The sequence below is a fragment of the Zeugodacus cucurbitae genome, chromosome 5 (assembly GCF_028554725.1).
Source record: "Zeugodacus cucurbitae isolate PBARC_wt_2022May chromosome 5, idZeuCucr1.2, whole genome shotgun sequence".
Classification (NCBI taxonomy): Eukaryota; Metazoa; Arthropoda; class Insecta; order Diptera; family Tephritidae; genus Zeugodacus; species Zeugodacus cucurbitae.
Genome location: NC_071670.1, coordinates 20,140,422 through 20,428,779, shown reverse-complemented (window position 1 = coordinate 20,428,779; position 288,358 = coordinate 20,140,422). Strand labels below are relative to the sequence as shown.

General features: G+C 34.2%; 9 protein-coding genes across 25 annotated transcripts; 4 read left to right on the top strand and 5 right to left on the bottom strand.

Moving 5' to 3' along the window:
• Positions 1 to 1,453: 1,453 nt before the first annotated feature.
• On the top strand, positions 1,454 to 3,577 carry LOC105215015 (myosin regulatory light chain sqh). 2 transcript variants are annotated; one of them, XM_011188750.3, is made up of 3 exons: positions 1,454 to 1,613; positions 2,679 to 3,114; positions 3,190 to 3,577. In XM_011188750.3, the coding sequence occupies exons 2-3, from the start codon at positions 2,695 to 2,697 to the stop codon at positions 3,292 to 3,294; spliced, it is 525 nt and encodes a 174-aa protein (XP_011187052.1). In that variant the 5' UTR covers positions 1,454 to 1,613; positions 2,679 to 2,694; the 3' UTR covers positions 3,295 to 3,577. The 2 variants fall into 2 exon arrangements, with proteins under 2 accessions (XP_011187052.1, XP_054087229.1); XM_054231254.1 differs by having other exon boundaries at positions 1,489 to 1,613; positions 2,662 to 3,114.
• Positions 3,578 to 6,502: 2,925 nt separating this feature from the next.
• On the bottom strand, positions 6,503 to 9,154 carry LOC105215014 (thymosin beta). Its single transcript, XM_011188749.3, has 4 exons — positions 8,995 to 9,154; positions 7,633 to 7,769; positions 7,449 to 7,562; positions 6,503 to 6,795 (listed from the first exon to the last, which is right to left on the bottom strand). Exons 2-4 carry the CDS (start codon positions 7,760 to 7,762, stop codon positions 6,656 to 6,658), a joined length of 384 nt encoding a protein of 127 aa, XP_011187051.1. The 5' UTR covers positions 7,763 to 7,769; positions 8,995 to 9,154; the 3' UTR covers positions 6,503 to 6,655.
• A 6,160-nt stretch (positions 9,155 to 15,314) lies between these two features.
• On the top strand, positions 15,315 to 19,148 carry Hsp60 (heat shock protein 60A). The gene is made up of 4 exons (XM_011188748.3): positions 15,315 to 15,501; positions 16,913 to 18,283; positions 18,353 to 18,538; positions 18,598 to 19,148. The coding sequence occupies exons 2-4, from the start codon at positions 16,913 to 16,915 to the stop codon at positions 18,760 to 18,762; spliced, it is 1,722 nt and encodes a 573-aa protein (XP_011187050.1). The 5' UTR covers positions 15,315 to 15,501; the 3' UTR covers positions 18,763 to 19,148.
• Positions 19,149 to 19,659: 511 nt separating this feature from the next.
• LOC105215011 (probable ATP-dependent RNA helicase DDX10) lies at positions 19,660 to 22,151 on the bottom strand. Its single transcript, XM_011188747.3, has 2 exons — positions 21,742 to 22,151; positions 19,660 to 21,681 (listed from the first exon to the last, which is right to left on the bottom strand). The coding sequence occupies exons 1-2, from the start codon at positions 22,024 to 22,026 to the stop codon at positions 19,828 to 19,830; spliced, it is 2,139 nt and encodes a 712-aa protein (XP_011187049.1). The 5' UTR covers positions 22,027 to 22,151; the 3' UTR covers positions 19,660 to 19,827.
• Positions 22,152 to 22,819: 668 nt separating this feature from the next.
• Positions 22,820 to 78,196, top strand: LOC105215010 (syntaxin-binding protein 5). Of its 5 annotated transcripts, none has more exons than XM_054232630.1 (24): positions 22,820 to 22,949; positions 33,860 to 34,039; positions 34,718 to 34,815; positions 34,870 to 35,058; positions 35,127 to 35,261; positions 38,820 to 38,883; positions 38,940 to 39,147; positions 40,040 to 40,115; positions 40,196 to 40,350; positions 47,563 to 47,744; positions 47,978 to 48,142; positions 48,200 to 48,508; positions 48,941 to 49,080; positions 51,433 to 51,610; positions 58,022 to 58,844; positions 71,555 to 71,671; positions 74,953 to 75,075; positions 75,139 to 75,252; positions 75,357 to 75,650; positions 75,853 to 75,961; positions 76,178 to 76,264; positions 77,370 to 77,465; positions 77,522 to 77,646; positions 77,793 to 78,196. In XM_054232630.1, the coding sequence occupies exons 2-24, from the start codon at positions 33,917 to 33,919 to the stop codon at positions 78,047 to 78,049; spliced, it is 4,167 nt and encodes a 1,388-aa protein (XP_054088605.1). In that variant the 5' UTR covers positions 22,820 to 22,949; positions 33,860 to 33,916; the 3' UTR covers positions 78,050 to 78,196. The 5 variants fall into 5 exon arrangements, with proteins under 5 accessions (XP_054088605.1, XP_054088603.1, XP_054088606.1 ...); XM_054232628.1 differs by having other exon boundaries at positions 22,891 to 23,124; XM_054232631.1 differs by lacking the exon at positions 58,022 to 58,844 and adding an exon at positions 68,016 to 68,373 and having other exon boundaries at positions 22,893 to 23,124.
• Positions 78,197 to 83,740: 5,544 nt separating this feature from the next.
• LOC105215008 (rho GTPase-activating protein 190) lies at positions 83,741 to 101,390 on the bottom strand. Of its 8 annotated transcripts, XM_011188742.3 has the most exons (20): positions 101,149 to 101,389; positions 99,172 to 99,328; positions 97,983 to 99,115; positions 97,490 to 97,783; positions 96,822 to 97,195; positions 96,180 to 96,762; positions 95,773 to 95,951; positions 95,457 to 95,699; positions 94,322 to 94,387; positions 93,349 to 93,474; positions 93,229 to 93,276; positions 91,176 to 91,333; positions 91,035 to 91,104; positions 90,900 to 90,947; positions 90,625 to 90,843; positions 90,505 to 90,560; positions 90,064 to 90,448; positions 84,852 to 84,983; positions 84,637 to 84,781; positions 83,741 to 84,564 (listed from the first exon to the last, which is right to left on the bottom strand). In XM_011188742.3, the coding sequence occupies exons 2-20, from the start codon at positions 99,319 to 99,321 to the stop codon at positions 84,366 to 84,368; spliced, it is 4,608 nt and encodes a 1,535-aa protein (XP_011187044.1). In that variant the 5' UTR covers positions 99,322 to 99,328; positions 101,149 to 101,389; the 3' UTR covers positions 83,741 to 84,365. The 8 variants fall into 8 exon arrangements, 6 of the variants coding, with proteins under 6 accessions (XP_011187044.1, XP_028897948.1, XP_011187042.1 ...); XM_011188740.3 differs by having other exon boundaries at positions 83,742 to 84,564; positions 90,900 to 91,104; XM_011188741.3 differs by having other exon boundaries at positions 83,742 to 84,564; positions 90,900 to 91,104; positions 93,229 to 93,273.
• A 5,552-nt stretch (positions 101,391 to 106,942) lies between these two features.
• LOC105215044 (uncharacterized) lies at positions 106,943 to 259,786 on the bottom strand. Of its 5 annotated transcripts, none has more exons than XM_054232624.1 (9): positions 259,662 to 259,786; positions 245,728 to 246,784; positions 150,403 to 154,083; positions 149,636 to 150,051; positions 116,590 to 119,170; positions 116,351 to 116,487; positions 115,705 to 116,278; positions 114,636 to 114,759; positions 106,943 to 114,566 (listed from the first exon to the last, which is right to left on the bottom strand). In XM_054232624.1, exons 2-9 carry the CDS (start codon positions 246,108 to 246,110, stop codon positions 113,016 to 113,018), a joined length of 9,447 nt encoding a protein of 3,148 aa, XP_054088599.1. In that variant the 5' UTR covers positions 246,111 to 246,784; positions 259,662 to 259,786; the 3' UTR covers positions 106,943 to 113,015. The 5 variants fall into 5 exon arrangements, with proteins under 5 accessions (XP_054088599.1, XP_054088601.1, XP_054088602.1 ...); XM_054232626.1 differs by lacking the exon at positions 259,662 to 259,786 and adding an exon at positions 164,948 to 165,057 and having other exon boundaries at positions 245,728 to 245,867; XM_054232627.1 differs by lacking the exons at positions 245,728 to 246,784; positions 259,662 to 259,786 and adding exons at positions 164,948 to 165,057; positions 165,350 to 166,413.
• LOC105215006 (uncharacterized) lies at positions 137,046 to 142,470 on the top strand. The gene is made up of 2 exons (XM_011188737.3): positions 137,046 to 140,405; positions 140,506 to 142,470. The coding sequence occupies exons 1-2, from the start codon at positions 139,906 to 139,908 to the stop codon at positions 142,052 to 142,054; spliced, it is 2,049 nt and encodes a 682-aa protein (XP_011187039.2). The 5' UTR covers positions 137,046 to 139,905; the 3' UTR covers positions 142,055 to 142,470.
• LOC105215007 (uncharacterized) lies at positions 158,030 to 160,306 on the bottom strand. The gene is made up of 3 exons (XM_011188738.3): positions 159,504 to 160,306; positions 158,407 to 159,444; positions 158,030 to 158,333 (listed from the first exon to the last, which is right to left on the bottom strand). The coding sequence occupies exons 2-3, from the start codon at positions 159,333 to 159,335 to the stop codon at positions 158,165 to 158,167; spliced, it is 1,098 nt and encodes a 365-aa protein (XP_011187040.1). The 5' UTR covers positions 159,336 to 159,444; positions 159,504 to 160,306; the 3' UTR covers positions 158,030 to 158,164.
• Positions 259,787 to 288,358: the final 28,572 nt, after the last annotated feature.

Sequence of the window (288,358 nt, the reverse complement as noted above, 5' to 3'; positions counted from 1 at the left end):
ATGTGTTAAAAGTATTCTCAATAGATTCTGTGAAACCAGACTGAGACTGAGTTTTCTTAAAATAACGTAGGTACGGTTTTTCACTTAAATATAGTCGGCAAGTTTTTCGATCGAGATTATGGGTGTCCATAATTTTGTTTGGAGCTTCTTCATTAATTGTGCAGAATGTCGAATCGTCCATATGTTCTGTCAGCTCCATCCCCTTTCGATCCTTTGGCAAGCAAGAATGCCATAGATCGTTGTGTGTGTTAAATTCACGAAGCAACAATCGTTTTTCAACACGAAGCAGCGCACCAAAGTTCCTGTGATATTCTTTTAGCCAACGTGTAACAGGGGGATGTTGGTATTAAATATTTCACGCTCAACATCACCTGACCTGATTGCTGTACCTTAACATTCTAGTGTAGTGTTCCTGCGGTCGTTGTCGCTATCGATTAAACGTTATTGCACGTTATGTGGTATGAAGGGTGGCCCTCCACCACTGTTGCGTTTGGTTTCCGGGACCGCAATATCGATACATTTTCGCGGTTCGTCAAAATAGCTATCCCCGCGATCTAGCTCCGGAATCTTTGTTTGTCTCGGTCGAGTAGCAGAGATCCTGGATGTGAGGTAGTGGTGAGCAGGTGTTGGTTGGTACTACTACTGCAATCCCGCCCTTGTGTGCTGTTTGACGACGCCGTTTGAACTTGTTGCCGGAGCTGACACCTGCAGATTATGGCAAAGAATGACTCTCTACTAGTAGCATTGTAGTTCTCGCACAGGGAATGGATCAGGATGTAGGTTTTAGAGTGATTTGATCAGTCACAGAGTTATGCTGCCTGGAGTTTCATGGGACCGTTGAAGTCCTTTCTGGGCCCTTACAGGAGTAATTGCATTGCCGTAGAGGCGGTTATTGCAGTAGTGCGTGGGGGAACAAAAAGAGATAAAACCGTTTGCAAACACTTGAAACGACTTTTCAGTACTCTCTTACTCTAGCAATGATGTTACGAGCTTTTGAATGGGAACTCCATGTTAAGGAATAAATCTCAATGTGGCTGCTAATTTCAGCTCAATCGCTATCATTAGGCTTCTTTATTTAGTCATGGTTTTTCGAATCATTTTGGTATCTTAAATAAGCAGAAGCAGTTAAAACGCACATATTCACACAAATTATGTTACATAAACTTGTTATTAAATAACATCAAAAAACAACCAAGGACACATTTTTGACAAAAATATATATTTTATTGTGATATTGTAATTTTTGACAAGCGAACTTCGTGAATTTTACAATATTTATGTTCAAAAGTATTTTATTTAACATTTAGGCACTTAAAAATAGTATATTGTTGCAGTCTATATTTATTTGAAATATTATTTATTTGTTTGACGGTCGAACAACTTTTTTGTGAAAAGTTTTGTAAAATTCGATTGCATCGTGTGACATATACTTTATGTTCATAAGGAATTTTATCGATAAAAGAAAACATTGCACACATCTTTTGTCAGCAAATGAATCATACGTATTTGGACATTCGTTTATATAGAGACAAAAAATATACTTTACTCTAAATTATTTGGTTAATTAGCAGTCGTTGTGTTAAGACAACTTAATAAATTCCTTCTATTTGGTTGTAAGTAATGGTGATATTTATACAGTGAAAGTGAAGTGCGATTGTTATAGATAATTTATTATATTATATCTTAAAGACTATAAGACGGTATATGTATATAATTTTGAGAAACTCATTTCCCTTTCTCAATATAACACAGAACTCAGGGAATGCCTTTCTAAACCGCATACGTTTTTTTAATAAATGTTAAAAAAATGGACTTATAATTAGAAAATGGTTACATTTTAATACTCTTTCTTTAAGTTGTATGAGATTCATTCCCTAAGTTGGTGTATCTGAAATTGAGTTATTTGTTATTAATTTATTGCCATTATAATTAAGTTAGTATATAAGACAGATAGATATATGATTAATATATATTTAAAAAACGATTCAAAAACTGTATGCCTTATCTCAAAGTTCTGAGGCTAAATGGTTATGCTATTGGCATTCGAATAAACTATGTCATTCATTATAACATATAAGGCACACAACTTTTGTTTCCATATAAGACATTATGTGCCAGCAAAGCCAAAATTGCGAATGACTAATTATGTATATGTACATATAAGTAACTTTTATGTATGGACTTATTTATACAAGTACGATAAGTCAACTACCGAGCAACAACATGTTTATGTACTTGTATTATATTCTTAATAAGGTCTCAAAAATTGCAATATAGTAGAATAGCAGCTTACAAAAATATATGTTTTTTTGTTATTGCATACGTTGTATCGTAATTTATGTTACATATGCATTATTATGGCTGCATTACATTATAAGATTGTATAGTAATTGAGTTGAAGTTGTAACAATCTTCTGGATTTTTGTTAATCATAAAGTGCAGCATCAGTAGTGCAGATTTGTTGAACACGAAGGCATATTAAGTGCATTAATATAAGTTATTTGACTTTCTGTTTTTTTTTTATCTCATTCTCAAATAACTTGGCTGTATTACTTATATGTAAAATGTTTTCATGTAAATGTTTGAATGATCTAATCATTTCTGTTTAATAATTGTGTTTTTTCTCAAGAAGCTTACATGCCGGATAAATCTTTTTATAAGAATTCTCTTTGTTTTAGATTTTTTAGTTTAACAATGTCTTCTCGTAAAACCGCCGGACGACGTGCTACCACAAAAAAGCGAGCACAACGCGCCACATCCAATGTGTTCGCTATGTTCGATCAGGCACAAATTGCCGAGTTTAAAGAAGCTTTTAATATGATCGATCAGAATCGAGATGGTTTTGTGGAAAAGGAGGATTTGCATGATATGTTAGCGTCTCTAGGAAAAAATCCAACAGACGAATATTTAGAAGCGATGATGAACGAAGCACCCGGACCTATAAATTTTACAATGTTCCTTACCTTATTTGGGGAACGTCTACAAGGAACAGATCCAGAAGATGTAATTAAAAATGCTTTTGGTTGCTTCGATGAGGAAAACAACGGTGTATTACCCGAGGATCGACTGCGCGAGCTATTGACCACAATGGGAGATCGTTTTACTGATGAGGATGTAAGTAGCATTTTACAGTCGTTTGTTTTGATTTAAAGCAAGTATCATAATTTAATTTTGTAAATATATTTTCAGGTCGACGAAATGTATCGTGAAGCACCTATCAAACACGGTCTGTTTGATTATATAGAGTTCACTAGAATTCTTAAACACGGTGCCAAAGATAAAGATGAGCAATAAAGCTTGTAAGCAGACTTCCACATTCCTCATACACGTCTATTTGAACAAATTAAACTTGATGCTTATTTTCTTTAAATATATAATTACTTCATCCATTTCGTTGCGACCGTAAAGTGTAAGAAGGCGCGAAAAATTAGAATAGCATTACCTTTGTGCATGCAAGTTTTTACAAGTATTATATATAAATAACAGTAAAGTGTAATTTTTTATAATTAAAATTGGTTACAAACACATTAAATGAGATTTTTCTATCATCTGCAATAAATAGTTTTTAAAATTATAATTGTTGTTTTTGTATATATAATTGTCAGAATGACAAAACACTTCAAGACTTTCAATGGAGTCACAGAATCTGATTCGAACATAAACAAAACCATCACTGGTATTAGATTGTGTCACTATTTATTTAAAAAACGAAGTATGGAATAAAAATGAGATTTTATTTCAGTTTTTATTTTATTGGATAATGAGAAAAAGAATAGATATTTTAGGGAATCACAGTAATTCGCTATATGCTCGAAGACGTTATATGTGTTATTTATATTTATGTAAAAATTTAGATATTTCCATGATCTATGCTGACATATCTTGTTTTGTGAACTTTTGAGTATATTTTGATTTTAAATTGGGGGATTAAATCTTTTAGCGTTTGTATCACATGTTTTATTATTCAATTTATTCAATATTCGGTTGAAATTTTGATTCCACCTGCAATTATGTGTTTGGAAAATAAAGAAATGCAAAATGAAGATGTCATTAGGGAGATTAGAATTTATTTGTATGTCCGTCCTGAAATTACTAGATTTTGATACATTAAATGTATCTACTACCCACTCAATTTGATTAATATTGACAATTTATTGATTTTAGGGATTCTGGTAAATTATTTTTTGGATTGTACCAATTAAATTTGTTTTTTTTTTTTGCATTGTTTAGATTCCGATTGATTTAAAAGCTTTCAACTCTAAACACGAAAATCGTTGAATGATTAGATCGTATCCAACAACGAGTCGAAATTATTAAAATGTACCACGGAAGTTCTAGGTCAATGGCCTCAACTATAAGAGCGCTTCGTCCAATTTATGGTCGTCATAATCGTCCTGTCTGACCGCTGAATGATAACAGAATATTTTTAGATTGAATTGGATGATATGGACTTGGACAATACGTGGTTCCAAAAGGAGTCCAAGTTTGGTGAACACATCAATAGAAATAATATGAAATTATACAAAACCATTGGCTTTAAGGTAATAAAATTAAGTTTTGTAATTTCAAATCTATTGTAGGAAGAACTTTTGGTGGTCATCAAAAAGGGCCTACATTAAACACTTCCGAAAAAAACTGCAATAGAAAACTCGTTTTAATACGCTTTTCCACCTGTATCTTTAAATGTTAGTTACTTTTCTTAGTGGTACTAAATCTTAAAATATTTGAGCGGCACTGTAAGGAAGTGCCCTAGAAGTATGTATCGCCTACTTATAAGTTACTTGAATAACATATGTTCCAAAACATCCCTATAAAAGCAAATTAGTAACAGGAAGGTTCTGAGTAAAAACTGAATACTGCCTAATTATCGATTTTGAGATTTCTCATTTTAGCAAAACTGTTTACAGCATAACATCAAACTAAAAAGTTAAAAGTAAATATAGTTAAAAAAAAATAAAAAAAAGCTTTTAAACCACATCAAACTAAAAAACAAATATTTTTCGTTAATTATATTTGTCAGCATATATTAAGAATTATTTTTAATTCTTTAGTTTGTTGTGGTTTAAAAGCGTGTTTTTTAGTTTTTTTTTTAAGTACAGTAGTTTTCCGAAATAACGAACACATTAATTGTCAGGCCTGTTCGTTATATCGAATTTTTCGTTAATTCGGGTACTCACTTAGTGGTATATTTTTCAATAAAAATGAATTAAATATCCGTAAAATGCAGTTTAATAAATTATTTTATTAATTATTTGTTAAAAAATAAAAAACCATAACAAAACAATTCAAATCCAATAAATTCTTCCAAAATGGATCAATTCAGACATTTATACTTCTATTTGGTACTGATCGATAATTTTAAGTTTTTTTTTATAAAATTCAACATTTTTTCAATTTGCACATTTCTTTGGAATTTTTTTTTGATTTTTGTCTCTTTCTTCATATCTATTCTTCGTGTTGTTCGTTAAACCGAGTACTTACAAATCACCGATGTTCGTTATTTAAGGTACTCAATGTAACAAATTTGCTTGTTCGTTATAAGCGGTTTTCGTTAAAACTAATATTCGTTATTTCGGAAAACTAATGTATATTTATTTTTATTTAAAATAGAAATTTCTTACAACACAATCAGAGTTGTTGTGGAATCTGATAGTTGTCGGAATCGGAATTCAAACCGACAAAAAATTCTGGTTCGTGTCATGAATTCTGATATTATTGATTTGATGTTCGAATCAGAAATTCTATTGGTTTTAGGTGTCATGGAAACCAATTTTATCGGTTTAAATATCAGAAACAAACCAAGAGCTTCACGGCTGACAGATTTGAGACATTATGTTCAAATTTATTTTTATTTGCCGTTAAAGCGCTTAAAAAAATATAATTACTATTAGAAGAGAAGATAAGAACGCTAAATGACGTAATTATTAAATTCAACGGAAAAATCAAAATATTCTATAAAGTTCACATAATGAGTAATTCAATTTAGATCATTTTCACTTTTTACATAAAAGGTAAAAAATATACATATATGTACACTTATATATGTACTTTTCAACATAAAAATAAAGTACCTTTGAATATGAAGCGAATAACTGTGATTGAAATAATTTCTAAATTTAATTCTATTTTTCGGGTTTAATGAATATTTTGAAATACAGTTAAACTTCCCTAACTCGAATCACTATTATCCACAAAAAAACTTCGAGTTAGAGAGACTTCCGAGTTACGGAAGATCATTTTTATGAAATTTTACCTCTATTGCCAATTCAAGATTTCGAGTTATGGAAACTTCGAGTTATAAAAGTTCGAGTTATGGAAGTTCAACTGTAATTATGTACTACTATTTTCGAAAAGATGAAAATCCAATCAGATTCCGTGACACCATTGAAAAACAGAATTGGTTTGCCATTCTGACATTCAGCAAATCTGTCTTGGATTTCAGAACACCCCTGAATACTTCCCAGATTTAACCATTAAAACTCCCACAAAAAATTTAAATGCGTTTTATGATTTTTATCATTTATTATAAATATGCAAAAATTATGAAATTCTTCTCACAAAGTAGTGTCTCTTTCAATAATATTATATATTAGGAATGAGTAATAAAATAAGCATTCAACTTAAAGTTAAGTGAATGCTCTTATCGGATTTCCTCTTAAGCCTTCTTTTCTTCCTCAATGACTTCCTTTGTTGGTAAAGGATTTTTCTCGCACGTTTCAGTGTGTTTTAATTTTTTAGAATCAAAATTTTCAATGCCAGCAATGAGTTGATTCTTTTCCTTTTCTTGTTCAATTGCTGAAAAATAAGACAGATACGTTTATTAGAACATAAATGGATAATTTAAAATACTCTAGGATAAAATAAACTACAGTGGAACTTCTCTAACCCGAATCACCAAAATCCACAAAAAACTTTGAGTAAGAGACTTCGGGTTATAGAAATTTTCATTAAAACACAAAAATTTTCAAAAAGTTGTCAAATGTAGATTTAAACTGTTTTATTTATTTTTTATGAAATTTGACTACTATTACTAGTTATGGAAAACTTCGAGTTAATGAAGTTCATGTTATGGAAAGAATTGTGTATGAAATTTGATTTCTAAACGCTATTGCAAATTCAAAAGTACAAGTTATGGAAGTTCCACTGTATATTGTCAAACTTTCTGAATCAAACACAAATTATTGTTAAACTAAAATAGCAATTCTAAAATGTACTTGCTCTAAAAATGGTATATGAACCAATCTTTAGAAAATAAAAATGGTTCAGACGAAGACATTCATTTACATTCTATTCTTCCTAATTTTACATTTTTCCATTTAAAATGCCTGTATTACACAGGAGAAAATTATTTTCATATAATCTAAGCGAAAATGAATCTTCATAATACACTTAATATAAACGAAAAGTAGATGAGTGTTTTCTATTAAACAGACTGCAACAAAACTTACCTTCTTTATCTGGTAGGGGGTTTTTCTCATTAGTTTCAGTATGCTTTAAATTGGATGGATCAAAAGTTGCAATTCCAGAAATTAAAGATTGTTGAGTTTTTTCGGCGGCCACATCTAATATGGATACATCAGAATATAAATATAAAATTTTTTTCTAATATATTAATTTGTATGTAAAAATTACCTTCGGCAGAAGGAAGCACGATTTTTTCGTGTGTACTAGCATTCTTTAGTTTGTCAGTATTAAAGCCTTCAAGTTGACTTTTTAAATTTTCAGCTACTTTTGGGAGGTCTTTAAGTGCAGGCGATGCCATTTTTAATCTAAAAAATGAAATATTAAGTCACAAACTTTTAATACAAATTGAATTTAAAATATTAACAATACTGAGCTGATCTTTAACTCCTATTAACTTATATATAATTTTAGTCAGTCTAAATATTATCGTTAAAAAATACTGTTGGTCTTGAGCATTAGCCGGAGTTTAACATTTCTGCTTACTATCATAAGAGTTAAAAGTAATAACTATACAAAAAAAATTGCTACTGGGGACTCAGTAGATATAGTGGAATAGATTAATTTACTATATTTTTTTGTATTCTTTAATTTTGGAACCAACAAATTTGTAAAATCTTTACTAACACCCCATGATTCTTAAAACCGAATATACACAAATATTATTTTCACTGCACTAAAGTGTAATCAACGACAGTTATCAGCACCCAATACGATAGTTCGTGCTTATATATGCATGTATGTATGTAAGTCAGTGGTGATGCATATTGTATTTTGATGACTAAGAATCGTAAGTCAATATATTTAATTTGACTCTTACAACATAACATAAACTTAAATATGTATATATGAATATTTTATATACACATACATATATATGCATATAAGTGTATATAATGTAATATATATATTTAAAAAAAATAAAAGCTTTCAGATTTTCTTGTAGGTATCTACAATTTGTGTATTGAAATAAAAATAACAGTAAAATATGTATCATCTTTAAACGGTTATGCTTTTCTCTACCATGATTATTCAATTTCCTTTGTTTCGGCGACAGTCATTCACTTCAGCTCTACGATTTTCTTTCTTATAAAGAAGAAACACTTATAGTAAACCATCTTATTCAGTTAATAAACCGTTCACTGTGCTCCAATTGTAATTCCAGTTAGATTCTAGTTTCGTCCCCATATACATTTTTGGTGATGCTTTGTTTGCAGGTATATGCACATACTATATATTCGGCTTTAGATATGTAAATACATATGTAAGTACCCAAGCAATATGTATGTACGTATGTAGAATTGATAGTACGAAACTAAACAATAACATTATAATATTTTTGATTTAATGTTAATGCAAATCATTTAGTCATAGATATAATCAAACTACATGGTTTCCTATAGCCTACATAATTTAATTTACATATTTAGATAGGATACCTATTACCAATTAAAAGAAAAATTAAAACGCCGGCAATAACGAATTTCTTGCTATTCTATATTGTATGAAATATATATTAATTATTATACTTACAAATATAGTAATTCACTTGCTGTTACAAAAACTTTTGACAAATTTGAACAAGTTGTTCCTTTTTGGCCACTCCTTTATTAAAGATTGATTACTCACGTCTTAATACTCCAACTTCAAAATGTACTTTAGGAAGAAATTCAAAAAAAGAAAGCGAAAGCATAAATGAAACTCTCCCTGATGGCAAGGAAACATTACGCATTATACTATCGGAAAAGCAGCAAAACCCATCAAGCACATTTATACAAAACATTTTCATATCTTCTACGGACAGTAGATACCCTGCAAGACATGTACTGGCGAATTCTTCGGTGAAAAGCCAGGGAGCGGTACTAGCAGTTTCAATGAAAGTTTCTATGCGAAACTCTTGTGTACGCGTGAACGTTCATCCCTTTCTTGCACATTACAGTCCTCATATAGCACATTATAGCTGCTATCGATTGGTCACTTCTCTGCTCGCTATCTTTGGGCGCTGCTCGCCTTTCAAAAATTTTACATGCAACATGAAAGCAGCAACAAAGATATCAAGTTGAATTCGTGCTGGAGAGTATGTGAATACCTTATAAAAATTCCAATCGTCGCTGGCTGAGTGCTACCAAGTTTTGTTTTACTAATTTTAGAACCATTTTACTATTGTGAACGGCTCAAAGAACAAATTACTGTCAAAATAATACAAATTGTTATACACAAATTTGAAATTAAAAAGGGCAGGGAATCCTCAGTATATTTGTCTTGAATTTATTGAATAAAAAACTTTAATAAAAATTAAATTTGTTGCAGAAAAGGTTAGACATAGACGGTGGTTGAAGAGTTCAGTGCGACCATGTATATACAATTCGATTTCAGTGCTGCCAGCTTGTATGGAAATTTGGAAAGTTTGTTCTATTGGCTTGTCTATAGCAGTTAGCAAATCGATGACAGCTTATATATACCTCTTGCACTATTCGGGGAATGATCTTGGTGCAATCACGGATGATAGACCCAAAACTGCGAACCAAAACTACATGTGCGCTTTCAGTACTGTTGTTGGTGCAATCACTGATGAAAGACCCAAAACTGCGAACGAAAATTCCAAATGCACTTTCAGTATTGAGACCTACAAAAGCCTTGAAACTATACCCGCTATTTTCGGTTAGTTCTACCAAAATCCGAAATGAGAATTTAATAACAAAATTATTAATTATAATGCATATTTATTGAAAATATCATGCCATTTATGCGTTTATTATTATATTTACGTTATACATGTATTATCGTACTATATCGGACCAAGGCTGGAGGAAGAGTGGCAAATGTCAAATACCCCGTGCGGCCAGGAAGTTTAAGCTGCGCACATTATGTGAGGACTCTTTTGGTTTCTTTAGGAGTTTTTGTAAGATCTGTTCTTTTATTAGTTTCACTAGTACTAGATGCATCCAATTTCTGGGAGGAGGGTTTCTATAAAAAGTAAAATTTTAATTATTACAACATAAAAGTTGGTAATAATTACCTCATGTTTCAGAAATTCAGGAACAAGAGCAACGTTCTAGTCTTAACATCCATGCTCTTTTCCTCAATACAAGGTGAAAATGAATCGAAAAGTCCTAATTGAACATACAAGAAGTTTTTAAATTTCTATGATCACAAGAATTCCCTTAAATTTACCCTTTGATTTCTGTATTAACTGCTAATGGCACGGCCAACTGAGGTAAGTCCACAAATACTGCATTTGCTTTGCCCTCTAGCTCATTGGCAAAACCCAGTTGACACATGTTGCGATGATAAACAATACACCCAAACCATGTCGTTTCAATTCTTCACGTGTTTGTGTTGACCAAAAGGTTTAATTGCACGTAAAAAAGTAACATTAAACCTAATATCTGGTGTGTAGATGATTTGTGTTTGATGTAGCAGCGTTTGCATCCATAGTTCTGGATTTGTTTCTACGCTGCTACCATAAGTGACACCAATCAGGTTGCGTACCTTTAACGCGCCGTACGTATATCTGTAAGGAAAATTAATTAGAATTTAAGGCAAGATAATATTATTATATTCAACAATTATTTACGTATTCAATGGTTTCGCCCTTGGTGCTGACCATTGTGGGCGTAACTTCTATTGCGTGCTTCGAATTGACAGTGCGATGAAGTATTATTGTATCACCCTCTTCAATTCCATATTTTGGCTTTAGAAAGCTTTTATTTTTCGATTTACTTATTTAAAAATGCGTGGTTCAATAATTTAAACTTTAATTAGTCTGCAGATCACTTATTTAAATAAAACACGCAAAATAATACTTCACAAGCAGCCATGATATATCTCAAAACAAAACTTTTTCAAACAGACGAGAACTTTGATTGTTTCTTTCTATCATTCAGGGTGCTGTACGATAGAAGAGTTGAGGTAAATGTTTATGCACATTTTGCCCTTTGTTGCATATGTGTGTATGTTTCTTTAAATGGGTTGGAGTTTCAGTACCCATGACTTGCAGGGTGGGATTCTTACTGCTCACAGCACCCGCAATTGGGTAGCACTGGCATATTTTAAAATTGCCACTGGCATAATTTAAAATAAAGAGAGAGTTGTAAAGTAAAGTATTGAGTAAGAAAGTGTTAACTTATTATGATTTAGAAATAAAGAATAGTGTATAGACATTAAAGAGTGACTTTTATTTGACAATTCCGTGACCGAACTCATGGTAGAATTTCAGCGTTAACGACAGATTTTGGAAATCCGTTACAATATAAATTCTTGGGTTGACGGAGATAATACGATTTTTGTTGTACTTTAGTCATAATCGCAACTGTGGGCTTAGTAGAGCTCCGATAACTTAGAGAACATTTACATCATCTACTAAAAATGTTGAGATCTAGTCAATACTCATTCGTCTTTGAACAAATGTGACCAACTCAATTACCGACGACATGGAATTATCAACTCAATTGGGAAATTAATTCTTTTAAATTTAACATTTCCACAAAAATTTGTATGATTGGCGACTGTTCAGATGATTCGTATTTCAACACTTCAGCCATGGAGCGAATAAATATTCTCAAATATTGATTGCATTAGTTTTCTTGATACATCTTAACCACTCTACGTCGGTAGAAGTAAGTGATTCAGCCCCAGATTTTTTAGCATTGTCCACCGATCGGATATCCCTTAATACTCCGGAAATTAAGTCATTCGTCATCTGTGGCATGCGTAAGATTGGGCGAAGTTGTTATATTCTGTTGTAAATTCTGTTTAGATGAAGTTCGAATTTCTTAAAATGGTCTATTCCGCCACTTTTCTATAATTTGAACTAACGATATTGTAGAAAGTTGAATATTAAGGAACAAAAAAATGAAATCCCAAATCAATCTGATGGAAAATTACAATCAAGTTAAGTTGAGATAGTTCAAACAGCGATGTGAGAGACTTGAGAGTGAGAAGCGGCCGACTCGTCTCTACGGGAAAAATCCGAATGACATAGATATCTACGGTAAACTACTACTTAAAAAAAAAATGGAATCAAATATATCGGCCTTCGGTCTACAAGGAGATACTTTAGGTTTTATGAGAACATGCTAAGATTATAAGATACATCCATTAGTGAAGCCATAATAACCCCCTGAATTGGATATTAAAACTCGACTAAGCGGGCTGAACCACAAATTTGCAAAGGTTCTGCACATCTATAACCGCTAGCTCGCGAGGGTGTTCAAAAAAAAGAGAGACATTTTAGGATTGATCACGCCAAGGCGAGGCATTTCAAAAGTAAGTATTGATATGATTCCGCTTCGTTTTCTTCCAATCTATTTCTGCAGTTAGTATCTTATAAAATGTTTAATCTAGCCTCTTGAATTCATGTGGGATAATGTTTAGTTGGACCGTTCAGTAGAAAACCACAAAGAAACTGCAGTGCTACTACTTGTTCTCCTTCCAATGTATGTAAGACTGACGTGCCTAACCATGCAAGCTTGTCAGCCTTACATTTTACTGCGAATACACGACTGAATTCCTGGTATTCACTTCTGTTAGGAAAATGCTCGGAATGTGTTCGGTTCAGTTGATGAAAAGTTCCCGATAGTATTCTCTTCCCCCAACCGTGCCCGCCAGCTTCCAAACAACTACTTATGGTGAGAGACCCTTAATTTTCTGATAACTTCCCTACAATTCATACAAGAGGAGTAAATAATATTTTGTCTCTCTCCAACGGATCAGTTGAGCAATAAGTTTCGATCTCATCATGTGCCTGTGCGACAGAAGTGAAAGTTGTATGGGAAGTAATGATATTATATACAGCTATTAAGCAAATTGCAAAATAAAACATATTACATGTAACGGCGCAAAGGCATAATTCAGTCCGAAATTCTTGCATTTAGTCATTGTGCAGAGATAAATGTAGGCAATGAACCCATAGTCATAACATTTAGGCAGCCTTCGAGATTATCTCATCTTCATATATTAAATCTAAAGTAGATTAAAGCTCAACAAGCAACCAATTGACGTATCCACAAACTTTTCTGCTGGAACCAGAACTCTCCATCCCGTGGCGCTCCATACACTGAGGTACAAATTTGAACTATTAACTGTTCCACTATTTTGTAGTAGCAAAGATACGCACCCATATTGGTGCAACAAAGCTGCCCGTAGACAAACAAAAGGAAGATTCGATATTGATAAGCTGCAGTTACAACCGACAGCCGAACGAAATGGGTGAGTATGAAGAGCTTGACAAGCTGGCCGACAGGGGTAAGGCTCGATTGATGCCCAGAGTATACTGAATTTGTACAGGGAACACTTCTCTAACCTGCTGAATTGTAGTGAAAGTACAACAAGATTCCCCAATCGACGACGATGCAACAGATGTTCGATTGCTCGACCACCTAATTAATTACCCGTTTGAGGAATAATAGAGTTGCGGGGACCGATAGATTGTCGGCCGAGCTACTCAAATACGACACCGAAGAGCTGATAAGGTTTATGTATCAGCTTCTTTGCAGAATATCGTCGGAAGAAAGCATGCCCGACGATTGAAATCTTAGTGTACTCTGCCCAATTCACAAAAAGGGAGACCCCTCAATATGTACAAATTACCGCGGAATAAGCCTCCTCAAAGTTGTCGTTAAGTGTGAAAGACTAACGCTCCCCATCATCAAAAAACTGATTGGACCTTTTCAGTGTGGCTTTAGACCTGAAAAATCAACAACTGACCATCATCCGCCAAATCTTGGAGAAGGACCGTGAAAAGAGGATCGACACACACCACCTTTTCGTCGATTTTAAAACTGCTTTCGACAGCATGAAAAGGAGCTTTTATGCCGATATGTCTGAATTTGGTATCCACGCAAAACTAATACGATTGCGTAAGCTGACGTTGAGCAACACCAAAAGCTCCATCAGGATCGGGAAGGACCTCTCCGAGCCATTCGATATCAAAAAATGTTTCAGAAAGGGTGACTTCTTTAACCTGATGCGCTAAACAGAGAAGATACAATCTTCTATAAGAGTGTACAGCTGCTGGCTTACACCGATGATATTGATATCATTGGAAGAAACTACCGCACCGTTAGTTCTTATTTTTCCAGACTGTATAAGTCAGCGAAACGAATGGGTTTGGTGGTGGGACAAGGTAAAATAATAAAAATATCCTGTCATTAAACAAACAGTCAGCGCATTCGCGACTTGGCTGCCACGTCACTGTTGACTGTTATAACTTTGAAGTTGAAGATAATTTCGTCTATCTGGGACCAGCATTAATAACAATATCAGCTTGTAATCCAACGCAAAATCACTCTTCCCAAGAAGTGCTACATTGGACTGAGTAGGCAATTGAAAATGAAACTCCTCTCTAGAAGAACAAAAACCAAACTCCACAAGTCCCTCATCATTCCCGCCTGCTTTATGGCTGCTGAAGCGTGGATGATGTCAACATCCGATGAGACGACACTAGGAGTTTTCATGAGAAAGGCGTGAGAAGGATCTGGCTGCACATGATATCACCAACTGGCACCAAACAGCGAGAAGAAATAACGAATGTTCCTGTTGTTAGCCGTCACGAGTAAAGAAGAAGATATTGTTTGAATATTTCATAACTAAGTCTGTCGTATATGATATTTATTTTAAATTTTGCAAACTAAAATATCTATATAACAAAATGTATAATTTTAATTAATGTTCAATACTTTATAAAAGATTTCATAAATTATTTTTTTTTTAGATTTCGGATGTAACTTTTACTACCCAATTTGAGGATAATTTAATTTATAAAAGTTGTAACGTACAAACCCATATTAGGAACAGACTTACAAGAGGGTTAAATCGATTATTTATATATATATATATGGTGGTATCTCTAAAAAACTTTACTCCATTCAAATTACTTCTGGTTCCATCGTGGTGTGCTCAGATTTTTCTGATCGTCTTTGAGTTTTAAAGCATTTATTGAGTTTTGGTGTTTTGCACGTTGTGGTGTACTGACATTGCATTTAATATTTCTTAATAAAAACTTTGTAAACTTATTTACGACAGAGAAAATAAAACAACGTAAGTAAAGTTTATAAAATATTTTATAAGCATTACATAATTTTATATGCCGGCATAAACCGGCGGATGTCTAGAATATTCGATTTGGCGTATGTATATAAAATGTAAAAAATAAACATATCATGTATATTTGGATAATTCTCCAACGTTTAATATCATCAGTGGCCTTCATAATATAAATATTAAAGATTGAATATGTGTTAATGAAAGTGATGTTAAAAAAGTAGGTTTAAATTGGACTTTGATTCACATAAAAATAGGTTGAAAAATCGGGTATTTTCAATGAAAAAGTCACATTTAATTTCAAAAGTGCAGAGGCAATATGAAAAAATAAAACTGTTGTGAAATATGTGTTATGGAGGTATGTGTGTAAAAGCACATGTGCACTTGTTCTTTTCTCCCTTAGGGTTAGAAATATTTTTGTCTATAATTTGAATTAGTATATGGATTGCATTGCATTGCAATTCAGTTATTATAAAAAAAATATATTACAATCATATAATAAAAACCTTACTTCATAAATTCTGAAATACTTAACCTCAAAACACATTGTTTAGACCCCCCATTCTAGAAAGATTTATAAGATAAATATGTGTATGGTGTATGTCATAATAGCAGTAGTATATGCATATATATATATAAATCATATATTATATTTGAGAGTAATCTTGCTCATTCAAAAACAATGGTTTATATCAGTACTTCGAACATAAATTTCACTCCAAAATCTTCATAAAATAAAAGCATAATAATTAGGTAATTTTTAATCATTGGACATATATTTACCAATATCCATAAAAGTGCTAATTTCTATAAACATTTTAATTTGATTTTAATATATTTATTTTCAAATTAAAACTTGTCTCTCGTCTTATTCTAGTGCATTCGAAGCTCTCCGCTAATGTAACCGGGAGTAGTGTTATATCACTGAAATAAATGTTAGATATAGATCTAGTTTAAAAATCATATGAACTTTTTTTGCTTCTATTAAGTGTAGAATAATTAGCTTTTTCCTATTTCAATCTCATCTGAAATCATAGTATAGTTATCAAAATCAAACTTAAAAAAATTTATCAAAATATAATTTTTCATGATGACAAATAAAAAATAGCATTGTTTTTTGTTAAGAAAATATTGAAAGAAATCTATTCGAATTTTATTAATATAATCATTATTTATTTGTGTGTTATTAATTGTTTTTTGTATACCGGATAAATCTGTTGGATTGCTAAAGGAGAATAGATACAGCTTTACGGATAATAATATTTTGGATGCCTTTTAGTTTAAATTCTCAAAAATAACATTAAAATGTGCTAATGCAAATTTAACCGAAAACTTTCTAAAATAAACTCAACTTACGTATAGTTGAACTAATACTAATATGAAAATGTTATTGTATATTTTTTTTTAGATGCTTCGTTTACCGATCAGACTTGCTCGCGCAAACATTCAACGCCAATTGATGGTACGTAGCTATGCCAAGGATGTGAAATTTGGACCTGAGGTACGTGCATTGATGTTGCAAGGTGTTGATGTCCTAGCTGATGCCGTGGCTGTTACTATGGGCCCGAAAGGCCGCAATGTTATTATTGAGCAATCTTGGGGGTCACCAAAAATCACCAAAGATGGTGTGACTGTTGCTAAAGCTATTGAATTGAAGGATAAATTCCAAAATATTGGTGCAAAGCTGGTTCAAGATGTTGCTAATAATACAAATGAGGAAGCTGGTGACGGTACAACCACAGCAACAGTTTTAGCGCGAGCAATCGCTAAAGAAGGTTTTGAAAAAATTTCCAAGGGCGCTAATCCTGTGGAGATCCGTCGTGGTGTTATGTTGGCCGTAGACACTGTTAAAGATCATTTAAAGGCAATGTCACGACCAGTAAGTACACCAGAAGAGATTGCCCAAGTCGCAACTATTTCTGCAAATGGAGACCAAGATGTTGGAAATCTGATTAGCGAAGCTATGAAAAGAGTTGGTCGCGACGGTGTTATCACAGTTAAAGACGGTAAAACACTTCTAGATGAATTGGAAGTAATTGAGGGAATGAAATTCGATAGAGGTTACATTTCACCATATTTCATCAACTCATCTAAAGGAGCTAAAGTAGAATTTCAAGATGCCTTGATTTTGTTGTCTGAGAAGAAAATTTCATCAGTGCAAAGCATTATCCCCGCCCTTGAATTAGCTAATTCTCAACGTAAACCTTTGGTTATCATTGCTGAAGATATTGATGGCGAAGCTTTAAGCACACTTGTTGTGAATCGTCTTAAGATTGGTTTGCAAGTAGCAGCCGTCAAAGCTCCAGGCTTTGGTGATAATAGAAAGTCAACACTCACTGATATGGCAATTGCATCAGGTGGCATCGTTTTTGGTGATGACGCAAATTTGGTTAAATTGGAAGATGTACAGATAAACGACCTTGGAAAAGTTGGAGAGGTTGTTATTACCAAGGATGACACCTTATTGCTTAAAGGAAAGGGCAAGAAGGAGGATATTACTCGCCGTGTTGAACAAATTAAGGATCAAATCAGTGAAACTACATCTGAATATGAGAAAGAGAAATTGCAGGAGCGTTTGGCCCGTCTGGCTTCTGGTGTAGCATTGTTGCGCGTCGGTGGCTCAAGTGAAGTTGAAGTTAACGAAAAGAAGGATCGTGTACATGATGCACTCAATGCTACTCGCGCCGCTGTGGAAGAAGGTATTGTCCCCGGTGGTGGTACTGCTCTTTTGAGATGTATTCCAGTATTGGAGGGTCTCAAGGGATCTAACGAAGACCAGGTTAGTAACATACATATGACATGCTTATATCTTCTGAACTAACTAAAATACTATTTACTTATACCACAGAATATGGGTATTGAGATTGTGCGCCGCGCTCTTCGTATGCCTTGCATGACAATTGCTAAGAACGCTGGCGTTGATGGTGCAATGGTTGTAGCTAAGGTTGAAACAAAGGAAGGAGATTTCGGATATGATGCACTTAAGGCTGAATACGGAAACTTAATCGAGAAGGGTATTATTGATCCCACAAAGGTAAATAATGCAATATAAGTAACAATCATGATATAGTTTTGAAAACGATTATGTTTCAGGTTGTTCGCACAGCTATCACGGACGCTTCTGGTGTAGCTTCCCTCTTGACCACAGCCGAAGCTGTTGTTACTGAAATTCCAAAAGAAGATGCTGCTCCTGGTCTTGGTGGAATGGGCGGTATGGGTGGTATGGGAGGAATGGGTGGAATGGGAGGAATGATGTAAAATCTATTCTATTTAAATAATTTCCATTGTTAAATATGTTTAAATTTTACATGTTATATATGTAAAATAATTATAAAATAGTTTTAAATACTGACCAGTTATAAATTAGTGTCATCGAATCGCTACTGTTTGGGTATAAGTTATTCTGAACATTTGTAAATGGATTTGTAGAGTGAAAGCAAAGCTGACTAAATAAATTCCATATGCCTCAAATAGAATCGGCAATAGAATGCTTACTTAAGTAGAATTTAAGGTTTTGCGTGTCACCAAAGAAAAATTTTGTGTGTAAATTTACGAGATTTTTTATTGTACTTGAAGGCGGTTACTATTTCTTGAACTCAATTAAAATATAGAAAAATAAAAGAAATTTGTGGAAAGAAATTAAATCATGCGTTTGAATGTTAGGGTTATGTACGTAAGTATGTATGTACATACATATCTATACAAGTCAATTGTACGAGACTATTACATGGAGACTGAGACTGTTCAAAGGAGCAGCTCAGTACGAAAGTTTAATGGTATGTGTCATACCATTAAGCGCCTTTCACTCATTAATAACGATGCATATGGATAGAGTTATTACTACAAGGCTCATTTATTTGTGCTAACATCAATAAAAAATCTAATTTTTAAAAAGCTTGGAAATTAATTGCCCAGCCACCATTAGAAATCTGTATAACATAAACTTTAAAAATTTTAAATTAAAAAATTCTGATTCTAAATGGCATTTTTAATTGATAATTAGAATAGAAGTTAATTTGAATAAACTGTTTATATGGTAGAACGGAAGACAAAGAAGGTCTATATGTACATAGTACAAGATATATAAAATTAGTTAACATAAATATTAAAATAAACATCAATAAATAAAGGTTCCTCCGAAAAAGAATATTTCAATTCTAATAAATTTTTAAGAAACATCGTAGTTTTATTCTTTTAATTTCGTTGTACTTATATTGTACAGCAGTGAATAACAAAACTCAATTTTTATTCAATAACTTATGTGTAGGTGAAATAAAATTAAATTATATACAGAAAACACAAGATGAACAATTTCTATATCAATTATACTTTATTTGCTAAAAGCTGTGCAGCGATTGATTCGGCATCATTCAAAGTGAGTTTGGAAGTCAATTTCGCTTTTTTACTAGTTGGCTCTTCCATGTCATCACTTGAATTCATTTCTGATGTTACGTTTTCTTCTGTCTTACGATCCGCATTATATATTAGATCCGGATCCGGCAGCCAAGATAAATCGACGTCGTCATCGCTTTCACTGTCAGCGGTATTACTTTGTAAATTGGCTTCTGCAAGTTCTTTCAATTTGTCTTTTTGCAGTTTGTGGCGTTGTTTAACAAGTTGTCTAAATCGTTCTTTGTCGTATTTATCTTCTTGTGATAGAACTTTCTTCGCTATCTCTATATTTATGCCACCATCTTTGTTTTCATATTCTTCGGGAACCTCAGATTGTATTTCTTTTCTTTTATCAACTATGACGTTCCCGTCTTCGTCGAAATTCACTTTTTCATTTGGTGTTAATTTTTTTCTTATTGCTATTTTGGCTGCCGCAGCTTTTGTTAGGACTTTATTCTTCTTGGGCAGTTCCAAAGTAACTTCTTCCACATTGTTACCCAGATCATGGTCGACTCGTTTGACTTTAAGGAAATCCTCATCGTTGTCTGAATCTTCGTGCTCAAAATCATTTGATTCCGTTACCATTTTCGTCTCTGAACCTTTTTTCTTTAATAAACGCTCCAAAAACCGAACACGTGGTGTAACAACCAGTCCAAGTGATTTGGCGTAGTTTTCAAGATTTAGTTTGAATGCATTAAAAATGTCTTTATTCTTCATTAGGAATATGGATTTAACATACGATACAAAAGCTCGTTGTGCTGAAGCCTTCAGTTCGGTATTTTGGGCTAATGCGGCTTCTATCTTCAGTCGGGGCGAAAACAGCTTTTTCGGATCAATATGTATTTTTTTAATATGTATATTCTTGTCCTCCAATTCCTTTATCATACCTTGTTCTTCAGTTGGTGTTAGGACCAAAAGACTTTCGCCACGTGCTTTGTTTCTAGCCGTTCTTCCTGCTCTATGAATATATTGAACGGCATCTTCTGGGCAATCCATTTGAACAACCCAATTTACTGTTGGAAAATCTAGACCTCGGGATGCGATATCAGTGGCAAATAGCACGACGTTGCTTTTTCGTGTAAAATCGTTATATATTGCAATTCTTCGGTCTTGATGTAGTGTTCCGTAAAGTGCGAGCAAACTTGTACCTGGTCGAAGTTTGCAGAAAATTTCGAAAACGTATTTCACTTGTTTGCAACTGGTAAAAAATACTATAATTTTTTGTTTGAGATGATTTTTTATAAATGACCATAGCATTGTAATTTTATCCTCCAACTCCATCACAACGTAATTTTGCTGCAACAACTCTGGTATAACGTCTTCAGATTTTGTCTTTTCTCCAATAAAAATTGGATCCCGCAAATTGAGTCTTGCAATGTCTTTTACGGAATTTGTTTGTGTGGCAGAAAATAATAAAGTTTGACGATCAATTGGAAAATGTTCGACAATAGCATTAAGAGTTTCTTCAAATCCCATATCCAGGCATCTATCAGCTTCGTCTAATACCAACATTTCAATGGTACTAGCATTAAACAATGGATTTTCATCCATATGTTGCAGCAGTCTGCCAGGTGTACATATCAATATATTGCATTGATCCATTCTCCTTCGTTCGAACTTTAAGTTCTTTCCACCAATTATCAGACCAGCCGAGAAATCATGATATCTTCCTATACGTTTTAGAGTCTCAAATATTTGATAAGCCAGTTCACGCGTAGGAGAAATAACAATCGCGCATACTCCATCTGTACGTGACCATTTGTTCATGTACAAGTGTTCGATAACCTGGAGGATTACAATTTTAATTACAATTATAAATACTTATATATGCATGTGTGTACATACCGGTATCAAGAAGGCAAGTGTTTTCCCACTTCCAGTAATTGCAGTACCCATTACATCCTTTCCAATTAATGCTGTCAATATACTTTTCCTTTGAATTTCTGTTGGAGCAACGTATTTGGAGTCCAATAATCCTTTTAATGTTTTTTGCGTCAGAGGCATGTCCACAAATTTTTTGATTTCATCTTCAAGTGGCAGCGATTCATATTTTTGTTTCAATTCTTGGATTTCTCTATCAGTCTGCGCTCCCATGGTTGTCCCAAACTGCTTTTTTCCTTTGACTTTCATTCTCGGCAATTATAGATTTAAAACTATTTTTATAATTATTTATCTAATAAACAAATCACCCGAATTCTATATCAATATGTTAACTACATGTGCTTAATGATAACATACCACTGTTATCGATTCTAATTTGTAAACACATTCATCGATTCTTTACGATTGCAATAGGACTAGTGGCGTACACTAACTATATAAAGGTTCAAGATCAAAACCATCCACTTTAGGTAGTGAAAGGATTGGATTCAGAAGTCCAGTGGATCCAAAAATTTTCAAATAATACAATTCTAAACATTCTCACTCAATAGAAATTATTAGTGTGAATATAATAAAAAGAGAAATGTAAAATGAACTTTCTTCAATCGCCAATGTTGACCCATTGGCAGAAAAGTTTTCTCTTTTGATTGCGTATTGAACAATTTGAGGAAGTGTTCCGTAAGAAAGACAATTTGGCCCCAATCATTATTAACGATATGTCTTAGTAAAAATCAAGCCTTTGACTTTCGGTTTTATTTTGTGATTACTGGTTTACTGTGATTATTTTTTATAGATAACATTAGACTTTTGGAAGATGCTTAAACCATATAGAACTTTATTTATTAAATGAATTTTTTTTGATTATGATAAGTTGGTTTTGCACTTACAATAATAAAAATAATAATGGAAATTACGGGATTCTTGGGGCCTTATTTTTTAGTGGACATATTTGCTGCTTACGAGATTTTTGATCAATTTAAATATTAGATTATCACCCTAAATGTAAACGATCTCTGTGTTCATCTAGATAGTGTATTGTAATGAGGTTATAAAATGTTTACGTGTGAACCGGACTTTGCAATTTGTTATCTGAATACATAAAATAGTTGTGGGCAACTCTAACACAGAATGTATTTTGACATCATATTGCAAAATCTGAAAATTTATTTATTGTGAGTTGAATATGTGATTAATTGAAACAAATGCTTGACATTGAATTTAATATTCATATGATAAACAAATGGACTTACAGCGCTATAAACTAACAACTTAAAGCAGTCGAAATAAATGCCAAATAAAATTATATATACATATGTTGAAAATAAACAAATCTTTTTTTGCGAAAAGGTATTTGACAAAATATTTTGTTACCTGTTGGTAAATATAGTGATTTTATGTAAATATTTATGGATAATACTTGTACATTACTGCCTCTTTTAATTGTTTTGCAAATAATATGGTGAAGAGTTGAAAGATCGAATATTAATAATGGCAATATATGTTGTAATTTTATTATTGTTTGTTTGTAAGTTGTAATCATTACGCCCACGTCAGATTGATTTAAGTAAATACTAAAAAGTGGGTGTACTCATGTGTGATATATCTGGATTAGTTTCACATAATTTCCTTATATATTTTTTATACCTATTGAATGTATAATTGTTTTAGCAATTCATTACAACATTATATTTGTTACAATTGGATTGTCCTTATAAAGTACATATCGCTCATTTTCTTTAATAGTGTCATAACTCAAAAAACACGATTTTTGAGTTGAGTATGCGCAATTTCATCGTCCATATTGTATAAAAATTTCATTCCGATGCGTAGGAGAATAAACAGTAAAATAAGAATGTGCTGTTATTAAACTTGTTATGTTGCATTATTTTTTAACCACAACAACAACACATTTCAGTTGTGTCAGAATTAGTTATACAATTTTTTACGAAATAACGACATATTTTGTGTTCCAGCACATATTGTGAAAATGTGGATTTGATTCTCTTTTCAGAAAGAACGACACATTTTGTATTATAACGATATTGGTGAAAAAGTAATTAAATTTTTCATATTGCTTTTTTCAGCAAAAACGACACATTTGACTTATGACGGCGAAATTGATTTATATTTTTCACAAATAACGACATAATTTAAAGTGGGTCAAATTTATGCGCAAGAAAAAGCATTAGTACACTCTGTTTGGTCCATTTATGCTCAACATTGTATTTAATATATTACAGGCCACTAGATTTGTCAATAAACTGATGACATTTATCTATATTTGCTAAATAAGAGACAATTGAAAACTTTAAATCGCTCTCCTGAAAAATCGACTTTTTTGAGTTGTGACACTACTCAAGTTAATGAGCGATATGTTCAATTTGTTAACTATCGTTACTTTGCACTGAATGTTTTCCCACAACCTTCGTTATATCTTACGAGAATTTTGGTTCAACTGAATGATTTTTTGTTTATAATGGAATTTGGCGATAAAATTACAAATTATATTCACAAAAATTATAACTCAAAATATTTTTTAAACACTAAATGATTTGAGTCGCGCTTCAAGACATTAATTTGGGAACAAAAGTATGAGCTGTACGAACCTATATAATAACAGATCTTCAAACAGAAGACGACTTAATCATGTGAAGGCAGTGTAATAGCCGAGACACACATGTAGTAACAATACTATTGTTCGTACGCATACCAGAAATGAGTCACCAAATACCAGCACTTTACTATCTGAGCAATGTAGTATTTTGGTGGTAACAATATCTGCATTTTTTGTGGTATTTCACTGATCACAGTTAAAAATTGGTAAGAAACATAGGTGAGAGCTTATATACAAAAGCTTTTTTTAAATATTTTGTCAAAAATAATTTCCAAAAATAAATAAATAAAAAGGAAAATAAAAAAATTTTCACATTTTCTTTTTTCAACTACTTCTGTTTTTTTGTGCAAAAAATACATATTTTTGCCATTTTTTTGTAATGTTAAAAATTGTGTTCTCCATTACACATATGTAAATATTTATTGTTTAAATTTTTTTTGAAATATCTGATGCCTGTGAAACAAAGTTGGTATTTCAGTTTACTACAAATCGATGTGTGTCAATGTACGTAGTAAATAGCAAAGTGTATTCAACAAAGTGAACTAAGTATTTGACATACCCAGTTTTGACAATAAAATAGTAAACAATTCATGTATTTGTTTACATTAACCCGTCTTTTTTATCTTGAACAATATAATATATATTGATAAAATTGTTTGCAATTTGTCAGTTGGAGCACAAAACATTAGTAAATTGCTTCCATGAGTTGTTTTGCATAAGTAGAAAGTATTCGGCATTTTCTTTTATTCATTTAAAAAATATTTGTTTTTTGGTTTGAAATTTGTTTACTTTTGAATTTCAAAATTCGAATTTTTGAATAAATGTAAGGGTTAAATCAATGGCAACAAACATGTCAAATTCGGGTAAAAAAAATTAAATGTTATATACTTAGTTCACTTTGTTGAATACACTTTGGTAAATACAATACCATAATACTTGTAACGGTCAATTACACGTGCGAACTTGAGTTTGTAACTTCCAAAGACTACTACGATAAGTTTGTTACCATTCATACTGTAAAATAATGATTTAATGGTAAAATTATTGAATTGTTTCTATATTCGCCCGACTTTAATACAATATAATTGTATGGGAGTTGTTATCGCGGAGGTTATATGAAGGAGACATACAATTTGTATGCATAGAAGCTTTAATTGGATCAAATAAAGCGGCATGTTATATAATCAGAGTTGTTGCGGAATCCAAGACAGATTTTCTCAATTGTCAGATTGGCAAACCAATTCTGATTCACTGATGTCACAAGAATCGGGCCGTTCACATTTGCGAATTGTTCATGTTTTCGAAACCCCAAAAATATAAGGTAATTACATATTTAAATGCTGGGTTTTGGCTTTTTCTTTCAACAATAAAGCACTTTATTGCCAGTTCTTATTTCCCATACGGATAAACAAACGATAAGTAGATTTTTCAATTTTGACCAGCTCTGAATTTCGCAGTTTTTTCATTTTCCAATTTATCCAAAAACGCTTTTTTAGGTGTTCACGTTTTAGAGCGTTCATGTTTTCGAGCGATCGTTCAAACCATTTTCGATAAATAAAAAATGCTCATAGTTGCTTGACTTGTAAAATCATAAGTGTGAATTCGAAGACTTTAAAAACTTCGATGTATCCACATAGGCTTTCAGTTGGTCATTGAATTAAAAAAAATTTGACTTAACGTTTTGTTTGTCTTGTGTAAGGAGTAGGAGGATTTTCATTAATACAACTTAATACTGAGAAAACAATTGTTTTTTAGCATTATTTGAAACAAAAATAGGAATTGTTTTGGTCCTACTGAAACGCCTAAAAATTGATATTGCCAAACAAATAAAGTGATGCTCCAGAACTGTTAGTAGATATTTAAAAACAGTAAGACCGGATCATTATATGCTTAGAATAACTTTAAATTCTACTTAGTCGACATCTAAGATCAGGAAATTAGCAGGAGTAAACGCATGCTATTCAACCGTTCGCGTACAATTAGAAATGTAAAACATCTTAAGTGTAAAATTATGAAAAATCTAACTCTGAATGCCAAACGCCTTCAATTTGCGAAGGAGTACATGCCTTGGAATGTTAAATCTGACACTCGACTCAATGATTGGCGTTCAGTAGTGTTTAATGATGAAAATCGTTTTAATTTAGAGGGATCCGAAGCTTTCAAAACTATTTTAATCATTTACGCAAAGAAGAAGTGTGTTTAAACCATCATCATAAGTGGGTAATGGTAAAACATTGGAGTCAGTTTTTATATTATTAAAAGATCTCTTCGGACCTACAGTGACAGACATTCGTTTAACCGCAGCCTTATTTTTCATTTTACTTCATTCTCTCTCTTTTATCAATGACTTGCTTAAAACAAATTCTATGTTATATTGCTTGCTAGGCTAACGGGAGTTTGTTTGTAGTGCAAAAACCCAGGTTCGTTGTTGTTGTTATTTTCAATGCTATTTTTTTAATAATATGATAAAAAAGAGGTAGACATACACTTAGCCTGTAACCATAAAAATTTGTTTGTTGCTTTTTTAAATTCATGATTCAATTATAAAAGGTTTAGTAAGTAGTGACAGCAAAGTTTTGACACTGCGTTACAAAAGGTTGTATTTGCGAAGGAAATAAAAGAGGTAATAATTTATTCGCTTTTTGTGAAAACGTAGTTATTTTTTAGCAGACAGGCTGTCGGTTTTTCAGCAGTTGTCTCATTAATATAATCGTGTATTATAATATTCAATCGATTCTGTAATTTTAACATAATTTAACCACGTTGCTATACGTACTACCATTGTAGCTAATAAAGTATCCGTGGGAGTTACTTTTCAAATTCTCAATTTCGTTTGAAATTAAATATGGAAATTTTAAATATGCTTTAGCTAAATAAATGTTCGTTAAATTTTTCATTTAGTTATATATTTTTATTTTATAAATCTATGTTTTATTATTTTATTGGTAACAAAATAAAGTTAGTATTTAAATATAATACCTGTATGACAAATAGATATGTAGATATGTAGATGCATTGTGTGACTGTTTTGAAGAAATCTAAGAAAATCTCAAAATTTATTATCCAGTTGTTATATATTTATCTAATACTATTATCTTTCAATCAAATATTTAGTATTTTTTTACTAGACTTGGCAGTGTTAATTTAGGGAATGTGTATAGAACCTATGAAATAAATCCTCAGACTCCTGAAAATTGTTGGTTCAGACATGCATAAATGTATGTCTAAATATTATGGTTCCGCTTCAAGGAGAAGGAATATTGAGATCAGTAAAATGGCATAGTGGTGATAGATTACATAACCTTTTACTGGGAGATTTACAAAAAAAAAACAATGGAGGAACTAGTTTTTCAGATATATTCCTAATTTCTTTTATTTCTTTCTAATAAAAACAGAACAAATAACAAAGTACAATGAAAACTTTTTATTTAAAATTAGGTTTACACAGTAGATATGTACGTTAAATTTATGATAACTGGACTTTATTTAACACCTGCAAAGCTAATTTTCGCAATAAAAGTGTCTACACATTTGTTCAACCGTGGCAGACAAATTAATCTTCTTATAACTGCATTTCTCAAAATCCCGTAACCAATCTCCAATCCTTAAAACTGGGTCGTTTTGGCAATCGACTGTTTTGGTTTTTCTTCAACCTCTCAATACCCAGATTTAATAAAAAAACGCAAATAAATTATAGCCTCTATATACATAACCGTATATGTATTTAAACCAAACAGTAGTGATGGTTTTTATATTAAAAATATAATTGAATCGAACAATTTATTTGAATTTCTTTAAATTAAAATGTCAATAAAAAAAATCGAAAAAACATATAAAAATTAAATATTGTCTACCCCTTGCATTGGTAAAAATCTGCTACTATTAAAAACTTTTTGAACAAACTTCTGGATAAATTTCGAAAAAAAAACATTATTGTTTTGTCTTCCGCATATCAACTTTTATTTAATTGTAAGTACGGGTGCGTCTAAATTATTTCGACGAGGAGTTTTTATGTATATAGTTTAACTTTTATGAAACATTTTAAATATTTCCATGATGTAAGTTGAATTACGTATTTGTGAACGTCTTAGAATACCTCGATTTTTTCCGTTGAATTCAATGATTATGTCTGTTATCGTTTGTATCTTCTCTTTTAATAATAATACTACTTTTTCAAAGCGTTTCGAAGGCAAATCCTAATAAATTTAAACATAATTTTTGAAATCTGTCTAGCCTGAGTTCCATGACACCGCAAAACAATACAAATTCTGATTCGAACATCAAACCAATAATATCGGAATTCATGACATCGACCAGAATTTTTTATTGGTTTGAATACTGATTCCGGTAACTATCAGATTCCACAACAACCCTGAAAATCTATCCTAATATTATAAAGCTGAAGAGTTTGTTTGAACGCGCTAATCTCCGGAACTACTGGTTCGAATTGAATAATTCTTTTTGTGTTGGATAGTCCATTTATCGAGGAAGGCTATAGGCATAGCCTTCATATAGCATCACGCTGTGACCAATAGGACCAACAGTGGTAAATGTGTAAAAAATGGGGGAAATTATTTATCCTTTCCGTTCCTTGCGCTGCGAAAGCGGTTCAAGATACACAAAAGTTATGTATGAAAGAATTATTTCTCTTTTAATGATCTAAAAAAAGATTATCAATCTATATCCAAATAAATATGTTGTTGGTTAAGATTATTTAATTCTGAATAAAATTGTCTTTGACGACACTCGTACTCTGCGCTGCGCTGGCCGGCGGGCGAGAAGCGGTGTTTGCGGGCGCGCCGGAGGGGGTGCAGCTCTACGAGATACCATGCCGCGCGGCTCACTCGCGCGGTCGGCTCCGTACTGAACGGTCGAACGCAGCGCTAATTTGTTTTTGCGATATATTATCATCGTAATAATACTTTTTAAAAATATTTTCATTTTGTAGTTGTTTTCTATATATATATATATATATATATATATATATATCTATATCTACTATATTTTTTGTTTTAGTATATTACTTTGTTTCTAATTAGACAAAGATAAGTCTTGATGTTCGTTATCTGGTACCTTGATAAAGTTATAGTCCGAACACAACAATGTATTAAAATTTTTTTAAGCTGAAGTAAAGGTGTTGATTTTAGTATTTGTAAATTGGTCGAGTAGTTTCTGAGATATGGTTTATGACCTGGGGGTCTTATTATGTGATCATTATGTTTCCGGGTTCGCTGATTTCCGAATCCGAAGTCCATTTAACCCCATCAGATCAGGATCTTGACATAACCTAAAAAAAATAAAACTTCATCATGTTCGCTTAAAATTGGCTACTCGGGGCGTTTCGGGATCACGGACTACAAATCCGGCGTCGGTTTTCAAATTCGCAATGGCGGACGCTATTCTTTAAAATTTATCGAATTCGCTCGAAACTCGTTATTCGGAGGGTTTCGCGGTCGCTGATTATGAATTTGACGTTAATTTTTAAAAATTTAAAATGGCGGGCAAAAATCCACGAGATTAAAGCGAATCCAATGAATTTTTACGTTAAGAAATAAAATGGAAAATTAAAAGTTAGCATGAGGGATCTCACTTTGTTTGATTTAGTAAATTTTGGTCAATTCGAAACTACATGTAAATCTAGTTTTTACATTATAGATATAGACTTTATTCCCTCGGCTACTTTAGATGGTCAAGAATCATCATCTGTTCGACGAAAAACCTTAAATATGTTGGATTACAGAAGGCATATCGTTTATTCGATTCTCTCGCTTCCTAGTGGTATTGTAGCTAACACATGAATATTTCACTAAAATGTGAAAATTTACATTTGTGAAATTAGTTACCGAAAAGTTTATTCGAACTACTTTGCGGAAGTTAATTTTGAAATTCAAAAATAAAAACAAAAATAAATGCTAAATCCAGTTTTTTTGTAAGAAAACATTAAAATTACATTTTCAGCAACATAAAAATAAAGCAAAAGAAAATTTCATAAACATGATGTAAATTTGAAATTTATAATTAGCACATATTTAGAATCGTATACAGTCTTGCTACCCCTTTAACTTAATTTATTTTTTTTTATTTTATCCAAAAACAGTATTGCAACAATATTGCAACAACATAAACTACAGCAGCTTGTCATTTATAAATGAAAGAGAAATCCTTGATATTTATTAAATATTTAAACTATATTCTCTAACGTTAAAGATGAAAAAATGTGTTTAATCGTGTATAGAGTTTATAATTTTATTTTTTATCTAACTCTTTAGGAACAGTACTGTCATTTAGCTAAGCTCGAATTTCCTAACAAAAATTGGTAACGGAAAAGGAAACGAAATTACACATACTAGGAATTTATAATGTTATATATAATATAATTTGTGGTTGGTTATGTTTTGTTTATAAAATTTTCGTATGTATGTAGGTATCTGCTCATTTTATTCAACAATTCGTTTAACTTTGTTATGAAGGGAGAAAGTTTGCGTGATAAACTTTGCAGAGCTGATACGAAGATTTGTGTTACTTAAACCATTTTTTTAATTATTTGAGCATATGAAATCTAAAATAATGCGTCGTAATATTTAGAAAAGCTTTCAGTATTATAAAATCTAAACGGGAATTGGTGGCGATGAAAACATTGATATACCCCGACAAAGCTATCATGTGACCATAAGCTTATACCACCATATGAGCTTTTACTCTAAGTCTTGTTGTACATTATTCAACCCCGGACAGTGTCAAGTTGTAAACATGCGCATTCGGTAACAAATTCAATTCCCGTATTGCAATTGTCCTACAACAGACTTATCCACATTTTCCAACCAGCAGTGTTAATCTAAAAAAATGAAAAATATAGAATTAAATCGTTATAACACATACAGATTACGATAGCATAATTATGAAACTCAACGTGCTTGTAAAAAACCCGAATATTCACTAATAAAGGAGCGTTTGTCGATTTTCGGTATTTGTTCAGTGCGAAAAAAGATTGCAAGCTATATATTTAGGAGGAAAAATCAATTAAGTTATTTGCAAATACTTCATTAACTTTAACCTTGTGCAAACTGAAGTTAAGTTTTCAGGCGGATTCGGCAAATAATTTGAAATTTCACTACACCGTTATCTAATAATCAAAATCGTTGTGAAAAAGTGTTTAGTTTCTCCAATATGTTGCGAAACGTAAGTGTTTAGTGTTAAGAATTCAAAAAGCAGGTATGTATATACCTAATTACAGCTTAATTTTCTGGTAGGACTCCAAAAGCATTAACTATATAACTTAAAATTAACAGTAGGACATAAATGTTAATTTCTTGTGAGTAATTATTTGAATGCAGGTATGCTAGTAGTTCGTAAAGATATTTTTAAATCATATATTGGCTTATATTCCAAGCAGATGAGACATCTTCTTGGGTTATGCCTATAAAATCTATAAAAGATCAATACGTTCAAACGAATGTGTGTAATATAATAATATGTTGTGCATTATGCACATTTCTGGAAATCTTTTTGCACCTTTTCGCAAGAGCAGAAGCAGGTCGTGCATAGCAATGTAATAAAGCTTTGTGCTACTTATACCAAAAATGTTCGAAATTTATAGTTATGTACAGCTATGTGTGTGTTTGTGTATGTATATAGACATATAGGAAAATGTATGTACATATGTGTATAACAAATATCCTTACAATATCTGTCTCTATCTTCTTATCATCTTACACTTGTGCACTGATATCGAATTGCTGCTGCAGATTCTAGTATTTATTCAGCATACATAGCAATTCAAAACACAATAAATATTCCTTATTTTTATGTAAGCTCTGTGTTAATTCCCGCCAAATCGTATATACTAACATACACTAATTTATACAGAAAACCACGTAATACTCCAGTAATGAAATGATATCGATATACATACAGGGATTTATATGTAAAATGTGGAGAAAACGTTATTGGCACCTTCTTACTAAATTTTTGCTTTTTGCAGAACATTCACACGCACACTTGTAAAATTATATTTAACCTGTTGTTCAGTTATCAATAATTCTCAGTTAATAAATGAACCTTTCGAACTCCCCTTCTTTTCTTAAATTTTAAAGAATTTACGATAATCCAAGCAGCGACAATATCCAGCAGTATTCAATTTGTCTTAATAGAAATGAAACTAATATCAAATACCCTTGACTAAATTTTTGAAAAATATTCGCTTTAATTTTGAAAGATGAATAACATAGTGGAAGCGTTATGTAATTGGGTGTGGATAGTGTTTAAATTATAATAACGATGTTTAAAGCATTGAAAATATAGAAAAATTGGTTTACATTGTAAAGATAATTAATTTCATAGTTCCAGTAAAAGAGTTACATTGTAAAATATACGCCTTTATTACGATTACAATTCAACTTAATTTCAGTTGAAGTTTTGAAATACTAAATTATACATTACAACTCAATTTGCAGCAAAAAATGGTAGTTGAAGTATTTCAACTTTTTTGTAGTGTTATCGGTTACATCGCTATGCCAGTGCGGTAATCGTCAATATTAAAAATTGACAAATGATGTCTAACATGCGAAAATGATGGCACAATGTAATGCGGTATAACCTGGAAAATTATTTTCGAGAAAAATATTATTAATGGATATTGTATATCGTCTAACCTCATTGTTTATTAAAATTTATGTATCGTTTAATTTTATATCGAATCAAACATGTTCGGTTGGCAACATCAGTGAAATTTAAACTAAAATCAAACTGTTGTAATTCGTAATACCAGAAAAGAGTTTAATTGTTCTGAAGTTAGATACATTTGTCCCCATGAACACTTCGGGTGTCGGAAAAACCACTAATACAAGCAAACTAATGAATTATTGTTGAATATTAGGAAATGTTTTATTTTGAATATTAGGAATATTCTTTTCAAATGAAATTGAAACAAATACACATACAGTAATTTTCCGAAATAACGAACACATTTATTGTCAGGTCTGTCCGTTACATCGAATTTTTCGTTAATTCGAGTACTCACTTAGAGGTATGTTTTTCAATAAAAATGAGTTAAATATCCGTAAATTGCAGTTTAATAACGAAACAATTCAAATCCAATGAGTCATTCCAAAATGGAGTAATTCTGACACTTACACTTTGTTGCTGATCAATAATTTTAAGCTTTTTTAACATTTAATTTAATTTTTCAATTAGCACATTTCTTTTGAATTTTTTCAAGTTTTATTTTTAATTCTGGTTCGAAGTTATTTGAATTTTTTCTCTTTATTCATATGTCTACTTCATGTTGTTCGCTAAACCGAGTACTTACAACTCATCGATGTTCCGTTATTTCGGAAAACTACTGTATTATAGAACTCTTATCTGGAGAACCTGAACAATAAAAATGTGTTCTTGTTGTAGAATACTGTTTATTGTTTTTTTTTGGAAGAATAAAATATGTAACATTAAATCTACATTTTCTTTTTTCAGAACTCGAAATTCAAACGGGTCGTTAAAGTTTCGAAGTAAAATTGTACTTACACGAAAATGAAAAAATTCACATTCAAGGGAGTCCTTGATGGTTTTCGACAAAGCGTGCAACCACAGGTTTACCGACAAGAACAGGAGATACCGGAACATTTAAAGGCGGAACATTTTTCGCTTAAGAGGGTAATTACAGTTCTTTTGTAAGCATATTGTAAAGCCTTGGTGTGCAATTCAAAGAAACATTGGATGAAGTGTTGTAGCTGGCGTTTGTTTTATTTGGTAGCTGTGATTAAAACTATCATAAGACACACGCGGCTATTACATTTTTTTATTGTCAACAGAATTCCAGATTGCCTGCATGTGAAAGTAAACCACTATAAAAACAAAAAAACATGTACATATAACAATATTTTAACACAAATAATATTTTAAATATAGACGTGTATGAACAGATAAGAAAATTTGAGAAAACTACATAAACTGCTTTTCGCAAAATAAATATACAAATTTGGATCAGATTAGATGTAAATTTTATGGATATAAGTATATAACTCAATATTTTTGCTCTTGCGAGGTTCAAACTACCTCACAATATCAATTCGCATTTGTATGACAAGTGTAATTCTGAGTTAAGTTTCAAGATTCACGCTATTTGCCTATATTGGCTTTGAGGTAGACGAAATTCAATATTCAATGGAAGCGATACTTATACTTATTTAAAGTTTACAAAATTATCAATTACAAACTGTATGATCCTATAATTTCGTATAAGTTACTCTATTTAAAACCACTTACCACCTTACATTATATATAACTCCTTTAGTCAGATGACAACTTAATAATCAAATGAATTGATTTCAGACTTTTCGGCACGGATTTCCCTACTCCCCAACTGCGTTCGCCTTTGACCCCGTGCAGAGACTTCTGGCGATTGGTGATAAATCTGGATTCATCAGAATGTATGTGGTTTTGAATAAAAAAATTCATTTTTGCTAATTACTAACTCAAATTAGACTTGGGCGTCCAGGCGTAGATGCTCATGCGAAACACGAAGGCGAATCGGATTGTGCAGTAATTTTTGTTGAATTTCTGATCAATGAGGGTGCACTTGTAACGGTGACAGCGGATGACACATTACATTTGTGGAGTATACGACAGAAAACACCGCAAGTAGTTCAAAGTCTCAAATTTCAAAGAGAGAGGTTCGATATATAAAATTATGAAGAAGTAAACGGTATTGATATAATATTTTTCTTGTAAATATTTGAAGGGTAACATGTCTTCACCTACCTGTTGGAAGCAAATGGCTATATGTTGGCACAGAAAGGGGCAATATTCATGTGGTACATGTGGAAACATTCAGCCTTAGTGGCTATATAATAAACTGGAACAAGGCTATTGAAGTGTAAGTCTCTTTCAACTGTATATTCATGTTTTTTAAATTGATTCAAAATCAAAATAATTGCATATAAATATTAATTAAGTAAATGTAAAGGGCTGTCTAATGAACTTTTTGATTAATTCAAATTCCAATTTTCCGAAATATTTATTCGCACGGGTTTAAACAAACATTTTAAAAGTTATACGTTTTTATACATTTATAAACACTCTCCCATACATATGTATGTACTTTGCCCTTTCTTGCGTGGGTTCATTTTAAAAAAGTGAAAAGAGGAAAATTCGAACATGAAATTATATTTTATTTGCAATGAGCTACCACTTGATTACGACCTATAGTCTTTGGTGTCCGTTGTCTTTCTCTCTGAATATGAAGGCTTTGGGAATGCTCAGAGTTTGACGCCCTAGTGCGAGCTTGTATATTTCTAATATTTTGTTCTTCAAGTCGCTGCATACGCTCCGTACTCGACTCTCAAGGGCGTACTTGGGAGGTTTTGAAATTTTGTTCAGCAAGCAGCTACGAGCGCTCGTTACTCGATTCTCTGGCATGCGATTGCGATGCGAAGAGATTGACTTGAAAGACGATTTTCAGATTCAGATTAAGATTCTCCATCACGGAGTCTTATCTCTAAATTTTAAATTTAAGATTCAATTAATACTTGAATCGCATTATACATATTTATCTAAAATATTACTAACTTAGCAATAAATAACATTTAATACTACAATAGCATTGAACAAACATACTAAATAATTTATAATCACAATAATAATGAAAAATATATTATTTAATATTTATTTAAGTGCTGTACATCAGACTTTAAAATTTTTATGAACGTATAACGCTCGCAGCGAATAACTGTCTTCTTCACCGTTTCAAGGGTTGCCTGTTCATCTACCTCTTTCAAATTATTTAGCAGCCATTTCCATAATTTATTTCGCGAATTTTTGTTTTTATATGCATCGCTTTTGGCATGCCACAATGATGGTTCATTTCGCAAGCAATTGATAAAATCAAAGTGTATTCAACAAAGTGAACTAAGTATATGATATTTCACTTTTTTTACCCGAATTTGACATGTTTGTTGCCATTTAACCCTTACAATTATTAAATAATTCAAAGTAAACAAATTTCAAGCCAATAAAAATATTTTTCAAATGAATAAAAGAAAATACAGAATACTTTTTGCTTGTGCAAAACAACTCATGTAAGCAATTTCATTATCACAAATCTGTAAATTATAATTGAACAATTAAGCCAATAAGCAAATTCAAACACTTGCTATCATCGTATTTAAACTAAAATATCCTTTGCGGTTGTAGTACAAATGTTGGAGTTCAAACAACTCATGTAAGCAATTTATTAATGTTTTGTGCTTCAACTGACAAATTGCAAAAAATTGTATCAATGTATATTATGTTGTTCAAGATAAAAAAGACGGGTTAGTGTTAACAAATACAGTATAATCTCGAAAAGTAAATTCTCAGAAAGTTAATAATCGCCGAAAAGTTAATCACCTTTAAGATTACACATGCACCTCTAATAAGTAAATTTTTTAATTTACTTTTCAGAGAGTGTGATAAAAAATTCGAAACGAAGCAAGCAGCGTTTTTTTACGATGTTGCAAAAACACTTACTCTCTTGTTTATCGCGTCTTTTTAGTAAATAAACTCTCCTACTTGATCCACTGGTTTAAAAATTAAAACGATGCAAATCAGGTGTCAGACTTTTTGAATTGTCGTACAAAAATGGTCAGAAAATATATGGCTAAAGAAAAAAAACGAAAGAATATTCAAGATTTTTTCTCTTCATAGTAAATACATATGTATGTATGTAAATGTAAATATGTTTTTCATGTAAATCCATATGTTTTATTGAAGCAAATAAATGAATGAATTTTTTAAGTTTAAAAATACATTTAATATTATAAAAACAGATAATTTATGTATATATTTGGAAAAGTAAATTATTCGAAAAAGTAAATTACCCAAAATACCAATCGATTTACTTTTCGAGAGTATACTGTACATAAATTGTTTACTATTTTATTGTCAAACAAAGGTATGTCAAATACTTAGTTCACTTTGTTGAATACACTTTGGATACAATCTAACAATTTTTTTTTGACATTTTAGGCATGTTTTCACTGTCATAATATTTTTCACAATTAATCCACTGTCGAATATGTTCACCCAAACCCAGCAAATATAAGCAGCCCATGAATGTATTCAAATTTTGTGTTCCAACGTTTTGTTCGAGAAAATTCAAAAATTTCTATCTTGCCTCTGTTTGTGCAAACAAATTTGACAATGGACGGCAGTGTTCGCGTATGAAAAATTTTATTAGAATAAAAACGCTGGTATGTTTACTCGTTTCCACACATGTTGTTCGCTAGAAGTGTTCGTACTCGTTGGTGGGCAAATGTATTTCTAGTTCGAAAACAGTTCGTCGAACAAATTCGATGGATAGGCTGCTTAATATTTAAACATGAAGCAAATACCCCTATTGCGAGTGTCGTCTGGCAGTAGATAATCGACTACTGAGCGATTATCGACTACAAGTTCTATTGCGAGTGTCGATCAGTCGCTCAACCAACATTTGTCGACAAGTATTTTTCAGTCGTTAAAAATTACGTTTAAATATATTAAAAGGAAAAAGAAAGACGAGAAAAGAAAGAATAAACTTAGGGTTTTGCTTATAATACGGCAAATAGTAGTATTATTATATGAATATTTTAGTTTTATATTATTACTAGCAGATCGCTCCGGTTTCTCACGGGTTTAAACAAAGATTTCAAAAGTTATAGGTTTTTACACACTTATACACAGTCTCCCAAACATATGAATGTACATTCCCGTTTCTTGCGTGGGTTCATTTTATAAAAGTAAAATGAGAAAAATTCGAACATGAAATTATATTTTATTTGCAGTGAGCTGAAACTTGATTACAACCTCTAGTCTTTGGTGTCCGTTGTCTTTCTTTCGGATTATGAAGGCGTTGGGAACACTCAGAGTTCGACGCCCTAGTGCGAGCTTGTATACATATTTCTAATATTTTGTTCTTCAAGCCGCTGCTCACGCTCCGTACTCGTCTCTCAAGCGCGTACGTTGGAGGTTTTGAAATTTTGTTCAGCAATCAGCTGCGCGCGCTTGTATTCGACTCTCTGGCACGCGATTGCGATGCGAAGAGATTGACTTGCAAGCCGATTTTCAGTTTCAGATTAAGATTCTCCATCAAGGAGTCTTTTCGATACCCTCACCTGGGAACTATTTCCAGAAAGTTGAGATTCTAGCAATAAATATAGCCTATGTTACTCGGGGTGAATGTAGCTATTCAATGGTGAAAAATCGAAAATTTTGAAATCGGTACAGTAGTTTGTGAATTTATTCATTACATACATACATACAAATCTTTCCTCTTTATAATAGTAGTATAGATTAAAATTAATTGTATTATTATGTATCTTTTATGGTTAATTAAGCATTTGGTCAGATTAGATTTACTTTGAATTTATAATAAAAAGTCAGATTTAAAAATCGGCTGTTTATATTTAAACATTTTTAGGGTTCGAACTAGTCATCCTGGTGCTGTAATTGCGTTATGTGATAATCCCATAGATGCAAACAAGGTGTGTATATGGAAATTTGTAGAAATTAAAGCAATTATTTATAATATTACTTACAGCTGCTTATTGCTTTTGAATGTGGTCTTCTTGTGCTGTGGGACTTAAAAAGTAAATGTGCGGAACTTCGTTGGCAAGCTGCCGAACCTGTCAAATCGGTAGCTTGGCACTATGAAGGCAAATACTTTGTTTCCTCTCATACGGATGGCTCCATATGTACATGGCCAACCAAACTTATAGTAAAACCTCAATCGGTTATTTGCCCTCATGGTAAGTAAAATTATTATATTATTATTATAAATTATTAGTCAAAATCAATTGAATAATATCAGCCCCATATGTGTTATGGAAATCATTAAATTTTTGTACATTTTAAGTCTGGACTTTGCAAACAATTGTTGAACACACTTTGGTTAAAACAATAATTAGATGTTTTAACCAAAGTGTATTCAACAAAGTGAACTAAGTATATGACATTTAATTTATCTTTACCCGAATTTGTTATGTATGTTGTCATTGATTTAACCCTTATACATTTATTCAAAAATTCAAATTTTGTAAATAAATTTCAAACCAAAAAAAATATTTTGTAAATGAATAAAAGAAAATGCCGAATACTTTCTGGTTGTGCAAAACAACTCATGGAAACAATTTAGCACTGTTTTGTGCTCCAACTGACAAATTGCAACGATTTTTATAAATATATATTATAGCGTTCAAGATAAAAAACAGGTTAATGTAAACAAATACATGAATTCTTTACTATTTTATTTTCAAACAAGGGTATGTCAAATACTTAGTTCACTTTGTTGAATACCCTTTGGTTTTAACCATTACAATATTTACTACTACTGGTGTCATAACTTTCATATCTCATACTTTCATTCGTAGTTTTTGCTTCCATTTCGAAAGTGCCAAATAAATCAAAGAAAAAATTAAATTTAAAAAATCAACAAAAACAGTTTTTTATGGAAAGTCAAAATTCAATTGACAGTTACGGTTATGATCATGTTGTTATGTTAACGCACCTCTAAATTGTAAAAAATTGGTTCGATCAGCTGTGGTTATGGTTATGGCACCTAATTTTTTTAACCTTTAGGATCAGTTCTTATACATTTCTCATACATATATTGCTAAATTTTGTATTTTCTCATTTGCACAGCTAAAGTCTCTAAGGAAGGCACAATAGAAAAATGTAAACCTATTTATAAAGTCGATTTAAAAACTTCTCAAATGGGGTGAGTGATTTTAAATTAAAAATTTGAATACAAGTAATATGCATACATACATATAATAAATTTCATTTTCTGTATTTCAGGGATACATTTACAATATTTTCTGGTGGAATGCCCACTGAGAAAAGTTCCAAATCAAATTGTATAACTGTTATGGTGGGGAAATCAACAACTGTCTTGGAAATGGAGCATGCTGTCATTGACTTTATTATTCTTTGTGAAAATCCTTGGTTATGTGGTAAGTAATATTGTTCTGTGTCACGCAATATTTTTTTCTGTGTCTTATTTAAAAGCTAAAAGTAAGAAAATTAGTAGAATGAAACAGTAGTTTTCCTAGCCTAACACAGGATTAAAATAGTAACTTCTATGAGTTTTAATTACACTGTCCAACAAATGAAGACTTTTTGAATGGAACAGAATAGCGACCCTATAATTCTGAAAGGGTATGTTGAGTAGATCATTTCTGTAGAACAAACTTATGGTCCAGCACGTCTGAGTTTTTTTTTACAGTGGGTCAAAGTTTTAATTTTTTGGTCGAAGGGAGCATTCTACTATATGAAAAAAATGTTGTAAGTTAATGTCTGAGAGAATTCTTATGGTCAAAGTTGTATTGTGGAATTGTATGAGAATTGTTTTTGTGGAAGATCTTAACCCTCTAACTGGTTTCTTTATGGGAAAATCAAAAAATATCCTTTAAAAAAGGACATTTAAGGATTGAAATATTCTACGAAAATGTTCGGCGGAAAATTTCAGTGGGGGTCACCAAAGACACCATTGTTGTAAATAAAGCTCTTTACGATTAATTGGCAAAATTACACGCCAACATATACAAAGTAGGTGAAAACGTCGTCAGTTCGGCCGGGCCAAACACTGAGTTCTCGCGTCTTCGGGTGTGATAAAATTAAGCATAATTGACTTACTAAGCAGTACATATCGGGTGTGATTTTTACTAAAATTAATATAAAAAAAGAACAATTAAAGCTTAAATAAGCATGGCGGATTCTGTTTGCAAATTAAGAGATTGGTTTTGTTTTATTTGTGGACATTTTACGAACAAACAAAACGCCAATACAGAAATAACAGCGGCGGTTGAAAACATATCAGATATAAGTTACTTGCCTCCTGGTGGTTTAAACATATTTCCTAATTTGATTGACTAAGCTTATTTTGAAGATCTTGTAAGAGATTTAGGACTAACAAAAGAGGAAGCTGAAATATTATGTTCCAGATTGAAAAACAGGAATTTGATAAAAGCCGATGTAAAAGTTACATCGCCAAGAAAAAGACACGCCGATTTGGAAAGTTATTTTAAAAAATCAGAAGAACTTGTATACTGTTGCAGTATTGAAGAGGTTCTAAAATATCTAAAGCTTCCACTGGACTCTTCCGCTTGGCGACTATTTATAGATAGTTCAAAACACAGCTTAAAAGCAGTTTTACTGCACAATGGAAATCAGCATCCATCAATACCGGTTGCGTATTCCACAAAAAAGGAGGAAACATACGCAAATATTACAAATCTCTAAAATAAAATTGAATACTATAAATATAAATGGAAAGTATGCGCAGATTTCAAAATGATTGCAATATTGACTGGAATGCAAACAGGATACACAAAATATATGTGCTTTCTTTGTAAATGGGATTCACGTGCTACCAGCAGCCATTATCATATTAAATATTTCGAAGACCGTAAAGAAAATATTATTGGTGACTTAAATGTAATCCATGAATATCTTGTCCCAAAAGATAAGGTCATACTTCCACCGCTGCATATTAAGTTGAGCGTGGTGAAAAATTTGATTAAAAGCTTAAATACACAAGGATATGCTTTCAAACGCATTCAAACAATTTTCCCCAGATTATCTGCAGCAAAATTAAAAGAAGGTAAAATACGGTTTTAAGAAATAATTTATTTCATTTAATGTAAACTACCTTTTCTAGGAATGCTCGTTGGACCCGATATAAAAAAATTATTACAAGATAAAGAATTTTATGGTCATCTGTCTGATATGCAAAAGACAGCATTTGACTTTATGCAGCTGGTTATATCAGAATTCCTTGCAAACTCAAAAGCACAAAACTATGCAGAAAATATTGAAAGCATGCTAATCTGTTTTAACAATATTGGCGTTAAGATGTCACTAAAGCTGCATTTTCTGCACTCTCATCTCAATTTATTTAAAGAAAAACTTGGAGCGGTATCAGATGAACACGGTGAAAGGTTTCATCAGGATATAAAGGTATTGGAAGAAAGATTCAAAGGGAAATCCCTAACTATAATGCTTGCTGAATACGTATGGGGCTTTCACGTCAAGCTAAATACAGGAAAGCATATTAAGTTTAATCTTTAATCCATTATCCTACTACTTCTTCTTCTTGACTGGCGTAGACACCGTTTACGCGGTTATAGCCGAGTCCAAAACAGCGCGCCACGCATCTCTCCTTCTGGCAGTTTGGCGCCAATTGGTTATTCCAAGCGAAGCCAGGTCCCTCTCCACCTGGTCCTTCCATCGGAGTGGAGGTCTCCCTCTTCCTCTGCTTCCACCAGCGGGTACTGCATCGAATACTTTCAGAGCTGGAGCACCTTCATCCATTCGAACAACATGTCCTAGCCAGCGTAGCCGCTGTTTTTTTTATTCGCTGGACTATGTCTATGTCGTCGAATAACACATACAGCTCATCGTTCCATCGTCTGCGGTATTCGCCGTTGCCAATTCTTAAGGGACCGTAAATCTTCCGCAAAACTTTTCTCTCGAAAACTCCTAGTGCCGTCTCATCGGATGTTGACATCGTCCACGCTTCTGCACCGTAAAGTAGGACGGGAATGATGAGAGACTTGTAGAGTTTGGTTTTTGTTCGTCGAGAGAGGACTTTACTTTTCAATTGCCTACTTAGTCCATAGTAGCACCTGTTGGCAAGAGTGATTCTGCGTTGGATTTCCAGGCTGACATTGTTATTGCTGTTAATGCTGGTTCCCAGGTAGACGAAATTATCTACAACTTCAAAGTTATGACTGTCAACAGTGACGTGGGAGCCAAGACGGGAATGCGCTGACTGTTTGTTTGACGACAGGAGATATTTCGTCTTGTCCTCGTTCACCACCAGACCCATACGTTTCGCTTCCTTATCCAGTCTGGAGAAAGCAGAACTAACGGCGCGGGTGTTGTTTCCAATGATATCGATATCATCGGCGTACGCCAGGAGCTGTACAGTGTACACTCTTATAGAAGATTGTACCTTCTCTGTTTAGCTCTGCAGCTCGTATTATTTTCTCCAGCATCAGGTTAAAGAAATCACACGAGAGTGAGTCACCTTGTCTGAAACCTCGTCTGGTATCGAACGGCTCGGAAATGTCCTTCCCGATCCTGACGGAGCTTTTGGTGTTGCTCAACGTCAGCTTACACAGCCGTATTAGTTTTGCGGGGATACCAAATTCAGACATCGCGGCATAAAGGCAGCTCCTTTTAGTGCTGTCGAAAGCAGCTTTAAAGTCGACAAAGAGATGGTGTGTGTCGATCCTATTTTCACGGGTCTTCTCCAAAATTTGGCGCATGGTGAATATCTGGTCCGTTGTTGATTTTCCAGGTCTAAAGCCACACTGATAAGGTCCAATCAGTTTGTTGACGGTGGGCTTTAGTCTTTCACACAATACGCTCGACAGCACCTTATACGCGATGTTGAGGAGGCTTATCCCACGGTAATTGGCGCAAATTGTGGGGTCTCCCTTTTTGTGTATTGGGCAGAGTACACTGAGATTCCAATCGTCAGGCATGCTTTCTTCCGACCATATTCTGCAAAGAAGCTGATGCAAGCACCTTATCAGCTCTTCGCCGCCGTATTTGAATAGCTCGGCCGGTAATCCATCGGCACCCGCCGCCTTATTGTTCTTCAAGCGGGTAATTGCTATTAGAATTTCTGCACGGTCGGGCAATGGAACATCTGCTCCATCGTCGTCGATTGGGGAATCGGGTTCGCCATCTCCTGGTGTTGTACTTTCACTGCCATTCAGCAGGCTGGAAAAGTGTTCCCTCCACAAACTCAGTATACTCTGGTCATCAATAACTAGATCACCTCTGGGGGTCCTACAGGAGTGCGCTCTTGTATTAGAGTATCCTACTACTGCTGAAGCAAAAAAATAAATATGTACATACTATAATAAACCACTATTAAAACAAAATTAGAATTTTTTTATCAATCGTAAAGAGCTTTATTTACAACAATGGTGTCTTTGGTGACACCCACTGAAATTTTCCGCCAAACATTTTCGTAGAATATTTTAATCCTTAAATGTCCTTTTTTAAAGGATATTTTTTGATTTTCTCGAAAAAAGGGTCAAATTGACCCATAAAGAAACCAGTTAGAGGGTTAAGATCTTCCACAAAAACAATTCTCATACAATTCCACAATACAATTTTGACCATAAGAATTCTCTCAGACATTAACTTACAACATTTTTTTCATATAGTAGAATGCTCCCTTCGACCAAAAAATGAAAACTTTGACCCACTGTAAAAAAAAACTCAGACGTGCTGGACCATAAGTTTGTTCTACAGAAATGATCTACTCAACATACCCTTTCAGAATTATAGGGTCGCTATTCTGTTCCAAAAATGCTGTTGGACAGTGTTATTATAGTTTCATTATACTATACGTCTGTATATTGGACCAAATAAATTTTTTCCTGGATACTTTTAAGTCATGAGTAAAAAAGTAGAATCTCCATTTTTCGAAGTTAGAATCAAAGATCGAAATATTCGCATTAGAATTTCGACATTAAACTTACTGGAAACCCAATTAATAATTATAGTACAGTATACTCTCGAAAAGTAAATCGATTGGTATTTTGGGTAATTTACTTTATCGAATAATTTACTTTTCCAAATATATTTACATTTACACACATACATATGTATTTACTAAGAAGAGAAAAAATCTTGAATATTCTTTTGTTTTTTTTCTTTTGCAATATATTTTCTGACCATTTTTGTACGACAATTCAAAAAGTCTGACACCTGATTTGCATCGTTTTCATTTTTAAACCAGTGGATCAAGTAGGGGAGTATTTACTAAAAAGACGCGATAAACAAGAGAGTAAGTGTTTTTGCAACATCGTAAAAAAACGCTGCTTGCTTCGTTTCGAATTTTTTATCACACTCTCTGAAAAGTAAATTAAAAAATTTACTTTTTCGAGGTGCATGTGTAATCTTAAAGGTGATTAACTTTTCCGAGATTATTTACTTTCTGAGAATTTACTTTTCGAGAGTATACTGTATATACATAAGTCACCAAGAAAAAGTTAAAATATGGACATACAGGTAATATTTTCTCATAATCCGATTTCAAATCGTTTGACATGTTCGGTTAATCGTTCCAAGAGCAGCAAACCCGCTATGAGTTTCCGAAGTTTAGAAGTACAATTAGAATGTACTCGTACAATCACCGCTTTTATGCTGAAAGCCTTTTCAGTTCAAAAAAGATGTTCGTTTACAAAGGGTTTTACCAGAAGAGCTGCATGAGTTCCATCAATGCATACTATAACTCCTGGTATTCTAAATTTTTGCACAAAGTTAAGTTTTATCGGTATCATTTTTATCTAAACGTTAAAACGAACCTTTAGCAAAAAACTTAAGGTTTGTTGCCAATTTTATTAAAATACGTATGGAGTTTTCTCTGACTAAAGGTATAATTCTGTTTAGTATTTCTAAAAATTCATGATTACTTACCCGATAGCTGAAAGCAAACCTGAAGCAAAAAAAAACATCTCAAGTCGACAAGTAGAAATACGATGCAGACAGGGGATTATAATGGTCTCTGAAATGCCGCATTTCTTTTCTATTTTGATATTCTTGTACACGTTGGTACAATACATCATTGGTCATACAAAACATTATTTCTTTAATAAAAACTACTTATCTGATCTGAATTGAAATCCACAACATGCCCGATAATGACTCTTTACTTTTGATTTAAATGGTGTATAAAATTTACATTAATATATCGCTAATTTACTTGAACAGTAAAACATTTTTTTTTTAGTTGAGTATGCAGAAATGTGCGCAATTTCGTCGTCTATATTGTATAAAAATTTCATTCCGATGCGTAGGAGAATAAACAGTAAAATAAGAATGTGCCGTTATTAAACTTGTTATGTTGCATTATTTTTTAACCACAACAACAACACATTTCAGTTGTGCCAGAATTAGTTATACAATTTTTTACGAAATAACGACATATTTTGTGTTCCAACACATATTGTGAAAAGGTGAATATGATTCCCTTTTCAGAAAGAACGACACATTTTGTATTACAACGACATTGGTGAAAAAGTAATTAAATTTTTCATATTGCTTTTTTCAGCAAAAACGACACATTTGACTTACGACGGCGAAATTGATTTATATTTTTCACAAATAACGACATAATTTAAAGTGGGTCACATTTATGCGCAAGAAAAAGCATTAGTACACTCTGTTTGGTCCATTTATGCTCAACATTGTATTTAATATATTACAGGCCACTAGATTTGTCAATAAACTGATGACATTTTTCTATATTTGCTAAAGTGACAATTGAAAACTTTAAATCGCTCTGCTGAAAAATCGTCTTTTTTGAGTTGTGACATTATCTAAGTAAATGAGCGATAATATAATACATGTTATAACAGGTAAAATTTGGATCTTTGGAAAAAATTTAAAGGTTTATTATTATTAACCACTTTGACAACTTTAGAAAATTTTGAAAAAATAATTCAAGTAATTTTTTCCAGTGTAGATTTTACCGTATTTTTATTTTTTTTAGTAACTATATTATGTAATTAGTAATAATACTTAGGTCCTTAGACTGTTTTCGAACTTCGAAGACAAATATTTCGGAGGCCCGAAGAAATCAGTTTGGTCCAATACCAAGCCAAGTGTTGTACATTGTTATTATCGAACATTTTGAATTAGTACCTTTGGTTATCGGCTTGTACTCTAAGTTGCGATTGTTTTTGATATAAAATGAGTACGGGATTTACGAACAAATCGTTGTATTCTCAAATACGTAACTTCTTTCCCCATTAGTAAAGACATTTGAAGTTTCATAACTTTTAAAAATTTACAAAATCATTACTGCTTTTAGCATTATAAATACTCTGAAAATGGACTCTACACTCCATTTTTTTCTAGATTTGCATAGTCTCTACAGTTACAAAACTAAAAGTAAAGTAAATACATTTTTATTTAACACATACAAATTTATATTAACTCAAACTAAAAAACTAACTAAATACATATCTAATCGCAGCTACAGATATACATTTTTTTGTTAAAACGAATATACAGACAAAGCACATTTTGTAAATTTTTATTGGAGATATATAAAGTATATAAGATAAAATATATATATACAACTAAATTTGTACCTTTTAGCCTTAATAAATGGTGCTTTTTATTGCTTGATTTCCTAGAAACCCAAGAGCCCTATGCGATAGCAGTACTTCTACAATATGACCTAGTTTTAATAGACTTACTCACGCCCGGTTTTCCATGTTTTGAATCGCCTTATCCCATGGACTTACATGAATCACCTGTTACATGTTGCACCTATTTAACTGATTGTCCTTCGGATTTGGTTCCTGCTTTTTATTCCGTAAGAATTGTTGCTGATATTTACTATACCAAATAAATGGAGTGCCAGTATACATAATAATTATAATTGAGACAACAAATTAAAAGTGTGTTGTATACAGATAATGCTAAAGAGTTTGTACGAAATTAATTTTTGAAAAGTTTCATTGTTATAAGCTGGTACTCCTTATATTTTACACTGTACCTTTTTCAGTTTTGGAGTCTATTATTAATAAAACAAAAAACATTTTGTAGGTTGGTCGCACAACAACTAGTAAGAAAACTGGTTTTTCCGAACGAGAGTGGCCAATTAGTGGAGGGGAATGGTTTCCCGCATCGTGCAGTTATTCGGAAATCGTGATAACTGGACATCAAGATGGCACCTTGAAGTTTTGGGATTCGGGTGCAGGAACTCTGCAAGTATGTATAATTGTGCAAGATTTTGTTGCTGTTTGTTGTAAATAATTTTATTTCTAGATTTTGTATAAATTGAAAACGGCAAAAGTTTTTGAAAAACCGAAAAATTCACATTCAGATAGTGGTAACGATAATCCACTTGCCATACAACACATTTATCTTTGTTCCGAATCGCGTCGTTTATGTGTTGCTGGAGCTGTGGGACAAGTTATGTTGTTTAAATTTCGAAAAGTTGAATCAACTTCTGAGGTTTTGACGCTAGAGATTCCTATACTATATGAAAATTTCGATGATATTTATGGTACGAGTCCAGAGTGTGATTTTATACCACATCAAGTTCAAAAAACCGAGTCAAGTGATTCTGATAAGGTAAACCTTTTTATATTAGTATAATTATTATTTAAATAAGATATACTAGTCTGATAAACTTCATTAAATTTTATTTTAAAAGTTTATTGGATCGTGATATGAAGATAACTTTTTTGTTTCACTATTGTCAGGGAAAGCATAAGACTCTTTATGTTAAAGAAAATAATCGCAATTATCTAATATGATAGAAAGTTTTTTAATATTTACATATGTATTGAATATGTAATTTAACAAAATTTGGCAAAATTTATTTTGTGAATAAAAATAAAATAAATCTTAAACTTTTAAAGGTAGATCAATAGTTAACGTTTTAAATAAGTTGAATGTAGAAATTGAAATATAAAAATTATTAATTAATTTAAATTAAAAAATCTTAACTATTTTAACTAAATAAACCAAAATGTTTGTTTATGTCTTTTTATTTACTTCCAGGCCGACTGTTTGTTGAAAGTTAAAATGGGCTCACAACGAAAACCTCCCGGGTTTCAGTCGCAGTTAGTTTGCCTGACTACTGGTCCAAATAGAAGAAATGTCCAAGTCACATCCTTATGCATTAACTCCAGTTATGGACTGTAAGTGATGATTTAGAAATACAATACATACATACATATGTATATATTTACTTACACAACTGGTGAATTGAAAAGCTCTAAAGAAAAACAATTATTTTTATCAAAATTCGATTTTTTTATTTATTTCGGATTTTAACGATGGCGATACTCCGATTTAGCGATCTTCAATATTATTTATGGTAATAAAAGACGTATTTACTATAAATCATTCTCTGAGGCTACCTCGTTGTTGTACCTAAACTCATTTCCAGCCAGCATTGCTTACTTTCTGAGGACAGAAAACAGTCACTGACAAAATATGAAAAAATTCAAAATCTTTTAACTATCTTAACGCCGCATTGTCTCGATTTTGAGGTTTTGCGACTCCAATTTTGCTTAATCATACTCAAATATCATCAATATGTGCAACACGTTATTTTGAGTAGATCAACTATCGATAGACTCTATTTTACGGTTTTCCAAAATCATTCAATATTTTCTTCGGAAACTGTCTCTTTTGAACGATCATCTGTCTTTTGAAGGTTAGGATTAACTGCGAATTATATTTGATTCAATTTTAGTTGCGCTTTCTTATGGCAATGCTACAAACTTTTGTACCTGTCTATAATGTAGTTTTCTCCACATTGACTGAGTTATTAAACTTATTGATTTATTATTTTGGGAATCAGACGGGAGTAATTAAGACACTAGTAAATAGTATAGGGAATAGTCGTGTCGTGATATTTCTGTCCCCTTACATAAAAAGAGCATGGTAGCATTACAAAAAAATTATTGCATCCACGCAGTGGATTTATAGCTTCACTAGCAATTATGTAATTTCATCGATTAGAAATGTATAAAATTACTCAAACCGTTGCTCATACGTCTAATTCAAGGTTTATAATTATAGCGTTGTACACCTTTTAAAAAATATATGCATACACTAGCAGACCGGACACACTTTGTCCTGGTATTAGGATATTAAAGAAAGTTTGTGAAAGTAAGTGAATCAAACATAATTAAATAATTGGAATTAATATACATATATATATGATAATCCGACAGTAGTGACATCAAATCAAAAAATTTTCCCATTAAAAAATGTATGCCTTTAGGCAGTTTCTATACAGTAATAAAGACGCTATCTATTTTAGGCGAGTATATGAATTTTATACAAAGCTATAAAATTTGTTTTTATACTCTCGCAACAAAGTTATAGTTTTGTTCACATAACGGTTGTTTGTAACACCCAAAACTAAACGAGTTAGATATGGGGTTATATATACCAAAGTGATCAGGGCGACGAGGCGAGTCAAAATCCGAATGTCTGTCTGCCGTCCGTCCGTCTGTGCAAGCTGTAACTTGAGTAAAAATTAAGATATCTTGATGAAACTTGACACACTTATTTCTTCCAGATTTCAGATTTTTTTTACAAAATGGAAAATGGGCGTGGCATCTCCCACTTATGGGTCAAAAACGATACCTCAGGAACTACTCGACAGATTTCAATGAAATTCGGTATATAATATTTTCTTGACACCCTGATGACACGTGTGGAAAATGTATGAAATCGGTTCACAACTACGACAACTTCACATATAACTCAATTTTGAATTCAATCTGATTCCTTCACTTTATAAGATATACATTAGGAACCAATGAAGATAGCGACTTAAAAGTTTTATACTGTATAAGATACGTGACATCACTTGTGAAAAAATTATCGAAATCGGACTATAACTTTTCAAGGCCCCGGATATCGAATTTGAAGAACTCACCGAAAATATCGGTAAATCCCTCAGATATCTTAATTTAATTAAGAGGAAATCATTTTTTCTAATAGTGTGCCTCTGTATCAGAAATGGTTAAAATCGGGTCATAACTTCCCCGAGCTCTCATATAGCTAATTATAGTATTTTTAAAAATACGATGGGCTTAATAGCTTATAAATCGGCTAATATATGAAATTTCTTAGCCAAATTAAATGAGCATATATTCTTAGATATAATGTATGTTAGTGATAAAAATTAGTTTAATCGGATCAGGAATTACCTCAGCCTATATACCATATATGATGATTTTCGTTTTTCTTGGACTTGGACTTTATACCGAATATATGGCTCAAATTGTGTGTTATCTTAATAAAAATATAGCAATAAATTGCGAGAGTATAAAATGTTCGGTTGCACATTAAGCCTTAGCCTTTCCCTACTTGTTTTATTTGATATTCATACAAATAAAGGAATTAATAATAAAAATTATAGTTTATAAATACATACCTTGTGTTACATCTTCTACTATAACAACTAATACTAAATATATGCTATAAAAGATGTACTTATTATAATATAAATTGTTTTCACTCAATTCCAGTATGGCATATGGAACTGAATATGGGCTTGTTGTTATTGACATTGTACAAAAAATTTGTTTGTTGAGTGTGGCGTGTCCCGACCTGTATGGCGCTAATGATCCCTACTCCAGAAATCCTAAAAGTCCAAAGAAAATCGAAAATAAAGAAGAGCAAAGTAGGTCGCCAAGTTCAGATCAGGTAAGTGATGTTCGTTTCTCTAATTGATCATGAAATTAAAAAAAAGTTATATTATGTTTCCTAGTATAATTTTATATTTCATTTGTATTCTTTATTTACACATAACATTGCTTATTAACGCGCAGTTAACGTATTTGTAGTTTAATATTTATATTTTTTGTTTTTGTTATTATTTATTCGCAAACGAAATTTTTATGAAAGAGTGTTGTACCCCTGATAAATTTTTGATTGTTAGTTTATTTAGCGAATGTGTGAACATATAAATCATAATTTCAGTCATTTAATATTTGGTCGCATGCACACAGAGAATCGTAGCGTATTTACCCATAGTGCTAATATCATAGGTAGGATATCTAAAGTAGTAGCATTGACAATGGCGAAGACTACTTGGCGTAATTAGAAAAGTGAACTGATTTTAATAAAAATTTATTGATTCAATAATAATTTAATTCATACAAATGCAGTGGATACTCGCATATTTTTTCATACAATATGCATAAATGATAATGATGATAATAGATTTCCGAGGAATTAAATGCATTGTGCAAAACAGCTCCCTTTGTAGAGCAAATCTTGAAGAAATATTTAAAAAAAGATATTTACGTGGTTTCGTTTGAACGAAAGTGCAACCACGATAATTGGAAGTTATAAATGATTACATTTGGTATTTTGGAAGTTAGTAAGTACTCCGTGAGCAAAGGTAAAGTATAAAGTTGTAGCCTATACCTTACTTATGCATGAACCCTTACACGATATGCGAAATTAGTGTGTTACGCTACAATCAATATTAGTTAGGAGGAGAAGAGATTATAAAACAAATCGATAACTAAGATTTAAACTGACGCACTTAGTACTTTTTGTACATTCTTTTACCCGGACGTTACACGTTCAAGAAATTGCTTTCAAGTTGCCACACACTCACACTTTTTTACTACCACACTCTCACTTTTCGAACTTGAAAGTCGTCTTGCTTTCAATTTTTTCAGTCAAGAAGCCTTTCAAGTTGATCTCCAATTTTCAAATTACAAGTATCAAAATTTTGAAATTAATGACGAGTAAAGTTGAAATAAGTGAGTTAATAATTGTACACAACAGAGCATTTTATGGAACTTGAATCTATGAATCTTCCGATGTATCTACATAATGATTTAAAAATAAAGACATATGAATCCATTTTGGCGATAAATGGTAGCAGTTTTCTTGACATCGGCATCTCTGTAACAATAATTGAATAACAAGCAAAGTGTATTCAACAAAGTGAACTAAGTTATATGACATCTAATTTTTTTTATCCGAATTTGACATGTTTGTTGCCATTGATTTAACCCTTACATTTATTCAAAAATTCAAATTTTGAAATTCAAAAGTAAACAAATTTCAAAAAAAAAAAAAAAAAATTTCAATTTTGAAATTCAAAAGTAAACAAATTTCAAACCAAAAAAAAATATTTTTTAAATTAATAAAAGAAAATGCCGAATACTTTTTGCTTATGCAAAACAACTCATGAAAGCAATTTACTAATGTTTTGTGCTCCAACTGACAAATTGCAAACAATTTTATCAATATATATTATATTGTTCAAGATAAAAAAGACGGGTTAATGTAAACAAATACATGAATTCTTTACTATTTTATTGTCACAAACGGGAACGTCAAATACTTAGTTCACTTTGTTGAATACACTTTGATAACAAGCTGCTTGCAGCCTACGTTATTAATTTATGTAAATTTTGACAATTACTTCGTGTGATCAACTTGAAAGCAAGTTCTTGCCCGTGTAACGGCAGCGTTATATACATTTATATTTTATAAATATTCTTAACTGGGGTTCTGTGTATTCGGTAAAGTTCTATTCGTTCTAACCACTGCCAAAAAAGTTGTATCAAGAACCTACTGATTATGTATGTATGTATGGATTTAATGGCTTTGTTTTTTATGTTGTGTTCATAGGAATAGAACTTCGAACATTTTCAAATGTGTATATTTTCCTTGCATTTTTCACAAAGTTATGGAAAAAATTATCAGTGGAATATATTAATATATCTCATATATATGTATATGTATTATTTTTTGTTACGTTTTTCAAATAAAACCGTGAAAATAAAAACGTCAAAAAATGGTGGCAAAATAACTCTTCTGAAATGTTTATTGTAGAATACTCGAGAACAAGAGGAATCTAAAGTAGGCAGTCACTGCATTAATGCTAAAATCGCTTTAACATGCTGTAAGTTCTGTTAAAGATTAGAATATTTTGGCAACAGAATAATATTTATCAATAATATGTACTTTATTAGTACGTACGTATTGTATTATTAAATATTCTTTGATGGGTTTCGGGTTTCGGATTTCGAGAAAACAAAATAATATACATACATTTCTGGTACATATGTATGTACTTTATTTCTTCTTATGTTTTAACACATTTCTCCCCGAGTGATATTCGATTTCTTTCAATCACGTGAATTATAGCTTATAAGCAAAAACAAAAGCTTCAATCGATAGCATCCAATAAAAAATATTAAAATATAGAATATGAATAAAATTTACTTATTTTACAAACTGTTTGATTCATATATGTTTTGGCACCCGCTCATACTGGTTGAAGTTATTTAAAATTCAATTTTTCGATCGTAATTCTTTGCAAGACATTTAAATCGGCCCATTAAGTTACATTTAAATGAGGACGGCATATAGAAAATAACCATAATAGATTCCCCGTTTCTCTGGTCATTTTCATTGGACGTTACTCTTCTAATCTTTCCAATAAAACCATTAGATTTAATTAATATATTAATCGGCCGTATTTCCATTTACCGATCTCCTCAGAGTGCCATAAATCATGTGCATCAAATAGATTTCATTAAGATATCTCAGTTGATTTCTCAGGTTTGGATTGCGTGGATGGACGAACGGATGGATCACTTAGTAAAAATATTATTTAATACCATTTTTTGGTATCGGGCTGATACTAAAGTTAAATATCCAAAAAATAAGTAAATTCCATAACATAAATGAAGTATATGTGCAATTATTTAGCGATTTACAGTGTCAGAAATTAATGATAACAATGTCGTACTTGAATGAATGAAGTACGCCTTTAGTTACTTCCTCACCCATCGTATTCCGGATCTCGCCTCTTTGATGACGGGAAAACGGGAAAGTCTCACATTCCGAGGCTCTGTTTGATTTTTCATTGGGGAGGCTTTTTTATGTGGTGGTTTCCAAACCCTACAAACAACCGCAAACAAAACTGGTATTCAGTATATAATATCAATTAAATTCCACACAATATGAGAAGTTTGTCCAATAAAATGTGTGTAAACATTTTTTATAAACTTAAGTTTAAGGAAGGATTTTCCTAAAATACATTTTTAGTTTCTTTACAATAATTTTTGAACTTGACCTCAGCATTGCTTGCTATGTAAAAGATAGACCATAATAAATTTAACGGACTTGTCCAATAGTAGTCGTGGTTCCGCTTCCTAATAGGTTTTAGTACACATCTCCCAAACTACGAAAGCTATAAAAACATACTTACTGGACACATTTCCCATTAGTAGCTGACCATTCGGATAATAATCATACTATAAAGGTTATGTTGAAAACTACTAAAACTGCGGTAACTAACTTACTGTGGGTTTTATACCGTATATATCAGTTAATCTGTGAGATATATTGACAAAATTCTATGAGCGTATATTCGTGGATATAATATAAGTTGGTTGCGAAGGAGTGAAATCGATCTAACCCTTATACGCTATATATAATATTTTCGTTATTCTAGTAGACTTTATGCGGAATATATGGGTCAAATTGTGTGTTATCTTAATATAATAAAATAAATAAATTGTGAGAGTATAAAATGTTGGGTTACACCCGAACTTAGGGACTTCCTTCGACTACGTCAAATGGCTTTGCCAAGTCTATAACACGATTACTTGTTCGGTGCTCCAAAGGTCGTTTGTTATTTTTCTAATATATTAAATGGAAATATTATTTATATATGATTGATTGTATGACATTTAAAAGGCACCATTAAAAATATTCAACTAATTGTGTTTTTTTTTCCAAAATTTTATATTTGTTAACAAAAACTTTTATTGAATGCATGTGCTGGTTATAATGAAACTTATAGAACGGACGTGTGTTGCAAATGCATGGTGAAAATTATTTCCTTATAATATGTCGATTAGAAAGAATTGTGTAGAACTTTATTACTTTTAGATAAAAAAATTATTTCTAAATAAAATATACGTTCCAACGTTTTTTTTTTGGAAAATTGTTCGTTTATCCCTTCAAATTGGTGTAACTTCTTCATTCCACTTGTGCTACTGTATTTTATTTATAATTTTGGATTTTGATTCTCTAAATTTAATCCACACACTTGCAACAATTGTCCTTGTGAATTGTTGATATTCATTGGGAAACTGTTGTAAGTTTGAATTCGGTTTGAATTCAGTTGGATATTGAATTTGATGTTATTGACATCGATGTTTTTGGCCGCTAATATAGCATGCGTACCAAGTCACTGAGGATTGTTGTAGTTCTGTACAATTTTGGGATGATTTTTTGCACCAAATCTATGCTTTCTGTGAACGGAAGTTTTCTGGCAAGATGGTACTTTTTGTAGATTTCTCAACTTACAGTCACTTATACATACATACATATATATGTATCTGAAATGTTTCTTCCTTTTAAGTCGTGGCGTATCGTTAGCTCCGTCATTCGCAGATTTTATCCTTGTGAATTGACAAATTTGCGTTGGGTGTTTTAGGCCAAATGAGAAAGAATTGGAAATAATGTAATGTGAAGTCATCTGTGGTTCACGAGATTTCTTCAGTGCTCGTTCGTAATAATTGGATTTTATTTTATCCACTCACGCTCAATTGACATATTACCTAGACGATGTTACTGCTTTACATCTGATCGACAATATTAGCATGTTTGCTTCTTTACATTGATATTCCTGTTCAATAATAAAATACTTCTGGGTACAACTTTTTTTTTACTTTCGGTTGTTTGTAAGTCCTAAAACTAAACGAGTTAGATATAGGTTTATATATATAAAGGGTAACGAGTAGAGTCCGTTTGTACAAGCGATAACTTGATTAAAAATGAGATATCTTAAATAAACTTGGTACATGTGTTTCATAAAAAGGTTGGTATTATGAACGGCTAAATGGTATAGTTTGAAAATTCGCGAAATCGGTACACAACGCCAATTACTTTTCTTAAACCTTAAATTTGAAGTCCATCTAAATATTGAATATATAAATATACATATATATCGGAACAAAACTTTGCACAAATACTGCATTCCCAGTGTGACATTGCCTGTCTAAAAATCGCCGAAATCGGACTATAGGGCCCCAGATACCAAACGTATGTAAATCTCTTAGATATTCTAAAGAAATTGAGAGGAGATGTTTTCCTTATAATAGTGTGTCTCTGTTCCGAAAATGTCAAAAATCGAATACTTCCTCTAGCCGCCATATACCGTATTTATCGATTATGTGGGATATCATTGAAAAATAATCTTGATTGGTGGCGAAATTACTGAAAACGATACAGGGATTACTCCAGCTTCCATATATTTAATGTAATGAATTTCGCTATTCTAGTTGACATTATCCGATTCTAGTTTAGAGCATCCGAACTCAGCTCTTCTTTACTGGGTTTATAATTTTAATAAGCAATTTTATTTAACAACATTAATCCTGACTAATTGTATAAACTTACTTATATTATACACATACATGTTTTCTATGAATTTTCGACCTTGCAGGCTTTTGTCTTATTCACAACGTTCCGCTCAGATCAGCATAGAATAAATCCAAAAATAAATAAAAAAATATTAAGCTTACGTAGCAAACAGCATGTATTATATTCTGAACACTTTATAATACAAATTACAATGCAAACAATGCTTTACTGACCCTAAATAACATGATTACATAATACATAACCGGATGAAAGTTAACGTCAAAGTCGACTTAACGTAAGCGTTAACACAAATTATTAAGGTATAAGGACGAAGTTTGTTTTTCAGTTTATTATTTTTCATGAGGATTCCAAATGAGCTATATATTTCTATATGTTGTAATTTTTCGTATATATAATTTTTAACTGAATGCCCTTGCAGTAAACCTTTGCTAATGATATACTAATAACTGTAGTTGATTATTTTCGGGGTTTATTGTTGCCAAACTCTCTGTAGTTTTTACAATAAAATACAAAAAACCTTAAATGCCATCTCCCTAATACTTATGTTTTGAATATGTCCAATTTGTACCGCACTATACTACATAAAAAGGACACGATACTTTACACAAACGCTTTATGTTCGTTGTTGAATCCAAAGTATGCAAAATTATCCTCATTTTTTGCTTCAATTATTATAAATTACTATAGCTGAACGACACCACTAGTCCTGACAGCCCATCCATTGAATTTATTCCCGAAACAAATGAGCCTTTTTCATCTTACCAAAATCAGTCAAATTCATCGCGACCCACATCTCCGGAAAATGAAGGTATATCAACGAATGCTTTGTCGAAAAGTCCACTTCGTGAGGAAACAGCTGTAGCCCCAAAAGAACTGCAGGACAGAAGAAAGTCAATGTCATGGAAAACCTTTAACCTTAAACGTCAATTATCTAAAGTCAATATGAAAATTGGAATCAATGTGAATACAGAAATCGATTCTATTAAAAACAATTCAGTGTTTTACACACAAAAAGAATCATCGCCAATTGAAAGTAGTGGTGAAAGTGTATCGCCAAAAGACAAAAACCTTAGAAGTGAGAGTAAAGAATATACCTGTGATTTCGGCAACGAACCTGATGCCGAGCAAAGTGATTTTGATGGTACTTTTGCTTCAAAAGGTAGCATTAACGCAAATTCAAATACAAACGATGATGCGACAGATGACGGTGATATTTTTGACATTTCAAATGACTATCAAACAATTACGAAAAAAGTCGAGTTTGACAAAGAGACAACTGAGGGTTCTCAAACTTCACGACCCAGTGATTTGCCACTCTCTGCGTCGGGTGATACCAATCAGGGAGATAATGTGTGTGTTAAAACAGCCCGCCAAAAATTTAAAGAGAAACAGAGGGATCAGCGTCTTCTATCTGTTCCAAATATTAAATATCAAACCAGAGATATTCGAGCAAGGACTAATAAAATTGACTCTTCACCGTCTCTAAGCGGAAACGTTTCCAAAAAGATATGTAAGTACTCTTCTACCTAAGAAAACCAAACAACACAATTGTAAATTTTCACATCTTGAAAATAATAGATTTATATGTATGTTGTGTATATATAAATAGTATATAAGCTTAGATAATTCAAAATTCGTCAATAAGACTCAAGTAAGAAAGTTTCTTGAATCGTGGAATATTTTGAAAATGCAGTAAGCTATTGATCGGTCTCTACAATGGGTGCCTCTTAGCTCACGAGTGGGTTAAATTGCTATTTACATATATTTCTACTATAACAATTTCGTAGATTAGTTTTGATATTTCAATATCAATATACAAATTGAGAAAATTTGGGCAATTCGGAGGATGGCAATGTAATTGCCATATTAATGTCTATATATTATTATATTACAAATTGATTGGGAATATTATGGGAAAACCCAGGATTATTATTTATACTTGTGGTTGGCTATAGTATTTATTTAAATTGAAGGAGAAACCTTAATATTTTAAAAATGTTTCACTCATTTAATTAACGGTAATATTGTCAAAGTACTCCTTTAAAACTTAACACTTTTTTTTTAAATACATTTAGTTCAGCTTTTAAAAAACGAGTTTTATATAAATAAGTACATATGTAAGTATTTTAATGGATGTGTAAACATATGTGTTCGTTTGCGAGATTCCGAATATAAACTAGGGAAAAGGCAAATAAATGAAAATGACTTGAGAATGGGGGAGTAATATCAAAAACTGCCTATGATAGTGACACCGATTCATAATTTCACGTATTTACTTGCCGCAAAAGAAACATATTGCAAATTTTACCACATTGGCAAAATTCTGGTATATGCAATAATGAATTATAGTTTCAAACAAAATTCGTTTGCGCCACCAAAATGTTTAATGCTATCAAAAAACGTGCGAACCTAAAAAAATAAGTCTGAAATCTACATATAGATAATTCACATATGCAAGTAAATGATTTCATTATTCAAGAATAATAAAAAGATATAAAATGTTTAAAATAAATACATATAATAAAAGAAATAAAAATATATGAATAGTTACGACGGAGAAATCCCCCACCCATCTCTAATGAGAGGTTATTTTATGCAGCTTTTTCAAAAAGTAAAGGGAACTTCTAGTTAATTAAATATAATTCACATAAAATATTTGAATATTTGTTCCGAAAATATGTAAAGGAAATATATTAATAATAACGATTTGGCGTATTTACTTTCAATTAATTTTTATGCCAGCAAAGTCTTGCAAACAGGCTCACCTCAAAAGGAGTCGAAGTTATTTCTAATATTTTAATTATTATGCGTTGGTATATACCAAGAATAATTGCGTCAATTTAAATCTGCACTGATAAGCCTAAAACTTTATATTGATGGTGATTTTGAAGCTCAGGAACACACACACAAAAACATTCTACACATCATAGTCACTCTACTCAAACCATATTTTCATATTCGCGATGGTCAGTGTTGGTCATGAATAGATTTTTTGAACTTAGTGAATGTGACTACTATTTTCAATGGGTACGCGTAAAATGGAGCTGGTAAAGTATTTAATCTCCATTTATAGTTTGTATTCTGTTTTGTTTACGTTTTTTATTTTTCTTGCGAAGTTCGCTTCGCTTATGTTTCAATACAAAAATTTCAGTCACATTTGGCAATGTATTGTTACAAAGCGTTTATTATGAAAAAATATATGTATAAAAAAATTTAATTTGAAAAGTTTTAAATTTTAAATCACTTTTTGGATAAAATTATATATATGCATAAAATATTTTATTTTTTCGTTATAATTAAATGTAATTAAAATTCTCTAATTAAGATAATGCAAGAAGTAAGCCAGAGTATTCCAGCCAAGATTCCAAGTAACTTAAATTGGATGTGGGAACAACTGATATTTCTGTTAGAGGCCATAGTCTGTCCACCATTTTCTCATCATTTATGGCATGTTTCTGGTCATACTTTTATAATATCGTCAGAAATATAGCATATAAAACATACATATTTTTCAACTTTTTATTTGCTCACATCCCTTCTTCCAACTTCCTTAACATAAACTTATTTTCTACTTACGTAAGTCTGCTGAAACCATAATCAAGAACATACATATTCTTTCGAACACTTTGCTTTTTTATAATTTAATTTGCTCTCTAGCAATCAACTCCAAAGCATTCGACCGAAAGGTTATTTCTCAAAATTTGGTTTAATATTATGAAGGATGATTTTCCAAGTGGTTTTAACAGTTTTTTTCGTGCCTATGTTGAAAAAATGTAAAAATATCTAAGTCGAATGCTTCCATAGCAGTTGCTTGATTAGTAAACGATACTCATAATACTTACATACATAATTTGATTAATTGTAATTTTAGACAGTAGTGTTATTCGCACTTACCTTCACACCAGCATACATCGCATACAATTCTAACGCTACATAGAGAAACTTTTTCTAATCTGAAACTCTTCTGCTTTCTCTTTCTGGAAATAGGATTCTGATGCAGATCAGTTCAACTGTCTTTATGTCATTGTGTGGAGGCTGTTTGGTAATTGATTTATTTCTTTCTACTTTTAGAAGATTAGTGCTAATTGAATGGTCTATAAACAAAATACCTTATGCACCATGCAAAGAATTATTTTATAAGAATTTGTTAATGTAGTAGTTGCCAATTCACTTTAATACTCGTATAAATGCAAACACCTTTTAGTGGGTGTATTATTGGATAAGTTTTCCACATATCCTGCTTTAAACCCAAACAAATCCCTGTCCTTTGTTTAAGCATATTCTTTAATGGATATGTATGTATGTATGTGTGTATGTATTTAAATGTTATGTGGCACTCTCCTTTAAACGCAGCAATAGAAATGACAATCTAATCTAGAATCTATGTATGTAGTATACGTATATTGTATTGGAATCGACATGAAATAGAGAAAATAAAAATAATTATTATCAATATGGCTTGGTATAAAAATATATGGGACGCTTTCGTTGTGAAGTGTCTTTAAAAGTGATGATTTTTAACAATGTTTTTTTTCATTTGTTATTCATAGAAGAATATGCAGCTCAACACTTACATACATTATTAGAAAAGTAGAAACTTTTCACATTTTACAGAGTTCTATTCAACTGCTACTACACTAATTTAGGAAATGCTTTTAAAAAAGTAGACTTCTAAAAAATTAATTCGTAATTAGTAAATAAGAAAACAAACATCTAAAATTTTCTGACAGAGTTAAATCTTTTTATTAAAAATGCTTCTTTACCGAAAAATATTTCTATAAGGAATATTTCTAAAAAGAATATAATACCAATAAAATTTTAAAATCAATTAATTTTTTACCTAAAGCTAAATATTTCCATAAGGAATATTTCGAAAAAGAATATAATATCAATAAAATATCCGCTATTGCAGATCTAAATTTGACATTTTCTTGTTTGTTATAAAAGTAAGAAGTAGAATTCATTTCTTCCAATAAGTTGTTCATAGTTGGGTTGTTTTTAACACCTAACGAGTATCAAGATAATGGGTAGAAGTTTCTAGGACGTCTCTCTATCCGACCGTCCATGCAAGCGAAAACTTGAGTAAAAATTTAGATATCTTAATGGAACTTGGAACATATATGTATTCCTTGGCACCATGAGAAGGTTGGTATTGCAAATGGGCCAAATTGGATCACTGCCATGTCGACAAAATGGCAAAAACCGAAAACATATAAAGTGATTTAACTAAGCCATAAATAAAGTTATAAAAGTTAAATTTGGTACAAAGGATCGTACTAGGAAGGGTCATATTTGGATTTTGGATGATGTGAAAGTGGGCATGGCCCCGTCCACTATTAAGTTTTTTGTACATATCTCATAAACTACTAAATCTATATCAACCAAACTCTCTAGAGGCGCTTCTTTTAGCCACTTCCTTGTACAGTCTAAAAATGGAGGACATCGGATTATAACCACGCCTCCCTCCCATCCAAAGGTTATGTTGAAAACTACGAAAAATTCTTTAATTTAGTAAGGAAAACCACCAGAAACGTTAAATTTCATTGTAAAGATGGTTCTGAAGGGCTGCACTCGAAATTCTATACAAAATTTGAAATGGGCGTAGCTCCGCCCACTTATGGGTTAAAAACCATATCTCAGAAGCTATTCGAACAATTTCAACAAAATTCGGTTCATAATATTTCCCAATAGCACAGTTTGAAAATCGGCGTAATTTAAAATCACGCCTACTTCCCATATACCACAATTTTTATTCTTGTATTATTTTAATAATAATAAATAAATAACTTGCAAGAGTATAAAATGTTCGGTTGCACCCGGACTAACCTAATTTCTCATATTGGATATTTTGAAACCACGTCCACCCCCATAAAAAATAAAGTAAATATCTTTACCAATAATAATAATACAATAGTTTTATCCACCTAACGGTTCTTTGTAACATGTAAAACTAATCTGAATAGATAAACGGTTATATGTATGTATGTATCAATATAATTTGAGATATCTTGATGAACTTGGCACACGTGTTTCTGGTAATTAATATTTGTCTAAATCATTCTATGATACATCATTAAATCGGATAATAAGCACGTCATCTTCTAATAAAAACTATAACTCCCTGAACAAAAATATCAGAAACAAACATTTGTATTGCAAAGATAGCATGGTAACTATACTATCTAAAGGGGTTTTCAATAAGAGCGTTAAAAACTTAACTTAAAAGTTAGTTTTAAATAAAAAAGATAAACGTTTTGGGAAATCAACGAAATTCTTTATTCCTGTGAGAGTACATTCGATGCCATTACGTATGGAATTCGATTTCTTTTGCATGACCACCACAGTCACGCTTGCAGAGGAGGATTAGATACCACGTTCAAAAAACTTGGTTTTCAATAAATCGTTGTGGGCGGTAGCGATTCACATTCACAGTAACGTGCCGGTCCTGATCATCACGGAAGAAGTACGGCTCAATGACGCCGCTGGCCCATAAACCTCACCAAACCGTTAGGGATGCAATGGTGAAGTCATTCGGTCAGAAATGAACCTCATCGCTGAAGATGATTTTCTTGCGTCAGTTTGATCTAAGGATGTAGGCCAAGATTTTTTCGCAAAATTCGCCACAATGACGTCACAGAGTGCAGCAATTGTTGATCTGACAAGACACTTATGACGACCATAAATTGGACGTAAGGCTCTTAAAGTTGAGGCCACTGACTCCGAATATCGGTAGTAAATTGTAATAATTTCGACTCGTTGCTGACAACTTTTGATTAAAACATTGCACGAGTAGTGATTTTAAGCTATGTCACTTCTCATCTGAACATGGTAACTATCTGATAATAATTTTGTAAATCACCACATACTGTATATGACGACCTCGGCCCTATGATGTATTGTTGAAATTTTATTGCCTTTGTATGTTGCTAATTGCGAGATTATAAAATATTCGTTTGCACCCGAAACTTCCTCACTTACTTGTAAGAAAGTTTTACAGAAGCTTCCTAATATTTCTAATAGATTCGTGATTTTGACTTAACATTTAACATTCCAAATTATTTCATAGTGTTTTCTTCGTAGTTAACACTTGTTATCAAAAAAATGTTGTTCAACTTTAGCTGTAAAAAAAAATATTATTAAAATAAATCTGTTATTTTCTTAGTCAAAATATAAAATCAATAAAAATCAAACAAAGAAGGAATTTTTATAATTGAGCTTGACTGTAAGCTACAATCAAACTGTCTATCTCTTGTCTGCTATCCCTTCTGATGATTCTTTCATACATAAACTTTCGAGTTGTATTATTTTGTTGCTTATGTACGATAATTATATATATATATTTGGCGTAGGAACCGCTTTAAGCGATTATAGCCGAATCCACCAGAGCGCGCCACTCATTCCTCCTTTTTGCTTTTTGGCGCCAACTGGAAACACCAAGTGAAGCCAGGTCACTTTGCACTTGGTCTTTCCACCGGAGTGGAGGTCGTCCTCTTCCTCGGCTTCCTCCAGCGGGTACTGCATCGAATACTTTCAGAGCTGGAGTGTTTTCTTCCATCCGTACAACATGACCTAGCCAGCGTAGCCGCTGTCTTTTTATTCGCTGAACTATGTCAATGTCGTCTTATAAATCGTACAGCTCATCGTTCCATCGTCTGCGGTATTCGCCGTTGCCAATGTTTAGAGGACCATAAATCTTGCGCAAAACCTTTCTCTCGAAAACCCCAAGAGTCGTCTCATCGGATGTTGTCATCGTCCACGCTTCAGCGCCATACATCAGGACGGGAATAATGAGCGACTTATAGAGTTTGATTTTGGTTCGTCGAGAGAGGACTTTACTTTTCAATTGCCTACTCAGTCCAAAGTAGCACCTGTTGGCAAGAGTGATTCTGCGTTGGATTTCAAGGCTGACATTGTTGGTGTTGTTAATGCTGGTTCCCAGATAAACGAAATTATCTACAACTTCAAAGTTATGACTGTCAACAGTGACGTGGGAGCCAAGACGCGAGTGCGCTGACTGTTTGTTTGATGACAGGAGATATTTCGTCTTGTCCTCATTCACCACCAGACCCATACGCTTCGCTTCTTTATCTAGTCTGGAAAACGCAGAACAAACGGCGCGGTTGTTGCTTCCGATGATATCAATATCATCGGCATACGCCAGGAGCTGTACACTCTTGTAGAAGATTGTACCCTCTCTATTTAGTTCTGCAGCTCGTATTATTTTTTCCAGCAATAGATTGAAGAAGTCGCACGATAGTGAGTCACCCTGTCTGAAGCCTCGTTTGGTATCGAACGGCTCGGAGAGGTCCTTCCCGATCCTGACGGAGCTTTTGGTGTTGCTCAACGTCAGCTTACATAGCCGTATTAGTTTTGCAGGGATACCAAATTCAGACATCGCGGCATAAAGGCAGCTCCTTTTCGTGCTATCGAAGGCAGCTTTAAAATGGATAAAAAGATGGTGAGTATCGATTCTTCTCTCTCGGGTCTTTTCCAAGATTTGGCGCATGGTGAATATCTGGTCCATTGTGGATTTTCCAGGTCTAAAGCCACACTGATAAGGTCCAATCAGTTCGTTGACGGTGGGCTTTAGTCTTTCACACAATACGCTCGACAAAACCTTATATGCGATATTGAGGAGACTTATACCACGGTAGTTGGCGCAGATTGTGGGGTCTCCCTTCTTATGGATTGGGCAGAGCACACTAAGATTCCAATCGTCAGGCATGCTTTCTTCCGACCATATTCTACAAAGAAGCTGATGCATGCACCTTATCAGTTCTTCGCCGCCGTATTTGAATAGCTCGGCCGGTAATCCATCGGCCCCCGCCGCTTTGTTGTTCTTCAAGCGGGTAATTGCTATTCGAATTTCTTCATGGTCGGATAATGGAACATCTATTCCATCGTCATCGATTGGGGAATCGGGTTCGCCATCTCCTGGTGTTGTACTTTCACTGCCATTGAGCAGATCGGAGAAGTGTTCCCTCCATAATCCCAGTGTGCTCTGGACATCCGTTACCAGATTACCTTCTCGGTCCCTACATGATAATGCTCCGGTCTTGAAACCTCCTGTTAATCGCCTCATCTTTTCATAAAATTTTCGAGCATTACCCATGTCGGCCAGCTTTTCAAGCTTTTTATACTCACGCATTTCGGCCTCTTTCTTTTTACGTCTGCAAATGCGTCTCGCTTCCCTCTTCAGTTCTCGATATCTATCCCACCCCGAACGTGTTGTGGTCGATCGCAACGTTGCGAGGTAGGCAGTCTGTTTTCTCTCCACTGCGGAACGACAATTCTCATCGTACCAACTGTTTTTTTGGCGTTGCCGGAGACCAATTGTTTCGGCTGCAGCGGTATGCAATGAGTTTGAGATGCCGTTCCACAGCTCCCTTATATCGAGATGCTGATGAGTGCTCTCAGAGAGCAGGAGTGCAAGTCGAGTAGAAAATCGTTCGGCTGTCGGTTGTGATTGCAGCTTTTCGACGTCGAACCTTCCTTGTGTTTGTTGACGGGGGTTCTTTGCTGCACAGAGGCGGGTGCGTATCTTTGCTGCTACTAGATAATGGTCCGAGTCAATGTTTGGTCCTCGGAGCGTACGCACGTCTAAAACACTGGAGACATGTCTTCCGTCTATCAAAACGTGATCGATTTGATTGCGCGTGTTTCGATCAGGGGACAGCCACGTTGCTTGATGAATTTTTTTATGCTGGAATCTGGTACTACAGACAACCATATTTCGGGCCCCAGCGAAGTCGATCAGCCTCAGGCCGTTTGGCGATGTTTCGTCATGGAGGCTGAATTTTCCGACTGTTGTGCCAAAGACACCTTCTTTACCCACCCTGGCGTTAAAATCGCCAAGCACGATTTTGACATCGTGGCGGGGGCAGCGCTCATAGGTGCGTTCTAGGCGCTCATAGAAAGCATCTTTGGTCACATCGTCCTTCTCTTCCGTTGGGGCGTGGGCGCAAATCAGCGAAATGTTGAAGAACCTCGCTTTGATGCGGATTGGGGCAAGATGTTCATCCACCGGGGTGAATGCCAGGACTCGGCGACGTAGTCTCTCTCCCACCACAAATCCAACACCGAATTTGCGCTCCTTTATATGGAGTATGATAATTACTTCATACATAATCTTCCGAGTTGTATCATTTTGTTCTTATGTACGATAATTACTTTCAAACAAATTTGTTAAATATGGATTAAAAATCTAAATTAAAAATTTGATGTGGTCAAATACATGTGTTTATATTAATATTGTATTTTCTGTTGTTTTTTGACTTTCAAAAATGTATATATTTTTAGGAATAGTGTAATAATCTTAAGAACGTAGTTAGAAATGGGAGTACGTAAATCGACGTAGGATTTGTTTTGAGTACTCATAGAGCGACGATAAAAATATATATTACCCTGTCAAGAGAACACTAGTTTGAAATGATATTCTTAACATTACATTTCGAAAAAAATAAGGGTTTCATCAACATTAACTGTTAGGTTGTGCGGTCGCGGTAACTGTAGGATATTTTTCTCTTTTATCTATGTTTATTTTTCATAATTATTTATGTAAATTCGTTGCGAGTATATTATATTTTAAAAAATTTTGTGTTTTGCATCAATTCAAATGTATCTTAAATAAAGGCCAGCCCATTGTCATATCCATTTATTGTTACCTTCATATTTACCTCAGATAAACGGAGCAGCTTCATCTGTAGCCGGAACTTCGGCATCGTGTCCATCGAGTTATGGTAGCAAAATTGTTGTTTCAGGTAGTTCATGTGAACGCCGTGCTAACGATGCCTGTGGTGAAGCGGGACCAATCAATAATAATGATGGCGCAAGTGGTGGTGATGGGATTGGCAATACTGTCACTTCCAAATCAACTATTCAAGAACAAATACCATCATCATTACCTGTTGAAAATACTGAAGCAGCTGTTACACAGAGTTGCAGCGAAGTTGGAGCCTCCGCACAACCATCTCTTCAGCAACCTGTTCAGCAACAAGTATCAATTCAATCTGAAACTTTAAGAAAGTCAAGATCGCAAGGTGGGACATCTTAAATTGCCTGTTTTCCATTCACAAATCATAAAATCAAAATTCGACGTTCTGGTCATACCCACAATTTCAAGGATATTTTATAACACTTAAAATACTATTTATTGCACAGCATTCTAACCATTTTTAATTCATTTTTGCTTAATACTAACTCTGTGTCGCAATGTTATTCCCGCATTTTAAATACACTAACATGTATACATATACAGATATTCATTCAGAATTTGAGATGCATCTCTTTAATCTTTATACATTTATACACACATATGTTTTAAATAAACTTCTTGGAGATAAGTTACCCGAAGAGTCCAAAAGGCTTGGTTGTAGAAATGAAGTGTTTGAAAACAGACCTCAATAATTACCATTAAGAGATTACTGTTTATGGACATTCGAATAAAGCCAGTGAATATATATTGTAGCACATTTTGTAATAGATATGCAATTCATCGAAAAAAGTAAAACTGAACAAAAGTATATAATAGTTTGCATAAAGATCCATATGGAAAGTGCCGGGGGCTTTAATTTGAATATATTTTTATGTATATAAAATTCAACAGAAAAGCTAAATGTGAGATTATCCCTAATGGTAAATGTTCTTAGAAGGACTATTGGCAATAAATGGAAAGGGAAGCTTTTTCCAGTGATTAGCTCCCCCTAGTGATAATAAGACAATTTCTAAAATGTTATATCAGTTATTTAATTGCAATTATTATGTTATTTCACAAACAATTTTAGACTAGTCTATGTTGGTCTGAAATACAGATGATGAAATTTTACTTATCCAAAATCATTAAAGCAGTATTTTAAAAACGACTATGACTACATTCCCAAGAAGTTTTGTGATGATGAAATTTTACTTATCCAAAATCATTAAAGCAGTATTTTAAATACGACTATGACTACATTCCCAAGAAGTTTTGTGAATATTGTGCTAATTCCATACTTAGTACTTCAACATTCATCTTTAATTTGTCCCCAAAAAAGAATTTTTGGTGCTCATTATCTATTTATAAATATATATAAAAGCAATAAAAGTAAAACAAAGTCGATGTTATATAATATATACCTACTTTTCGAAAGCTTTTTTTAAGCCCAAGTATTGAATTTCTGTTCCCACTTTTTATAAATGATGTTTGCAATTAGTTAGGTTTTCAATAATAAAATTAAATTCAACTTACAAACTTTATAAACTTAAATCAGAGCATGGTTTTTGAAGGAACAACAATATGTCAAAGAACATAATTAAGAATTAAGTTGCTATTTACAATATTAGTTAGAGCGATTCTATACCATAGATCGGTAATTTGGAACTCAAAGAATCAAATTCCTTCCTTGACTCAAAGCAAAATAAATAACATACAATATATTTACAAATATTGAAAAAAATATAAATTTCCCTCCATCAAAGTTATTTCTCTCAGTTTAGTGATTTTATTTTTTACATTACAATAATATTTAAAACTAAAACTTGTAATGTCCTGTATGTCTCATTGCCAATTGAACTTTATTTGGGTAACAAAACATTACGTAACAAATGGTATTAGTTTGTGGGAATATTACATTTGTGGTAGTTTACGAGTATAGATATCAACGGTTATTTCGAAACTAATTATGTGGGCATTTCCTCTTTTGAGATATATGTAACTATCGATGTCATCTTACTGATTCTTAAAGTTAGATTCAGTTTTTTCATCTTTTTTACATTCGTCCTTTGGGAACAAACAAAAGTACCATTAATATTTTTTAAATAAATCTTTCCAATCATACTTCCCTGCTAGGTTAGGTTAGTAGACAAATCTCTACATATGCTGGAAGATCTCAGTTTTTCTCTCACAGGTTTGAGCGCTGTCCTTTGTGATGCCAATAAACTCCTAATGAATCAAAAAGACCATTGTGATTGCAAAGCGCTTGGAATTGGATAGAAACTTCTTGAGTCAGCTTATGCCAATTCTAGCCAATTTGCAAGATTTGCCGAATGTAAGCCTTCTAAGGTGTTTCAACCTCAGTCTGGCAAAAGCTGGACATTGGAAGAGAAAATACTTAGATGATTCCACCTCACCTTCCTCCAAATAGGTTTGGCAACTTTCAACTGCCAGGATCCCAGCCTCAACGCATGCGTACCTATCGGGCAATGGCCAGTAAGCACACTAATGATCGCGCCGATATGGACCATGCTCTCATTAATTATAAAGGAATAAAGTAAACACTTAAATAGGTAATTAGTCGAATCATTAATTCCGCTGTGAATCCAATATCGATACGAAAATGATTTTTGATCGAAAAATTTTATGCAATCATAGATGCCGTCGATAACCTGCTTTATCACAAAATAAAAAGTAAAACTTTATTGAATAATTTTACAAGTTTGAAAAATTAAATTGTTCAAGCAGTTTATTTCGTTTCTGTAACCATTTGAAATCGATACAATCGCTTAAAATTTGTTTGGAGTGCAGGATACACCAGTATACAGTATCAGTTAGTTACATTGCCTGGTCAGGCGTCATATATGATATAGATTCAATTTCAATATGGGGCTGAGAATAAATTGCAACAATTGGTCTCTTGTTCTGGTACTTGTTGTAGGAACCTCATTCGGAATATTTTCTATTGACTTTAAACCATCGACTTGTGTATGGAGTATCAGTATAACGCTGACCTCCTATTCCTGATTTTATTTTTTTGTTTTGCCTAGTTCCAGATAATTTTATGGAATACTTCTGAGTTTGACAGCCCATTGCCGTATACAAATTTCACGTTGTATTAAAATTTGAGTAATGAACTTAAGATAAGGCGTTTCGTCAATCTCAATAAACTTGGCTACCGATATTTTATATAATTTCTATTATCAAAATTTAATTATGAGCGAATTTAGTCCTACAATGGTCAGTTCTTAGCGAACAGAAAATATCATCTTAAATTACATCTTGTGGTGATATAACATAATTTCGTGGCATTTACATATAATCGAATAATATATAGTCCTAAGTGTTAAATAATATATATCGCTACCAATGGTTAGTATGCATATATGTTTGTATGTATGTATATAAAGCTTTTAAATATTGTTAAATTAATGATACTTTTACACAAATATTTATAATATAAACTAAATATTGCCCAAAAAATTGCATTCGATGTATGAAAATTGTTAACGGTAAATTATAATTTGCAGATAAATTGGACGGGTCATTTTCAAGATCCAGATCATCATCTATGTCGAGCATTGATATGTCTTCCTCTGAATCCGTTACGAGTTTAGCTTTCATTGAAAGTTATGGAAAGAAAAGTGGTATGTAATTCTTCTTAATTATTATTTTACATACTATGAATTATACCTCAGACAGACATGTATTACATATTGTAGTCTGCTACAGAAACCATATGCGTGTCACCGGTGTTCTGAATTTTGTTTGAAAGCAAATGGTTTTCCGTACTACAATATAGTGCCAGAAACCATTGATATTATGTGGTGTTATGAAATATGCTACAATGGATCGCATTCAACACACCGAAAGCTTTAAGGTAGAAATTCATATAAAACAGCTCATTGAACCAAATTTACGGGCAACAATGTTTCCAATTACAGGTGCGTTACCATAACAACATGCCCGTAACCATAACTATCAATTGAATTTTGATTTTCGGCTGTAATCATAAAAAGCTGTTTGTTGATTTTTTGAATGTTCATTTGAAATTGTTTTTCGTTTGCATTTTGTTTTGTTCGTCTCATAAGTTTGTATTTATACTGCTAGCGGAATCTTAGCGGATTATTTAACCGTTGGAACACCTATTAACATTAATATGATGGACACGCCATCGCCTTTTTCGCTTGAATTGTTTTTTTAGGATATACAGTACTTTGTTGAAAAAACTAATATTCTAATCAACACTGTATAATTTTCTAATAATAAATTTGAATAACAAATATATATACATATGTACATATATACATAAATAGATTCATAGATAGCTATGTATGTAAGTACAAAATATTGTTATTACACTTTTTCCAATAATGGTAAAAAATATTCAAATATTTTAAAAACTTTAAGTGCACATATGTACATGTATGTACGCAATCTCCTTTAAGGGGTTAGGTGGATTTAAGGGGTTGAAAACACGAGAATATTTAAATATTTTTTAAATGTATACAATTATATATTTCATTCAGCATATTAAAGATACATATTTAAACAGTATTTTGTGAAATTTATATTTACAAATTCCGAATTATCAAATCAAAAATATTTGTTGTTTATGAACGAAGGAAAAAAGGAAAGAAAAAAAACTGAATTCTTGATAGATTTTGAACAAAAAAATTATCTTTTGTGGTCAAATTTTCGCCTTATACTGACTCGAAAAATAGTTGTAATAAAGATGTGTGGAAATTTTTCAACAGAATCGCTTCATAACTTTTTAAGAAATCGTGTCCACTGACTCCAAAATTCGAGTTTTGAGATAAATCCGTTTAAAGTTTTACATTCTTGTAATTTTAGTCATATCGATTTCATATTTTTGGATAATATTTTAATATTGTACTACTTAATAAGACAAACAACTTTCAATTTTTGATTCCCACGTAATCGCTTACTTCACCAAATGGTCCAAATAAGCGTGATTCCTATAATTGAACAAACTGTTCATTTAAACGGGATTCTTTTAATTGAACAAATTTTTCAATTATGCGAGTATCGGTTAATTGACTCCCCGGTTAATTCAACAAAAAGTTTATGTGCAATTAATCGAAAAGTACTGTAATGCTATAATATTAAGAAATAATTTATCAATTTCTTCATCACTGCTCATTTTACATATTTGGTTTGTTTGGCACTTTTAAAATGAAAACAAAAATTCCGAATGAACGATCAACTGTTTATGGTTATAGCACCAATAATAGATAATAGTAAATATCGTTATGGTTATGGGTATGGCGATATGTTATAGCACCTCAAATTCTAACTTTAAGTTCTTCTGTCACAATCATATGTTTTCTGACATTTTGACATACGGAAAATCAAAGTGTATTCAACAAAGTGAACTAAGTATATGACATTTAATTTTTTTTACACGAATTTGACATGTTTGTTGCCATTGATTCAACCCTTACATTTATTCAAAAAATCAAATTTTGAAATTCAAAAGTAAACAAATTTCAAACCAAAAGATATATATTTTTTAAATGAATAAAAGAAGATTCCGAATACTTTCTACTTATGCAAAACAACTCATGGAAGCAAATTAACTAATGTTTTGTGCTCCAACTGGCAAATTGCAAACAATTTTATCAATATATGTATATTATATTGTTCAAGATAAAAAAGACGGGTTAATGTAAACAAATACATGAATTGTTTACTATTTTATTGTCAAAAACGGGTATGTCAAATACTTAGTTCACTTTGTTGAATACACTTTGCGCAAAATAAATTAAATTCAAAATAAACTGAAAACAAACAAAATTTAAAAATTTATGAGAAAAATATGTTGAGAAGTAATAATTATAATGGAAAAAATATTTTAAGATTGCTAAGTCAGGATCCATTTTCCTGCCTATTGTTCATAATTATATTTTGCTTGAATTTATTTGTATCAGTTGATGGATGTAAAAATAGTACATGTGCGTCACTGTGCTGGTACATGGCTTCTTGATCTTTTATTATCGTACACATTGTGGTACGGAAAGCATATGTCTGCCTTTGGCATTTCGGTGAAAATTACTATAAACACAATTATGAAAGATTTTTTGACAATAAACTGTGTAATATCCTTCACATTCCAAATTTATTATAGATCATATAATTCACAGATATATCCGTACAACTGTTAAACTAATATAATTGTTAATTAAATATTAATAATTATTGAATTCGCCGTCCGGCACGGTTGGCGTCAACTATACATCTAATCTGAATTCCGGCACATCACATACATAGGTTATTCATTATTGCTGAATTATGAGAGTGTATTGTCACTATCTCCTACAAGTACAGACCTCCACAAACTGTATTAATACTGCGCCATTAGTCGCATGGTCGTGTCATAATCTCAATTATGCTATAAAATGTCCCACAATTCAACAGATGGCGACATTTGAATAAACATTTTTACGCGTTGGCGAAGCTATTTAATTCATTATTCAAAAAGACTGCCATTTAATTTTTACATCTTGGCAAACTAAGTGAGCATCTTACATTCGATATATAGTAGCTGGTGGAGAGAAGGAGTGAAATCGGTCCAGGAATTACCAACCAACCCCCATATACTAAATATAGTGATATTCGTTATTCTATTGGACATTATGCCGAATATACATGTATGCGTCAAACTGTGTTTTATCTCAATAAAATTAAATAAAGAAATTGCGAAAGTATATAATGATTTTATATATCCTCACTTAGCTCTTGCTTTCTTGCTCTATTATAATTCCGGTTATATTCTGCGGTTTCCTCGAAATGTCATAAAATCGGTCAAACCGTTTTATGCAGTTTTATTAAATACTCTTTCCAATCTTTGTTTCTACATTATACTATTTTTGGATTATTTAAATAAATATATATTTTAATTCAATAGATAATTTAACACTCGTTCCTACACTTTGGATTGGAACTAGTTTCGGTTCCATTTTAACTCTTCTCATATCTCTACCCGAGAGAGAATCACGAAAAACGCAACCTGTGTTAGTGACAATTAACGGTAAATTAGCTTTGCACATTTAATTATAGATTTTTCAATTGATTTCGTTTTACATTTTTTAAGGAGGGCCACTGGTGCGATTAAAGGGTTCAATTACATCAATGTCATTTTTAGACTCATTTGGTTCTTTAATTCCTTATTCGTTTGAAGCTTGGCGTGATGATGGAAAGAAGGACCGTAAGTTATATTATGTCTAGTAAAGTTGGTTTAATATTTCAATATTCGGGAAGCAAAGTTATTTAGGTATTTATGTGCATACATATATTTATTTATCTCTTAAGGAACTCCAACAAAAAGTAGTAGTAAAACGAGCCCGACTTTTACACCAACAACTGCCAACACAATATCAAGTACTCCGGGTGGAAATGTTTATAGCAGCAGCAGCAATGCCAGCAGTAGCGGAATAAGTGGAAGCCTTAGCACTGGGCTAGACTCTTTAACAGATAGACAATATATAGTAATCACAAGTGAAAAGCAAACAAAAGTCTTCGATATTGCAAATCAAAGTTGTATTTATCGCATTAATTTATCAGAAATGGATTTTGCAGTCAAAGCGGAAACTATTTCAATGAAAGGTAATTATGTATTTGAATTATTAGTAGTATATGGAAATTGTAAGTGCTAACAGCGCTAAAACTAATTCAATGTTGGAATTTCTAAACTACAATATCATCACTTTAGTAACAAAAAAACTTATTTAATTTAATTAAATTGAATATTTATACTTTTTGAAATATTTTACATAATTATCATCCTAAATTTGGTATATTTTTCCAGATGGTTCTTGCTTAGCGACGTATCTATCCAATGGACATTTGATGGTTCATAGTCTTCCTAGTCTAAGATTATTAATGGATACCGATTTTTTACCCTTGATGGAATTAAGGTACATACATATATATATAGTTATTTATAAATAACAAAAATACTCTACCGTTATTGTCCGAAACTCAAGAATATCAAAAATTATTGATATTTAATGGTCTTTTAAAAATAAGTTGTTAGTAAGTTATCTTTAATTCAATTTACATATTACAACTAAATAATGAAAAAAAATTATAAATAAATCTAATCACAATCACATCTTTGTCACAATTCTTAGTTTTCAAACAAAGTGCAAACAAGGAATTGTGGATCCAATGCTGTCTATATGGGGTCAGCAAATCATTGTACACGAAGACACAACTCAGTAAGTAACGAAAAGAGAATTTTTTAGTTAAAGGTTAAATATTGGCTGATGAAATATATACTGCTATTATTTTGGTAACACATGACAAATACTTTTAAGGAACGGTTTTGTACAGTCCTGATAGAATTATGTCCTAATGAATTATGAATAATGTATCAGGATTAACAAACCCGACTGTTTTGAGAACCAAAGGATTTTAGCGCTTGTGATATGAAGTGAATTATAGCAAATACGAGTAAAAAAGACCGAACGTCAAAACAATAAATATTCTTAATATAATAAATATACTATAGTACAGTGGAACTTCTCTAACTCGAATCACCATAAACCACAAAAAGCTTCGAGTTAGAGAGACTTCGAGTTATAGAATTTTCATTACAACATATAAATTTTCAAAAAGCTGTAAAATATAGATTTATAAACTGTTTTATTTATTGACTTCGCATAGACTTTTATTTAAATACGTTAAAACATGTATTCTGTAATTTTCTTTGTTGCAGTTTGCTATTATTGGCTCTTGACGTCTATATCCCATGCCTTTAGATTAGTTGATTTATGCAATCCATATGGGTAATATTATATTTTTTGTTTGCCTCCGTACAATATAGAAGGACTCTTTTAAAATTCTGCCTCGATAACAAAATTTAAAATTAAATTAACCTGACCAAAAAGTTCGATTTATGGAAGGAAATTTGTATGAAAGTTGCACTATATTGCCTCTAGAAGAGTTCGAGTTATAGAAATACGAGTTAGGGAAGGAAATTTGTTTGAAATTTGGCTTCTAAACGCTATTGACAATTCAAGTGTACGAATTATGGAGATCTTCGAGTTATGGAAGATCCACTGTATTATTATGCTGTTTTTCTTTGGGCTTTATATAATAAAAAAAATTGTGAATCTGGAACTTCCATTAAGTCTGTGGTCTCATGAAGTTTAGTTGAGCAAAACATTGTTTAAGCTAAATTATTTGGATCCTAAATCTTCATTAATTCTATCACTGCATAAAAAGTCTTTATTTTGGATTCATAAATTCAGCCAGGATATATATTGTAGTTCAACTATTCAATTAATTAACTAATACAATATTCGTATTCCTTGATTTCAGAATTTCAAAGATATTTTGCTTTAGTCACAAAGGGCATGGATTGTACATGGCAACACCCACCGAAATTCAGAAATTCACAATATCATCGGAATTCTGGTAAAATCTAATTATTTGTATACGGAATTTTTAATGGTTGTTGTTTTTTATTGCAGTCAATTTATTTTGGAGATGATGGGTGAATTATACACGTCACATGAAATGCCTGAGCAACCAAAGGAAAGCTTTTTTAAAGGCTTATTTGGAGGGGGAGCGAAAAGTTTGGATAGAGAAGAACTTTGTAAGTGTGGTCTAATTTTTGCAAATGTTTCAACATATTATTTAGCGCAATCCACATTGAATTCAAAACAAAACTATATTTCATCACACATGTCCTTTCCTGCTATTATGTCAATTTTACTATTTCAATAATCTAATTTGTTTTAGTTGGTGAACAAAGTGGGAAAGCAAATCGATCAGTTGCCAAACATATACCTGGTCCGAATTTGGATCAATTAGGACAGCGAGCTTCTACTGCAGCCTCTGAGATAAGTAGAGCGCATCAGTTGGCAATGGAAAGAGGCGAGAAGCTTAATTTACTGGAGGAGAGGGCGGAACGTATGGCCAACACAGCTCAAGACTTCAGTGGAACAGCACATCAATTAATGCTTAAATATAAAGATAAAAAATGGTATCAGTTGTAAAAATCTATTTTAAGATCTAATTCTACCACAGTTATTGTAATATTGCTTTTATAACACTTTCTACTACATCAAGTACACTTATTTAATTTCTGTTTTCAAATAGTAATGTTATTTATAAACTGTTTTTAATAAAAATTTAGACAAACATTCGATCTTTCCAATTGGAAAATATCATTACAGACGCCACATTCGAACAATTGATACAAATCTTTGCTTTAAATTAATTACAGATTGCATGGGTCATCTACGATAATTGATAGGTGAATTTGATGAAAGATTTTGGCAAGTCCAGTAGTGTGAATTCAGGTGTTTTACTCCTTTGCTCTAGATTTACTCCGACTAAAAAATTGACATTTGTTGTTATCTCTGTTACAAATGCATCAAATCTGCTACAAAAGGCATTGGTCTGCTACTAGTTACAAATTTTAGTTATAAGATATTTCTTTCCCAGCGTTTGTTTCTTGATAACTAACAAAACACCTTTCTTTACTATTGGAGGAAATATTTAACAGTATTTACTAGCCAAATTTAATTAAAACTAAAATAGGAAATCATTTTTGAATATTTTAAACTTCACTATTTGCAAAAGTTATATTTACGCGATCGAAAAATCAACCAACAAAAATTAAAGTCTCAGCATAATGAAATATATGCGTTTTAATCCTGTTTAAGACATCATACATTTTTTAACACCATTAGTGTTTTGCTCCCAATTCAACTAAGAAAAGTTACCTATCAACACTCAGCCTATGCGTAAGTTATATCTAGCGAATATATATTATATTTGGTTGTGGTGTCGTAATTGTCTCATTGAGAAAATATTATGATAAGGAATTGAGGTAAGTATAGAAGTGGTGGTTACGTAGCTCTGTAATTTTTTAATATTTTACCTATATTTAACTTTCTTCTTTATTGTAAACACAATGCGTTTATTTTCAAATATAAAAACTCTTATTTCTCATTTAACGGTCATGATATTGCAATGAAGGTGATTTTCAATACTACAGCTAAAAATAAAAAATGAGCTCGCACTTTCTTCACGAAGCGTTCCATGCGTTTACATTTGCTGAGTGCACCCAACAAGCCAATTTACTAAGTCGTTTCTGAGATATCAAGGAGGAAAGTTTGAATAACATAGCTTTGAGAAAAACGCGTTCAAAGTTTCCAGATGCCAACTCAGCGCTTCGATCATCTCCTTCTAACTGCTGTATCTTTGAAACGACTTCGAACTTCGGCTTTACTACCGTATTCTAGACAAATACATTTTTTAAGCCCAACACATGGGATGATCCCCTTAAGTAATAAAAACTATAATACCACAGGCACACAAAAACAAAATCTTTATGACCTGGGCGTCTTACTATGTGCACTACATGTTATGGGGTCACTGAATTCGAATCCAAGGTCCATTGAACCCCATCAGATTAGGGTTTGACATAACACTAGAAAATCAATATAGCGGACAGCAATTTTTAAAATTCATCGGAACCGCTTGAAACTCACTACTTGTAGGTTTTAGGGGTCACGGATTACGAATCCGGTATCGGTTTTTCAAAATTCAAAATGGAGGATCCAATATGGCGGACGGGTTTTTAAAAATTCGTCTGAATTGCTTGAAACTCGTTACTCGTGTGTTCTCGAGGTCGCTGAACATTCCTTCTGACCCAGCCAATGAAAGAGATGAAGATGAGGTCAATGTAGATGATCTCTGCCATGCCGAATGGTGTAACTGGAAGAATTGATTGTGACCATGTCGTCAAGATGATTCCGTTTAGAATGAATGTGTTGAAGAGACATTTGCATGCTTTGTTAAGCACAAAAGAGTCGACCATGGATGTGGTCTAAAAGAGTTAATATAACAAACGTTCAGACCCCCAAGAATTTTTTTGAGAAAAATAGCGTTATGAACTCCAATCAAAATAACAGAGATAATTTTGACCTAAGCAACGAAGAAATGAAGGGATTTCTGTGAATTTTCCTTTTTAGTGGCTATCACCATCAAAAAAGTTCTTAGATATCAAAAGAAACCTGCATTGTGTTGGTAACAGTCTAGTCACTAGTTCAACTGACAAAATGTTTAAGGTAAGACCTCTATGTAATCTCATTCAGAGAATTTCTAGACAATGGAGAGTTCTGCAGAGCACACTTTCAGTTGGCATCTAGACAGTTGATAAAGGAAAACTGGATTTGGATATCGGAATTGGGCAGCAACATTTGCAGATGGATATTGAATTAATTAATAAATGACAATAAAACGATTACCTACCACCAGATTTGATTTGGGCGTTAATGGGTTACATTAAATTCGATAGAATTTTTATTATTCTACAAATGCGATTTTATTATTCAATATCCCAGTCTTCGTCGGATACAATCTATATAGGTACATGGGTAATCCATAGACAATGATTAGTTTTTCCATACTTTAGAATTATATATGAATATGAAGAATATGAGCTTCAGGAACTATGTTTTTATTTATATAAGTAACCTTAAATAAGGTGATAGACATTGTAGGACTTTTAAAAAGTATAATTATTTATGTACATATGTTATTCATTAGGTGGATGTATCAGCTTATTTGTAGATATGGTCGGACGAAAGCATAACTGACGATTGGAACATTGTTATGTGGGAACCAGAGAACTGCAAAACTCACTTTTTCCTTGAATCAGATCATACGCAAAAGTTTCTTTTCAATTCCAATCACTGAGCGAAACACAGCGTTGAGTAAAAATCAGCTCATGTTGCCGCACCGCTCATTCGCGTACAATGTGAGCCTTCGGTAATGCTTTGCTCACGTTTGCTCACTTCACGAAATGTGTAGCTCACGTTCGCTCAGTGATTGGAAGTGAATAGAAACTTTTGCGTATGAGCTGATTCAAGGAAAAAGTGAGTTTGGCAGTTACAGTTGGTATACATATACAATTATATATGTATGTATATATATGTATATATGCATGTGTGTGTGCCAACGGATTTTACAAAACCAGTAGCGCTGCTGGTTGCGCATTTATTCAAGCACAGTGAGTTTATTCATATGTGTTGAGTTTGCTCTTTTGTGTGCTTGTTTTCATTCAACACGATCATTGTTGAGCCGAATGAGCAAACGCCTGAGTAGAGCTGTTTCAACACGAGCGTGAATAAACTCAGCAAGCAGACGAATTTACCGCAATTGAGCTGAATTTAGCTCAGTAGCGAAAACATTCACTAATGCCAGTTTGAGCGCTTGAGCCGAATGGGCTGATAGTTCGAGTATTGTTTGTGCATGAACATTTTTGAGCTCAACGTAAGCCGTTCTCTGGTGGGAACCCCACAAGCTGGGCTAATTACAGTAGGATAAGCCTCCGCTATATCGCATATAAGGTCTTATAGTCCGTACAGTGTAAAAGACTAAAGCCCACCGTTAACGAACTTATTGAACCTTATTCACATAAATCCAAAAGAATAGAATCCATACATGTTATTTTCTACAGTACAGAAAGATCAGGGACCCTATTCTGTAACTCGATTCTTTTCTCGATTTCGAATGTTTTTATCATGTTATCCTATTTTCGCATTTTCAATCCTACTTTCAACTAGTGAATCCGAATTACGAAAACTTGCAATTTTGCGAATTTAATTGTCAAATGTCTCTACTGTCGTATAAAAGATTCCATAGCTTATGAGTAGTAGAAATAAAATATTTTGAAAAATTTAAGTATTTAAATGAGTTTTATTACTTATTATGCTATAAATAAAAAGCTGAAGAGCAAATTTATTTTTAACAAGAGTGATTTAAGCAATCACATACAAATTTTGCGAAAGGCTTCACGCTTTTCTTGTGAGTTCATTATAAATTTATGTGTTTCGGACACAATGTTTTTCCAACACTTCTGCAATACATTAAGACGAAGTCTATTGTGCTAACCCTGCAAAACAGTCTTGCCCTATTTGATGCTGATACCCTCCTTGACAAAGAGATTATCTTATAGGCACGGTTAGATCCTCAGTTATGCATTGACATAATCAAAGGCTTCCTTGGAAAGTCTAAAGTTTTGTATGAAACTATAATCCCAAATGCAAAAACAGTTTATAATGCGCATAACAAATAACCAAATTGGCGATAATTCTATAATATTGGATTTATTTCTAAAAGATCTTCTCGTCATCCTTTCCTCAATAATTTCCAACACATTTTATTTTAGTTTTACATTTAGCACAGACTGGTACAACTTTCGAATATTTATTTCGCTTGGTATTTTCAATTCGTGACAAATTGCGAGAAAAAGAAACGAATTGTCATTCGATGTTTCGCTGCTATTGATTCGGCTATAATCGCGTAAGCTCACGACAATTATATGCATATACATTTCTTCTTCTTGACTGGCGTAGACACATTGGTTGTACCAAGCGAAGCCAGCTCCCTCTCCACCTGGTCCTTCCATCGGAGTGGAGGTCTCCCTCTTCCTCGGCTTCCACCAGCGGGTACTGCATCAAATACTTTCAGAGCTGGAGCACTTTCATCCATTCGAACAACATGACCTAGCCAGCGTAGCCGCTGTTTTTATATTCGCTGGACTATGTCTATGTCGTCGAATAACACATACAGCTCATCGTTCCATCGTCTGCGGTATTCGCCGTTGCCAATGTTTAAGGGACCATAAATCTTCCGCAAAACCTTTCTCTCGAAAACTCCTAGTGCCGTCTCATCGGATGTTGACATCGTCCACGCTTCTGCACCGTAAAGTAGGACGGGAATGATGAGGGACTTGTAGAGTTTGGTTTTTTTTTCGTCGAGAATGGACTTTACTTTTCAATTGACTACTTAGTCCATAGTAGCACCTGTTGGCAAGAGTGATTCTGCGTTGGATTTCCAGGCTGACATTGTTATTGCTGTTAATGCTGGTTCCCAGATAGACGAAATTATCTACAACTTCAAAGTTATGACTGTCAACAGTGACGTGGGAGCCAAGACGCGTATGCGCTGACTGTTTGTTTGATGACAGGAGATATTTCGTCTTGTCCTCGTTCACCACCAGACCCATACGCTTCGCTTCCTTATCCAGTCTGGAAAAAGCAGAACTAACGGCGCGGGTGTTGTTTCCAATGATATCAATATCATCGGCGTACGCCAGTAGCTGTACACTCTTGTAGAAGATTGTACCTTCTCTATTTAGCTCTGCAGTTCTTATAATTTTCTACATACATTTACAATGGTCAAATGTGCTAACTGAAATACCAACAAGGTTCGAAAGCAGAACCTTAAAGTCCTGGCATGACTGTGCATCATTTTTTTGTAACGATTAAAAATATTCCAAATTAATTTTAGTTGGAAGGTTAGATCAGTGTAGAGCCCAAGTCTTTATAAAAAAAGGTATTAGATTGTAAAAAAAAGTATTATATATTGACTTAATGATACAAAATGACGAAAAGTTGATTAATTTTACGAATTCCCATTTTGCAAAAAGGCCTCCAGCTATATGAAACAAAATAAAGACAAACTAGTAAAGTAAGTTTTTAGCTTTACATCAAGTTTTCCTAAAATAACATTTGGTGTATGATCTCAGTTAGAGGGTCCAATTCGCACGCCGATTTCAATTTTTTGAAAACACTAAATTTACGTTTTGAATGATGATTATTTATCATAATTTTTGTTTTAAAATATTTTTACTCACATTTTTTAAATCCGCATCTTAAAGATGTATCAAAGCATAAATTTGTTTGGAATTATTTTATTTGTTATTATAATATTTGTGCATTTTGATTATGACGGGTATCCGTATGGATTTCCGTAAATATTATAATTTTAAAAAATATAATTACACCAAATCGCGTTGATTACGAATGCATAATTTTATAAGGTATATCATGAAATAGACACACATTTATACAAATCTTTCCAGTATCGTTATTTTTACTTTTATCTATTTTTATAGGTATGTATATGAATGCAATCTGTTTCTTTCATTCGCATTGTTAGTATTTTTCAGAAGTGTTCCTTTGATAAAGTAGCTTCTTCAGATCATTTTATAAGAACAACATCTACAATAATAATACACCCAAATTTCGAAAATATATATATATAAGCATACATACACATGGCATAGATATCACTACACAACTCGTTAAACATACATACAAGACATTTAAAACATTTATAGCTTAAATATAATTTAACACATAATATAAATTATTATTTTAGACGCATATTCGAATATTCTTAATTAAACATCACTTCACACAACAAAGCCATTAAAACACAGTTTCTTTATATTCTTCCACTTAATAACATCTAAAATTAATTTTAAGTTTTTATCCTGGAATATATGAGTATTTAAACCATAACAAAAGCATCTTTTCCGCAAAACAAATAGGGAAACTGGTCAATCATCGTCTGCACAATATCTTCTAAATATGGCCGCAATTGCTCAAAATGGCTCATATCCGTAAAGTCAATAGGAATTAGTGTTGGCCACCAGCAAATTGCCAAATTTTTGCTATCCATACTATTTAGTTTTGAATTCTCTGATACACTGCAATAATACAGTAATTGCTCAATGTTAATACTTTCAGCGTCCAGCTAAATTAGACATTTCTATACTTACTGAACGAAGTGCTCAAATATGTACTTCAGGATCATAAAATTCATGGGCGGTAATTTCTGTAATAAAGTCTTCAATAATATCAAACGGCAACTCCGATCTGTTTTTACTTCCACATTAATTTTAGATGAACCAATGCCTCGTGAACCTTTGGAGTGAGGATAAAACAAAAATACGTTAAACTCCACAACGAAATAAATGCTGATCTACACATTTACCTGCAATATCTTCAAGTTCCTTAATAATATCTTTGCTAAATAAAGGATGCCAACGCTTCGAAAAGAAATCTTTCAACGCGGTTGCTACAGCATTTACTGGAATATCAAGCACATCAATTACAGTCTGCGGATCTGAAGGACATGAAAGAATGAAGATTGATAATAATCCGATTATTTAAAATTATTATTAATTTACTTTTACTTTAATAATTAATGTTTTCATTTAAAATGCAAATAAATCTTTAATATTCCAACTAACTAACTAAATCTTTCAACTAAAATATGTATTAGTAAATATTAACATATATGCATAATATGAACTACAGTCGTGTCTGAATATAATGAACTAATAATTGAAAGGCATGTTCATTATATCAAGGTCGATATTTCACTTCTGTTATTTGCTTAAAACTTACATTTTTCTGTGCGAGTAATTTCACATGGATATGGAATGCCATGTTTATTAAATAAAATTCGCAGAAAATAAGTGGACACAGTGGTAAAAAAAAGAGATGTATACATGTATTTCAATTTTTTAACTATTTGAAAGAAATCGTGAATAGATGTTCTCAAAACTGACCGGTTCGATTTGCATTCCATTTTTCAATATCTATTTCAGTGTATGTTTCCTGACAGACCATTGTACGCCCATTTATTAATGGCTTGACTTATATTCACCAGCTGCATTTGTGCAAGAAAAAAAGTTATTCTAGTTGTTGTTCTTTCATTCTCTAGGAGTTGTTCTTTCATTATGGTTTACATACACTCTATCAAGAAACATTTTTCAAAACAAACCGGTCTCATCTACGTTATAAATTTGGTCCTTGCGAATCTTGAGCTAATAAATAATTTTTTCCCTGTGACAAAGTATATAACGACCATTTTTGTTTATTCCCGAAATTGTTGATTTTGCAACATCATATGTTTGTGGCAAAGAGGAAACACTAACACTTTCCGATTTCTTCAACAATTTTAAGTTTTATTTTTTTTAAAGAAAGGAATTTTCTCTAATTCATTAAGCACTATCAATGTATTACCACTCAACATTCAATGAAAAGATTTCGCCCACAAACAGTTTTCACTCGACAGGAGACAAAACAAATACTAGCACCGATTTTGCAGCAGCAATAAGCAGTAAAGTAATTTAACTTTAAATTTAAATAATTCCCATTCCTTTTTGTATTTTTCTTTGCTGTCTAATGAAGGTTGCTTTCACATTTTTGTTCACTATTGCAATACGATAGAAAAGTTCACTATTTAAAATGCTCAATGCAAAAATTTAGCTGTTCTTTATATCGAGGTGTTCTATATTTAGAGTGTTCACTATACCCAGAAACGACTGTATAACATTTGAAATAATAATATTTAATTGCAATGATTACCAATAAGTAAATATTTTTTTAATCGACTCTGATGATAAATGCATCTCTCTGGTTTTGACATTTTACACATTGTCCTATTTATAATCCTAATTAAATGATGTTTTATTATTTTTGTTAAAACTAAAAATGTGATTTTTTGCGGAATTTTATACACCTTAAGTTTCTATGAATTAAAATTTGTTATAGTAGTTCCTTATATTTCTAACCATAATTTGGGGTTATGCGAAGAGCCTTTATAATGAGGAAAAGTGTCTGCTTTGCAAGACTAGTCTTCAAGTAGCTTCTGCGTTTTAATAGTTACTTTTAATTTTATATTAACTGTATTCGATTGGTCACTTCTCTGTTCGCTATCTATCTATCTAAAGTTATACAGTCGAGTTCGTACAAAAGAGTATGTGGAAACCTCATTAAAAATTCGATCGCCGCTTGCTTGGACATTTTAGCGTAGGGTTGCACCAAAAGTGCTGCCTGTTCGCTTGAATCCCTGGATATAGTGTTGTATTAGCTTCTCTATATACAGTTTAGTGTGTCTTTGCTACAACTTCACTTGTTGCTGTAGAGCTCACAGTAGCCGTTTCTACGTTACACCTGGATTGACTCGGATTTTCGGATCCGACCAAGGGCTGTTATTTCGACGACCCAAACCTGTCTGGATCTGTAAGTTCTAGTCTAAGACTGTCATCAATTGAGCAACACCTTGCAGCAGGATTGCTCTCTATCCTTTTGATCCGCGCTTACGTTGAGTCAAACCCGGGTCCAAGAGAATATTCCTGCTGCGTATGTGCCAAAAGGCTCCATCCAAATTCTACCTCGGTTAGGTGTAACACATGTAATGGAAGGATCCATCTTAAGAGCTGCTCTGGTCTTAAGATCCACAGGGAGTGGACCACAAGTTATGTAGCCCCATGCTGCCAACGCACAACCTCGACAACCGCCTCTACGGCAGTGCAATTAGCACCCAGTTTACGCACTGCGTCGCCACCCATTGCGAGTGGCCAAGATAGGACTTTAATGGTCCTCCGAAGCTCCAGGCAGCATGACCCCCAGTTTTATCAGACCCATCCCCAACCTTTATCCCACTCCAATCCTCGTGCGAGGACCACAACGCAACTCCTGGTCCCTCGAACCGTCTGTCCGTGTGTCAGACCGTAATACGTCGGGATGTCACATCAGTTTAGTGCAATTATTGCACTGACTGGTTTCACGTCTTACCGACGTGTTCCGGCCTGCGCACCACCCGTGAGTGGAGTGAGCCATTCGTTGCCCCATGCAGCAGGAGTCTGCTCCCGCAACAATCTCAAACGGAGTCACCAAACAACACCCCTAAGCGACAATTTCCTCTGCGGGTTTTGCAGCAGCAACAACCAACAGCTGTACATCACTCCCTCATACCCAGGATCACCACTGGCCTAACGAGACAAACGACGCTCCTACAATTTAGCTGCAACGGACTCCAGAGTAAGATCGAGGAGATAGTTGAGCTAATGAGTCGGAAAGGCGTATTGATAGCTACGGTGCAAGAAACCAAGCTAAACGGCCGCTCAGATCTTCTGAGCTGTGCCGGTTTCAACGTTATGCGTAAGGATCGCGAGCGAGACAATGGTGGGGTTTTGGCGTTCATCTTGCACAACACAGTGCAGTATCGTTTAATCGATGGAGACATCAACCGCAGGTATACTACCCTAGAATGTCAGAGCATAGCTATCCGGTCAGGCGATGTCGAGTTCGAAATATTTAATATATACATCGCCCCAGTTACATGTTCTCCAACAGGATATCATCCGAAAATCGATGCGCTGCTTCGTGGTGAAAACCGATTGGTACACCGGCGACTTTAACGCGCATCACGATCTTTGTCTTGGCTGTCAAATGATCGCCGAGGGATGGAGCTGGCAGAACAGATTGACGATTCGACATTCTGCATAATGAATGACGAAGCCCCCACCAGAATTATGGGCACCTGAAAACCATCTCGATCGAAAAACCTCCTGACTTTATTTCGGTGGACAACCGTACCTTCGTTAACTTCAAAAAAGCTAACTGGGTCAGTTTCACAGAATTTACCGAGAGCACCTTCAACACACTGCCCATTCCTACGGACGTATACTTTGGCGAACGTCAATTTCGCAAGGCAATCGCATAACATACGCGATTCGTGGAAGACCGGAAGAGTGGTCCCACTATAGAAACCAGGGAAACTAGTCAACCAAGGGGAGTCTTATCGTCGGATAACTCTCCTTTCCCCAGTAGTGAAGATACTTGAAGCCTTGTTTCTCCCGACCTTCACTCACCACCTGAGCCTAGCGCAACACCAACATGGAATCCGTAAAGTAAACAGTACCACCACAGCACTTAGCGCATAAACGCCTGGATAACTAATGGTCTAAATCTTTTGACACAGTCAATCACACAACGCTACTAGAAGATATCGAACAATCTCCGCTACCTCCAGGGCTGAAGAGGAGGACCATTAATTACCTGAGCTGTCGTCAGTCATGCGTAACGTTTCGAGGGCAAACATCCAAGCTAAGAAGAATTAAACAAGGGGTACCTCAGGTTGGTGTTCTATTCCCCTTATTATTTAACTTCTATATTTCGAAACTCCCTCAACCACCAGAAGGAGTCTCAGTTACCTCTTACGCTGATGATTGTACGATATTGATGTCGGGCAACGGAATCGATGACATGTGTTCGAAAGTAAACGGCTACCTCCTCGACCTTTCTCGCTTCTTCACTGCTAGGGGCCTAACACTCTCCCCTACCAAATCCATAGCGACCCTATTCACTAACTGGACGAAGGAGTACAGTTTAGACCTGTACATTTCAGTCGATGGCATTAGAATTCCGACGGACATCAATCCCAAAATTTTAGGTGTCACATTGGATAGCCTGTACTCCTTCACTCAACACACGACCGCGATTGTAACCAAGGTACAGAGCCGCAACAAAATCCTCAAGTCGCTAGCCGGCAGCACCTTGGGTAAAGACAAAGAAACGTTTTTGGCAACTTACCAGGCAATCAGCCGGCCGGTCCTTAACTACGCAGCCCCAATATGGTCGCCTGGATGCAGTAGGACGCAGATGGGGAAGCTTCAGACTTGCCAAAATACCGCTCTCCAAACAGCCACAGATTGCCTCTTGATGTCTCCGGTCGAGCACCTTCACAATGAGGCCCGCATGCTTCCTCTTAAGGGGCATAGCAAAATGCTTTCCAAGCAGTTTCTGTAAGGATGCTTTCGAAGAAATCACCCCTGCAATTACCTGCTGGAAGCCGAGCCGCCTCCCAGAGCCATCAAGAGTACCTTCCTGAAATACGTTGACGACTTAAAAGACTATACCGACAGGACTTCGGACGCGACTAACTATAAACAAGCACTGAACGCCATTCATTGACTCCCTACCCGTGAATGGCGTACTTGGAGAATCAACACCCACCGTTGCAGACACCGAATTCGAGTTGCCTCGCGAAACTAGAGTGATCCAACTTCGTTCTGGATATTGTAGCAGACTAAACTCCTAATTAAATCTAAGCGTTTGGAGTGGGACAATGAATCTGAAAGTTTCAATATACATATACAGATTATAAAATCACTTTCTGGAAAGGCAGGTTGACTCAATCGCTACTCCATATCTCTACTATAAAAATTGGAACTTCATTAAGGTATTTAATAGTATTAGCAAATTAGTTTCAACTTCACTGAGTACAAAATCTAGATCTGAAAGTAACTCTTAATATTGAATTGAGTTTAGATATTTGGAATTCAAATATGTAACAACAAAATATAAATTAGTTATACACAAAATGTCTTGTTTTGTCCATTTTCACATACCATCTTCGAATTTTTGGAAAAGTAAGTCAACATGAGCCCGACTACCTGGCACTCTATAGATTCCTTCAGAGTCCAGACCTTCTTTCTCAATAAATTCTACACATCTTATAAGAAATGTAGGAATTTCATCTTTGTCTGAGATTAGTAATTTGCCAAATTGAGATTCAGTATTGTCTGTTAAGCCTTTGGAAGCTTGCTTCAACTTTCGCTTGTGTTTCTTTTCTTGTTCTTTCTCCTTTTCTTGCAGTTTACGAAGTCTGGCATTGTCTTCCTTCAACCGACGTTTTTCTGTCTTTTCGAACTCCTTAAGAGATTTCGGATTTAAATTAAATTCTGTCAAATTGTCTGTTCCAAACAAATTGATACTTTCAGGAACCATGGAATACTATAAAACCGAATTTAATTAGTAATAAATTCAATTAAAAATTATTATAACCTTACATCTGGTGATTTATCGTTCTTTACAAGCTCGTTCGTGCAATGTTCGACCGTTTTTTCTAAATTAAAATAAAAATTTGCATTTGCATTTACATTTGAATAAGTATGAAAGATTTATCTTACTAGCGTCTGACGCAGCTCGATGATAATGTTGAGGAATCTCTGGTGGGCTTACATAGGAGCCGAAGAGTGGAACTCTCGGCGTTTGTACGGGTATGGCAACTTTCTTTTTCTTGGTTTTCTTATTGGTCGGAGGTTTCTTATTTAACTTGTAGTATGAGCTATTCTGCTGACGTACCTTACGTTCGGTTGAACTTGCACAACTATCCGACTCAGTACAGTCTTAAGTAAGAAATATTATTTACACTATCATAAGCACTTTAGAGCCATGGACATACCTTCGTTTTCATAAATTTGCTCGTATTCAGCTAACTCCTCTGAATCGTCTTCGTCACAATCAGGTTGAGTATGATTAAAATGCGTATAACGTTTTGAACATTTATCAGCATCAGAAGTTGGCAAAAAAGACTCACCTCCGAAGTTCATTTTGGCGACTGCTTCACTCACGAGTTGAAAGTTTTTCATATTTAATTTACCGGGTTGCTACAATAGAAATATATAGATTCAGCAGAATTATTATAGCGTTTTTGTTGAAGAATAAAAACACTACATACCTTCAATGTTTGACTGGGGCCTTTTGGACGAATTTTATTTAAATTGGAATCAATGTGACGACGACCAGTTGTATAAGCGTGGGTGGAACCACTAAAGTTGTTCCAAATGGAATTTTTGTTTAAATTTCTACGTGGTTCATTTTTATCCTCCAGCCACTCTGTAAATAAAAAGGTAATTTTATTAGCACACAAAAATTAAAAATATAAGCAAGGGTGTGAGTTTTAAAACCATGACAAATAACATTATTAAAACATAATCTAAAATTAACATGGAAACTAAGCAATATAACTTAGTAAATAAAAGGACAAAAATTATAAGGGAAATATACGAAATGAACTCAATAAATATCGACATTATTTGCATATAAATTGTACATTTCCATATTTTATTATTGCTATTTGGAAATCATATTTCTTAACACTGAAAAAACTGTAATAATTATTGTTGCAAATACCCCAATTATTTTAAAAGATAATTTATGTTTGATAATTTATAAGTTTGATCCTCTTCAATTCTTTATATTCATATATAAAAAATATTGGAAATCATGTGTAAGTATAAATGATTTGATATGCAGTGTGTTTATATATTTTTTTTCTAAATATGTGGAAAATATTTATATACATAGAATTTATGATTTTTTGATAATTTTAAGACCGTTTATATAAAATATTGAAGTCAACCGAAATATCCAATAGCATAGAATTGAAAATATTGTACCATTTCTTAGATATAAGTATGCTTAAATTGTAAATTTTAAAAGGTATTCTAAGTTGTTTTTTTTTTTTGCTCTACTACACACAAAATTTTCTGACTAGTTTTGGAGAATGCCACATTAACACAATAATGACATGAATTTCATGAAAATGCTATTTCGACAAAAGTCTCTATACTATAACAGCCTTTCTGTACACTTGACAAAATAACAAAAAAAATTAAAATATTATTAATTATTATTAAATTTCAGAATAAATCCTTGGCTAGATGTGAAGTTTCTGAGAGTGCGCAAATATTCCATGCTCCGAATGTGGCCCTATTTTTCATGCAAAAGGTCGTTATTTGGATGAGTGTTTGTTTTAACCGATCCTTCTTCATTGTGGCTTCGTTGATAAGTTTGGTTTACGATTGACCGGTTATCAGCCTATCTATCCGATTCTAATGTCGAGATATCGACTGAAGCCTCCCAGAACTGATGCAAAGTATTTGGTTTGGTTTTACAACCCCATTTACTCTATATAGATGATAAGGTTATACCGCCTTTACTCGGTCGCCAGAGCCTCGTTTTCTCCCTAACCAAACAGAGAGTGCCGCGCGTAAATGAGGTTGATTGATAATCGGATGGCAGAGGCTATTCGCTTTTCCATCCCAGATCCCCCTAGTATTTTAATCCCCCGCAAATTCATAGAATACTACATAATATAATACATCTACATAATATGTAGATATATATATTATGTCCTTTATAATATAGTTAAAAATATTTGGAATGCAATTTGGATTTAGTTGGTTGTTATGTTTAGCTTCAGAAAAGTTCCTTGGCGACTACGAAGTCTAAACTTTGTTCATTATTGGCAAAAATGTACTAAGCTGTAATCGCGTGCAATACAGTCAAGAGCATTTTACTTTTTAACAATTTATCAAGAAAAAAACTAGTTTATTTTAGTCACAGAATACGAAATGCTTGATAAATTTCATATTTTCACAAATTAGAAATTTGTTGAATTTGTAAAGTGCACAGAATAGGGCTGTAAATATGATTTAAGTTCAAAAATTTTAAAGTAATAATGCTCGATTGCCCTCCACGAAGTCGAACTTAAGGGGCTAAATATTTGTACTGGTTTCTCATATGTAAATTCTATTTTATCTATTATAAGAGTATGTATTTTGTGGTATGGTATTGAATATGAAGAAAAACTATTTTAGGAGCAAAAATAAAACGGAGAAATCAAAAAAAGTTAAATAATGGCATATGAGAAACGTTGAAAACTATATGAAATTGGCAAATTATAACAATCATTTTAATAATGTACAATAAAACAAGCTAAAATCAACCTGCTTCATGTGTGGCCAATGAATCCTTTGATCCACTTACATCAGCTGCTTAATGAAGGCATGAAAAAATAATTAAGAGCATTAAATTTGCACATCTTTCAAATAAATAAAATAGATTACATGTTATTTCTTCCAAACTAGACTCGGAAGCCGATACGAATTGACTCTTATATGTACACGTTATGAGTTGATGATCAGGTGGAGCTGGCTCTGGAGGAGTTGTTGGAGGTGGGAAAATCTGAAACCCTTAATAGCAATTCAATAGTTTACTAATTTTTCTAAATTACTCATTTTCATTGATTATAAACAGTATGTACTAACTTATTAATAAAATTAAACAAAATAACCAAAATATGTAACTTAAATTAACTAATAAAGAGAATTCGAGTACGCACATACATATGTATGCTTTTTAATTTGCAGAAGTAAAATGAACCTCAAATCACAAGACCACTAATTAGTATGCTTCATTAAAAAATTATTTTTCCATATAAACGAAGTGCAAAAACATTGTGGAAGAACACGAAGTAGAAATACAATTTTTAATACCAGAATAAAGTTGGATATTTTTGGCGGTTTAGAACATATTTTCTTATGAAATGAAGAAATCTGTTAATGGCAAAATATCTATTGATTGGAAAGTTTTTAAGTTAACACCAAAACATAACAGCTTACTTTTAATTTAATGGAGAACACTGTCCTCTTATCATAATGCGTTAAATTCCTGAAAGATATATGGACCGATCATAGGTGCACAACTCAAGTGAGTCTATATTAAACCTGGCAACTTAAACTTCGAAAATACCATTAATTTCTTTGTTGAATTTTTTCGATACATTTCACGCATATAATCATTCTTACGAAATACTATTAAATCTTAGAAATAAAAAAATTAAATGATAAAAGATATATTTAATACTATTCATAATAGTCAATGTTAAATAAAACTAAATGTAAATTAATACATATGTATTATAAATATTATAGATTATTTGCCATCAACTTAAGAGTTCGATGTGGTAAAAGTGATTTGTGGTAAATTTTTTCTTATGTATTATATATTAAACAAATATATAGTCTCAACATCACTTACTTTGGTGATGGTGTTTCGGCTTTTCGTTGTCGTCGTAAATTTCATCTAAAGATATGTCCCTTTCCTCTGTATTTATAAAAAGAATTATGCATATCAATTATAATAAAATAAATTAACTCTCAAATATATTATATTTACATATTTAATAAAATAGAGTGTTCACTTTTATGTGTACATTTATCATGTTGATAGTTCTATGTAGGAGTATATTGCGCTTACTTACGCTCCAATTAATTATATTATAAATTGCACCAGAGATTTAATAATAATTTGAAATTCCATATATCTTTCGGAAAATACTTAATTTAAAAAAATTACAAAGATTCAGTAAAGCTATTTATTGACGCATAACATATTATCTGGTTATACCACTGCTATCTGATATGTACTAATAACACATAAGCTTTGAAGCTTTTGAAGCTATGATGTAACTTTTATGATGTAACTCGAAGAATTTTTAGATAGATTTTTTCCTGGCGGAAACACATACTTCAATGAATGATAACCATCATTAATGGGTAAAGACTATAGATAAAGTAATAAACTTAAACTCAATATGAATACGCTCTATAGTTTTTAAACGAATTTACCTTATTAACATTACATTTAGAAATAAGGTAGTGAAATTATACAAAATTAAAATTAAATTATTAATTTCTTGTCGATTGCTAATAATGTTAAAAACGGCAAAATTTAAAATAATCTTTAAAACAATTAATTAATAGTATAAGATGGTACTTATAATTTTTAATAGACATAAATACATTTTTAATTACATTTATAGTATGCAATTAGTTATCTGAAAAAAATACTAGCAAGTAAAGAAAAATGCTATTAATATAAGCCTACTTTACAATTTGTGATACCACATATATTACTTCAGTCACACTATTAGCTAACCGCTTTAAGGAAAATACAATTTTTTACCCTCTGGAAAAATTTTAATATCTCCTAAATGTTGGCTTGAAAAAGGCATTAATCGATCATAACTAAATGATTATTTAAATCAATTAAACGAAAGGTAACTAATATAAACCATATTTTCATTAAATAAAATATGTATATGAGAATTATTTCCCCACATTTATGGGAGTAAAACATTGTTAAAACAAAGAAATGGAAAACCAAGACTTACCATTTAGCGAATTCAAAGATCTTGTTGGTAGCATTTCATAGTTTTCACTTCCTGAACCATCCGTACCCAAAGTGCTGGACAACATATAGCTTTCATGTCGTGGTGGTGGGCGTGGTAGCTGATTAACGGAATTCTCCAGCGTGCCTTCTCCAGAATCCAATGTTATTGATTCTTCCACATGCAAATTTTCAACTTCGTATTTATTTTCCCACACGTTTTTCAAAAATGGAGTGTAGAAAGCAACTAAATTGAAAAAAAACAAAACACAATTTTTTAATAATGTTCTGGAAGCAATATAAGAGCTGTATACACTTACACTTAACATATTGATCGGCAGAAAATGTCATGAAATTCCCCTTACATCTATCAGCCAATGAATTTCCCTCCGTTATTAGAAATTGACAAATTTCGCTATTGAAAAAGGCATTTGCGCCTCCACTTTCAGTTACAGCGATTATTTGTAACGGAATATTCGAGTTTTGTACAGCTAAAACACTGGAAATGCATGCATGTACATATATTAAATTGCAATTCAAGTATCGTTTAAATGTTTCACGATTAATATTAATATTTAAATATTAATTTACTAAAATAAGAACTTTCTTTCACATATATATTATATCTATATGTTAGAATCTAATAGACTTCTGTATAATTTATGTTAATTATTATACAAATATTTTCACACATATGGTAATTAATTTGAAATACCGAAAGAATTACCTTAAATTTGCAAATGACGATCTACGTTTGCCAGAATAAAAATAAATATATCCATGAATTAACTCTTCACGATATTGATTTATTCCGTGATAAGATGAAATGATAAATTCAATACGCTTTTTTGAATCTCCTATGAATACGTCAATCAAAATGGAATGTTCAGACGATTTGCAGTTTGTCGATTCAGCTATTAGTGGGCTTATAATATTCTCTATATCATATTGATCCCCACAAAACATACAAACAAGTATTCTCAGATCAATATGGTTTGAAGAATATGAATCAAAATTTTTCATCTCCGAAAGTCTTAGAGACAGAATAACAATATTAAGAATATCGTAAACATATTTTTGTTGATTTTGTTGATGATCAATAAAATCGCAGTGTAGCATTTCAGATAATCGCAATCCTTCATTACGCAGGTACTCAACTTCGTTTTCTTTCAGATCCTGAGGTTGATACACCAAAACAATAGGCAAGTTCTCAAATTTGTCCTCTAATTCCAAATTACATAGTAAAGTGCGCTCTAAGTTATCCTTTAGCGTTTCAAACGACTGTTGATTTGAGTATACACAAATTAAACCTAAAATCACACACAAATTAAACCACATAACATATATAACTTTGTTTATGCAAACTTACCACTCGAATGCACATCAATTGACTTAAATGCTTCCATATCTCCATTGGCAATGCGATAATTGAGGTAATAGGTTTGGTTCTCATAAACATATTCCCCCTTTGATCCTGTGCACATGCGTATATCATTGAGCAAATCGCTTGCAAGATGTTCGGATCCGACTATTAATAGATTTAAAGTTCTGTCAGAGCCCGAAGATTTCCAAGTGCTTGAATTCTTCTGGTTCGACGACTTATCCACTAAGCACTCATCTACTAAACTATCAACACAGTTATGGAAGAAAGGACAGTGCTCGCGTATGGGACAGTGAATAAATCCCAAATGTTGAAAGAGAATAACCCGTCGCTCCTGATCAAGTCGATCTAATATTTTATACCTAGAAAATATGTATATTGAGTTGTAATTATCAAATACAATTTATTAAAAATCAATATAATAAAGAGTTACTAATGGCACATATAGCTCTAAGCTAGTAGTTTTATATGATTAATATACAGAAATGCATATAACATAATATATATGAGTTATTTCACAATAAATAATTATCTTTTTGATTATCGTTTCAAAAAAATACTGCCAATAACCAATATATTATCGATAATTATGATAATTATTACCGTCTTTAACATCTACATGTATACTATTGTTAATTATAATAAGAAGACTTTACCTGGAATCGTCCTGTATAAGATCTGTAATTGCGCGAACATCTTCTTGAGTAATAATATCAACATTTTTAAACTGTTGGAAGAATTGTGCGTTTTCTAGCAATAATTCTATAAAGTTTTGCTTGCTCTTCTCAATAATTTCGTCTTGATGAATGTCATAAATTTGTTGGCAATCATGTTCTGATAAAGCTTCAAAACATTCTCGACCCATGAAAAGCACGCGCACCTCTGATAACTGTTTGCCAGGAGTCACAAAGCCCGATTCCTCCAATAATAGTTTAAATTGATGTTTCCATCTGGCACAACAAACGAAACGCAAAATTTCAAAATTAAATTTTTTAGTACAAAATCTTTATAACAATATCTGTAAAAAATTAGAACTGTAACAAAGTTAATTACAGTTGTTATTGCAAATGACGACATGTAAGATCTTTCAATAGAAACAACACATTAAAATTTAATAATATTTTAAATTACCAGCTTTAGTGGTCTTACCCAATCTTCTTCTTATCCTGCTGCACAGCATTAACATAATTTCTAAATATTGTTTCAGCTTCTGGAGTATCTAACACGTCGAATGGAATACGAACTTCATCTTCGGCTTCCTCCATATCAACTAATTCAGTCCATGAAGCTTGAGGGCATTCGAAAAAATGCCGGTCAAAGTCCGGATGGCTTCTCAATATGCCTTTGGCATTTGCCCATATGTTTTCATCAACCGTGCCCAAAGTACTTATGTCGGGTAGAAGGTATTCCAACGCATTAGCAAACTTATCAATATACTGATTAAGTTTCTTATTTAAATGATCATCACGTAGCTTCTTCATATGACGCCTAAAGAGCTTTTGACCAGCTTCAACACCAAAAATATTTAAGAACTCTGTCCATTCTCTATACTGTGCTAATATTTTGGAACCCTGTGACCAAAGCACATGATAATCAATTATTTGGTTACGAATTAGTCTTGTAACAGCTTCAGAACGTGTGTCCAATAGTTCTTTACGTGATTTCGCAGCCTCATAGTATGAAGTAATTTTCACACGACTCTTTACTTTATCTATAGTTTGAGCAAGAAGTATAAATGCTAAATCTATATTTATAGACTCATGCGAGGATGTTTCGACCAACTGCACCAATCCCTTATATTCCTTACGTTGTGAAATTTTTTCGGCCTCCCTTATGTAAATTTCATTCGAATCGTCGTTTTTGGTTGTAACGAGTACAACTGGTTTTTTGTTTTTCAATATATTTGTAATTACATTGTGAACAAAGTCAACTTGTTTTTCAACCGGTCGATTTGGCACTGGACTAACATCAAATACCACGATGAAACCATCTATACTCAGTCGGCCTTCGGGCATTACTTTTTGTTCGTACTCCTTCTCGATTCCCAATTGGTTTTTACATATATACATAAGCTTTTCCGCTGAAAAGACCTTAGTGGCAATACAACGCTTATAATATGGCTCCATTTTTCCAACTTTAAACGGTTGAAATGTGGAATCATCCATGAATTCCGTCTGTTCAATTATTTGGAAATTATAATCCACTCCGTCTTCCGTGGTTTTTCGTACATCTCCCCAATATAAGAAGTGGTCATTGTTAACAATTCGTCCACTGAAGTCACTCTACAAATTAATATTCTTTAAATCTTGTTTTATATCTTCTTTTTTGATCAAACTACCTGACTCAACACTGATATGTGATCAATAAAGTAATCATCGGCCATCGGACGAATGAATCTGTTGCACAGACATGATTTTCCAACACCAACTTGACCCCTATCCTTTTCAGTTCCCGAAAGACCTATTACAGATACATTAATCTGCTTCATGATTTACCTGTTTAAGAATTAGATAATAAATAAAATTCCAAAATTATTGATTAAACACAAAATAATGTCTCTTATATATTTCCACAATAATTTTATATATTAAATTTGATATATGAACAAAATTGAGATTTCTTCTTAAAATTATTTGGACAATCGGGCTACTTAACTTGAAAATTATGCTTAAAAAGATTGTCAACTCGGCAAAATTTATTAAAAAGCTTTGGAAAATATTTTCTGATGCTTTCATAACAACAATTTTTTTGGCCAGTCCTAACTAATTCTTTTGTCAGCATGAGAAATCTTTCTCAATAATAAACAAAATACAGTTGAACCTCCATAACTAGCACTCTTGAATTGGCAATAGAAGTCAAATTTTATACAAATTAAATTAATATTATATATATATCATACTTAAATGATATTTAATGATGGATTAATAATTATGTTTCAAATTTGCATCACTTGTATTAAAACCTTCGTACGCCCTTCAAAAAATGGATAATTAATATAATTTAATAATGACAATTTAGTGTATTTCTGTTTCCTTCGTCAATTTAAGAATATACTTATACCTCGATAATAGCGAAATTAACTCTTAAAAACTTTAGTAGTATACAGGGTGAACATGATAACTCTGCTAAGACAGAACTTAATATGGTTTTGTGTTAACATTCTACAACAAAAAATTATTCATATAAATGTGTATATTGATCAAATTGGATAAAAAAATATTAAGAAGCGTAGAAAAAGCATGCAGACTTTCTTTAATTAGAATAGAATATAGGAATATCATTTTCAAACAGTATTTTAAAGTCTTTTAAAAACCTTTTAAACCTTTCTCACATACTTTATATATGAACGATAGGTGTTCTCCATATAAGAAAAACTATATATTACTGTACATCAACTAAACTTTTATCAGGGATTACGAGCAGACTCGTTAATGGTTCCTGAATATCTGATTTTTTTATATAAACTTATAACAACCTGTAAAAGTTTTCAATTTAACATTTTCTTCATTTAGAACAGAATGCGAATAAAAAAATTAGTGGATTATCAATCAATTCTATATTTTTGCTCAAAAATATCCAATATATAACATATATTAATATAAAAGTATGTATCCGCAACAGTTTGACCTAAAAATCTGCTTTCATTGAAATGAAAAAATATAGAATCGGGTTCAAACTTTTCGATAAAAGAATTCAGCATCCAACTTTGATTACATACTGACATACGAAATTCACATATGATAGCGCATCAACACTTCATATATTAATCAGAAAAAATTGTAGATGCAGAAAGCGAAATTCAATTACTTTCACTTTAGTTATTAAAATTTCTTGCAAAATACTCTTAACTCCTTGTATTTTGCAAAACATTAAATGACACATGAAGTCCATACATTCTCTAGGAAATACAAAGCTAATTGAAGATATAAATGTACAGCCGTTGTGATAAGGCTTCGTAATTAATTGGTTGAAATACAAGATAAATTATTTTTAGCATGTGTGCATAATAATTTATTTTCCAACTATTCAACAACTTTGGTAGAAAGGAAGTATGCTACAGGTAAATATATAAAGAGTACATACAAAGGAGACTTGATGTGAACCACAGGATAGCCTTTAGCTTATAATGAACAATGCATATTTTTTTACAAACCCGTTCTTGCGCACAAGTCACAGGTCTTGAACATCCAGACACCAAATTTTCTTTAGAAATTTGTATAGTAATTTGTCACTAATTTTCATTTTCTTACTCAAAGATATTTAATTGCTGTAATTTTTAACAAGTATAGACATAGATATAAGTATTTCAGCTTACACTTATTGAAATTTAAATTGCACTATTTAAGACTGCTCTCCTTGGACAGAGCCTGTATAATTACTATAATATTTAACACCGCCACTTTTACAATATATTATTTATATTAAAATAGACTTTCAGAAAGGTTTTGTAAAATTTTATTAAGCCTTCTACCGAATTAATACTCAATTGATGGCATTACAAAATTTTTCACTCTTCATCACTTTTACGCCGCCCAGTGAAAACAAATAAGTCCGAATTTAATCCGAATAAAAGTACCTGTAAGAGAACTGCCACATTTTTTAACCAATATAATTGTTCTGTAACTTCCAAAATGAGATGGCGCTGTCAGCAGTAGGTGGAATTGCTTCGTACCAATTTACGCCCTGCAAATCAGGTAATGGTGAAGTCATCGGTGAAAGACCAGAGAATGGTACCATTAATTGATATAAAAGTTTATATACATTATTATAAATCAGGAACTAATAAATTTCGAATGTAAATCTGCAATGAAAATCCTTCATATAATAATGAAACACCACTCAACTTATCATTTTCACTAACTTAAGCATTTTGATACTTTTCTCACGTGTCCATTATAACTATGTTCTTTTTTTTACAACGGTATTATTGTGGCAACTGCTGTGCTGTGTGGAGTTAGTTTTCACATTATTAAAATAGGTCTTTAAATTTTTATAAGGATTGAATCATTCAACAAGATTATTTTCTAATTGATAACTCTCAAGTAATTAATTGAAATCGTGTCAAAACGTTAATATAATATTTGATGACTTGACCCCCATATTATTCGGATCTTACCCAGACGTTACACGGGAAAGAAATTGCTTTCAAGTTGCCACACAGTATAACTTTTTTACTACCGCACTCTCATTTTCCGAACTTGAAAGCCATCTTGCTTTCAATTTTTGCGAGCGAGAAGTGTTTCAACGGCAGCGTTACACGGAAAGTTTAAGCAGCAGGAAAGCGATAGAGGACAAAGAAACATGAATAGCCGCAAGTAAAATAGTTTAGAATGTGATTTCGCTAAATAATGTAGGCCCCTATATCAGACGTAAAAAGAAAGAGGCCGAAATGCGTGAGTATGAAAAGCTTGAAAAGCTGGCCGACATGGGTAATGCTCGAAAATTTTATGAAAAGATGAGGCGATTTACAGAAGGTTTCAAGACCGGAGCATTATCATGTAGGGACCGAGGAGGTAATCTGGTAACGGATGTCCAGAGCACACTGGGATTATGGAGGGAACACTTCTCCGACCTGCTCAATGGCAGTGAAAGTACAACACCAGGAGATGGCGAACCCGATTCCCCAATCGGATACTCACCATCTTTTTATCGATTTTAAAGCTGCCTTTGATAGCACGAAAAGGAGCTGCCTTTATGCCGCGATGTCTGAATTTGGTATCCCTGCAAAACTAATACGGCTATGTAAGCTGACGTTGAGCAACACCAAAAGCTCCGTCAGGATCGGGAAGGACCTCTCCGAGCCGTTCGATACCAAACGAGGCTTCAGACAGGGTGACTCACTATCGTTCGACTTCTTCAATCTATTGCTGGAAAAAATAATACGAGCTGCGGAACTAAATAGAGAGGGTACAATCTTCTACAAGAGTGTACAGCTCCTGGCGTATGCCGATGATATTGATATCATCGGAAGCAACAACCGCGCCGTTTGTTCTGCGTTTTCCAGACTAGATAAAGAAGCGAAGCGTATGGGTCTGGTGGTGAATGAGGACAAGACGAAATATCTCCTGTCATCAAACAAACAGTCAGCGCACTCGCGTCTTGGCTCCCACGTCACTGTTGACAGTCATAACTTTGAAGTTGTAGATAATTTCGTTTATCTGGGAACCTGCATTAACAACACCAACAATGTCAGCCTTGAAATCCAACGCAGAATCACTCTTGCCAACAGGTGCTACTTTGGACTGAGTAGGCAATTGAAAAGTAAAGTCCTCTCTCGACGAACCAAAATCAAACTCTATAAGTCGCTCATTATTCCCGTCCTGATGTATGGCGCTGAAGCGTGGACGATGACAACATCCGATGAGACGACTCTTGGGGTTTTCGAGAGAAAGGTTTTGCGCAAGATTTATGGTCCTCTAAACATTGGCAACGGCGAATACCGCAGACGATGGAACGATGAGCTGTACGATTTATACGACGACATTGACATAGTTCAGCGAATGAAAAGACAGCGGCTACGCTGGCTAGGTCATGTTGTCCGGATGGAAGAAAACACTCCAGCTCTGAAAGTATTCGATGCAGTACCCGCTGGAGGAAACCGCGGAAGAGGACTAGGGATGGCAACGATTAATCATTTGATTAAATTAATCGATTATTTTCATTTAATTTACGATTTAATTGCATCGAAACACCTTTTCAAATTACTCGACTATTACTCGAGTAATTGCAAAATAATCGCAAACAGCATTTTCAAATTTAATACATTTTATATTCATCTAAGTTAGCTTACAAGGGTCGAAATTGGTCACATCAGTCATTAATGAGTGCAAACGTTAAATTCTAATATGTCAACGTAGTTTAATATCAAAAAATGAATATCTGGTAACACTGCATTTACAGTTAAGTCAAACGCATTTTACGTTCAGTTGTTTGAAGTGCAATGGCGCCAGTTAAAAGCGAAGTATGGAAATTTTTTAATAAAATAAGCAATAACTACGTTAAATATCAACTCAAATATCAAAAGCGGGTGCAACTGCGACCGAAAAACGCAATCGTTTGACAACAAAACGTTTATCGAAATTGCTTTTTCTTCAAACTTGGTTGAACAGACTTCTAAATTTTCTTGACTTCATGAATATATTTTCCTTTTAAGACAAATGAATTTTTAATACGAGATTTTAATTTTATTTACGTTTTTGTTTTTGTGTATATACGAACACAATTTGAATGTCTGAAATAAGAATATAGTCTCCTATTTACTGCTACTTTGGACTGAGTAGGCAATTGAAAAGTAAAGTCCTCTCTCGACGAACCAAAATCAAACTCTACAAGTCGCTTATCATTCCCGTCCTGCTTTATGGTGCAGAAGCTTGGACGATGTCAACATCAGATGAGACGACACTAGGAGTTTTCGAGAGGAATTTTGCGCAAGATTTACGGACCTCAGAACATTTGCAACGACGAATACCGCAGACGATTGGAAGAGTTCAGCGAATAAAAAGACAGCGGCTACGCTGGCTAGGTCATGTTGTCCGAATGGACGAAAACACTCCAGCTCTGAAAGTGTTCGATGCAGTACCCGCCGGAGGAAGCCGAGGAAGGAGAAGGCCTCCACTCCGTTGGAGGGACCAGGTGGAGAGTGACCTGGTTACACTTGGAATCTCCAACTGGCCCCGAACTTCGAAGGAAAGAGAGGAGTGGCGCGCTCTCATCGATTCGGCTATAACCGTCTAAACGGTTGAACGCCAATCACATACATACATACATATTTTATTGGTTTTATTTTTACGCAAAGTTGCAAAACATAGCCTTTCAAGCAAGAGGCAATTGTTTTACTTTAAGATTGCTGTGCATATTTTGAAAAATTTAATGTCATTGTGCTACTTAACTTCAAATGTAGGCCATTTTCTCTTTTTGGATATGTCTGGGACTCTGTGATAGAGCATTATAATACAAGATTCGGCGCTGAAACTGATGGTGGTCTTTATGCAATTTTGTATTATTTGAAAACATTGGAATTAATCGATTAATCGATTTTTTTACATTAATTGCAATTAATTGCACTTGGTGTTTCCAGTTGGCGCCAAAAAGCAAAAAGGAGGAATGAGTGGCGCGCTCTGGTGGATTCGGCTATAATCGCTTAAAGCGGTTCCTACGCCAAATATATATATATATATATATATATCATTCAACGAGGGCCCGGGAAAATGAAGTTATTACAAACAAAGCCAGTACGCATTACTGAAATATTTTTTAAATTTATCCTAATAAGTCAAATTATTTTACACACTACAAATAAAAGTTGAAAACAAACTATTTTTTCCTTTACTTTATTAAGTGGCTTTAGTAAGAAAAGATGGTCTTATTTTAAATTGATCTAAGGAATTTTGTGAAATCTTTTGAATAATACCCCTGAAGTATCATTGAAATGAAAAATAAAAGTTATTAGCTGAATACTATTGTAAGTAAGTATTGGTGTGTTTAACCTATTGACGAGGAGTGTATATAAAACTGAAGCCTAAAATTGAAGCTTTTGACCAAAAAATTGTTTTGTTAAACTCATGAATAAAAAAGATATAAAAGTAATAAAACAAAAATCTAAAGTTTAGAACATAAATAAACCAAATCAGTTGAGCAGAGGTATATACATATGTATGTATATATAACGAATTGAATATTTTCATTAGGAAAAATTATCTTGTCGAGCAAAAAATCATAAATATTCTATTGATTCAAGGTCAAAGGTCAATTTCCCATTCTGACAAATGTTTTGTTACCTTGCTAATTTTTGCAAATTTTAAATTTTTTATTTCTACATTAAGTATTGATGACATGAATGGCGGCATAGATCATAAAATGCTCCCCAGTAGTGAAGACAGTTCAGGTCTAGCTACTTCCAACCATCATATAATGAACCTAGCGAAACATCAACACGATTTCCGTAAAGTGCACAGTACCACCAAGGACCACAGGGAGATGTCCCCTCCACGTTACTGTTTATTTTCTATATTTCTAAACTCCCTCAACCACCAAAGGCAATTTCAGTTACCTCCTACGCTGATGATTGCACGATTTCGACATCGGGCACTGAAATTAATGACAGTACATATGTCCTGCATTCAATGAGTCGCCGCATGCAACTAGTCAATGCTTTCATGTCCAATGAACCCAATTCATCTAGCACGCCTCTCCCTTTGGCCCGACCATGGCGAAACAGCACGTTACCTGGTCCTAACGTTAGATGACCCCGACAACAACGATCCTTATGTTTTCCATTCCAGCAGGGCTGGATAATCGTTAAAACAACAACAACATCAAAATAAAATGAGTTACCAATGACCCCAAAATCCCGGTACTGATCAGAAGCGCATTAGCGACATTTTTTAGATGATGAGAAAGATTTAGAAAACAATAAAATCAGTCAATATTTCGACGATCCTAACCCCCGTTAATTTAAAGTAAAAATACGTGTTATTTTTATTTTTGCAATTATTTTTCTTTTTAATTTATTTTCTAAATTTCTTCTCACTTAAATTTCTCTTTCATTCTGGTTGTCTATTTTGTTATTTTGGTAATAAGGTTAGTTTGGAATCATTTATATTATGTATTTTCTTCTGTGTTTACACATCACACATTTACATACTTCATTGTGATCGTATTGTTTTATTTTCCTTTTATCATTTATAATTAAATGTTTTACATTAATTTTATATAATTCAGTTAGTTATAATAAATTCAATATATTTTTTAATTGTATACAATAATATTCTCATCATTACTTTCTCACACATATTTATATGTATGTATTTATATAACTGCGAATGTATGCATGTGGTACACAAACAGAAACATTTTATACAGTTTATTAATTAATAAGTGGCATAGAGAAATAAATCCATACATAGTACATACACAGTACATATACAAAAGTGTTTATAAACTATGAAATGCGATAAAAGCTTATTTCTTTATGATACTCACAAATGTATGTATGTACATACTATGTGTACATAGGTATGTATAATGTACAACGTAATATTTGAATTAAAATGAAAATACTTATGTGTTTATATCATTGTTAATTAATACATTTTTTTTATTATGTCATGTATGTCTGTAGGTCTGTAAGGTAAAAAAAAAATTATTTTAATTATTCCAAAAAAATATAAAAAAGTACATATGCACAACTGTACATATATAATTTTAATAAATGCTGGCGTATTATAACTAAACAAATATTTATTTATTAAAATGAATTTCAAAGGTATTTCCGTCTTTCTTTTGATTCAAAAGTACATAATTCTTATATTTGTTAAGGTGAGTGAGTATTAAAAATCGGTTGTTAAAATAATTTTTAAGAGGCTTAGCCGGTGACCGTGCCCTCTTGTTATCAAATCATGACCAAAACAACAGTGCCGAGCAGTAATCATAACGATTTCACAACACTAAGGAGCACTTTTAGAATAGATAAAAACTCTCAAAACTTACTTTTTTAAATCAATACTTAGTGAAAGTAGTGGTTCATATTTAAGTAAGACGTCATTCATATTTGATGATGACTAAATTGAGTCTCTAAAGTTCAAATAAAAATATTTGAAAACAAGTAAGGAAGGGCTAAGTTCGGATGTAACCGAACATTTTATACTCTCGCAATTTATTTATTTAACTTTATTTATATAATACACAATTTGACCCACATATTCGTCATATATCTGAGTGCAGCTTCCATCTGCCTTTTCTTATGTGAAATTTAGTGTTTCTGACGTTTTTCGTTAGTGAGTTACCCCTCTTTTAGTAATTTTCAACCTAACCTTTGTATGGGAGGTGGGCGTGGTTATTATCCGATTTCTTTCATTTTTGGACTGTACTAAGTGGCTAAAAAACGACTGCAGAAAGTTTGGTTTATATAGCTATATTGGCTTGCGGGACCACGCCCACTTCCCCAAAAAAAATTACATCCAAATATGCCCCTTCATAGTGTGATCCTTCATACTAAATTTTACTTCCATAGCTTAATTTATGGTTTCGTTATGGCACTTTGTGTTTTCGGTTTTCGCCATTTTGTGGGCGTGGCCGTGGTCATTGCTCATTTTCGAAAGCAACCTTCCTATGGTGCCGAAAAATAAGTGTGCCAAGTTTCATTAAGATATCTTAATTTGTACTCAAGTTACAGCTTGCACAAACGGACGGACGGACAGACAGACATTCGGATTTAAACTCCACTCTTCACCGTGATCACTTTGGTATATATAACCCTATATCTAACTCGTTTAGTTTTGGGTGTTACAAACAACCGTTATGTGAACAAAACTATAATACTCTCTTTAGCAACTTTGTTGCGAGAGTATAAAAAGAGAAATGAAATGAAAATTATAGAGGGAAACTAGTTTATGTTAAGAAGCAAACAAGGAACAGCCTTCAACGAGCAGCAGATTGTACATCTTCCAAAATATTATATAAATTAAAAAAAAAATAAATTATATTTTAATCCTCCCCATTTGAAATTACATTACATTGACGACTATTTAAAAGCAGCATATACATATGTATAATATACTAGACATTTTATGAGGCATGTAGACAAAATTATTTCACGAAAGGAATCTAACACAAACGGAGACAAAACAATTTACAAACGAAAATTACACAATTCCAAACATTAAAACACTGACACTTATAGCTGCTAAAGGAAGAACAGAAAACATAACTAGGAAAACATGTAAGATGGCGACTAAGCTGAACAAAAGATAAATGTAAATTTACTTAATATAACACCATGTTTTATTTTTATTTTAATATGCTCATTTATTTATTTTCTATTTTAGCATTAAAAATCATTATTTCATTTTTTATTTTTATTTTTTTTTTTTTGTTTTCATATATTTGTTTTGCTGTTTTTAATCAATTATAAAATAAAAAGCAAAATAATAATTGTAATAGTTATAATTAATAATTAAATCCTTTTATAATTCACACAATTGCTAACTAAATTAAATCAATTTAAAATAAATTACAAAAATAATCATAGTGAATTAATTATGTTTAATATAGGTTTTACAAGTAAGAGCGTTTTAACATTTAATATATAATTATATATAAGAATTAAAATATGTAGACGTTTGTATTTGTATTTTTTTTTTAAATTTACATTTAGTTATTATTAAATATCTTTGTAATTGGTACAAAAAATAAAGAAAACGAAATTCAGCGCAAGTATTCTATACGTTTAAAAACTAACATTCTTCCATATACCTACATACATACATGTAAGATTTGTATGTACACATATGTATTTTTAAGTTACTATTTTACTTTATATATAATGTTAAACCTTATAGACACAAGTAAAAAATTAAGAAATTATTTTTTAAAAAGACAACAGTAACCGGGGGTTCTTTCAGTTGCAACTAGTTTTATATTTTTATTAAAGTAAAAAGTATTTTGAAATGCTTTTAAATTTAGCTGTTTTCTAATGATATTAAATAAAAAAAAATTGCCATTGGATGCAAGAAGAAATGCGGCAGCTATTATATAATTCACTTTTATTAAAAAATAAATAGTTTAAAAAAGAAACACAAATAAGTATATTGTAACTGACGTAACCATATGGCTCTGTATTATCTAGTGCAATCCCCCATTGGCAGCAGTAAATATGTTCAATTTCACATTTAGCTCACTGCCTGCAAAGACATACATATGTTAGTGAATAAAAAAAACAATTAAAAAGAAAGCATAAATTCTTTTTCTCACTTTTCACATTTTTAAATGAACCACTTCCTCTTTAACATACCATTTGCTTGAATTTTAGCAATTTGCATTAAACTAAGACAAATAATGTTATTGAAAACTAATTATACTAAAGTAATTATATTAGCATAAAAACTTAACATTTTTGAAAATTTCACTTCACACCATTTCCACTTATAGATTCTTTACAGACTTGATCAGTAAAATTATGCAGTTTTAGTTATTACATGAGATGTAGTAATTGCGAATTAAAATGGGCGGGTCTGGGGTATTTGTATTGATAAGTGTGTATTTGTAATGCTCACATTATACGCCAGTTATGTATTTTTATAATTTTTTTGTTTATAAACTAAATAACTAGTGGCTTTGTTTTTTTTTTGTTTTGTTTTGCCTTTTTTAGAAATGGTGATTTTTTGTTTAAGAAGGGTGTGTACTTTTAATTTTTGTAAATATTTTATAATATTTATTTATAGATTTTATTAATTATGTTCATTTTTAAATTATATTTTATACATATGATTTTTCCTGTTACACACTTTATGATGCATCATTTATTTGTTATTAATATTTATATACCTTTACTTTACTGTATTTATAATAACTATATATCATTTTTTAATTATTATAACTTTTACCAATTTGTAATTTAATAATATGTTTTATCATTAATATTTTTTGTTATTTTTTTTTTGTTTTCTTTCACACGCTGCTACACTTGCATTATGTTCAGCATGTTTCCATAAGCTACAACTTAAGGCATAATTACAAACTAAATATAATTTAGTCAATAAACTTTTTATTTTTATTCTCTTTTTATTTAGTATATTCCTCAACCTTTTTCCATTATTCTGTGCTGTGTACTGGCATCGTATTTTTCTAAATTTCCAGCTAACAGACACTTTTATATGCACAATTTCCTTCCTCCTCCAACTAATGTGCTCATTTCGCTTTCGGCTTATTAGCTCCTCCAAGCCAACAAGCCTTGAATAAAATATATGAGTCAAAGTTTTCAATTTTCACAGCTTTTCCTCCTTCTCACCCTCTTCTCTGATTACTATATTGTTTCATAAATTCTTTACAACTTGTGGTTGGTTTCCAACTTCATTTAATTATATGGGCTTCCCCACATCAATTCTTTTCCTTTATAAACTTCTGTTAATTTTATTATTTATTTATCCAATCATGCTTTATGCAACACTCATTAAATTTCTTTAACTAAGTAGGGTATGTAAATTTTAAATATAATTATTTATTGTATTTTGGGTTTTTTCTTTTTTGTTTTGTATTGTATGAATAGCAAAAACTTAAGCGTTTCGTCGTCTCTCATTGTTATTTTTGTTATAAATGTATATATACAAATATATATCTTCAATTTTATGTTTACATAATTTAAATTAGATTTACATTTGTATAATTCTTGTTTTATTTAAATATACTGTAGAATAGAAAAGCTTAAATGGTTTATATATATATATATATATATATATAATATATGTATATATTTAACTTTTTTCCGCGCCCCACAGCAGCGCGCGTTTACACAAAACCATTTGTTTTCATTTAAATATGTTTAATTTTACTTTAATCTTAAATCTTGCTTACAACTGTAGTTCTTGCTTTTTGCTTTTTATTAAATCAGCCGATTTTGCATTTTCATATTCTTTATATTCTATTTGTTTGTTTTGTTGCATAAGTCTTAGCGTTTTTATGTATAGTTTTTTCATCTCATGTACTGTCAATGTAATGTCAAAAATAGCACAAATTAGTTCTGACTGAACATATTTAAAAACAAAATATATAGTAGTTTAATTTCTAGCTAAAGCTATTTAACAAACGCATCTTCATACTTAACTAGTCGATCTTATTCTTATCTTTAATCGATCGACCGCTTAATTTCATGACAGATCACAATTACTTATTTAAATGAATTAAAATGTTACGGAGTGGAGAATAGTGCCAATAATTACTTTTTGATCCAACTAAAAGTTGTTTTTAAACATCATTACCATCAAAACTGATTTGTTTATTTGTATTTTGTGTTTTCATTGTGTCATTGCTCACTTTAACTTGCCAGTTATTATGTGGTGAGTTTAGAGCGTTGATTGTATTATTGCATTTCAATTTACCGTTTTTTCTAACATTAAGCATTTTCAGAATTTTCCAAATTTATACGAGCTGGGTAAAGAACAGTGACATTTTAACTAAAACATATGAAAATATATATTATAACCGAAAGAGAAAATATTTTACTTTAAATGTGTTAGCACCGGAAAATAGTTAATTGTTCATAGTACTCCATGTTAATTCTTATGTTATTGTTCCTTTTCTAATCTTTTTTTTCCATAACGAAATTGTCAGAAATAAAGAAGATCTTATTAAATAAATTTATAAATAAATCCAATTGATTAAATAACTCAAAAACTTAAATTAGTGAAAATCCCATGTTCATCTCACCAGCTCGCTTTTAATCGATAAATTTATTATTTATATAATGGGGTTTACGTGTTTAGTTTAATATTCACATTGATATATTTGTATATAGTTTAGTGAATTTGCATTGGTTTGTTCAAATTGTTCTTGTTAAAAATTCAGGCATATGTGGGTTAATATATGTTCATGGGTGTATATGTGAATGCTGCGGTATATAAATGTATTTTATATAACTGTCCTTTATAATATAATAGTTATAATGTCGTGAAAATTTCGTGCTTAGTGCAAACGTATTCGCTTCAAATTCAAATCACCTTGAAACTTTACGATTATCTTTATGTTGGAAAGATTTCAGAAACTTTAAACAAGAATATTTGCTCTCTATTTTAGATCATATTCTACTGAGTTATAACTGTCTGAAACTGCAAAACGTTTACAATTTCTGTTATCCTCTAATCGTAAATTTACCGTCTGTCTACAATGAAAATATATATGCACTGGTAAAGGCTATTGATGTAATTACTTCTATAATTTTAGATTTTTTCCTGCAGGCGATTACTGGACTATTTATGTGAATTATGCCATGACAACTGGTGACACAGCAGCTACGGCGCTAAGCTTGCAAATAGAAGTTTGATGACAATGAAGCATGGAGTTGGGCAGACGGCAGAATCCTTACTGCATATCCGTACGCAGTTACGTTTCTCTCACAATTCTCTTTCTCTTGTACACTCTCACTCAGTGGTTATTTTAGTAATAGTGATTGGTGTTGTTACCATTGCCATTATTGCAATTGCTATTGTTGTAATTGCGATTTGTTTGCAACTGATAATGTTGCTGCTGTTGCTGTTGTTGTAATTTTTGTTGCTGTTGTTGCTGCCGCATGCGTTCACGCTCACAATGCCAAATTTGTGGCGCAGTTGGTTGCTGCTGTGGCTGCTGATGTTTCTGTATCGACTGTTGTTGTTGTTGTTGTGGCGTTCGTCCAGACGCCTGCAGTCACAACTAATCTTCGTCGCTAAGTGCTTCGTATTGCGCTACTAACAGCGGTTTCGGCTCGACAGTTGACGCACCACCCGATTGTGAAACAGCTGAGATGCCACCAGAAGCTGTCATAGCTACAGCCCCACTTCCAGCGATACTCATCGAATGACCGGGTGGCTGTTTTCCCATGTGCGATGTTGATGCCTGATGTGCCAACGATGACAATTGAGAAGTTGTCATTTGCGAAGGTGGTGCCAAACCTGCTACAGAACTCGGCACATTAAGTGCGCTATACGGATACGCGTACGTCGTTGTAGCGAAAGTTGTGACCGGCGGTTGCGACTGATACGCACCTAATGGTGGGGGCTGTGATGATACTATGCTGTGATGTGTATCGTTGTTGCTGTTGCCACTACCAGTACCACTACCACTGGACGATACACGTCTACTATCGCGCCCATCATCATATTGATTAGGTGTTTTGCGCATTGTGTTACCAACAGGGCCGTCGTGCATGTCTTTGCCCACGCGGTGATCATTGTGAGCATGCTGATGCTGCATTTCTTCGTCTTCCGTGCGCATCACTTCCACAATGCGATTTTTCACATATTTCATTGTGTCGAATGGATGGTTTTGTGTCACTGAACCGCTTGATGGCATAACACCACCGCCACCACCACTTCCACCGCCACTATTGCCGCCTGCCATGCGTTGATCGTGCGGTGATGGTATCGATGATGAGCCACCGCTACTTGCGCTACTGCTACGTGCATGCATACCCATGGGTGGTGCGACGCTGGACGGCGGTGGTGGACCATGCGCATGGTAGTAATGACTAGCAGCAACTGCAGCTGCATTCTGATCATGTGGTGGTTGCATCATTAGGTCATATTTGCGAGGGCTCACCGTTTGTTGCATACGGATAATGTTGCGTTCATCTGCTGGCGTATTGGAACGTCCAATGCCACTCACCGACACACTACTATTACCTTGTTGACCAGAGGCACCGCTGGTGCTAACTGCAACACCACCACTGTTGTTTTGCGTGGCAACTGCCTTATTGCGTTCGGCAGCTGCGGCTGCTTCTGCGTCCTTCTGCTGCATTCGTCTATTATATTTTGTCCAATGCTCAGTCATCACCATCGACTGTTGCTCCTGCAGATAGGGCATATAGTTGACATGTGGCCGCAACTGCATCTGATTCGGGCAATAGTCATTCGATATTATGGAGTCAGCCAACTCTCCGAAAGTGATATTCGTCTTCAGCATTTGCGGTTGCTTTTGAGCCTGTACCTGTGTTTGAGATGTTGGTGGCAATAGGGAAACACCTGGTTGAGTAGATAAACCACCAGGGGCACCACCACGGCTAACATGAGAAACACCACCGCCACGAGAATTCACTACACTAACACTTGGCGATTCATGTTGATTTATATTACTACTGGAACGATCGTTGTCCAAGTCGATGTTGATTACGTTCGGTGAGTTCGCTTTGCCATTATTTTCGGCTACGGCCAGTGAGACGGCACCAGGATGTTGGCGTGCCGAGGGAGGTAATTCGCGCGAGTTATACTGCAAGATAAATATTTACATTAAAATCACTCAAATCAGTATAATCAATTACGGTAACAATGTACTCACATATGATGGTCGATTCATATTGGCTGGATTCGGTTCCGAGCTGCCCTGTATGATGGATTGCTTTATGATTGCATCTATTAACACCTGTGCTGACAATGTACTGTCCTGTGGTGTCCTATGATAGCTGCGAGTTAGTAATAATACAAACACGTACACAAACACACAGATGAAGATGCCATCATATGGCCGAAACGGTCATGCGGTCAACGGTGAATGAACGATGCAATTTGATGGATAGCAGTTGATGAATGGGCGAAATGTTTCGTTCATGATACATATTCATAAATATTGAAAGAGAAAAAGAAAGAGACGTGAGAACAATATGAGCGGATGATTATTGATGTCAAATATATATGTAAATAAGCAATTTATTAGTAGCTAATTATCTTGCATAATTTTGTATGTATATTTATGTATAAGCGTCGCAATTAACCCTTTGAATGTATTATATGTATGTTATACAAACATATGTGAACATGACTTAAAGCACATATTATATGTGAATTATAATGAAATTGTTTAGAATATTGCGATCCCACAAAAGCGCTTCATCTGCTATTGAATTTGAAATTTTTAAATGTATGCGAACAAATGTTTTATAAACTAATTTAATTATGATTTAAGATACTAAATTTCAGAAACATGTTCTTCATTGAAACCTAAACGTCCCGAATCTATATTAGAGAATAACTACGAAACCACTTGGGCATTATACAAAAAGAAACTCTATTTTAACTGCTACAATTCTTTTTATATTACTCTCAATTTTCTGTTAGCTAAATCTAATTTTACACGTAAATTTGTGATTTCAATATTTACTCGTAGTCTCTCAGCACGAATATTTATTTATTCAAATAATTTAAAAATACTGAAGCCTCCAGTAACTTTACTAAGAAATTATACGAAAATTCAAATTACGAGTGTATACTCATTGCTATGTTGTATCCTAGTCTCCTTGAGTTAGTGATGTTTGAATGAATATTAAGAATTCAATCAGTTTAATGTGTTATGTGCTATTATTGTATTATGCTGCATTGTTTTCCAATTGTTGCTTATTACATTCACTTACATATCTCTCTCTCGATCGGGTATAGCACGCGGGGGTCCGGTCTCGGGTCCACCTCGCATATAATGTTGGGCCGCTGCAACCGCACTCATGCGCTCCGTCATGCGCCGACCCGCATCGCGCTCGTTGGCGGCGATACATTCCGCCATTCGTTCTCGTTCGCGATCACGATCACGGTCGCGTTCTCTCTCTCGCTCTCTCTGTTCACGTTCTTTTTCACGCTCTCGGTCGCGCTTCTGCTGCATATCACGATCCCGCTCGATGGCATGCATTCGACGCTGAAGATCAGCGTTAGCTGCAACGCTGGCAGCTTGCTGTTGGCGATATTGGTGGTGCTGTTGAGCAGCTACAGCTGCTGCTGCTGCTCGTTGCTGTTGATGATAGTTCAATTGCATCATTTGGTAGCGTATTTCATGTTGAGTGGGTGGCGGTTGGTTCGGAGATGAATGTTGTTGATGGGGTAGTTGTGGTGGCGCTTCATGTCTCAGTTGTTTCTCTTCCTTCTGTTGGGAGGGCACTGGCAGTTGTGGCTGCTGTACTGCAACATCCACGAACGAGGAGAACGCATCTTGTCCAGCTGAGGGATAGCAAGAAAAAACATTCAATAGATGTGTGTTAAGGATGGGAAGCGTATTATTCAAGTACTGACCTGCCGGATAATTATGTGGCATCACATGTAGACGGTTTTGAGGCATTGTTGCAGGTGATGGTGGCTTTGAGCCAGTATTATGGCGTTGTATTACACCTTGGCGTGGTGGAGGTGGTGTACGATGAGGGCTGGGAGTGCTGCAAATAAAAAAAAAAACATAATGAAAGTTGTTTAATATGTTAAAAATATTTTTTATACGATCTATTTAAAATTAAATTATAATATATACGGTTTCTTACCTGTTAACATGTTCGGCGGGCGAGGCGCGACTCGAGTACTCAGGTCTACCGCGGTCTTTGTCGTAGAATACCAGTGCGCTGGTTGGACCACTAACACTATTACGAGGCGATGGAGACTCTTTGTCCGAACCACCACCTCCTCCACCGGCACTGTTGCTGCTGCCACGTGATACGTTTCGTTGTTGACCCTGCATCTGTTGTGACGTTAAATAGTCGTGCATCACTATCTGTCGTGTGCTCAGTACTGACGACTGATCAACGGAGTATGGTGGACGCGCATAAGGCGAACTACCACCATAGCCCTGCGGCTGCGGTGCTTGTGGCGACGACTGTTGCGGAGGTGGCAATACACCAGGGTGACCAACCACTGGCATCTGCTGCTGTTGTGCTGGACTTTGACGTTGCGATGTTTTATAATATTCGTATGAACGTTTGTTATCCATGTGATGTGAAGGCAAGTGAATAGGTGTACCCTGGGTTATCGACCCGATTTTATTGTTCGTATCGCCTCCAGAAGGAGGAGTCTGTCTTAAGATATTATCAAACTTGGGACTCAGTGTTGCAGGCGACGGATGTACGATAATTTGTTGGGCATTATTAACTGGCGTACCGTGTGTAATGGAGCCTTTTGGACCAACCATCATTTGTTGTTGCTGTTGTTGTGATGGTGACGCGGATGTTGTATGTGAAGATGGACCATGTATCAGCTGAGGACTTAATTTGGGCGCCATTTTACCTCCACCCACTTTGCTACTATTACCTACAACTCCCGGTGGTAACTGCATGTGTGTCTGGTGCGTGGATAGAGGCGTCTGTTGCGGTGGCGGTTGTCCGCCGCTCGCTTGAGAACGTGCGCTCACGACACCTTGCGCCATGGAACCAGGTACTTGCGGCATATAGACGGAACCATGTGGTCCCTTACTTACTGTTGCCGGATGGGGATGATATAAATAAGTTGAGTTTGAAGGGCCTAGTTCCGGGCCACGATATATTGATGCAGCATTGCCGACATGTTTAACAGCACCCGGCAGTGGTTGATGGCGTGGTCCATTGTCCGTACTTAAAGAGCTCGGACCAGTGTTCGATGAATGAGGTGAGGGACCATCTCGTGAAGGTTTCTTAATTGAGAGGTCAAGAGTCTGAGGTTCTGGTTCGTTGTTCCGAAGTTGTTGTCCACCAACGTTGGACATTCCATATCGAATTGTGTCTGGTGGCTGCTGCTGTGTTGATGATAGCGTCTTTCCAGATTTCACAACAGGTGTAATAGTCGCCTTAATTTCATGTTGATGTAACATATGCGGTGGAAGATGTTGGTGCGATAGATGAGAGTTCACAACAGATATTGTAGCTAAATTTTCGGGATGTATAATAGCACCAGGTGGTCCTTGACTACCCGGTGGACCTTGTCCAGTATTTACAGTCGATGCATTGGATTGACGTGTATTCAAACCTATCGGTTGACCATGAGCCTGCTGCTTTACTATAGATCCATCGTTGCGAAATTCGCCAACTATCGCCACATCATTATTAGAATTGTTATTATTGTTATTACTGAGATCTCCTCGACTGCGTATGGGTTCCATAATCGGTTTGACGCTATGCATAGGCGATGCATTCGGCATTTGCGAGGGCATTTTAACTGGCGGCGGACCCTTCGTCTTAAGCGACAGTTCAATTACTGAATATAAAACATCTTGCACATTTGCACCAGTTTGTTCGCGTGGCGGCATACCCATTACCGGCTGAGGTGGTCCATTCTGTTGAACAGAGTGAATTTGTTGGACATTTGCTGTGGGTGGCGCGAGTCCAACGCTGCTTTGACCACTCAATCCACTGCTGTTTAATATAACTTTGGGGCTTTGACGGTTTGCTGGCGAATTTTCATTCTCCTCGTCTGCAGTCTCAGTAGCAGACGAATCATACTCCTCGGATGTCTTTTGCTTTTTTGGCGCTTGTCCCAATGGTGGCAGCAATCGCTCATCGGCCTTAGTTCCAGTCGATGTTATAGTAACCGTTGTTGTATCCGCCACATTAGTAGCAACATTAATCGCAATCGGCGTCTGGGGCTTTTGCACATCCTTTGTCATAGAGTTATGTCGCTGTGATTCTGGGCTCTCCACGGAAGCAGTATCACTGCCACCAACTTCCCGCTCATCACACGACGAAGTACTTACATCAGATTCATCACCATCCATACGACGATCTTCGTCGGTCAGGTTAATTTGTGGATCAAGATCCAATTTTCTCCGTATACGCATTAGACAAGCTGAACAACAACGTGTTGCCTGCGGTGGTATTTGAAACTCTTGAAAGATGGGATCTCGTATATCCGGCGCCAGCTCAAATAGACGTGGCGGAATGTTGTGTAGGCGTTTAGCGCGATCTTTCGGATTCGGGCACGTAGGAATGGGGCAATTCGTATAACGATTACGTACCGATTTACATTGACATGAGTTACAGACTCGCGCACCCGCAGTGATTGTGTCATCTGGAATGCCGTACTGTTGGCCACGACCTTTCTTAAGAGGACGTGTACGAGGACATGCATCTGCCTTGCAAACGAAACATGTGGCCAATTTATCTGCATAGAGAGAGAAAAGTAGTTATTAGATATGGTAAATAACGAATAATAATAAACGAAGTTTACAAGTAAATATTAAATAAGAAAAGTTAATAAATTTTAAAAATATATTTCGAATGCGGTGATTTCCATTCAATGCTTTCTCTGTTGTTAGAAGTACAAGATGTAGCGACATAAGCCAATCTTGCTTACAATTCCAACAAAACATTTAGCTGGATGCAAAAGTGACATTTAGACCTATCCCATCAATTTGTTTTCAATTACAAAAAAATTTAGAATTTTAAATAAATTTAAAATTTGTAAATATAATTGTAGCAGTACTGGTTTTATCTATTGAATTGAATATTCCACTGGAAGCATGCAGAAACAAAAACAAAAAGAACGAATGACAGAACAACTCAAAGAACTACATTTAATGCAGCATGAAAGCAAAAGAAACTTACATACGTGAGAAGCGCAAACAAACGAAGAAATTAAAAATTTTAAGTTAATTAATTGTGTGCACATCGCCTTCACCCTTCTTATTGCAAATATTATGGAGTGGGAAAGAACAGTTACAACGCAGTACTGGCCTCAAGGCGAACTGAGTCTACGAAAGCAGTTATGCAAATGTGCCGAAAAATCAAAGAGGCTAGACTTTAAGGCTTATAGCAGTAAATGGGCGATGAAGAGAAGGCCCATGAGAGTAAACGTTTTCCTGTTGAATTTTTCTAGGTAACATAATGAGCTCTATGGAATGACAACCGTAATGAAAACTCCATTTGGATAATTTAAACTTTTTAAATTTAGTAAACTATTTTTTTTATCGTCCTTTTAGTAAGAGGAAGAGAGAAGTAATGCTTAATTAAAAGGAAGTAAATTCTTTGAAATAATATTTATTTATATTATTTATTTTAATAATTTTTTAATATTTTTCGTTTAATGTTTTGTCTTAATTCAAAATAAACATAACTAATTGAGATATTTCTCCAATTAGCGGCATCAAAACAATATAAATATGTACGCTTTTAAGCAACGACAATAAAAGAGATTAAAGGTTGCCCTTTGGGGATTTCTTGGTTATTGTATTTAACGTTAGGCACATTAAATGAAATTGATTTTTGACTTTCATATAAAGACAATCATAATAAAATGCATGCGCTTACAAAATAGACATGAGACGAAAAATGTGAAAATACATATAGATTTTACAAACTATGGCTTATTGAGATTTTATGTATGTTTTTAATATGTATGTATGTATTGCATTGTATAATCTTTAATTTCAAACAGTAGCCTTTTTTTCTTTTTCAAAACGCTATTATTTTACAAAATCTAGCTAGAAACCACTTGTTGGCACTCCCTACTACTACCGAAAATATGTCTTGTCTTTCAATTGGGCGAAACATAGAAATTCTAAATAATCCTCGGTGCCTTACAGCCAACCATCGTTCTCTCACACTCACTCTCACTTTCAGTGCACTTCCGTACGCTCAATACGAGTACTTATGCAAAAAAAATAAGAAAGACGCAGCCACTTTAGGTTTGTTTGTTTGCGGGTGTGTGCATTCACCCAAGTGCCAGTTAATTTGCTAATTTGGTGGTTAAATTTTAATAAGCAAACGCAAAACTGTTATAGACGGGGCAGTGTATATTCTTTCATACACACATTCATTCATATAGCACAGAGAGAAATACAAATGAACTTACAATACTGTTGCGAAGTTGAATGTTGAAAGGTTTTTGCTTTTAACATCCTTCTTATTCTTTTTTATGAGTTTCATAAAATTTTTGTTTTTGGCTTTATTATACACGCTGTGATAGCAGCAAATTATGTACAATTATTTTAATGAAATGTAAAGAAAAGATGGAGTATGTGGAGTGCAGTGGCAGACACAAGCGACAAGCGGCAGAGCCCTTTGGGTTGTGGTGGTGTGGTGGGTGTATTGCTGGCGAAGGGGTGAACATTTTAATTGCATTTAAGAGAAATGCTGATTGCGTTTATTCATTGTGAGGGCGTTGATTTTTAATAATAAATGAGCGGCGGAAAGGATGCTAAAGTGGCAAATATGTGCGGGAACGGGGAGGCGTTGGATGAAGAATGAGCACAAAAGCAGTTGGGTCATCATGAAATGTGTTTATCGGGTAGTTAAATTTGGTCGCTGGTGAAAATAATAAACTCGGCTGACTTGTTTACATTTTTTAAATTTAAATTTACGTCATAATTGGTACATACGTATTGTAGATGTAATTAAATAATATATGTATGTATGTATATAATCGAAATTATTTATTATGTTCTTAGTTTTAGAATATTCCCCGAGTGATACACAGGTCATATTTTAACAAGAATTTATTTTTACTCATATAATTTCTCGAAAAAAGAAACTGATTAAATTGCGAAAACAAATGTATGTAAATTGTTCTTAGTATTTTGCCAATATGGTTAATTAATTTTTTATTTTAGTATTTTTTTGTATTAATATAAATATCATTTGTGTGAACACGCCCAAAATGTGCTGATTGTTTTTTAATTAAATTTATATTATTTAAAACAAAAAATAAAATGGTAAGCTAAATGGTAAAATTATTCAAGCTCAACAAGAAAATATATAGGAAAAATTGCATTCAAATAAATGTAAGAACCAATAAACACAAATATGTACATATGTATATTTCAGTTTTGACCGTTAAGTTGTGACCTGCACAAATAAAAAAGTCGCCCAATCTGCCGCATTGGCATTTTCCATACGTGACCCTATCACCATTGAGTTCGGCCAGTCATATTACATTAAAAATTAATTTGCCATCCAATTCTCCAAAATCAATGCGTTCACCCATGCACCAGCTTCACTGACATTCATACATACACATATCCCTACATTTACTCATCCTATATCTATATATACATATATACAAGTATAAGTGCATTGGCCATCAATCATGCATTGGTTGCGATATGTGCAATTATCAATGAATTGATTGCATGTTGGGTATTAAGTGCTGATATCGGCACAATTGTTTATTCGAATGAATTTACAAAAATTAGCTCATGTGTAATTAATTCGTATTAATGGAAAATTGTGTTAATTAAATGTTGTTTAAACGTATTATAGAAAAAATACACATATTTACATATGTATGTATGTGAAACAAGTAAGGAAAGGCTAAGTTCGGGTACCGAACATTTTATACTCTCGCAATTTATTGTTATATTTTTATTAAGATAACACACGATTGTACTCATATATTCGGTATAAAGTCCAATAGAAAAACGAAAAACATCATATATGATATATAAGGGCTGAGGAAATTCCTGAACCGATTAAACACTATTATACTTCTAAATAATCCTCGGTTCCTTACAGCCAACCATCGTCCTCTCACACTCACTCTCACTTTCAGTAGATTATATGCTCATTTAATTTGGCTAAGGTATTTCATATATTACCCGATTTATAATCTATTAAGCCCATCGTATTTTTTAAAATCCTATAATTAGCTATATGAGAGCTAGGGGAAGTAATGACCTGATTTGAACCATTCCTGATACAGCGACACTATCCTCTGAATTAAATTAAGATATCAGAGAGATTTAACGATGTTTTCGGTGAAAAATTACCATAAGGCACAGAGTTCTTCATATTCGATATCCGGGGCATTGAAAAGTTATAGTCCGATTTCGACACAAGTGATTCCACGGATCTTATACAGTATTTGTGTAAACTTTTATTCCGCTATCTTCATTAGTTCCTTATGTATATCTTATAAAGAGAAGGAATCAGATGGAATTCAAAATTTAGTTATATGGGAAGTTGCCGTGAACCGATTTCATCCATTTTCCACACGTGTCATCAGGATGTCAAGAAAATATTATATACCGAATTTCATTCGAATCGGTCGAGTAGCTCCTGAGATATGGTTTTTGAACCATAAGTGGGCGATGCTACTCCCATTTTCTATTTTGTAAAATGATCTGAGTGCAGCTTCTCTCTGCTATTTCTTCTGTAAAATTTATTTCAACTATTTTCATGGTTTCATGGTGGGGAACGTAAGGGAACCGACTGCAGAAAGTTTGGTTTATATAGCTTTATTGGTTTGCGAGATATATACAAACAAACCTACTTGTGGGCGGGGCCACGCCCACTTCCTTAAACAAATTACATCCAAATATGGGCCTTACTAGGACGATCCTTAGTACCAAATTTCAATTTTATAACTTTATTTATGGGTTAGTTATGACACTTTATGTGTTTTCGGTTTTCGCCATTTTGTGGGCGCGGTAGTGGTCCGATTTTGCCCATTTTCGAAAGCAACCCTCTCAAGGTCCCAAGGAACATCTGTGGCAAATTTCGTCAAGATATCTAATTTTTACTCAAATTATCCGTTGCACAGACCGACGGACGGACGGACAAACAGACATTCGAATTTTGACTCGTATCTTCGCCCTGATCATTTTGATATATATAATCCTATATCTAACTCGTTTAGTTTTATGACTTACAAACAACCGTTATGTGAACAAAACTATAATACTCTTAGCAACTTTTATTGCGAGAGTATAAAAACAGAAAACACCAACACATTTACGCATGTACACATGTATTGTATGTACATAGCTCAATTCTCGTTAAAAATACTACTACAAGTCACATACATACAACTGATGGCGTACATAATAAAAATAATATTAAAACTTCCCAAACGTACATCGTAGTTGACCGGCCATTGTATTGCCACCATCGCGCCCTCACTTATCGCTCTGTGCATCATAAATTCATCAATGCCGCCACCGTCACCACATATGCCGCACAATTGTAATTAATTACTCGATTTTATTTTAATTCATTACAATTTCGCTCTTCGACGCTTTTTGTTCGTTTTATTTTATTACGCTTTTGTTTCATGATACGCTTATATGTTATATCAAACCCTGCAGTGAGAATTGGAAGCAACCGGTAACTGTTTCAACTGCACTATTCGCTTTGATATATTTTGTAGCTGAGAATATTTATATTTTATTTATATTGCAAATATGTTTTTTTTTTTTTTACATTACTAAGAATTTTGCAAATCGCCGAGGCTTAAGTCAAATCATTAGTACGAGTACATGACCACATACAAGGAGTGATAATTTAATTGGATATTTATAACTGATTGTTTGACAACACTAGTTACGTTGGCCAGTAGTTTGTTTGGGATAGGTGAAAAACTGCGTAATGTACCTGCCAGGTACTCATCGGTTGTGTGAGTGTGTAGTGCATGTCATTTATTCGCTGACTTCGATTTGTACGTCAGCTTCGAAAGCGGGATTCTGCTGTTACAAAATCTGATTGTTGCTGCCGTTGCCGATGTACTCTCGCCAATCAGATTGTCGCTGGCGCTCTTTTGCGCACATACAAAGATTGTAGTTTTTGGTAATCAAAGAATATGGAATTGTACTGCAGCGATGGCGGCACCTTAATGCAACGAGTGGAAAATGTCAATTCGAATTATTTTCACTTTACTACATATTTGTATACGATTTTATCTGAGTTTTACCTGTCACTGTTTGACAACAAACGAGCGGCAAACGTACAATAAGCAATGCGATAGCGGTTGCTTTGTTTATCAATGGAAATGTGAATTGGAATTATTTGGACCGATTTTTGTGAGGTTCAGTGTTGCTCACACATTAATACAAGTATATATTTATATAAAAGTATAGCTTACTTGTGCCATGACACAGTGGACAGAAGCCATTCGGTTTTTAAGTGTAAATATGATTTTTGAAACGTTTAAAATATGTTGTTTTTTACCAAAAATTAATATTGGAAATTAAGAACCGTTTATTTTTAATTTTAGAATTATTTCCCAGCGAGTATTTTTTTCAAGTATCGACAATCAAATCGAAGCTAATTTATAGACGTTTTAATCTTCAATTCAAATCAGCCACATACATGATTACGTACTACTACGTTCTGACACACAAAGGCAAGTATAGTCGGTAGGCGGTAGTGAGAATGCACACATATACATACATATGTTTCTACGCGTAGCGCGAATTGAATTTGTGTATCACTCGACAGCAAATCGACAATATTTGATTGACTGCAAATCAGATGGACAAACATTTCGAGCAAATAGCGCATAAATAAACAAACATGAATGTAGAATGCACGATAATATGCCCACAACAATTTACTTAACCATATGTAAGTACACAAAATATGAAATGTAAACCCATTTGTACATATGTATGTATGCATATGTATGCAATTATAGGCATAGGGGAAGTTTTTTATCAGTAAAAAGTGGCTAATTTAATTTAACGCGTTGGAACACATATAAACGCACCACAAGTAACACCTTAAAATATCTACATACATATATGTATCTATGTATGTATGGGTGTATGTATAAACATATGTATTGAAGAACATACATATACACGCGATTGCTTAGATAAATAGGCGGTATTAGTTGGTTGTACAAATGTAGCGAAGTATTTGTTCGGAAATTTATGTGGTTAAATTAGCTCTGCTTGAGTTGGCAGGGAAGTAAACATATTTGGCGTATTAATACATTTATGTGTAGCTTTCAATTGCGTTAAAACACATTGAGAAATTTTGAAATTAAATCAAACATCGTTTAAAAAAAAGTTTAATTGACATTAATATTATTTCCTATACAATTTAATATTATATATAGATATTCTCTGACGGATACAAATGTTTCCATATCTTTACATGAAAACGAAGTAAAAACGCAAATTAATCACAGTTAACAGATATTATATATTATTTCAAAACAATGAGATTAATCTGAAACGTTCTACAATCAAAAACATTTGAATATGGCCTTACAATTCGCTGAAATCGGCGTTTGAATCGTTGTACGCAAAAGCGATTTCCATTTTTAGTCCCGTGCGAATGTCTTAGTTTCTTGCAATTATCTTGAAAATGAAAATCGTTTCAAAATCAACCTTTAATAAAGAGCTACTAAAAAATCCTACTGTCAAAATTAAAAACATTTTAGTCCATAATTGACGTTCGACATTTTACTGCAAAACATTTCTTATCCACCACTCCTAACGAGTCCTAAAAATTAATTAACAAAATATAAATATAAAATAGCATTATACGACACGGCACATTGTATCAAACAACTATTAACCAACGGAAAATGAATAAAATTATAAAAATATTTATTAATTAAAATCCAACTTTAAAAGTTGTCAAACCCTGTTACCCTATCTAATAAAACAAATGAAATCCAATGTCATTGGCAAATGTTTTCTCACAATATTCAGCGATTTTTCGTACCGTCGTGTGTCCACTTTTAATGTCATCACCATTTTAATTAAAATTATGATAATCACAAGGATATGCGCCTTATTAATAGACAATTGCCAATCAACATTATGACATTCAAAGTAAAACGCCCGTAACCAAAGAACTGCGAATTCGCATCATTATAAATTCACAAATAGGCAATGAAGCAAGTGGAAGAGAATTATTTAAAAGGTAGCTGCAATCAATATTTAAAATGTATTTGTAGTCAATGCCGAAAAGCGTGCCCAAGTATGCCGCTTTGTTTACTTTAGTGTCAACAGACAGCAGAAAAAAAATTAGCTGACCAATATTTTCGATTAACTTTTTCTTAGAGTTTTGAGAAGACAGTTAAACAAGCCACTCGTTGTATAATGTTCGAACTTTGCAGGGCATACGCCGTCTACAGTCTACATTTCACTGTGTTTTGACTCCTGGCGTTTTGTTTATATTGGCTGCGACCGGTGTTATTTTCATCAATCAAATCCGAACGAAATATCGTCAACTGCAGTCGCAGCCGCGGTCGCAGCCTCTTACTTTCGACTGATTTTATTAATAATTCAATCAGCGAAAATCGTGGCACGCCAAGCGACTTCAGTCGGCTGCAGATGAAAATAAAGAAAATATGGCGTTATTTTTCTTTATTCTTTATATTGTGCTACGAATTCGTTAGATGTGCGCAATATTGCAGCAGCAAGTTAGACCGCCACCAGCTGCTTGCTTGTATGTCCTGCCTTTTAGCTTTGTGAGTTTTATATGTTTCTCTCATTTTTCGGTTCGCTTCCATGCTGGCGACGCAGCAGCGCTGCATATTTACACAAGGGAAAAAATTATATAATTCCATTAGTGCGATTTCTTTTTCATCGACAAAGAGTAAATATTAAGTACGCAGCGCCGCGCAAATAATCACCCCGCTGCTACGCGCCAAACCTGTGGAGAGAGTTCCGAAAAAAGCAATGTAGAAATAAAAAATAAAAAACGTACGTTTTTGATCTACTTGAAAGAGCCTCGGCCGCTTCATTGCTTTTACGGTAGCTTTTTATTTCGATGATTTCTGAATTCATTTTTTTTTTAACATTTTTCATTACGAACTTTCAAGGTTTGCTGCGCGTAAGTGCAAGGAACCCGCAAGTCACTGACGCTAAACATACATACTTACATAGACAAACGTGATTTTAGTTTGTTAACAAAACAAAAAGCGCACGAAAAATATTGATAATTGACATACATATGTACGTACTGCGAGCACGGGCGACTTTTGTTGATATCAACTCAAAAAACCCAAACTCAGCATATTTATAATAAATAATATACTTCTTTAGTGACTTTTGTTTAGCGACAAAAACCATTTACAATAAGTAAAAAAATATAAAATACAAAATAGGAATTGTAAAATAATTCCCAGTTTTAGTACTAAACCAAAATATAGAGTATGTCAAATTAACTGCCCACTAGGAAATTAAGTGGCATACTAAACGTGTTAACCTCAAATATTATTTCTCAATCGTTCCGCTGTATATTGATAACAAATAAAACTAAACTAATTAGCTACTATTATATTAATCGACTATAACTAATACTGTCAATTGGAATTTTAAATGCTCCAGCAATGTGGTATTCCTGCGGGATTTTAAATCTATGGTACTTTTCGCAAAACATCGTAATTTTATAATAAACCTACAAATAATACAGATATCAACTAAGCACAAAAGAAGCTGTACATTTACCGCTTTCTTTATCAATTAGCTGAAAATAAGTAATTCTATCTGCAGGGTTACTTTTTAATATTCATTATAACTGGTGTAAGCTTGCTGCTTGTGCAGTGCATTTGTTCCATCCAACCTCAGCGGCAATTAAATAGCATAACTTTTGCATAAACAACGCTAATTAGCACCGTTGGGAATTGTGCAGTTAAAAAGACTTTCGGTGAGTGACTGAATGCGTAAATACTATGGGGGTGGGGTGAAGTTTGGGGTTGGTAAATTGTTAAATAGCGCTCGCCAAACACGTGCAAAACGCTTACTTTGATTAGTCAAAGGAGATGACAGGCCAGCAACGCGATCATTGCCGTAAAGATGTTAAAGTTTAATCAACATTTGTTAATTTTTGTTATATTTTGTAATATGTTGAACGATAAAAACGAAGATTTTCTACGTAATCTAAAATTACGATAATTAATAATCTTTATAGAATATATAGAATTCTTCTGTACGTGTGTATGTCACTGAATTCGAGAATGGATTTTTGGTTGGCAAATGTTTTATAAATGTCGGTGTGCAAAATCCGCTGGTACTTATATAGTTGTTAGAGTAAAAACAAAATATATTTTTCTCAAATACTTGTTGTGCTAAAGAGAAACAATTTAGCATTTATAAATAATAAAATAATAAATTTACAAATAATGTATACATCAATACTAAAATATATTTTAGAATAAATGAAAACATAAATAAACAAGTAAGGAAGTTATGACCCGATTTCACTAATTTTTGGTACAGAGACATATTATTAAAAGAAACATATTCCCTCTGAATTTCTTCATAATATCTGAGAGACCTAACTATATTTTCGGTAAAAAATTTGTTAGAAGCACTGAGGTCCCCATATTCGATATATAGGGTCTTGAAAACTTATGGACCGATTTCGACGATTTTTAGAATGGCAATGCCACTCTTTAAATGCAGTATTTTTGCAAAGTTCTGTTTCGATATCTTCACTAGTGCTTACTTTATATAATGTAAAGTAAACGATTCAGATCGACTTCAAAGTTATGGTATATGGGAAGTAGGCGCGGTTGTGAACCGATTTGAACTATTTTCACAACATATCATTGGGGGAAACCAACCAGATATTATGATCCGAAGTTCATTGAAATTTGTCGAGTAATTTCAAAGATATGGTTTTTCACCCATAAGTGGGCGGAACCACGCCCATTTAAAATTTTGTATACCATTTTGAGTGCAGTTCTCCCGTACCGTATCTTTATAATGAAATTTAAGGTTTCGGGTGGTTTTCTTACTGAATGAAAGCATTTTTCAACGTAATCTTTGTATGGGAGGTGGGCGTGATTATCATCCGATTTCCTCCATTTTTGCTTAATTTATGGCTTAGTTATGGCACTTTATGTGTTTTCGGTTTTCGCCATTTTGTGGGCGTGGCAGTGATTCGATTTTGCCCATCTTCGAAAGCACCTACCTATGGTGCCAAGAAACATGTGTGCCAAGTTTCATCAAGATATCTTAATTTTTACTCAAGTTACAGCTTGCACAGACGGACAGACGGACGGACGGACAGACAGTCATCCGGATTTGAACTCCACTATTCACCCTGATCACTTTGGTATATATAACCTATATATAACTCGTTTAGTTTTTTGACTTACAAACAACCGTTATGTGAACTAAGCAACTTTGTTACGAGAGTATAAAAATAAAACTAATCCCATATAAAAGAAAATTAAATAAAAAAAATTACAAAACACGGACGCTATTTTTCCAACACAAATGTTGTCTAATTTCCGAAGTAATAACTTTTGTTGACCCATCAAAACTACGAAACTAGAGTCAAAAATAGTACAACTAACTCTGCGCATACACAATATTTGCCGATGTAACCGACTTTTTAACTACTAACGATATACTGTCGCCGCTTGCGGTTTTACCCAATTGTTACCCTTGGTGTTGTTGTTGTTTTTCGCTGAGCAACGATAATCAAAAGGGTGTGCAATTTTAATTGGCCAATTTAATTACCAGTGTAAGCAATATGGCGCACAGCAAAATGCCACTAAAAGTGAACCGAGGAGCAGGAGAGTAACAGTAAAACGACAGCGACAGAGCAGAATGCATCAACAAGCAGTAGTTGAGAAATATGTATGTATGTGTGTGCATACTCGCCCACATGCACACGCGTGCAGCAGCGCAAGCCAGGAAGCCACATGTTGACTTGGTAAAAATACGCGCCAACAAAATTCAGATAGCCTCGCGCTGCCGGGTACAGAGGTACGTGGATAGCGGTGGACTCTCGCGTAGAGTTTGTAATTAGTTGCGCATGTGTTGGTGCGTGGTTGGTTGAGTGTGTAAGTGAGCGAGGAGGGGCTGGTGGTTACTAGATGCCGATTGCGGCCATACCATGCTGCTGCGCTCCCACAAGGCTTGCGTTGCTAGCATTTGCTTACTAAGTAAAATTTCAAATATTTTCACAAGGATTAATGGAATGTACAAATGTGCATACAAGTAAATATGCAGTACGGACGTCGCACAAACAAACATATATGTATATAATGTGCTATTCGAAATTTCATATGTATGTATGTTCTACACTTGTTGGCTTAACTGTAATATTTTTAATTGCTTAACTTATTTGAGATTTGATTGAGCGTAAGCATAAGAGTTTGCGTTCATATCTCCTTGCAAATATGCAAATATACGCCAGCGTACATGCATACCAGCGAACAAACATATATTTGATGTTACACATAAGAAGGGAGTAAAGATTTGCTTTTGTTGTGGAAAAGATTTTCGTCATTTTAATTAAACTAAAAAAGTTTACTTGCTAGCTAGTGTTTGTTAGAATGGGGCTGAAAGTTGAGCAAGTAAAGTAATTGGTAGTTTAATAGCTAATTAAAATTAATCAATAATTATTTGAAAATCATTCCGACTTTTAGATTATAATTGATAGTAGCAACAAATATAATATAATTGGATGTTGTTTGAAAAACGGGATCGAAACAAGATCGCACATATTGGTGGTAAGCACTACATTTCGATGGTTACCAAAATATGAATTTATCGAATTGAATTAATTTTAAGTTTGCTACTCACATCTTAAAAATATTGTTTGCGAATATATTTTTTAAGTAATAAAAACATGAATATGAAAACAGAATACCATATATGTACATATCTACTCCTACTTTCCGTTGTTTAGTCACCGAAAAAACTAACCAGATGTCAATTATTAAATAGCCGTGAACTCTGAAAAAAAATCTTTGTCGTATAACCCACTCACCGCTCCATTTTTATATGTTACCACGTTGACACTGTCGCATCCATTGCACAAAGAACTTTCCCCACTAATCCGTTGAGTGCCTAATTTCGTGATGTTTTACGTAGCAACTGCGTTGTAAAGTGCAGAGTAGCCACCTCTACGCGCTTACAGCGTGAATGACGGTGGGGGGCTGCTGGTACTGTGCATGCGACAAGCCAACACAATCGAGTATACTGCGGCAACGCCTCCCATGCGCTTTCCAAATTAGCGCGCAATCAGCACAAAATCACGCGCGTAACGAGTTTGGCGGGAAAGCGTTGCTGCTGAGTAGAGACATATATACTCGTAAGTCGCGTTGCTACGTTTCACGTAACTTGTGCACATGTAGAAACTTTATTAATTAGCGCACTTTTCCGCGCAAAACTTACAACACACATGCAAGCATACAAATATAAACAGCGTAATGGAAACAGAAATCCGACTATGCAATGGAACCGATGCTGTTTGTCACAAAGCCTTATGGATTGGGCGAAGGCTCGCGCGCAAGTTGTCAAAAGTGATTTTGTTGCACATAAGCGCAGCGGCAGCAGCAGCATCGCATTACCTTGGTGGTAACACAACAGACCAGTTCCATACACACTGCCTCTTTATGGTTAGTTGTTGTTACTGCATGCATTACAATGTCCATGCGGAGGGTGTCAGTGCGGCAAACAATTAGCGTAATTTCAATTTTGCTAAAAATTTCATAAACCACACACGAGCCGAACAACAAACAACCACATTAAGTACATAACAACAAATGTATGTATGTAGCGATGGACACTCTCTCCGAATGCTGTGCGAGTCAATTTTCGACTTTGCGCCAAATTAGTATAGCAAAGCAAAATATGTTATTACATACATATGTACATATGTATGTATCTTATGAATACGTATGTGTGTTGGCATGTGAGCATATTTGCCCGTGCGATTAGCGATAATTCCCTGTATTGTTAGGAACGATTTGACGAAAAATCATAACGCACCTCACAACGAACGGATAATTTTTCTTCGCACATGAAAAACTGATGTTTACCTCTACCATTGTTTTAGCTGCAGCTATCCAATCAACTTAAAAAGCAATAAACAAATTAATGCCGCGGATATGTTGCTGTATCTTACCAACTGTAAAACCTTTGTAGGGGTTTATATGCCCCAGGCACTACTAGCCGATATGGCAAATACACCACACATACATGCATACATATACTTTATATGGCTAAATTAAATTGTTTCTAGTACGAGGACAAAGTGGCCACAAAAAACACCCAAAAAGCGAGAGAAACACAATACTTCAAAATGTGGCATTGAATGACACATTGTTGATGTTGGAGGCGATGTGAGTAAAGAGGGAAATGTGCTGATTTACATGGTGTAAAAAGAATTTTTGAGTAGCCTAAATGGATGACATTTTCGACAGTTTTTGATTTCATGTCTGTAAAATTTAGAAAAATTAAAAGGACAAATTACTATTACTACATACTATTTTCTGGAATGTAGATTTATTTAGTTTTCATAACATTGGCTGGGTGGCTGATGTTTGGATCCGGCTATAGGTAAACTAAATATTCATTATGAAGCCATTTATATTTTAATACATGATTTTGGTATCTTAAGGAAGTCATCCCATATGATGGGCTCAAAATCGATTTTTTTTTCATAAATGGCTTTCTAAAAATTCGAAGTCGGTTTAGAGATACAACTTCATGAATGATTTGAAATTTGTAGGGTGAACGCTCTATTATCAAAACTCTATTTATTGACTGGTCGTAAAAAAATGGTTCTAAAAAAATAAAAAAAATTAGCTCGACTTTTTTACCAAATATTACTCATACGCCGAGTTTCTCAAACAAACCAAAAAAACTTTTTAACACTAAGAACTATGAACTTCGAGCTTTGTCAAAACAGAATGCCAAATTTTTAAAAACATTTTTTTATTTTTTTTTTCATATTTTTTTATAGTTTGTACATACATATATGTAGTATGCAAGTAGTATGTGTACTTTTTAATACATATACCCGTTCAACCCCAAAACAGATCAACAGGTTAAAAATTAATTACTTATTTGGCTAGCAGAGATGGGCGCACCAGCACAGTTAACACCAGTATTAGCGGCATTTATTTGTTTGTAATATGAAAGCAAATTTGTACTATGTATCAGTAGTTTCATTGCATTGCATATACACAAAATAACATATGTATCAACATGAATATGCTGGGGAGACAACCTCAAACATCACATTGGTTATTAATGTTGACCGTCAATTATGTTTTAATTGTCATAAAAGCTTTCACCTCAGTGACACAACAATACAAAGTCACAAACACCAGTGACAATGTATGTAAGCATACATATATACATGCACACATTTGTTTATACATATGTATGTAGCTATGAAGAAATAATATTTTTCAGCTATGTTGGACCAACAGCAACATCCAACAACACACACACGCGCACATACGTATATATATAAAAACGAGTAACATTGCCGAGTTTGAGTGACTGCGCAACTCTCTCTAACGTACAATCATTTGCACTTTAGCCGAAAACGCACGCTTTGCCTCCAGCATGGCACCGGTCTGCCTGTTGCCGTGCTTGTTTAGCCTTGTTTAGTGAAGAGAGTACTGCGTATATGTATATGTGGAGCGGGTAAGTGCATGGTTTTCGTTGTCAGCGGAAAGTGCAAACAATTAAATCCAATGGGATGAACCAATTGTGTTGAGGGGTATTCTGTGTTGTGTTAATGAATGAATGCATGAGGAGCAAGTGTGCATGTGAGTATATTTATTGTTGTGAATATGTATTATATACTTACATATATGAATAAACATATTGCAGTCTGTTGTATATGTATGTACATATTATATATACATAGGACTGAGCATGGAGCCATAAAAAGATAAAAAGTACAATGTATTGCAGCAATTAGCCAATAAAATGGACAATATTTGGAGACAGATGTGTAAAAGAACTGGGATATAATGGAGCCTGTAAACAATTTCACAATACAGATAAGTAAATTGTTAAATTTTTTATCATTTATTTATTTCAATTTTTTTCATATTGTTTGCATATAAATTTTTTAAATTTGGAATTTATATTTTTTAATATATGTATAAAAATCCGACTCTATCTTCCAACATTAAAATGAACGTTGAAAAAAAGTCACCGAAAACGAAGTGACCTCCTACGAAACCAACCAACAACAACACGATAAGGTTGCGACATTAAGAGCGCATATAGCCACAGTCACACTGGCCACGGCTGACAGGCGGATCGCCACTGCCGGATGTTGTAACTGCAATCGGATTTTTCACCGAATTCACTCAACCTCAATCCGACTGCTTCCTGCCACTTCTTGGCGCTACTGCGCCTTGCTCTTGGTACACCTATCCGAAAACTCTCGGCTCGTTCGCCATGAGCGCTATTTTTGCATTTTGTATGCGCGCTAATTATTTATTGAAAGCACCAGCCTGGACGTTTTATAGAGGAGCGCCCGCGCAATAATTCACTTGAGTGATGGGGCGGTAAGCGGACGGTTTGGACTGCCAAGGTTGGGCGCAGTAACGCAATTCTCTTCAATTAACCAAGCTCTGCTGCTGCCAAGCAAAACCGGTAGACCGAGCGTGCGACCGCGCATGGCAATTGTGAAATATTTAAATTTGTGTGCAATTTATAATTTACGAATATTTGCCATTATAATTAATTTTTACACATGATTGAAATTAAATTAAATAAATAAAAACAATAACAGAAATGCTGGTCACGCAGTCTGGCGCACAGGACGATGGACCAAACGGTGAGAATCCACCCATAAATATCCAATATGGGACGGATGGGTCAGTCAAACAAAAAATTAAATGACTGCAGCACAATACACACAGAGGATTATGAATTAAATGCGCACACACACGTATGTATATTTGAATATGTATGAGTATGAGTGTAGCACTGTTGCTATGATTTTTCATGACATGTTTTGTTGTTGTGCAACGTGTTAATATAATTTGGATTTTTGAGGTTTTTCGCAATTTGAATATCAATAACTGCACTTGCATACGATAATACATAACGGCAAATAATGAGGTCACACATAGACACCTGTCCAGCAGTCCAGCAAAAATAACAATTCATTGTAGCACGCTTTGCGGCAATAATGACTCCGCCCAAATCTATGCTTTGGATATTTTTGATTGGATTTACTCATAATCGATTTAATTATAGCGGATTGACAGCGAGAAATCATTAAAATTGATAGCACAGAACATAAAAAGCCGATTATAACTGCAAAATTATGTGTATTTTATGTTTTTCGAGTATTTGTTGGAAAATGCCAAATAAAAAAGTAAATGGAAAACGGAAAATGAAGTCGAATGCAAAATATTAATAAAAAAAGACATTATAAATAAAAATACAACAAATTATTATTTTTATTTGTTTTATTTTTATAAATATAAAAAAAAAAATATTAAAAATATAACAAATTCAAAAAAAAATTAAAAAATACAGAAAAAAATATAAAAACAAGTAAGGAAGGGCTAAGTTCGGGTGTAACCGAACAGTTTATACTCTCGCAATTTATTTATTTAATTGTATTAATATAACACACAATTTGACCCACATATTCGTCATATATATGGTATAAAATCCATTGAAAGTTGGAAACCCTAATATTAGGTTAGAAGCACCGAGGTTCTCATGTTCTATATATGGGGCCTTGAAAACCTATAGTCTGATTTCGGAATGGTCCGATTTTTAGAATAGGGCTGCTACACTATAAACGTAGTATTTATGCAAAGTTCTGTTCCTATATCTTCACTAGTGCTTACTTTATATATTGTAAAGTAAACGATTCAGATCGTCTTCAAAGTTCTGGTATATAGGAAGTAGGCGTGGTTGTGAAGCGATTTGGCCTATTTTCACAACATGTCATTGGGATGTAAGGAAACTATTACAAACCAAGTTTTATTGAAATCGGTAGAGTACTTCCTGAGATATGGTTTTTGACCCATAAGTGGGCGACGCCAGGCCCATTTTCCATCATCAGCTTCCATCGGCCATTTCTTATGTGAAATTTAGTGTTTCTGACGTTTTTCATTTAGTGAGATAACCCACATTTAGTAATTTTATTTCCATAACTTTATTTATGGCTTAGTTATGACACTTTATGTGTTTTCGGTTTTCGCCATTTTGTGGGCGTGGTGGTGGTCCGATTACGCCCATTTTCGAACTTAACCTTCTAATGGTGCCAAGAAATACGTCTTCCAAGTTTCATTAAAATATCCCAATTTTTACTCAAGTTACAGCTTGCACGGACGGACGGACGGACGGACAGACGGACAGACAGACATCCGGATTTGAACTTTTCTCGTCACCCTGATCATTTTGATATATATAACCCTATATCTAACTCGTTTAGTTTTAGGACTTACAACCAACCGTTATGTGGACAAAACTATAATACTCTCGTAGCAACTTTGTTGCGAGAGGATAAAATATAATAAAAGAATAAAAAAAATTATTTTTTTGTTTTAAGTCAGTAAAATTTGTAAAAATTAAATCAGCTGTAATTTTTATTAAAACTGCATCTTTACTTTAAGACTTTTTTAGTTTGATAAATTTGATTTCACAAAGCACTTATTTACCGAGTTATTAATGCTGATTTATTGCAAATTCATTTTAGACCAATATGGAGTGGTGATCCTATAAACCGCATAGTAAACTCGCAATATAGCCAATATACATAAAAGAGTTAAAAACCTCTGAGGTTGTTTGTAAAAGGCAAAAATAAAAAAAAAAACAATTTTCCGATACTCATTCAATTACCAATACCTTATTTTGACCACTTGCTAATATTAAATTAATTGAATAAGAGCCATAATATTTATTTACGAGTAGATAACTCATGAAGATAAGACTATTTGAGCTGTCAAAAGCGCCATGTAAACGACTAATTACAAAAATATCACAAAATATCAAAGGTGTGTATATATGGACATATGACAGTTCTTAAATCCACACTGAAACCAACAACTGCAACGCAAACAAACCTATAAGAGAAGAAATATGCTCACATACTGCCAAGCAGTACAAACAAACCAAACCTCAGGCCACAGCAAATGGTAATTAAAATCAACTCAAACTGATACAAATCGCTTGTAAATACGACAAGGAACGAAAGTAAATGTAAACAGAAAGCATGAGTAAAAATATACACATATAAAAGTAATACAGCTAGATTTATGCTATAAATAAAAATAAAAGTCAGTTCAGCAAAGATCCCATCACAAGGCAATTCTCAAAGCTCCATTTGCTGCCGTAGCGTAAAGGTCGAGTTAGCCCCAATCGAAAATGCATAAACAAATATCATCACATACTAAAACAGCCGAAAACAAAAAAATATGCACCAAAGCTAACCACATAACCCTCCTCTAATGCCATCAAACGATTACGACAAGCCGCTTGAAACATTGACACACAAGAACACTTGGCGCTTAGCTCGATAAGCGATTTTCGATTGCGCTCAACAATTCAATTAAGGCAATTGAAAGGCATATCTACGCACAGCCAAAAATATAGAAATCGATATGACTGCAAGCACCTTAGCCTTAACTTGACAACGTGACAAAAGCTGTCCCAATACACCGACGCCAACGATACAGAGTGAGTGGGGTCGAAGAAAAAATCTTGTAAATATATATGTATGTATGTGTGTATGTATGTAGCATGACCAAAGACGTTTAACGGATGCCGCGAAAAAAATTACGCTAATTGGCCAGATGAAAGCACGACACAGCACTATAGAGACCGCCGAGCTGTAAAAAAAAAACAAACCTTCGCGAAGAAGGGAAAAAATAAGCGCAGCCGAAATGTATGCAATGCAGAGAGTGTAAACAAAAGCAACGTGTAGGCACCCGCGACTCTATCTGCTAGTAAGCTGTACTAAGAATGTAAGTGAAGGAATGGGCTTGGGGGACACAATTAGCAAATCGTTACATCAAGGCTTACAGTTGAATGATTATATGTAAATTGGATTAAAGCGATGCAATTATTTAAGGCAATTAAAAATAAACAAACTAAAGCTGCGTACGTGTGTCGGCCGCTCTCACAGAAGAATGAGAGCAAATAGTATGTGGTGGTAGATTTGAGTGAGAGCATGAACTCATATGCAAGTCCCATATGCTACAGCCGAAGCATGCACTCAAAAACTCAAAATAAACAAAGATAAGCGTATATTTAGGCGCAAAAGCATGAGTAGCAAAAGCGAGTTGACAGTTCAGAAGTTAAAGAAATAGTTCAGCAAACTGAAAGCTAAAAGGAAAATGATGCAATTTTTGGTTTTCCCCAGGACAAGAATCACTTAAATAATATTGTTAAATATTTATTTATAAAAAAAATTTAAAACTAAATAATTTGCTGCTGATAAACTTTCTCATTAAATCAAATAATCAAGTTCAAAAGTTTATTTCATTATTAAACCTTCTAACCATAATTTACAGTTATAAGCCTATTAAGGGCTACAGAAAGAGTAAGAAAAATAACAATAAAGCATCAAAACACCAACGACATTCATATTATAATTTTCCACGCTCTTAACTCTCAAATATTTTCTTATGCACTCTGCTCAGAATCACTCATATCTGTTGCTCTCCCACTCGCCACCCATGTCGGCATCGGCTCTCTGTTTACATACAAGAGCAGTCGTCAGCCGCAAGCACATTGCCACATAGCGGCAAACTGCAGTTAATCCCACAAATTGGTCCAAAATATGGAAATTTACACTCGTGCAAATATAGACTTTTGGGAATGAAATGGGTAGCGTGGCTGCTCAGCACAAGGTTTGGGAGTGAAATGCATGAGTTTATATTTATGGATGTGTGTTTGTGTACTGTCGACGTTTGGCATTTTGGAAACCAAAAGAGACACCAATTATAACAGTGAAATATGCGTACTCAAATACGGACATACATACATACACGCTCACACAACATAAAAGGACGAAAGGCAGTACGAATGACAGCCGACCGACCGACCGACCGACCGAGCGACAGCTGAACGACTGCATGCATGATGATGATCAACTACACTGCCGGTCAACCAGCCCACCATACAGCCAGCAAGCTTGCTTGCTTGCCTGTACGCCTGAATGTATGCTTCACTCGATGAGCTATAAATACGCGCGCGCAATTACGGCTATAAATCAGTTTAAATGGTATTTCGAACGCGTGCGGACTAAAAACAGTGCTGTAATAATAACAATACGTAATACACAACTAATTGGCCAATTAAAATTTACATCGAATATTGTATAAATACTCAAGAAAATATTTTTCCTACGCACGTCTTTTCGGATTTTAACAACTCCCGCGCACACAAATAGTAGTATTGCTGTTGCCTGTGGTGCGTGTGTGTAAAAATGTTCACCAATTGGCTAACGGGTACGACTGGCTCGAATAGTGGCACTATTAACGGTAATTGCGACACGCCAACGGCCGGTGGCAACGGTAATGCAAATCCAGAGTCCGCTACACTACCAGTTGGTAACGTCGCCGCGGCTGCTGCTGCTGCCGCCGCAGCTTCTGGGTCTGTGGCGTCTAGCATTATGTCCACACCACCTGATGTCGTGCTCGAAGTAGGTCCCGCTGGACCGACCAGTGTACGCTTTGTAGCGCACAGCATTGTGTTGGGCATGCACAGCGGCTATTTACGCTCTGCCATACGGCTAGATGAGAATGCGACCATTGTTGGCGCGGGCAACGAGCTTGTTTTATATCTGGGCAATGTGACCGCCGAGCAATTTGGGCCGTTGCTCACATATATGTACACCGGGTATTTAGATTTGAATATGGACAATATTTTTGGTGTGCTACTAGCCACACATGTGCTGCATATGCCGCGTGCATTAGAAATTTGCCGGTAAGTAGTGCGACTAACGGTTACCTGATACAAGCAAAAGCAATCACTATGTAGGTTTGTTAATTAATCTGCTGTATTTTTTTTTTTTTTGGCTTTACAGTTCCTTTTTAGCACGAGCTCAATCCGAAGGTTATTTAGCCAGCAATCCATTGACTGCCCAGTTAGCAGGTGCTGCAAACTCAAATTCTAAGATCATACGCCCCATACCCAGTAAGGCTACTCTGCCTAATTTCGGTTTTATACCGCTCGCAACAACGCATCAGCTTCCACAGCCACAAACTGCTGTGGCGTCCAATAGCAGCGAAAACTTCAAGCAGTTGCCGCAGGCATACGAAACCGAGCCAACACTGGCTATGCGCACTCGCTGTATTGGGATATTGCGTCCACCGAGCAGCTTAGAAATCGACATTGACCGTACATCGCCTATGCAACATACGGATGCTGACGACGATGACGAAGACGTTGAAGTCTTTATCGACAACAACACAGAGTCTGATGCAGACGCTGAACTTGACTGTGCCATTTCTGTGACTTCGCACTCCTCGCAGCGCGATGGAGACACGGTCGACAGCAAGCATGAGCAACGTGACAACAAGGAGGAACATGAAATTATCTTAACTATCGCTGAAGCACCAGTGACGCTAGCTAAAGCGCGTTCCGAACGAGACAAAGAAATAGCGCGAACTGCTCGTAACAAGTCGACAACAGCAGTGAACGACGGAATATCCGTACACAATACAAGCAAACGTGATCGACGTAGGCCAACGCGTACACATCACAAGTCGGGAGGTTCGCGCGCGTCTGGCCTACAAGTTGCCAAAGCTCCCATACCAGCTTCGCAACTAGATAATAATGAAAGCTCTAAAGTAATCATTGATGTCGCAAGTTGTGATGGTCCCGTGCGTTTCAGACGCATCCTCAACACAGCATATGGTCACAAGCCGGAGGACTACGCTGTAATGCCGGAGCGCACACAACAAAGTGTATCTCTCTCCTTCCATCAACAAATGGCAAAAGCGATCAGTCATCACCGGCAACTCGCCACAGCCAATGAAGAGTCCGAAAATAGTGAGTCCAGCGGCGGTGGTGGCAACACTATGAGCGGTGCTGGTGGTGGCTCTGCCAATGGCAAGCACAATAAGAACGCTGGCAACGAAATTTATGTGTGTGTCTATTGTAAGCACACATTTAAGTCGCAATATTGCTACCAGAAGCACGCCAAGCGGCATCTCAATCCGCTCAGTCTCAATTGTGCGGCGGCCGCCAATCTCGCTGCAGCTACAGATATAGTCGAAAAAGCAACAACAGCAGCTAAGTCTGCGCCAAATGCTGGCGGTAGTTATGATTTATCAAGTAGCGCTGGTATTCCAACACCAATCTTGACAAGCAAACAAAGCGCGTGCGAATTGCTACGCCGTGAAGTGCGTCCGCTGGACATGAACGTGCAATACTACCCGTGTAAGACATGTGGCAGCAAATTTCCCAGCTATTACTTCGTCCACAAACACCGGAAGATGTGCCATGCCGAGGAGGAGGCCGCAGCGGCGGCCGAGGCGGCGAACAAACGCGAAAACGGTACGGGAAATGGCGCTACAGGAAACGGACGTGAAAGCAAGCGTGAAAAATCATCAGAAGAACCTATGGATTAATATCAATGCATGGCTAGAGATTCGCGGAAAAACATTTAATTACGAGAATGGCAGTTGATTCCAAATCAGGAGCAAAATTGGTTGTTTGCAGTAGTTTGTAAAACAATTTTAATGATAAAGCAAATACTTAGCAAAAGATCACAACAAAAAAAAAAAACAAATAAGTACGAACACACGAATTTAATTACCAATTTAATTAATCTCAAATGTAAATAAACTTAATTCAGCACAAATTAAATAAAAAAACGAAAGATATGTAGAAAAAGCACTGAAAAACTGAGGGAAGAAAAACAAACAAAGAAGAAATAAAGAATAATGAAAAATCCAGCAATTTCTTGTTATTTACATTTGAGGTAACCATCTAACAGCTAGTATGTCAAAAAAAGAAAGGTGAGGGGTGTCCATTTGCAACCAAGAGTCTACGCCGTTGAATACTGCAATAATGTTTGGAATTAATTAAAGACTTATTTGCGGTGTGCAAATAATAAACGATGAAAAAGTGTGCGAAAATAAAGCCTTACTCCTTGTACAGCTCTCTTACATTTTGCACTAATTACCTGACCACAATGCGCAGCATGAAGGACCAGGGAAGAAGCATACGCGAAAAGCAAACGCGTACATAATTTATGACATCATAAAAAGTATATCCGTCCATTGCGGATAATTGAGCAGTTGAATGAAAAATACACCAGCGCAAATTTGGGGCATTGAAATATTAAAATTACGGTAAAATTTTAGGGATTTAAAAAAAATATATATTTATCACAAATGAACTGTTTGTCTCGCTTTTTATCTTCCCTTGAAAACACACTTCTACTAGATTGTTATGAAAATGCATAGCTTCCTATTGCATACTGAGCTGCAAAGATTTCAGTCATCTAAGGTTCTATACACAGCTTATAGATTAACCCTTTCATGCGCAATGTTGCTTATAGCCAAGATTGTACTTACCGGCTTCTAATTCTTGTTATTTAAATTTTTTACCACCGGTTTTTCAATTATGTGTCTTAAGTGTTGTGCAAGCTTACAGTTACATTTTCTTTTATGAACTGTGCACGTATTCATTTAGTATGCGTTCTCCGCAGAGTGAAAGTGTCAAAATCGGTTTCGCGAAAAAAGCTATACTAACTAAAGTGGTTATACAAAAAGTGTTCAAAAACATAAAATAATTGTTTTATTTTAAAACAAAGTGAGTAAATAAATATAGAGTTATTTAAGAAAAATAGTCATGAGAAAAGTGTTTAGTTTATTTATAATAATTTAATTGTTGCAACACCCTGTAACTAATGAACCAGGGCACAAATGACTTTGAAATTTGTATCACTTCATATTTGAGTTATGACTAATACTAAAATATAGTAAAAAATGCTTCGGCCATTTTAATTCGAGCATGAGAGGGTTAAAACAGGTGATTCAAGTAAAGATACTTTTTTCTATAGCAATTTTTGACAGAGTCATGTCAAGCTATGATGTTATTTTTGTTCAATATTTCATTTCATTGTGTAAAGACTTATGCCTGAACAACGTTAAAAAATTGTTCAACTTTATTTCGAAAATTCACGTTCTGTAAAGAATGTGATTCGCGCGCTTTGCTCAACATATGGTTAACATAATCGGCCTACTGAGCGTACTATTCGCAACACCATCACCCATCTTGGGACCCAGCATTCATTATTGGCTAAAATTCGACCGAGTAGACCACGTCCAGCACGCAGTAAAGAAAATATAATAAACGAAGACGGCCAAAATTTGAAAGAGATAATCTTAAAAAAGAAATCTTTAATACCAAAGAATGTTCTTTCGAATGATAATAAACATTCCTATTAAATTTTTATTTTCTGTGTTTTTTTTTTTCTTTAATAAAGTATGAACCTCGAAATGAATCACCCTTTAGCTTTTAATGCTATTTATACCAAACTTTTTAACTTCAATCATATTTTTTGTTGTCTAAAAATAGATACAAAATGTTTTAAATTGAAAACATTTTGTTTTTTTTTCATTTAAGGGGACCCCCCCTTCTCGGTTTAAAAAAAAACGATTTTTTTTAATTTAATTCGAACTTATAACTATTCAAGAATGTTCCTTAAATTTCAAGTGAAAATTTCAAAAACTCTTTATGGTGGAAGCGTGAGGCGACGGCGAAAGCCCGCACGCATGGGCCACCTCGCAGGTACAAAGCTCTCATTAGTGCCCTTGTTCCTTAATGGATTCCCCTTCGGCATATTTTGTGACGAAACCAACGAGCCGAAAAAAATCAAGCCTATGAAGAAACGGAAGGGATTTTATATGGATATGGCATATCTGATTGAACGTAGGTAGATTTTATACCCAAGAATTTGCTTCTCAAAACGAAACAGTGCTTTTACGACTGGCGCATGAGGTTAGTCAAAACCTATTAATCCAATCGTTTCCAAATTGTAATACGTTATTCTATACATATATACATATGGTATGAACTAGGATAAATCAAATCGGTAAAGATCTTCTTTACTTTTCAACTTTGTGACTGAAAAAGGCGATTTTCAAAAAAAACAAATTCAAAGGTCCACCATTTTCTTATTTTTTGTGCGAAATTAATAATCCTGGTTCATACCAGAGCCAAACATGTACTCTTTCTAATCCCGTTGGAATTTTTGGTTTCAGATGTTCCAGTGAGCGGAAATCACATGCGCCGCAGAAAGAAGGGGTTTGTTTGATTACAAAAACAAAAACAACAAAAAATGTAATTTTTTTTTCTTCTTTTTGAGTCTTCAAATAAACTTATGCAAAGTTACAACCCTAAAAAATAATTTATGTTCATTTACCAGCCCATTGAAAATCGTCAAAATTAAGACAACTTCTGAATACATTTATCCACTTACTATAATTACAATTCTTCAAAATTCTACTTAATTATATTGACATAAAATAAAAGGCTTAATTAAACTATTTCCCAGCCTAAATTGCATTAAATTTACGCACAATTTTGAAATCAATTCATTTATAACTCATTAAAATTTAATTTGTATTTTTGATTTTTCCGAAAAGCGCTCACTTTTATTGTAATTGTTAAAAATAATAAATTTTCCACTAAAAGTACTTTGAATGCAAATTTACATTATTTAGTTTCAATGATAATTAAATTTTGCATTGTTTTCAATTTTAGCATTAAGAATCTGTCTAAAAAAATAATCAATAAAAAAATAAAAAAATAATTAGTGCAGTACAATTAAGCGGAAGTAAAAAATAAACGTTCCCAAAAAAATATCCAATTAGAATTATAAAAACTGCGCTCAAGTTGATATTAAAACTCATTAGTGCCAATTAAAAAAACATAAATGCTGCGCAATGCAAGCGAAAAAAATGTGCTGTAAAAACATGACAATTCACTTGTGGGGGGGGAGTTGTGGCGCAACAGAAAAAAAGGCTGAATAATTAAATAAGTAATGTGCTAATAAAAAAAAATAATTTTCCAAAAAAAATACGTACATACGTATAAATGTGCATATATAGAATATCGTTTGTGCATTTGGCAGCGCATCCAGTGTGGCTTACTGCTGATTGTAAGCCAAAGCGGAAGGCGCAGAGCAGAGCGTGGTAATTTCGGTCAACGATTGCGACAAGGCATGCAAATAAAGTGCAAAATTGCAATTCTAAAATTAAAACAAAATATGAACGCGCACACACAGTGAGCATGCCGCATTGCTTAGTAATAGGGTTCAACGCAAAAATAGACCACTTATTAACGGTTATTTGGGAAAAATGCAGCGTAAAAATAGCCGAAATATACAACACATACAGTCATACAATATTAGACATACAGCGAGTGCGACAAAATGTTGCAGGCGACAGCAATTAAGTTTGACGCGCTTTTTGATTGTTTGCTACACCAGCTCTTCTGCTTTTTTTCAACCATTTCATCAGAGTAGAAACTGTTAATTAAAACATTTTTGCCAGCTGGCATGCGCAAAAAATGTTTTTTTTTTTTAGAGGAGGGTGGTGGAGCGCCTGAAAATATGCAACATTTTTTTGCTCGCTGTTATCACGCCACCTTCAGTTGTGCATTTATTTTTTATTTAAAGAGGCAATTTAAATTCACTGTTTCCGGTGTTGCCTCTTGGCAGCAGCAGCAGCGGCAGCGATGGGCACATGGGGAATGCCGAATGAGGGCGCAAAGCGAACGGTGAACTTTTTTCTTGCATTCTATAAAAATCTACAATTTTGTCATACTTTTTTCAGCTGCGTGGCTGTAAGTAGGGAAAGTGAGCTAATTGGTACGTTATGTACACATATACGCATACGTATTTATATACATATACATATAGTAGGCACATGCATATCATTGCTATGCCAACCGATTTTTTTGTATTCTTTGTACCCCTTTTCATCACACGCACATATCAGTAGAGCAGATCTGTATATGGATATGTTAATGGTTAAATTGAATAAATTCAAGAGCCGCTGGACAAACGCCGCAGGTGAATTACAGACAGACACAAATATGTACAAATACAAGTGTATGAACTCTGCATCAGCACTAACATTTCAAGGATAGTCAGTAATAAAATAAATGCACTCAGATGAAACATATAAAAAAAGTATAAAAAATATATATAAATAAAATACAATAAAATAAATTAAATTTAAATATGTAAAATAAAATCAAAAATACTTAAAAAATAAAATACAAATAAATAAATAAAATACTTAATAAAAAAATTAAAAAAAAATATATAAAACCAAAAATAAATTTAATTAATTAAAAAATCAAAAAAGAAATAATACAAAAATAAGTTAACCGAGCAGCATTACAGTTGCAGACAAAACTATAAAATTATGATGACAGTTTATTGACTCATGGTGTTTGAATTATTTAATGGCTTCAGAAAGCCTCAGACATTGATATTAATAAGATATTCGTAGTTTAGTTTAACTGCAGATTTGAGGATGACAATTCGAAATCAAAGTTTAATAAAATTTTTACGTATGGATTAGATTTGCTATTACAGTGGAACTTCTATAACTCAAACTTCTATAACTCGAAGATCTCCATAACGTGAACTTTTGAATTGTCAACAGCGTTTAGAAATCAAATTGCATACACATTTCCTTCCATAACTCAAACTTCCTTAACTTCAAGTTCCCCATAACTCTTACTATTGAATTGGCAATAGAAGTCAAATTTCATACAAATTTCGTTCCATAAATCGAATTTTTCGATCATTACATAATAAAACAAGTAAGGAAGGGCTAAGTTCGGGTGTAACCGAACATTTTATACTCTCGCAGTTTATTTATTTAACTTTATTAATATAATACACAATTTGACCCACATATTCGTCATATATATTGTATAGAGTCCATTGAAAGTTGGTTAGATATAATATAATATTAGGTTAGAAGCACCGAGGTCCAATATATGGGGCCTTGAAAACCTATTGTCCGATTTCGGCGATTTTTAGAATGGGACTGCCACACTATAAACATAGTATTTGTGCAAAGTTCGCACCGATATCTTCACTAGTGCTTACTTTATATATTGTAAAGTAAACGATTCAGATCGTCTTCAAAGTTCTGGTATATATGAAGTAGGCGGGGTTGTGAAGCAATTTGGCCTATTTTCACAACATATCATTGGGATGTAAGGAAACTATTACAAACCAAGTTTCATTGAAATCGGTCGAGTGCTTCCTCAGATATGGTTTTTGACCCATAAGTGGGCGACGCCACGCCCATTTTCCATTTTGTAAAAAAATCTGAGTGCAGCTTCCATCTGCCATTTTTTATGTTTAGTGTTTCTGACGTTTTTCTTTAGTGAGTTAACCCACTTTTAGTTAATTTTCAACTTAACCTTTGATTGGGAGGTGGGCGTGTTTATTATCTGATTTCTTTCATTTTTGGACTGCATTAAGAAGTGGCTAAAAAAACAACTGCAGAAAGTTTGGCTTATATAGCTCTATTGGTTTGCGAGATATGTACAAAAAACCTATTTGGGGGCGGGACCACGCCCACTTCCCCAAAAAAAATTACATCCAAATATGCCCCTTCATAGTGCGATCCTTCATACCAAATTTTATTTCCATAGCTTTATTTATGGAACTCCACTCTTCACCCTGATCACTTTGGTATATATAACCCTATATCTAACTCGTTTAATTTTGGGTGTTACAAACAACCGTTATGTGAACAAAACTATAATACTCTCTTTAGCAACTTTGTTGCGAGAGTATAAAAATTTTAAATTTTACTATCGAGGCAGAATTTTAAAAGATTCCCTCTATAATATAGAGGCGAATAAAAAATATGATATTACACTAATGGATTGCATAAATCATGTAACAAAAGCATGGTATACAGAACTCAAGAGCCAAATAATAGCAAACTGCAACAAACAAAATTACAGAATATATGTTTTAACGTATGTACATAAAACTTTATGCGAAGTAAATAATTAAAATTGTATATAAATCTATAATTTACAGATTTTTGAAAATTTATATGTTTTAATTAAAATTGTATAACTCAAAGTCTCTCTAACTCCAAGTCTTTTGTGGATTCTAGTGATCCGAGTTAGAGAAGTTCCACTGTATTTTTAATTTCGTCTGTTGACTAAGAATCACTGAAACAGGAATACTTTCACTCATATACATTTATGCATGCTCTTTCATATGTACATATGTAAGTATGCATGTAAATCAGCGACAATCAAGTGCAATTCAATAAAATAAGCCCACCACATTATTGAGCAGCAAGAAAATGCAGAAAGAGAATAAATTCTCGACCAATACAAACAAACACAAACAGACTGTATGTGTGTTCACGTAAAAGCCTACAAAGGACTAAAGCCATTAGCGATGTACCACCGTGTACATTGTTGTCGAAGTAGAGAGAAACGCTGCCACCGTTGATACATGGTGTATCTGTGTATGTATGTTTGTATGTCTGTATATTCGTTTGTGGTAGTAAGTGATGAAGCTGATCGTTTGGTCTGCTGTCAAAAAGTGTCAATTTAATTAAAAATTTTGTTTAAGCTCGCCGCCCAAAAGCACGAGAATAACACTCACTCAGACAAATTTATATAACATCAACATGTAACAAATATCAGTTGCTACATGGAATAAAGGCAGCCTGTTATCTAGTTAGGCTGGATTCGTACTGGTTGTATTTATAACCAGTTGCTACGACTGTAGGGTATAAATAAGTATACATTTGTATGAACGACTACGTGTGACAATCACATATTCATGTGGTGCTACAAAATGCGGCTTTATCACAGCACAGCACACCTTTGCAACACTTTGCTGATTGTTCTTTTGCAACACTGTGTTCTCGCAAATTAACCGTTTTACCACGCGCTGCTTTATGAACCCTCTTAAATATTCACTTTTAGCAATATAGCTGCTGCGGTCACTTTTGCCACTTTAATCGTTTTAAAGTATTTCCATTACATTTATGTTAATACCAACGAATTACAGCGTACTTTGCTGTTGATTGTTGTAATTAACAAAAATTATATCAACTTTTGTTATTTCAGCCGCATTCTTCACTTTTAATAAAGCGATATGTTAAAGATAAGTAGTTAAATGTTGCTGTGTTACTTACCTTTGCCATCATTGGCATTGTTGCCTTCAGTCGTTGTAAATGTTATTGATGTTGCATTTGCTGGTGTGGCGTTGATGGTCACACCGCTGCCGTTAGATGCCGGCGTCGCCGCAGCATTCGTAGCCAATGTTGTTGTTGCGTGCGATACGCCAGCAATTGGTGTGGATATCACACCGCCGCTAGTTGGTGCTGACCCCACCACTCCAGCTACAGTTAAAACATCCATAGCATTGTTGTTGTTGTTGTTGTTGGCAGGATTACCGCTAAGAGCGTGTAGATTCGCAGTGGAGTTGGACAATGTGGAGGAGGAGGAAGAGTTGTTGCTGTTACTTTTTGTAGTTGCGGAGGAGGAGGAGGAATTTATGTTGGAAACATCTACGTTCGTCGTGGCGTCGAGACGTTTCCGTTTGGGATCACTGCAAAGACGCGCAGAAAGAGAAGAAAATTTAATTAGAAAATTACTGAAAAACACGTATTACACATAACTGAATTATAAGCGCCTAAATACCATTTCCTCTGACATTTCACTAGTATGAAAATTTTGGGAAATTTCTTAAATTTTAATTAAGAGTAATTTTTTTCTTAACGATTTATACTAAGACCCTAAGGAATACTTTAACAGGGAAACAATTTTTGAAAAACTGTACAATTACTATGTCCTTTCATGTCTCATCACACTAATCTAACCTCACTGACTATAACCTAACATTAATATAAATTAATAATAGAAACTTTAGTATTAGCTATTAGTTGAAGTCGATACCCACCTAACATCTGAGTTGACATCATTGCCGGCGCCAATGCCTTCCACTTGCGCCGCCTTGAGTTTCTGCCCAAGGAAATTGCCAGCGGTTGTTGAGGTAGTGGGCGTGGCGACACTATTACCAGTGCCCACCTTAATGCCGCCGACAGCATCTAACGCGTTTACAACCGCGCCCGGTGTTTCTGATGCTGCTGCTGCTGCGCCGATCTTATCGCCCACAGCAATCATTTTGACGTCTTCATTGGAGCTAGCAGCAGCCACCGCTTGTGCCATTGTGGTAGCATAAATGGTTTTAATACCATTTGGAACGGCACCAGGTGGATGATGTGCCACGCCGGGCCCCACATTTGTAACGCCGAAGGTATTAGTGCCCGGTGGTGGGGCATTAGTACCACTACTACCACTGCTGCTGCGGCCAACGACACTCTTTTCGTCCATTAATTTTTTATTATCCACATCCATTTCGCTATTCGCCGCCACTGCACTGAAAGCTGCTGTAGACTTTCTGCTGTTCTCATCAACATTTGTAGCATTGCTGCTTGCGTTGCTGGTTGTGGTGGTTGGCGCCGATGTTGCGATTGCACTTTTTGAATTTGCTTCGCTGGCATTCGTGTCGTCGCTTTTCGCTTTCGCCGCAGTACCACTCTGTACAGCATCTGTCGTTGCGGTTGTTGCTTGCTGACCAGCTTCCGAACTTTCAGAAGCTTTATCAATTTCGGCAGCTTTTGTTGATGCAGTTGTTGTGCCGATAGGCACAGTTATGCAGTTGCTGCTATTGGACGTGTTGTTGGACTTTTGTGCTGCCGCGGATGCAGCGTTCGCTTTGCCTTTGGCTACTTCAGTCATGTCTGCGGCGATGGTCACTTCGGATGCTGCCGCAGTAGCATTGTTACTGTTATCTCCTTTATTAGTGGACTTGGCATGAGCAGTTGCTGCCGCTTTCGCTGCATCTGCTGCTGCACGTTCCGCCGCACGTTCTGCCCGTTCGGCGCGCTCTCGATCCGCTGCAGCCGAACGTCCACCCGTCTTCTGTTGTTGTTCACGTTGCAAGCGAGTGGTAACGCCTGTCGTCAGTGAATCGATGATGCACTGTGTCTGTTGCTGTTGTGCCTTTTGCGGATTTCGAGACGATCGGGTACGTTGTCGTGACTTGCGCAGCAACTGCTTGTAATTCTCCGTTTTCTTGCTGAGGTAGTAGTAGCGAACGCAGTCCTGTGCTGACTTGCGATCCAAACTTGCCGCTATGGCGCCAAAATTCTTCGGATGTTGTAAGAATTTTTCTTTAAAAATCTCTTTTTCTCCAGCGGTCCACACATTCAGTGTCTGTCGCTCCTTATGTACCGCAACCATATCCTTAATGAAGCCGTTCTCATTGTGATAGACACAACGACGTTGTCGGGCATCAAACATCAGTGGCGGTATGACAGCATATGAACGCATCTTTTTATCCTCCATTGCCTGCTCTTGCAGACCATCCATGATTTCCTCCAAATCGGCTTCAGACTTGATACGTGAACCAACGCGATTAAAGCGTTCCTTGTCCTCACGTTGCTTACGCAGCTCCGTAAACACTTTCTCAAAGAACTCGCGATTCTTAGCCTCCCGTGCTTTTCGCTTCGCGCTGCCCTCCGACTTTTCAACGCGCTTCTGCCAGTCACTGGACATCTGCGCATATGTCTCTACCAACCCGGTATTGTGCACCCAACGCTCATGTTTCAGTTTGCATATATGCTCTAGCAATGGCGGTCGAACCGTCGTTTGATGCCGTTTAATCAAGGTCATCAGTAGCTCTACATCTACCGGCTGGTTATATAACGGTAATGTGATGCGGTTACCGCAATGGCTGAGTATGGAATGTTGCACGGCGGCCGTTTTACGGTTCGCCTCATAGATTTTTTGCGCCAATGTCTGCAATCGCCAGGTATGCTCCATTTTAACTGCATCATCGTTTTCAGCAGCAAAAATCTCCTGCTCGCGCTGTCGTTTGCTCAATATGACCTTGTCATTGAGGCCTTTTTCCTGCTTACGCAACGTCTCCATCGTATTCTCTGCACTCTGTATATCAGCATCCACCTTCTGTATTTGCGTTAGCAGATCTTCCGTAACGGCGCTGCCGCGCTCCTCGACGTTGTCATTTGGCAGTGTAGGTGAGATGGCTTCGACTTGCGGATGATATCCCTCAGATGAGGACGACGACTTCACCGGTGGCGCAACCGCTCCACTAGTTGCTATCAAAAAAGGTTCGTTTGATGTAGCGTTTATGACGCCAACGCTAGTGCCACCGCCTACTCCGCCAATACCACTGCTTCCACCCACAATTTTACCTGTAATACTGCGATTAGTAGGTGGTGTGCACGCTGATGACAACATTGGTGGTTGGGTATCCACTTTCAACTGTTGCATCGCTGAAGGCGGTGGCTGGGTATTCACCAGGTGACTGCTGGAAACCACCGTCAAATGCGAGTGTGGAACAGGCTGATGCAGTATTTGTGCTGTATTGTTGCGAAAATTGCCGCCTGATATTAATTTCTGCTGCTGATGTTGCTGTTGCGCGGCAGCCAGCGATGCGGCAGATGGTGATGGCTGACGTGGCTGTGGTTGCGCGGCGTTCACAACTTTAGGTGGCAGGTGATTGGAGTTGCTGACAGTATTCGCCGTCGTCTCTGTCAGCCGCATTTTCTTGTAAGGCTGTCCTCCGGGATCGGGTGGAGCCTGTGGCAACTGCGTATGCTGTTGCTGCTGCAATTGTTGATGCTGCTGTTGTTGTTGCTGCTGCTGTTGCTGTTGATGTTGTTGTTGGCTGCGCGCATTCGCTGCCGCAACGGCATTAGCGTTCGTCAGATAGTCACTGGGATAGTGATGCGCTGGGATTATTATTCGCTGACGTATTAAGTTGGCATTTCCCGCTGCGTTGCTCGCATTGAGAGGCGAGGCTGAGCTGCCGCTACCGCCTCCAACGTTTGCACCGCTGAGCACATGCGCTGCATTGACCGCTTGTTGTCCTGAGGGTGGCTGTTGGTGCGCGAAATGTAAAGCTTCAAGGTGTGCTCCACTGCCCACACTGGGAGGTGCCGGTTGCAGACCGCCTCCCGGTACTTGTACAACGCCGGTGGGCACTTGTGCGCTACCCGTGCTACCACCCGCTGCGGCAGCTGCTGCCGCTCGTTGAAAATCGGGTGCCATCTGAGGTATTCGCGTGTAGGGGTTGTCACGATATTGGGCGCCTGGTGGTCCAATACCGTACGAACCTTGCTGGATATAAGGATGTGGCGCTTCCCGCACCGCATTGAGTTCCGCATACTTCGCGTACGTGTTGGCGGCGGCCGCTGAACCCGGACCGGCTCGTGGTGGAGATAGAGGACTAGCTGCTGAACGGGTGGTCTGTTGCTGTTGTTGCTGCTGCTGCTGATGGTGGTGGAGATGATGCTGCTGCTGCTGTTGTTGTTGTTGAGCGGATTGTTGTTGCTGTTGCTGTTGAGCAGCTTGCTGCTGTTGTTGTTGATGTTGCTGCTGCTGCTGCTGTTGTTGTTGTTGATGCTGCTGTTGCTGATGCATTTGTTGCATTTGCTGATGTATTTGTTGATGGGCGGCGGCAGCGACGGCTGCTGCAGCAGCGGCCGAATGAGTAGGTTGCTGTCCATGAGCGCCGCCGCCCTTCGTGTATGACTGCGACCCATCGATTGGCCTGTAAAATCAGAATTGGGACGAAAACCAACCGATTATTAGATTTATTTGTAATGAATAAATGCAATATACGCTTAATGCAAATGGATAGAAAGCGATTTAAAATTAAATAAAAATATATGAACACATACGAGTATACTTCAAGTCAAATGTAATAAATATTTATCAAAATTTTGCATATATGAAAAAGTGCAGGAACCGTTACAACTATTTAATTTGCTATCAAGAATTAGAGTTCAGACCGCTCCGGCTTCGCACGGAATTGCGATTCGAAGAGAATGACTTGTAAGCGATTTTCAGTTTCAACATTGATATAATTCAGAGATTCCAATCTAAAATACTTAGAACAATCACGGGTTCACCATGGTACATGCGTAACGAAAATATCCATAAAGATCTTGATATTCCTATGGTAAAGAAGGAGATAGAGGGCAGTAGAGAGAAATATATTTCGAAACTTCGTGAACATCCAAATCCTTTGGCTAATGCTTTGGTACATTACTGCAATCAAACACGTTTAAAAAGGAGAGATCTACCAGCCTATTAGAGAGCACCGTTCTACCAAAACAGCTCAACCACAACCCTGAGGTTTTTTAGATGTAAATAGATTTAAGATTTTATTACTTATTGTTAGGCTTTAAACAAAGCAGATTCAATAAATAAAGAAATATGTATAAAAAAAGTTTCAGATTAAGATTCTCTATCACGGAGTCTTTTTGATACCCTCACCTGAGAACTATTTCCAAAAAGTTGAGATTTTAGCAATAAATATAGCCTATGTAACTGGGGGGAACGTAGCTTTTCAAACGTGAAAGAATTATTGAAATCGGCACAGTAGTTTTTGAGTTTATTCATTACAAACATACATACAAATCTTTTCTCTTTATAAAAGTAGTATGGATATATTTAAATAATAAAGTGGGCAGTTAATATTTTCTTGTATTTATTTGTATTATTTGAATTTATGCACTTTAAAAGTTTCTGTATTCGCTTAATTAGTTGCATTCGTATTAAAATTCCATTTTATAAATCAAACTTTCAAATTCGCCCACCAAATACTCAATACTTCAATATAATTCGTTCATTATATAGTCCAGAGAGTATTTATTTAAGGCTTGGAAATTTGAAAATTAACAAGTTACTTAAAAAGTAGCCAGTTTTGGTAATGCGTACAACTAGCTTCATTTAACGTATAAATTCGAGAGTATATGTTAATACAATTCAACTTCAAAAATTCGATCGCTTGCAACATAAAATCAAAAAAGTTACAAGATCTCTTATAAAATTGGCTGAAATATAAGTTTAAAAATTAAACTACATATACTTTCCCAGAATATTAACAGTGAGCTTTTGTAAACATTGTAAGGAAATATAGCATATCAACTTTGTAAATATAAACGCATAAACGTGCATAATGGGTCTAATCATTGAATCCGCATCGAATTCGAATTCGATACGATTAAGATTTTCGGTCAAAAATGTCCAAGCTATCATTGATTCCGTCGATAAACCGCGTTACCATAAAGTGAAACCGCAAAGCTGTTTTATCGACCTTCATCGATTTGATAAATCAATTTGTCTGAACTTTTTTCTTCGTTTACATAAAAATTTAAAACTGGCTTCCTCATCAAGTGAACTTAAAGTTACTTAGATAAAGGACCCACCCCTTGATTCAGATATGCGTTGTTTTACGTTTGTGTAATTTTTTGGTTACAAACTTAAAATCAGTTTCAAACTATAAATAAATTCTTCATCAACCCATAATATATACACATGATGCCTTTACATATTTTCATTCATCCAGTCTTGTCCTGGATTGGAAAGCGTACATAGCTTAACTCTTGTAAAATTTCTTCCTAAAAAGTATTTAATACACCTGAAGCGCTTTCAGAAAATTCTTGGGCTATTTCGGGGAGAAACTTTATATCGTATTTAAACGCCTCGAATTAGCAACCCAATTGTGTAAGACTACTGGAATAGTCCCCAGTGTAGTTGCCTTGGCAACTGAGACTTGATTTCATATTACGATAATCTATTTGGCTCAGTTGCCTAGAATACGCAGATAGCAGCCATGAGTTTACATTTTTGCCAATTATTTTGAAAGAATTTGGCAGCATTGTTGAAATGTGGGTGACAATTTGTGCAGTTAAAAATACAAATACGTGAATAAAAATACTTTATTTGAATCAAAATATAACAAAGAACTATAATGAGTAGTTATGAATTATTTTTCATGAGGCGGGAAGAAAGCTTGAATGTCGATTTAATTAGAGTTCGTACCAATCCTTTGGATCTACCACATGTGAAGTACGCTAAGAATTAAAATGTTGTTATTTGTTATGTTTACTATATTTTCGGTAAATCAAAAAAAGCATTTTCATTCTTGTTGGCCACATTTAAAATACATCAACCGATCAACTGCTGTCCGTCCAATTATGAAGATTTGTGCAACGCTACGATTCTTTGCTGAAGGTAGCTAACAGAAAGGCCAAATCAAATATGTATTACAAATTATTTAAAAATATAGTATTATTAAAATATTAGCTTCTGCCATTCTTTTCTAGTCCTATGTGGTAACCTGAATCTATTTATTATTTATATTTATTTGGATACTATAATGAGGATTGATAGTATTATGTAAGAAATAATAACATGTAAGAAAATTTCGACTGGCGATCAGTAGCATGTCATATTCACTAGTAGCATCTCAATGTATTTTTCGGGCTACGGTAGTATGAAGGCGACTGAACTGAGGCTATTATGGATACATAAAATGGGTGTAAGTTTTGTTAAAGTATTTTTGTCTCTAAAATACCCATATAAAACATAATTTAGTCCGTCATCAGTAATTACAGTGGAACTTCCATAACTCGAACTTCTATAACACGAATATCTCCATAACTCGAACTCTTGAATTGGCAATAGAAGTAAAATTTCATACAAATCTCCTTCCATAAATCGAACTTTTCGACCAGGGCATAATACAAAATTTAAAATTTCACTATCGATGCACAATTTTAAAAGAGTCCCTCTATATCGTATGGAGGCAAACAAAAAATATTATATTACACTTATGGATTGCATAAATCATGGATACAGATGCCAAGAGCCAAACAATAGCAAAGTGCAACAAACAAAATTACAGAATACATGCTTTAACGTATGTACATAAAACTTTATGCGAAGTAAATAATTAAAACTGTGTATAAATCTATATTTTACAGGCTTTTTGAAAAATATATGTTTTTATGAAAAATTCTATAACTCGAAGTTTTTTTTGTGGATTATGATGATTCGAGTTAGAGAAGTTCCACTGTATTTACATAAAAACTTCCAAATTGTTTATTTCTTTTACATTTCCGCGACTCATTCACCAACGGATAGATGGCGACCAAAATTTTCGATTTTGCGGATTCAATGATTTCGTAATTAGCGACATCTATTAGCCGCGAAATGCATTTTTTCGAGTCGGTAAGTGAGTTCAATGTGAACGTAAATTTTATTTTCGATACGGATTCAATAATTCCGACGCAAAATTTTTCGATCGAATGGAACCATTTTTCGATCGAAACGGATTCAATGATTAGGCCCAATAACAATAGTACAAAAAATTCGTAAATAAAGATTGTTTTTCACTTTTCTACTAACAAAAAAGTTCGCAAAAATGGCGACATTTTCGTAACAAAACAAACAATTTTAATTATAAATATACTTTATTATATTGGATAATTTTATAGATGATGATTTTAAGAATTACGTTCATTGCAATATTTTATCTGCACATTGTTCAATTTGCTTCACTATGTTTTACATTTCCGTTTTCGATTTGACAATTCTTCTTCATTAGGGGTCCTGATTACATCACTAATGTCGTAATCTTGTCTTCTATCATTCTCTTCAAATGAAGAGAATATGTAAATGGAAGAGAATGATAATAATGAAAAAACTTTAGTTCCATTTCGGACTATTACAAAGCATTTATTTCCTTTGATTATGTAATCATTATTTTATTCTAAAATATCGCATTCAAATGTAATGGCTTTAGCTATGACGTATAACCTTATAAAAAGTTGTATACATGTTTAATTAATGCGCTGCCTTTTCACGGTTACACCACGTATCGGTTGCTGAGTTGTTGTTGTTTGTTGGAGCGCTTTCTGTGCTTGAGGATTCATTGGCATTGCTTCAGCTAACATAGCCACAGTACGACGCAACTCCGCAAGTTCCGCTTGCATTTTATCAATATTTGTTCTAATTAAAGAAAATACATACATTATGTAATTAAATTTTTATCAAAGTTAGCACTGGCAGTAAATAAACTCACTTATCCGTTGGTTGGCTAGAAATCACATTAGCAGGGGAACTCTGCAAATTTGCCAATGGTATAGGCGTAATTATTGGCACAGTAGGTGCTGGTGGTGGTGGCGCCACTTGGGCTGACGGTTGTGTGCCAATATTTGGTTCCACCAATTGTCCAATTGTTTCCCTGCTTGCCACAGCAGTTATCTTCAAGTTTGGGTGCATTCGTATAGGTAACTGTATTGACGCTGAAGATTTCGTAGAACTATTCGGTGTTGAATTTCCTGCAACTGTTGTAATATTTGCACGAAGATTTGCATTTGCTGTATTAACAGTCGTAGTAGTTGTAGTGTTATTCGCAGTCATTACATTACGTACATTTAATGGTGTCACAGGTGTTACGGTACTCACACTTGTTGAAGCAGGCGATGTGCTGCAGACAATTGGAACGCTGGGACCATGTCCTGCCATGAGCTTTTTCAACATTTGATCGGCACTGACCTTTTGTGACTCAAGTAATTTCCGCATTGTAGCCGGATCACCTTCATTGATTTTACGCAATGAATCGCCATCAGCATCGACTACAACGTAATTCACTATATGAGCATGTGTGTTTGGAACAATACGAAAAATACTTTTTGGTTGGGGTGTTGTGCTTGGATTCGGATTCTTTAAATCACTTAGTTTTGCAGAATTTCCTTCCACTTGAAAAACAGTTGTAAAACCATTTATCAGCATTGGTTTCTCCATTACAGAAGGCTCTGTTACAAATTGTGTTATTTTGCGTTTTGGCACCATTGACACCAGTTTAATGACATTACAGTCTGCATTCTCACAACGTCGCTCAACATTGTTGCTGTTGTTGTTTCCCCCATTCGCTGTGGATGAACTACAGCCCACATTACCGGCAGAATCATTAGTGACAGGATTAGACAATGCTGCCAATGTAGTCATAATAACAATTGCTATTATTGCAGAACAGTCACTACTTGTAAGGTTCTCAATTTAATTTGTTTGTTGTTGCAATAATACACCCAATGCAAAGATCAATTATGTGAAAAATCTACAATAAAATGAAGTTAGAATTAATTTGTAAATAAAGGTTTAGCTGATTTTCCATACCATTTCATTCCGCGTTGGCGATATAAACAAAACTTTGAAGTATACTGTAGTAACGTTCGTGGATTCAACAATTGTGAAGCCACTTCAATGTATAAAAAATTGCTTCAAACAAATACATATATTGACAGCGTGCAGAATTTGATGTCATGTATCGTCTTACACTTATTTAGAGTTCCTTTAGTAGCGACATTATATCTTTTGCGAATATTTCCCTTTCAATTACTCCAATTTTTTTACAATAATTTCTCTATTTGTTCCAGAAATTTAAACAAATTCACCAATATTAATTTAATACAACCGAACACTTTGCAAAATCGTTTCGAACTGATAATACCGCAACCAACGAGTTGCTCAGTGTTGATACTACTAGTTATTAAATGTGGTGAATATAAAGCAAAGATTTGAAACACATTGGAGTAAGAAAGCGCAATATAATTTGTGCTACTCGTTAATTTACGAACCGATTCATAAGAATTAGTGATGGCCGCCATTGAAGTAATCGACAGCAATGCGTCAGAAAGGGAAGTAGCGAGTCCATTTCATATTTTTGACCTGTTCAGATTCGTGTATAAGCTAAACTTGTGTGCGTAAATCCATGATGGCGGCACAAAACACCATAGCAACGAAACGGTTGGGAATTGTATGACAAACATGTTGAAGATGCAGCAGATTCTCACTGTTTGAAAGCAACATGTAGCACGATTCAAAGTTCGAACTATTTGCCTCTGAACGAACAAGTTTTGCAATGCGGAGCACACAAGTTTGGCGAAATAATTGTATTAAAAGCATTATAAAATATGAATTTCATATTCTTAAAAGAAAAAAGTTAAAAAATCAATTATTCAAAAATTCAATAAAGAAAGTGAAAAACTGGTTTTGAGACGTATTAAAATATAAGAGACAATTTACTCAAAAAAGTGCAATACTCGTAACTTTATTCAACTTGTAACTTTCCATAAGTGTAATATCATATTTTTTATTCGCTTCCATACGATATGGGGATTCTTTTAAATTTCTGCATCGATAGTAATACATATTTTAAATTTTGTATTATGACCTCGTCGAAAAATTCGATTTATGGAAGGAAATTTGTATACAATTTTACTTCTATTTACAATTCAAGGGTTCGAATAATGGAGAATTTCCACTTATGGAAGTTTCCAGTTATGGAGGGACATTTCTATGAAATTTGATTTCTAAACGCTATTGCCATGTCGTGCAATTACTCGTCAATTCAATTATTAGAATTTTACAACAATAGCAATACTCATGAATATGTGCTTAACCTGGTACTTTTATGTTAGTTATAGGCATGTACATAATAAAACTTAATGTAATGCAAGTAATATATCCATATAAATAGTACGTATTATATACATCTATCTAAAAATTATATGTATATGTATATCTCTCTATAAAAATTATTCGATTAACCTGAAACCGATTATTCGAATATCCGGTGTGCAACCGTTCGTACGAATATTAACCGATAAGTACTATTAGATTAGTCGCAATGTTACGACTGTTCGAATAGTCGTTCTACTGCGGTTATTCAAATAGTTTACTGTCACTATTCGAATAAAGTTAAAAGGTTAACATTTGTTGGTTGCAAGCAGCTTCTACGTGGTGTCACAATGTTTCCAATGGAGAACATCTTCTTTGATTTTGATAAAGTGGCCGGTTTGTTAGTTTTAATGTTTCACTTTTCTCAATAAAAATAAGAATATTAATGAACTTGCACTATTCGAATAGTCGACAACGAACGGTTAACTAAATAGTCGAAAATGACTGGTTAATCGAATAGTCTATGACTGACGACTATCCGAATAGTGCAAACCGATTATTATTATTCGAATAATGCCCTATTCGGTTAATTCGGTTAGTCGATTAGTCGAATACCAAGAGCTCACCTATGTACGTATGTATATACATAAGTGCAGTGAAATAAAAAAGCAAAACACACAGTGAAGCCATCCAATAATAACCATAATAACAAAGACGACAACAGCAAGCACAGAATAATATAAAAAGTAAAGGAAACATGTACTGGGACTGCATAGAATCAACAACGAATTCAATGCAGTGCGCTGAAGTGTAGCGGTCGGTCGCAGCGGCAACAATAATAACTGGCTACACAACAACAAAAACCGGTTGTAGCAATAATAGCAACAACAATAACAAATTTATAATGCAAGCGCAGAAAAAAAACAATAATGCCAACAGCGCGAACTAGTATAAAATCGACGGTACTCCTGCCTCCCTTTCGAACGTTTTCCCTTGACAGTCAACCATTATTATTGCTGCTGCACTGTTTCTAATTTCTCTTTGGTTTTTTTCGTTTCCATGTTATCGTGTACCTGCTCATTTGTATACCCGCTCTCCCACTTCGTGGCCCGACAACCTATTATACAAATGTCTTTTTTCAGTCTATTTTCGTCTTGCGTTTCCAACAACGACCAACAGCAATATAAACGACCGCAACAACGTATGCGCAGAATATAATAATTATAATGACAACAACAAATGGTGCACATTCAAACATACTTGAAGTGCATACATACATACCTATGCATACATATATACAATATAAATATTATAATTGAACGTGTTCGACGGGATGTATGCTTGCGATTGTGTTGGTACATGCGACTGCCAAAATAAAAACGAAAAAGCAGAAAAACACCATACATTCATAACAAACAAAGAAGTGAAATAAAATCCCCAGCAGATGCCAGCTGCACCAAAAAACAATACACTCGACGTTGGCTTCGCAACGAATTCGAAGGCGCAGTTACACAAAGTTCGCACAAACAGAAACGAGCAAACCCAGCAGCGACGTCAGCGCATGCAGCGAACTTGTTATTACAGCATTTTTTCTTCACTCTGACGTTAGCAACTCTCGTCGTTACTTTTCTGCTGATTTTATATGCACATAAAAGATTTGTGATATGTACATACATACATATGTATGTAGAGATATAGATATAAATATACGTATGACGTGAACGCAGAGGTCGTTCGTTTGTTTGTTCGAGCGTTCGTCGTTTAGTTTAACATTACGGCGCTCAACTCGTCTGACCACTCGTGTCAATTTATTTATATTTTTTGCTTGTTCATTATAATTCTACTACAGCGCCGACAGCCAACAACAATAATCTTGTGCAATTTGTGTGAGTGTGTCTGTGTGTTTGCCCGTTGCTATTGCTGTTACTTATGTTGTTTGTAAGCTATACAACAACAACATTAGCAAGGGTGCCCACATTCACTCAGCAACGCGAAGAAAATTCCAAATAACTGTGGGCAGCAGTAACACACAGCTCAGTGCGATACGATGCGCCGTTGCCAATTTTCATCACGTTTCTGTTTGGCGCATTTAACCGTACGGCGAGATACATACAAACAGAAAAAAGCATACAGCACAAATGAAAAAGCACAATTGAATAACACAAAAACAATATAACAACAATAATGAAAAGAAAGCAAGAAGAAATAATAAATAAGTCAAATAAAAATTGTTTGCATTTATGTAGTTGAGAATACCTTTCGTTTCGAATGCTAAATATATATTTTCCAGCATCAAAATTTACTTATGTACATACAAACATACATATGTACTTCTGGGCTTTCGAATAGATATGTACATACAATTGTATTACATCGTTGTTGTTTCAAAAATTATTGCACCAGATACTTAGGTGTTTTGGTGACCATAACATATCTGGAACTCACCTTTTTTTTAATCTTATATAAAATGTGGTAAACTTGGATCTACAACGAGGATAGACTACAGCAAAAGTTACCTTGCAGTACTTTTGCTAAAAGAATAGCCCGAAATCATCAAAATATTATTGAAAGTTGAGGCTTGGAAGGTATTCATAGAACTTTCATTCACAAAATACTTACTACAATGGGACAAAGTAAAAAATGTATTTTGTTCCCTAGGTGAGCTCCTAGCATTCGTAAATGCTTTATATGTAGCTGTTGTATGATTAATATTTATGTATATACTCAAAGTATGTACATATCTATAATAGTTGTACTTTAGTTTAAAATACTTCTGTAATTGTTTTCAGCCGTAACCACGACAGTTGGGTCGACATACATATGTACATATGTACGTAACCTGAACAGATACGGAGTTTTATATAAAAATTCTTCAAAATTATTGGCCAAATGTTTTTGCCGCTATAGCATAAACATGACAATAATTGTAAGAACTTCAGAGATTTAGATCATTATAAAGAAATGGGTACTTCACTCTTTTCCAAAATATATATGTACATATGTATAGTTCAGAAGTTGATAGTTGAATAATTTAATAATACATATTCTTGAATGAAAATGTTAATATATGTATATACAGTATACTCTCGAAAAGTAAATCGATTGGTATTTTGGGTAATTTACTTTTTCGAATAATTTACTTTTCCAAATATATACATAAATTATCTGTTTTTATAATATTAAATGCATTTTTAAACTTAAAAAATTCATTCATTTATTTGCTTCAATAAAACATATGGATTTACATGAAAAACATATTTACATTTACATACATACATATGTATTTACTATGAAGAGAAAAAATCTTGAATATTCTTTTGTTTTTTTCTTTTGCAATATATTTTCTGACCATTTTTGTACGACAATTCAAAAAGTCTGACACCTGATTTGCATCGTTTTCATTTTTAAACCAGTGGATCAAGTAGGAGACTTTATTTACTAAAAGGACGCGATAAACAAGAGAGTAAGTGTTTTTTTTTGCTTACGATGTTGCTCTCTACACTCTCTGAAAAGTAAATTAAAAAATTTACTTTTTCGAGGTGCATGTGTAATCTTAAAGGTGATTAACTTCTCCGCGATTAGTTACTTTCTGAGAATTTACTTTTCGAGAGTATACTGTACATACATAAGGTGTAGTAAAAAGAAATTCATTTATTAGTTAGAATGATCCGATTTCAGTCAGTCAGATTCAGTTTGCTGAGGTTTGGAAAATATCTCAATTTTAAGATTTCGAAACAGAGCTTACATGAGTTGGGCTCCATTTCCATTATTTTAGCGATATTATGGACCAATACCTTCCAGTGTGGTGCATATTTGACATCAAAAATTCCATAACATAATCGATGAAACCAAAATTGCACAGCTCTTACAATATCGGTATCATACACATTATTAAAATTTTCAGAAAAACTGTGAAATACGACGTATTTCCTCGGCATACTGTATAAAGCTTAACAAAACTGTCTGAGAAATTGTTTTAGTACCAAATCTCATCTTTTTAACGCCATATAACGTACTTATACAACTCGAGATGCAAATTACTAAAGTCATATATTGAAACTGTAATGGATATCTTTTTCCTAGATGGAGCCCTACCAGAAATATGGAAATATACTTCCAAATTTTTAATTATTAATAATTTCTAAAAGAAAACAACTTACAATAAACCGCTTTCAATCCATTTTGATATATATGAGTCCATCAAGTTAACGTAATTAAAATAGTTAGCAATATCCATATTCTCTCAAACAAGTTGAAGGAAATGTCTTACCTGCAAATAGAAATGAAGAAATAAATTTGTTAATTAGATGTTAGGAACTTTTAAAACTTAAAATAATATATGTATGTATGTAAAATTATATTGAATATATATTGAATGTAAGTGTGTGTGTGTGTTCATAAAATTATGTAAAAATGGAGTATTAATAATTATATATGTACTTTACATTACAAATATGTAGGTATGTATTTATATTTTTTTGAATTGCGCCTTTTATGACCATAAGACTCTTATCACTTTTCACATTTATTTACAAACTACAAAATAAAATAAAACATTTCACCCTTATGAATAATGCTCGCGTTAGTAGGCCAAATCTACTGCCTGTGAGGAGAGTTGATTGAGCGCGCGCAAACTGAATGAAAGGACAGACTATCGACAAATGTCAAAATCAATACTGATAACATGACACGACGAACAGTTGCTTTCTACTTACATACGTACATACGCATTAGGAGGTTGGAAACGGAACATTCTACATTTTTGTAATATAAAAAAAAACTAAGTAAGTATTTATGTACATATGTATGTATGTTTATAAAAAGTTACTGAACGAGAAATCAAAATGAGTATCACGACATGTGTATAAGCGTACATATAACAAACACATAATGCTCATCAATAACGAAAATACTGTAATGAGTCGATTTTATCAGTGGTGCAATGGCACATGGAATCTGCTAAAAAGTCACAACAAACTTTAAAATGAAACGCTCAAAAATTGATAGCAATCAGACACACCAATGCTAGTTAATTATGTATAAGGAACGTTATCATTGTTGGTGGAATAGATTAGATGGAATAATAACAGTATAAATAAAGAGTGAAAAATAAATTAGAAAATTCGCTAAAGAACTCATATTTATGTATGTATGTATGTACATATTTATTGCATAGTTGCCTCCTTGGTGCTTTGTATATGGATTTCTCATCGAAAATTAATGATATGAAAAATTGTATAAATAACACGATGAGAATTTAAAACAGATAAGACCTACATAAGTAGATTGAGTAAGTCCAAATTTTAATCGTATTTAAAATAAATCACTGGCAATTTGAAAATATTGCAATTTCGAACGTGTTACGCATCTTTTAAAGGATTTTTAATACAAAGTTAAACATTTTGCCTATGAACTTTATAAATATAATTCACTTTTATGAATGATATGTATTAGTGATGAGCGATATTTCACTGCCGGCGATTTTTCAAAATTTATTAATTAGTGAGTTGTGATTACAAAAGCAGGTAAATTTTAGATATTGTTAAAATTAATTAATATGAAAATGTAAAAAAGGGGAAAGTATCCCCCAATTTTTGTCAACATGGTTATTGTGCATATAAACAAAATTGTGTAAAAATTAAAATGCTTATTTAAAGCAAATATTAAACTAATTGATATTAAATAAATATGTGGAAACAATTTAGTGAAGTGTTAGTGTATAATAAGCGCATTATATATGTCATTAAAAGTTAACTAATAAACGAAATATCGCCACATAATATTTGTGAAATTTTCAACTTAAAATGCGAATATCTCGAAAACTATAAGTCTCCTGCTATTATATATATTCGTAATCTGGAGATCGTCCGCTTTCCAACCAACCCTGAAATCGGGGGATACTATACTAAAGCCCACTCATATAAAATCACAGTGATACTCATATAAAATAGCAATACCGCTCATCACTAATATGTATATATAATATGTATTTTGAACTAATAATTTTGAGTTAATATTTTTTATAATTAATTGGCAACATTAACACATATACGTACATATGTATTAACATATGCAAGTGAGCAAGATTAATAAATAAAATAGGTGATAAAATAGGTGATAAATTACAATAACAAAACGCACATATATGCATATGCTCAATAAACATAACTATGTATGTATGTACATATATACATGTGTGTGTGACAAAAGGTATGTAAATACATACACACATCCAAATAAACATGTGTATTTACAATTTAATTTCAGTTATACGGTGTAGGCGTTTCTGGCTTGTCTACTTAACCAGTTCTAATCGGCGCGGCACATAAAGTCAGTCATAGTTTATACAAAGTTAAAAAAGTAGAAAAAAAACAACAAACAACACATATTGAAGCAATAAAACACGCGAACAGCGTTCACTGTTCATTTTGGCGCGCCGTAACTGAAGCACTGTTGCCATGTTTCTCTCTTTTAAGCGATTAGCGGCTACACGGTAATGACGTACACATGGAAATGTGGTAGCAACGACGGTGTGACGAGCGCTCGCCATGTGGGCTTAATAATATGTTAGCCGATGGAAAAATTACAAGTTTCGCGCGCACTCGCGCCATTTCCGACCTCAAAAGCAATGCACTACCCCATGGTTATGTGCGAGCATACATTCAAACGTAAAATACATATAGTGTGTAGATATGTATGCATATTTGTATTACTGGCTCAGGAAAAGTGAGTTTGTTAAATATTACTATGAAAGTGGTATAAAATGTATTAAATGGTTCTTCAATGCATTGAAGGCCACAGCTGATCTGCATAAGGCTTAGAGGGTGAAAACTAGAGGTTTTAACTATAAGATTAGTTATCGAAAAATTGTGTACTTTCAAATATTTTTTTAAATTTATATTTGATAATTTTCACAACTCAAAATAAGATAAGGGGCCATCCATAAATTACGTCACACGAATTTAAGGGCTTTTTAACTCCTCTACCTCCTTGTCACAAGTTGTCACAAGTTGTCACAAGTTGTCACATTTTGAATTTAATTTCACAATTCATATATAGAAAATATGAGGTGATACAAGAGTGAACACATACAATAATGGAACACCCTCCTGCAGATGTAGGGAAATTTGTTTAAAACCAACGAACATAATATAATAAATGCTTTTTACTTTAAAAGAGCTTTTGATATAAATTTGAAGTTAAGGCATTCACATCCTCTTGATGGCAGGTCATAGGCCGAAACGTTTATTTAGTTTTCTTTGGTACTTCAAGCGTGGCTCTATTGAAGTTTCTATAAGTTTCTAATTGGATTACGACAACGATTTGGGACATACATATTTATATTAGGGATAAATTTATACTTTATTAGCTTATTAACAGAGTCGTGTGCTTCTCTATTTTATTTTATAAATTCAAATAATGAAAAATAACACTTAAAAAAACCATAAGGGTTCCAACAATATCCATGGACCAAGGTGTATCTTGGATTGTGCGTTTTTTATAAAATCGTATATTTATTTCTGTCCTTTTATATCTGTTTCTGTGGTTGTAAAAGATTTTAAAAATAATTAAAACCAGTATCTTAGTCTACAGTAGTAGATTCTATCTGTATTATACTTTATAATAATATTAATGCTTTATTTTCACACTTGTGTAAAAAAAGTTTAAAAAGTGCTTAATATACATACATACATACATATGTATGTATTATACACAGCTCTTCACACAAATTTCACCACAATCAGCGACATTTCTAATACGACAATACTTTTTACTGTGACATTTTATTCGCTGCTACATACATTTGTAAATAAGTAAATATGTGTGTATGTCGGAATTACATATTTAGGCACATATTTAGATGTAAATATGTACAAATAATCAGCAAAGCGCAATTGAGTGATAAGCTCTTTTTGGGTGCGATTGCATGCAACCTGTCTGCTGCAACACGACAAGGCCGTCTACGCTGAATGTTTCAGTTGATTAAAATACAAAAATATGTAAGCGAAATTTGCTGAATTTATGGAAAATATAAATTGTCATACAAATTTTAGACAGTTTTTTCATTCAGGATTCAGAGAATATAAGGGCGCTTCGAATATAATGGTTGCATTCTAAGTCTCATGCACATATGGCGTATGAAAGACTGCTATTGAATTACTTTAAAATCAGTATGTACTACTTATGTACATATGTAACTCATGAATAAATTGTTTTGAATATTCCATTTAACCCAAGATTGTCATATTTTTTGCAATTAGTTGCAATTTTTAAGCAGATTTCCTTTAAAATTTAGCGTTGAATTCTTTCGTTGTGCATACATAAGCAAGTGTTGGTAAAGAAAACTGCAATGACAGTCGCAGCTGCTGCCATCAAGGGTGGCCTACAGAGTACAAAGCACACATAATATTATGTCATGCCCGCCCACACATTTTTGCTTTGCGCTACATTTTCTGCTATGTGTATGCATTTATTTTTTAATCCTCTAATTCTTTGTCTCTATTTCTATTTACATACATACATACATACTTTTCCATGCAGTACAATTATCTGCTGTCTCACTTACGCCTTTCGCTGCTGGAAACTACGCAAGTCATCATATGTATACAATAACAAATCCTATATACATATATATATACACATGTACACGGAATCTGAGTGCGAAAACTATGCGTTCATCCGCTGAGGTGGGGTGTCAGACGACACAATTGTAAGAAGGCACATGAATGTATTCAAACCGGCTGCTAAGTTGTCTGCACTTTGGTGTAATTTATGATGCATGAACAGACCTACCTATGCCATGGATATGCAGGAAAGTGTATGTTACGCTGCGTTACCACCGCTATTCGATTTGATATTACATGTATATTTTGCCTGGCCTTTGATTTTTCAGGAGAACGATTTTAAGTTTTTAATTGTCTCTTATTTAGCAAATATAGAAAAATGCCATAAGTGTATAAAAAAACTAGTGGCATGTAATATATTTCATAATATGGACTAAAAAGAGTGTACTGAAGTTTTGCCATAGACATAAACGTGACCCCTTTTGAATTATCTCGTTATTTGTGAAAAATATAAATCAATTTCGCCGTCATAAGTTAAATGTGTCATTATTGTTGAAAAAAGCAACATGGAAAATTTAATTCCCTTTTCATAAATATCGTTCTAACACAAAATATGTCGTTCTTTCTGAAGAGAAAACTAGCTTCACCCTAAGACAGTATGCGTTGTTACACAAAATATGTATGTATGTATGTCGTTATTTCTTAAAAAAATATGAGGAATGTGAACTGAGATGTGTCGTTGTTGTGGTTAAAAAGTAATGCAACTATATGTAACAAGTTTAATTACGGCACATTCTTATTTCTCGGTTAATTTTTCTACGCATCAGAATGAAATTTTTATACAATAGAGACGATGACAAAATAATATGGTAAAGATTTTATAAGCGTCTGTATAAAATAACAGTTCTAATTAATTTTTTTTTTTTACTTCAGAACACATTATTGAAAGGAAAACTTCACTTTTTAATTGAAAAAAAAAAACATTACAATATCTTTAAAAACCTAAATACAGTGGAACTTCCATAACTCGAAGATCTCCATAACTCGAACTTTTGTATTGACAATAGCGTTTAGAAATCAAATTCCATACAAATTTCCTTCCATAACACAAACTTCTATAACTCGAAGTTCTCCTTAACTCGAACTCTTGAATTGGCAATAGAAGTCAAATTTCATACAAATTTCCTTCCATAAATCGAGCTTTTTGACCAGGGTATAATACAAAATTTAAAATTTTAATATCAAGGAACAATTTTAAAGTAGTTCTTGTATTGGTATGGAGGCGAACAAAAAATTTGCAAAGAATCAAGAATAAGTTATTTCGCCCACAGCTTTGTGTATACTTTATACTTAAATATATGTACATATGTATGTATGTATTCACAGATTTTTAACTCTTTCTTTTATGATTTGTTGAGCAAAATAATTTTTGCAGTCGTTTTACAACACGAACGAGCGGCTGTCCTCTTTCTAATGATTCTTTCAATGTGTCTAAAAAGTAATACTTTTAAACACCAAATACATTGTGGGCTAAATGCGGCAATAGCGAGCCTCGGTGTGTCACACATGGGTTGATTGTGCTGTTCTACCGTGGCAAAAATCTAGGCCTTTCACAAATGCAATGCACTAACTGCCTTTCATTCGTAGCCACGCTGCAAACAACAACTTGCATTCAATTGTGTTGAAATGAAACGCTCTTTAGAATTGCAGTAAAATACGGTGAATTATAAAAAGATTCCTAAACAATCCACATACCATAGAATTTTACACTTTCGAGGTGATCCCCTGGCACCGCTCTTTTCAGTCTTCCACAATTCAATGGCATTGAGCACTCAAGTGGGGGACAGTCAGAGGACGCACTCACATACATTTGTACGCATATTGAAAAGAAAACACATACATACACAATAGTTACATGTATTATAAAATAAAGTGAATATACATACATATATGTAATTTAGAAAAAATAATAGTGACAAGAAAACATATAACTTGCTTCTATAGATACCTTTTAATGCTTCAATAATCACAGTTCGGAGTGAATTTTATTTTTTGAAGGCTATTGAAAGCTAAAAGAGAGAAAAGCTGTTAAAAGTGACCAATTGTGTAACCATATTAAACTCACTTATAACGTATGCTGCCGTTAAAATCAATAAAGTTAATCCACAGAATACACTCTAATAGAAGCGTAACCTCTTTCAAGGCACCGATATAATCCTTCATTTATACTTTTGATATAATATTTGTAGATTCCGACCGATTAATCGGCCTTGGCATCGACATCGGCCAGTATCGGCCACAAAATTCACCATTGGCATCGATCATATTTGGCCTAAACCAATCGTTCATCACGATGATAATATTAAGCCTAGTATAAAGAACTTCATTATTATACTTTCGCAACAAAGTTGCTAAAGAGAGTAGAAAGAGAAATGACAGGAAGAAGTTGCACTCAGATTTTTTTACAAAATGGAAAATGGACGTGGCGTCACCCACTTATGGGTCAATGAAATTCGGTAAATATTTTCTTGATACCCTGATGACACGTGGAAAATGGAGGAAATCGGTTCTCAACCACGACAACTTCGCATTAACTCTATTTTGAATTCCATCTTATTCCTTCACTTTATAACATATACATAAGGAACCAATGAAGATAGCGGAATAAAACTTTACACAAATACTGTGTATGATCTGTGGCATCACTTGTGAAAAAATTGTCGAAATCGGACTATAACTTTTCAATGCCCCGGATATTGAACATGAAGAACTCAGTGGCTAAGGTAATTTTTTACCGAAAAGATCGGTAAATCCCTCAGATATTTTAATGTAATTCAGAGGACTTAATATAGGCTTTTCCTAATTATAGGTCTTTCAAAAATACGGTAGGCTTTACTCCGCATATATCGGCTATATGATTTCATCTGAGCCAAATTAAGTCAGCATATAATCTTGGATATAATGTATGTTGGTGGTGAAAATGAGTGAAATTGTTTCAGGAATTACCTCAGCCCTCATAAAAGTTGTATGATTATTCCGTTATTCTATTGGACTTTATGCCGAATATATGGGTCAAATTGTGTGATACCTTAATAAAACTATAGCAATAAATTGCGATAGTATAAAATGTTCGGTTGCATCCGAAATTAGCTATACCTTACTTGTTTTGTTCTAAATTCATTTACATTATTTAGAATGATCCGATTTATTTCAAATATGCACAGTTTTGTTCAACAACTTGTTGAGGTTTTGAAGATAATTTCATAATGTCACTCTTATTGAAACCCTTGTTGCTATTGGCAAAAAACTGGGAGAGTATTTTTTTTTTAAGTGTCTCTTGAGACAATTTTCATAATCATAATCATTCGCCATAGATAGGAACAGATAATACTCATTTGGTGCTGGCATCGGCTTCGGCCAAAAATTGGGTATCGGTCGGACATTAAATATTTGTTCTTTAAACTTCTAATTTACAGAAAAATAAATAAGTACTTTTAAAATCGTATTGGAATCTTCTTATATAAGTATATAATAGAAGAATATTAGAATTCGAACCGTTTGTTAAGAATGCAACTAAATAGCACGCTGCTACAAAGCAGAGTAAAATTCTTTTAAATAAATTATAAAGGATGGGGACATGTGTGGCCGAGTCCTGCTATTACCTCGGTGGATGAACGTCTAGCTACAATAAGTACTTTTAAAATCGTATTGGAATCTTCTTATATAAGTAAATAATAGAAGAATATTAGAATTCGAACCGTTTGTTAAGAATGCAACTAAATAGCACGCTGCTACAAAGCAGAGTAAAATTCTTTTAAATAAATTATAAAGGATGGGGACATGTGTGGCCGAGTCCTGCTATTACCTCGGTGGATGAACATTTTTCTTCTCTAAATAAACATTTTTTTATTAAATGCATCATAAATTATGCACAAAAACATAAACCTACAGATAGGTCATATTTAAATTACACAAATAAATTATATCGAAAAAAAACCACCGAAAATAAATAGTAAATGTTAACCCCCGAAATTGCCACACATAACTGGACATAGCAAGTGTGATTCTAGTCATAGTTGTCATTGTTGAATTTCTTGTGTAATTTGATTTTTGTTATGCTTGCAGTTTTCGCAACTTTTGCTAGGTTTATAGTTGTTGTTACTTTTTCGATTTTGTCTTACTTGAATTTAAACGAGAAACTTCGCTTCAAATTTCTGAACGAAGCCCACGCGAACGGGATCTGAAGCCATTTGGGGGAAGTAAAAATTTTGCAAAAATCAATAATTTTTTACTGCGCCAACCAGCAGACAGACTACATGTATCCACGTACATGTACCAGTTATTTGTGTGTGTGTTCGGTATACAAACTTATTTACGACTTGTGTTCATATGCAGCAACAACAACGAAGGGAACGAGTAATAAAGTTTCGTTATTTACAAGTAATACATAATATACATCAGCATATGTATTTACATATATATTTTGGATGTTGAATTGTGCTTGGCACGCAAACATGCCGGTATAAGGATACAGTGTACATACATATGTATAGTTATATATTTATACCTGTACATTTAAATGGACCACATATGTATGTACGTATGTATCTCTCAGTTATCAAAATACAATTTCGTGTTCTATTCAGTTTGCCACGTCGGCTACGTTATTGTTTTTTTTTCAGCCTCTCGAAAACGATATTTGAAGACAGTCGTTTTATATTCTGTATTTGTGTACAATGGAGTTCCACTCCCTTTCACAACATTATCGCCTAGACATCCTTTTGCTGGAGTCAGAGCTACATATGTACATTCCTATTTATATCAAATATCAGTGATAACAAAAACAGAAACGAGAACAAGGATGATTGGATAAAGCTCTTTCAGACGGGTCAACTCCTGTAGCAAATTCTCGGGCGATTCTCTTTTCTGTCGCCCTTTGCGTTCATACGAGCAATTTGTGTTCGACAACTCTGTTCGTGTTTTTCACTCATTCTCTTTCATATCATATTCTCAACTTCTTGTACGCATCGTTTCCAAACAAAAAAATATATTTCATTAACTATTTTTATTATTACGCATATTTCTAAATGTATTTGCAAATTACATACAAAAACTAAATTATAAAATGAAAATTTTTAAATACTATATTGCATACATAAATTTTAAAATGTGCGCAAATGCAACACTGTTACGTAGCAGCGAAGTGAAGGTTACGTAGCAGAATAAGAACACAAGGCGTGTTGCCGAACACCGCAGAGACCGTTTTCACACGGGCAATTTTTGTCGCGGCAATTCTTAGTTTTATAGGAGAGGGGGCGACCAAGGGAAGCGAGAGAGACAGAAATTCTCCTCTCTTCGTCGCCCCTCTCCTATAAAACTAAGAATTGCCGCGACAAAAATTGCCCGTGTGAAAACGGTCAGACTCGGCGCGATTCTCCTCTCTTCGTCGCCCCCTATCCTATTAACTAAGAATTGCCGCAACAGGAGTTGACCTGTGTGAAAGAGCTCATACAAAATGAAATATGCGCAATATACATACATGGATAATAAAAGAACAACGACGATGTTACAAACACGACCGCTGTCTGCCTGGGCTAAATCATTCACAACCAGACGTTGTTGTTAGACACATGCATATAAATAAGTATGTACATATCTAAATAACATATAATATCCAAAGAAGCAAAACAAACATACATATATGTATATATATATACATACAATATATATATATACTTTTATATAAACTACCCCGGCAAAAATAAATTTGAGCACAGCTAAGTACAAGCTCAAATGTAAAGAGAGTTGTTTAACCGAACATGCAACATGAATTGAACGAGAGAAAAGTATAGTCACTGCCGAATGGAGACAGGATAGAGCAAACAGTGAAGAAAGTGCCACAAAAAATTAAGTAGTATTCAAAAAGGAAACATTTCTACAAGACATTAATATTACATACAATTCAAATATTTTAGCACTGACTTCATGCCGATAAAGCTAATCGAGGAAACACAGGCTGACATCGACAACGTAAAAGACAATGCATACGAACAAGGTATGATGTTCTGTGGTGCATCCGCAATATTCATTATTGCTTATTTATTATGTTTATTTTACTTATTATTATATGAAAGTACAACATTTGAAGGATACTTAAAAGCAAGTTTTATCGAAAAATAGCGAGGAATAACGGATTTATCGTCAATCTCTGCAGGCACCTCGAAAAAAAGTTGTTATGCGGTGACCAGCCTACAGCATCACTGGATCATCCGAAACCAAAAAATTAAAATGCTTTCTTTAGTTTATTAGTTTATCTTTCAATTGACGTCGAGTTTTTTTTAATTTTTAAACTTTTCAATTTTTGGTACCATTTTCAAGCCAAAATGACGATTTTAGACGAAAAAATCGACCTATTTGTTATTGTAAAATTGTTAGTAATTAAAATTATTGTAAAAACTCGACATCATTCGAGAGCTATATACATGTAGAATATTTGTTCAAAATTTCAAAACGTTCGATGCAGTAGTTTTTTCTGTAGGCTGGTCACCGACTTTAAAAATGACATATTTCGGAAAATCGATTCAAAGTTTTGTACACTCAGCGCAGATAGCTGGAGGTACCGTTATGTTTAAGGAACCATATATTCTACGCAAAACTTCTAGTGAAAAATTAAAACTAACAAAAAACTTGCTTTAAAATACCAAAAAATACAATGATTTCACGAGAACCATCAAGTAATGACGAAATAGTTTTTAACCATTTCAACTGGGCAGATGTATTAAATCAGTATTTTTCATAAAACGTATGGTTGCAAGCAGCTTCTACGTGGTGTCAAAATAATTCTAGCAATGGAGGACGTCTTCTCTAATTCTGATAAAGTGGCTGGAATGCGGAAACTTTAAAAAATCAAAGACTTAAGATTTCAAACAATTTTCATTTATTCGAATAGTGACAGTATAACTAATTGAATAACCGCATTAAAACGACTATTCGAATAGTCGTAACATTGGGACTAATCGAATAGTACTAACCGGTTAATATTCATACGAACAGTTACAAACCGGATATTCGAAAAATCGGTTTTCAGGTTAATCGAATAATTTTAAGGGCCCTAGTACATACGTCTTACATATTAAGCGAACTTAATTCTATAACCTACCACATCTTCCCTAGATAGATTAGAATACATGGATCAACACGAATGCGGGAAAGGTTGCTTGTAAGAACAATTCAATTAAATTTTATAAAAATTAATATAATGAACAGAGTCATATTTATATATACAGTGATCCCCGCGGGAGGATGGAGTCATATGTAGAAGTTCACGTAAGTGAGGAAAGTTTCTGACTGCCATTCAACTTCCGGTCTTAGACCAAGTATCCTCTGGGTAGCCAACAGACATCCGTCTGGAAGCGAGCTAAAGTGAGAAGGCGAATCCCGCTTATGCGGTTGTGCGTAGGGCTTGGGACCCACCACATAAAAACGAATAACCAGTGAATAAGAAACACAGGCCTCGGATGAGAAACCCCCCTTTTGATGACGACCACGGCAAACGTATAAAGGACTATGATTTAAGGGCATGCACCTGGAATGTCCGGACCCTTAATTGGGAAGGTGCCTCTGCCCAGCTGGTTGATGTCCTCGTAAGAGTAAAGGCTGACATCACCGCAATCCAAGAAATGCGATGGACGGGACAAGGACGGAAGAAGGTGGGTCCTTGTGACATCTACTACAGCGGCCATATAAAGGAGCGCAAATTCGGTGTGGGATTCGTGGTGGGAGAGAGACTCCGTCGTCGAGTCCTGGCATTCACTCCGGTGGATGAACGTCTAGCCACAATCCGCATCAAAGCGAGGTTCTTCAACATATCGCTTATTTGCGCCCACGCCCCGACGGAAGAGAAAGACGAAGTGATCAAAGATACCTTCTATGAGCGCCTAGAACGTACCTATGAGCGCTGCCCCCGCCACGATGTCAAAATCGTGCTTGGCGATTTCAACGCTAGGGTGGGTAAAGAAGGTGTCTTTGGCACAACAGTCGGAAAATTCAGCCTCCATGACGAAACATCACCAAACGGTCTGAGGCTGATCGACTTCGCCGGGGCCCGAAATATGGTCATCTGTAGTACTAGATTCCAGCATAAGAAAATCCATCAAGCTACTTGGCTGTCCCCGGATCGAATCACTCGCAACCAGATCGATCATGTTGTGATAGATGGACGACATGTCTCCAGTGTTTTTGATGTGCGTGCGCTTCGTGGTCCCAACATCGACTCGGACCACTATCTTGTAGCAGCTAAGATACGCACCCGCCTCTGTGTAGAAAAGCGCACACGTCAACAAACACAAGGAAGGTTCGACATCGAGAAGCTGCAATCACAACCGACAGCCGAACGATTTTCTACTCGACTTGCACTCCTGCTCTCTGAGAGCACTCATCAGCATCTCGGTATAAGGGAGCTATGGGACGGCATATCAAACTCCTTACGTACAGCTGCAACCGAAACCATTGGCTTTCGGAAAAGCCAAAAAAACAGCTGGTATGATGAGGATTGTCGTCTCGCAGTGGAGAGAAAACAGACTGCCTACCTCGCAATGTTGCGATCGACCGCAACACGAGCGGGATGGGAAAGATACCGAGAGCTGAAGAGGGAAGCGAGACGCATTTGCAGAAAAAGAAAGAAAGAGGCAGAAATGCGTGAGTATGAAGAGCTTGACAAGCTGGCCGACAGGGGTAATGCTCGAAAATTTTACGAAAAGATCCGGCGACTAACTGAAGGTTTCAAGACCGGAGCACACTCCTGTAGGACCCCCAGAGGTGATCTAGTGGTTGATGACCAGAGTATACTGTGTTTGTGGAGGGAACACTTCTCCAGCCTGCTGAATGGCAATGAAAGTACAACACCAGGAGATGGCGAACCCGATTCCCCAATCGACGGCGATGGAACAGATGTTCCATTGCCCGACCGTGAAGAAATTAGAATAGCAATTACCCGCTTGAAGAACAACAAGGCGGCGGGGGCCGATGGATTGCCGGCCGAGCTATTCAAATACGGCGGCGAAGAGCTGATAAGGTGCATGCATCAGCTTCTTTGCGAAATATGGTCGGAAGAAAGCATGCCCGACGATTGGAATCTCAGTGTACTCTGCCCAATCCACAAAAAGGGAGACCCCACAATCTGCGCCAACTATCGTGGGATAAGCCTCCTTAACATCGCTTATAAGGTTCTATCGAGCGTACTGTGTGAAAGACTAAAGCCCACCGTCAACAAACTGATTGGACCTTATCAGTGTGGCTTTAGACCTGGAAAATCAACAACTGACCAGATATTCACCATGCGCCAAATCTTGGAGAAGACCCGTGAAAAAAGGATCGACACACACCATCTATTTGTCGACTTTAAAGCTGCTTTCGACAGCACGAAAAGGAGCTGCCTTTATGCCGCGATGTCTGAATTTGGTATCCCCGCAAAACTAATACGGTTGTGTAAGTTGACGTTGAGCAACACCAAAATCTCCGTCAGGATCGGGAAGGACCTCTCCGAGCCGTTCGATACCAAACGAGGTTTCAGATAAGGTGACTCGCTATCGTGCGACTTCTTTAACTTGATGCTGGAGAAAATTATAAGAGCTGCAGAGCTAAATAGAGAAGGTACAATCATCTACAAGAGTGTACAGCTACTGGCGTACGCCGATGATATCGATATCATTGGAAACAACACCCGCGCCGTTAGTTCTGCTTTTTCCCGCCTGGATAAGGAAGCGAAGCGAATGGGTCTGGTGGTGAACGAGGACAAGACGAAATATCTCCTGTCATCAAACAAACAGTCAGCGCATTCGCGTCTTGGCTCCCACGTCACTGTTGACAGTCATAACTTTGAAGTTGTAGATAATTTCGTATACCTAGGAACCAACATTAACACCGATAATAATGTCAGCCTTGAAATCCAACGCAGAATCACTCTTGCCAACAGGTGCTACTATGGACTGAGTAGGCAATTGAAAAGTAAAGTCCTCTCTCGACGAACAAAAACTAAACTCTACAAGTCCCTCATCATTCCCGTCCTACTTTATGGTGCAGAAGCGTGGACGGTGTCAACATCCGATGAGACGGCACTAGGAGTTTTCGAGAGAAAGGTTTTGCGGAAGATTTACGGTCCTTTAAACATTGGCAACGGCGAATACCGCAGAAGATGGAATGATGAGCTGTATGTGTTGTTCGACGAAATAGACATAGTCCAGCGAATAAAACGACAGCGGCTACGCTGGCTGGGTCATGTTGTGCGAATGGATGAAAGTGCCCCAGCTCTGAAAGTTTTCGATGCAGTACCCGCTGGTGGAAGCCGAGGAAGAGGGAGACCTCCACTCCGGTGGAAGGACACGGTGGAGAAGGACCTGTCTTCATTTGGTATTACCAATTGGCGCCAAACCGCCAAAAGGAGAGATGCGTGGCGCACTGTTGTGGACTCGGCTATAACCGCGTAAGCGGTTTCTACGCCAGTTAAGAAGAAGAAGATCCCCGCTTAAGTGACCTAAATGCCTTTCCCGCTTAAGTGACAATATTTTGCGGCATCGTTTTTTTTTCTCTAAGTGTACATATAAAATTCCCCGCTTAAATGCCTGCAATATTTAAGCCACAAACACAAAATTGTTGCAATTTTCCTCTTTTAAGTGCCTTTTAATATTTTTGACATTGAATGCGCTGAGTATTGTCAATAGGAAGACACATGCTTAGTTTTGTATTGTTATTTTTTTCCATATTTATCGTTATTAATAAGTATTTTTGTTATTAATAAGAAATAAATGTGACTTTCATTCTAAAAAAAAAAATATTTAATCGAAGTATTTGAGAAAAAGCTTGGTAAGTACCTCGAGATACTTAAGCGAGATTGATTTAAGTGACTTTTTTGCTTAAGTGACTCAAAAGTCTTGCATGTAAGAAGGGGCATTTAAGCGGGGATTACTGTATTCCTTCTCTGGAGAGCCTTCCCTTTCACACGATACCCCATTTATACCGGAATTCTTTTTTAAACCCCGACCGCCAAAGTAATCGGAATCGTGCCGGAATAACATACATACATATGTATGTATGTACAGCCTTGGCCAAAAGTATTAGGCACCCCATTAATTATTGAATTTTTTGTTTTAACAAGTGAAATAATGAAGTTTTATTAGTAAAACAGTGAAAATACAATGAACTAGAGATAATAACATTAAAAAAAAAAATAAAATAAAAAAAAATATTATAAAATATTTTATGAATGTCTTAAAGCTTAGCTTAGCTTAGTTAAATTTTTTTTTTAATAATCAATCAACAGTTAAATTTAAATTTTAATCAACAGTTAAACATCCATGTAAGACATTTACAAAAAGAAGTGGTAACTTTGATAGCCACATTTGAGAATACTTGTATTTTAATGGTGTGCCTAATACTTTTGGCCAAGGCTGTATAATTATTGTTTCTATTCTATATTTTCATTATATTATGTTTTTTAAAAATTTTGTTGCTTCATAAAATTTATTGTGTCACTGTATATTCATACGAAGTGTGTGTATTTGAGTGCAAGACAAACTCATCCGTCCCATTTTTACATCAATCAACAACTAGTTAGTGTAGCATTAATACGTAAATAAAGCTCAAATTGAACTTTGGGGAGCTGGCACCGAGCATTGGTTACAGCACGGCCACCCGATATATATTTAACGATGAAAGAACAAAGCTACAAAAATAGTTCAAGCAAATAAACCCGACTCAGCCGAGTCGCACAACGAAACTTACCCGGAAGCCGGTATATACATATACATACACATGTACTCGTTTCGCCACCACTTATAAATTTGCAACTCTCCCGTCGCTCTCATTAAGCTCCTTGCATACACACATATATATTTAAGTACATATATACAAAGAGTTGTGTCGTCCTGGCACTCCTTTTGCCTTCTATGTATACATGTATGTATGTATATTGCTGTTATTGTTACACGCAGTGTAGTTGCAGGGTTTCTGCTTTGAGCTTTTGTTCGCCTAACTAGCACCATTCATTTTGTTGATTCGTTTTTTTAATATTATTTTTTTTTTTTGCAAAATAGTTTCGCAATTTATTGCGCATTTTACGTTTTTCCACCCAACGCCGTAGCAACCCCTGCCCTCTAGCAGGTTTCACATTGCAGTGTGGGTGGCGTAGGCATCATAACGTTGTTGCAAATAAAGAAAAAACTTTATCCTCACGGCCAAATAAATCAAACCCTAGAAACAGTCAAATTACAGCAACAAGCAGACGTTGGAAATTTAAGTTTTTGCGCAATTTAAGATTTGTTAATGATTTGAACTCATACAGACCGAATTTCTCTTCGGTGTAATACCCAATCATCCAAATACACCCAAACCCTACAACATTGCATTTAAGGAAAAGGATATTGCGATGGATAATTACACATTTAATTGAATTTTTTAAAATTATGATGTTCAGTTTGAACTTGCTGCTTAATTATTTAGTTAGTTGCAAAAGTAACCCGACTCCATGTTTAAATATAGGCTGGTATTGTCACCGGCGAAGCGAATTAAATTTCTGGCGAAGCGAGCACATAGCATATATTTATGTAATGAGGCGAAAAACAATAACAATATTCAGTCCTAAATGACATTTTTCAATTATTTTAGTATTGCACCAAAACAGTTAAGTTATTGTCCAATCGTCAGTCAAATATGTAAAATTTGATTCGTCACATACTTATGTACATCCGCTTCGCCAATGACAATACCAGCCATAATAAAATAAATATACATACATATATATTTTCAACGTCGATTTATATAAAACAAAAAAAATATACACAACTAAACTATGGACACGTTTATTAGATTAAATTCAACTGGAAGTTGATTCAAAGAAATCTATAAATAGTACAAAATAATAATATGTGCCGCTCCTTACATAATTCACCACCTACGCATTTTTTGTACTTAAGAGAAAGATGAGGTGTGGTAAAGTAAGTTCTTCATCCGGTTATTGGAATTCCTTTTGTATGAAAATATTAATGAAAATTTTGTATCCATGAAATTTGACCGCTTATGGTAGCTCCGGTTGTGGATTGCCCGTTTTTGGGAATTTCAGTGTAGTACAATGTCACAACCATATTTAATATTTCAATATTTTCTTGATTCCGAACGCAATTCCATACAATTAAAAGACAAAAATCTTATATTCCGTTTTTTTTCGTTCCGTTAAATCTTTAAACTTATTAAAGGCCTTAAATCCTTACAAAACCATCAGGAGTTAAGATACACATACATATGTACATATATAATCTATTAAGCATCAACATAAATAATACACATCAAGCTGATGCATTAAATTTCTAAGAAGGCAGCCATTAATAACTGTCACGAACTAAAGCTAGAAAATTGGCAACGTTGATGCGAGAGGCGTAGCATCCCAGTAGGTATCATGATCATGAAATATTGCAATATAAAAATATTATATTTTTTCAGCAAATAACATAATTTGTTATTATGTAGTGAAATTCTGTATTCGCGGGTAAACCCTGCCAGCCAGGCCTAACCACTTTCCCCTCATGTTTCTTCAATTACTAACACCAACGCACACGTTTGGGTTGTTTTGTTTTTGTATTCGTACGTGTGAGGGGAATAGTGGTTAAAAAACTCACAAGCAGCTATGCTGGCCTATGGCAAACTCACCACTTTTTTTTACCACTTTTGTGGGTTTAAAAAACTTCGGTTTAACCAGCTTTTTCACCACCTTTGGCTGGCAGGGAAATGAAGTCGAAATTAGAAGATTTTATAGATGTGTTGACTCTCCTCACGTTTTGTTAAAAGAATCCAAAATGTTAACAACCGAATAATTTAATTATTTTTCGAAACATATATGAAATATATTAATGGTTTCTCTTAAATATTTAAATATTTTTTTAGAGCAAAAAAAGGTATGCGTTCCAGGTTCAATGATGTCAAATATTTTTTTAATGGACGGATATTCATTAGATTGCATAATATTAATAACGAACTAGTATAATGTGGGCCGAGGGCATTCCTGGACCCATTTCAACTACAATTGCCACCAAGAAATATTATATTCAAGATTATACGTTCATTTAGAAAGGCTGGTGAAGGTATTGGCCCGATTTCGGGACAGAGGTATGTACATTATAAGGAAAATATCTTCTCTAAATTTCCTTAGAATATCTGAGAAATTTTTCTATGTTTTCCAAGTTTCACTAAGATTTACTCAACTATTTTTGGCGTGTACGGACACAGACATATATCTGGATTTCAACTATACTCATCACCAACCCCAAGTTGCTAAGCATCAGCAAAAATCGGAAGCTTGTCAAGAGAATTCCATAAATTCAGACGTACACAGTTTCCCAATAGAAACGGAAACTTTAAGAAATTTTGAAAATCAATTAAAATAATGCCTTAGATGCCGACAAATCGAATTCAAACAAAAGAAAACTTGGAAGCTTGTTAGGCAACAGCATGAAGACTACTATGTGTGAACAATACAACGTCTCAGTCATAGTGTATAGAAACAATCAGAGACCTTGTGAATGTGTTATTAAAGTTGCACGCAAATTCTACGAAAACAGCAGTAAAAGGTAAATAAAAATTAATAAAAAAGGAGAAGGCCGGGAGCTAGGCACATTATATACTTATATACATACATATATAATATGTCCCATTGCTGTGAGTTGAGCCGTCGAGAACAATACACTTAGTCGCGGGAACAGCTGCGTGCGATTACTTTGATGCGCCACAGACGTTGTACTACTCTCCTTCCACCTGTAACGACACGGTATAGCAGGACAACGCGTGGTGCTGGGAGTTGATGTACATAAATAAGAGTATACACTTACATACCTACATAAATGTTTAAATATGTAAATGTGACGCGCACGTACCCTTCGAACAACCTGTCGCATGCGAAGCACGCATTTGCCACATTTAATCAATAACGGAACTTTAGAACCGTTTGTAAACTGCCTGTAAAAGAGGGTGGGGCGCACAGAAGAAACATAATCATACATACATACAAGAACATTCTTATGGTTGACGTTGGTTAGTAAGGAGTTAACCAAACTTTATAGCTTTCAACGTCCTTTAAATGACAAAAGTACTTTTCTATGCAAAACCCGGTGGCCAACTCAACGGGCGAAGCCATCAACGCCAACGTCTACGTCAACATGCGCAGCGAAAGCGACAGCTGACGCATTACATAGCTGCTGTGTAAGGTTGTTTTTGACACGTTAATGTGTCGGAGGGTGTGTTTATAGCTCTGTTTTTGCACTTCTTTTTGTCGACAGCCGATGTTGCTGGCTGTGACGTTGTTTTTGTAGTGCTGTCTGTAGCTCGTTTGAGTGACTGCAGCGAGTTGCCTGAATCCTTTGTGTTTGATGTTTTAAATTTAACTTCAGCCGCCACGGGTTGACAGGCACACAACGCAATTTGTAATTAAGTAAGGTTGTTGTGCAATGAACCCGAGTGTGACGCTGTTGCCACATTTCATTTCTCAATTCGGCTGAACAGCTGATGTATTGATGATTATCTATGGATATACTATGAGACATTTACATTGTAAAAGCTCCTGAATAGTGACAATACCGAAAACACTTTTTCAATTGTATATGTATTCTACAAAAATTAAAACTGAAATGAAAAGGATAACTTGTGAAACCCGAATGATTGACTTTTTACCGGTAAATGGTTGCATTGTAGAATTTTTGCGAAATTTATTGAAAAGTTGTACAAAAAATACTGATTATTTCAAAGCATGTAATACTTTTTCGATAAAAAATAGTTTATTTTCTCACTTATTGTTGCAACACCTCGTTCTACTTCCAAATTTAAGAATAAAGAAAGTATTTATTTGAGCTTCATTTTATCGAATGTGGTGGCATAATTATTCACCACAGAAATAAGGTAGCAAGAAATGAGCAACCATGTAAGTTATTTGACAGTTTGTCTAGTTATTGTTTTTGCTTTTCATAATTAAAGCTTTATTGGGATAGGGTGGCAAAAGAATAAAACGAACAAGTTATAAAATAATTTCATATAGCTAATATATAATGTATTGTACTCATTTGAAAATACAGTGGAACTTCCATAACTCGAACTTCTATAACCCGAAAATCTCCATAATTCGAACACTTGAATTGGCAATAACTGGAATTTCTATACCTCGAACTCTTTTAAGAGTCCCTCTATATTGCACGGAGCCAAACAAAAAATATAATATTACACATATTTTGAAAATTTATATGTTTTAATGAAAATTATATAACTCGAAGTTTTTGTGGATTATGGAGATTCGAGTTAGAGAAGTTCCACTGTATAGTGTAATCTTAAATTTTTATGATTTATATTATTTAGCGTCAGCTGTTCAAAAGGGACAAATATTTCTATATTTGAACGCAGTAACTTGAAAAATAATTTTTATACAATTTAAAAAAAAAACCTTAACTCCGTATGTAGGTCTGCTGCCATAAAGTGGCCATACATGACACAATTAAAGACAAAATTTATAGATAAAATTTATATCATTATTATAAGAGGGTTATTTTATTAACTGCTTGATCTCTCCCATTTATTCATTGATGAACGCGCGTAAAATCGATTTGTACGGCCGATCAAAACCTTCATTTATGCAATTTTTCCATATTTCTTACAATAAAAATATACCCATGCATATTTACTTATGTATAAATTGTATTTTCCATTCTCAATTTGTCTAGAAATACTTCAAAATAATTAAATTATAATACTGTTTTAATTACTGCTAACTTTTAGTACCATATCGCATTACAATGCTATTTCGAGAATCCCACTTATAGTAAAATAAATCTTCTCGTTTCCATTAAAAAAAATATTTTCAAATAACTGGTCTATGCGTGGCCTACAGGCCTACCAAACCAACCTAACCTAACCTATGTTGGGTATTCATCCCTATCAAGAAGAATTAATTTTATTTAATTTCGCAACACTTAATAACATCATAATAATACCAAAAATTTGAATGGTAATAAACAATAATACACAAATTATTGATTATGCGAAACCAATTTTGGGGAATATGAATTAGCTCAACATAGGCGGCCATGTTGGCTTAAATGTCAAAAGTAGTTTCTGGAGGTGGGTTTTTGGAGTTTCCCTACTTCTCTATACAATGACCGAAACTGACATATGAAGATGATAAAGAGCGGCCAAAAGTAGCAAAGAGGCAACGCAGAAAAGAGAGAGAGTGGAGAATTGACAATGAATGGTATTAAATCACATTTAAAACGGAGCAACACTGCTGACAATATGTTCGAAACGAGTATTAAAGTACCGCTATAAAATTAGAATGGATAAGTTACAAATGTAACAAACAGTACTATCGGAAGGATATACCTATATATACAACTCCCACAGCAGCCGGTTCTACGCACCGGAGTTGACCCGGATTTTATCCGGTCAAGGGCTGCCCTTTCGGCGATCTAACCCTGTTTGGATCGATTAGTTTTAAGTTTAGTTGTACGTCATTGGAGCAACGCCTTGCAGCAGGGTTGCTCCATATCCTCTTACTCCGGGCTGGCATAGAGTCCAACCCAGGGCCTGAGGTATTTTTCTGTTGCGTATGCGCTAAAAGGCTCCATCCAAATTCCACCTCGGTTAGGTGCAACACATGCAATGGATGGAGCCATCTTAAGACCTGTTCAGGCCTTAAGACCCATAGGGAGTGGACCACACGTTATGTGGCCCCTTGCTGTCAACGCAATACTGCGACTGTTGCCTCTACGGCAGTGCAACCTGCACCCAGTTCGCGCAATGCGCCGCCACCCTCAGGACCGTAATACGTCGGAACGTGACCTCATTCAGATGCAATTCCTGCACTGGCTGGTGTCATTTTCCGACGTGTTCCGGCCTGCGCACCATACGTGAGTGGAGTGTATCGTACGTTGCCCCATGCTGTAATAGGAGTCTGCCCCCGCAACCAACAACATCGGAGTCGCCAAACAACACCGAAGTGCGACATTTTCCTTTGCGTGTAACACAGCTGCAACAACCTCCACCTGTACGTCACTCCCTCACTCCCAGGGTCACGACAGCAACACCAAGACATACCCGACTCTTACAGTTTAACTGCAACGGGCTCCAGAGTAAGATCGAGGAGATAGCTGATTTTATGAGTCGGGAAGGCATATCAATAGCTGCGGTCCAAGAAACCAAGTTAAACAGCCACTCAGACCTTCTGAGTTGTGCAGGTTTCAACGTTTTACGTAAAGATCGCGAGCGAGATAGTGGTGGTGACCTAGCATTCATACTACACAACACCGTGCAATATCGTCTTATCGAAGGTGACATCGACCGCAGGGACTCTATCCTAGAATGTCAGGGTATAGCTGTCCGGTCAGGCGATGTCGAGCTGGAAATATTTAATATATACATCCCCCCAGTTACAAGTTGCCCAACAGGATACCACCCGAATATTAGTGCGCTACTTCGTGGTGAAAACCGACTGGTACTTGGCGACTTTAACGCGCACCACGATCTTTGGCATTCTTGCCTGTCAAATGATCGGAGAGGGATGGCGCTGGCAGAACAGATAGACGATTCGACATTCTGCACAATGAATGACGAAGCTCCCACCAGAATTATGAGCACCTGCAGCAGCTCGCCAGACATCACAATTGCTAGCGGTGGTCTGATAAACAGCATAACATGGCGACCTATGCTAACCCTTGCATCAGACCATCTGCCCATAATTATCTCGATTGAAAAACCTCCTGACTTTATTTCCGCGGACAGCCGCACTTATGTTAATTTTAACAAAGCTAACTGGGACGGCTTCACGGAATTCACCGAGAATGCCTTCGCCGCTCTTCCCATTCCTACGGACGTAATCGGTAAAACATCAAAACTTAGGAAAATTAAACAAGGGGTTCCACAGGGCGGTGTCCTCGTTTAATTTCTATATCTCCAAACTTCCTCAACCACCAGAGGGAATTTCCGTTACCTCCTACGCAGATGATTGTACGATAATGACGTCGGGCACTGGCATCGATGACATGTGTTCGAAAGTGAACAGCTACCTCCCCGAACTTTCTCGCTTCTTCTCTGCGAGGAGCCTGGCACTCGCACCCACTAAATCCACGGCGACCCTTTTTACCAACTGGACGAAGGAGTACAGACTAAGTCTTAACATTCATGTCGATGGCTTACAAATTCCGACAGTAAATAACCCCAAAATTTTGGGAGTTACATTTGACAGTCTACACTCCTTCACTCCACACACGACTGCGATAGTCACTAAAGTAAAGAAACGTTGCTGGCCACTTACAAGGCTATCGGCCGGCCGGTCGTAAATTACGCAGCACCGGTATGGTCGCCTGGATGCAGTGACACGCAGCAGAAGAAGCTACAGGCGTGCCAGAACACTGCACTCCGCACAGCAACAGGATGTCTCTTGATGTCACCAATGACACACTTAAATAGTGAGGCCATTATGCTGCCTATTAAGGAGCATAATGAACTGCTTACCAAGCAGTTCACTTGCTGGAAGCAGAACCGCCCCCAGGTGCATCAAGAGATCGCTCCTTCAATACGTCGACGAACTTAACCCCTATACCGACCAAACTGCGGACGCAAACAGTTTTAGACACGCCCTAAACGCCATTCACAGTGGAGCCATTAACACCTTCATCGACTCCCTTCCGGTGAACGGCGTCCTTGGAACCAAACCACCACCTATAGCAGACGAAGAGCTCGAGTTGCCACGTGAAACCAGAGTGACCCTTGCGCAGCTTCGATCTGAATATTGTAGCAGGTTAAACTCCTACTTATCCAGACTGAACCCCGACATTCAAAATACATGTCCCGCATGCAACGAGTCCCCGCATGACTCTAACCACCTCTTTGTATGCCCAATGAACCCTACTCATCTAACACCCCTCTCCCTTTGGTCCAACCCTGTCGAAACAGCACGTTTCCTGGGCCTCCCGTTAGATGATTTCGACGACAACTAGACTTAAGCTTCTCTTTTCAGTCAGAGATAGATAACCGTTACAACAACAACAACAACAACCTACTAAATATATATATATATTTGTATCTGTTATAAAATTGGCAAAATGTGGGTCTTTTATTAAACAGTAATATAATACTTTATTTCAACTCTTTATTGTTTTATAGATTTATCCTTCCATTTTATTGTATTAATATATAGCTAAAATATGTTGATTTTATCAGTATCTCTAATAGAAGCTCAGAAAGCGCATAAATGAGAAATCTTCAATCTAATATTCATGGAATCAAAAAAGATAAAAATATATGGTGGAGTAAACAGTGCAAACGGAGCAAATACCAACCATTACCTGAAGTATAATTCATATGAAACAATTCCGAAGTATAAAACAGTGAATTAAAATTACTTGGTGTTAAGAATTTAACACATAGTTGAAGGCATCGTGTGGCATGTGCAAGCCTATAAATGTTCAACATTGCGCCATAGAAGCACTTCTATGAACCACATCGCAACCAGCATCCGTTGCACATTTGAAAGCATACATATATGTAAGTGGAACACACAAGGTATGCGTGCGTGGTGTAGATATGTGAAAAGGCAGCAAAGAGAAAAATATTGGTACAAAATAGTTTTTGCCATAAAAAACATATGAAACATAAAGACTGTAGAGGGTGGCACCATAGTGGTGGAGACCAAGCGAAACACGGAAGAGAAGCAGTAAGTTGAATGCATTGGCTGGTGTTCTAACCGGTGTTTTGTGTGGGACACATGCAGTGAAAAATAATTTCATACTGCTGAATCAGTGTGTATGCAATATATAACGCATGAAATAAATATGAATTTAGCTAAATGTTGTATAAACCGTGAATGAGTTGGCAAATACAAATGCACGAACACTTGTACTGAGCTGAACGGCAAGTGAAAACACTAATTGCTACTGAACGTAAGAGTTTTTCAGCATATTGGAGTCCAATCTGAAAGGTATTGTCATTAGAAATTCATTACTAATTTTTTTTCGGTTCTTAAAATTTGCAGATGTGTGATTGAGTAAGTGAATAAATAAGTACAGTGGAACTTCCATAACTCGAACTTCTATAAGTTGAAGATCGTCACAACTTGAACTTTTGAATTAGCAATAGCGTTTAGTAATCAAATTTCATACAGATTTCCTTCCTTAACTCGAATTTCTATAAGTCGTACAAATTTCGTTCCTTAAGTCGAACTTTTCCACCAGGACATAATACAAAATTTAAAATTTTACTATCAAGAAACAATTTTAAAGGAGTCCCTATATTCGTATGGAGGCGAACAAAAATATGATATTACACTTAGAGATTTCATAAATCGTGTAAAAAAGGCATGAGATACAGACGTCAAGAGCCAAACAATAGCAAAGTGCAACAAACAAAATTACAGAATACATGTTTTAATGAATTTAAACAAAACTTTTTGCGAAGTAAATAATTAAAATTGTGTATAAATCTATAATTTACAGATTTTTGAAAATTTATATGTTTTAATTAAAATTCTATAACTCAAAGTCTCTCTAACTCCAAGTCTTTTGTGGATTCTACTGATCCGAGTTAGAGAAGTTCCACTGTATATTAGAATAAAAATATTACAAATAATATTAAATTAATTTATAAATAAGCACAAAAGATTGCAGCAGTACGTCAGAACCATATGAAAACCCATATGAGCTTTTCATTCGTTATTTCGTCTTTTCTCTGCTCGCTAACTTCGTGATAGCAAGTTTCGTTTTGACATTTTAGACCATTCACAAGGTTAAAAATGGCTCTAAGCACAAATTATTGACAAAACGAACAATAAAAATATAATATTATTGTATATTCAGTTTTAAATTCCAGTTTATTTAATTCTATTTTTGCTATACAAATCTATTAAACAAACAAAAGCTCACACCTCTCCCCGCACCCTTTTTATAACAAAATAAAATGCATTTTTTCACCATATGTTTATCGCATAAAATATCGTTGCTCGATAACAATGGGCACACCATATCATCAATATATATGATTAATTACTATGCGCCAATTCATCACTCGGCAAATAATCTTCATAAATTTAGTTAGAAATAGAAAAAAAGTGTGATTGTTTAGATAAGAATATATATGCGCAGCGTGTTTTTGTATGTCAAACGCAACTTTTCAATTCATTTTATGATGTCAGACTTTATATTGGTATATAAAAAAAATTCTCTTATTTTTAATATTAGCAAAATGATTAATACTAAACAGCTGCTAAAGCGAAGTGCTTTACTTCTGGTGCGTGTCGCAGGAAAAAGTTTATTCGTACGTTGTAGTTTAAAAGGAACATTTATAGATTAATAAAATTATATAAAATGTGATTTGCTTCTTCAGTTCCTATCTTATTGTTTTTCACTAAACTTGGTGGTGTTTTAAAGATTTCTAACTTTGAAATCTCACCAGAAAGGGTGTGGTTTCTTGTTATTAGCAGCAATATATTATGCTACATTACCACAATAATTCTTTAAAATTTATAATCACTTTTCGTGTGAAAGTTTTGCTTTATCCTTAGCTTCTAAAATAAAAAATATATTATATTATTCTAACGCGGCGCAAATGTTATTTTTTTATAGATTTCTATTTAAGTCTTATTCTCGGCAATAAAAAACGTCCAATCAAATATAGTGGAACTTCCATAACTCGAACTTCTATAACTCGAAGATATCTATAACTCGAACAATTGAATTGGCAATAGCGTTTAGAAGCCAAGTTTCATATAAATTTCCTTCCAGAAATCGAACTTTACGACCAGGGCATAATACAAAATTTAAATTTTTACTATCGATGCACAATTTTAAAAGTGTCCCTCTATATCGTATGGAGAAGAACAAAAATGATATTACTCTAATGGATTTCATAAATCATGTAACAAAGGCATGGGATACAGTCAAGATATTTATATTTTACAGCTTTTTGAAAATTTATATGTTATAATGAAAATTCTATAACTCGAAGTTTTTTGTTGATTTTGAATTTATTTAAAAAAATAAAACTTGAAGGGAACAATCCATGTAAAATTAAAAAAAAAATCTATTTTTTTCGATAAACAGAAAATACAGTGGTTTAGTTCGATAAAAAGAAAATCTCGAAAATTTACGAAGTTGTAGCTAATATAATGGAGCGGACCAGAGTGCGTATTGTAAAGTGTGCGTGAATTTAATTTCGATTATCTCGAAACTATAATTTTAAAATATGATTTTTCTGAAATTCACCCTTAAATATTTCTCGTTCATAAAATACTTTTTTTGGGTAAAAAAATATAAAAAATTCTTAATAATACTCTTATACCCGAGACACACATGTAGTAACAATACTATTCTACGTACGAATACCAGATGTATGTCACCAAATACCAGCACTTGGTATTGTACACAATGTAGTATTTTTCTGGTAACAATACCAGCAAAGGAAAACGCTTGTCTCCTGACCACTTGACACCCGCAAAGACAGAGAAAACACTAGACATACATATGTATATATATATATGTATATGTATATTGATAGGAACTCATAAATGCAAACACATACATACATACACATGGAGTTGGTACATAAATATATGTTTGTACTCGTACTGTCGCGATGGCTTGCAAGGTATGAGAAATGGAAACAGCTAAATACCAGTGAGGTACTGCAATTAATGTATATGCAATGTTGCCAACAAAAACAACAACAAAACTAGTTAGACAAGTGTGGCCACACCAACAACATATCTAGCTGCGCCAAAACCACGAACTACAGTCAGATGTCGTCAACGTCATGCATTCACGTGGTAAGTAATGTAACGATAACAAGCCAAGCCACGCAACAAACGGCATTGGCAGACTATCGTGCAAGCGAAGCATCGACACACGCACAAAAATGCCCACAAATCCCCTGCAGACTGCATGAATCACATATTTGGCTACACCTATGCATGGAGACAACATGTGGAACGACCGTAGTGTTATGTGATGCCAAGTTCTACATACGACTGTCAGCGACATTAACCACATCAGCAACGACAACAAGACAGTGACAACGTCGAACTTAACAGCCCATACAAACACGCGTATGACGATAACAACATAAAGAACGTGTTAAACCAGAAAACAAGTGCAACCTCTTTGTATTTATGGGGTAATATGTATATATATATATGTATATGTATATATATACATATGTATATATATATGTTTGTATGTACGTTTCACTTGAATGTTGTAGATGATGTCGTTCGCGACAAAGTCGGCAATGGCGGACGACTATGATTAACTAACATCAGGTCACAGCCGTCAAACCACGTTTACGATCGCCAGTTCTACAAACAGTAGCGGGCAAACAAAAACGGGACACTTACTTGTAGTGACTTTGAATCGATGTAGTATTAACAAATCAAACTCTCATCTACAAGAAAGTATTTATTATACTAAGTACATTATTCAGATACAAGAAAACGCTTTTATTTATTTTCCTCAGTTTACACGTCATTGCAAATAAAATGGAAAGTGTAAAAATGGGCAAAAGACTGGGACTATAAAAAACAAAGCTGGCTCCGGACGCCCAAAGAGGGCTAGAGTCAAGGATGACTCACATATTAAGCGGATTCGAATTCGGAAAAAACTGAATGGAACCGAAATCAGAACACGGATTAACTAACTGCCCGTTGACCATCCAAAAAAACAACATTTTTCGATAAAAATGCGACAAAAACGCCTCCAGTGGCTAAATTGCATAAAATTTGGACCAAGGAGTATTGGAGAAAAGTCATATTTTCAGATAAATCCAAAATTAACCACTTCGGTTCATGCGATATGTCGCACGTTCGCAGTTGGTAAACGTTTCTATAATGCATGTGTCAAAAGTACCGTTAGGCAGGGAGGACCCTAATAATCTGGGAGTGTTTTTCTTATCATTGCGCTAGAAAGTTGACCTTAATTGATGAAAATGTTAACTCAATTAAATACCAACAGAACATGGCCCCTTCAATTGAAGAGCATTTTTCCTTCATGCACAACGTAATTTTCAGGATGATTCTGCACCATGCCATCGAGCCAAATCGAAATATTAAATGAAGACATTTTGGTACCTCTATCATTATTAGTATTTTCAAAAAAAAAAAAATCGAGTTTCTATTGTATCGCGTTCAGTTTTAAGAATATTTTTAATAAATACCATATTTGAAATTCAAATATCGGATATATTTTATTTTGACTTCTAATCGAAATTGAAAATATTTCTTTTTAACTGAAAATTTTATTTATGTTGGAAATACTTATGTATATAAATCTAGTTGCATAAAAAATGTTATGATATAACTCTTTGTTTTTAAAGAAAATCAAGAAATCGCACATTAATAGAGTGTCCGCTACTGTACATACAATCCTCTCTATCTGCTTACAGCGTGGCGCGATATGCCTACGACGTCTGTGACTCTTAGCTATGGACTTTGGTAGGAGTTGGGCGTAGAAACTAGGGAAATTGGTGGCATTTTGAGGGAAAATAATACCTTAGCGATAGCTTGTATATGTAAGTATAAGAGAATTCATAGAAATAAAAAGCACACAATAGCAGTAAAAATAAGATAAAATATTCTGAACCCGGTTTGATTGCTGCTTTATCGGTTAAATTGTATTTCTTACATTTTCATTTGTATTTAATTTCAATGACTTGGTTTTTTCCTTCTACATTTAATCAGCTTAAGTTGTTGTGTACGAAGCTCGAGAAATACAGAGCAGACGTAGGTTATTAACGAGAGGAAAAAACCAAATAATAATAAACAGCGGAGCAAAAAACGCGCACAACAATGTTGAGAAAAGTTAAAATGTAACAAGACACTACCGAGTACGGGTCAAGCAGAATACACGTATTATAGCTACATATGGATATATATACGTAGTAAGAGTTATATGTAGGGGTATTACGAATCGAGCTGGTGTGTGACAATTTTGTCTCTGCTTTAGTCCCTCGTTGATATCTTGTCAAACTTGTGTCGTTCACGTAAGCCGATTTGTAATTAAACTTAATCACATGATTTTCTGCTCTTAAAGCCTTTTTTGTTGGCTGTAGCTACGTATGTATGTACCTGTGCGCTCGTACTTAAGAATAACCACAGACATGTACTTAAAGCAGCTGGGACCGTATACATATATATAAATATATATGTATGTATATATTTGTGTATTAAGTATGCTTACTTCTGCAATTTGACGATCTTTTCAAAAGATAATTTTCATTTTAATGAGACACAACAGCAAAAGTAGATACAAATATAAAGAATTCATGAGAATACAGATTTATTTGATGGCAAAAATTAAAATAAAACGAAAAAAACATTAAACCGCTATACTTGCATAATGCTCGTAAGAGCACCATATAATGCTTGTAAGAGTTTACAAATGGACTCTGAGTAGCACCGTTAATCAGACCTGAGGTACGAAACGAGCATTTAAAGTTGATATGTGAATTTAATAAGGAAACCTTTGCTGTATTTGGTTATTTTGTTGGTGTCGTTAGTTACATATTCATATTGAGTTAAGAAAAACTGCTAAAATATGAGGCAAAATATTTCAAAATATTTATTTACTCTTGTGTGGTTTTTATATTCTCGAAACAAAGTTGCTAAAGATAGTATACTAGTTTTGTTCACATAACGGTTGTTTGTATCACCCAGAAATAAAAGAGTTAGATATGGGCTTAAATATATATAAATGATCTGTCCGTGCAAACGATAACTTGAGTAAAAATTGAGATATATTAATGAAACTTGGTACATACATATATTCTTTGTCACCCTGAGGTGGTTGGTATTGAAAATGGGCGAAATCGGTCAATGCCACGCTAACAAAATGGCGAAAACCGAAAACCTATAAAGTGTCATAACAAGCCATAAATAAAGTTATGAAAGTAAAATTTGGTACAGAGGATCACATTAGGGAGGGACATATTTGGGTATATCTCGCAAACCAATACAGCTATAAAAACCAAACATTCTGTAGTCGGTTCCCTTGAGTACCCCACCACACACCATGAAAATAGTTAAAATCGCCCACATCCCGTACAAAGGTTAGGTTGAAAATTACTAAAAGTGCGCTAACTCACTAACGGAAAACATCAGAAATGATAAATTTTATAGAAGAAATGGCAGAAAGAAGTACGAGTAGAACTCAGATTTTTTTTAACTGAAAATGGGCGTGGCGTCGCACACTTATGGGTCAAACCATATCTCTACGCGACCAATTTCAATGAAATTCGGTACATAATATTCCCTGATGGGCAAAATCGGCTCACAACCACGACTACTTCCCATATAACTCAATTTTGAATTCCATCTCATTCCTTAACTTGATAATATTATATATACAATGAAGATAGTGGAAAAAAATTTTTACACATATGATCTGTGGCACTACTTGTGAAAAATTACCGAAATCGGACTATAACTTTTCAAGGACCCTGATATTGATTTCATCAAGTGTGATAAAATTTAGATTGCTTCTTTTGAACACAGTACTCCAGTTGAATCATTAGATGCTAAGAAAGGAAAAAAGTAGTTTTCAATTGCAAACAAGAAAACTTAGTCAGAAACGTTTACATTAATGAACTACGTAAATATATATATATACATATGTATATCCATATAGGATTATTAAAAAACAACTGTTAATTGTTAAAGAATGTACACAAAAAGTGCTTTGAATAATTTCAATTAATTTTTATATATAAAGAAAACATGAAATATTTGCATAGCAGCTCAGTATTTAAAATTTAAATTGGTCTTTCCTACAAAAAATTATTTAATTTATTACTACATTCACTATTTGCATATTAATTCCGACACGCTCGTAAGATTTCATCAAAGGCAAGAAAATATTATGAAACAAGAAATGAAGGGCTACGTTCGGGTATAATTGAACATTTTATATTCTCGCAATTTAGTTATTTAATTTTATTAAGATAACACACAATTTGACCCATATATTCGAGATAAAACCTACTAGAATAACGAAAATCATTAAATGTTGTATATGAGGGCTGAGGTAATTCCTAAACCTTATGAGGACTATACTCTCACTTAATTTTGCTAAGATATCTCACATTTTTACTCATATATACGGTATAAAGCCCACCGGTTGTTTGAAAACCCTTATATTAGGTATATGGGCGTTAGGGGAATTTATGACCCGATTTCATCCATTTTTGGCACAGAGACACATTATTAGAAGAAAAAGATTCCCTATGAAATTGAAATATCTGTGAGATTTACTGTTATTTTCGTCAAAAAATATCCGATATCTGGGGCCTTGAAAAGTTAGAGCCATAGATATGTCTCTTAAAAGTGGTTTATAAATAACAAGCATCAAAATTATAAAATAACAAACACACAGTATAGCAAAGCTATACTGCTACAGTGCAGTATAGCAAAGCTATACATAACTACATGTAATTAACCTCAATAAAATATACTACACAATGAATGGAAGAAACAAGGCGTTCAAAAAAGCCTTAGTATTGAGGTTAGAGCGTGTGCGGAAGTGGAAAAGTGAAAAGTGGGTAATGAGTTCCAAGCATTAAAATGTGTAACCAACTACCTTATTGAAAACTATATTACAACAATGTTTATACCAAGTAGTATAAAAAATAAATAAGTTGCAAAATAAAAAACGAAACCAACTAATTGCTTTCTGACGAACATTTAATCAGTTAAGCTATTGAACGCGCCACGTCAGTGCATACAAATTTCCTATAAAGCAGAAACAGGCTTTCCATTGTGAGATTATTTTGTGGCTATTTATCAGTGCTTCGATACAATCAACAGGTACACACACATACTACCCTAAATATATAACATGGGCACATATGATTAAATGCGTGAGGTATTTGGTATATAATCCGTTTTTTGCGACGCAAAATAAATAGAATGCCAATAAACGAGTCAGCGTGCGATAAGAGCATGTTTGATAAGAGTAATATGTAACTAGCAGGAAGAGTGCCATTATATAGAGTGGCAAATAAGTAATTGTTATGAACAATAGGGGAAAAAACAATAATTCTGAATCACGTATCTCTAATATTTATATAACCTAGATAAGTATGTATGTTACATACATACAGACATGTGAAAAATAATAGGGACACATGACAAATGTCCCTATTATTTCGCACACTCAAAAACGATCTTACTTCATAAAAAGATCAACATTTTTTCTTTGATAACGGTTCTTTATGCAATTGCAATTGCATGTTACATTTTTGATAATTTTTTAATTTTATTTTTTATCTATTTTCAAGCAAGTGTCCCTATTATTTTTCACATGACTGTATATCTATGTAAGCTATGATAAACCATCATATGAGAATTATCAAGTACATTTAAGTAACATTTAAATGATATTTTTGTAACGGTAAGCAACTGCACCGAATATCTGATATTTCTAATAATCAGTAAATGAAATATAGTAAATGGGAAATATAGCAAAAATAAAAAAATCAAATTTATTAAATTGGAAAAGTTTAAATAGAAATATTAAAAAAAACGAAACTTGTTGGCCTTTTCTATAAATGTTAACTTTTTTTAATTTTTGCATAATTTTTAATTTTTTTTCGGTTTTTTTTGACAAATGTTCACTTTGTTTTTACTTTTTATTCTTGTATGATTTTTAAAATGCTTTTAAATTAAATAATTGTATAACAAACATAATGTGCCACTGTAAATCTCTTTTTTCCCTCACTTGGTCATGCGATTAATCACAAGTTTATCGCATTGTTCTTGAACTTCAGCATTTTTGCATAAAACAATTAAACTGTAGATTAGATAGCAGACTGTCTAAAGTTGTTTAAGATAATTTGCTGCTTGAACTAACAAACAAGTGCAATTCAATTTCAAGTCGTAAGTATTATTGCAACTATTTGTGTTTGGAATCTTTAACCCTTTCATGTCCAATGTTGCCTAGGCAATCTCGGTTTCGAGAAAAGTGTTATACTAAAGTGGTTATATAAAAAGTGTTCGAAAACATAAAAATAATTGTTTTATTTTAAAACAAAGTGAACTATATAAATAAATAAAGATAAAAGAGTTAATTAAAAAAATAGACATGAAAAAAGTGTTTAGTTTATTTATAATAATTTAATTTGTGCCTATAAGCAACATCCTGAACCAGTATACAAAGGGGTTTGGTTTTATCACTTCATTTTTCAGTTGAGACCAATATATGTATATCTGTCAAAAAAATTTTAACTTCTCCCACTTTAATCGGGCATGAAAGGGTTAAACAGATTGTCTTATAAAATTTATGCGCTTAGGTATAAACATATAAATGTGTATACATTTATGAGTGTTTAAGATTTGCGTATGTTCTTGAAAGCTTTACACTAAAAAGTGGTGTGGATCAAGATGTATTCGATTGTAAGCTTTGAGCACATTAAAATTTGTATAGGCATGTATATGTATGTTTAAAAAATTTAAATTTATATTTCTATTCAATAGTTTAATACATTTGATAGATTTCTGATACGGTTATCAATAAACGCCAACAAACAGACCTTAAATAAAACCGCGAGCATTTAACCTTATCGTCTACAAATTTACGTTTCATGAAGGTTACTTTTCTTATACATAAATAAATACAGACTGAAAGCACTTTATAAGTCATATGAGAGATAAGGAAAGATAGTACAGTTACTTAAATATTTAATATAAGCGTAATAAAATGTTTCTGTCAAAAAAATACTTTTCCCGGAATACTTGGATGATAATGAATAATGCTACGTTTAATGAAACTCGTCAGGAAATAAACGACCTATGTGTGTACTTCATCAAAACAAATAATACGGAGCAAAAGTACAATTCGTATTGGGATTTCGAAAACAATAGGATTTAAGAATGGATAACTAAAAAGACTCTTTTCTCAAATATGTTAGATATCTACCATATAAACTGCCACAATTTGGAAAATTTTACACCTGAACTTACATATGTACATTGTTCTTATATTTAGAAAATATGTTAACAAAATCGATTAATGGATGAATATTCGGTCAATTGTAACTTTCTTAATATATACCAATATACTATGTACTAATACTATGTACGTATGTATACGTTTATAAAATGCCATTGTCTCCTCCTATAAGTACAAAGTAACAGTTAATTGCACTAAACTAAACCATCGCCATCATTGAAAAAATAAGTCAAATTGTGCTAAAAACTACAATAAAAATAAATACCGTTATTATTAAATGACAAAGGATGCAGAGATTATAATAAAAATAGTGTGGTTCACTCCACAAATTATAAAATTCTATGAAAATTGTTATTACCAGCTCTGAATGATGGATGGATGGATATTCGATGACAGTCGACAATGTGGATTGATTTGCAGTCGTTCGACATGGCAACAAACACAAAAGCACAAAAAATGGAGGGAAAATACACTTCAATGAACCGGTTATTATGACTGTTGGCCAGCTTACTTAATTGTGTAATTTGTGTAGTGTTGCCATTGGCGGTTTGTGTGCATACATATGTTTCGCCATTATTTTCTCTAATGGAAATGTTTATTTATTTATGAACGTAAAAACTATTGTTGAATCTCGTTGTTAGTCGTGCGGTAATGAGCTGCACGGAATCTGTGAGACGGGAGCGGATACAGGAAATTGGTATAAAATATAGTATAATAAATTGAAAAATAACAAGTAAGGAAGGGCTAAGTTCGGTTGTGACCGAACATTTTATACTCTCGCAATTTATTTATTTAATATTATATAATAGACAATTTGACCCACATATTCGTCATATATAAGGTATAAAGTCCATTGAAAGTTGGAAACCCTTACATTAGGTTAGAAGCACCGAGGTCCTCATGTTCGATATTTGGGGCCTTGAAAACCTATGGTCCGATTTCGGCGATTTTTAGAAAGGGACTGCCACATTATAAATGCAGTATTTATGCAAAGTTCTGTTCCGATATGTTCACTAGTGCTTACTTTATATAATATATTGTAAAGTAAACGATTCAGATGGACTTCAAAGTTCTGGTATATAGGAAGTAGGCATGGTTGTGATCCGATTTTCACAACATATCGTTGGGATGCAAGGAAAATATTACAAACCAAGTTTCATTGATATTGGTCGAGTAGTTTCGGAGATATGGTGTTTGACCCATAAGTGGGCGGAGCCACACTCACTTAAAATTTTTAGTAGTTTTCAACATAACCTTTGTATGGGAGGTGGGCGTAGTTATAATCCGATATCCATTTTTGGACTATATAAGAAAATGCCTGAAAAAAACGACTCCTGAGAATTTCGTTGATATAGATATGCACAAAAATTTAGTAAGGGCGGGGCCATGCTCACTTTCCCAATAAAATTGCATCCAAATATGCCCCTTCCTAGAACAATCCTTTGTACCAAATTTTACTTCAATAGCTTTATTTAGGGCTTAGTTATGGCACTTTAGGTGTTTTCGCCATTTTGTGGGCGTTGCAGTGGCCCGATTTTTCTCATCTTCGAAAGCAACCTTCCTATGGTGCAAAGAAACAAGTGTTCCAAGTTTCATCAAGATATCTTAATTTTTACTCAAGTTACAGCTTGCACAGACGGACGGACGGACGAAAGACAGACATCCGGATTCGAACTCTACTCTTCACCCTGATCACTTTGGTATAACGCTATATCTAACTCGTTTAGTTTTGGGTGTTACAAACAACCGTTATGTGAACAAAACTATAATACAATCTTTAACAACTTTGTTGCGCGAGTATAAAAAATAATGATAATCATAAACGCTACAAAAAAAATATGCTAGCCTAAGTAAGCTCAGATTGCTCTATTTTGGATTCATTTCGTATTTACCTCGAGTTCAGTTAATCGATCTATTTCATTTTAGCCAAAACAAGCGAGTACATACTCTTGCACAATGGCAACACTGTATTAATGTACATTAAAACAACTGATCTTTACAACGCCGTTATAACTTGAGTAATCGTCAAATTACTGCTTGTACTACGCGTCTGACTAATTACAATATTCGTTATGAATACCCAACGCCGCATCAATATGGCATGGGATGTGTTGCGGTGTTACAGGGATTAAACTAACAAATATATATAAAAAAAACATGATAATAATGACTGTTGTTAATTTATTACCGACGAGCCAAGTGTAATGTTATTTGGAAAAGTATGTTATTTAAATTTCAAGGTTAAAAGAGCCACCAACTCTAAACCTATGTAGCAGCGAGTAATTCGCAAGCTAACCGGTTCAGTTCAAGTAAAAGCAAAACATGGGCGCAGACGTACACGAACATCAATTCATAAATATTGTAATAAAAAAGCTATAATGAGAAAAGCACATATACTTAGGTGTATGAGCATGCACTTACACTAATAAAATGAGTATATGGTTTGCATAGTAAAATATTTTAAGGAAGCAAAAGGCGGTTCATGATCGACATGAGAAATTCCTTGAAAATAGATTTTATTACACAAATCTAGCAAAGAGGTTCGAAGGTGGGAGCGTAAATAGTCAGTCAGTAGACGGCTGACGGGTAATAGCCTGAAATGTGTGGAACAGTCGCGTGTTTGCGCAGTTATTCATGGGGTTGTGTATACCATATGTACTTATATGCTAGTCAATGTAATGTAATACTATATTATCTAGTATGTAATCAATATCTGTATATGTATGGATAATTGGTAGAAGCTATTTGACAGTAGTTGAAGTAGTTTCTGAAAACCACACTAATATTGATAAATACATTTTTTAATACATCATGTATTCTGTATGAATTATTTAAATAACTGTAAGTACTGTATGTATATCGATATATTTCTAAAAGCCGTAGTTATATTATAGCTTATATAGAGTTGTGTGAATATTTAATATTATAGTTAACTTTTTGGATTCTTTTACTATGTGAATACTTAAGTTTACAGTTATTCAAAACATACACACTGTATGTAATGTAATATGTATTCAGAGAAACGTACTATAACGGACATCTCTATTAAGCGGACACCTCCCTTGAGCGAACATTTTTTATGCACCAACTTACATTTTTAGAACAAATGACCTTCTCTTAGGCGGACACCCAGAGAGATTTCATTGTATATAAATGATTATAAATCTTACTCATATAGATTTTGATCGACAATAAATAGATATCACATAGGTTTAAACTTTTTTTATACTCGGACTTTACAAAATATATATGTATATGTGTATATATGTATATACATAAATTCGATTTTGTCTAAGTGAGAAACTTTGTCATTTGTTTTATTAACTTTTGAGTACATAACATATTTGTACATATGAAAACTTGCTAATGGCTTATTAATAAATAAATACATAATCACACACATACTTACAATACTAACTGTAATCAATGACCGGCAATTACTTTTGTGATCTATCACCTGCCATTTGACCAATGTTTGGCTACTATATAGTAGTATGTTGTGGTTTGTAAAACGGTGCTTACCTGAAATTAGAAATAAAAGAAATGTAAGGATAATTACTAAGTGCACTATGACCACTAATTGCATAGTAATAGAGGTTTTACTATATATAGCTAACAGCTAATGCATATATAATGACAAGGAAACCTTAATTTATGTACATATATACCGTATATGTATATGAATATATAGTAAAAGTATATACATATGTAAATGTAAAAATAACATATTTCAGACACACTGTTCGTGCGGCAACGACAACTTCCTTGGGAACCCTAACAGCTTGTGCGGTTAGTCCGTAATTTGGAGAATTAATGTTATTTCTTGCAGTTGAATTATAACTTTTATTCATTTTGTATTCGAAGGAATTGAAATTGGATATAGATACAATAATATGTAATGGATAAAAAAGAAGAATCGAAAATAAATTAAATGAAACTCAATAAATTGATTATACATGTATATTTATGGTAAGTTGTCATTCGAAAGAAAAAATTTGGAGACCATGTTAGTTATAGTCGGTTACACGAAATTTTTCATTGAAAATGAAGTTCCATTTAATTTTAGTTTCTATTTAAATTTTCCATTATTCATATTTGGCATCCAAAAAATTAAAAGGCAGGCAAGTTAGTAAGAATAACAGCTGATTTATTTAAACAAAAAGATTGTATTTATTTGTCAAAATGGTAAATCGTTGTAAATCAGCTGATAAAAAAACGTAAACATATGTAGTTGCATATGACAGTTAATAATTATCTAAACTTAATTCTTCTCACAGTTAACAAAATCTTCTTTGACTCGATTAATCTTCTTTGGCTCAAACGCAAAATGGGACACCGCTCTATGTTACAAAACAGGCCTCCAATTTGAGTAAAAACAAAAAGTTTTTTCAATAAAAAGTAAGCAACATATTTCGAACACATATACACACATACGATTTGAATGTCAAATGCAAAATGGGACACCGTTATTTCTTGGAACTGAAATAAGTTCTGCGTTTTAATTTCAATAAATACTCATTGAATAATCATCGTGTGTTATGTTTAGGTGTTTTGTGAAATGGCTCCGCGCGGAAAGCAAACAAATTTCGAAGAGCGGCAAGAAATTGTGAAACTTCAGTCTGAAGGACTATCAATTCGAGAAATTTCCAAAAAAACTGGAAAACCCAGATCCACAGTGCAGAATATTGTGACGCGATATATCAAGGAGTTTCGTTTGGCCAACAAAAGTAGGGAAGGTCAAGGAAAGAAACTTAATTCCCATGATGAGCGCCGAATATTGAAGGAAGTGAAATTGAATCCTTTTGTTGGCGCTCCAGAATTAAAACTTTTTGCTGAAAAACAGCTTGAAAAAACAGTGTGCGCAGAAACAATCCGTAATGTTTTACGTTCCAATGATTTTCACGGTAGAATTATGAGGAAAAAACCATTTATCAGCATTAGAAACAAAGCAAAGCGGCTAAAATTTGCTAAAGAATACTTATCAAAAGCAGACAGTTTTTGGAATACGGTAGGACAATTTAAAGTTAACTAATGTGATAAATGTGTCTAAATATTTGGTGTTATAGGTTTTATTTACTGATGAAAGTAAATTTAACTTACATGGTTCTGATGGCAGGAGCTACGTATGGAGAAAACCGAACACAGAATTTGAACGTAAAAATACACGTGCCACAGTAAAGCACGGTGGTGGTTCTGTGATGATTTGGGGCTGTATGTCCAGTGCAGGAGTGGGAAACTTAACGTTTGTCGAGGGAAATATGAATAGGTTTTCCTATCTTGATATACTAAAGGCAAATGTTAAGCAAAGTAAAGCTAAATTGGGTATCGAGAGCAACTTTGCCTTTTACCAGGACAACGATCCCAAGCATACTTCCCAAGTTGCGAAGATGTGGTTAATCCATAACTGTCCCAAATTATTGCAACCACCTCCACAATCACCAGACTTAAATGTCATTGAGCATGTATGGGAAGAATTGGCTAGACGTGTATACAAAAACCGATTTAGCTCAATCAATGACCTTAAAACTGCAATAATGGCAGAGTGGCTAAAAATCCAACTAGATTTTTGCAAAAAATTAGTGGAATCTATGCCAAGACGTTTCCAAGACGTCTCCAAGCCGTCTCCAAGCCGTTTTAACCGCAAAAGGTTATGCTACTAAATATTAATTAAAAAAAAATGTATCCAAATATAAACAAAAATAAAAGTGTCCCATTTTGCAATTGACATTCAAATTGTAGGTGTGTATGTTTTTTTTGGCTTAGTTGCCATGAAGTTGGGCGCTGGTTACCAAGTTTACGAGAAATTAGAAGTTAATATAAGTTCAAAATATGTTGCTTACTTTTTATTAAAGAAATGTATAATTTTCACTCAAACTGGAGGCCCTTTCTGTAGCACAGTGCGGTGTCCCATTTTGCGTTTGAGCCACTGTATATTCGGCAGCAGAATCACTTTGGATTTTTCAAAAGTTAATTTATTTTGTGTGCCAAATGCTATTGTCATGAAAGGTTTTCTTTCTTACTGACAGAAATTCCTTCGATTTTTATGGCAGCGTTACCACCTTGCTCTAGGCTCTACATGCACAGCAAGTTTTGTATAGAGGGGTCATTAGTGTCAATATGTGGCAAGAGTAGTGCGGTTTTTTTACTTAGTTCGTTTTATTATTTATTACTTTTTTTAAATGGCTCGTTGCTCATTTAGGCCATGTAAACATTTACGTGTTAAACCTGGAGTCATGTAAATAAAAATTGGCTTCTGAAGAAATGTGAAAAAGTTTATCTATACTTCTATTATAAAGAGGAAAGTTTTGTATGAATGTTATAATGAATAAACTCAAAAACAACTGTGCCGTTTTCAAAAATTCTTCTTTTTTCATAAAAATATATATTTAAATACCACCGCTATAAAAACTCCTTTATTTATACTTCGGTATTAATACCTACATATTGTTAGAATTTTTGATTTGAATCTCACAACGCTAAATTACAATTAACCCAAAAAGCATGAAAGCATCAGACACATGGATTATCCGACGGGATTTTCGCACATGTTGCCACTCTGAATATTTTATGGAAATAAAAAATGAACTGTCACTAAAAATGATAACAACTAATATTCAGTTCTTTTCAGAACTAAATACATCTTATTTTAATTTTTTCAGTAAATAATATATTGTAACTTTGAACTATCCGAACAGCGTAGCGACTCGATAATTTCTTATAATTTTTCAATTACATTTTTATAGCTATTAAGCAAATAATTAACAAGCACAGGCGCGAGAGTCGATTATCGACTGATCGCAGCTGATTGCTGAAGACAATTTCAGAACCGCCCAAGTACGCGCTAGAGATTCGAGTACGGCTTGAAGAAAAAAATATTAGACATATACAAGCTCGCACTAGGGAACACTGAGCGTTCCCAAAATCTACATAATCAGAGATAAAGACAACGGCATCAAAGACATCATGTACGAATTTTCCTCACTTTACTTTTTTTAAGAAACGTAAAAGAACATACATACATATATACGGGGAGTGTGTATGTGTGTGTAGAAACTTATAACTTTTGAAGTGCTTGTTTTAACCCGTGCGAAGCTGGAACGGGCTGCTAGTATATTATATAAGTATATATTTATATGTAAGAAACAATGGAAACAATATATATACATATGTATGCAATATGTCTATGCAAAATGTGTATTTATAGTGTGAGAAAAATTACGTCAATGCGCCAAAATGAAATGCGAAAATTTCGTTATAATTGGCAATGGCGTTACTGGTCGATCTGCCTGTTGAAGTTTACACTTGGCACAACGTGAATACAAAAACAATGAATGCAAAATGTTTATATGTATGTACATATATAAAATGTATGTAGTACAACTGTTTATCAATAAGTGCAAATAAATAGTTGAAATGCACGGCAGCGATTAGTGAATGACCGAGTACTCTGTCGGCTATTGGGTACAATGACTCATTCATGAATTTTGCAATGGACCCAAGCAACAACTTTTACATTTTTATTGTATTGAACGACATACAATAGAAATTTTATAATAATATACATATGTACATACATACATACATACGTGTTTATGTGAACAAATACTTGTGCATATCCAGCACTTTCCGTGTCTCTAATTGCACCACACACCACATTAGATAATTAATGCAAAGTAATGACTACCGTTGAAACAAAAAAAGCACTGGCAATTGCAGTTGAAACTGTATATATGTATGTATTGTACATGCCATAGAGTGAGTCTTTTATGATGAAAACGTGAAAGCAAGATGTTTCTAGTAAAAATATGTGGCAAGGGTACTAGTTATTAGCGATTTTTATTTATTGTATTAGAAATCATACTATATATAAAACTATTATTTCGTAAAATTCGAAGTCTGATTTCTTACTTCTTAAAATATTCTTATACCATTTAAAACAAATTGTTAATAATTGCAATTATACAAACTCATAAAGCTTGACTCATTCTGTGTTTATAGAAGCATGATATTTATAAATTAAATTTTCTATAAACTGGTTATATGCAAGTACCTGAGTGAGTTAAATGAGCGCCCTGTAGCAATATTACTTTAAGTCAGCAGAATCCACTACAAATACTAACATTCAATTTGTTTGGACATAAAACTAATTGAGGATTATTACAAAAAATTTAAAATAATCTTCCAATGCTTTTTATAGTCGATAACATTTGCCCATCTATCCCATTTATTTATGGGTGTAATGATGAGGTCGTTTTTATAGAAAAACAAGTAAGGAAGGGCTAAGTTCGGGTGTAACCGAACATTTTATACTCTCGCAATTTATTTATTTAACTTTATTTATATTATATAATACACAATTTGACCCACATATTCGTCATATATATTGCATAAAGTCCATTGAAAGTTGGAAAGATTAGGTTAGAAGCACCGAGGTCCTCGTGTTCGATATATGGGGCCTTAAAAACCTATGGTCCGATTTCGGCGATTTTTAGAATGGAGCTGCCACACGATAAACATAGTATTTGTGCAAAGTTCTGCACCGATATCTTCAATAGTTCTTATTTTATACATTGTAATGTAAACGATTCAGATCGTCTACAAAGTTCTGGTGTATAGGAAATAGGCGTGGTTGTGAAGCGATTTGGCCTAGTTTCACAACATATCATTGGCATGTAAGTAAACTATTACAAACCAAGCTTCATTGAAATCGGTCGAGTAGTTCCTGAGATATGGTTATTGACCCATAAGTGGGCGACGCCACGCCCATTTTCCATTTTGTAAAAAAATCTGAGTACAGCTTCCATCTGCCATTTCTTGTGTGAAATTTAGTGTTTCTGGCGTTTTTCGTTAGTGAGTTAACCCACTTTTAGTAATTTTCAACCTAACCTTTGTATGGGAGGTGGGCATGGTTATTATCCGATTTCTTTTATTTTTGGAATGTATTAAGAAGTGGCTAAAAAACACGACTGCAGAAAATTTGGTTTATATAGCTCTATTGGTTTCCGAGATATGTACAAAAAACCTATTTGGGGGCGGGGCCACGCCCACTTCCCCAAAAAAATTACATCCACATATGCCCCTTCATAGGGCGATCCTTCATACCAAATTTTATTGCCATAGCTTTATTTATGGCTTAGTTATGGCACTTTATAAGTTTTCGGTTTTCGCCATTTTGTGGGCGTGGCAGTGGTCCGATTTTGCTCATTTTCGAAAGCAACCTTCCTGTGGTGCCAGGAAATAAGTGTGCCAAGTTTCATCAAGATATCTTAATTTTTACTCAAGTTACAGCTTGCACAGACGGACGGACGGACGGACGGACGGACGGACAGACAGACACTCGGATTTGAACTCCACTTTTCACCCTGATCACTTTGGTATATATAACCCTATATCTAACTCGCTTAGTTTTGGGTGTTACAAACAACCGTTATGTGAACAAAACTATAATACTCTCTTTAGCAACTTTGTTGCGAGAGTATAAAAAATATGTTTGTCAAGTAAATGAAAGGCATGCGCAAATAACACTGTACAATAAAATCGAGTAATGAGTTTTCCGGAGTATTGCACCAAACAATTTTTTTTTTTTGTAGTATAAGTAAACATAAAATGTGAGATGATGTGAGGATATAGGATGTGGATACAACATGTTATGCAATTAAGATTTAATAACACTCGAGTCCTACTCATGAAGAGATCTATTTATAAACCTATTATTGGTTAACTTGTTAGACGACTGTTTGAGAATTCTCGGAATTGTTAATTCTTCGCATGATTGTTTGCTCTGAGTTTTTTGTTTGTTGTTCAACTTCTCATTGAGTTGGAGATATTGTTTTTAAAAGTGATTGAAATTTATGATTCTTTCATGCAAATAAAAGATGTACATGATGCCTTATTCTCAAAATCGCCTTTAAAATAACCAGTAAACAATAAACACATACAACTACAGTGGATTTTCACATTGTTCGCACCTGAAGTGGCATATTAAAATAAGAATAAATATATACTTTACAGAATTTTGAGAAATGAAACAGTTATTCACGTAATTTTTATTTGCAGGTAAACTGAGATAAGCAAAGATTCAAATAACTCAAAGTCGTAATAACTAAAGAAAATAAAATATTAAAATTAATATGAGGAAATATAAAATAAGGATGTCATTGTGTTTGGCAGATTTGAAAGTTAAATAATAACAGACTTACTTTCAAAACGCAGTTATTTATATTTTATAATCTTCATTAAAATAAAATGATACTTGAAGTCTGCACTTATTATTTTCTTAAATTTGCGATTAATATTAAGTCAGACAACTGTTTGCTTTTTAATCATGAACTCCACTTATCAAATAAGCATTTATTATATGTACTACATAAAAAAGAAGTTATCAACAACAACAAAATTACAAAAAAAAAGCAAGTAACAGAAAATACCTTCATCTCACTTGTAGATTTGATTTTTAATCCACCACTTCTGTTATTTATACTAACTCCTTGTCTTTTAATTTTTGGATGCCAAATGTGGATAATGGTGAAACGCAGGAAACTTGACAAAATTAAATGGATCTTAATTTTCAATGAAAAAAACCGGCTGTAAGTGTTGATTAAGACCAGTCGTTTTTCGCTTTTTATACTTAAAAAATATATAAGAAATTATAAATATCGCAGCTAACTTCCCACTTGGTTTTCTAGCCTTTCAATTCTTCGGAATAAACTTGAATAGAAACTGTACGAAAAAGTAAAATCAATTTAAAATTACAAAAAGATGAAAGGGATTAAGAAGCAATAGAAGAGCAACCCATGATGTAGAAAATTTGCGCACGAAAGAAGAAAATACTACGGCGGAAAAAAGGACCAAATACTGCTAGTAGACATGCTGTCGGTTACTAAAGATTTCGGAACTGCTTTTGAGATGCATACATGCTTAAGTGTCTCTGTGAGTGTGAATGTTTAACGGACGGTTGTGTTGGAGCGCATTACCACATAAGCCCACCTACTGCTCCAGTTTTGAGGCATTCACTTTAAACAGCTGCATAACTCAGAATATGCAGTACATAGCTGACGACTATCGATGCTCATGGCTGTGGTTGCATTGCGGTCTATGCTATGCTACACATAACCAAACAAGTAACAAGGTCTACGACATTGCGTTCGCTGCATTTTATAGCAGCCAACCAAATAAGCTGAGATATATAGTAAATGCATTGGTTAGTAACTCTCTGGTTTGTGTTTTTTAATTAAAAATAAATAAACTTTGTAAATGCGGCAACTGCATGGCAGGAAGTGGTTGTGGTTTTGTATGAATGCATGTAAGTATGTACAAAGATGTGCTGCAAATAGTAGTAGAATTTGCGAACGTTTCTAATTCTAATTGAAAGTGGAACAAATTAAAAAAGAATGCATTGCAAAAAGTCAAGCTATTTTGAAAATGGGTTAACAACAAAACTTAAATAAAGGATATTACTTTGCAGATGTAGAAGACAAAAACTAAAAACGAAGTACTGATTTAGTTGTTGGCTGGATGTGAAATTTATTTCATAAATTGGTTTTCCTGCTTCTGAATAGTTTAGCTATAATTATTTAACAGAAGTAAACAATTATATTTCCTATTGCAGACTCTAGTAAAATTCAAAATTGAAATGGAAAATTGTTCTTCTTTTTTTAACATTTTTAAAAATTTATAACATTAGGATTTATTTATTATATTCCATTCTTATATTCGTAGAGTATACGCTAGATTTATTTAAAAATAATTAAAATGGATTTGCATAAAACGTATAATAAACTTGTCTTTTCGCTAAAGTGAAGTTAAAAAATTCCAATGTGTCTACTAAAATTACAAAGAAATACATACAAAATTCCTCTTTTCACTTCTTTTAATTTTACAATAATTTGCACAAGATTTAAGCAATAAATAGGAAGTCCAAGTGATCGAGAGCACAATAAAAGTGCCTACATATATATGTATGTGTTATTATAAATAATTTGAGTGTGTGTATGAATGTGCTAAATCAAGACTCATTATTAAATAAAATAGAGAAAAAATTAAAAACAGCTTAATTGCTATACTAAAATAGCACAAAATATGTACATATATATATATACACGTGGGTAATTAGGTACATTGCTAATTTAAACCAAGAAATAACAACAAAATTACATTTGAAATCTTTTCTCACTTCGCGCACACGTTCAATACGTTCGTTACACTTTCTTGCTTAAATGCTACATATATTTTATTTAATTTTCATTTAATATATTTTTCGTCGTTGATACCGAGTCACCGCACATGTATGTATCTAGTCATAAGCACACATAAACATCTACATATATGTAGAAATGTTTGTTGTTGGCGACAAGGTCACCCAATGACGTTATTTACGCGGTAGCAGCAGCGTTGAAGTCACATTTTTTTACCAATGTTCGTATATTTTGTGCTTTTTCTCTTAGTATTATTTTGTTTGATTTTTTCGTCGCAGCAGCTGATGTACAGGGAAACTTCTCTAACTCGAATCACCATAATTCACAAAAAAAACTTCCAGTTAGAGATACTTCGAGTTATAGAATTTTCAATATTGTATAAAATTTTTCAAAAAGCTGTAATATATAGATTTAAACCCACTTTTATTTATTAATTTCGCATACTATTTTATGCACGTATGATAAAACAAGCATTTTGTAATTTTGTTTGTTGCAGTTTGCTATTGTTTGGCTCTTGACGTCTGTATCCTATGCCTTTTTTACATGATTTATGAAATACTTAAGTGTAATATCATATTTTTTGTTCGCCTCCATACGATAGAGAGGGACTCTTTTAAAATTCTGTCTCGATAGTAAAAATTTAAATTTTGTTGTATGTCCTGGTCGAAAATTTCGATTTATGGAACGAAATTTGTGTGAAATTTAAAGAAGTTTGAGTTATGGAAGGAAATTTGTTTGAAATTTGATTTATAAACGCTGTTGCCAATTCAAAAGTTCGTGTTATGGAGATCTTCGAGTTATAGAAGTTCTACTGTAATTGCTATCGTACTTTATTTTAGCTGTTGCTTTTTATTTTATTTGCATTGTTTTATTGCCGTTGTTGTGTTATTTTTTAACCGTTGTTGTTGCTGTTGTTTTTAATATTACCATTCAACATTTAATTATGCATACAAGTGTTTATCTTGTCGTATTTATTTTGATTTTTATACATTTCATTTGTGTTGTTGTATTTTGTTTTATAATTTTCTACACACGCACGGTTTTAATTTACGTCTCCGAAAAAAGCTACACACACTTGTTTTATATATACATATTTATGAGTAATTTTTTTTTAATTTTCATTTAATCAGCGCAACAGCTGTTTTCGACAATTTTTTCTTAAACTTTTTCTGTTGAAAACAAATATTGTTTGCTTTTAGTGTACTTCTTCTGATTGAAGAATTGAATTGTTTCAATTTTTACATATTAAAAATTCCATAATACCCACACGCGGTCATTATCCGTAGAGTAAAAAGGTGCACACCCACAAATGTACACCTGTGCTCACACAATTAAGCCACTATGTTTCAAAATTACGTTTCTGAAAAAAAGTTATCGAAGAAGCTTTGCATTTTTATAATGGTATGCAAAATAGATCCGTTATAAGTGTCGAAATTACAAAGAGCATTTTCAGAAAAATCAGTAATATGGTTTTCGAAAAAAATTAAATTGTTTTTCAATTGGTCTAATCACGTGTGTTTACATAATTAGGCCACTGTAACGAAAGCGTGGAAATCATGATCTGAGCGAAAAAAAAAGTTTTGAGAAGTGAAAAGGCTTATTGCCTTATTTAATTTAAAAACATTTTGTAAACTCTTTATTTGACATTGGGCAAAAATAAGAGCTCTTCTCCTTGTAAAGGAAAAATCACATGGGAGCTTCTCAAAAAAAAAAAACTCAAAAACATTGTGAAAGTAAGGGAATATTTGACTTTTTTAGAGGGAAGGTCCAGTAACTTTTACCATATTTTAGGAAACATAAATTTTTGAAAATGAGCTTTGTAAAAAACCGAAAAAGACAATACCTTGCGACGATAGGTAATTACCACGAATGAGCAAGCTGGATTCTTTTATGATTTCAGGTGAAATTATAGCTCAAATGGAGCATAGATATTGTGTAAGTGTGTTAACACACATCATCCGCCATAAAATGCTTGAAAATTTCCCAAATGGGTGAATTGCTCGACCCAGACCAAATGTATTGAAGAAGAACATCGAGCGAAGGATATCGTTTGCAAGGACGCAGGTAAAAGTAAAGGGCTCCAAATTATTAGATCTAGTGGCATGGAGCGATGAATTCATGTTGACTTCGGGAATGATGGTAGACCCTATACCAGGCAACAAAAATAACAAGAATTAAACCCACGATACACAAACAAAATATATGAAACATGGTGGATTATCAGCCATGCAAATTGAGTGTAAAATGACTGGCGCATGGACAAATACATTTCAACAGAACATTTTAATAGGGATTATTTACCTTAAGCTTGGATCTTTCAGCAAAATAGCGACCCGAAGCACTGATCTAGGGTGGCTAAGGACTGACTTAAGAATAACCATACCAAATGTTTCGAACGATCTGTCCATAGCGCGAACTTAATCCCTATTGGGATCATTAAGAGAACAGTTTCGACGAGAAAACCGTTGATAAAAAAATATAATATTAAGTCTAATTAAATTTAAGTCTATTCTTTTAATTTTGTAAAACTTTTTATTTTAATTCATCATTAAAATTCGATATTTGATTTATATGAAATTGTAAATCATACAATTCATGTGGCTTAATTGTGTGAGCACAAGTGTATATTCAATTCAAATGCTGTCATTGCAAACTCTTCTGCTGCCGTCAAAGAAAATACAATGAAAGTTTGCCACAGTTTATTTGCGTTTCTTCACAAGAAGAGAATAAATAGAAATTGTAAACGGAAATTTTTATGAGGTCATGTAAATATTTATCGATTAAATATAATTAAATTGAGTTAATCCGATGGTTCGATTAGTTGCCGGTCTATATGCTAAACCTGGAGACTATACTAAAATTTTCCACAGCTTTTCATAGTTATTTATTTTGTTCAAAATTATTTCACATTGTCGTGCGATATTTTATCTACAATTTCGTCATAGACATCCAATTAATGCTGCAGCAATTTGTATGGCGGAAGAAATTGAAAACAAAGTGCACTTTCATACCTTTTAAATATATGGCCGTAGTCAAAGACTAAAACGTATAAAAGAAATGCAAAACAAAGAATACAAAAAAGCGTTGCACTTTTGTAATGCTGCATTTTCAATATGAAACAAGTAAGGAAGGGCTAAGTTCGGGTGTAACCGAACATTTTATACTCTCGCAATTTATTGATGTAATTTTATAAAGACAACACATTTCGACCCATATATTCGGCATAAAGTTCAATAGAATAACGAAAATCATCATAAATAGTATATGGGGACTGAGGTAATTCCTAAACCGATTTCACTCGTTTTCACCACCAAGATACAACGTATCGAAGACTATACGCTCACTTAATTTAATATTACTTATAATTAGGTATATGGGATCTGGGGGAAGTTATGACCCAATTTTTACCATTTCAGGTACAGAGAGAAACTGTTATAAGAAAAAAATTCAGAGGGAATGAATTACATTAAAATATCTGAGGGATTTACCTATATTTTCGGTGAAAAATTAACCTTAGGCACTGAGTTCTTCATGTTTGATATCAGGGGCCTTGAAAAGTCATGGTTCGATTTTGACAATTTTTCCACAAGTGATGTCACAGCTCAAATACAGTATTTGTGTAAAGTTTTATTCCGCTAGCTTCATTGGTTCCTTATGAATACATTATAAAGTGAACGAATCAGATGGGATTCAAAATTGGGTTATATGGGAAGTAGACGTAGTTGTGAACCGATTTCGCCCATATTCCACCCGTGTCATCAGGGTGTCAAGAAAGTGTTATGTACCGAATTTCATTGAAATCGGTCGAATAGTTCTTGAGATATGGTTTTTGACCAATAAGTGGGCGACGCCACGCCCATTTTCCATTTTGTAAAAAAATCTCATTGCAGCTTTCTTCTGCCTTTTCTTATGTAAAATTTGGTGTTTCTGCCGTTTTTCGTTAGGGAGTTAACCCACTTTTAGTAATTTTCAACCTAACCTTTGTATGGGAGGTGGGCGTGGTTATTATCCGATTTCTTTCATTTTTGGACTGTATAAGGAAATGGCTAAAAGAAACGACTGCAGAAAGTTTGGCTTATATAGCTATATTGGTTTGCGAGTTATATACAAAAAACCTATTTGGGGGCGGGGTCACGCCCACTTTTCCAAAAAAATTACATCCAAATGTGCCCCTCCCTAATGGGATCCTATGTTCCAAATTTCATTTTCATAACTTTATTTATGGCTTAGTTATGACACTGTATAGGTTTTCGGTTTCCTCCATTTTGTGGGCGTGGCAGTGGACCGATTTTGCCCATTTTCGAAAGCAACCTCCTCAGGGTGCCAAGGAACATGTGTTCCAAGTTTCATTAAGATATCTTAATTTTTACTCAAGTTATCGCTTGCACGGACAGACGGACAGACGGACAGACGGACGGACAGACATCCGGATTTCAAATCTACTCGTCATCCTGATCATTTATGTATATATAACCCCATATCTAACTCTTATATTTCTTGGTGACACAAACAACCGTTATGTGAACAAAACTATGATACTCTGTGCAACAGGTTGCGAGAGTATAAAAAAGCTGACATGCATACAAATGAGCGAAGGTCGTGGAGAAGAAAGTGTGCAAGGATAGTAGTGAAGGATATAGGAAGCTCAAAGACGGAAAAACGTGAAAAAAGTGATTATCTTTTTAAGTTTAATAAAATTAATTGGACAAAATTGAAAACCAAAAAATTCAAAAAAGTGTATGTCACAAATCCAAATCACGTCCCACGTCGATAATCTCAAAACATTTTAGCTGCGAAATGCGATGCAACACTTTCGCACTTTCAATTGAAAAAATTAGAATAACTAAATCCACAAGTTTAGTCTCAGTTAGTAGCTTTTTTTTCAAAAAAATGAATTAAGAATTGTTGTAAAAGATTATTTGTTATAAAAACAAGAGGTAATGTTAAAAAAATAAACAGTAATTTAGAACTCAATTTCCTCCAATTTTTCGATTCATTATTTATGGTACTTTTGGTTCCAAAGTCATACTAAGAATTGGTAAAATCGATAATCGAAATAGCTGTTTTAGATATACGGTAAAACATTGTGATTTAGACAGTTAATAAACACCCGATAAAAGTGAGAAAAATCTCACCAACACAAGATTTTTGTACATACATAGTGTGTACACATATCCCTAATTTGTCTATAAATGATCTCGCATGAATAGCATTATAGTGTATACAATCATAGTTCTTCAAACTTTTCTCTAATTACCACAAGGCGTTGCATTCAAATTCCCCGAAATTCGAATGACAAATTAGCATGTGAAAACTGCATAGAGAATTCTGCGAAACCAATGATAATTAGCCATTAATAAGCAACTCCCACAGCAGCCGGTTCTACGCATCGGAGTTGACCCGGATTTTATCCGGTCAAGGGCTGCCCTTTCGGCGATCTAACCCTGTTTGGATCGATTAGTTTTAAGTTTGGTTGTACGTCATTGGAGCAACGCCTTGCAGCAGGGTTGCTCCATATCCTCTTACTCCGGGCTGGCATCGAGTCCAACCCAGGGCCTGAGGTATTTTTCTGCTGCGTATGCGCTAAAAGGCTCCATCCAAATTCCACCTCGGTTAGGTGCAACACATGCAATGGATGGAGCCATCTTAAGACCTGTTCAGGCCTTAAGACCCATAGGGAGTGGACCACACGTTATGTGGCCCCTTGCTGTCAACGCAATACTGCGACTGTTGCCTCTACGGCAGTGCAACCTGCACCCAGTTCGCGCAATGCGCCGCCACCCTCAGGGAGTGGCCAACTTAGGGCTCTTTCGGCCCCCAGGAGCTCAAGTAGACAGCATAACTCCCAGTCTGATCAATCTGACCAACCCCAACGGGCTCCAGAGTAAGATCGAGGAGATAGCTGATTTTATGAGTCGGGAAGGCATATCAATAGCTGCGGTCCAAGAAACCAAGCTAAACAGCCACTCAGACCTTCTGAGTTGTGCAGGTTTCAACGTTTTACGTAAAGATCGCGAGCGAGATAGTGGTGGTGGCCTAGCATTCATATTACACAACACCGTGCAATATCGTCTTATCGAAGGTGACATCGACCGGAGGGACTCTATCCTAGAATGTCAGGGTATAGCTGTCCGGTCAGGCGATGTCGAGCTCGAAACTGATAAACAGCATAACATGGCGATCTATGCTAACTCTTGCATCAGACCACCTGCCCATAATTATCTCGATTGAAAAACCTCCTGACTTTATTTCCGCGGACAGCCGCACTTATGTTAACTTTAACAAAGCTAACTGGGACGGCTTCACGGAATTCACCGAGAATGCCTTCGCCGCTCTTCCCATTCCTACGGACGTAATCGTTGGCGAACGTCAATTCCGCAAGGTGATCACCGATGCTACTGCTCGTTTCATACCAGCCGGAAGAATTGCTAATATGCGTCCTAATTTCCCGGCTGAAGCGGCAGTTTTAGCAAATGAACGTGACTCCTTACGCCAGGTCGAACCCTGTGATCCCCGCATAAGGGATCTCAATTTGGAGATTCGACAACTGGTAAATAACTATAAGCGGACGAAATGGGTAGAGCACTTGAAGTCCTGCAATCTTTCCACTGGCGTGAGCAAGCTCTGGTCAACCGTCAAATCCCTGTAAAACCCGAGGGGACATGACGACCGAGTTGAAATTCAATTCGGTAGCCATGCCTCCTCGGACCCGGAGAGGTGCGCGAGCTATTTTAGCCGACAATTCATACTGCACCCCCAGGTTGACAAGGCTAAAAGACGTGTCACAAGACGGCTGCGCAAAATGCGAAACAACGGCGAGCCACTTGTTTTCACCAGTGGGGAGGTTCAGAAGGTCATAAGGAAGACAAAGTCCTCCAAAGCCATTGGCCCTGACGGAATAAACTCTTTAATGTTAAAACACCTAGGTTCAACGGGAGTAGAATTTCTCGCCAAGGTACTCAATTTGTCGCTAACCATTCTTAAAATACCCGATATGTGGAAAATCGGAAGAGTGGTTCCACTACTGAAACCTGGGAAACCCGCCAACCAAGGGGAGTCCTATCGCCCGATAACTCTCCTTTCCCCAGTAGTGAAGACGCTTGAGGCCTTACTGCTCCCGACACTCACATACCACCTGAACCTAGCTAAACATCAACACGGCTTCCGTAAAGTGCATAGTACCACCACAGCACTTAGTGTCATAAACGCCCAGATAGTTCATGGTCTAAATCAGAAACCGCCCTGTAAGAGAACCGTCCTAGTAGCGTTGGACCTGTCAAAAGCTTTTGACACGGTCAACCTAACAACGCTTCTAGAAGACGTGGAACAAACAACACTTTCTCCGGGGCTGAAGAGGTGGATTATGAACTACCTGAGCGGTCGACAATCATTGGTATTATTTCGAGGTAAAACATCAAAACTTAGGAAAATTAAACAAGGGGTTGCACAGGGCGGTGTCCTCGTTTAATTTCTATATTTCCGAACTTCCTCAACCACCAGAGGGAATTTCCGTTACCTTCTACGCAGATGATTGTACGATAATGACGTCGGGCACTGGCATCGATGACATGTGTTCGAAAGTGAACAGCTACCTCCCCGAACTTTCTCGCTTCTTCTCTGCGAGGAGCCTGGCACTCGCACCCACGAAATCCACGGCGACCCTTTTTACCAACTGGACGAAGGAGTACAGACTAAGTCTTAACATTCATATCGATGGCTTACAAATTCCGACAGTAAATAACCCCAAAATTTTGGGAGTTACATTTGACAGTCTGCACTCCTTCACTCCACACACGACTGCGATAGTCACTAAAGTACAGAGCCGCAACAAAATCCTCAAGTCGCTAGCCGGTAGCACTTGGGGAAAAGACAAAGAAACGTTGCTGGCCACTTACAAGGCTATCGGCCGGCCGGTCGTAAATTACGCAGCACCGGTATGGTCGCCTGGATGCAGTGACACGCAGCAGAAGAAGCTACAGGCGTGCCAGAACACTGCACTCCGCACAGCAACAGGATGTCTCTTGATGTCACCAATGACACACTTACATAGTGAGGCCATTATGCTGAATATTAAGGAGCATAATGAACTGCTTACCAAGCAGCTTCTACTCGGGTTTTTTCGTAGAAATCACCCTTGTAGTGACTTGCTGGAAGCAGAACCGCCCCCCAGTTGCATCAAGAGATCGCTCCTTCAATACGTCGACGAACTAAACCCCTATACCGACCAAACTGCGGACGCAAACAGTTTTAGACACGCCCTAAACGCCATTCACAGTGGAGCTATTAACACCTTCATTGACTCCCTTCCGGTGAATGGCGTCCTTGGAACCAAACCACCACCTATAGCAGACGAAGAGCTCGAGTTGCCACGTGAAACCAGAGTGACCCTTGCGCAGCTTCGATCTGGATATTGTAGCAGGTTAAACTCCTACTTATCCAGACTGAACCCCGACATTCAAAATACATGTCCCGCATGCAACGAGTCCCCGCATGACTCTAACCACCTCTTTGTATGCCCAATGAACCCTACTCATCTAACACCCTCTCCCTTTGGTCCAACCCTGTCGAAACAGCACGTTTCCTGGGCCTCCCGTTAGATTATTTCGACGACAACTAGACTTAAGCTTCTCTTTACAGTCAGGGATAGATAACCGTTACAACAACAGCAACAGCCATTAATAAGACAATGAATCTCCTATTTTATTTCAAAGATAATTATATTACAATATAATAGCAAATAGAGGTTGTTATTACATTACAATTATTTTTCAACTAAACAAATGCACAACAAATTACCATAACTCAATAAATAAATTACCTTATAAACAATTCCATAGAAAATTGTAAGTGATGTGTAAATTTTTTATATATCTACATTATTTATATCTACAAACAACAATCAACACACGACGAAATGAGAAAAGTGTTACGACTGACACTACCCGACAGTATTTGTCTCGGTCCTGGTCTAGCGCATTTTGTATGCAATTTTTTCAACGGTCTTGGGTGTTGATTTATATTAATTATGAAATAAATTCATTCTACATTTTTTTAAGCTTTTATTTCATAGCTTATTTTCGTGTTTCTATTAAACTAACAATGTTGACTTTTTTTCGACTGCAAGAGAAATCCGATTACATCGTCTATTTTTGGTCTGGGTGAACGTAATGTCTTGAATATCAGCACATTTAAGAACAACCAATAGTTTACCAAATAAAAATATTTGTGTTTTACAAAAGTTATAACCTCCTGCGAAGGAAGAAACTAAGAAAAGCCCAAATAGTTTATTTATCATATGCACTGATATCTAAACGATTTAATTTCAAACATAAAAGCTTACTCTGAAGTTACGCTCTATAAATAAAAACAAAAATTTACTATACAATATAGTATTGTATAAAAATGCTCATTGAATTTAAATACTATTCAGAACACTGTGTCCCCCTTCATTCTTTCATGCCAACAATTCGTGAAGTAGATTAAATTGTGAATAATAAACGACGACGTCAAAGACGCTGTGGGTGTCTCCTACATTTGACAGAGACGACGGAGGCGTGTTAATATCCTACTAACGGCGTTAAATCTATTTCAATTGTGACACAGCTGCTAGATACAGATTGCAACATATAGTATTTATGCATTATAAATGCTATTAGCTTGTTGTATATAAATTAAATTCGTATTATATATATATGTAAATGTATGCACTTTAAACATAACATTGTTTGTTGTTCAGTGCCCGATTTTTTTGCTTAGTTATCAATGTTTTTTTGCACTTTTGGCAGATTTTTTTTTGTCATTTGTGGCTACCTTTTATACTTTAATATCACACATTTAATTTTTATTAAATAAAAAAAATGTACATATATATAAATATATAATACTGAAAAACGCTAACGCGACACAACCACAAATGTATTGTCGCCTCATTTTAAAGAAATATTTGTGTATGGTTTGAATTGTAGTCAGGTTATAATATAATTTCCCCTTACCGGTTGCCTGTGTGCATAGTCCACATTCAGCGCCAATTGCATCACAAGCGCTTCTCACAATTCACTTTTATTCGCGTGTGTACTTTTTGTTAAATTTTTCAATTATAGTACAGTGCAAAATCTGCATAATTTTTATGTCGCTGCTTCTTGCTGCACACTTGTTGTAGGTGTTGTCAAATTGTCACGGCAGAGCAATAATTCTACAATTTTACAGTTTCTAATTTATACATTGTAAATTGAAAATTACGGTGCTTTTTCATATTTTTATTGTGGACATCGACGATTCTTCCCATGTAGATAGATAGAGCTGACCATTTTATCCCTCTCAGTCTATCTATCTATATGACACCCATTCTATGCTACATATATGGCAAATATGTAATATTAATATCACGATTAGATTACTGCTTGCATTTCAAACTTTCGTTATTTATAAACCGATATCATGATTGAATACTAAAATGTGAATAAAATTCTTGTTATAGACGCACTATAAAAATGTCGTTTTTTCTTAAAAAAAAACGGTCTTGTAGTAATAGTTTGTTTCACAAGAAACTAACTATTGAGTAATCATAGCATATTTTTTTAGGGTAGGTCAAATTAGGTTTAAAAAGTCTCGAGGATCCCACTTGTACAGTTAAACACCGGTTTTTTGTGATGCCAAGAACTCTCAAGAATGCATTGAAATACTCTCATGAGATGACAAAGTGCTTTGAACCTATAAAAAAATTAGTTCAGGCGGCTAATATCGATTTTATCCAAATCACCCGGTTCATCGAACGTAGACCACCGAGATGTTTAGCCTTTACCTTGGTACCTTAGGTTTTACCTTGGTGTCCGATTTTGTTAGAGACATATAATAGTTTAAACAAATCGTAAAAAATAATTATTATAGTTTATGCACTGGGCTCAACCGATAAAACCAATACATATATTCTCAGCTATCATTTCATGATGATGATCTTGATTTCTTTGTGGAACCATACATCCAGTTGAACTTCCCTAACTCGCCATATCACCATAATCCACAAAAACACTTCGAGTTAGAGAGACTTCCGAGTTACGGAAGGTAATTTGTATGAAATTTGAACTCTTAATGCTATTGTCATTTCAAGAGTTCGAGTTATGGAGAACTTCAAGTTATGGAAGTTTAACTGTATTCGTACATGCGCTACACAACAACCAAATGGAGAGAAAGGTCAAAAAACGATGTCGAAGTAACAAACTCCTCAGTATTTTATAGGTTCCAAAGGTTTTCTAAAATGATTATGCATTCAGTCAACGATAACAGAAAATTCGCGATAGAATCAACGGAAACATAGTTATACAAATATGTGAAGGGGGCGAGAACGAGTGAATGAGCAAGCAAAAAGTAGGCAAAACGTGTACAATTGTGAAAATGTTATACATATACAGCAAGCTTTGCGAATGCACTGACATCTCTCACCACCTCAGACTAGTCCCTAGTCCGTCAATCAACATTGCTTAAGTGTTGAAGATATTATACACTAGAAATAGAACAAAGTGTTGAGTGGAAGTTCATGAAAAAATATGTCGCAGTCAGCTGATACAACGACTGAGGGAAAAGTGCTTTCAACTCGGAGAATCATAGGGTGCATTGATGACTGCAAACGAGTTGTTAATTGTAATACAGTTCACTCAATTCGCTTTGGTGTGACTTCGATTCTGAGCTATTCGTTATAAACCTGACTATAGCAGAACTAGCAAAACAAAATTGACAAAAACATAAAAGGAAAATTTTTAGAATAGATTTGATTTCAGTATGAAAACAAACGGATGCGTCGACAATAAAATGAGAATGGCCAAAACTGGCACCGGATGGGGACGTGAAGAATGAAAGTGTAATGTTTCATTAATAATAAAAAATATGTTGTAACAATAAAATTAATTGATTGTGTAGATGACAAGCTCTACAGTGTTAATAAAATTGAAATACAGAAAGCCCTATTGCAAAACAAACTCAACAACAAGAGAACATTTATTACAGACTGCATACATTCATAAACAAAAATTACAATTACAGTGTGAAATACAATCAAAGAGAAACAATGACGAACCAGAATTTGAAAAAAATGCATAAACCCTATAATATGTACAACTAAATTACAATAATCAATTTGATGGATACAATACAATACAATTGATGGAAAAATAACTTTACATGACGTCTATACATATATAAAAGCTGTATGCAACATCTCGAAATACAAAACGAACTAACTAGCCAACACACAAATGAAAAAGGCTAGAACACCTCTAATCTAATACCAAAATTAACATTTTGGTTTTTAAAAGTAGAATAAAATAGTGTCAACAAAACCAGAATCCAGAACCAGATTAATATTCAGTTCTTTGAAAAAAAAATTTGCAAAATAAAACTAGCAAAAAAACAAGTAAGGAAGGGCTAAGTTCGGATGTAACCGAACATTTTATACTCTCGCAATTTATTTATTAAACTTTATTTATATTATATAATACACAATTTGACCCACATATTCGTTATATACATTGTATAAAGTCCATTGAAAGTTGGAAACTATAATATTAGTTTTGAAGCACCGAGGTCCTCGTGTTCGATATATGGGGCCTTAAAAACCTATGGTCCGATTTCGGCGATTTTTAGAATGGGGCTGCCCACTACAAACATAGTATTTGTGCAAAGTTCTGCACCGATATCTTCACTAGTGCTTACTTTATATATTTTAAAATAAACGATTCAGATCGACTTCAAAGTTCTGGTATATAGGAAGTAGACGTGGTTGTGAAGCGATTTGGCCTGAAAAACTGAGTGCAACTTCCATCTGCCATTTCTTATGTGAAATTTAGTGTTTCTGACGTTTTTCGTTAGTGAGTTCACCCACGCGGGGCGGAGCCACGCCCGCTTCCCCAAAAAAATTATATCTAAATATGCCCCTTCATGTGCGATCCTTCATACCAAATTTTATTTCCATAGCTTTATTTATGGCTTAGTTATGGCTTAGTTATGGCACTTTATGTGTTTTCGGTTTTCGCCATTTTGTGGGCGTGGCAGTGGTCCGATTTTGCTCATTTTCGAAAGCATCATGCTCATTTCCTATGGTGCCAAGAAATAAGTGTGCCAAGTTTCATCAAGATATCTTAATTTTTACTCAAGTTACAGCTTGCAACCGTTATGTGAACAAAAGTATAATACTCTCATAGCAACTTTGTTGTGAGAGTATAATAATGATTTCGTTCAATTTGAATTCTTATAACTATATATACTATAATGGAAACAATTTCATGTATACATATGTACATATGTACGTTTCGTAGGTCCATTGTTTCGACTTGCATCTTCGCACTGAATGACAGCCAACTAAAACAAATAACAACAACAATTACCCACTATGCGCGCATCGGTGAGCACGCCAGTAGCAGCAGCACCGCCGTCAGGTCGTTGTAGTGTAGCGTACTGGTTGAAGGTGATTTCATAATGAGTGCAGCGGCACAATTGCAAGTATCACCACACCCCCTCACCTGTGACAACAAACTCAAAGTATTGTGCTCTCGCTTCGCTTTAGTTTTGTGTTTTCATAATAAACAAAAGGAAAATGAAAAATGCACTCGTAGCATTGATGAGTCGGTGAGACGTTCAACGAACAGCAGCATTTTAAAAATAGCGTAATTATATTTTATTGTCTGAGCTGTAAAAACTGGTATTAATTATTATATACTTGTACTTGTATGTATAATACATATATGTGCATGTATTGCATATATACGTTTTTATTGTTTACCGACAATGCAGTGTAGCAGCGAATTCACACATTTATGTATGTACTATATACTCTCCCGTGAGCTTTTCTGCACTTTTTGTTACTGTTACCGCAATACAAAATTCTTTCGTTTCTATGTTTCGCCTGCATTTGCAATGCTGTGATTTCTCTTATAGTTGTAGTTCTCTTGAAATTATCGCAAAGGTTAAATGTTGGCTTGGCAGTGGTTTGCTTCGCCTTCGATGGCGATAAAACTGCGAATTGATTAGTCGATTGCGTGCGAATTGGCAATTTTTGGCCTTTTCTGGCAATCGGAGAATGAATTGTAAAACTTGCAGAATGCGGATGCAATAATGACGAAGCAGGCACATGTCAGTAGATGTTGCAGCAAAGACAGTAAAAAGGAAATTGCATGAGAATAGTTAAGAAAATGACATTTTTATGGCAAAGGAAAAGAAAAGAGGGAAACTTGCTTGAACTAACTATTAATCAAAACACTGCCTGTACGAGTATAATTGGCCTGTATAAGTGCCATTAAAAAGCACAGTCAGATCATTAAGCAGATTCGTAATATGAGAAATATGTTTACGAAGCGCTGCAATAACATTTAACTTGCGGTGATTTCTATAGGGAAATCGCAAATACATTTCAAATTGGCTTCATCTGGTGTGGCACAATCTATCGCACAATAATTCGCATTATCGTTACATAAAAGGTTATTTATTCACTGCGCTTAAGCAAGGTAATTCACTTCGGGTGTGGTGTATATATAACCATGTTAAATTTATTCTGACAGAAGTCACAGAATCTAAAGAATGGTTCCAATTATTTATGGAGTTACAGAATCCATCACCGTTTACATTGTACAATTTAATAAAGGTGTATACTACCACACAGGTGTCAGCATCTATTTAAATTATCATTTTGAATTAAGTAATTTTTAGAGCAAAGTTATTAAAGTATTATACACTTAATAAATCTCCGTTATCTCTCGATTTTCCCATATAGAAAATATTAACAATAATCATTTATTTTTCATATACTTCAAGATCGTTTTGGCTATAAAGAAATCTGATGTCAAATAGAATAAATAAAAAAGAGCTTTACGTCTGCAAATGTTTAAACAACTAACTTTAAAGTATATAATATTTAACATTTCCATTATTTCTGTTACCACTGTTCAGTATATACTCATTTTTATACCCTGAACAGGATATATTAAGTTTGTCACGAAGTTTGTAACACCCAGAAGGAAGCGTCGTAGGCCGTATAAAGTATATATATGAATGATCAGTATGTTGAACTGAGTCAATGTAGCCATGTCCGTCTGTCTGTATATATACGAACTAGTCTTCAGTTTTTAAGATATCGTTTTGAAATTTTGCATATGATTTTCTCTTCAAGAAGCTGCTCATTTGTCGGAACTGCCGATATCGGACCACTACATCATATAGCTGTCATACAAACTGAACGATCGCAATCAAGGGCTTTTATGGAAAACTTCCGCATTTTACTACATGTCTTGAAATTTATATATATATATATATTTGGCGTAGGAACCGCTTTAAGCGATTATAGCCGAATCCACCAGAGCGCGCCACTCATTCCTCCTTTTTGCTTTTTGGCGCCAACTGGAAACACCAAGTGAAGCCAGGTCACTTTGCACTTGGTCTTTCCACCGGAGTGGAGGTCGTCCTCTTCCGCGGCTTCCTCCAGCGGGTACTGCATCGAATACTTTCAGAGCTGGAGTGTTTTCTTCCATCCGTACAACATGACCTAGCCAGCGTAGCCGCTGTCTTTTTATTCGCTGAACTATGTCAATGTCGTCGTATAAATCGTACAGCTCATCGTTCCATCGTCTGCGGTATTCGCCGTTGCCAATGTTTAGAGGACCATAAATCTTGCGCAAAACCTTTCTCTCGAAAACCCCAAGAGTCGTCTCATCGGATGTTGTCATCGTCCACGCTTCAGCGCCATACATCAGGACGGGAATAATGAGCGACTTATAGAGTTTGATTTTGGTTCGTCGAGAGAGGACTTTACTTTTCAATTGCCTACTCAGTTCAAAGTAGCACCTGTTGGCAAGAGTGATTCTGCGTTGGATTTCAAGGCTGACATTGTTGGTGTTGTTAATGCTGGTTCCCAGATAAACGAAATTATCTACAACTTCAAAGTTATGACTGTCAACAGTGACGTGGGAGCCAAGACGCGAGTGCGCTGACTGTTTGTTTGATGACAGGAGATATTTCGTCTTGTCCTCATTCACCACCAGACCCATATGCTTCGCTTCTTTATCTAGTCTGGAAAACGCAGAACAAACGGCGCGGTTGTTGCTTCCGATGATATCAATATCATCGGCATACGCCAGGAGCTGTACACTCTTGTAGAAGATTGTACCCTCTTGAAATTTGGTGTGAGTAAATATAATGGCTTATATGGAAAATTTTCGCATTTGACGTGGTATCGTCACGAAATTTTACATGGATTACTGCTTAAGGTAATAATATAATCTCAAGAAATTGTTCAGATCGGTTAACTATATAACCTTAATGTTCCTAGCAAACAACCCGGCTAAAAAGAATTAGTAAAATGTGTTCTTTTTTTACTTACTTTTTCTTACGTCTTTAGATTTGCTTAAACACATAGTTACTAAAAGAAATGCACCTGTGAAGGGTATATTAGCTTTGGTACAGCCGAAGTTAACATTTTTTCTTGTTATTGAATATTTTTTCGATAAATGGAATACTTACATTTAGATATGTGCATACAAAGGAGAACAAGTTGAGGGAGAAAAAGAAGTGAGCAATATTTACCTGAAAAGAAGAAAAGAAATATTAGTATACTTCTACAAATGATAAAATTAAAATCTTATACGTATAACTTTTGTGGAAGCAAAATAAATACTTAATATTAAATTATAACGATCTTCTATTTTCTACATTCACCCGCTAATATTGTTGTCATATATTAATATTTTACTTTAGTATTATATAGACTGTCAAAACTACTGGGTAGTAGACTATTAATATATTATACATATGTATTTCTTTTATATAAATATAAAAGAAAGCGTTTTCAAAGAACGCTTAATTAATTTTTGTGCGTCAGCAGGTATTTTTTTATCAAAATGTTTGTATGTAACTATATACATATATTTATACATATGCATTATTTATGCCCTTTTTAAATTATCTGCTCGCATTGACTTCAACGCATTTATGGAGATTTGCTTTGTGAGTGAACTAATACAATATTTATAATCCCAATTACCAGTGTCGATAACATTTGGCGTGAACGTTCGATAGCAGATACGAGAGTACGAACAATCGGCAAATCAGCGAGTCACTTAATCGGCAGTTGGTCGATGGCACGCCGAATACTCAGTTAAATAATCAAACAGTAAACTGGGTAGTGAACAACACACACTCTGAACTTTTACATCATATTTCAATTTTAACAGCAATAACGACAACAAGATCAATAGTGTCAATAACATACATACATATATCTAGACATATGCACAATACAAACATAACTAATAGGCGTCAATGGCAACAAAATAGCAACCTTGACCGTGGGAAGACGATGATTTTTGTCGAATGAAACAGACATATGCTTTAATAATTGGATGAATGGGCAGAAAAAGAGCGAGATAAGAAACCAGACAGCAAAGAAAATAATTACTTATAGTCTGGCAGCACAAAATACAGTGCGTAAAATTATGTTGATTAAATACAAAAACCAATGAGAAAAAAATTAAAAAAAATGTAAAGTTAATAGATTAAGAAATTGATAAATTCGTATTATATGTGTGGCTCATTCACCCGGAATAAAAATTTGATTGAAACATAAACGAAAATTTTTCGGAGAAACTTAACTAACCTAAAAAAATTTTAAGACTTTTGTAATGAAGTCTAATTAACAGTTTATCACGATCGTAGAAGTGAAAATATTTGGCAAAACTACACAAGCTCATGCAAACAAACGCAAAAATTTATGTATACATATACATATGTTTATATACCTTGAAGCCTTAGCAAAGACTAATGTTGTTTAGCCAACTATTTTTTGTTTGCCCAGCCAGATTTGCTATGTACAAACATTGCAAGTTTAGTCAAGTCAACCTTAAGCTCGGTTGTCCGTGCAGTGTAGTCATGCAGTTATCATTGTTCATTGTACACACATTTTGTGTCAATATTTGCAAGGTAAACACTGAAAACAAACAGAACAAATAGACGTGATCTGCTATGTGGCACCTGACGAAGTAAAACGAAATGAAAACTATTAACAGCATGCGTTAATGCCTTCGAATCAACCGCAGTCGTCTGGAGATTTTGATTACAATATTGGAATTAGCAACATACTACACGATCATCGCCTTTGAAATTTACAGATTGTCCCCTGAGACATCCACCATTTTAGGGAAACTTGTAAGAATATTACATTTTTTCTTTAATTTTTGTTCTTCTCTCCATCTTCAACTCTATCTCTCTGTCACTATGCTAATGATAACTCATGTGTATTTATATTTACAATTACGTTTATTTTTTCATACACGTCTGTATAACTTAAAATATTTGCGAATCAAACAAAGGCAGGTCTCTACGCTCCTTATCCAGCATTTTATTGCCCTCTTATTTAAAAATATTTCATGTGCGTTCCGCAAAACGGCACAAAGTGATATTTACGGAATATTTATGTTTTTAACCACTCGACTAAAAAATATCATAGCATTTAGTAGATATACAAATAAAGTCAACAAGTTTTCTAAGAAAAAGCATTCCCACATTCACGCAAACTAGTAAAGCTATAAAGCTTACTGGACACAAACCCGCATATCACGTCTACCGTTCATTTCCATTTCCAATATTCAAATAAATATATTTTCGTCGCAAATTTATTTTTTCTTCAACAATAATTTCAATTTGTCAAACATATGTACAGTGCATCACAAAAATAAGTATGCACTATGTGTAGACGTAAAAAAGTAAAATTATTTACAAAACAACAAAAAAAAAACTATTTTGTCTATTTACAAAAAACAATATAATAATATCGCCTTCACAAATATGACAATCATATAACCCGTTATCAAGAACCCTTAGATTTTCTCAGTAAAAAGCAAAAATTACGTCACATAAATAAGTATGCAAGTTACCATTTCAGCATGTTTTCGACTGCCTCACAGTATTTATCCACTTGTAAAGCAATAAAGCGTTATTTTTTGTTTACAAAATAACAATTTTCAAGTTTAAAAAAAAAATTAATCCGTAATTTCATTTAAATTAAATAAAAATAATAGTCAAGAGACAAATTGGAAAACGATAAATAAAAGCAATTCTACTGTTCAAAAAGTAATAGAAAAATATAAAAAAGAAAAAAATACAAAAAATAAGGAAAGATCAGAGCGGACAAAAATATTTGAAAAATATTTGATGAAAGGGAGCGGCGTATTATCACACGGAAGATACAGGCGAACCCGAAGAAAAGTGCACCAAAGTGGGGATTGAAATTGAAAATGAGACTGGTAAAACCTGCGATCCCCAAACAATTCGTCGAGTGTTATATGATGCTGGCTACCATGGAGGTAATATTCAGAACAAATAGTAACATTAACAGACAAAAAATATTGAAGTTTGTGAAAGAGCACGAAAACAAAGACGAACATTTATGGAATTCTGTTATTTTCTCGGATGAAAGTAAGTATAATATTTTTGGATCAGATGGCCATGAAAAAGTATGGAGAAAAGTCAATACTGAGCTTGATCCACGGAATATGACTGCAACCGTAAAACATGGTGGTGGGTCGCTCATGGTTTGGGGTGTATGGCAGCACCTGGAGTAGGCAATCTTGTGTTCATTGAGCATACAATGAACCAATATGATTATCTTAATATTTTAAAATCAAATTTATCAAACAATTAATCACATATGCCCTTCCGTTCCTAGATCATGTGTTCCGAATTTTATAACTTAAATTGTACCCTTGTTATAACCCTTTTTGTTTAACTACTACTTTTTAGTTGTTGCAGAAGTCCGATTTTGGCCATCAAGAACACTAACCTTTTCATAGTGTCAATGTTCAAAATACAAATGTGTAAGTCCTAATGTCCTTCCGTGCTTTGAATATCTGTTGCAAAGGTCTTATTTTTTTAACTTATTTTTTGCATTTGTCAGGTTTTGCGTATCAATAATACAATCTCATATTGCTAATTGTAACGTGTACGAAGTTTTATTAAGATATATAGGTTTCAACTCAAATTATTGCTTGATCGAATGCAGACGGATGGTCATTGTGACTAAAATTCGAAATATAATCTAATTAAAAAACATTGTTATATATATAGAAGATAAGCATCGACTGTGAAACGCAAATGACTACTCAGTAAACAACAATGCTTAGCTAAGATTTTATTTAGGCACAACTCAAGTACGAACTGTAAAACCGGTCATAAGTGTGTTAACTCACCAAGTAAAACCGCCAGGAACACTAAACTTGACAGAGAAATAGAAAAACTCAGATTTGCATAATCTTGGCGTTGCCCACTTTTGGATCAAAATCCATACCTCATGAACTACACGATCAATTTCAACGAAATACTTCACATGAAAGACAAGTTTGAATTCGTTCAGATATCGAACAACGAAAATATCATTGCCTTTGTACACCTTTGTGGGAAAAATTATGTCATAAGTTCCCCTAGTTCCGATATACCTTAGGTTTTCCAAACATCTTTATACCGGAAATATTGGCTAATATGTATGTGAGGGACATTACCAAATTTAAATGAGCGTTTAATCTTGAATATAATGTAGTTTGGTGGGTAGCGGGCCTTATGCCGTATACATAGGCCAAATTGTATTATATGTTATCTTAATATAAATAAATATATAAATATATTAATCAGTGATTGTATGACCATATATATATATTATATTTTTATAAATTTATCGAAATATATCATATTCAATCGATTAAAAAGTAAAATCGAAAACCCTTTCATAATCAAATTTTGATCGAATTCCTTGCTATATAAGTATAGAAAAACAAGTAAATCGATGAAACACAATACCCTAATAATTTTATCATGGTATTTTTAATACAGAAAAAAAAGAGTTAGATATGGGGTTATATATAAATGATCAGGATGACGAGTGAAGTTGAAATCCGGATGTATGTCCGTCCGTCTGTCCGTGCAAGCGTAAACATTGAGATATCTTAATGAAACTTGGAACACATATTCCTTGGCACCCTGAGGAGGTTGCTTTCAAAGATGGGCGAAATCGGTACACAAGCTCGCCAACTTCCCATATAACTCAATTTTGAATTCCCTCTGATTCGTTCACTTTATAATATATACATAAGGAACCGATGAAGATAGCGGAATAAAACTTTACACAAATACTGTATACCATCTGTGGCGTCACTTACGGACAGATTTTCGAAATCGGACTATAACTTTTCAAGGCTCTACATGAAGAACTCAATGCCTAAGGGTAATTTTTCACCGAAAATATCGGCAAATCTCTCAGGTATATTAATTAATTCAAATGACATTTGTTTCTTCTAATTGTGTGCCTCTGTTCCAAAAATTATTAAAATCGGATCAGAACTTCCCCTAGCTCCCATATACTTAATTATGTACGGGCTTTATTTCGGATATATCGGTTAATATGTGAGTTATCTTAGCAAAATTAAGTGGGCATATAGTCTTGGATATAATGTAACTTTGTGGGGAAAATGAGTGAAATCGGTTTAGGAATTACATACATGATTTTCGTTATTCTATTGGACTTTATGCCGAATATATGGGTCAAATTATGTGTTATCTTAATAAAATTACATCAATAAATTTTCTTACTTGTTTTTTATTTATTTTTGAAAAGTAATTTTGACAAAATATTTCGAAAAGCTTTTGTATATAAGGTCTCTCTCCTAGGTTTCAAACCTATTTTCAACTGTGTTAAAGGAAATACCACAAACATTGCTCACATGGTAAAGTGCTGGTATTTAGTGACACACAACTGGTATTCGTACGTAGTATAGTATTGTTACTACATGTGTGTCTCGGGTATAATACTAGCCAAGGAGTACATAACACGGAGTTCGCACAAACCGAAGGGCAAAGAAGACATACAACAGAATATAAGCGAAACGAGTAAAGGGCATAAGTAATACAGCACAGTCATCCACTATGAGGTCACTAATATTATTTCACACATTTGTATTTGTATGTACATACATATAGAGCGTAGTATGATAGGCAGGAAAAAACTGAAACTTTCAAGTAATAGAAGTAAAGTGAAGTCGTCTATAAATTTTCATGTTTTAGCTGTCAAAAATGCTTTTTCAGCGATTCTCTGGTGAACTTTGCATTACCGCAAGCTGGCAATTGGCCAAATGACTTACAATGAGTCAAATAAAAAACCAAAAATATGTACATATGTACATATAAAAAGTAAAAAACATAAAACAAGCATTTCCAGCATGAAGAAGTAAGTTCATGGCGAACCAAACTACTCTACCTTATTCTTCCATACTCTTTCACGGTAATCTGTGCTTGTGCGCTCGGATCTTTTGGAATTTAAGACTCAGTTCAGTGTTGGGTGCAGTCAAGCGAAAAATACTGCTGGTTGAGTAAGGAGGTATAGCATTTGTGCAGCAATCATGAGTGAAAAAATTATGAGAACTTTATATAATTAATTTTGGTGCTGTCAAAACTGTTTGCAATTTATATTTCCAACATCGCCATACTTTTGTGTTGTTATACAAAAGACATTTTTGGCAGCTTATTACAATGAACAAATACAATCATGTCAAACCTTATGAATTAAACGCAATTACTTTAAATAATGCCTTCCGAATTTTACTTTTGTCAATCTTTCTCTTTATCAATAAGTCTGCATCTCAACACAATATAGTTTTTTATCTTGTTATGTTACATAACCTCATATTAGATCGGAAATTAATAGCTTCAAAGATAAAATAATATCGATTATTATCCATTTTTGTCCAATATTGTGGTCCTGTGTTCCACCTATTTTATCAAACTATAGCCGACTTCAACCATTAACTCGCCCAATCAAATCAATCAATCTTTACAGGTTGTATTTTCCTTTTGCGTAATATCGACCCTAATATTTTATGATTTCTGTGTCAAAGCATTGCTTTTTCCACAAACTTGCGCCTTTTATCACTCCTCTTATACTAGGTGCGGCATGTAGGGCTTAATTGCGAGCAGTGCGGCCAAAAATCGCTGCCAAAGAGACAGCGCCACATCATGACCAACGCTGAGGTGCTGCCAATTTTTGTTTTTGTATTTATTAATAGTTTTGTTATTTAATGCTACACACACGCCGACCAAATAAGCGTGTGTGCGCATTATTGTTTTCCTGTTAGAGAGACCACCCCAAATAGCGCGCTTCTCCACAGAATTGGCATTCGCATACACATAGGAATTTTAAATGCGACTGTGACTGTCCGGCCTGACGTAGCACGTAATAAAATGGATTTTTGTGAAATTTTAATAGTTGTCTAACAGTAGCAATTTTTGCATATAAATATGTGCTGAGTAAACTGTGCAGAGGGAATCATCGCACTTAATTTATTATTCAATAATAAAAGGCACATTTTCATTTAATATGCGTGTGCGACGACATGGCGTAGCTGTATTTCGATTAATTGCTCGTGTGTTTATTCTGTTTCATACAGACAAACGTATATATCGTATATATACTTTGGACACAAAAATCATGGGCACAATAAACTCGCCAATAACAAAGGCAATAGCTAACTAAAACAAAATGGCCAATAATTGTTGTATTGTGCCATTTAAAGACAAACTGCTTGCTTGTTTTGTTTTTGTTATTTGTATGCAAAGCGACCAAAAGGCAATGAACTATTTTTCACATTTAACATTTAAAACGATTATGAATATTTGAAATAAGCACACAGCGGCAAAACGGAGAGGCAACGCTTTAAAAACTATAAAAGTAACAGTTGAACACATTTGACCATGACAAGAGTCGAGGTAATTTAGCAATTCGGAGGACAAAAAATGAATATAACAAAATAATTTGTTGTTTTTTTTTTTTAATTTCCACTTAGTAAAATCAGATACTTGATGAGTAAAGTTAAGTGTGGGTTTGAGTCGTTTTAGTTCAAGGTCTACAACAAACAAGAACAAGGAACAAGAAAGTGTCTGTACGATAATGTGTGATAGAATTACGGTAGCATGTGTCTCATTTGGATATTTGTATATTATAAACAGTTATTTCTTCATGTGGTTCTTATATAAAACAGTAAGAAATGGATCATAGTTACGTTTTACCAAAAATTAATAGCATGTGTTGCCAAAATATATAAGAATGCAAAAGGGAAAATTAAAATTTTGATAAATATTTTTTGGTTAGCTGTCTTCAATTCACCAAGCATTGGAGAGAAGTCAATTGAACAAACTATTCAGATACTTAGACAAGCTGGCAGCACTTGTAGTGCAACGAGCAAACTAGAACTCAGTAGTGTTGCGCTACTCCCTTTGGTGGAGAAATACTTTAATCTACGCAATAATCATCATTTTTATGGTCTAAAATTCGTAAAATAAAACTTTAAACTTTCATGTAAATATGTCAATGGATATCCAACACGCAACAACACGCATTTATAATTAAAAATTTTGATTTATTTAGATCCGCTATTAATGTATGATTCTTCAAGTGACTTACCAAATTTCTGTTTGTTTACAACAAAAAATATGTTTTCAGATTTTCTTTTGTACAATAATTGCACTTATTTATCTTTGATACAATGTTTAACGCTGTTTACAAAACTAATTGGGAATGAGTTGTTTACTTTATTGGGATGCATTAGTAAGGGCAGGAAATAAATTCGTTTAACGAAATATCAACTATTAGCCTCGTTCTCTAAAATCAGTCAAACAAACTGAGCTTTTGGAAAAAAATAGGAATATAAAGAATGAATTACTTCACAGCTCCGTCATGCATAATCAAGCGCACTGCTCTTCGATCATCTAATAGCATGGATATAACCTATAATTATTACACATGAGATGGCATGTCTACACAAATGTTTATCAATTACATATTTGTGATATGTACGATTTTTGCGTTTCAGCAAATAATATGATTTGAGAGATAAAATACAAGCTATGTTGTGCCAAATAAAAAGTAAGATCTTGCTGAGGCAGGTCAGAACTGCCACTTTCTTGAGACCACTACTTAACCATTTGTAAACTAAAATATAAACTATTGTTTTACTTCTCGTAACGTAATTATATGGCAGCACCGGCCTATTTGTGAATTTTAATGTTCCACTATTGTCAAAACATTTGTTTCTGTTTATATTTAAATTTTTTAAAATAGAAAGATAATTTACAATTTTTATTTGGCGATGGTTTTTAACTATATTCCAGATGTCTTCGATGTCGACATCACTTTCAATAACAGGCTCAATATCAAATTAGTTGACATTTACCACAAGTAAGGAAAAGCTAAGTTTGGGTGCAACCGAACATTTTATACTCTTGCAATTTTTTTAAAAAATTGTATTTAAATAACACAAAAATACCCATAATTTTGTCATAAAGTTTAATAGAATAACGAAAATCAGCATATATAGTATATGAGGGTATCATATATGCGGAATAAAGCCCACCGTATTTTAAAAAAACCTATAATTAAGTATATGGGTGTTAGGAGATAATGTTTTTGAAAAACCTATAATTAGGTAAATTATTTTAATAATTTTTGGAACAGAGACACACTATTAGAAGAAAACAATTTCCTCTGAATTAAATTAAATTATCTCAGAGATTTACCCATATTTTCGTTTAAAATTTACCCTTAGGCGCTGAGTTCAACATGTTCGATATCTGGGGCTTTGAAAAGTTATAGTTCGTTTTCGACAATTTTTTCACAAGTGAAGCCAGAGATGATATGCACTATTTGTGTAAAGTTTTTGTCTTCATTGGTTCCTTATGTATATATTATAAAGCGAAGGAATCAGATGGAATTCAAAATTGAGTTATAAAGAAAGTAGTCGTGGTTGTGAACCGATTTCGCCCATTTTTTATCCGTGTTAGGGTGTGAAGAAAATATTATATATGTATATATATGAGATATGGTTTTTGACCCATAAGTGGGCGATGCCACGCACATTTTTCATTTTGTAAAAAAAATCTGAGTGCAGCTTCCTTCTGCTATTATTTCTGTGAAATTTAGTGTTTCTGACGTTTTTCGCTAGTTAGTTTTCCCACTTTTAGTAATTTTCAACATAACCTTTGTATGGGAGGTGAGCGTGGTTATTATCCGATTTCAACTATTTTCATGGTGTCTGGTGGAGTACGTAGGAGAACCGACTGCAGAAATTTTGGTTTATATATCTTTACTGGTTTGCGAGATATATACAAATAACCGATTTGGGGGCGGGGCCACGCCCAGTTCCCCAAAATAATTACATCCAAATATGCCCCTTCCTAGTGCGATCCTTTATTCCAAATTTTACATTTATAAATTTATTTATGACTTAGTTATGACACTATAGGTTTTTGGTTTTCGCCATTTTGTGGGCTGGCAGTGTCCGATTTTGCCCATTTTCGAAAGCAACCCTCTCACGGTCCCAAGGAACATGTGTTCCAAGTTTCATTAAGATATCGCAATTTTTACTCAAGTTATCCGTTGCACGGACAGACGGACGGACGGACAGACAGACATCCGGATTTCAACTCGTCTCGTCATCCATGATCATTTTGATATATATAACCCTATATTTAACTCGTTTAGTTTTATGACTTACAACCAACCGTTATGTGAACAAAACTATAATACTCTCTTAGCAACTTTTGTTGCGAAAGTATAAAAATTGTCACTGAAAGGAATTGTGAATTATACTTTTACATCAGCTGTTATTTGACTAATAGTTAACCAAGCATTGTAAATAAAAAGTAGTTGGCTAAGCTGTTGTCATTGGGTAAGTAGTGATTGTGAATTCAGCCCTAAATCTCCCCAAAATTTCGACCCACACCAGATTAGTCAAAAACGTCTTTGACTAATAAGACACAAAAACATGTTTTGATCTAGCCCGAACTAAGCGAACATGCGTTTTTGTCTCATCTTGTTGATATAGGTTGTCAAATATGAAGCTATGGGATTTTGTCGTATTAGACAAGAAAAGACGTTTTGACTAATCCGATGTGTGTTGAGCCTAAATTATAACAAAGAAATGGTTAAGAACACATGTGACTAGCGGTGATAAACTAAAAAAATATGTTTAATACTAAATACTAAAAAAATATGTTAATATTCGTATATAAATATAAATCCACTCGCTATCAAATTGGGTCATCAAAGCGCACGTCGCCAAATTTGAACATTCCACACAAATAAAAAATGTGTACAAGTTTTGAAATATGCATGCTGATTTTGAGCTCCAAATAACTAAAAATGGAAATACAGAAATATAATGTATTTATATATGTATATTTAACCATGTCAGATACGAGTGCCAAGAAATCGCGTCATTTAGCTTTCTTTATTAAGAAATTCTGAAGAAACACAAAAGAAAAAGTTACGATATTTCAGTGAATTTATATTTAAAAGGCAGAAACGCAATTCCTCGAAATGCATTAAGGTGCAGGCAAACTAAGCTAAATAAACGCAGAGAACATAAGGAAAACGATTAACATGCAAGTCGTTGATCAATGCACCAAAGTGAAACCCTAAAATAAGCGGTGCCCATCCACGTATTTTGGGAAACAAAAAGTAAATCTCAACGTCCGATTTTATTTAAGAAAACAATACAGACACAGGAAGCTCCACGTAGGAACAATGGTTTCTAACGAACAGACATATGAAATATTACCAAAACAAAAACCAAGTTGAATGACAAAGCCGGCACATCATGGCACCGTATTAAAATTCGAACATACGATCACGAAAAAAAGAAAAACGGGACCATACTTTGAAAATGGGATTTAAAACCAGTTTGCAAGCGGAGGGAACGATTGATTGAATGACGAATTCCAGGTGCATTTCGCAAGGCCCTCAATTATTTTCGAAACGAATGCACAGACGCCAAGAAAGTGAGGAATAAAACGTAAAAAAAGAGAGAACAAATGAAGAAATCAATAAGAGTAAATGTGTGTGTATAAAAACTAATGGCTTAACAGCAGGTACGTAAATGTAAATGCAACAGAAGTGCAAAGTTGAAGAGTGTGGCAAATATGTTAAATGCATGTGTATATGCACTCGCAAGCATTTGTATGTATGTATGTATATTTCTCAAAACCACAAGTCAGCCGCTTGGCGTAAAACAACTTCCGTTACCAGCCTAAAAAATGATTCCGCGAAAGAGGACAGTGCACTCTGTTCTCACCTCTACCAATCGACGAAATAAATGTATTTGCAGGCCAATAATCTGTGCAAACATCGTACCCACATTGATGCAACTGAACACAATAAAGTTAAGCAAAAATAAGAAAAATAGAATGTGCAAATTGTGTATGGAAAATTAAAAACAGCACTGATTATATACATATTTGACATACATACATATGTATATAATTGCTCTGTATTTTGAGAACATATCTCTATTTAAAATTTTTGACAAATAGTACCAAAATAAACACATCCATAATAGGAGCGTTACTTGGAAATATCCAGTACTGTTTCCCTTTACAACCATTTTTTTTACTTTTACCCGACAATTTAGTTCTTACATTGATACAATTTATGGGAAATAATTTCCTATCAACAATCATATGAAATCTCATAGAGGATCTCCATAAACTTTTCAATTACAAAATATAAATAAAATACCAAAAGTCATAAGACATGCTGATATTGTCACTGGCGAAGCAAACGCATTTGGCGAATCCCACGAAAATTCGACGTGTTCATATTGATCGCTTAACTTTTTTGTTGCCATATCAAAATAATTTAAAAATGTTACACGAATTCATCAAAAATTTACATTTTTGACTTTTGTGAATGGCGATTGTTATGCCACAATCTGTTGTGAAACAAATATAAAAGATTTGTCTAAATATTTATTAAATAAAAAAGATATGAAAATCGTTAACAACAACTTGGGAACAAGAGGACGATTTCAGATTAATAGAAAAATTAAACGTTTGAAAATTTTACAAAGATGCCTTTCGAGCCAACCTGTCGGCTGACATAAGGAAAACATCATCAATGCTATTGTCGCCAACGAAATTGCCATAAACGTATGTAAATACGTAGATAATTTTATTTTATTTAGTATATAATGCTATTTACATATTTACTTGACAATTTATATACATATTACTATTTTGTGTGTTTTTCTCGGATTCTTTGAAAACTAAAAACTAAGTACTGGAACAACTTTAGCAATTCATTTCCATGATGACAAACAGCAGTAGCTTTGGCAGCTGGAGGGAGCGATCACAAATGCTGATAGTTTACACACAATCGGTTTTGCCCGGAGATGCGAACGTAGCTTAGAAGCACGTCATTTCTATGATATGTATATCAAATGCCACAGGCCAAATGCATAAAATGCAAAAAGTTGCAGTTCTTCCGGAAACGAAATTCAACAAAAAAAATATATGCAATGTTACGCAAAATGTTCACCAACCGTAGTTCAAGCAAAAATTACGACACAGAATGTACGTTACTAGTGGTAATGTAGAGGAATATACAATACGGAAAGTATGTAGTATATTAAAAAATAAAATATGAGACAATGCACGAGCGCGAAAGCCAGAAAAAATTATATTTGTATAATGTAAGTATATTAAAAAACAAATATGCAATGATATATTAACTCCATAATTTGCTAGCTCGGTAAAACTTTCAAGTAAAAAAGAAATTACTCCATTATTATTAGCTGGAATTATTCCAGCTTTATATATCTTCAGAAGAAAACTGATGTGTAACCGTCAAATTAATATCTGCTGTGAATATTCATAAGCTTGGAGATGTTGTAAGCTTTTATTAAAAATTCGAATATGATTTTCAAAGGTTTTCACTTTTCCTCTCGACAATAATTAAATTTTCTACGCTTAGTTATTCTTATACTATATGTATGTATATATGTATGTATATATGTATGTATGTGCATCAGCCTGTTTGTATTAATGTCGGTGTGTTGTCACTTTAAATTTTCTATTTGCCATTATCAACAACAACAGCCCGAACATGCGTTTTGAGACAACTGTCGTTGGCATCAATTATAATATAAAGTTTCTTCAGCGTAATCGCTTTTTCCTTTCTGTGCTCTCTTTTTACTTTGCAAAATTGTAGTATTTTGATATTTTGTCGACGTCTGCCCCCCTCGTTTCGTTTCGCTATCATACTTTTCGCATTCACTGCCGTTATGTCAGCAAAATTATGTCGTTACTGAGTTTCAGCTTTGTATAAAAAATTTGAGAAATTACCATAAGCTCCACTCAGCGCGTAATAACATGCACCCCAAGCTCCAACAACGTCGACGGCCGAACCACAACCACATTCAACACCCGACACCCGACACCCGATACGCAACAAAGTAACCTCCGCACGCCCGCCGCCACCATCACCTCGTGTGTCGAATTGCTGCTACGTCATGGCAGCAATTTTCAACTTTGCCATCATCCATTTACAAAATTTCTCGGGATTCATAGTGGGCTTATCTTCATCGTTGACTTTGTCGCAGCTGCCTTCGCCTGCTATGTCGCCGTTGAATATTAAATGGATGTGGCACATAAATAAACTCGTATATGAGTTTGTATTTATGTATATATACACACACACATCTTTTTATATAATACAGTATTATACATATGTATCATTATGTTATTATACATATGTATCATTATGTATGTATATACGATACCATACGAACAATCCCATTTAGTTAGTACTTGAAGAGCGAGGAAGGGGCAGCATCACGGATTAGCTTACACACTGTATTAAATGGCCTGAAGAAAAATTGCGCTGGAATTGAAATTCTTAATATCGCTGTGATTTTATCACGGATTCGTAAATTGTTACAATTCTGAGTTATTTTGCTTATGCTTTGACTTTAATGGCGGATGAGGTAATAAAATCTCAAGGTTTTGTATTAAGCCAGTGTTGTGCACTGCTTTACTTCGCTATGCTTCGCCATAACTTTTATTTTTATTTAAGCCCCATTTTTTAGAGCGTATGATTTGATTTTCGACGCCAATGCTGAACGATTTGGTGCGCACACAAAGGTTACACCCCTGCACAGACAGATGTAGTTAGGTAAATAGCTAGGTAGGATAGGTAACAACAACGAATGCCGTCTATGAAAAGACGCCATCAACTTCAATTTCGACTTCGACTCATCCTAACTCGTTCAATTTGAAGGCGTTGAGAATGCTCAGAGTTCGACGATATAGTGCGAGCTTGTATATTTCTAACGCAATGGAACTTCTCTAACTCGAATCATCATAATCCCCAAAAAAATATAATTGTTCAAAACGCAGTAAAATATAGGTTTAGACCCAGTTTAATTTAATTAATTCGCAAAAAGTTTTATGTTCATACGTTAAAACATGTATTCTGAATTTTGTTTGCTGCAGTTTGGTATTGTTCATGCCTTTGTTACATGATTTATGCAATTTATAAGTGTCGATTTATGGAAGGAAATTTGTATGAAAGTTGCCTCCTATTGCCACTTCAAAAGTTCGAGTTATGGAGAACTTCGAGTTATAGAAATTCGAGTTTGGGAAGGAAATTTGTATGAAATTTGACTTCTAAACGCTATTGCCAATTCAAGTGTTCGAGTTATGAAAGTTCCACTGTATTTTATGCAGATCCGAGCGTTCGTTACTCGACTCTCTGGCACGCGATTGCAATGCGAAGAGAATGACTTGCAAGACGATTTTCAGTTTCAGATTAAGATTCTCCATCACGGAGTCTTTTGGATACCCTCATCTGGGAACTATTTCCGAAAAGTTCAGATTCTAGCAATTATATTTATGGTTATTGTCCATGTTACTCGGGGTGAATATAGTTTTCCTATGGTGAAATAATTTTTTAAAATCGGCACAGTTGGTTTTGAGTTTATTCATTACAAACATAAATACAAATCTTTCCTCTTTATAATAGTAGCATAGATTATCTAGATTGTGGCTCAAAAAGAGGTATTGCCCCAGATTTTTTACGGTAAACAAAGAATTCAAATTTTCTGATCAATTCGATTCTTCTGGGTGGCGTTCCATATTTTCTTAAATAATCGTATTAAGGCAATGAAATAATAATTTCTGACCAGTTTCAGCGTAAATGGAATAGGAAACTTTAAACAAACACTCAACAAGGTAAAAGTCAAGTGTAGCAAGCAAGTGTAGTTTTAAATATACGATTTCAATACCGTTGCAAAATTCGAATTCCGAAGTGAGCAATATGTACCTATGTACATCTACATACATTTCATACGTGCATAACCAATGCCTGCGCAGATATTGATATTTGCCACATTACAATCGACGGCGTTGGAAAAAAATTAAAAAGTTAACATTAACTTATTTATAGTAAAAAAAATAGAAAATAAAAACGAAAACTATGCGAGTAAACGAAAGCGCCTGGTTATCGACACTTACAGCAATATTATTATATATTTTATTTTTCGAATACTTTTTGTAGCTTTTAATTGTGTAATTTAAAAGGCAATATATTACTTGAATTTCCTGCAACAAATGAAAATGCGCATTATTCAACAGAGTAAAGTATGCGCGTTTATATATTCAATTAAATATATGCATATACAGTCGAACTTCCCTAACTCGAATCACCATAATCCACAAAAAACCTTCGAGTTAGAGAGACTTCCGAGTTACGGAAGGTAATTTGTATGAAATTTAACTTCTATGGACAATTCAATTGTTCGATTTATGGAGATCTTCGAGTTATAGAAGTTCTACTGTATATGTACATTTATCTATTTTGAAATAAATTTGAAATTTTTGTAAACATAACTAAACAGAAATGTGCAGCTGTTTATATATAGAAAGTTATGTATATTTTAAAACAGAAAATAATTCACATAATCAAAGTTCGATCTATACGAAATTTAAACGCTTTCAATGCATTTATTTAATATTATAAACAAAATATAAACATTTAGCTAAAAAAATACGTTTTCACAATTTGACTAAATAAATTTATTCACATTATCCGTATTTTATACCGTTGCCGCCTTCGAATTTATAGTCTCGTGGTAATTGGAAGAGTTATAGCCACAACAGTTTTACGATATCAATAATAATTCTTTAAACACCTTAATAAAATATTGTTTGTATTCCGTTCATAATACTTAGAGAGCTTTATGTAATGGAAAACATGCATTTAAAATAACACGTGGTTCTAGGTTATAAATGTTCTCTAGTTTGTTTTAATGCCAATAAGAATATTGCCACTCACCTGTGAATTTGCGACGGTCCAGACGACATGCGCTGATAGGCCGACATATTGGCCTGTTGTTGTTGTTGCTGTTGCGCACTGCTACTGCCGCTACTATTATTTTGTTGTTGTGCAGCTGATTGCTGCGTTTGCGGTGGTTGGTGATGTTGATGAAGGTGTGTGGGTATATTGCTAAGTTGTTGGTGATATTGCTGCTGCTGCTGCTGATGCTGTTGTTGCTGTGGCGATGGTCCATTATCATGCAAGTGCGATTGTTGCTGCGGGTTACCGCCGCGTTGCTGCTGCTGTTGTTGTTGGTGGTGGTGCTGTTGCTGTTGCTGTTGACCACCTGATGTAGGTGGTGGACCACCGACCTGCACTGATGAGCGTATGGCCGCTTCCATTTCATGCCGAACTACTGCTCCTGCTACTGCTGCTGCTGCCGGTGTCGGTGCTGCTGCTTATGCTGCCGCAACCAAAGGCACACCACATCACGGCGATAGTGGAAAATATAAGAATTTTATAGCACTCAATCACTACAACAGCTGATTTTCAAACCAACAAACACACAAACGATAAACGATTTTATGTTAACGACAAAGTGCAAGTTGACAGCGATTATTAGAAGCTGCAAACGTCGTGACAACCTGAATCAAGTTGATTAGAACGTAAACAACGTGGTCAAACTGTATCGAGACAACGAAACACTCTACTGCCTTGGCACTGCAGATGTTTGCATACCAACACACTCACGAATATCGAACACGCACGCGCCACAGTCTCAGGCCACGGGCCTTAGCCGCGAACGAAGGAAGCGAATTCTTCCTCGCTTCAATGCGCTATTGCAGCCTTGCCAGCTTTTTAAAATATACAATAATGCGGTAGATATACCTTTGTTGTTGGAAACTTCCGAAGAAATTCCAAATTTAATTTCCGTACAACATCAATGCCATAATATTAGAAATTTTGTATTTTCAAACACTTTTATCAATTTTTTTTTTCAAACGGCCAACTTTTATTTCACAACTTATATGAAGCGACGCACTTTTTTGAACTGATTTGCTATTTGCTGTTGCTGCTGAAGATAATTAATTCTATTTAATTATGTATTTCTTCAAATTTTATTTTATTTTTACAGCTTTGAACTTAGCCACTAAATTTTATTTTCTAATGAATTTTGAAATTCACTTTAACTTTCCATAAAAACACTTTCGCTTAAAATGGAAATTATTAACTTTTAATTATTTATTTTTTATAATTAATATAATAGAATAATTACTCTTTACAGCTTATTTATTATTATATTAACGGAATATTATTTATGGATTTTGAATCAAGTTTTATTTTTAGATTTTATTATTATTATTTTTGCAAGAACACAAGTTTTCTCCAATAATATGTATACTATTTTTTAAATATATACTTTAAGCGGAGAAAAACATTTTATTTTATTTCCTCACATCCTGTAGAAAAAAAGAAAAAGATATTAATTAAAATTAGGATTATTAATATTATGATAATACGTTATGGACTTTTTATTATAATGATTTTTTGATTTTTTATTTAATTCAACGAAAACGGAAATTGCCTAGTGAAAAGGCGGAAACGAAGCCAAGTGCGTAAATTTCCGACAATGTCTACGGCTGATTGCGTTTGTTGGTACACCGGCGACCCGTTAACAGTGTGCTATATGCGACAGATACACATAACTCAGTTATTATAATGTTTAAATGAGTAATTTATGTTGTTGTTTATGTTGAATAATGTTTCACACACACACGAGGATTAATTGATTTTGGTTTACAATTTTTCATTCGATGTTCAAATTACATATATGCGAGCGGTTGTAATTTCACATTTTATTATAATTGACATTATACCGTTTGTTGGTCACCCAGAGTCGAGAAAGCACTGAAAAAGAAGAAGAGAAAAACATAATTATTATTTCATTTTTAAATATTAATAATATTATAAATACAAACTTAACTTAAAATTGAATACAGTTTTCATAACACTGCAATGTTTTTATTGATTTCTAATATTGTATACATTATTCATGACAAAGTCCATACTAAAACTCATAATTGACCAAGTTTTAAAAACTTCAATTTACAGTAAAAATATCTTTCCAAAGTTGTCTGAAAAAAGAATATTACATTATTCTAAAACCAAACAATAATTTCAAAATTATTCTTTGAGAGAACTGTATACTGTAACACTAAGTCAAGCACAAAAATATGCACGACAGTCGGTTCTACGTAATCGGAATGGACCCAGATTTCATCCGGCCAAGAACTGTCAAATCGGCAGCATTCCTCAAATTTTTTTTGGTGAATACAAAAACAAAATATGCATAATACTAACCAGGCTGTATTGTCGATAAACACTTATGGTCTTAAGACAAGCGTCAGTATATTAAACAAACAAAGTTTTCCGTTAAGTGGATAGGTGAGTTTCAAAGGTTTAAAAAGGCTATTCAGCAACAGTGTTTTGTCAAATTTGTATTTAAAAATATCTCTTTTGACATCCCAAAAAATAGTATTGCCATGGACACCGTAACTCCAAAAAAAATAAACAAATTCGTATGTACATATGTATTTAGATAAATCTAGTCATGAGACGAAGGAAATAAAATAATTAAAATTTTAATTTTTTACAGATTTTGAACAAAAAATTAGATGTAATACAAAAATCCCTCGTTCAATGACTAAATATTGCTATATATAAATTATTAAAAATACCAAATCAAAGCAAATGTTCAAAGCAGCCCTGATTTAAAATTCACTCAACAGCTGATGGCAGCTAACTCCTGCTAGCGAAAATTCCACCAGCAGAAATCAGCAGCTCTCATGCGATCAGCTGACGCTGTCTTCTGCTGGTTTCTGCAAATTTTTTGGATTAAAAATCGTTTTTCTAGCAGAAATTTTAAACATCCTGAAAGTGCCTAATTGGAAATTTTAAATGGTAAATAAATATAATATATTTATGTACATTAATATGTACATATCTTATTACCTGTTAATTCGTAGAAAGAAGCAATTACATATCATTTATATGAAGCAAATTTCAAATCCAAAATATTCACTACGACATGATACCAGATTGGCTGAGTTTATTGAAAAAATATTGGGTGACATACAATGCAATGGGTTTATCTAAATTTGTACAATTACGAAGTGATTCTGCGGGTATGGGACTGGCATCAAGAGGATGCTTTCACAATGTTTTTTCGTATATTTACATACCTAAATATTTATGTTTAAAGGTACATTTTATAAACATACATATCAATGTGATTGTTTGTCAACGAGTATTGAATTAAATTCAACTCAAGTCAACTGATCTAACTGCATTGAATTGAATGTGGAAATTAAATTGGTTTGAATTGAAGCGAAGCGAAACTGAAACTGTAATTGTAGGCGAAATGTATGAATGTAACCCAACGTTGACAATTTTCACCCTGGCAGCGAAACGAAAAAATAAAACAAAACTCTGAGAAATGCTGAAGCAAATTAATTTAATTGGCAAGTGTGTTGTTTTATTTTTTTTTTTTTGTTATGTCATTCTCATGACATATATGTATGTATGTAGGTTTCTGTGCTTTTTAATTTTCATTTTTACGGCGTATCTAATTGGACAGCGCCGAGTGCCAGTCAAGCCGTTTTAATTTACTTGACTATGCAAATTGAACTTGTGAACTTCAAGTAATGAAAAAAAGATGTTTTCTTATATTTTGAAACAAAAAACAAAAAATAAAAAACCATAGGCCTAATTAAATATGATAAGTAATTTAGGCAACACATGCAAAACATATAAATTTTTACGCTCTTTAAAGCGAAATTTTGTTGTTGATTATAATGATGTACATATACATATAAGCTCAGCTATTTTTTTTAATTTGCTTCTATCTTCGCAAATAAGATATCTGATGTTTTCAGTTGTCGTTAACAACTGACGCACAAAATATTAATCCATTTTTTCTCACTAAATTCTTAATAATCTGAAACTGAATTGTATGGGTTCCATATTATTTAAAAATCACCAAAAAATTGTTGTAGTTTATTATGAAAAATATTGAGAATTAAACGTTTTACCATTGATAAGTCGATAATCTAACCTCACATCTAGAAGAAAATATTAGCGAAAAATTAAAAGAAATTTACCAGAAATACCCTTTAAAATAAAATCCCAAGTGAAACCGGCTTAATGGATGTGAAAATTAACAATGCTTTTTAGATGTTGATAAATAAAATTTTCTAAACCCACGTGAATACTTAAGTTTCTACAAATGTATGTATGTATGTATGTATGTAGTTTATGGACTTACACTTAGTTGCCAATAAGTAGGGATGCAAACGATGTATCGATGTTTTTGAAACATCGATGTTTTCGTCAAAAAGCATCGATGTTAACCATCGATGTCTAGAATCTAAAAATATCGATGCATCGATGACACATTCACCGATGTTTTATGTCGATGTTTTATATAAAAATTTTACTTCACACCTTCACACTTTTTCGGGTATTAACTCGAAACCCTCTATTTGGATACGCTTTATTACATTGGAATTCGATTTTTGTAAAATACGGAGAATTCGTTAAGGGAATGTGCGCTTGGACAATACTGCGGTTACTTTTATGACTTATTTATACAATTTAATAGGCTACTGCGTTAGATCACAGATTCAAATTACTGCATTTTAAAGATGCTATGGCTAAAAGAAATAATTTTTTTGTTTCATAAAAAATTCAAAGAATCGCGCTGATATAACATAATCTTCGGATGAGTGTCAAAGAGAATACTAGTTTGATATTTGGAACCAGAATAAACATTTGGTCCACCAAAAGGTGAAATGTAAGCTGTCAAATTTATCTACAATTACAGGGACGGAAGGTTGAAGAGAAAGTGCATCTCGGCTGTTACCCCTACCAATCAGAAGCCAATAGAGTTTGGCTTGACATGAACACTGTGTTTCCGGAGTTGCATAAATAAGCTTATTAATATTTACACATTGTGGCCACTTCAGTGCCGAGTAAACGACCGTTTTCTAAACCCAGGGCAACTATCACGCAGAAGTAAAATCGAAAAGAAATGGCAGTGAAAAAACTTCCATGTTGTTGTTTTGAAATTCTGTTATTTATTGAGAAAAAGCTTTAACAGACATATAATGCTAAGTGAAATAAAATGTATCAACTTAAGATGTACTACATTTCATTTATTTATGCTTCTGCTTCTGTATCCCTTAGCTTTTCATACTAAATTTAAAATAAGTTAAAAAATACATCGATGTTTCGATGTGTATCGATGTTTTAATGGCCGATGTTTTTGATTTCGATGGGTTTTGAAGAAACATCGATACATCGAACCATCGATGTTTCATTTCACGATGTTTGCATCCCTACCAATAAGCAATAACGCAAAGTGTAAGAGTAAAATACTTTCAAGAAGTCGAACAAAAATGCAACGCCAGAGGAAACGGAATTTAATTAAATTACGATTAAAAGACAAGACCAAGAAAACAAATAAATTGTTTAGAGAAAACAAAAGCAAAAACCATACGAAACTATTCATTTAGTTGTTGGCGCTGACTTTGAGCGGGGGCAACAGTTGCTGAACAGAAAAAAACAACAGCGACAACAACAACGCCAAGAGCGGCAATGTGTGTCGAACAACAAAATCAACGAACAAAAAATTAATATAAAAAATATATACATATGTACATAAAACAAGTATAATCTAAATACTAAAAAAATTGGAACAAAAATTAAATTCCAACAAAAAGACACAAGTATCACAACACCAATAACAGCAGCAGCAAGAGCAACAAAATATTACTTGAAATCAAAATATCAATCGCAACGTTGCCAACTTTCCGGCCAACACTCATGTCCACATGTATACATAATACATAGCGCGATAGTGAAGAGATAATGACATATAGACGTGTTGTAAGGGGGACGAGTGAACGTAAACGAGTAGCGTACAAGCATACAAACATATGTACAACGTGCATAACAAATTCAGAGATACCCGTACACACATTCATAAACGTAAGCTGCCCATGCAAGCAACCGACGTCAAACGCTACGTTGCCACATTTCACAGCACGACTACCAACGGCAACAGACAACAGCAGCTCAGTGAAGTAGGCGCACAAACTTTGAGAACAACGAGTGTGTTTATGCGCTTACGTACAAACATTCGAACGTAAATATATATATATACGCACAAGCACACAATACACACTCCCAAACATACATTACTCTGTGGATACGCGATACTTTAATGTGTTTATATACGGATATGCATGATTGTACGTATATAGCACCAATAACAACAATAAAAGACACAGACAGCTTATGCGAGCGAGTATATGGCGGCAAAAATATACAATTTAACGATAGCCCAGCAACATAAGAACAACGTACAGTAATCTACGCTTATAAGGGGTATTTTTTAACATGCAAGACTTTTGAGACACTTAAGCGGGAAAGTCACTTAAATGTATCCAGCTTAAGTGCCTCGAGGTACTTACCAAGCTTTTTCTTCGATCTAATATTTTTCTTTTAGAAGGAAAGTCACATTTATTTCTTACTAGCAGACCCGACCACACGTTTTTGTGTGTAGTAAAATTAGTAAATTTTTCAATATAGTAAAACAAATCTTACGCATAAAGAAGAAAACGTTATAGCCGGTATATTGATTGATATACATTATTGTGGATCTGTATTAAGCGTAAATCATCATAGTTTGTTAAACTTTAATTATTTTTAATCGTATATTGCAATGAGTATGTAACAAATTAGCAAATTTCATAGTTGCCTTAATCTTGGCTTCGATGACGATATTGATTACCTTAATCACAGTCAGTCTTGTTCTATTGCAAAGTCGAGGTTAATTTATGTTACGAAGCATGATGACAATTCACACTAATTCTAATTGCAAAGTGAGTGTTGATAGTTCAGGCAATTTTAAATAGTCTGTGGGAGAATTGACTACGTCATATTGGTTTGTAGCTGTATCAATTCTCCTGGAACGAAATTCTAAATTGTCACATTGAGACCATTGACAAATTTGCTTTTTACCACCAAAATAGGTGATTCAATCATCCATTTATGGTTATTATATTGTGATTATTTATAGCCTATGACCATTTCTAGGTTATCATCTATCACCATACCAAATTTCTTCAAAAACCGTTCAGCCGTTTAGGCGTGAAAGTGTAACAGACAGACAGAGTTACTTTCGCATTTATAATATTAATATGGATTAATAACAAAAATACTTCTTAATAATAATAAATATGGAAAAAAATAATTACAAATATGTACATATATGTATATGTTGTCCTTTCATTCAATGTCAAAAATATTAAGAGGCAATTAAAAGAGGAAAATTGCAAACAATTTTGTATTTGTGGCTTAAATATTACAGGCATTTAAGCGGGAAAGGCACTTAAGCGGAGGCTCTTAAGCGGGGAATTTTATATGTAAATTTAGATAAAAAACAACGATGCCGCAAAATATTGTCACTTAAACGGGGGGCACTTAAGCGGGGATGACTGTATAACCAAACTGAACGTTCAAACCGGCAACGACAACAAAAATAAAAAAATAATACATAAAAAACAAATGCACAATTCAAAAGAACAAATAGAAAGATATAAAAGAAGTATGTAAGATATACATAAATAAAAAAGAAGAGAAAAATGTTGCCAGGCCACATGTTTAAATAATGACATGTCCACTGATGTAGAGACGCAATGGGACGGACCGATACGGCATGCGTTGAGCATGCATAATATACATACATATGTATGTACATAAACAAACATATATTCGAACCTCTGTAAGCTGACTGAAAAAATTGACCGGGGACGAGAAAGGTGAAGACAAGTTAAGGTAAAACAGGAACAAAAACAAATCAAGGCAGCAGACAAAGTGGCAGAAGGGAAAGAGGCCGGAGAAAACCAGCGCCACATGACGGCAGACATAACAACTATGAGATGATGATGAGGACGACGAAGGCAACGACGACTATTGTGGCGGTAAATGCAAAGACGGACAATAGAGCGAAGGCGAAATGTGGCAACGTTGCCACTGCCACAAGTTAAAACGAAATCAGGAAGGAATGCAACAAACAGTAGGCAAAACAAGTACACTTCTCTGGCTGGCAGGCAGGAAAAACTTAGGAAGGCCACGAAGAGACTATCGGAAAACAGCGGGCGGTAGTTTGCAGCAAGTGTATGTACCATTTATGTACACCGATGCTGTTTCGAGCCAAGTCCAGAGTATGTGAATGCATCTGGTGCAGCAGACAACAACAACAACAACAACTGGTCCTAAAACGAATAGAATACAAAAATAAAAAGCAAGTAGTACAAATAAATGTGAAATGCTTGAAAAATAACAAACAGGCGACTGGCAGGCAATCAGACAGCCGCACCATAGTAGGAGAAGTAAATGGTTAAGGACCTGGCAACTCGGAAAATAATGGGGAAACATGAAGTAGTGTACTATGTATTCAGTTGTATGTACGTATGGACAGAGATCTCCAATTTAACAGGAATACATACATACTTTCTGACAAACGCGACCTCAATGTCCGAGAAAGGAGGCAACAACCGTAGCCACAACCAGCCAAAGTAATACATTTTATATGTGCGCCTTTATTGTTTGTGCATCTGCAAACAACCGAGCCAATTCACATAAAATCATGATTGATGCACAATAATACCCGGATGATTTTGCAGAGTTTTACAATGTTGTTGTGGAGGCCTCCCACAAGCGAAAGCACAACTAATATATAACAGAATATGGTAAAAATGTGCAGATATTTAAAAATGGTTTTAAGTAGAAACATATAAGTGATATACTACGAAAAAACAAAGTAAGAACGTCAGTTTTTAACGATTGTATACACAATATACAGATGTTTTCATATCTGGGATACTAGTTTATTAATTTTTAAATGATGTAGCACCAAACTAGGAAACATTAGTTAAACTATACTACTAGTATTAAAAATAGTTATTGTACAATTAAAAAATAATTTTACCACGCAATCAACAAACTACATATACTAATAATAAATTGAATACTTAAAATGAAGGAAATCGTGTAACTAAATTTTCAATAGTTTACTGGAAGTAACTTTCATCTTAGAATCAAATTTTAAAAAAAATTTATACAGACAATCTCAAAATACCGACATTAAAAAAAGACAAAATTCCATGATTTTCATAAGCACGTGTGTCATTTGTTTATATACTATATAACGAAATAAAATCTCTCCCCTGATCCTAATATTAAGAATATGCTAAAAACTTTAAGATTGAACATTTATGTTTTACTAAAATAAAGCAGTGCTCTTGCGAAGATTTGGAACGAGGTATAGTGATATTTCGTTATACGCTAGACAGACGGCAAAGTTATTCCCGATTAACTGCGCTTTTAATCAGTTCCAATTTTGTGGGTGACAGACGGCAGCAAAGCGAGTTATAAACTCCCATAACAGCTGATTGGCAATATAATTTCCATTTTGGTGAAATAGAATTGGATAGAAAGCAATTATTGCAGTTGTTAGCCGCACAAATAGTACAAAATCACTAATTATTAAAAAAATATATATAAATACGTTATTATTATTACTTCCATTTTAGAAAAAATTAGCAGGTGTATTATGAACATATAATTTAACAAGTAAGGAAAGACTAAATTCGGGTGCAACCGAACATTTTATACTCTCGCAACTTATTGATATAGTTTTTTTTTTAGATAACATACAATTTGACCATATATTCGGCATAAAGTCCAATAGAATAACGAAAATCATCATATATAGTATATGAGGGCTGAGGTAATTCCTAAACCGATTTCACTATTAAGCGCATCGTATTTTTGAAAAACCTATAATTAGGTATATAAGAGCAAGGAGAAGTTATGAACCGATTTTAAACATTTTTGGTATAAGAAGAAAAAGATTCCCTTTACTGATATTTTCGGTTAAAAATTACCCTAAGGCACTGAATTCTTCATATTCGATATTCGGGCATCGAAAAGTTATATTCTGATTTCAAAATTTTTTTCACAAGTTATGATTTGATACTGATCACATACAGTAGTTGTGTAAAGTTTTATTACACTATCTTTATGGGTTCGTTATGTATATATTATAAAGTGAAGGAATGAGATGGAATTCAAAATTCAGTTATATGGAAAGATTTTACCCATTTTCCACACGTGTCATCAGGGTGTCAAGAAAGTGCTATATACCGAATTTCATAGAAATGGGTCGAGTAGTTCTTGAGATATGATTTTTTACCCATAAGTAGGCGACACCAGCTTCCTTCTGCTATTTAGATTCTGCAAAATTTCGATTTTCTGATGTTTTTCGTTAGTGAGTTAACACACATTCAGTAATTTTCAACATAATCTGGTGTGGGAGGTGGGCGTGGTTATTATCCGATTTCCACTATTTTCGTGGTGTATGATGGGGTACGTAAGGGAAACGACTACAGTTTGGTTTGCATAGCCTTATTGGTTTGCAAGATACATATGTACAAAAAAAACTTATTTGTGAGCGTGGCTACCTTCCCCATAAACATTACATTCAAATATGCCCCTTCCTAGTGCGATCCTTTGTCCAAATTTTACTGTTATAACTTTATTAGCTGACACTTTACGGGTTTTCGGTTTTCGACATTTTGTGGTCGTGGCAGTGGACCGATTTCGCCCATCTTCGAAAGCAACCCTTTTACAGTCCCAAGAAATGTTTGTACCAGGTTTCGTCAAGATATCTAATTTTTACTCAAGTTACAGCTTGCACAGACGGACAGACATCTGGATTTCAAATCTACTCGTCACTCTGATCATTTTGTGTTATGTGAACAAAACTATAATACTCTATAAATATAAAAATTAAAAAGAATGATATACATTTTGTTCTTCAACTAATAAATGCAATAATTTATGTTAATGAAAGAAAGTCACTTGATTGCGGATGCCGTTATGTTCTTATATTGTATATGAAATATATTAATTATGAAAATTTAAAATAGCCTATGTTCGCCGGAGATACTGATTTAAGTGAAATAATATTTCAAATCGGTCAAATAGTTTCGGTGCCTATTAAATTCAAACAAACAATAAAATAAAAAAAATCCATACAATTGAAATCCCTAACTTGAAAAACCATAATCCACAAAATATATATTTATACATTTATTGTTTGTTGCAGTTTGGTATTGTTTAGCTCTATCCCAACATTTTTTACATGATTTAAGCAAACCATAAGTGTAATATAATATTTTTTGTGCGACTCCATACGATATAGACTCTTTTAAAATTTTGCCTCGATAGTAAAATTCTAAATTTAGTATTAAACTCTGGTCGAAAAGTTCGATTTATGGAAATTAATTTGTATGAAATTTGACTTCTATTGCTAATTCAAAAGTTCAAGTTATGAAGATCTTCGAGTTATGGAAGTTCTACTGTATTAGTGTAGATAATTGACGTCAAAGTTGCTTTGCACCAAATTTATTAATTAATAATAAGACTATTACTAACTTTTCTTCATGAAAAGGTAATAATATTTACTAAAGACACAACCACGCACTGTTACAGTATATTTTATCATATTGGTCCATTCGGCATCGAAAAACATTAAACTTAAAATCATCATTTACTCCATTTTTATTAAGTTATATGGGACACTAACTATTTTAACTATTTTTCTATCGAAACATAAGCACAACTTTGCTTATTTCAATTATATTAAATCTATATAATTTTATTTATTTATATAACGTTTGCGAGAATTTTTCAAAGATTCAGGAATTTCCCACATTGATCACGAAAACATATATTTATTAATTATAGAAGACTTAAGAAGCTGTTTCTACAAATTTGAATTAGAATAACACACAATGTGACCGATATATTCGGTATAAAGTTCACTAGAAAAACAAAAATAAAGTATAGATTTTTACCAAATAGTTTACCAAAATTAAGTGATTCTTACGTGTTTCTTAGTGAGTCTAAGTACTTTTCGTCGGTTTCAAATTAAAAAAATATATATATATACAAAAAAAACATATTAGAGAGCCGATATTACATTTTTTGGACGTGGCAATTCAGATTTAACCAAACACTGGAAACTCAGTACCATTCCCTAAAAACTTATACTCGTACAGCATATAACACACTTCAATTTGGTATATCTTTTATTAACCCTTTCGACCCCGTCGTTGCCTGTAAACCCACAAGAAAAGTCTGGGTCGAAAGGGTAAATACGAATCAAGTTAAACTTTTTTGCACCGACAAGCGGAAGAGTATACATTGAAATTTTTTTACCTTTATATAATTACATTTTTTTCTATTTTAAATGATTTTTGTCTCGACTAATTCCATTTATTTAGACTTCTCAAGATTTTGTGAAATCGGTATATATTTCATTTTAAACACAAAAGCAATGTGTGATTCCGAATCATTTTCTAAACAGTTTAGAACGCATTGTCACAGTATATCATTATATTTTAACTTTATTCTGACACATTCGTAAAATCACTTATATTACTTTCTTTAAAGGTTCATTTCTATATCTTCGTTTAATTTATTTGAACACAATTTGTGTTCTAGATTTTATTTTTGTAGCTGAATTTAGCTTCCAGTAAAACCTAAATATTTATCAAATTCGGACTTCACAATATGGGAGAAATTATTCTTTCAACTCAACTTCAATTTTTGACATCAAAAATTATGTCACCTGAAATTCAATATTTATACTAGGTAAAACGCATAAAACATTTTATATTTTTTAGTTACATTAACATTATATAACAACATTAAATAGCTCACCTTAAAATATAGAGGTAAATTAAATCGTGTGGTTTCTTGCACATCCCATATATTCGGAGTATTTAAATCGTTTTCAATTTCGAAAAACATTAAACTTATAAAACATCATTTACACCATTTGTATTAAGTTATATGGGACACTGTATTAACTATTTTTTCTCTCGAAACATAAGCACAACTATGTTTATTTCAATTATATTCAATCTATATAATTTTATTTATTTATATAACGTTTTCGAGAATATTATTTGGTTAACTCTTTTTGACGTTGTATGGTTTGATTTTTATATGCCTTTTACTTGTTTGGAACTTCACTTTAACCTATGCTATTTTCAAAGATTCAGGAATTTTCCAATGTTTGTCCATTGTTGTACAAAAATACATTTAGTATATGTATACTAAGAAGTAATTTCCTTTTATAGTATGAGTTTCTATTCATTTAATCACTTGACCATAAACTCATTTTTTATTAGAAATTTGCGTATTCGCTCATTTAATTATTTTTCAGACTTTGCCTTTTGCGTTTTACTTTATTTGACACCATCGTTATACAATTGATTTTATGCCTTGCTTTCAATATTGCCTCTTTTAATTTTGCATTTCTCTTAGCACTTTCACAACTTTTCACTGAACACACCAATATTTTAAAGGCTATATTTCACAGAACAAAAACTTTTTATTTTATTTTTTATACGTAATAAAAATTGCACAGCTTTTGATCCATTTACTATTTTCACAACTTTGACCACTCAGCAAGGTCCATTATTTCACGCATTATTCGATTACTTGGATCTATCTACATACATATATTCATACCCATGTGTACCTTATACAAGAAAATCTCCAAAATTAATTGAACAAATTAATCAATTATTGAATCTCAAAAGTAGAAATATTGTTCCACAAAACCTGGCTCAGCTGGCTATTCTTCATGTGATAGAGAAAATAGCCATGCGGAGTTCAGTGTGGGGGGCGTGTCGTAGACGACGTAGTAGTCAGATTCAGAAAAAAACACTCTAAATCATCAACGAGAGGTATCAGTCAAACGCAACCGCTTCTCATTTGTTCATATGCACTTTAGATTTACCTATTTTTACCTTTTTACAATAAATTCTGCGATTTTTACGAAATTTTCGCAATTCCTTCACCCGGATCACAAAACGCACCGCCGACGAAGAAACTTGCTAAAAAATTTTATTCCATATCTTTTCTGTTGTTTCTTCTTCTTCCACAATGTTCACTCGCTCACTCGCAAACGAGACAAGAGCGAACGAGAGAACATCAAATACAAGAGCAAACGGCATCGAGCAGCCAACAAATCTCTCAAACATGTATTGGTTCGAAAGCGCGAGCAATACAACATAAAAACTTCGAACTCCGCGTGTTTACAAATATGTTGAAACTACTTTCATCATAAGTTCCTATTCAAATCAAAACTAGGTATGTATATGCTATGAAAATTAATATTGATTTGGATTCAAATCAAGTTGCTAAAAAATTTATTACAGCAAGAAGCGTGACTGGTTACAATTTCATTTGACAGCGGGCACATATCCAACATGTTTGAAGAATTACATTTGATTTATTTCTCTGTTGTTAACACTTTTACAGGCAGAAAACTTAAAAATGTAACAATTTTGACGTAATATGGATTGATTTTTATATGCCTTTTACTTGTTTGGGACTTCACTTTAACCAACGAACTCGGAAAGACCAGTGAACTTGCAAATACCACTTTTTGTTTTCTCCCAACAGTCAGACGAGCATCAAACATTTTTTTTTTCATACAGACAGAGCTCAGAGGAAAATTATTTAGTACACACCACATTTCACCACAACGAGTTTTCCTTTTGAGTTCTGAGAATAGACCATGAAGACCACTTCTGGTGTTGCCATTCAAGCATGTTTATGCATTTTGTTTAAGTAAGTTTTTGCAGTCTACATCTTCCATGGTTCGTGTCTTTTAGTTTGCTTTACTTCATCATTCGTAGTAAGGGTTTATCAACGTGTTCTTTCGACCATCCTTATTGAGGTATATACACTCATATGCATATTCAGGTAGATATGTATGCATGTATGCATGTGCATGTGTAAGCATAAAACTGTCTGCTCCCGTACCCCTTCTCGATCTCCTTATCTATATTCTGTTTCAGTTCATAGTATTTGTGTTGCCGATGTCGCGGCTGCCAACGCTGCTGTCGCTGTCGACGCAAGATGAGTTTTCAGTTTTCATTTCCTTTGCTCTGCCATTATGTTGGTTCTTCTCCAACACCGTCTTCTTCTTCTTCCCCTATATTATATGTGTATATCCATACATGTGCGTATACTCCCTGTTATTTTTGAAGCGAATGGTTTGAGTTATATTACCCCATAGTCATGACATACATGTGTACATACATATGTAAGTACATATATACGTGTGTCTAAAGAGATATAATATTTTGTGTGTGTGTGTTATTTTCCTTATATTTTGGCTTTGCTTCTTATTTTTATTTTATTTATTTTGGTCTTTTTAATGGATGTGAAATAAATTTCGCTAATGCTGCTTTTGCAACTTTTTATTTTTCCATTCACATTCGTTGGCTGCTCACCATCTCAGCTCCCTGATGTGCTAGTTGAGCATATGCGATGTTGCCGAGTTTCCCACATTCAAAATAGAATCGAAATTTAAGCTTCAAGTTCTGCGAATACTCAGCACTTTTGCACAAAAGTAATTCCTTAGATTTATATAGTATACGTATGTATGTATGTATGTACATAATTAATTTCCTTCATTTAAACATAAGACGAAGTTACATATGTATGTATTTAAGAAAAATAAGTACTAATTCATGTGGACAAAAGTATTCTACATATACATACATACATAGTTAGAGATACACACATACATATGTACACTATATACATACATATGTGCATGATATTTGAAAAGTCTAAACAAACTAAAATCATTATGAAAACAAAAATTTTAGCATGTTACGCTTAAAATAAATAGAAAATGTGTAAAAAATACTATGGTTGTGAGCACCTCGTTATAAGATTGTTGTGATAAATCTGAAAAAAGAACCGCATTGTGTCGTAATTGTGTAAATATATTTTTTAAAGAAGTATAAAAGTTCAAAACTTTATGATTCTATGACATTAAATGCATTCCAATAATTCCCGATCAAATAATTTATTAGTTCGTACGTGGTTTATTAAATTTTTCGATAATGGATAAAAGGAGAAACTGCGGTTAAGATAAGAAATATTATTAAGGCCTAGAAAGGAAATAAAACAGTTAAAGAAATAATTGAAATTGTTCAAAAACTACGCACAACAATATTCAGTATAATAAAACGTCCTAAATGATGTGCAGTTCGATAACCGCCCAAGGTGGGGTAGTTCCCGTCGCTTTCTGTGCGTTAATAACCACAGGTAATTACATTATTAAGAAAGATCTTAAAACACCGACCTCTGAGATCGCAGCTTACTACTACTGCGAGGCCTCTGGTACCATTGTACATCCACATGCTATCCGTAAAGTGCTCTACTCGACCGGTTACAATGCCCAAGTTTGCAGCGAAAAATACATTATAAGCAAGGTGAACGAAATCAAGTGACTATTAATTTGCTATAGAGCATTCCAATATTTTTAACTGTTTGTAAGTATGTAAGTACAAAAGTACCCACATGTGGTCAATACAATGATGATGTCTGCAAGTTGTGTGTTGGAATCTATGAATGACCACAGCGCGACTTTTTTAATAATTAAGGTTTGCGGACTGAATAAACCATTTTCATTGTACATTCCTTAAAGCTTTTAGCCTTAAATCTTAGCGTTTCAAGTTTGCTTCCATAATTGTCCATTTCATACAATCCAAAATCTATATAATATTAAAAAAACGTTCATATGTACATACATATTCCCTATATACATATACACACCCATCATAATTTCATATAATACAGTCATGTTCTGGAAGTCGCGCGATTTCAATTCGGATCCGAAATTACAATTCGTACGATTTCATTTGATTTCACCTGATTTTTTTGTGACAGTTTGACTAAACGAATAAATGAGAATTATTTGGTTAAATTTTTTAAATAATTTGAAATTAAACAATTTTTATTAAAGAAATAATGTTTTTTATGGCCATTTATTTGTCGACTTGGGATGATTTTTTTTTGTTTCAGGCTTGTTTCCAAATGCCAGTTAAGTAAGCTTGCATTTTCAGAAATACTTAACGAAATTATACCTTTACATATGTACGTATGTAATTATGTATATAAAATTGGCGGCAAGTCTTTGGACAATATCCAAAATTGAAAGTGATTAGTGTTTTAGAAAATATTTTGCGTCATAAGTGGATTAAATGCGTCAAATGTCAGAAATGGATTCTAGAAATGCAAGACTTCACTTGTGCAAAAATTTGGAATAGTGCAAATAATAGTGACTCATGCATCAACGGTAAAACGATTTGTAAACGAACGATTTGTAACAGAAAAGTTTTTTTCAGCATAAATGCGATGATTCTATGAGTGAACTCTTATTTTATTTCTCTCATTCTTGAGTTTCGGAAACAAGTATTGTTTCTCTTGGGTTAACCACGGTTTCCCTGCTTGTCTGTGGACGTACATACTTACACTAACTTTCTACCTCAAAACTTCGAGAATCTTAAATGCCCTCAATGGCCGCGAATATTCCACAAATCCTGACAAACGTATTTTACTATTTGTTAATATACATATGTATGCTTATTAATTTTTAATAATATTATTTTTATTTATTTTTTCTTTAATATAACACAAGTTTACAAATTCAGGTCAACTTTTGGATCTGAGCAGATAAGAACGATTCTTAACTATATTTGATGTTGCTGAATTTGAATATGCATTTAGTTTCTTAAGATTGATTCTAGTTTCCGAGTTCTCGCATGATAGCACCATTGTGCTATAAATAAGTGATTAGAGCAAATAAAAATGCAGAGACAGTGTTGCAAAGTTGATTTAAAGTGTTTTTGTTACGTTTGTGGTAGTTACATATATGATTAAAAAAAAATAATAACAAATGCGCTCAAAGATGCGTATCTGCACTACTTTGGTTTCAGAGTAGCAGACACTCATCAAGTCATGGATACCGAGATTTATTTGTAACGCATGCAAAACAAAGCTGTATAAGTGGTCATTGAGAGAACGTGAGTACTTTTCCTTTCAATGCCAGCGCTCTCGAAAGAACCTAAAAACCATGTAGATGATTGCTACTTTTGTTTGATGAAAATTAAGGACATGTTTTCAAAATATCGTTTACCACTTTCTTGGTAATCACAAATCCCCTAATTTTAAGGAAATTATTGGCGATATGTTGCAAAATTATCGAAAGATTAGAGCTAGAATGTCTCTAAAGATCCATTTTCTGCATTCCCATCTCGATTTTTTTCCCGAAAACTTGGGTGATACGAGCGACGAACAAGGAGAACGGCTACACCAAGATCTAGCCAACATTGAAAGTAGATACCAAGGATTTTGGGATGAAGGCATGATGAGCGACTATTGTTGGACTCTAATACGTGAAACAGATACTAAACAATACCAAAGGCAAAGTTCCAACAATCTTCATTCCTGATATGTTACTTTTAAGTTAATAAAATGAATATTATTTGACAAAAATCATAAAAAATTAAATTCTTGATTATTTCAAAAACTAGAATCAATCTTAAAAAACGAAATGAAGATTGGATTCAGTGTCATCAATTGTCATAGAAACCACTTTTGGTTGCCCAGATCCAAAACCGTGTATACTTGTGTAATTATTAATAATAAATACGTACATTGTAATAAATTTTTCTTAAACAAACCGTTGATTTGGATTCAAAATCGATATCGTTTATCTTGCCGAATATGAAATCGGAAAATTGTAATGATTCCGATATGCTGAATATGGCGGCAAAATGATTTGGTGATGTTAAAAAAAAACTGAACGATTTACAGAACATGTCAAACGATTTGAAAACGGAAAATGTGTATTGTCCGAAAACGATTTGTGAACATGCCTATTAGGCATATTGTTATTAGGTTTGAATTTCACAACTTTCCGTATCGGCAGTGCTACGATTAAGTACATATGTACATACATACATACATACATACATAATGTTGAACTTCCATAACTCGAACTCTTGAATTGACAATAGCGTTTAGGAGTTAAATTTCATACAAATTTCCTTCCATAACTTAAACTTCTTTAACTCGAGCTCTTGAGTAGGCAATAGAAGTCAAATTTCATTCCATACATCGAACTTTTCGGCCAGGGCCTAATATAAAATTTTACTACCGAGGCAGAATTTTAGAGTCCTTTATTGTATGGAAGCGAACAAAAAATATGATATTAAACTTCTATAAATCGAACTTTTTTGTGGGTTATGGTGAAACGAGTTAGAGAAGTTCAACTGTATATGTACATACATTTGTGTATTAGTGTATATGTATGTATGTAGTATCTATAATTAAGCCGTTTTTCTTTGTGGAGATACATATTTATAAAAGCAAAACCTTGTACCATCTTCATGTACATAAATCAGTTTAACAATAATACATATTTTATTCTATCCTCGCCCATAGGCCTCTGACAATTCGAAGTACAATTTGCAATATTTTTTGTGCTGGTAGACAACTTCTTGTTTGACACTCGCAAAACCGGTGGCGAATATAAGAATTTCTAAGAAAAATTTAATTCAAGTACAAAATGAATTTCGGCTACTCGAAGTAGGAAAGTCGAAAGCAAAAAGGTTACAAAAATTATGTTAAAAGAGGAAAGTTTGCCAACTACTCGCTACATACTTACATATGTATGTATGTATATATGCATCTATACGCAAATATATACATACATAGATACATACATCAGTGTGTATGTACAGTGTATAAACATAAATTGCGACGACTGCTGTCGGCCCTCTCTGCCCCTCATACTTATTCTCGTTTCCAATATTCGTTCCAGCCATGCTAGTGGGCCAGCAACTCAGTCAGCAGGTAAGTAAAATTATAAGAGGGCAACGTGGCGTGAGGGTCGCTAAGCCAAACACAAGCAGTAGTGGAGGCGACGGCAAAAGTCGGCGCAGAGGAAATTTGGCAACAAGGCGCAATTTATTTTATTCACCTCATCTGCAATTTATATCAAATAAAAATAAAAACCGACATTCACAACAGCGGCGGCGGTGGCGATGAAGTTAGCGCTGGCAGCACCACAAGCCCGCCATCCCGTCGCTAAATCTCAACAACTGGCGCTAACTTGTTCCACCGGCAAAACGACTCACACACAAATCTAAATACCTATGTGTGTATATACATGAATATACAATGTATGCGCGTACGTATGTATGTATATACGTTTGTGTATTTGTAGATATCTATATATGTACATAAGTATGTATGTATAACCAAATGTGCACACAAACGTCTATGCAATAAGATATACTTTTGTTCAACATACATATGCAAATAAACTTGTGTATCAAGAAATATGTATATGAACAAACGAGTGAATATATACATATATACATATACATATGTACATATTTATTTAAATACTTAAGATCACATGCACCCATACGAAGCAGCAGAGAGCCGAACGAGTCATTGGAACGGATTGCCTGACAGAGTGACGCAGAAGTGAAATAAAAAAGGCATAAAAGTAACAAACAAATAAGCAAAAAATTTATGCGAGAGGAAGAGAGAGAGAAAGGCACCAAACAACGGATCGTTAACTGTTTAGTGTGTTGGTGTATTGCTGCTTTTCTTTTACTAATTACGTTTCATGCGTTGCAGAATTTTTCCATTTTGGTTTTGCTGTTAGGATTCTGATTTGCTTTTAATCTTTTTGCGATGTTATTGCTGCCTATATGTTGCATTACTATGCTGCAGCGCTTCATCATTTATACCGCTCATTTTTTGCCAACAAGAGCATCGCCACGACGCAGCCGACTGTGCCGACGTCGGCATTAGCAACGTGGCCAGTGGAGTAAATAAGCTGCTAGCATAGTTGCCAACTATTAAATTTAAAAAAAACAGCATAAGGCCGTTTTTTCATTAAAAAAGCATTAAGTTTTTGTCAACAAAAGTAATTATAAATATATGTACATATAACATACACATTTAATAATTTTAAATCTAAATGTTTTCCTTTATTTCATAAAGAAAGTAAAGGGTACAAAAATTTCAAAATTAAAATTTTTTGTCTTATTAAATAGCGTAATGTGTTTAAAATATTAACCAAAAATATTAAATTAATCCGATCAATATTCCACGAGATATAAACTTTGGAAGTTTCACCCATCAGACCACGTCAGTTTCGATTAAAATTTTAAAACGCGTTTATTTCTAAACTGAATTTTTTAGCCGGTGGTCACGATTTTTATATATGTAAGTTATGAAGCGATTTTGTTCAAATTTTGCACATATCTTAGAAATAACATTATATAATTGTTGTTTCAAAACAATATACATATGACAAAAATATGACCAAAAAAGTAATTTTTATAAATAAAATTCCGTCAAATATTCAAATTTTAATATAATATATTATTTTTTCCTTCATTCATTAACTAGATTTGTCCTTTTATTATCGAAATAATTTTATTTTATTGATTTTAGATCAACCAAAATTGGATTATGATATCCACGGCAAGAGCTTTGTAACCACAATAATCTAATGGCAAAAAAGCGTTCAGACCAATATTTATACATACAGAAAACTGGAAATTGAATATTTATCCACCCACAATAAACGCAAAATTTTTGAAATCTGTAAAATATTCTTACGCCTTATATCATTAAGTGTAACCAACTAATATGAGTACAGAAGAAAAGCGCTAAATTAAACACCAGGAACTAAATAATTTTTATGGGCGTTTATTTATAAAAAGTGCCTAAAGCTATTGCTAGGTGGCAACTATGTTTCCTAGTAAAGTAAGCAGCCGCAATGAGTCCAGTACTAGCGACACTGTCAGAGCTGATAAGCTGGTGAGCCGTGTATTTTTTGTGATACTCTCTGAGAATGAGAAGAAGTATATAAATACATATATATACATATTGCCTTCTCAAAGCTTCTGCACAGAAACTCTGTAAAAATCACAATGAGTAACAGCTCATATAACCAGTTTGTGAGTTTTTATCTAAACCTTATTGTTTGTACGAATGTAAAAAGTTTTGCTAAATTTGAGACGTTTCTTTATACTATTGGGTATGCCATATATTGCATATACATATGTATATCTGTATATTCGTACTTATCTACATAAATACTTACTTACATAGATATTTATCTAATATTTTATATATTATAACTAGATATATACAGTATAAGTTGGTAGTAAAGCACAATGGTGGCCAATAGAATAGAATAGAATAGCATGAGTCGATAAATATAATTAAATTTCTAGCGCCAATATTTCAAGTAGTACATTTAATCGAATAAAAAAATAAATATAAAAATTTTAAATTAAGGTTTATTTTGAACATGTTGTTTTTTGGTGGATTTTTACCTTTTAAAAAGTGATGACAGGCGAAATGAAAATATGTTATATTAAAATATATTCGAGTTATCTTTAGTTACAATTGAAACTTAGCCGAAAGAAATTACATATAAGTCAACATATACATACATACATAACATGAATTAGTATCAATGATGTTTATAGTTTTTTTGGGATATTTATTTCAATACATTTCAAAATAATTCTAAGGTGCTCCTGTAAAGAGCTTTAGAGTGTTCGCAAGTTTAGTTTAAATCGATTAAAGTAGTAGCCATGTAGTTTTGGACTTTGCGCAATTCTATATTGAATGTAATAGTTGTCCATTACTGTATTAAATAACGAAGAGAGTATCCACTCGAGTAATATTTGCTCTTTGCTCTCGTCTCCTGTAATACAGTTGCTTGTTATGGCGGCGTCTGTGTTGCTGCAGTGGCCCTCCCGATGTTTTCATTTGTCTGAGAGTTCTGTTTTCTGTTGATGCCAGATCTCTAAGAAATTGTATTTCGAAGCAAAATTTAAAAAATGAATTTTATAATTTTAAGAAATTCAATAATTTAAAACAGCCCTAAGTTGTGCATCTGTTGTATGGCGACATTTTTGAAATATTTTGTTATATTATTAAATAGGCTGTTTTCATTTATTTTTTATTTTTATAACTGATACAGTTCGATATACTCACCTATTTATTTTTGTTTTATAACATATGTATACATATATGAACATAGGTACATTAGGGTGGCCCTTAGTTGTATGGAGGATAAAAAAAGTTTCTGGATTCTCGATCGCACCCCCTAGAAATATGCGAATAGCCCAAAAACTAGTATATACAAAGTTTTGGGTCAATCAAAAAAGGTTTAGAGGTTGCGCAAGGAGCTTGAAATCCTGAAAAAAATAAGAATTTTTGCCATTTTTATGTCTCAGATTCCATACCGTAATAAGATAATAAGAATAACATTAGAACCGTTATAACGGTATATCACGAGCATGCGCTTGAGAATGCACCACATTAAATTTACTTTCATATTTGTATTTCTGTAACTCTATCATCAATCGACCGATTTTTAAGATTGTGGTAATTTTGGAAAGGTAATCAAATGCAGATCTTATTACGGTATGGAAACCAGATAGTGTGGCTTTGAAATATGGAGACATAAAAATGGTAAAAATTCTTAATTTTTCAGGATTTCAAGCTCCTTGCGCAACCTCTAAACCTTTTTTGATTGACCCAAAACTTTGGATATATTAGTTTTTGGGCTATTCCAATATTTCTAGGGGGTGCGATCAAGAATCGGAATACTTTGGAAAATAAGGGCCACACTAATGTACATATGCACATATAGTAGAAACGGTTGCAGTAGAACGCGTAGTTCGAAAATAATACCCCATCAAAAAAATGTTTACATACATACATACATATGAGAATAATATGATATATTTTTATTATTTTTTTTTCAAATAATACAATTTCTTAAACATTCCGCAGATTTTTTTTTATACTAATCAGAATGAATCATAAAACTTCTAGAGTTGTCTAATAATAACTAAATAATTTTATAATATTGTGTTTTAATTAAGACATTATGGGTATTCCTTCGCCTTGTTTTCGAATTAATTAATTAGACAAGGTCATGTAACAGTGAAGTCACATCACAAATGTGTTATAAATAAATGCCCATTAACTATAAGTATAAAAGCGTTTACGAGGTCTCAATACTTTTAAATATTCGTATAGTCCTCGGCAATTATTTGCATGTTAAATTTGGCTCGTACGGCCTTCCAAAATGTATATTATATGAATATACTATGTATGTGTGTAGATTGAATATCTTTATAAATATGTTTCAACAAAATGTCTTTATTTTCAGCACAGGTTCAAAATAAAAAGCTTAGAACAATCACGGGTTCATCATGGTATATGCGAACTGAAAAGTAAAAGTTCATTAAAATTTCCTTCTATATATCGAACTTTTCGACCAGGACATCATACAAAATTTAAAATTTTACTATCGAGGCAGAATTTTAAAAGAGTCCCTATATCGTATGGAGGCGAACAAAAAATATGGTATTACACTTATTGATTGCATAAATCTTGCAACAAAAGCATGGGATACAGACGTCAAGAGCCAAACAATAGCAAACTGCAAGAAACAAAATTACAAAATAAATTTTTTAACGTTTGTACATAAAACTTTAAGCGAAGTAAATAAATAAAACCGGGTATAAATCTATATTTTACAGCTTTTCGAAAAATGTTATGTTTTAATGAAAATTCTATAACTAGAAGTCTCTCTAACTCAAAGTTTTTTTGTGGATTATGGTGATTCGAGTTAGAGAAGTTCCACTGTATTTCTAAACTTTGTGAACGTCCAAACCCTTTGGCTAATGCCTTCGTACATTCCATCAATCAAACACGTTTAAAAAGAAGATATCAGATACCAGTCTACTAGTGAGCAACATTCTACCAAAACAGTTCAATATACATATTTAAGATTTTAATACTAATCGTTAGGCTTAAAACGAGCTGAGAGAAATATTGAAGAAGAAAATTTCAGCAGAAGTTGTTTGCTCTGAAAAGTAAGAGTTATATTTTTCCCCAACGATGACCAATTGTTGTGGCAATTTTTTTAATATTCTTTTCGCTAAATATTTGTTCCATTTTGTACATTTTCAGAACATGTTATGTACATACTTTTTATTCGATCTGGCATTATAATCCCGTATATCTCTTTGAAAGACTAACTCGTTTCTCTAATATGTTCACTTATTGTTATCTCTTCTTACCCTTGACGAAAGTCGTTTTGTAGTACATTGATATCTGTAGTTATATATGTATGTACTTGCAGTATGAGCATAAATATGTATAGTATTCAGCAGTCCGTCGTTATTATCTGCCTGCCTCTCTGTCGTAAATGCCATAATTGCAATTTATACGTGCGACTGGCTGCACGAGTGTTTGTCTGTCTGCCTGACTGTTCGTCCCTATGATTTGACGCATGACGTTTACTGTGAATGCGGTGGGCAAACGGGTAAATTTGTGTAAATTGTATGGTTGTATGTATTTGTGTGTATGCATGTGTTTTGTGGCTCGAAATGCTTTTTATTTTTTGTTGTTTTTATTTATGACGAGCAACTCAGCTGAGCTCGACTGGTGTTTTGCTATTTCATACTTGAGAGCAGGCAGCTGTGTGTACGTATGTGCATGCAACTGTAAGTATGTATGTACGTAAACATTCAAATATAAATCTGTATAGTTTTTGTTGCTACTTTCATATTGAGTAATTTGGTGTAGTTGGATACCGTGTTTCATGATGGAAACAGACGGCAAATACAGTGCTGGTAGGAATAATAGTACAAGCTGAGAAAACGGGTTTAAATTTACGTATGTAGGTACATACTTATATATGTATGTATATATATTGCTTAAATGGGCACGATTCCGTTAACTTTGGCCCACCGTTCTGACAGTGAATTCTGGATTAAAAGATGCACTAATAGAGAAGATTCGCCAGATAAGTAATGTATAACAGGTGATTTTTGGAAGTGTGGTTTTCAATGAGGCAGTTTTGACAGCTGTTACTTGATTTATTTCAGTTTGGTTTAAAATTTATTAATGAAAAAACTTACTCCGGAACAACGTTTATTGCTGTCATACTGCACCAATTGCTGCAATAAGTGGTTCAAAATTTGACCTCTCGGCTGCAATTTCTTATTCTTTTTAAACCCTTTCAATCAGGAGACCTTGTATAAGAAGTCATAATACAGAACAATAACATTCGTATGATAATTACTTCGAGGTCTCTGTAACGAGTATAATACAATGTAGACCATGGTTCCTTACGAAAATGGGACTTTGTGTCTTCTGTGTGAACCTAGCGTATTGGCGGTGCAGAGCTATTACTAGCCGTTCCTCATTAAATCGATTGATACACGATTACTTTGGAGAGTTGCTTTTCGTGAGTGAGATTTGGGAAAATGAAGTCATCCAAATGTGCCGGGACATTTTGTTTTTGGATGGGAACGAATGGTGATGCATATGAAGAGCGTATGATTTCGTTGTTAAGCAGTTCTTTTTATTTATTTCGTGTAAGCAACAATTTTGATAATACTGATATGAAATTAATATTTTTTGCTCTGAACTAAATGAACGAATGATGCAATTATATTGATAATTTAGTTTTAAATACAAAACATGTAAAAAAATTTACAAAAGTATTCAAATTCAATATTTTATTAAACAAAAACCAAAAACACTCATAATTCATGGGTCACAGCTTATTTCGTGTGTTGATTTTCGTTCATGTGATACATGGAAATAACGGATGCAGAAAACTAACGGTAAATCAAAGTGTGAACTATGAATACTTAAGAAGCAGTTTATGTTCTAAAAACAATGCAGATCAGTTGCAATTACGCGGTATATCAACATGGGTCCACGCACTTCAATTGAAAAACGCGAATTAGTTATTAAACAGTTGCAAAGTGGAAAAACGCAAAAACAAATTGCTGAAATGGTTGATTTAAGTTCATCTACAGTTCAATATATAATTCAGCGCTTTGTACGTGAAAATCGCGTGCATAAAAAGGGTCGAAAGGCTCCTAATAAAATGTTTAATGAAACGGATAAGAGGTGGATTTCAAAAAAGATTAAAAAAGAACCAATGTTAAGTGCTCCAGCGGTGACCAAAGATGTTGAAATGTTTCTCGGCAAAAAATGTCATCCAGAAACTGTGTAAGAAAAATAAAAAAGCCCGTTTACAGTTCGCAAAAGACCATTTAAACAAGGACAATGCTTTTTGGAATACGGTTATTTTCGCCGATGAGAGCAAGTTTAATCTTTTTGCGTCAGATGGTAAAGCATACGTATGGCGTAAACCAAATACTGAGCTCCAACAAAAAATTTACGCGCAACAGTAAAACATGGTGGCGGTCATGTAATAGTTTGGGGGTGTATGTCATCTGCAGGCGTTGGTCGATTGGAGTTTATAGACTCCACTATGAATAAAGAAGTGTACCTAGAGTTACTGAAGCAAAATTTGCTTCAAAGTGCAGAAGACCTGGGTATACGTGACACTTTTCACTTCTACCAGGACAACGACCCTAAACATAAATCTGGTCTTGTACAAACTTGGCTCATTTGGAATTGTCCACACCTCGTCCAAACACCTGCACAGTCACCAGATTTGAACGTTATTGAAAATGTATGGCACATTCTGGAAATTAATATTAGAAAACACCACATTTCTAGCGTCCAAACTCTAAAAGCGGCTGTGAAGGAAGAGTGGGGTAAAATATCGCCAGACTATACAAAAAAATTGGTGGAATCAATACAAAACCGCATGAAAGCTGTAATCGAGCAAAAAGGCTTTTCCACAAAATATTGAAATTTTATTTTGGTTTACTTTTTATAACTTTTTAGTAAGAATTTTTATACCACACGAAATAAGCTGTGACCCATGAATTATGAGTGTTTTTGGTTTTTGTTTAATAAAATATTAAATTTGAATATTTTTTTTTTTTTACATGTTTTGTTTTTAAAACTAAATTATCAATATAATTGCATCATTCGTTCATTTAGTTCAGAGCAAAAAATATTAATTTCATATCAGTATTATCAAAAATGTTGCTTACACGAAATAAGCTGTGAGCCACTGTATATATGTACATATGTACATATTTTAACTTCTACATTTATCATCATGAGACGCTTTTTTCCTCGTTAACCAACATATTTTCAGAGTTCTTTCGATGTTCGATTTAAGTTGCATGTTTTCTAAACTTCTGAAGAGTGTCTTTAGGACATTCTTATATGAATATCATCTTTGCAGACTTGGAAAAGCCATAATTATGCGAAAAATTTTTACCCCGATCAACTGGTAATTTAGAACTGACAACGAATCTATATATTTCTTTGCAGCAGAAATGCTGCACATGTATGACAAAAAAGAAAATCGGCTTGTCAAAAATTACTGCGCATGTATTTTAGCTGTGGAAATTTGTGCAGATCTACATGCAGAATATCTGGACATGTAATTCCGGCATTAAGATGTTTCTTCATCTAATTAAAATCTTTGGTTCGTATCTCGACTGCGGCACAGAGAGTTACTTTCCGGTTTATTAATGTCGAGTGAACACCGAAGCTAAAAGAAACGATTGAAACGCACAACGTATTTATAATAGATGTATGTATGAGTCATGTTATCCAATGAGCAGGTTCTTGAGAGTTGCCATAACCCTTAAAAAATAATAACTAAAATGGCAAGATTGAAATTGTGCTAAAATAGCATTTCAGTGGAGACATTTACAATCACTGTCAAATACCACTATATAAACGAAGGTAATCGAAATATAAATGAATTTGAAGAAATATTATGGATATTTAATTTTTTTTGAATATGATAAAATGACACTTGACAAATATTAATCTCCATTAGTTATTTTGAAAAATCTTTATATCCTAAATATTGCAATAAGTTTATTATCTTAATGAAGTTAGTTAGCTATCGTATATCATGAATTGTTGTTGCATTGGACCACTTCACAATCAGACTAGTTTGGGTGCATGGCCACAGCGGAATCGCAGGTAATTGCAAAGTTATGCAGTGGAATAGGAATAAGTGAACAGTCACTAGCACCTGTTCCGTCACTAGGTCCATCTGGCCCTAAGAAAATCGCAAGAGGACAAGGGAACTCTTCGCACACAGTAAGGTCAATCTTTCCCTAGTCATTGGAGTTCTAACTGTCCCATCGGGATTCATGCAGTCCAACTAATGCTAGCTGCAGAAGCTTCTTAGAGGAGGATGAAATATAATTTTTCTAAAATATCCGTTGGGTGTGTCCCGCCTTTGCGAGATCTAGGCAAAATTTTATTGGATCTCACTTTTTTGGCATCCTCCCGAATTAGCGGATATAGAAGTAAAAAACCTCTGCAGATTTGTGCAGTTTGTCGATTCTTACATTTAAGTAAGGGGAACAATGGAATTTAAAAATATGTTAAATTTACTACATAAATTTTATAGCGCATATTATATGTGTGTATGTTGTATATTAATTTTATTTGGTTTTATGAGCAATATGCAAAAAATAACTGAGTAATATTTTTTTGACGTCGTTGGTATAATATTTACGAGCGAAGTGTGTACTCTTCTTTCTTTGAGCCCATATTTAGAAAACACATTCATAACATATCCATATTTATGTACATATATATGTATGTGTATATTTGTAAGTTAGTACCTCTGTTTGCTTGCATGGACTCATGGGTATATATTAAGTGTGTATGCAGGTTAAGTTATATGAGTATAAATTTATATGCTTACGTTTTATTTACGCAACACTGTGCTTACTTGCAGATACAAATGTACATATGTATGTATGTACGTGCTCATTTCAAGCTCTGTTCGTTCGTCAACCACCCACTCGTCCCCGCCAAAACAGCTGAGTTGTTTGCCTGGTATTATATGTACAATATGTATGTATGTATGTATGTACTCTGGTTGCCAGCTGTTAATATTAAAACACCGTATTTAAAAAAAAAAACACACATAAAATTCTAGATATGGTCGCTCACAATTAATAGCATATATTATTAGTATATTTCTACGAAAGTCCCATTAAATTAATTGTTCTTACGGGATCGACTTTAGACAGCTTTCTCCATCTTTCGAATAAAAACAAGTAGCAGAATCATAACATTTCTTTTAATGAATGCCGAAGTTGGCATTTTTGAAATTATCTACTATGTTTTCTACTACTATACAATTAATATTTTTTGTTCAAAAATTACGGATGTTTGTATACGAAATTTGTTAAGGCACCATAAAGTACATAACTGATATTAGTATAAGTGATATAAAATGTCCATATGAAAAGGGTGATCCAAGTAGAGGTACTTTTTTCAAAAGCCTTTTTTGACAGATCACGCGTTAGTCGTGGAAATTTCATCATGGAAAGACTTACGCCTGAACAACGGTTATAAATTGTTCAACTTTATTACGAAAATTCACGTTCTGTAAGGATTGTGTTTCGGTCCACATAATCGACCTACTGAGCGTAATATTCGCAACATCATCATCCATCTCAGCATTGACGAATGGAGCGACTTGGTGTATTTTACGTCGAGATCTTAAATTGAAAGTACACAAGCAACATCACTTCAGTCTATGGACTCATGAAAAGTTCCAAGAAGATGTGAGGTTTTCGAGTAAAATTCTGTTCAACGATGAGGCCCATTTCTGGCTCAATGGGTATGTAAACAAGCAAAATTGGCGCATTTGGGACGAAGAACAAGCCGAAGAGATTCAAAAACTGCCATTTCATCCAGAAAAACATGGGTTTGGTTTGATTTCTTCAAAAATGATGCCGGTGAGAACAAAACCGTCAATTGCGACCGTTATCGCGCCATGATAATCGACTATTTGATGTCTGAAATTGAAGCTCGTGATCTCGGCGACATTTGGTTTCAACAAGACTTTACTTATATGCAGTTCTTTTTAAAAACGCAGCGAAATTATATTCACACTAAATCCTGCGATACGGCTACACTGTTGAGGTCGGCAATAGTAGTAAATCCACACTCATCAAATGTCCATATACATATGTCATGTACTTACATATGTATGTATGTATGTATGAATGTATATAATATAAGCCTCTCTCCTTTGTGGGGTATATGCTTATTGGTAGCGGCATTTGCTATTCGAAAGGAGTGGCGACTGGTGGCGCTGACGTGTTCTGCGAACGTGGTTCACTGTATGGGAGCGGACAGTGTGGGAGACACGTGCGCGTTCTGGCAGCGCGACAGCGTCAGCTGTGACAGCGACTGCGTCAACAAATTATAATGTTCCATTATCTCATACCTCCAATTACAACAAATAGAAAATAATCATTATGACTATCAAAAGCGTCGTTTTGCGCCACGTTGTGGCAGTCAGTCGTTTGTCATCGTCGGCGGCGGTGGCGGCCGATTTTTGAACTTTCCTGATTTTTAGCTTATTTTTCTCCATGCTTTTGATTTCCCTGTCGCAGCTGTTGTTACACAAATCGTTTACGAGGGAAGACGAATGTCATTTGTATGTATGTACTATGTGTGTACATATAGGATCCCTCCCACTATAGTTATTCTATTTTGGGCACTCGATACTTGTATGTTTTTGTTTTAGTTGTTTTTCTTTAATTACTGAGTTTTTCTATCCTTTCCTGGGCCGTCTTTCTGCTTCGTTTTGTTAATGGTCGCGCCTTTTTGTTGGTTAGGTCGCGTGGCTACACATACATCCTCAAACTCAAAGACGATGATACGACACGACGTAGCGACGGCTGATTACAAATGTCCCTTTGAAGCCAGCGTCTTGAACTTTTTGAAGACGGCAGCGACATATCAAACAGCAATTTCATTGTTGCCGTACTGAAACCTTTCTTCTTCTTCTTGACTGGCGTGGACACCGCTTACGCGGTTATAGACGAGTCCACAACAGCGCGCCACGTATCCCTCCTTCTGGCAGTTTGGCGCCAATTGGTTATACCAAGCGAAGCCAGGTCCCTCTCCACCTGGTCCTTCCATCCGAGTGGAGGTCTCCCTCTTCCTCGGCTTCCACCAGCGGATACTGCATCGAATACTTTCAGAGCTGGAGCACTTTCATCCATTCGAATAAAATGACCAAGCCAGCGTAGCCGCTGTCTTTTTATTCGCTGGACTATGTCTATGTCGACGAATAACACATACAGCTCATCGTTCCAACGGCAGCGGTATTCGCCGTTGCCAATGTTTAAGGGACCATAAATCTCCGCAAAACCTTTCTCTCGAAAACTCCTAGTGCCGTCTCATCGGATGTTGACATCGTCCACGCTTCTGCACCGTAAAGTAGGACGGGAATGATGAGAGACTTGTAGAGTTTGGTTTTTGTTCGTCGAGAGAGGACTTTACTTTTCAATTGCCTACTTGGTCCATAGTTGCACCTGTTGGCAATAGTGATTCTGCGTTGGATTTCCAGGCTGACAACAAACTTCAACAACTTTAAAGTTGTGACTGTCAACAGTGACGTGGGAGCCAAGACGCGAATGCGACAGGAGATATTTCGTCTTGTCCTCGTTCACCACCAGACCCATACGCTTCGCTTCCTTATCCAGTGATATTATCAGTGTTTCCAATGATATCGATATCATCAGCGTTCGCCAGTAGCTGTACACTCTTATATAAGATTGTACCTTCTCTATTTAGCTCTGCAGCTCGTATTATTTTCTCCAGCATCAGGTTAAAGAAATCACACGAGAGTGAGTCACCTTGTCTGAAACCTCGTCTGGTATCGAACGGCTCGGAGAGGTCCTTCCCGATCCTGACGGAGCTTTTGGTGTTGCTCAACGTCAGCTTACACAGCCGTATTAGTTTTGCGGGGATGCCAAATTCAGACATCGCGGCATAAAGGTAGCTCCTTTTCGTGCTGTCGAAAGCAGCTTTAAAATCGACAAAGAGATGGTGTGTGTCGATCCTATATTCATGGGTCTTCTCCAAAATTTGGCGCATGGTGAATATCTGGTATGTTGTTGATTTTCCAGGTCTAAAGCCACACTGACAAGGTCCAATCTGTTTGTTGACGGTGGACTTTAGTCTTTCACACAGTACGCTCGACAGAACCTAATACTCAATGTTGAGGAGGCTTATCCCACGGTAATTGGCGCAAATTGTGGGGTCTCCCTTTTTGTGTATTTGGCAGAGTACATTGAAATTCCAATCGTCAGGCATGCTTTCTTCCGACCATATTCTGCAAAGAAGCTGATGCATGCACCTTATCAGCTCTTCGCCGCCGTATTTGCCAATCCATCGGCCCCCGCCGTCTTATTGTTTTTCAAGCGGGTAATTGCTATTCGAATTTCTTCACGGTCGGGCAATGGAACATCTGCTCCATCGTCGTCGATTGGGGAATCGGGTTCGCCATCTCCTGGTGTTGTACTTTCACTGCCATTCAGCAGGCTGGAGAAGTGTTCCCTCCACAAACTCAGTATACTCTGGTCATCAATAACTAGATCACCTCTGGGGGTCCTACAGGAGTGTGCTCCGGTTTTGAAACCTTCAGTTAGTCACCGGATCTTTTCGTAAAATTTTCGAGCTTGTCAAGCTCTTCATACTCACGCATTTCGGCCTCTTTCTTTTTTGTCTGCAAATGCGTCTCGCTTCCCTCTTCAGCTCTCGGTATCTTTCCCATCCCGCTCGTGTTGCGGTCGATCGCAACATTGCGTGGTAGGCAGTCTGTTTTCTCTCCACTGCCGAACGACAATCCTCATCATACCAGCTGTTTTTTTTGACTTTTCCGAAAGCCAATGGTTTCGGTTGCAGCTGTACGTAAGAAGTTTGATATGGCATCCCACAGTTCCCTTATTCCGAGATGGTGATGAGTGCTCTCAGAGAGCAGGAGTGCAAATCGAGTAGAAAATCGTTCGGCTGTCGGTTGTGATTGCAGCTTCACGATGTCGAACCTTCCTTGTGTTTGTTGACGTGTGCGTTTTCTACACAGAGGCGGGTGCGTATCTTAGCTGCTACAAGATAGTGGTCCGAGTCTATGTTGGGACCACGAAGCGTACGCACATCAAAAACACTGGACATGTCGACCATCTATCACAACATGATCGATCTGGTTGCGAGTGATTCGATCCGGGGACAGCCAAGTAGCTTGATGGATTTTCTTATGCTGGAATCTAGTACTACAGAAGATCATATTTCGGGCCCCGGCGAAGTCGATCAGCCTCAGACCGTTTGGCGATGTTTCGTCATGGAGGCTGAATTTTCCGACTGTTGTGCCAAAGACACCTTCTTTACCCACCCTAAATCGCCATCGCCATGCACTATTTTGACATCGTGGAGGGGGCAGCGATCATAGGTACATTCTAGGCGCTCATAGAAGGTACCTTTGATCACTTCGTCCTTCTTTTCTATGTTGAAGAAACTCGCTTTGATGCGGATTGTGGCTAGACGTTCATCCACCGGAGTGAATGCCAGGACTCGACGACGGAGTCTCTCTCCCACCACGAATCCCACACCGAATGTGGGCTCCTTTATATGGCCGCTGTAGGGAGATGCCGGGGGTGTTTTTATGTGGTGGGTCCCAAACCCTACACACAACCGCATAAGCGGTCACTTTAGCTCGCCTCCAAACGGATGTCTGTTGGCTACCCAGAGGATACATATTTAGTTTAAAATGAAATTATTTATACAAAAAATTTAAAAATAGGCGATTTATTTATTTTAAATCATCGATTGTTATTATAAATGATATATCAAAGCTATTTTACGCTTCTGCTGGCAAAATAACGTCATACTTGTTAGAACTTTGAATAATTTTACATTTAACATATTAGTGGCAGCCCTACTGCGGCCATTGTCATCGGCAAAACTAGAAACATTTCTAATTTGAATTAGAAAATTAGAAACTTTCTGCGCGAAGACTTCAACCTTTTTGTCGCGAAGTTGTGCTGTTGTCTAAAAAGCTGTGCCCATAAAAACGCTTGTATTTTAATATTTGAATACCTTGTAAGAAGTAGGCGTGGTTGTTAACCCATTTCGCCCATTTTCCATCGGTGTCAAGGAAATATTATGTACCAAATTTCATAGAAATTGGTCGAATAGTTCCTGACTTATGGTTTTTGACCCAAAAGTGGGCTTCGTTGGAAAATTTTGACTTCCTTCGACTCTTGCAAATTGTGAAAGGGTGATTTTTTAAGAGCTTGATAACTTTTTAAAAAAAAAAAACGCATAAAATTTGCAAAATCTCATCGGTTCTTTATTTGAAACGTTAGATTGGTTCATGACATTTACTTTTTGAAGATAATTTCATTTAAATGTTGACCGCGGCTGCGTCTTAGGTGGTCCATTCGGAAAGTCCAATTTTGGGCAACTTTTTCGAGCATTTCGGCCGGAATAGCCCGAATTTCTTCGGAAATGTTGTCTTCCAAAGCTGGAATAGTTGCTGGCTTATTTCTGTAGACTTTAGACTTGACGTAGCCCCACAAAAAATAGTCTAAAGGCGTTAAATCGCATGATCTTGGTGGCCAACTTACGGGTCCATTTCTTGAGATGAATTGTTCTCCGAAGTTTTCCCTCAAAATGGCCATAGAATCGCGAGCTGTGTGGCATGTAGCGCCATCTTGTTGAAACCACATGACAACCAAGTTCAGTTCTTCCATTTTTGGCAACAAAAAGTTTGTTAGCATCGAACGATAGCGATCGCCATTCACCGTAACGTTGCGTCCAACAGCATCTTTGAAAAAATACGGTCCAATGATTCCACCAGCGTACAAACCACACCAAACAGTGCATTTTTCGGGATGCATGGGCAGTTCTTGAACGGCTTCTGGTTGCTCTTCACCCCAAATGCGGCAATTTTGCTTATTTACGTAGCCATTCAACCAGAAATGAGCCTCATCGCTGAACAAAATTTGTCGATAAAAAAGCGGATTTCACATTTCGAACCGAACACTGATTTTGGTAATAAAATTCAATGATTTGCAAGCGTTGCTCGTTAGTAAGTCTATTCATGATGAAATGTCAAAGCATACTGAGCATCTTTCTCTTTGACACCATGTCTGAAATCCCACGTGATCTGTCAAATACTAATGCATGAAAATCCTAACCTCAAAAAAATCACCCGTTATAATGCTCGGAGTATACCTTGTTTTCCATATACAGAATTTAATTTTTTGGTTCCCATAGCAAGTAGAGACCGACCGATTAAACGGTCTTGGTATCGGCATTTCGGCCACAAAATTCAGCATCGGCATCGGCTATATTAGGCCGATTCTTTCTACTTCTTTCGAATTACACTAAAATACATTTTTACTTTTTTATTTTTTAAAGCATAAAATTTGAATTCCTCTGTTTACCATATAAAACACAGTGATTCACATTTGACTAAACTAATAATTCATCACGATGATAATTTAAGTCTTGTATATTGTATTGTATTGTATTCAATAATTTTGCATTAACAATAAACGTACTGACACATTTTATATACATAACTACTTCTACAGATGACGGTGAAATGACCACTATTTGTAATTAATACAGAATTTAGGATAAACAATAAATACAAAATAATTATCATATAATATTAAATAATTAGTTTTCAAAGTCTCAAAAGCGGTAATTTGACCGCTCTGGTAGCTTTAGTGTTAAATTGAAGGATTTATTTAGCACTGTTAGAAAGATTCGATTTATGTCATTTATGCACAGTTTTTTTTAACAACTTGTCGAGATTTTGAAGGTTTTGTCATAAAGCCACTATTATAGCATTCGTAACTATGAGTGCCTATTTTAAAAAGTTCGCCATAGATAGGATTACGTTATAATCACTTGGTGCTGGCCTGGACTATAAGGTGCATGCAAAAGAACCTGCCAAGCAAGCTTCCGAAGATTCTATCGCCTTTCACAATGCGAAATAGAAATGACAAAAGTCATCTCTTTGAAAATAACGGATTAATTTTACTAGACCTATAGTAATTTACTAAATAAAGTTGAAGGATCGGCATCGTCATCGGCCAAAAATTTGGTATCGGTCGGACACTAATAGCAAGCTGTTCTAATGATTTAAGAATTGTAATGTGATCAATTTATCGAATGATATGAAGGTTTCTCTAAAATGTTCAAGGCTTCTACCTTTTGGTCTAAGAATAATATCTATAGTGTGAATTATTTGAGCATTCTCATAATAATTTAAATCCATAGTAGGGATTGCCAAAGTAAGATATTCAAAAACTAGGGCGCTAACTAAATTTGTAAACCCTTTGACACTCTAACTGGCACAACAAACAATCAAAGAGCCGATGTTCTGTTGGCAAGCAAAAGAGCGTCTAAGAGATCAACTAATAAATAATTGTACTTGTAAATAAACTTATTTAAGTATATATATATGTATTTTTATACTGATTATTATAAACATGTACAAATATATACATATGTACATATGCATATTTTCATTGATGGATGTGTTTTTGCATGTGCTTAGGAGATTGTTTTCTCTGTCACCAAAGTAAACAACACAACGCTAGTGACCCCATGCAGTGGCGCCATTATTATTTTACTTGTTTACTCGAGAGTTTGTTGTTGTTTCTACAGCAATTGCTCAAATTCGTCGTGGAAATAAGTTTCTGCGAATATTCCCACACATTTACCCACATGACCAACATATGACTTAAATATATATTTGATTATGTATGTATATATGTATGTATGCATGTACTAATCCTAGTAAAACTGGAATATGTTTATTTACTGTAAGGAAATTTTTGCATATGTGACTATACATTTTTTGAGGTCCGATAGTAGATGATCTTGACTGATAAACATTGTATATTATAGTATCAATTGGTCATTCTCATATTTTGTTATAATCAAACTTGTTTGAATATACATACGAGTACCCTTAAAATCTTGCGAAGAAATTGATTTGACAGTTGAAAAGTTTATAATATAATAATAAGCGCTAATGAAGTAAAAAAATATAGATATGGTTACAGCTGCAGAGATACTCAAGAGAAAGCCGAAGCATTTGATTACCACTTGCATTAAATTGTTCGGCCGAACTTAATTCCGATAACGAAAACAATGCTGAGGTATAATGCTGAGGTACAAAACGTCCCCAAAATCATCTTGCCAGATGAGCCTGCCTATTCAATTTATATTAAGAAAGTAACGATTGAGATTATGAAAAGAAAACCTATAATCTCACCTGGATTCGAAGAATGGCTGAACCGATTAGTCTCAAAAGTTTTACACAGACTTCTGAACTATATTTTCTAGTGCTTAATCGAAGCTTTTTTATTACCGATAAAAATTCTTTTTTTACACACAATTTTAGGCCAAAATCATTGCAAACGAAAAAGGAAGGGCTAATTTCGGTTGTGATTTTATACTCTCCACTGCCACGCCCACAAAATGGCGAAAACCGAAAACCTATACAGTGTCATAACTAAGCTATAAATAAAGTTATGAAAATAAAATTTGGAACATAGAATCACATTAGGGAGGGACACATTTGGATATATTTTTTTTTAAGTGGGCGTGTCCCTGCCCCCAAATAGGGTTTTTTTATATATCTTGCAAACCAAAAAAAAACTGTATAAACCAAACTTTCTGCAGTCGTTTCTTTTAGACATTTCCTTATACAGTCCAAAAATTAAAGAAATCGGATAATAACGCCCACCTCCCATACAAAGGTTAGGTTGAAAATTACTAAAAGTGAGTTAACTCACTAACGAAAAACGACATAAATACTACATTTTACGGAAGAAATATCAGAAAGAAACTGGACTGAGATTTTCTTACAAAATGGAAAATGGGCGTGGCGTCGTCCACTTATGGGTCAAAAACCATATCTCAACAACTACTCGATCGATTTCAATGAAATTCGGTACATAATATTTTCTTGACACCCTGATGACACGGGTGGAATATGGGCGAAATCGGAAATAGAAAGTATGAGCTGTGACATCACTTGTGGAAAAATTGTCAAAATCGGGCAATGACTTTTCAAGGCCCCTGATATCGAACATGAGAACTCGGTGCCTAAGAATAATTTTTCACCGAAAATTTAGGTAAATCTCTCAGATATTTTAATGTAATTCATTCCCTCTGAATTTTTTTCTTATAACAGTTTGTCTCTGTACCAAAAGTGGTTAAAATCGGGTCATAACTTCCCCCAGATCCCATATACCTAATTATTAGTAATATAAAATTAAGGAGCGTATAGTCTTCGATATATTGTATCTTGGTGGTGAAAACGAGTGAAATCGGTTCAGGAATTACCCCAGTCCCCATTTACTATTTATGATGATTTTCGGTATTCTATTGAACTTTATGCAGAATATATGGGTCGAATTGTGTTATCTTTATAAAATTACATCAATAAATTGCTGGAGTATAAAATGTTCGGTTGTACCCGAACTAAGCCTTTCCTTACTTGTTTTATGTGTGTGTGTGTATGTAAATATTTTTATGGATATATGTATGTAAATATGTAGGCTGCGACATATTGTGCGGCATGAGTCATGAAAAATGTCATTGGTGCCTAGTTCATACTACGTATTGCAACAGCAATATTCTTACTGGTTGCGGTATTAATAACCCGTTTGGTTCGATAATCTATTCAAGTGCGTACATACTTTCTATTTGCGATTTTAAATTTCGCTGACAAAAGATACCCCCTGGCTTGTTTTGTATTCTTTCTTTGATTTCTGTGTATTTTCTAAAGTTGTCAGTGTCTACTTTATATTTTTTCTATGCAAAATTATTATTCTTGGAATATTTTAACTGACATATTGTGCCATATTTCACAAGTTTTATGTATCTTTTATACACTTAATTCTTAATGTATCTTTCGGCATGTTTTTGCACTTCTTATGACTTGCGCGCTAATTAAGAATGCAAACATACATACACACATATTCACATACTTATATACGTTGTTATCTTCTTAGTATGAGTGTTGAATAATACAGCTCCACTGGCCTTTATTTGCGGCAGTTGGCTCGTCATCAGCTGTCGGTCGCTCAATGTCATTGGCCGCTGCCAGCGTCGCTGCTTATAATTTAACATTCAGCCAATTTGTTTGTCTTATCGCAAACTATTGCTGCTCGCACCGATTTTATTGTTGGTATTGGTGAATTTTAAAACATGTGTATGAGTGTACACTCAATTGCTAAAATCCGCGTACAACAACTTACATTTGTAAATAATCGATATATGTATGTATGTATATTCATTATCTTAAGAGCTAATCAAATGATATTTTCCTTTTAATTAATATTAAATGTGTTTCAAAATGGATGACTCGAACAATTAAGTTAAAATAATTAAAGTACTTCCACATATATCCCATACTTGTTTAAAACTATCAAATCTTGAATTCTTCCTTAAAACTCTTTGTCTTTCTTCAATTCTAAAATATTTTCAAGCGCACTTAAAAAAAGTATTCAGTTTATCAAGGATATACAATTTAGTCCGGTTAAATTTTTGCGGTTATTGTTGTTACTATTTTAGAAATTTTTCAGAACACTGTAAATCATGTTTTACACACTATTTTTAGCTTAACATTTATTGTTCATACTGTCGAAATATACATATATTAATAAATGATAATAAATTTAAAGCTCCAACTATTTACTAGTCATATAAAAAATTTTCTCGCACCATTTTGCTTGTGCGTATAGTTTTGGTGGCAAGTGTATAATATGTACATATGTACATATAAATACACAATTTGTCTTACTACTGTTTTTTTAACATATCTTAGCCATTTCCGCTTGTTTTTTTCATGCGTACGAAGGGTTGAATCTTGCGGTTTTACTTAGTCATCGTTCAGTCAGCGTGTGTAGCCAATACATACATATGTACATAAGAATGTATACATTTGTGCATATATGAATATATGTATGCACATATCTATGTATGTATATTTGTAAATTTGTATTTTATGCGGACAATAAATTTAGTTGTTTGCTTGCATTCGCTGTTATGTTGTATTATTCACGATGTGCGCCGGTGACATGGCCCACAAGGTCAAGTGCAGAGAGCGCGTCTCTGCCAGCTGCTGTTTGTTGTTGCTACGCCATCCATCAACCGAAACGAATACGCACAAAAACTCATAAACAGAACAACAATAAAGACGTTTAACTTTGCGTGGACTCAGTATTTTTCATATGAGTAACATAGACGAATACCCAGCCTTATAATGAGTTTTACTTTCGCCTGACATTTTTTTGTGAATTCTTTATGACAACTACTTATTTGTTTAATATCTAACATTACTCTTTACTTAGTTTGATTTTGGTTTAGCCGTACTTCGTTTTTGAAGAATATATAGTCGAATTGAATAATGTTAGAGAGATTCATCGAAATATAATAATATATATCATTAATAATAATTAATTAATTAATAAAAATTAAAAAGTATTCATTCATATTTGGATTCAATAATTGATTAGCTTCGCTTCCAAAACAAAGAGAGAGATAAACTTAAGACTTTATAGCTTTGTCATTTACAAACCATATATTGCAAAATCAACTGTTTGACGTATTCGCACAAGCATTTACATATATGTATGTATTTACATATTAATGTATGTACAAACGATTCCAGACTGATTTATTCGACCATAATTTGTTAATTATTTTTGATGGAATTATGAAAATTCATTATTCTCACTATATTATTATTCAAATTTATAGGTATTAGTATCACTAAAAATATAAATTCCATTAATTTACATACATATGTCTGCTTCTCAATCTCAAAATTTTCCAGAATTACTTAGCATTTTCTTAACTCTTGAAATAAAAGTTGTTTTAATTTATTTTATTCTCGTATGTAAATGTATATAATACAATCAATTGTACATATGTTTTTTTTTTGTCGGTGGGGAATCTTCAAAAAGAAACCGTCACATTTCGAACGGCATGCCCGATTCGTCCTATTCGCTAATGATACACCTCGTATTAGTACACAGTGAATAGTGATTCAAATGTTTCAAACAAACAATAAAATAAGTGACAGTGATAATACGCATAACACAGCGGATTCCAGGTTTCTCAAGCTCAGTTTCGTGCCAGCATTGCTGAGACCTTTAGCCATGTAGTAGATAGCTAAAATTGCATTATTGTATAAGTTAACACCAATTAAGCTACCCCACACTTAACATAATTATTTTTTAATTAGTTACAAGTGGCAACATAACCCTTTTAATTTTTGCCAATAAGCTATATTGCACCTGCAACAAGTGCTGACAAATCTAGTGTAATCCTGTGGAACAAAATGTTAACCGTTTCCAACAGTGTCAGCGTTGCTTTAGAGTTTAAGCCTAATTTTAAGAAAAATTAGAATTAAGTAGTTCAGTTGTAATTTACACCTCAATAAAGGAGTTACAAATGCTCCAATAAAAAAATGTTTTTTATAATTAAAAAACCTAATTTATATTAGGGTGATCATTCTTTCGAAATTGTAAAATCGATCGTGAATTCAACTTTATATTTATTAGAACATATTGGTTAACTTCAAATTTTACCTTGTGTGCGGTGAAGGAAAGTAAAAAGTTATTCATATGTGTACAATATGTACAAATTGCCTTATATAAAAATACACATTGCCTTATATAAAAATACACACGCCGTTCATTTCTCGCGTACGAGGGCTGCTATATATATTTCTGGCCTAATAATGAAAATAGGAATATTTATCAACGAAAATGGTTTTATTGGTTTTCAAACTATTCTCCATCAAGATTTGTACACTTTTGCATGAGCT

Bases quoted from the DNA above. Each gene is read 5' to 3' on its own strand.
- LOC105215015 (XM_011188750.3), top strand. From the start codon at position 2,695: ATGTCTTCTCGTAAAACCGCCGGACGACGTGCTACCACAAAAAAGCGA. The intron at 3,115-3,189 runs GTAAGTAGCATT...ATATATTTTCAG, and splicing joins ATCGTTTTACTGATGAGGAT to GTCGACGAAATGTATCGTGA.
- LOC105215014 (XM_011188749.3), bottom strand. From the start codon at position 7,762: ATGGCATCGCCTGCACTTAAAGACCTCCCAAAAGTAGCTGAAAATTTA. The intron at 7,563-7,632 runs GTAATTTTTACA...TATCCATATTAG, and splicing joins CGTGCTTCCTTCTGCCGAAG to ATGTGGCCGCCGAAAAAACT. The intron at 6,796-7,448 runs GTAAGTTTTGTT...CTTATTTTTCAG, and splicing joins CCCCCTACCAGATAAAGAAG to CAATTGAACAAGAAAAGGAA.
- Hsp60 (XM_011188748.3), top strand. From the start codon at position 16,913: ATGCTTCGTTTACCGATCAGACTTGCTCGCGCAAACATTCAACGCCAA. The intron at 18,284-18,352 runs GTTAGTAACATA...CTTATACCACAG, and splicing joins AGGGATCTAACGAAGACCAG to AATATGGGTATTGAGATTGT. The intron at 18,539-18,597 runs GTAAATAATGCA...ATTATGTTTCAG, and splicing joins GTATTATTGATCCCACAAAG to GTTGTTCGCACAGCTATCAC.
- LOC105215011 (XM_011188747.3), bottom strand. From the start codon at position 22,026: ATGAAAGTCAAAGGAAAAAAGCAGTTTGGGACAACCATGGGAGCGCAG. The intron at 21,682-21,741 runs GTATGTACACAC...GTAATCCTCCAG, and splicing joins CACTTGCCTTCTTGATACCG to GTTATCGAACACTTGTACAT.
- LOC105215010 (XM_054232630.1), top strand. From the start codon at position 33,917: ATGAAAAAATTCACATTCAAGGGAGTCCTTGATGGTTTTCGACAAAGC. The intron at 47,745-47,977 runs GTAAGAATTGTT...AACATTTTGTAG, and splicing joins TGGTTCCTGCTTTTTATTCC to GTTGGTCGCACAACAACTAG. The intron at 58,845-71,554 runs GTAAGTACTCTT...TATAATTTGCAG, and splicing joins AAACGTTTCCAAAAAGATAT to ATAAATTGGACGGGTCATTT.
- LOC105215008 (XM_011188740.3), bottom strand. From the start codon at position 99,321: ATGAAGCAGATTAATGTATCTGTAATAGGTCTTTCGGGAACTGAAAAG. The intron at 97,196-97,489 runs GTAAAGTCTTCT...CATATTTTCTAG, and splicing joins CTTATACAGGACGATTCCAG to GTATAAAATATTAGATCGAC. The intron at 90,561-90,624 runs GTAAGATAAATC...ATTTTAATTTAG, and splicing joins TCGAGCTGCGTCAGACGCTA to AAAAAACGGTCGAACATTGC.
- LOC105215006 (XM_011188737.3), top strand. From the start codon at position 139,906: ATGTTCACCAATTGGCTAACGGGTACGACTGGCTCGAATAGTGGCACT. The intron at 140,406-140,505 runs GTAAGTAGTGCG...TTGGCTTTACAG, and splicing joins CGTGCATTAGAAATTTGCCG to TTCCTTTTTAGCACGAGCTC.
- LOC105215007 (XM_011188738.3), bottom strand. From the start codon at position 159,335: ATGACTACATTGGCAGCATTGTCTAATCCTGTCACTAATGATTCTGCC. The intron at 158,334-158,406 runs GTGAGTTTATTT...TTCTTTAATTAG, and splicing joins TCTAGCCAACCAACGGATAA to AACAAATATTGATAAAATGC.
- LOC105215044 (XM_054232624.1), bottom strand. From the start codon at position 246,110: ATGGAAGCGGCCATACGCTCATCAGTGCAGGTCGGTGGTCCACCACCT. The intron at 154,084-245,727 runs GTGAGTGGCAAT...CTGATTTTACAG, and splicing joins GGACCGTCGCAAATTCACAG to GCCAATCGATGGGTCGCAGT. The intron at 116,488-116,589 runs GTAAGAAACCGT...TTTTATTTGCAG, and splicing joins CCCGCCGAACATGTTAACAG to CACTCCCAGCCCTCATCGTA.